Source organism: Myotis nattereri (genome assembly GCF_964212035.1).
Source record: "Myotis nattereri genome assembly, chromosome: 3".
NCBI classification, from domain to species: domain Eukaryota; kingdom Metazoa; phylum Chordata; class Mammalia; order Chiroptera; family Vespertilionidae; genus Myotis; species Myotis nattereri.
This window is the reverse complement of record NC_138077.1, coordinates 4,775,572-5,061,635: the sequence shown is the minus strand read 5'-3', so window position 1 is coordinate 5,061,635 and position 286,064 is coordinate 4,775,572. Positions and strand designations below refer to the sequence as shown.

The window sequence follows — 286,064 nt, the reverse complement described above, 5'->3', positions numbered from 1 at the left end:
GAACAATGAGCTGTGAGGCTGGGTTGAGCAGGGCCAGGCCGATTCCCGCCACAGCACGTGGCCTTGGGGGAAGACATCCCAGGGGGGGCCTGCATTTGTCAAACGCCGGCCGCCTGTGAGCCTGATTAAACATGGTTAGTATCAGGATTCAAGATGACGGTGCTCATTTGGGTCCAAGTCAAATGTTCTAAAGCTGTTTGAAAATTCCTTGTCACGGAACCTAGGCTTCATGATTCCTTATATTTCTTCCAAAAGGCGAACCCCTCTGGTGTGCACGCACTGGAAGTTCACTTGTTAATTAATTAGCTACTGGGATGAAAATAACACTCCCAGCCTCCAAGTGTGTAGCCTGCAAACCTGAGCCCCCGTTCCACACCCGGGAACTTTTCCTAACTGTTCTTCATGGAAAGGACCGGATTGGCCTTTGGCACAGAGGGGAGGGGAACCGTTGTTCAAGAATTGGCTTTTACAATAAGGAGACGTTTTCACCCAGGGGTGATCCACCCCCACCCAGCCGGTGTTCAGGGAGGGTCCACTGGGTGCTGCCCAGGGCCCGGCCCAGCTGGCAAGTCAGACACAAGATAGAGCTTGCAATGGCTGGAGGGGAATGAGAGGGCTGCTGCCCGCAGGGGTGGAGGGGGCGGGCAGGAGGGCAGCGGGCTGTGTAGTAGGAATTTCATGGTATTCATGCTTTGGCTCAACTGAGAGCTGTTCTCAGCTCCTCTCAGAGTCAGAACCGGCCCTGCCGACCATCAGGGGTTCCAGCTCTTGCCACCATCCCTGAGCAGAGCACGGAAAAGCCCTGCTCCTGACAGAGACAGAAGTGGAGGGGAGCGAAGACCTGGGCGATGGTGGAGCGGGCTCCCCATGGGGCACACAGCTGTCATCTCGCAGGATGGGTTCCAGTCGACACCTGTCGGGAAGCCAGTGGGAAAGACTCGGCTGCATGGTGACAAGCTGGTCAATGGGGACCAAGAGGGACAGGTCGGGACCTTAAAGGAAGAAATGAGCAAAGGGTGGAGAGGAGTGTGGTCTGTTCACCAGGAGCAAGAAGGGCGGGTGCCAGCCCACTCAGACCCTTGGCCACATGGGACTCGCTGCGGGTTTGCATGGTCTGTGAGCCGAGAATCACTTGATATCCTGAAATGGTTGGGAGAGAATCAGGTGAAGAATATTTAGTGACAAGCGCAAAATATATCAGAGTCAAATGTCAGTGTTTACCAAACAGTTGGACTGAAATACAGCCCACTCGTTCGTGTTCTCATGGCTGTTTTCACACCAAAGCTGGGAAGAGGCCAAATGGCCCACAAAGCCCAACAGACCTCCTCTCTGGCCCTTAACGGAAGTTTGCCACCTCCTTTCCAGGCAGTCCCGGAGGGGGGCGGCGGACGCCCAGCCCACCCCCGGCGTTTGTAGTATGTTGTGGATATTAAGTGACAGACAGCCCTCAGGTGTGGTGCCGTCTTCCCGAAGTGCAGGGCTAGGAGTGTCTCCAGTGTCATCAGGAAGAGCACTGGTCGGAGGTCACCAAGCAGTGGTGCCCGCAGTTCAGGGTTCGTGTTGGGCTCCCCCTGGCTGGCTGGGCTCCATGCACATGGGGTGGGGGTGACCATGGAAGGCGACAGCCTGAGGGGTTAGATAGAGAGTTGATGGTGAAGACCCTGGGGTGTGACAGAGTTACAACGTCAGAGAGACATTCAGCTCTTGTGTTGACTTTCCACCTGTGACGAGCTGAATTGTGTCCCCCCAATTCACATGTGGAAGCCCTGACCCCCAGCACCTGAGAAAGCGACCCTATTTGGAGGTGAGCCTTTCCAGAGGCAAGTAAGTTAAAATGAGGTCATTGGGTGGCTCTAATCCAATAGAATTGGTGTCCTTATTAAACCAGGAGATTAGGCCCGGCTGGTGTGGCTCAGTGGTTGAGCATCGGCCTATGAACCAGGAGGTCAGGGTTTGATTCTCGGTCAGGGCACATGCCCAGGTTGTGGGCCCAATCCCCAGTATGAGGCAGGCAGGAGACAGCTAATCAATGGTTCTCTCTCATCATTAATGTTTCTATCTCTCTCTCCCTCTCCCTTCCTCTCTGAAATCAATACAATTATATTAAAAAAATAAAAGAGGCAATTAGGACAGACATACAGAGGAGGATGTGAGGACACAGGGAGATGATGACCATCAACATGCTGAGGACAGAGGCATGGGACAGAGTCTCCCTCTCAGCCTTGGAGGAACCAGCCCTGCCCACACCTCGACCTGGGCCTTCTGGCCTCAGAACTGGGAGAAAGTAAGTTTCTGTTGTTTGAAGCCGCCCAGTCCGTGGTACGTTGCTATGGCAGCCCCAACAAACTGATAACGCTACTTCCTCCCGTGTCGGAGTGACATTGCACTTTATAGGTAACCCTTTCTTACTGCATCATTTCACAGGGCTGGTCTCATCATGCCCAGGTTTTGTGTCAATGGTGACACCACATTTGAACTGGAAGGACAGCACTGATGAAGGACAGAAGGACTTCCGCACGTCACCCGCGCCCACTGAGCATTCGGAGTCGTGTACTGTAGGCACTGTGAGAGCTGGCGGTGTTTGGCTGTCAACATTCATCTCCTCCATAGGCAGTGGAAAAATTACTCTAAGAAGTGATTCTGAAAAGATTAGGCTTGTTCTTTGTGGCAAGTTTTCCAAAAGGAAGTCACAGAAAGATTGCCTTGTCCAGGGGAGTTTTCAGCTGTCCCCTCCCCCTGGCTCAATTCTGCCTCCTCCACCTCACTTTTTTGGGAACTTGTTAAACAAATAATATACACGCCCAGGGTTGGATTTGTGATTTTTCGACAGATGGTTAAAAATAGCGCAAGTGTGGGCAGAGGGATGACCACAGGAAGTGATTCATTTCCTCTGGTCAGCTGCTCGGACACCTACCCATCCCCGAGAAATAGAAATCATAGCAGAAGCTCAGCTGAGTCGTGGTAGGTGGTTGCTAGACTGGACCTGGTCAATTAGGTGGGCTGACAGCCATGCTGGACAGCCGAGGAGCTGTCAATCATCAAGTGCAAAGTGACATTGGGACATGGGGGTCTGGCATCAGCTCTTGATCCCCATTCCTGGGGGGAAATCACAGTTAGAAATTTGGGATGTATCTACCCATTCTTCCACCTTAAAAAAATGCATAGTTAGACATATGAAACACATTACATATAAACATAGGCAACGTATGTTGTATGTAACTCGCTCAATTTTTGTCGGTCATCTCCTGGAAAATAGTGGATACATTGCCTTGTCAGTACTTAACAACTATTTCATTTATTTTTAAGTTTTTTAAAAATATATTTTTATTGATTTCAGAGGAAGGGAGAGGGAGAGAGAGAGAGAGAAACATCAATGATGAGAGAATCATTGATCGGCTGCCTGCTGCATGCCCCCCATTGGGGATGGAGCCTGCAACCCAGGCCTGTGCCTGACCAGGAATCGATCCATGACCTCCTGATTCACAGTCGCCCCTCAACCACTGAACCATGCCAGCTGGACAACTATTTCATTTATTAAAAAACTTTTTAATGGTGATGTGTGCGGAATGAAACACAGCACAGGAGAAGTAACTGGTCCTAAGACTGCAGCACTGTCCAGATGTATGTACTGAGGGACTGTTGAGGGTCCGGAGAGGAGATGGTTATTTCTGGCTAAACCCACCCGCTTCCCCCGGCCTGGCCAGAGCTTGTTGGCAGATGCTGGGAAATGGCAACCCCAGCTGCCCTTTCTCGTGGCCGCCACCATCCCCTCGGCCAAGCCATCCTTTAGGGCCCGGGCTTCTATGATGCTCCCTCCTCCCTCCCCGGAGCCCAGTGATCCACCTTGGACTTGCTTGTCTCTGAGAACCTGCTTGTGGGGACGGCCTGGAATGTCGGCCCACTTGCGCTGTCTGCGGAGAGTGACAGCCATGGAGACCCACACTCAGGCCCTTGGACAGCACGTGGCGGGCGGGGCGGGAGCCTGGCTGTGAAATTCCCACCGTCATCACAAAGCCTCTGGCTCAAGAGCTCTTCCTACCCATCAGGCATTGTGCCTCCGGTCATCTCTGATTTTCAAAAGCCCATCAAGGAAGGTATTAATATCTCCATTGTAGCCCAGGTGGCGTGGCTCAGTGGTTGAGCGTAGACCTATGAGCCAGGAGGTCACAGTTTGATTTCGTGGTCAGGGCACATGCCTGGGTTGCAAGCCCCATCCCCAATAGGGAATGTGCAGGAGGCAGCTGATCGATGGTTCTCTCTCATCATTGTTGTTTCTCTCTCTCCCTCTTCCTTCCTCTCTGAAATCAATACAAATATATATATATTTTAAATCTCCATTTTATAGACAAGGAGAATAATGCCCAGAGAGCTTAAGGAACTTGTGCAAAGTTGCACAGCTTCATGGTAGCGGCAGGATTCCCTTTGGCACCCCCTTGTGTCCTGACACTGTACAGGGTGGAGTCAAATGAGCTTTTTGTCCAGAGCAAAGATTTGGAGAGAGAACGGTGGTAGCAGGAAGGAACGTAGAAAGTGTAAAAACAAGTTGTACACGTTGGCAGGTCGTGAGCACCATTATTCTTGTGAAGCATGTTCATGTGTTCGGCAGCCTAGTGGAGGGCATGAAGGAGACGATAGGAATGACTTGATTTTGGTTTCAACCATAAAAGCCACGATGAGAATTCGGGCAGGTCACTAAAACTTATTGCATTTCTCACTGAAGAGAACAGTCATAGCCCAGCCAGCATGGCTCAGTGGTTGAGCAACGACCTATGAACCAGGAGGTCACAGTTTGATTCCCCGTCAGGGCACATGCCTGGGTTGCGGGCTTGATCCCCAGGTTGGGGCGTGCAGGAGGCAGCCGATCAATGATTCTCTCTCATCATTGATGTTTCTCTCCCTCTCTCTCTCTCTCTCTCTCTCTCTCTCTCTGAAAGAAAACAGTCATATTCTCCCTGACTGCCTCTGTCTCTGTTTCTCTTGCCCTCTGTCTCTTTCTCCCGGTGTTTCTGGTTCTCTCTCTCTCTCTCTCTCTCTCTCTCTCTCTGTGTTTGTCGGCCTCCGTCTCTCTTTGTCTTTGTCCCTATCTGTTTGCCTCTCTCTATTACTCTGTATTCCTTGTTTTCTCTCTTGGTGCTTCTGTCTCTCTGTCTCTCTATCTCTGTATTTCTCCCTGTCTGTCCGTCTCTGTCTGTATCTCTCAGTTTCTCTCTCTGTCTTTCGCTCTGCCTCTCTCTCTGTATGTTGTGTGTGTCTGCCTTTGTTTCTCTCTTTCCATGTCTCTCTACCTCTGTCTTGCTCTCTCTCTCTCTCTCTCTCTCTCTCTCTCTCTCTCTCTCACACACACACACACACACACACACACACACACACACACCAGCTAGCTCTGCCATGTCATGTAAGGGTCGGTTCGGAATCTCTTCTCTCCTTTCATTTTTCTGTGCGAAGAGACCCGGGGCATCAGAGGCTGCACACGGCACCCTCTGCAGATTCGGTTCCTGGCCCCATCCCCATCCCCATCCCCATCCCCATCCCCATCCCCATCCCCATCCCCATCCCCATCCCCATCCCCTCCCAGAGCCCCAGGAATGTATGTGACGGAATGTTAATATCTGAAAAATGCTTTGAACTCTTGGAAAAAGACACCGTATTAAAGGACTCCTAAGAAAATCATTATCCTGCACACAACATAGGACCGTGCCCAGCGAGAGGCCGTGGTGGCCTGCGCAGGCCCAGCGCACGATTTAAAGTTATCGTCCTGACAACAAACCGACGCACCCTAAGTCAGGTCCTGCAGAGCCCAGCGGACCGCAGTCTTGATCTTGATCTTGAGCGAGGTCTTTACCATAGGAATGTGGCCCTAGCCCAGGGGTGGGCAAACTTTCTGACTCGAGGGCCACAACGGGTTCTTAAACTGGACCGGAGGGCCGGAACAAAAGCATGGATGGAGTGTTTGTGTGAACTAATACAAATTCAAAGTAAACATCATTACATAAAAGGGTACGGTCTTTTTTTTTTTAAATTTTATTCATTTCAAACTGGCCGGATCCAGCCCGCAGGCCGTAGTTTGCCCACGGCTGCCCTAGCTGGTTTGGCTCAGTGAATAGAGCGTCAGCCTGCAGACTGAAGTGTCCCGGGTTCCAATCTAGTCAAGGACACGTACCTTGGTTGCGGGTTCCCTGGCCCTGGTTGGGGTGCATGCAGGAGGCAACCAATCGATGTGTCTCTCTCACATCGATGTTTCTGTCTCTCCTTCTCCCTCTCCCTTCTGCTCTCTCTAAAAATCAATGGAAATATATGCTCGGGGGAGAGTTAACAAAACAAACAAACAAACAAAAGCAAATAGAAATGTGTCAGACTGCGTCCCCCATAGAACCTACTTTAGCATCTAAACCTTCTTCCGAGACTGTGTCCATTGGCCTAACGTAGAACACACTGCAAATGCTCGGAGGGGTGAGGGGAGTACAACTCCCCTGGAACAAAGCATCCCAGTGCCAAGAGCAGGGAGTGAGATAACCCAAGGCCAGAGTATACCTGGGGCACGGCTGCCGCAGCCCCACGGCCCTCGGAGCATCTATTTTTCCGAGCAGCCAGAGCAGCGATGCGCACATTTTTCATGTGTAATTAGGCCGTGTAAGGCGATCCGCGGCCGGCGGCTGCGCTGCCCTCGCCGGGCGAATGGCTTCCAGATTTCACCCCCATCTCTTCTGTCTAGACTCCGCGTTGCTATTTTTTTCCTCCTCACTGGAAACAGACTCCAGGATAAAATGCCAAAAACAGAAGTTTTGTCCCTCTTTCTCATAAAGATGTGGGACGCCGCGCGCTCTGCCAGACGAGCGGGGCCCAGACTTTCATAAGACACGTGTCGTCTGAAGCTGACAGTAAAGATTGTCCAGGCGTTTCGGCGGGTCCTGCGGACCCTCTCTTTTCTTTTCTTTTTTTTTTTTTTTAAGTATGGTTTTCATTAAGAAAGCGAGTATTTCTAGAGAGGTGTGGTTGGGAGGAGGCGGGAGGCTGGGTGGCAGGGAGGTGGGAAGGAGGCAGAGAGAACGGAAAGCTGCCTCAGGAGTTTTCAAACAACGCTGTTATTTATGCCGCCGAAAGCTGCATCGTCTTAGAAAACGGCGCTTGGGAGTGAAAAATTGTCATCCTGTTAGCAGGGCACATCTTGTTGAGTGTGCTGATAATTCAAGTGAAAATATAGTCCCTTTAAGGAAAGAGGGCGGAGACATTCTTAGGACACAAATGCCCTTTCTTTATTGCTTGTAAGAATTTTTACATCTCCCATGCTTGGGGGACAGAAGGTCATTGTTTTTTTCTGACTTAGACTTAAAAAATTGTTATAAATGAATTTATTTAATCACATGAGATGCTAGAAAGACGACTGATACCGATGGGCCATTAACCAGAGGTACCTCATTGTTGGATACATTATTATTATTAATTTAAATCCTCACCTGAGGATATGTTTTTTATTGGTTTTTAGAAGGAGGAAAGAGAGAGAGAGAGAGAGAGAGAGAGAGAGAGAGAGAGAGAGACATCAATGTGAGAGAGAAACATTGATCCATCAATCAGTTGCCTCCCATATGCACCCCAACTGGGGATCAAACCCACAACCTAGGTGTGTGCCCTGACCGGGGATCAAACCTGCAACCTTTTGGTGTACGGGGCGGCATTCCAACCAACCGAGCCCCTGGCCAGGGCTGTTGGGCAGCTGTAGACTAGACTAGAGAGGCCCACGTGCTTGTCCCACCAGGGCCAGGAGGGTCACCTTATTGTTGGTAAAGCTGCTTGGTCTCATCCCAGATACCTGTGGTTTCTATGGAGACGAAGCCGCTCTCTTCTGTTTAACAAGCTGCTTCCCTGGGTGATGAACAAATAACGTTAATAATGTGGGAAAAGGTTTTAAAGAGCAGGGAGAACGGAATCGCGCTGCCCATCGCACATCAAAAAGAAAGCGATCGTTTCTCAGAAAGTGGAAGGCGCGTTGCGTTCCCATTGAAACCAAGCAGAACGTAAGGAAGGAAACGAGTGGACAGTAAGCAAATCAAACTCTCCAGTGCATTGTCTTTTTCCATCTCCCTCTCTGTTCTAATCTACAGTTGTCCAATAGCCCTGGCCGGGGGGCTCAGTTGGTTGGAGTGCCGCTCTGTACACCAAAAGGTTACGGGTTCGATCCCCAGTCTGGGCACTTGCCTAGGTTGTGGGTTCCATCTCCAGTTGGAGCGCATATGGGAGACAGCCGATTGATGGGCCGATGTTTCTCTCCCACATTAATGTTTCTCTCTCTTTTCCTATCTCTAAAAATCAATAAAAAGCATATCCTCAGGTGAGGATTAAAATAATAATAATAATAATAATAATAATAATAATAATAGTGTATCCAACAACGAGGTACCTCTGGTGAATGGCCCGGGGGTATCACGTTATTGGAGTTTGTGTGATGAGCCCTTTAGAAGCTATGCTGGCCTTTTCCTACAAATATGCAAAACTGTCTTATGTTATAGAGCTTGGGTGGAATTCTCAATTCTTCAGAATCTGTTCACTTACCTCCAAGTTTTCCAGAGAACCTACTGTATCCATTGGAATGATCCGAACTGTACAAAATCCAACTGTATTGTAATATCAAAGGGGACTTAGCAACAACGTCCCTGAAACACGCGATCTGGCCATGATCTCTCTGTGCCCACATTTCCTGGTGTTCCAGGGAATCTGAGATGAGGAATAGAGAAAAAAGGGGTAGCTGACTCTGGATTTGGAAAAGTCCGCAACCTCAGGGGGGAGACAGGAGTCCTGACAGCTGAGCAGTGACTCCTGCAGAGAGATGGGGACGTGCTGGTTGCCTGAGGCAGAGAGAGGCAAGCGACCCGAGGAGGGCTTTCTGATGCCTTGCAAGAATCACAGGAAACGAAACATTTTCGTGGGCCAAAGTGGTCTGGGGAGTCTCACCACGTAATTTCACTTCTGAATTTACACCCAATTTTCTTAACAGGCGTCTTCAGACCCCAGCACTTCATTTATTGCTAAAAACATCACAAACTCTTTTGGAAGTATTGGTGGGCTTTGCTAAATGCATGCGAGAGCATACTTATGTTATAGAATTTGGGTGAAATTCTCAACTCTGGAATCAACACAAGAAAAATCCACGTGTGTGCTAAATGAATTGTTTCAACTACTTTTTGTTTTGACTTTCAGTTTCTAATCAGACTTATCTGATTAGCACAATACTTCTGCATAGAAGGTGGGGTCCGACTTTAATCCATGAAATTTGTGTTCCACGATGTCTCATTCACATGGAGACCTCACTGATGACGTTTGTGTCAATGGGACTCATCTGCCTTCCTGGGGTTTTTGCTAAATATAGCTCCCTAGACAGATGTGGGTTGAGTCTACTTGAAATGAAATGGCTCTGCCCGCCAGATGAGGTCTTATCTCCATCTGTATTGCATCTGGCTGCTGGGGAGTGAATCTTGGGAACTGAGACAGTTTCTCCCATTTCGTTCATCACAGACGGCTGCGTTTGCATTACCTCCCTCCCTCTGCCACCCACCCCCAGCATATTCTGAGTCCCTGGAGGGAAGAAGTCCTGTCATCTTTTCACCCTTGGTGCCTGGCATGATGCACGCACTAGGTGCTCAACATGTGTGTGCCAAATGCATAAATGAGTGTGCTTCTCTAGGTGGGAGCTGACCCATGCCCGGGGGAATGATGAGAACACAAGGGCACATGAGTCGGAACCTCTTACAGGAAGCCCACCTTGGTTTCTGGTTTAGGAAAAGATGTCGCATGCAGCGAAACTCTGTGCTAGTACTCTGTTCCACAGCCTGTATCTTCTACGCCCTTTCTGTAGATCCTTGTGTAGGTGCCTTGGCTTCCTCCTAGGGAAGTGAGCTCGAGGAAATGGGGATCCTTTCGTTCTGCATCCCCGCAGCCCTCCTTGCCCCGAGCCTAGGGCAGTGCATATCTTGCATGCTGAGCCATACGCCCTCGGATCTCTCCTTCACAAGGGGGTGGGAAGCAAGTCATCTGCCCCCGTGTTTCACTGTGCTGTGCTCCTGGCTTTATTTTTCTCTGGAAAGTATCTTAGTGCCGTATTCTGTCTTTACATGTCCAACGACCGTCAGAGACTCTTCTGGAAGCCAGAGGACACTGTGGCCAAACAGAGCCGGAGAAACCTGGCTCCTGGCTGTGGCTCCGTCTCTGATGTATCTACTTACAACGCGGGGAGACCAAACCCCAGGAAAATCTGATGATGGATGTAGCCGTAATGTAACTGAGAGATCTCCCCGCCAGCCCAACCCCGGAGCCCGATCTGCCAGGCGTGCCGCCGTGGAAACCCTCTGCCCAGCCAGGCGCAGGGCGGCCTCTGCCAAGACGGTAACAACCGTGTATGGTGCAAAACATGCCATCTGCATGGGCTCAAATTCTGCACATTGGTGCATAATTTTTTTTTTTTCTGTTCACATCAGAGAACACAGGGTTGGCGTTGTTTTCAGAAGGCTTAAGTAGCCTCATTTAAATTATTCAAAAGTTGTATTTGGCTGAATGCTGAGTTTCGTTCCTTCTTAAGCTGGGATCGTTTCCAAGGATTGTTAAAAAAAAGCCCAGTGACTTTGGTAGTGAAAGAATTTAAGTACTTTGGTGATAGACCCCATAGAAACAGACAGCTAACTCCACAGAAGTGGTCTGGTCTGGGCAGCGTGGCCCGCAGGGGGACGGGGGCTGGCGGGCTGTGCTGGAGCTCATGAAAGGGAGTGTGGTCCCAGAGCAGCCACGGGGCCAGTGGGGAGCCAGGGGGGATGGAGGGAGGGGGCCGAGCTGCCACGGCTGCTGGGGGGAGGAGATCATTAAAAGGGTGCAACTTTAATCATAATTGCCCTGAGTAAGCGGACAGCTAAGTCGGCCTATTCATTAGCAATTTGGCACTCAATTGCGGGCCCAGAAACAAAACGCACCAGGAAAAGCACTTCTTAAAGCGAAACGCCGTGGAGAAAAAGCTCTTTTTCTTTTCTTTGGAGCTGGGCTGCAAGGCCCCGGGTTCTGGGGGTGTCTTGCATGATGATGATTTGAAATCCTCCCTTGAATGTTGTTACAACTGAACCAGACTCTGGGCCTGATTGATGAATGGAATGAACACAAGTCTGCCTCAGCTTAGACCTGCTTGGAAGAGGGAGGGAGTGTGTTAACACATAAATATCCATTATATTTATATTCTATCTGTCTATCTACGCATCTATCTATCATCTATCTACTCACACACACCGCATTATGTTTTGCTTTTAGCTCCAGTGTATTTTAATGCAAGACAAAGCCCACCCAAGTTAATTCATTTCAACTCAATTTAAAAAGCATTAAATTGTTCTGAGAGAACTAAGAGAAATTGGATAAAACCAACCATTGAGGATCAAAGGGCTGGCAGGAGACAGACACTTACTCACACCACATGCTGAGTTCCACGGTGGAAGGGCGTGTGAACCGGAGTGGGACGCGTGTGCCCCGTGGGAGATGGCAGCAGAAATGCCAGCCACTCTGTGTGGTGCCCATCCCTCGCTCCGACTTGCACAGACAGAGGCCCACCTGCCTTCTTAGTACCGCAGGGCCAGCTGCCCTGGGACGTGGGCTCAGTGCTGGGCGGGGGGTGGGGGGGTAGGGGGGTGGGGTGGGGGGGGGCACTCACTTCCTCTGACCACCTGCCAGGCAGTCACGGTCACCCATGGGAGGCAGGGTGACACCCTGTGCATGTCACCCTGACCTCCCAGCGCTTCTTCCTACCACTTTTGTCTGCCCTCCTCGGTCAAAATGGCTTTTAAGAGCTACAAGGAAAAATCAAAGCAGGCGCTGTGGGAGGGCACAGCTGTCCTGCCTGCCTGTGGCGATGAAAAGACGAGGTTGGATCACAGCAGCGTTGGGCACTTCCAGACAACAAGTGACACAGCTGCCACCTTCCTGACACCAGCTGCCTCGTCAGTCAGGTTATTAGGGCAAAGGCCCCCAAATCTCTCGACACCCGATTCCCCACAGAGGTGATCTCTGACCTCAATCCAGTTCTAAAGCCTGACAGTGGCCATGCCACCCCAGGCCTCGGCCCACTCCTGGCCCGTGCCACCTGCCAAGAGGTGCCCAGACCATCTCTGGATAGTGAGCTCCAGCAGCCACAAGCTCTGGCCACAAATGCCGGCAGGGTGCACACTCCCTACTAGAGATCAAGCCTGCAACCCAGGCATACACCCTGACCAGGATTTAAATCATGACCTCCTGGTTCATAGGTCGACATTCAACCACTGAGTCACACCTACAGGGCCCCCAGCTAATCCTTTTTTCTTTTTAAAATATGTTTTTATGGATTTCAGAGGGAGAGATAGAAACATCAGTGATGAGAGGGAATCATTGGTCGCCTGCCTCCTGCATGCCCCCTACTGGGGATCGAGCCCACAACCCGAGCATATGCCCTTGACCAGAATCGAACCCGGGACGCTTCAGTCCGCAGGCTGACACTCTATCCACTGAGCCCCACCCACTGGGTCCCCAGCTAATCTTGATGGCGCACAGGACTCTGACCCTGACACCCTGGGAGGTCGCCTGGGCAAGGGCTCAGGCCTGCTCAGTGCCCTATGAGTTCCGGGGTCTTAGAGAGAAGCTCTCGCCTGCTCCATGGTCCTATTCTGCAGGTCACAATCGTCCTCCTGGAGACTCTTCAATAAATCCTCACCCCTCCCCACTCCCCAGATCCTGGGGGTGAGGAGCTGGCCCTACACAAGGCCTGTTCCTGACTGTCAGAGTCTCCCCTGGGGACAGGTGGCCATGCATCTGGAATCTCCCCAACAGGCAGGGGGCGCTCCGAAGGTCTCTGAGGCCGCTGCGGTGTGATGAGGTGAGAGGGTGCTTGGTGTGGTGCCCACGTGGCGGGCGGGGCAGTTAGGAGATGCCCCAGTGGCCAGGTGTGAGGCTGTGAACCTTGAGCGGGAGGCCTGGGCCCTGGGAACAGGGACAGAGGGGTCCATGGGAGCTGCGGTGAGTCACATGGCCCTTGGTGACTGTTTAGCTATGGGGCAGGGTTCCAAGACCAGGTCTGGTTGAGTAACTGGTATACAGTCACCTCGGGAAAACCAAGGTGGCCTCGAGGAGCTCATGGTCTGAGGCAGAAGCTCGACATGGTTCTAGTTCCACCCGCCGTGGGAGTGAGGGGTTAGGAGACACGCGTGCTGTCTGAGAGGAGGGGGGCTGGCTGGAGGGCAGGAGTTGAACCAGGCTGAGCGCTGGCCAGGAGGCGTCCAGAGGCCCTTTGAATAAGGAGGGTGGCCATCTGCCATGTCCTGGACACTCCTGAGGTCTGGGATTGAGACTCACTTTGGAGCCTTTGGACTTGAGCGTCTCGGACCTCTCTTTCCTGTGCAGGTGACGGAGGCACCTGAATGATAAACGTGCATGCAAGGGCTTTGAGGATGGGAAACCACAGAAGGTGGGCAGGATGTCCCGGGAGAAGGAGGCAAAGATGAGAAAGAAGGTCTGAGACGCCAGGACTTTGAGATGGAGCAGAAAGTGATGCTAACCAGAGGGAAAGGGAGGGGAACCCTGGCCCGGCAACTGTTCAGGGTGATGAGTTGATCTTTTCTAGAATTAGCTCATTAGAAGATTCTGGACTTCCTTCCTTATTCATTTACTGACTATCTTTTCAACAGTTCTGACCCTCAGCTGTGGATTCCATTCCCACCACCTGCGGAGTCGCAAACATTCGTATCGGAGCCCCGGTTCTGCAGTCCGCTGAGAGTCTGACTCACTCAGTCTGAGGTGGGGTCGGGTGACGGCGTTACCTTTGAAGCTGATTTGATGTGAGGCAGGGCTCTGATCACTGGGATGCGACTGCAGCCCCACCCAACACCTGGTGGACATAGGACCCAAAGGTGAGGGAACCCGGTCCAGAGGGCTCTGCTCGTACTGCCTGAGTCCTGAGAGAATCAAGAGGTGTGTGCCTTAGGGCTTATCCAAGAGGAGAGGAATTTCTAATAGGCTACCAGTTAGTCACGCCATTTGTCTGCATGCTGAGAGTAGGGCTCTGAAGATGAATTCCCAGGTTCTTCTCTGCGAGGTCCTGTGTTTACTAGCAGCATCAGGTCATCTCTCCGACAGCCCCAGTTAATAGATAAGGAAACTGAGGCTTCATCCGGCCAGTGGTTGAGCATGGGCCTATGAACCAGGAGGTCAGGGTTTGATTCCTGGTCAGGGCACATGCCCGGGTTGCGGGCTCAATCCCCAGTAGGGGGCATGCGGGAGGCAGCCCATCAATGATTCTCTTTCATCTCTTTCATCTCTTGATGTTTCTATCCTTCTTTCCCTTCCTCTCTCTGAAATCAGTACAAATATATATATATATGTTAGAAGCCCGGTACACAAAAATTTTTGCACTGGCGGGGGTGGGAGGTCTCTCAGCCCAAACTGTGCCCTCTCACAATCTGGGACCCCTCGGGAGATAACCACCTGCTGGCTTAGGCCTGCTCCCCTGGTGGCAGATGGCACGCCCGATCCCGAAGTGCCTGCCCCATCTCCCCGGGTCACAGATGGCAGGCCCAGATCCTGTGCTGGGGTGGCCGGCAGCTGGGGATCATGCTGCCGCCAGCCCCAGGTGGGGTGGCGCAGAGGGATCTGCCTGCAGTATGCAAATTTAACAGCCATCTTTGTTGGGTTAATTTGCATACTCTTCTGATTGGCTGATGAGCCTAGCGAAGGTACGGTCAATTAGCATCTTTGTCTTTTATTAGTGTAGATATATGGATGTGTGTGTGTGTGTGTGTGTGTGTGTGTGTGTGTATGTGTGTATGTGAAATTGAGGCTTTAATCAAGAGGCTGTGACTTGGCCAAGGTCATATGGCTGATAAGTGCTGGATTCCTACTTGCATGCATTCCCTACCTGTGGTCTGTGCATTCTCTCTGAAATAGACTTTTCACCCATTAAAATTACATCAAGTCGCCCAGAATCATAAGATAATAATTTACTATTTAAAAGGAAGTCATTAAGATATTGATTTTATTTGCATCCATGCACTGTGAGGCCAGTGCCTTCATCAGTTCGAAAATCACTGGGAAGAAATTGTCTCCATTATCTAAAAAGGCAACTGTTTTTGCACTTGAGAGCAATCAGGTTGGTGAAAACGTACATGACGAAGCTGTTCATTGATGGATTGTGTCATCGTCCGTGCAGCTCAAAAGCAAATCGCCTAAACACAACCACCAGAGGAGCTGCGTAAGTCTCCCGACGGGCTGCATGTAATTCCATTTACAAAATACACTTACAGCCTCCGGATTCATTTGTACAACCTTTGTCACCAACGCTCACTGACAGAAGAACAATGTGTTTCTTATCAACTTACTTTGTGAATTATGCAAGTTGATAGGAATTATGCACTATGCAATTTTACGGAGCAGTTTGTGGTCAGCACGTGTTATTAAGAACTGCTGTGTGTACTGGAGACCAACTACTTGTGACGTGTATGGAAGAGGTCTGCGGAGAGTGAGAGTCAGTCTGGAGGGCAAAGAACACAGAAAACGAACTTCTTAGCTGCTGATAATCTATAATAATAAAAGCGTAATATGCTAATTAGACCGGACGTCCTTCCAGACGTCATTCTGGACGATCTTCCGGACAAAGCCCAGGCTGCAAGGGAAGCCGGTGTCAGCAGCTGGGGGAAGGGAGGCCTACTCTTGCACGAATTTCATGCATCAGGCCTCTAGAAAAAGATAACAGCAACGCTTGGGTAGTAGGTCCCGGGCTCTTCCAAGGGAGTGTGACCTCTGCCCTTTCATGTTCACTAACAAGAAGGACAGAAGTCCAGGAATGGGATGAGGATGGTGGTGTGGAGAGAGGGACCCAGGGATGCTATGTTTAGGATCCCAAAGCTGGAGTCCTGACATATATTCCCTCCCTTCCCTTTTTTAAAAACACATTTTTATTGATTTCAGAGAGGAAGGGAGAGGGAGAGAGAGAGAGAAACATCAACGATGAGAGAGAATTATTGATTGGCTGCCTCCTGCATGTCCCCCACTGGGGATGGAGCCCACAACCCAGGCATATGCCCTGACCTGGAATCAAACCATGACCTCCTTGTTCATAGGTCGAAGCTCAACCACTGAGCCACACTGGCCAGGCTCTCCCTGCCCTGCCTTGGATTGCCCTGAAGCCAGGTGGATCTTGGAATGGAAGGTCCCGCCCACCCCCACGATGGAAAGAAGGTCCCAGGGATTGAGTCAGGCTGTGGGGTGAAGGGCTCAGGATGCCGGAGGAATGCATTGGCGTGGACAGTGACCAATGACAGGCCTGCCTGCTGTCTCCTTTCCCAAGCCACGCTGTCCTTCCCAAGGGCCTCGTGCCCCACTTGAACTCACGGAGGATGTGGATGTGTCAGTGTGGGGACCTCTCTCCAGTACCTCCTTTAAAACAGCATCTGAGACTTCCTCCCCGGTGAGCATTTACGGCCAGGGATAGGCTACCCTTTCCATATTTAACACACGCACATGCAGCCCTGACTGCTAAGCCATAAAGAGAGCTCGCAGACGCCGGGCAAGGACAACAAAGACCAGACTTTACAAAATGATAACCAGGAGTTTAAAACTCATAACTCCATGCCCGCGATATTAAAAGGGGAAGGCTTTTTGAACTGCAACCTTTACATCCCCATCCAATAGCTCTTTCAGCTTTGAAATATCCACAATCTGAATTTTATAGGGATTATTTTTATTATAGGTAAAGCAATTAAATCTCCATATTGAAGGATGTAAACCTTTTAAGGCCCTTCTCAGAATATCAAAAGGAAAGGAGGCTTATATTTAACAGGTGTGACAACCCAACGCAGGACATTTCATTGAACGAGAACTTGACATTATCCAGTAACAAATACTTAAATTAATCCAAAACATCTTTTGGATAAAAGGGATTTCAAAAGGAATTAAGTCGACCACAAAAACCTTATATAGAAAGACCATTATCTCATGTATGAGATACTTAAAAATGCTAATTCTTAAAAGTGTGTCAAGTGCTATGTTTATAAAAACCTTTCTTTTAAGTGAAATTTATATTAACTTAGAATTACTGTGTCTCATATTTTTGTCCTGCAAAACAGACAGTGAATGTGCCTCCATTACTTGTGTTCTGTTGGCCTCTCCAATTAACTCAGTTCATTTAGCTCGTTGGAACTGATTTCCTATCTTTGACCCTGATCATGCATCAGCCTGAGGGAATGCTTTGGTAGTAGGTGGGGGTTGGTCTAGACCCGTGGTCGGCAAACTGCGGCTCGCGAGCCACATGCGGCTCTTTGGCCCCTTGAGTGTGGCTCTTCCTAAGCCTTAGGAGTACCCTAATTAGGTTAATAACAATGTCCCTGCCTATATAGTTTAAGTTTAAAAAATTTGGCTCTCAAAAGAAATTTCAATCGTTGTCCTGTTGATATTTGGCTCTGTTGACGAATGAGTTTGCCGACCACTGGGCTAGATCACTGAAAGAACTTCCCCACTTCAACTACAAGATACAATCAGTTGGAGATGATGTCCTAACTCTGCAAAACGGGGGTTTTTCAAAGTAAATGCCTTTAAAAAATTCCTGCTCTCTCATCTCTCATCTCTCTATCTCTCCATGGTGTCTTTTGGGGAAGAGGTAGCACTGACATTGTTGCAAATATTGTGTTTTTTTCTGAGCATATTTTTTTTTCCCTCCGTGGTAACTCGGATTGTTAAAATCGTGTTCTTTTTATTATTAAAGTGCAGCTCTTGATGCATAAAACATGCTCTTTGTCAGCGGGCACACAGTATCATTTTCAGTCCCATTCTCTATTATTATGTTACGAGAGGCCCGGTGCACGACATTCGTGCAAGGGGCTCGCCCTCGCAGCCCCGGCTTTGTCCGGAAGGTCGTCCGGACAGTCGTTCTGCTGTTTGGTCTCATTAGCATATTAGGTCTTCATTATATAGGATTAGGTCCCAGTGACAATTATCGAGAAACCTCGAGAAATGCAGCATTATAAAGCAGTCATTGCCCAGTGGACGGCCGAGATCACTGGACAGGTTGAGAATCTATCTGTTTACTTTAAAGCACTCCCCGAAATGCTAAGGGCTCCCTGCGGTGAGGTTTGGAAATTAGTGGCTAAGAAGAAAATTTCAAAAACACAGCGAGGTTTCTTGGATCTGGGATATTTGGAGAATAATTAGAGAGAAAAGGAACCAAAATATGCAACTGGTAGTCCAGGGGAGAGGCAGGTTGGACATATTTTGAAGACCAAGTGAACAGCAACAATGTGACTTCTGTGGTACTGGGGAGCCATTCTAAAGGATCAGTCAGTTTGCGGGCTATATTCATCGGCTATATTCATCGGCAGGTAAGGAGCCTTCCTGCCTTTTGTCTTATGACCTCTGCAAGAAAAGGGTGCGGCTCTGGTTTTCAATATTCATTTTACTGTATCAACTCTTGGCCTCCCTTGAAGAGGTGGGCTTCTCTCTGACCTGCCACGGTGTGCCTGTTTGCTCACGAGGTTTCCTAGACAAGGATTTGCAGTTTCATGAAGGCTGTCCATTTAAAAGAGAAGGACGACCTTGGAGAGTTTGTAATAGTAGGTTCTCAAACGAATGAGCCCATTTTGGCATCTCTAGGGTTAAAGGCCCTCCCGGAATCTATAGGTCCTGGAAAAGGTAATTTCTAGGCTCAGCCGCATAGACCCATTTTATTTTTTTCCCCAGCAAACAGGAAATGGAGCCCTGAAGGCTTTTTTTTTTTTTTTAACTGGAAAGTGTGTGGGAAGGGGGCATACCTAAGATGCCCACTTACAGCCCCACGCCTGACCCAGACTTGGGGGTCTCTGTGTGTTTTTTCTTCCCTCTCTTTTTTTTTTCTATTATTTTGGCAGACTTTTTGGAATGTCTGGGAGCTAAGGGCTTTGCTTCATGGAGCAGAATTCTGAAGCAAGAAAAAGAGAAAGTTATAGACTAAACCACAGAAATGTAAACACGTCTGCAGCTAAAATAACTCCACTCTCATTGAAAACACTCCTCCTTCACAATCAGACTTCTGTGTGCTACGGTCAATAAAACTGCATGTTAATAGCGACCAATTAATAGATTGTGTTGCCCGGCCTTAAAGGTTGAGGGAGTTTTAATTATTATTTTTCAAATTAAAGGGGTGCTTATTCCCTCCCTTCCCTTGGGGTGGGTGGGTGGGTGGGGCGGGGGGGACTTAGCTTTCTTTCTGGCTGTTTGCTGAAATTCTTGGCTGTTAAAGTTTGGAGAGGGAGGGACATGAGGAGCTTTCACTTGGTCGGAAGGGGAGAGTGTGCTAGAGGACGCTCTGGGATGGGTTCCCGGCCATCGGCGCAGCGACGGTCCCTGGGTCGCCACGGTCCCTGAGCGACAGAAGTGAAGAGGAGCGGCAGGCACTCAGGTAAGCGCGATTTCGATGTCAGGTTTCATTTTTAAATTAAAACATCTGGAGGGGCTTAGCACGGTGCCCCCAGGGTCGAAGAGGGGAACCCGGAGGCTCCGCCTTTCGGAGGCTGTTTCCTGGGGACACTGTGGTCACGGGGCTGCTGTCACCGCGCCCGGCAGGCTGGGGTGTCTCCTCCGCATCCTCGCGACCGCACCCCGCTCCTCCCGTGCCCCCGCGATCGCGTCCGACCTCGGCCGGGCACGCGCGGGGAGTGACTGCCGGATCCCTAACGCGGGGCACCTGGCTGCGCGTCTCTTCCCGCGGCTGCGAGCTACGCCGTCTTCATCCCGAGCCGCTCCGGGCAGTCGGCGGTCATTTCAAACTTCTGCAGCAGCCAGTGCGAACTTCGGTCATTGCTAATGTCTGGAACGGCTGAGCCTGGGGAAAAATCACTTCTCACCCACAGCCACACCGAGCGACCAGGACCCAGCCCCTCCGCGCTTTTCTCCATCTCGAGGTCCCTTCCCTCCCTTCGCCCGCTCGGCGGTGCTCGCTCCTCTCCCGCCTGGAGGTGCGTCCCGGCTCCTCTCCCGCCCGGGCCTGGATCGGTCGGTGCCCAGTCGCTCCAGGCTCCGTTTCTCCTCTTTCTTCTTCTCCTGGGAGCGGCCAACTCCGCGCTCAACCCAAGCAGCGTCCAGAACCCCCGGCGCCCCCGCCGCGCCCCCCGCGCTCCCCGGCCGGAGGGCGCGCTCACGCCCCACGCGTACCTGGACACGCGCGCGCGCCCCCCACGCGCCCTTGGACACGCGCACCCCCCGCGCCCCCGCCCCGCCCCCGGCGCTCACTCCGGGATCGCGAGTCTCGCGTCGGGGCGGCCGCCGTGAGCGGCGATTGGCGGGAGAGGGAGCCTCCCCGAGCCGGCGCCCACACCGCGGGCTGAGCCCGTCGGCGCCCCGAGTCAGTGCGGCCGGCTCGGCGCGCACGGCCAGGCACGCGCGCGGGCACACGCGGGCGCGGACACGCGCGGACGCACACGTGCGGGACACGCCCTCCCCCGACGGCGGCGCTCGCCTCCCGGTAAGTCCCGCGCTCCCGGCTCCCGGCGCCCGGCCTGGTCCGGGTCCAGCGTTGGTGGCGGCGGGTGGCCGGCTCTTCCGACGGCGCCGGGACAGGTGGGGCGTGCGGCCCGGGGAAGGTCCTTGGAAAACGCGCGCGGTAGGGGACGCCTGGCGAGGAGCAGGCGCGCCGAAATCGGCGGGGTCAGGAGGGCAAACCGCGGGGCCTCCTCTGGGGCGCTGAGCAAGAGGTTATTTGTTCTTGTCCGGTGTGGAAATCAGGGTTGAATTAGAGCCCACGCTTGGCTGAAAGTAGAGACCAGATGTGGGCTCGGCTGTCACTGCCCGGCTGGTCCTTCGGCGCGTGCAATCGGCCTCCGACGGCGCCGGCTGTGCGCTCCTCAACCCGCTGAGTGTCTGTCCTGCCCCCCTCGCCCTTGCCCCCCTGTCGGTCTGCCTTTTCACCTCTGACACCTCAGAGTTATGCCTACGAGCTTCCAGTGTTCCTCCTCAGTTGGCAAACTTGGCATGTTTAACATGTAGACAGTCATTTTTTTTTTTTATCAGCTAGTCGTTTTGGCTGCTGTCAGAAATCCATCTACCGTATCGCTATTATCTACCGTATAGATGTTTTACCAAAGGTAATGCATGAAGTTATCTTTAATATTTTTAAGCATAAGATTTATATACATACTATTATTAATAGCAGACTACACAGCCCAGTGACATGGGTAAACCGTTTCAATGCAAATGCTAATTTAAAACAACGTGTCGTTAGTATAAACATTTCGTTTATCCTTCCCCCAAAAAACATACTCATATGTGCCACAGATTTCACACTCTTCACGTTTCTGGAGCTTCTGTAGTTCAAAAAACTTTCAATGTGAATACCAAAAACAAAACAAAACTTTTCATTCTTCCCAGGGCCACCTAACATAGGGCATAGAGTTTATTTACCACTGGGACTATTTCAGAGTATTTTCAATTCTCTCCAAGTAATTTAGAGCCCTGGGCTGGCCTCAGCTCCCCGCCACCTTATCGCCAGGAGAACTGTCACATTCCTGGGTTTAACCCCTGCTGTGCTGGCCCAGGCTTGTGCGGGCTCCTTCCTCAGTGGGAGGAGCAGGCGGTGGCAGTTATGTGAAACGCCACGAGATAAATCAATTCACTGTGTCCAGTGATGGGCGAATTAATCGTGCCGTTGAAATGACAGTTCTGTCCGAAACAGGACAAGCTGTGCCCACTTGTGGTTGGTCACTAGGAAATGCTCTGTAGTTTTTAGAGAAAGGTTTCTGAGTGCCGCAAACGCCGCAGATGCTTCCCTTGGGTGATCCTAGCTTCAGGTTGAGCCAGTGACTTTTGGAAGTGGCATTACACTAGTGGATGGGTATTATATCTTTTGAATTATTTAAGAATATACAATTCCAACTACACTTAACATTTCCATTGTCTTTCTTTTCTGACACTTTGCAGTCACTTTATTTTATTTTTAAAAATCCAGGGTAGAAGTGTGGTACCTAATTTTACATGTACCTGTTATTTCATGATGAGTTCTTGGCGATTTCATCGGATGCACCGTCTTTAGCTAAACTTTTGAAAATGAGTGTTTAACGTTGAGTGGGTTGTGGGCCTGCTTGTCCCTGTGAACATAAATACCCGCCCCCTCCCATATTTTGTTTTAAAGAAACATCTTGTTAAAATTTTAATCTAAAAATATCAGATATTTTATTTGTGGTAAGAGCTAAGATCCCAGTGGAACGCCAGCTCTGTGGGGAAGAAATTAATCATCTGTGGAAGATGTCAGTATTGTAACTTATGCAGTATTCTAAAATGTGACCTGTTAGGCCTATATGGACTACATCATATCTCATAAGTGGATACTAGGAAACTTTGAGCATCTTTATCTACAGTTAATATTAGCTGGTTTCTTCTTGTTAGCTGTCTGTAAACAAAGGAATAGTAAATGGGGGATTTATTTCTTCACAGGACAGAGGAGGTAATGCTTCTAGCATCTTTTCCTGTTTCCCAGTGGGAAAGGGTAGCAGGTCAGTGCCAGTCCTGTGAGCCGGGTGGTGGACAACATTGTCGCACTGGGGGCTGTTTCCTAGACCTCCGTGTACTAACTCCATGTAGGCCGTGTGGACGCAGGGACACCGACCCGTGTCTAACGAGACTTAGGGAGCCCGCGACGCCAGATGTGGGCAAGGTGCTTCCATGAGCAGAGCCCAGGGTTTTTGAAACTGTGAGTCAGTTCTCGGTTCAAGTTGGGAGTTGATCTAAGTCAGTGGTTCCCAGCGTGGGGCACATGCCACACAGGGGGGGCAATTTGATTTTTAAGGGGGGCAATTCGAGAATGAGTTATTAACGGTGCATTTTTTGCATTTCTTATGGTTCTGGAGGCCTCATCTACAGTTTATAAATATATATTGTGACATTTATGCATTTCAGTTCTGTTATATGTTTGAAACCTTATTTGCTATTTTGTTCCATATCACTTCATATTATTTTTAAAATAATTTCTTCGAGATTTCTTCCTCAGGACTTCAGCTGTCCTTTCGTTCTTTGATTTTTTTCTTTCATGGCTGCCCTGTTCTTTGGAAGCCTGTTTAGACCAAGTTCATGTCCTTTTAGGCTTCCTCCACGTGAGTAGGAGTTCACTTTTTTTAAAAAATATATTTTATTGATTTTTCACCGAGAGGAAGGGAGAGGGATAGAGAGTTAGAAACATCGATGAGAGAGAAACATCGATCAGCTGCCTCCTGCACACCTCCTACTGGGGATGTGCCCGCAACCAAGGTACATGCCCTTGCCCGGAATCCAACCTGGGACCTTTCAGTCCACAGGCCGACGCTCTATCCACTGAGCCAATCTGGTTAGGGCAGGAGTCACTTTTTGAATAATAAGAATTCTATGTCATGGCGGGGGTGGGGGGGGTTGGGGGGGTGTGGGCATCAGGATTTTAGAGATGCTTGGGTGGGGCACGGCCAGAAGAAGGTTGGGAACCACTGCTCTCAGCGCAGGTCTCTGTCACCTCCTGGCTTCATCGCCTCTGTTTCCCAGGCCAGGGTTTCCGTGAGGAGGAGGATGCCCGAGGGGTCGGATTTTCTTTCCCCATGTGCGAGGAGACTTGGGCAATCCGGGGAGTGTTGTCCTTCAACACACAGCTTTTGTCTGCGATCTGCCACTTGAACCTGAAACGCATAAACCCTGTGCAGTCGCGTGGGCCGGAGGAACAAGCTAGTACAGCGGAGGTTTTTAAATATTTTGGACACAATTTCAGATCATTCTGTGCCCTGTTCGTGGCAGGGGGAGTTTGAGTCGTGGGGGGACTTTGAAAGTCACTGCAGTAGTTGGTGCTGACGTAGGAGGCCTGTGTTGTGGATGGTCACACGGACATTCTCTTTGGTCCTTCTTTGCACCCTCACTGGGCTTATTCGCAGTTGGTTATGTAGTTGTACACGAAGCATCGTCAAGATGCAGCTCCTCGCATTGAGGCACGCAGCGCAGCCACCCTGCAGATAAACAGGGTTTCCCAACGGCTCGACCAGCACCTGAACCAGCATTTCAAAATAGCCACCCCTCCCCCCCCTTTATGTTGCCTTTGATTTTAAACATTTCAGTATTTAGGAGAGCGAGGACTGGGCGCTGCCTGTTGGTAACACTGTGAATCTTAAAGGAGGAGGTGGAGGCGGGCCCTCTAAAATTACTTTGCTAAATTTAAGTGTAAGTGAAGCGTAGACAACAGCGAGAAATTAAAGGGTGCGCTCCGCAGGGAGCTCAGCCTTCGATTTAAACCGACTTTTAAGTCCTTCTATTTTTGCAGCGGCCTGTCATCATCCGGAAGACCCTGACTGTCTGAGCGACAGGCGTTCCACAGCGGCAGTGAGGGGTGCGGTCGCGTGACTGGTGCCTGTTCGGGATGGTGTGCAAAGGCACGTCGGTTGTGAGACTGTTTCCTATTTGAAAATGGCTGTGTGTGAGGACCGAAATAGCCGTAAAGCGTGTAAAACGGGCCTTTTGAACGAATTTTTCACTTTTAGATGATATTTCTAGAGAGCTAGGTGGGGGACCCGATCTACGGCAGACGGTTAGCTTGTCTTGTGTTTTGGGAACCCAGCTCTGCAGCTACCTCCTTCTAAAACGTCGCCTACATTTTTGAATTGTTTCTGCGGGGATGAGATTTTTCACACATGCTGGTGTCTCACGTGGGATTCCTTTTAGGAGGAATATTATTCCAATAATTACCCCCGCCCACCCCACCCCCGGAAACACAAGGGGAGAGAAACATCTTTCTGATGAATAAGAAAGAAAACAAGCACATTTGTGATTTTTTTTAAAAAGCAGGAAACCCTTATTTTCACTTGATCAAGGGTGGGTTCGGCAAAGGTTCCCAAATCTCCATGTAAGAGTAGAGACGTGGGGGTGCCCTCAGTTCGGGTGCAGGGGGCAGAGGAGCGGAGCCTGTGGGTGATGTGACACAGTTGTCTTACTCCATTGAGTCAGCGATTTCCAACATTTTTCGTCTCACGGCACATAAACTAATTACTAAAATTCTGCGGCACCCCCAAAATTATAGATATATTTGGCCAATCTGACAAAAAAATAGGTATAATTTTGATTCATTAACACCGGATGGCTATTGTTGTGTTGGCTGTTGCCATTTTATTTGACAACCTAAGCCAGTGGTCGGCAAACTGCAGCTCGGTAAACCACGGCTCGAGAGCCACATGCGGCTCTTCCACAAAATACTGACTTCTGCCCATGGGCCACGAAGTTTCAATCGCACTATACGTACGCGCCCGCACGTGGTATTTTGTGGAAGAGCCACACTGAAGGGACCAAAGAGCCGCATGTGGCTCGCGAGCTGCAGTTTGCTGACCACGGACCTAAGCAAAAAGAGGTCCATGCCTCTGACTAAATAGTCAGGTGTTGCATGTTTTACACATTCTTGCGGGCGGCGCAGCGGGTGAAAATCGCTGGCTTCAGTGATTCTCGGTTCTTGGTGGGAAGATTCCTTTTTCTCTGCGATGGAGTGGCCCTGCGGGGTATGGATTGCCGGGACCTCATCACACAGTGGAAGCTGCAGAGTAAAAGATCGGAGTGGCGTGGGCACGTCTTTCGGGGCTCTGGGCAGGGCGGTGTGAGGCTCCCTGAGGACGTATTTGTGGGCCCGCAGCCAGCACTGAGTCATGGGGATGGATTAGTGGGTGGTGGTCGCCTTCTGGCCGAGCTTCCATGGCCTCAGGCTCTGGAGGGCGCTCTGTAGGAGAGACCCAAGATCTTCCAGGGCCTGCTAACTGCCCATCCCTTCATCCCATCAGTGATGGGGATGGCGCTGGGAAAGCACCGCCTCTTCCTCCCAGTGCCCCGGGCTTGGCTGCTGTGGGAGCTGGAGTGAATGGGGACCCCAGGCCTCGGAGAAGGGGGAGAAAGCAGCCACTCTGAGGAGCCCAGTGGGCAAGGGAGGGAGGCCCCACTGCACCACACGGGCAGGAAGGCAAAGCTTCTGACCCCAGGAGTGAAGATGGTACGTTTCAGGATTCTTCCATGACGTACACAAACCTATGCAGAGTGTCCTATCTAATAAAGAGGGAATATGCTAATTGACCATCACACTCTCAGAAACGGCGGCACCCAGTTCCCTCAGCCCCGCAGGGGAAGCCAGTTGGGGCGATTGGGCCGGCAGGGGAGGGCAGTTGGGGATGATCATGCTGGCAGAGGAGCAGTTACGCGTCAATCAGGCCAGCAGGGGAATGCTTAGGGGGCTATCAGGCTGGCAGGCAGAGTGGTTAGGGTCAATCAAGCAGGCAGGCAGGTGAGTGGTTAGGAGCCAGCAGTCCCAGATTGTGAGAGGGATGTCTGACTGCTGGTTTAGGCCCGATCCGTGCACAGGGATCAGGCCTAAACCGGCAGTCGGACATCCCCTGAGGGGTTCCAGATTGGAGAGGGTGCAGGCTGGGTTGAAGAACTCCCCCCCACTGCCACCATGCACAAATTACATGCACCGGGCCTCTAGTAAATAATAACCAGACAAGAAAAACAAGACACTTGGAAATGCAAAACATTCACACTCACCATCTCAACACAAACCTTTTACGTTAGAAATGTATTAGAAAGTGGAGGTTTCTTCAATTAGGAAATGAGGTAAAGTCACGTGGAAAAGAAGCCAGCAGCTGGCCTAGGAGCATTCTGCCAGAACCTTCTATGTCGAATGGATCCTCATTAAAATCATAGCCAACCTCCCAACGCTGAGGTGCGTCTTTACCAACCTGGGGCTCTCCGCACAGGCCGGGACCTTGTCTCGGTGGGGCTGGCTCTGTGGGCCGCGCAAGGCCCAGCAGCAAGAAGACAATGAGCGCGCACGGAGAGGGAACATTTGCTTCTTCGGTGTCAGAGAGTGCTTCGTGCACTTGACCCTGACAGGAGAGGTGCTTGGCAACGGAGTTCTAAAATGGAAATGCTGACAGCAGGGGCCAGACCCAGGGACTGTGCAGGCCTCTTCCGGAGCAGGGGTCCCGGGAGAAGAAGGTCCCGGTATTTATTCCCAGTGCTCATTCCGGTCTCGGAGGCTCCACCCAGAGCCCTGCTGTGGACACGGAGAGAGAGTGCTGGTGGCTGCCGCGGTGTCGCCCCGAGGGTTTTACGGCAGAAGTTGTATCAGTCCTGAAGCGGCTTATAGTCATATCGTGATGGAATTTGATTTATTTTTGCAGTTTTCTGGGACTCGTAATACAGGCGATTAACCAGAACGCCCCACAAGAACAATTTCTCCTCAGTACTCCATGCCCAGGTTGCAAAACTAGAGGCAGGTCAATAAAATGATCCCATAAGGGTGTTGAACCCACAGTAAACTAACTACCGGGAGAGAGACGGGTTTCATTTGTGCACATAAGATTGCATTTATAACTACGTTTAGTGCCAATGTAATCTTTCTTTGCATATTATTCGATCCTGTTGGTTTTTCTTTATGAATGTAAAGTGCATGGAAACACATTTCTCAGTTAAAATGTATTGATCACCCATGAAAGAAGGGCACTGTCCTAAAAGGGAGACGGGGAACACGGATTATGAGGGACTATGATGACACTGGACATACTAGACGTTAGAACAACAACTGCAAATGTAGAGGGAAAAGCCAGAACATTCCAGGATAGTGCTTGCCTGTCTGCCTGCCCGAATCATTAGTTGCATTGACAGCATGTAAACAAAACTACAGCTCTTTTCACTCCAGAGAGCTAACAGCATTCACTCTGCGGGCAGCGTCCCTGGGATGAAGGCCCACAGGTGGTGATCAGGCCAGGACAAGTCCGTGCCCAGGAAGGCAGGGCGTCCCCAACAGGCAGAGGCTGGTCTGTGGTCCGAGTTAGCCAGGTTGTGAAGGTTCAGGACTCCAGCGGAGGAGGGCGTCTGGGTCGCAGAGAGGCAAGTGTGAGGAAGGGAGACTGGGACGTGCAAGCTGTGGGGGGAATGGCAAGCTGCCTGTCCAATCGGTGTCGTTGCCTTGTTTGTGCAAGACGCCATGCAGGGCACTGTGGGAAGACTCAGGTCGTGCCTTCGAGGAGCTGAAATATAGACAGGGAGTGAGAGCACGTGCCATGGAATTTAGGAAGGGGATGAACCACAGGTCCTGGAATCCAAGAAAGGAGGTGAATGCATGTGTCCCGGTCTCTAGAAAGGGGGTGAATGCATATTCCATGAAATCTAGAAAGGGGTGAATGAATGTGCCATAGTCGCTAGAAAGGGAGTGAAATGCATGTGTCCCGGTCTCTATGAAGGCGGTGAGTGCATATTCCATGATATCCTGAAAGGGGGAGAGTGACTATGCTATTAAATCTAGAAAGGGGGTGCGTGCATATTCTAACCAAAGCGGGACATTCCATGGTGCCACCTGCTGGGACCAGGCCAGTGTGACATTGAGCCAGGGCGCTACCCTGTGTAGTGATGGCGGCAGTGGCCCGTAGGGGCTTCTGCTCAGACGCTCTGTGTGCCACGCTGGGGCCATGACAGGGACTCACCCAGGCGGCACTCGGGGTCTGTGTAGGGCAGCCTTTGGGCAAGCTGGTTGTCCGATCGCACGGGCCCTCTCTCTGAGGGACTCGCGGGAGCACTGCGCTGTCAGTCTCAGCATGAGGAGCCATGGGCTGCGTGGGGTGGAGGCCCCCACTTGGAAGTCTGCGGGTGCCTCAGCTCCACCACGGCCTCCATGCTCTCCGCTCCAGTTTATGTTCCTACCCTTGCTTCTCCTTACCCTCGCCTTTATTATTTATTTTGCATCTACTTCTGAATTTTAGCAAACCTTGTTATATCGCAGACATCCCTGTAAATCGCTTTCCATCCCTTTTTTTTGGAACAAGGGAGGGTATAAATAGAATAGTCCACTCATAAGAATCATGGAATCAAAGAGTGATCTAAAACAAAGTGCAGGGAGATGGAAAACACCCCCACAGGGCGAGCGGGCCCTGGAGCTGGGCCGCTGTGATGCTGGAGCTGGACAGGCAGGAATGGGCCAGGCGCCGGGGGCCGGAGGGTCGGACGCGTGCCCTGGGGGCTGGGTCATGTGGTGCAGCACCTGCCCAACCCCCCTGGGGTGTTGGAGGGGCCCATCTAGACACCGATTTCAGTAACCCAGGTGTGAGGTTAAAGCAGTCTTGCAAAGGGGACGGAGAGCGTGGTGTTTGGGGGACGGTCCTGGCTGACTTCGCCAGGCGGTGCCGGCACGGGGAGGGTAGGTGTGGCCGCAGCTCATCCTCACCAGGGCTTTTCGCAGGAGGTGCCCGCATTGGCCCCATTTTCCAGAACAGCAGACTGAGAGCCGGGAGTGCTAAGCCCACAGTTACACCGGCGGCAGGGGCCGGAGCAGGGCTGCAGCTCAGGCAGATGGACCCTGGCAGCCACGCTGGGCTCCGCTGTCTGAGGTCTTGGTCAGAGCGGAGGGTGCACTCCCGACGTGACAGATGCCGAGAGGGGGCTGAGCGAAGGCGTGGAAGGAGTCTCATGTCTCATTTTAAATTTCCGAGTCGCCACATTTAAAAAGAAAACCAGGGGAAGTGAATTTTCATAATCTATCTCATGAGACACCTGTCTAAGACATGGTCACTTCAGACGTAACAGATATAGGAGTGGATGAGACATTTGACATATTTTTGTCGATAGTGAATCTTTGAAATCCAGTGTGTACTTCACACCGAACACACATTTCCAGTGCTCCGAGCCGCCTGTGTCTGGTGGCTACTGGACTGGACAGGCAGCTTCAGACAGTTGAGCATGAGAGTTCAGACTTCACAGAAGTAGGAACATGGCGTCTGTCTGTAGCCCGGTCCCAGGAGGGGGAATTTTGGGTCTCCGCCGGCCATGTCACCCAGACATCACTGTGGAACCAGATACCATAGCACCAAAACATTGAAGTTCAGAGTCTGCAGTTTTCAAATCTTTTCGAATGGGGTGGGGGCGGGGGGTGAGGGAGAATATGTGTATATAATTTCCTGTTGACTCACTCCACGCTTTTAAAGGGCAGCATGAACCGTCTACTTTTAGACTGAATCTTCGTAGGCCTCGTAACAAACGGTGCTGCTTTCCTCGGAACCACGCTCTGCTCTGACAACCTTATGCATAAACATCACCTCGGTGTGTTCCCTATTTAAAGACAATCCTGGCATCAGAGCACGTTTCCTGTTTTCCTTGGACCGAGCCTGCAGAATGATACAGGTTATCTTTCTGAAGAGCAGCCTTCTTGAGGGGCTGGCGGCCCAGAGAGAGAAGGACCACAAGGAGGGATTGCTGCAGAGCGAGCTTCTGAGAACTCAGCTCCCAGGGCTTGGTGACGGCAGAGTGCACTCACCCAGGCCTCTCCTCTGTAAGGAACTCGGTAGGTGACGTGGAGGTTCCTGCCAAGTCTCATAAAGTCAGGCTCATCGCCCATCGCCCCTTGTGATTATGCATGTGCTGCGTGTACCGTGTCATTGAATAACTTAGCCCTTTTACCGTGTGCATGTTGCAAGTTGATTTAATTTCATTTCCTGTAAAAAGTTAAACCCCCCACTGTAGATTCTTACTCATCCCCAGCTCCCTGAATAAGGAATTTGTTTTCAGTTCAGCGCCTGGTCTGCAGCAAACTCCTCATCTGCTTCCCCGCGTAGCTTTTTTTTTCTCGGTCACTAGCGCACAGTGAGGGAATTCCACGCACTGGGTTCTGGTTTACTTTTCACCGTGGGCAGTGCTTCCTGTGAAAAACTAAACAGAACAAAACTGGGCTAAATAAAATACGTGTGGCTTTTCTCGACGAATTGCCCTAGCAAACTTAACAGCATATCCACGCAGTTATTGGTAACCAAACATCCAGGGACAAAGAATACCATGATTTAAAAAAAACCAACAACACAAAAAACAAACAAAAAAACAACCCAAAATCTCAGAACTGACAATCTCAGAACTGTGCGGTCCAGGCTGGACCCTTACCCACCTCTGGTGTGGGCCGTCCAGGGACAAACAGAAAAGCAGGCAGGTTCTCCGCGCTCAGGTTGAATGCTGCAGCCGGGTCCCCGTGCGTCCCCCAGGGAGTGGCGGCCACCAGGCGAGGTCCTTTCAGGGGCACCTGCGCTTCTATTCCGAGGCCGCCGCACGTCCGCGCGATGCTGTGGGCTGCGGTCCGCCTCCCGGGGCCCCACGGGAGAACAGATTTAATTGAAAGGCTAAATTCTATTTGAGAAGTCCGCAGCACATTAAGACGTCTTAAATAATTCACCGAGGGTTACATTCAGCGAACACGTGTAAATATGAGAACGTGAGAGGCAAGTGGTCTGAACGCAGAACGAATCTGAGGCCAGGCTGATGGGAGCAACATGTCTTCGGTCCTCGCTGGCAGCCCGACCCGGGGCGGCGTGCGGCTCCCAGGGCAGGTTCACATCCCGTGGCCTCTGCCCTGGTCCTCCCCGTTTGCCACCTGGTGGAGGAGGGCTTTAGAGGCGCCCTGGTAAACGCAGGACTGCCAGCACTGGGTGCTGCTCTCGGCTGCGGCACAGTGAAGGTGACAGGACCCCAGGGCGTGCCTGCCCCAGTCCCGATGGAGTCCCCACCAGCTTCTCAAGTGGGGTGTTGGCGGGTGGGAAATGGTCAAAATCTGCTGTTGGGAGCTGCTGTCTGTCGTCAAGCGTGGATTAATAATGACAGCGGTAGAGGCCTTGTCCCCGCGAGGCTCAGCAGCTTTCATGCTATAGGGATGTGTGGGTGGGTTGCGCCGCATGACAAGTTAACACCCAGTACAGTCACACGTGTGGCGTGGGTAAGTGCTTCCCTCTCCTGGCCTCTAACCCCCCCTGTGTCCTGTCCCTTCTCCCCTCTGCCCGGGTCTGTCTTCCCTACCTGCAGGGTTTTGCAATGTCAGCGTCAGGGAGTTTCACCTGGGGTGGACACACGGGCTGAAAGAAGTAAGCCCGCGGATCTAATGAAACCAGGCTGCAGATCTGCAGCGGCTCTGGAGTGGCTGCCCTCGCCTTCTCTCCGTGTCTGGTTTTCATGGAAATGTGTGTCTGGGAATGAGGGGGAAGCAGAGTGGATTTGCTGGAGGCAGGTGTCTGCGTTCTTTGGCCCTGGCCGTGAGGAGTCAGGTCCAGGGATCTCCGCGGAGGGGAGGGAGACGGAGGCCTTAGGAGATTTGACGAGCGCCATGCAATCTTTATAAAACAGCGGGGATTTCCGCCGACTTCCTGATCTTTGAAAATTATTCATACGTCTGCCCTGGCCTGGGATTCTGAGGACAGAAAACACACTCTACTCACTGTCTCTGCTCTATGAATTCACCCTTTGAAGTCGTCACAACGTTAATTCTATATTCTCTGAGTCTGGTGTACGTGACCTCTGAGATTATGAGTAAAATGACTTCATTTATTTTTCTTTTCGTCCTCACCCGAAGATATTTTTCCATTGATTTTTAGAGAGAGTGGAAGAGAGAGGGAAAGAGAGAGAGGAACATCAATGTGAGAGAGACACATTGATTGGTTGCCTCCTGCATGCGCCCTGACCAGGGCCCAGGCTGGGGAGGAGCCTGCAACTGGGATATATTCCCTTGACCGGAATGGAACCCTGGGCCCTTCGGTCCGCAGGCTGACGCTCTATCCGCTGAGCCAAACGGGCCAGGGCATTCCATTCCTTTATTCTGCAAGGGTGTGGCCTGTGAGGCCAGGAGAAGGCCCAGCAGCGTCATGGTGGCCCTGGCGGAACAGGGGCTACCTCTCCAAAAGGTTGGGGATAAATTCAGGCTCAAGACAGGTTGAAGGCGTGGGAATGAGGCTCAGGATGAGTTCTCTTTGCACTGGCAGAGGAAGCAAGGTGAAACGCTGTTTTAGTCTTTGCTCCGAGCAAGTGAAAATAAGAATTGCAAATCACATATTTGAGGAAGTTAAATGCATGCCCCTCTTTGGAATAAGCAAGATTCGAAACAGACTGATGTGAGGCAAGGATGGTTTGCTGCTTTGGGCACTTACTGTGGAATGAAAAGATGCCCGAGAACCTTCCCTTCATAGACATTTATAAACGAGCTGTCTGTCTGCGAGCAAGTACATTCATTTGCTTCACTGCGTCTGAGTATTAGCTCTTTATCTCTTCTTTCTTTTTCGGTTTTTAGTTTTGTTTCTTGTGCTCAATACAAATTGGCATTTAAAACAAGAGGTAATGTGCACGTGAATTGTTGGTTAAAGCGTCATCAGGATAGTGTATCTCTTTCATTTCTTGGGTTATATAAATAATCGTGGGGCCGTGTTAAAGCGACGGGGATAAATGCAGTCTTCGTGTCTGTAGCTCTGTCACTGGGCATTGGTTCCAGACACCAGAAATCACGACACTTTGCCATGCAGTTACCCTGGGCTCAGCTGAGTGTTTTAAAGTCCCATTTCATGACCAACCCTCCCAGGAGTCTTTTCAGACGTTTTTTCCCTGGTTACGCTCCCCCCTGTGAAAATGTACCACCACAGGTGTAGTGTGTATCTGTTTAGGTGCTTTTACATGGTGAATATGTGCCTACATTTACGGAAACCTGGGTTTTGCACATAAAAGAAGACTTTTCCTCATCCTCCCTGAAGCAGGGTTGGTCTCCTTGGCAACACACGGCTTCCGTAAGCACCGCCCGTGCCCACCTTTGCGAAGGTTCTGTCTGTGACTGGACCTCAGCAAGGATGCCGGGAGGGGAGGACATCCACGTGAACTCAGGACGGCACTGGGTTCTGACCTTGTGTAGAGTGTGGCCTGGAGACGGAGAGTGACAAAGCAGCAGGCCTGTCCCAGGGGGCTCCTTGCACCCAGCGTGGCCGAGACGCGCTCTCCGCTGGAGAGAAGGTGACAGGGAGCTTCCAGACTCAGCATGTGCAGGGTCAGGTGGTCTGTGGAAGCACCCACGTGGCAAGCACACATTGCCACGAGAGCGCAGTGTCCCCGTGGGTGTGTCCCCATGGGTGTGTCCCTGTGGGTGTGTGCTGCACTCCCGTCTGCTCGGGGCAGCTGCGGGCAGCGCCTTCCCTCCTCTTGGATGTCTCCGTGCAGGTCCTGGGGCTGATTTAACGCAGCTGGGTCCCACGGATGCCAGTGTTTCCCCTCCAGTAAAAATGGAAATATATTAAAAAGTAAACAACCAAAAGAGACACGCTGAACTTCAACCAAAAGTCAATCAGAAGAGAAAAACACCGGGGCCAGCGTCAAGAGAAACAAACCCGAGCCAGCACAGGGCTTTATGAACATGACCATGGAATAGTATTTCCGTGAGGCGGCCACTGACTCAGAGGCGAGGCGGTGAGTGTTCTGGGAGGCAGAGTCTGAGCAGCCCACCCACGCCCTGCGCCCGCGGGACCCGCTCAGGCACAGTTACTAGAAGCGACCGGGTGAGACTTGGGAGGAGGAGAAGGTACGCCAGAGTCTTGGCGAGGCAGAGCGAGCCGTGAGCTGTGCAGCGGGGAAGTCTGGTGAGAATCTCACGCTGTGTGTGCCTCTCCGCCTCACCGGCCATCCTGACCATCCCTTGGTTCTCAAAGCGGGTGATGGGACGGCAGAGTTCCTTATCTTCTAGACCAGTGGTCGGCAAACGCATTAGTCAACGGAGCTGAGTATCAGCAGTACAACGATTGAAACTTCTTTTGAGAGCCAGATTTTTTAAACTTAAACTATATAGGTAGGTACATTGTTATTAACTTAATTAGGGTCCTCCTAAGCTGGCCTTTGCTAAAAACGTCCTCAGTCTGATGGAGGTACGTTCGCTGAGGTCGACCCCTTCGAACTCTCCCACCCACACTCGTCTTGTGTACTTGTCTCGTCTATCTCCTTTCCGAAAACCGACTTCTGCGCATGGGCCACGAAGTTTCAATTGCACTGTACGTGTGCGCCCACACGTGGTATTTTGTGGAAGAGCCACACTCAAGGGGCCAAAGAGCCGCATGTGGCTCGCGAGCCGCGGTTTGCCGACCACTGTTCTAGGGAAAATCAGGTGGCCGGTCATGTGACCGTGAGTGGGAAAGATGAGGGTTCCGTTGTATTTTAAAGTGCGATGAGAGCGTGGGGGTTAAAGAACACACTTCCTCCCACCTTCCTAAGTCCTGGCTGGGCTGACCATCAGATGATCACGAGGGAGAATTAGCAGGAGAGACTGTCCAGTGTTGATTGGGGATGTGCACGTGGGGGCGCCATGAGAATATGAGACCCGAAGACGCACTGGACAGTGGGCGTTAGGTGATGTGCCATTTTGGACAAAGAGGGAGCAAGGGTCTGGGGTTTCAAAGGGAAAGCAGATGACTTGCAAGTAGACGAGAAAGAACAAACATCAAGTGAACAGATTCTTGCCCGGAAGCGGTGGGCCCCAAAGGGAAGGTTAACAAGCAGCTCTGCGGGGCTCCTCCCTGTCTGCCTCATTCTGTTCATATGATGCTAAGGTGACGCCCCCTTCCTTTAAGCAGACTTCTTAATCTGAATTCTTTTAATTTTTTTCCCTGAAGTGTCAGCTTTATTTTTAAAAATCTTTATTGTTGAAAGTATTACATATGTCCCCCTTTATTGCCCCCCCCCCCATTGACCCCTTCTAGCCCGCCCCTCTCCCAGGCCTTCACCACACTACTGTGTGTGTCCGTGGGTCATGCATATGTGCATACAACGTCTTTGGTTGACCTCTTCCCATCCACCTACCCACCCACCCTCCTCTGACTTCCCTCTGAGATTCTGAAATCTGTTCCACGCTTCTGTGTCTCTGAACTTATTTGATCAGTTTATTTTGTTCATTTAGATTCCACATGTGAGTGAGGTGATGTGATACTTGTCTTTTTCTGACTGGCTTATTTCACTTAGCATAATACTCTTCAGGTCCCTTCATGCTGTCTCAAAGGGTAAAAGATCTTTCTTTTTTTATTGCTGCACAGTATTCCTAGGTGTAGATGTACCACAGCTTTTCTGTCCTCTCATCTACCGATGGGCACTTGGGCTGTTTCCAGAGCTTAGCTGTTGTAAATCTCGCTGCTATGACCATAGGGTGCATGCATTCTCTCTCATGGTGCTTCAGGTTTTTTAGGATATATTCTTAGAAGTGAGATCACTGGGCCAAATGGCAGGTCCATACTTACTTTTTTGAGGAAACTCCGTACTGTTTTCCACAGAGGCTGCACCAGTCTGCATTCCCACCAGCAGTGCACGAGGGTTCCCTTTCTCCACAGCCTCACCCGCACTTGTCATTTGTCGATTTGTTGGTGGTAGCCATTCTGACAGGTGTGAGGTGATACATACCTCATGGTCATTTTCATCTGCATCTCTCTGATGGTCAGTTAGTTGGCTTTGAAAGCCAAGCGGGAGAACTGCCCAGGTGCTGTGTCGCGGTCCCATGGAGCACAGATTTGGAAGTTCACGAGCGCTTGCCCTCAGAAGTCACTGCAAATCCCTCTTTGAGCCGTGGCTGCTCGCACAGCGGATGCCGTCGTCGTAAAATCAGGTTCTTTTTCTTTTTTTGGTAATAGGGTCAGATCGGATGACACACCGCGAATGTCTGCCTGAACACTTACTTACAATGTTTGTTTATGTGAAAAGCTATCTCCTTCCTCTTCTACAGCTAGAGCTGGCACTTGTGTCGCTCTTCCTCTTCCGGGAAATTCCCTTCGAGCTCATAATTGGAGCTGTTGACTACAAAACAATCGAGGAGTTTGGGAAACATTGATGATCTTGACTGACCCGGGCCAGGGATAGGTGGCATGCAGTCCCTGTCTGGGCCCAGAAAGAGATTGTATCAAATGCGGTTTTGTTTCCTGGGCCATTTCAGCGTCGTCTCACTGCTTGGCTCAGATTTATTTGACATGATTTTTATGTGGTACTCCCCTCTCTCCCAGTATTTTAATACCTGTAAGCTATTTCATATATTATACAGGGTGGGGAGAAGTAGGTTTACAGTTTGTGTGGAAAGTAATACAGTAATTAATAAATAATAATACAAGAATAAACTGTTGGTTGTACTCAGAGTAGACCTCCTTTTATACGTAAAGGGTTACACAGATTTATATATCATGTATTAGACACATTACAGTATTTACAATCATTCGGTCAATACCGTGATGGCCTCATCACCAGAACCTAGAAGTTAGGATAAGGATTCGTTGTTTCTTCCTTAGATGGCTTATCCGACACGCAGAGAAATCCAGGTGGAACCCGCGTCCTACGGAACTTCCCTCTTTGCTCAGGTAGAAGAAGACTGTGTTAGGGGACCCTGGGCCTCCACAGCCCTGGCAGAGGGCCATTTCTGTGGTGCCTGGGCTGTGAGTCACCCCTGCAGAGGATGGAGAGGGTGTCACCAGCGAACACACCCCTGAAGCCCTTGGTTCTTTTCTCATATTTACTTGAACACATGGAGGCCACATAAACCCACCATTTAATTAATTTCTGTGTTGACCAGAAATGGTACTGGGAAGTTTCAAATGATCTTGTCAGCCCTGAACATGGCAACACACAGGTGCATCCCGATGTATTTGTCTCGGAGAGCTCCCCAGAGGCAGAGAAGTGTCCAGTTTGGTCACCAATTGCCTAATTTTTATGCAAATGAGGAATCCAAATATATAGTTTGATTGGTCCAAGTAGCACTGTCCTGATTGGTGAGAATCAGGTGTTCTGACTGGACGTTATGGAGCTCCTCTGACTAGTCAGGAAAGATGCAAATGAGGTTATGGCCAGCTCCAATGCGATGGGGCGGGTCTCAGCCCTTTGGTCTAAATACCATTTCAGAAACTTACTTAAAAATAAGAGCCAGCTCCGATGGCAGGAGCTCAGTGTAGGAGGCTTGCCAGCTGGGTCTGTGGGTTTTCCCCTAAATGGAGTCCTTTTTGACAGGTATATTCCTCCCGAGGGCCAACAGGTTCATGGTTGAGTTGGATCTTCTTTTGACCTTTTGAGTGTTGTGGTGGTGATTTGGGGCATTTCAGGACATGACTAAACAGAACGGAATGGGTGCTTTTGTCTTCAGAACACCCGGGTTCCCGTGTGTGGTGTGACGACCTCGTCTACCATAAGAAACCATTTTGCCTCTTCAGTACAAAGACGAGGATGTGCATGGCTCTGGCATGTGTCAAGGTTAGAAGGAGGGAGAATGGCACCCTTCCTCCGTTCCCCGGCAGACGGTGCCTCCACGCGAGGCCGGGGAGGTTCACGGAGTGCACGCGAGCTGCCTGAGATGCCCAGAAAGATGTTTTTGTTTCCCACTTCAGGTTTCAGTCCTGAGACTACCAATTAAACCCTCCCATAAACCCTCCATTGTAGGTAGTAAAGCCTAATTTTAGATTTCCTGCTGGCCCCAGTGTCCCGATTGCTACTGGTTGGCGAGGGGCCGGCCCTGGGAGGCAGACGGCCCATGCTCCGCCATGTGTGAGAGCCTTTTCTCACATATTTGGGGTTTAGTCTTAATTCCCAGGTGGCTTTTATCTTAAGTTTCAAAAGCTTCTGAAGAATTCTGCAGCTTCCTTGGTTCTTTTTAGTGGGTAACTCTGATGCAGAGAAGGGGAGGGGGCGCTGGGCGCGGCGTGGGCGTCGGGAGTGAGGCGGAGGACCGGCGCTGGTGGCACCTCTGCCACCTTTGCTGAGGTCACAAGGGACTGCCCCTCCCGGTGTTTCTGTAACTCAGCCTCTTTCTCCTGTTGGGGCTTCTTAGGAAAACACATCCATGTTCCGAATGTTTGGTAGAACCCGCTCTTCCTTCGTCTCCCCTCTTCCATGCCAGCACCTTCCACCAGCGATGCCGAGCGGCTTAGGGATTGGACGGTGTCCTGGTGACCTCCTCACGATCTTTCTCACAGTCACAAATCCAGTGACTGTTTTTCTGATATTATCACAACAACAACAGCCCCCTTCTCGTCCTTCAGATATTTGCGGAGGTGAATCCGGAAGGTCAGGGTGTGTAGCGAAGTTGGAAGGATGCTCTGGGTTTGAGGCAGCCCAGCTTGGTTACCTACAGAGGAAAGATGAAACCCATGGGAAAGGGGTGCTTTCACCCCGAGACTTGGCAGGGAGGATGTGCCCTGAAAACCCGCTGGTGAGTGTTTGGGTGTGTCTGTGTGTACGGGTTTACTGGCTGGTGCGTGGGTGGGGTGTGAGCTGAAATCTATACGAACAGTGTTAAAATGTTTAAAACTGACAGGTGACGTGTCTGAGTATTTTTGGACTTTGGAAGGTAGTATCTGTAGGACTTTGTTCATTGTGGAAATATTAGAACATGAAGAAAAATATTTAAACCTTTTCCACACTCAGACATTACGGCTGTTGACAGTGATGCATTTAATTCCCAAAGAGTGGCAATTCTTTTATATACACTACCCCTCCCCCCAAGTTGATTATATTACATACACATTTTAATAATTTGTTTTTTTAACTTAGCAGCTCATTGTAAGTATCCGTCTATGTCAATAAATATGCTTAATGAATTATCTGCTTCTGCCACATTATTTTAAGACTGTCCAGGATTCCATTGGCCCCATCATGATAGATTGAATCAGTCCTCTCTGTTGAGTATTTAGGCTCTTTCCACTTTTCTTTGTTATAAACCAAGAGTTCTCCATCGTGGCCGCATAACACAGATTCCCAGGCCCCATCACAGACCAATGGAACCAGGGTCTCTTGGGGATGAGGCCCAGGAATCAGTACGCTCATATGCTTTTAGGGTTGCATGTCACTGCTGCAACTGACACTGTAGAGTTTACCAAAGACTAGGATACATTCTCAGAAGTGGAATTATGGGATCAGGGCACATGTCTTTAACCTTTTTTTTTTTTCAAGTATATTTTTATTGATTTCAGAGAGGAAGGGAGAGGGAGAGAGAGAAACATCAGTGATGAGAGAGAATCATTGATCGGCTGCCTCCTGCACGCCCCCCACCAGGGATCGAGCCCACAACCTGGGCATGTGCCCTTGAACCCAGGACCCTTCAGTCTGCAGGCCGACGCTCTATCCACTAAGACAAACCATCTATGGCTAATCTTTTGATATATACTGCCAAACTACCACTCAGAGTAGTTTTTTTTTTTTTTTAAAGTAATGGTGAACGTTGAAAAAACCTGCAGGTGTATACAACACCTAATAACTACCCCGAGCTGTTTGGCTTTTGCTTGGTTATTTTATACGGTGCCATGTCAAAAACAAACAACTGAGCATGTTGCTAAATAGCAAAGGGGAGTTTATTGGGTGCCTCTTTCTCTCCAAAGGTGGTGCCTTGGTCAGAGCCCGGGGCGGATGCCACAGCCCCGCCGAGCACGGGGCAGTCCTGTGGGACCAAGCTCTAGGCCTTGCCTGGACCCTGGTCCGTCCATTCTTTAGTCACTCTTGAACTGCCCGACGTCGTTCATTACTTTTCTAACATCATTGCCATTTTTCACAAAATCATTCACAGACAGAGTTTTCAAAGTCCAATAGGACTTCCAGGCTCCTAATGAAAAACGCCTTCCCTGAGGGTCTCCCTGTCCTCGTAGCTGTCCTTCCGTCCTTGACCTCCACATCTGTCCGTCCTGGGCTCATGCTGCTCCTTCGCGAGTCTTCCGTTGTCTGTGAAGGACGATGAGAATTTAGGTCCAGCCCCCTGCCTCCATCTCCTGACTCCCCGTCCTCCCGAAGGAGATGAACCACAGTGCGGGTGAAATCAGTGTCCGCCTCCAACATGACTGTGACTCTGTGAGCTGCCGAACTAAGGGGGAGCCATCTGGGGTCTTGTGAGCGGGTTTCGTCTTCCAAGGCTTTGTATCTGGGGCTTGTGTGTTGCCTTAGTTTTTCTCTGCACTTTTCAGCCAGATGCTCTGAGTTGGTAGGTGTCCTCCGCAGTCTCTCAGGGTTTTGGAGGGTGGGAGGAAGGGAGAGAGGGGGGAGGAAGACCCTCGGGAGTCCTGTGCTCTGGGCTCCAGCTGAACCGGCTGCTGTCCTGGTGTCCTCGCCCCCTGGCACCCGGGGACCTCCTGTGCAGGGCTCCCTGCCTGGGCGCCCTCCCATCAGCCTCCTCCTTGGTCTCGGGTGGGCGGCTTGCTTGGGCGTTCAGCTCGCGTTGAGAATCATTGCCCTTGCGGCTTGGAAAGTGATGCTTCATTGACTTCACGCTGGTCTCTGTCGTGGAGAAGCTCGGTGCACCCCGGCTCCCATTTTTGGGTTTTCTCTTTGTTCCTGGTGTCCTGCGACTTCACAGGGACAGTCTGCTTCCTTTTACTGTGCTGGGCTCTGGGGCCCTTCGGTCTAGAATGCATGCTCCTCATTGTGGGGAGGTTTCCTGTGTTCTTTCTTTCATAATTTCCCCTTCCCTTCCTTTTTTAAAAATATGCTCTCTTCTTGGAACTCTCATTAATTAGAAGTAGAATCTCTGACTTTTTTTTTTTTTTTTAGCATCTATTTATTTCTTTTAATGGATGCAATGTCTGTTCTCATCTCCAGGACATTAATGATGATTTTTTAAAGATTAAAAGCTTTTTGCTTCCTGACCTCCCATTTTGCTTTACGTTTTTGTTGTCGTTTGTTTCTGCTGGTTTTGGTCCCTGTGTCGCAGGTTGGAAGTTTGCCGCTGTCTGCAGTCCTTGTGTGTTTGCTGACATCCAGAAAGAGCCCCTGGCAGGGCCAGCTTTGGGTCCTCGCTCCGCACCCCCATCCTGTAACTTTCCATAAATTTCCTTCTCTCCATGGCTTTACTTCCTTCCGTCCACGTTTAAAGGCTCTTAGAACTTAGGAGTCATGATTCTTGTATGTAAATGGGTTGTTGCCTCTTTCCTTTTGAATAGTTTGTCTTATTACCTAATAAATATCGTTGAATAAACGTTTGCTGCCTCTGAGTGGGGCGATGACCCGGACAGTACCCACTGACCTCCAAGCACGGGCCCAGCCGTCCAGGTGGAATGCTGCCGCTAGGCTGCGGGATAGAGAGGAGCCCTCTGGATCAGCGGTCGCCCACCTCTCGGACCTCACGGGCCACCAGCAGTCCGCAGACCACCGCTTGGCGATCGCTGCTCTAGACAACGTTCTGCAGACCCTCAGCGGCGGCCGAGGGGGCGCTGGATGTGGGGGTTTCCAGGAGCCCCGGCTCCATCCTCCCTGACAGGTCCCTTCAGTGAAAAGGTCCCCTCCAGGGGCTACATGTCAGCTTTCATGGCTTCTCACCTGCAGGTGCTTCGTGCCCGGCTTGGGCAAATACCTGCAGGGAAAGGAACAAGATGCCTGGTTTCCCCCTTAAGTTATTTTAGCTGAGGAGCCCTTTGTTGGAATAAAATTGTGCATAAAGCCCAGTAGGTAAATCTGTCCCCAAAGGGTGGAAGTCTCTTGGTGGAAGCCAGTGCTCTCCTGCCCGTCCCTACCCCACCTCCCCCCGCACTGCCCCAGCCCTCCTCTTCCACTGGAGACCAGCGTGGAAGTGCTCGCTGGTCTCTTCTGCTCTTTCTCCGCTGAGAACACGGGCCTGTAATTGCCCAACATGGCAGAGCTGGCGAATGACAAAGCTGGGGCCCCGGCTCAGGACCTCGCTTCCTGCATCTCCTTCCAGCCGCAGTCCGCTGTGCCAGCCACGCGTGCAGGTCAGTGGGGAGAGCCACAGGGGTCTCTGCCGCTGGGGCCGCGGTCAGCCCTTAGCTCTCAGCCGTGCATAGCCCGCACCTGGACACAGAAAGGTCATTGCTAACTGTGTCATCAAATGTATTTTATGCCCAATGATTGGGCTTCAAAAATAGCGCCTTGAATCCTTTTATGACAGTTTTTGGAGTTTTTGAAATGAGAACTTTTTTCCTTAAAGGAAGACATGCCTGTGAAGTTTCCTTATGCCTTTTTTTTTCATTTATTTAGTTACTATTTATCTACATATTTAATTATTTTTTGCTCTCTCAGTGTAGGTTTTCTGTTTGATTTTTTAAAAATTGTGGTTCATTCCTGCCCTGGCCGGGTGGCTAAGTTGGTTGGAGCATTGTCCTGTACCCCAAAATGTTGTGGGTTTGATTCCCAGTCGGAGCATATGGGAGGCAATGGATCTATATTTCTGGATTTTTCCGTCTCTTAAAATCAATAAAAACATATTCTCAGGTGAGGATTAAAAAATAGGGTACATTCCTTATAACTGATGAGCCAAGATTGGTACATTATTATTAACTAAAACCCATTGTTTAATTAGTGCTCACTCTTTATGTTTTATGTTCTACATGCTGTATGGGTTTTGACAGATGTATGATGACATTACAGTATCATACTGAATAGTGTCACTGCCCGAAAACCCCACGCCCCACCATCTCATCCCCCCTGCCCTCCCTCCCCTCAACCCATGGCAAACACGGACCTGCTTACTGTCTCCCTAGTCTTGCCTTTTCCAGAATGTCACATAGTTGGAATCACACACTGTGTAGTCTTTCAAAATTGGCTTCTTTCACTTAGTAAAATGCATTTGAGGTCCCTCCATGTTTTTCATAGCTCACTCCTTTCTCGAACAAATATCGAATGCGCACCTACTGGGGTCAGGTGCGGTGTGCGGGTCCTTGGAGACCCTCCTGTTGTCAAGGAAGTTACAGGCACATTGGAGAGATTCGCTGGATATCACATAGTCTTCCTTCTGCAGTTGGAGTGAAAGGAAGGCACAGTTAATACTCATTCTGACGACAGGCTAAGCTAGAACTGTCGGACACACTAGCGTAAGGGATCCTTAGAGATGGGACGTGGAAGCCGTGATAGGAGATGGAAAACAAATGCTGGGAAGAAGGGAGGGTTAAAGTGTTTAGGGATTTGCCCGGCTGGCGTGGCTCAGTGGCTGAGCATTGACCTATGAACCAGGAGGTCACGGCTCAATTCCCAGTCAGGGCACATGCCCGGGTGGCAGGCTCGAGTAGGGGGCATGCAGGAGGCAGCCTGTCAGTGACTCTCTCTCATCATTGATGTTTCTATCCCACTCTCCCTCTCCCCCTCCCTTCCTCTCTGAAATAAATAAAAACATAAAAAATATTTAAAATGTCTGAGGACTTGAGAGTTGACTCTGCAGCGGTGGTGCTGATGGAGAGATGCTGGAAATCGATTAACCTGGGTGTCCCCAGCCTAGCACACCTTCTAGAACTGTCTCCGGGATTTTGTTCACAGGCCTTCGGTCGGAAAGGCTTCCTGACTTGAGGCAGAGGACCTGGCAGGAGACAGGCGATGCCAGGACGGTTCGGTTGGGGTGAGGGCCCAGCTACCAGGAGGTCAGAAGAGGAGTGTGAGGGCTTTTTGCCTCGATGTGCAGATCTTTGCCAAAGTGGGGGGAGGAAAAGGGGATCAAGTTGCTCTAGAGTTACTAGGAGTACGTGGATTTTGTCCAAGAAAAAGGAAAGTAGTAAAAGGGAGGTCAAGATTGGGACCACGCCTTCCCTTGAAAAGGATGGGAAGGCTATAAAAGTCTTCCCAGGCTGCTAGTTACTCTGTCTCTGCTGAAAATGACATATATAGCAGCAACAGAATGTTAAATTACCACTAAAAGCAAAATTCCCTCCAGTGTGCTCTAAAGAGACCAGACATGTGGGCGTTTACTGTTACTGGTTCGTCCTGATGCCATTTTTTTTTTAAAAAAACCTAATTTTCTGTGACTCATAAGAACTCCCATTTTCTCTCTTGACTGAGTGAATACGTGAGACCTTGTACTTGGCCTGCGGAACTTTCAGCCAAAGACAGCCTAGTAGGGAACAAAGTGTGGGGAACGGTGCGGTATGAGGGCACTGAACCTTCGTCCTGGAGGGCAGGACACACGGGGAGGAGGCGAGGGAGGCGGATGCCCTGGGCAAAGCAGATGTTTGTTATCCACCCGAAATGCGAGGAATGTGCCAGGGGTGCTTCGTGGTCTCCCCAAAGCTGAATGTAGCTCAGGTTATAAGAGCTTTTTTTGCATTCAGTTATTCCAGGTGTTTCAAATTCTGCAAAATGGATGGGGAGAGGCATTAAGAAAGTGACCCTCAATCGTCATCTTTTTGGGTTTTCTTTTCCTTTTTGCTTCTTTTTGCTTTGCAGCGCTTCTCAATTTAACTGTACTTCTTCGGAGTATGTGGCGACTGACTATCTTTGTGCTGCACATCCCTCTAAGGGTCTGGATTCCCTGTGTGCTGTGAAGTGAGCTTACTGAAGAAATAAGTACTCGCTGGTCACAGTTGTTTCTTAAAGCTCCCCCTTTCTGCATGTGATCCTAGAATCCTTAAAGATTTGCAGCGGTGTGCCAGCCAACGCTCTCAAGGTGATTTTCACCTGCTTTAAAGATGGCGCCTTTGTCAGTACTTGTTCTTCTCTTCCTCAGTAGCAGAACTCCTCCCGAAAGTTAGCTGTGAAGGTGGGTGCCCAGAACAAAGACTACATTTCCCAGCTTCCTTTGCAGCTGAGTGCAGCCATGTGACTATGTTCTGGCCAGTAGAAGGTGAGCAGAGGAGCTGTGTGCAACTCCCAGGAAGGTGAGCTTCCATGGAGAATCTTTAAAGGGAAGGCTGTGCCTCCTCCTTTCCTTCCCCTGTTGTGCCTGCTGGGCTGCTGCTGGGATGACTGGACTGGGAGCAGCCGTCTTGAGTCACAAAGAAGCAGCTGCCTGTTCCAGTGGCAGAACCTGGAGACCGAAGGAGCCAAGGCCCCGGATAATCATACCAGCCTCCATCTGTCTATCTTGATTTGGTTTAAGCCACCATTATTAGAAAGGAATTATATTTTGCTAAAATATCTATACTAACAAAAGCCTAGGTGGTCCTCACGTGCGACATCATCATAAGATGGCCATCACAAGATGGCCACACGCAGGCCAGCAGGGGAGGGCAGTTGAGGGCGATCAGGCCGGGAGGGGAGCGGTTAGGGGCCGATCAGGCTGGTAGGCAGAAACAGTTAGGGGTGATCAGGCAGGCAGGCAGGAGAGCAGTTAGGAGCCAGCAGTCCCGGATTGTGAGAGGGATGTCCGACTGCCAGTTTAGGCCCGATCCCATTGGGCCTAAACCGTCAGTCGAACATCCCCCAAGGGGTCCCAGATTGGAGAGCGTGAAGGCTGGGCTGAGGGACACCCCCCCCCCCCGCCACCTCTGTGCATGAATTTCACCAGGCCTCTAGTACATAACATAAAATTCAAAATTGTAACCATTTTAAGGGTGCAATTCATTGGCATGAAGGACATCTAAAATGTTGTGCAACCATCACTACTGGTCATTTCTAGAACCTTCTCATCATCACAGATAGAAACTCTGTACCTGTTAGACTGTGACTCCCTGTGTTAGCCAGGCTGCTATCTGAACCACCCTAGACCAGGTGGCTTAAACAACAGACATTTATTCCTCACAGCTCTGCAGGCTGCGAAGTCAGATCAGGGGGCCAGGTGGCCGGGTTCTGGTGGGAGCCCTCTTTCTGCCTATGTACAGCTGCCCTCTTACTGTGACACTCCCACCCCATCCCAATTGGGGGGGGGGGGAGAGAGAGAGAGAGAGAGAGAGAGAGAGAGAGAGAGAGAGAGAAGCTTTCTCTTATTTCTTCTTATGAGGGCACTAATCCCATCATGAGGGCTCTACCAGAATGAAGTCTCTTCTTAAAGACCTCGTCTTCAAATACCATCACATGAGGAGTTAGGGCTTCAACATATGACTTTAGGGGGACACAAACATTCAGTCCCTAATACTCCCATTCTTCCATCCCCCAGTCCCTGGTAACCTCTGCCCCACTTTCTATCTCTATGAATTTGACTATTTAGATATCTCATGTACGTGGGATCATATATTTGTCTCTTTGTATCTGACTTGTTTCACCTCACATACTGTCATCAAGGCTCATCATGGTTGTAGCATGTTTCAGAATTTCATTCCTTTCTAAGGCTAAACAATAAGCCACTTGTGTCTAAGCCCCATTTGGTTCGTCCTTTCATCTCTTGATGGACGATCGGGGTGTCTCCACCTTTTGGCTGTTGTGAGTAACGCTGCTGGGAGTGTGGGTGTGCGCGTATGTGGTTGAGCCCCTGCTCTCAGGGCGCTCAGAGGTGGGGTTGGAGGGTCGCATGGCCGTCCTGTGTCGAGCCCTCTGAGGAGCTGCCCCGCCCTCCTGCACGGAGGCCGCACCTTTTCACAGTTCCACCTGAGACGCCAGGGCTCCAGTTTCTCCACATCCTCATCAACATTGTTCTAAGTAGCCATTCCAATGGTTTTGATTTTCATTTCCCTAATGATTGGTGATGTTGAACATCTTTTTGTGTGCTTATTGGCCATTTGTGTATCTTCTTTGGGGAAATACCTGTTGAAGTCGTTAGCTTGCTTGTTTTGAAAAGCCACCATTAGAAAAACATCAGTGCCCTCTCCTGTCCCTTTACAACGGAAATGAACCCTAGCTCATGTGCTGCCCCGGTGCTGCGGTTGGGATGAGCACCCACTGGGTGGGGCTGGCCATGGAGACCCGGCGGTCAGTTCTGGAGGCAGTTCAGTAGCCTCTGGTCCAGGGGTGGAGCTTTGCACGGTTTGCCTCTGTTTACCCGCTTGAGGGCCGAGCAAGGACGGGGACTTTCTGTCCTTCAGGGACTCCCACCTTCCGGTCCAGGGGCTACATCTCTGCCTCCTGCTGGAGAGCGTGGGAAAGGCGTCTGCGAGCTCTGTCCATGCCTGCCCGGGCTGTCGGGTGCTGGGAGTTGTGCACTCGGCATGGGAGACGGGGCTCCTGAACGGTGAATGTTATCCACTTACAAAGAGGCCGCTTTACTAGTAATAATAATAGCAGACAGCAATACCAGCAGCAACAACAGTAACGATGATAATTAGTGTAAGATGGCCCTAGTCACGTATAAACAAAGCTGTGTATTGCTGCTCTCTTCCTCTCTTGATAACAGAGAAAAAAGTGACTATGCAGATAGCATCGCACAGCGATGGTTTAGGAGAAATTGTGTAAAAATACTCAGCTTAGCCTGGTGGGCCCTGGAACGGGGCAGATATTACTCTGAGAGCTCGGAGCATGTGGGGGGAAGGGGTGGGGTGGGAAGTGGGGGCCGGAGGGAGGAGGCGCTGTGCGGGCCCCTCCACGGGTGGAAGGGACCGGGTCCTGGGAGCTGCCCGGCTGGCAGACGCTGCTGCGTGCACCGTTGATCTGTCACAGGCACGCCCTGGAGGGGTGCTCTCGCGCTCTGCTGGCCCAGGCGCTGAGGGGGTGCAGGTGTCCGCTGTGCAGGGACAGTGTGTGTTTCACTTCAACCCTCCCCCGTCCTGAGGTCATCACTTTCAGAGCGGATGTGTTTGTGGATCTGGGTCGTGTATGGGTCCATCAATAATTGACGGCTCCCGTGGTCCCTTAGACGGCAAAGCTCTTGAGAATTTTTTTAAATGGCTGAACTCATGTGACCCTTTTAAGACTCTGTGTTTTTTGTTTCTTTATGACATGAGTGGAATCCAGTGTAGAAGAGAATTGTAAGTACAGAGAAGCAGAGGGGAGGAAAAAACCACTCCCTGTCATTTCCCTATAGAGTTAGCCGCTACTACTATTTTGTTTCATTTATTCCCAGATTTCTCTGTGCATAGCTATAGAAAGTCTGTAGAGTTATGTGTTGCAAAGGCACTGCGTCTCTTTCTAGCTTAGGAGTGTTACGACATTTAAAAGTACCAAGGCGATCAGGCAAAGAGACGGGTCTAATTCACAGCTTTACAAAGCTGGGAGGACGCTGGCTTCTCAGAGAGACAGTGAGAGTTCGTGTGTGCCCATCTCCCTGACATCCCATAATAAGGATAGACATGTCGAATGCCATGAACTCGCTCTCGCGCGCTGTGTCACTGGGCGTGTTGCCCAGCTGCCATTTCTCTTCCCTAAGTTTGTTGAGTTCTGTTCAGATGTGTGCACCTTAAGCCGGGGCAACCTGCACAGAGCGTCCCTCTCATCGCAGCCACGCCGTCAGCTGCTCTTGGAAACGGAGCGTTGGTATCCCTGGGGAGTGGTACTCCATCTACCTGTTGGGGTTACAGATTCACCTACCATTTCCAGTAAAAATGTTTTTATTTATTTTAGAGAGAGAGGAAGGGAGAGGGAAAGAGAGATAGAAACATTGATGAGAGACATCGACCGGCTGCCTCACGCCCCCTACTGGGGACCGAGCCCACAACCCGGCCATGTGCCCTGAGTGGGAACTGACCCGAGAACTTCTTGGTTCATGGGTTGATGCTCAACCATTGAGGCACGCTGACCGGGCCCAAGTAAACTTCTTTGATGCAGGTTCCCTTAAATGTCCTCCCAGTTTTGTGGTTTTGCTTGTTTTCAGTGGTTGCATCCCTAGTACTGCTTCACAGGAAGCTTCCAAACACATTTATTTTTATATATGAAACTAATGGCCTGGTGCACGAAATTCATGCACTTGGGGCAGGGGCAGGGGTCCCCCAGCCTGGCATGTGCCCTGTCACAGTGTGGGAGCCCCGCAATCCATCGCCCCAAAGAGGTAGGCCCTGCCCACCCATCTGGGGCTCCTCAATGGATTGCCCCAAAGAAGTAGGCTGGAGCTGGGGGAGGCCTGCAGACCCCCGGGCTGGGCTGCGGTGGACCTCCGTGCACCTGTGGACACCTGGCCAGGCCCACGACAGAGAGGCCTCTCTGCCGCGGCCCCGCCCCCGTCCCGACGCTGCAAGTCCCTGCCCACCCGCGCCTGCTGCGCATGCAGCCTGCTGATCGGTAGTTACTGTGATGGCGTCCTGACCAATTTTCATATTACCCTATTATTGGTATAGATTATTAGTATAGATGTTAGACATCTGCTCCTGTCACTTTTTCAGTGAATGCTCTTTCTTGCATATTTTGTTTGGAAATTTTTTGAACCAGTGTTTTGTGTATAAAATGCTGCATAAGTTTGGATAGTTTCATTTGCATCTTTTCAATGGCATACAGTGTTTTTAGCACTTCACCATCAATGATGGCTACAAAACCGAGTTCCGTGTATGAGGGATCCTACAGGGCTATGAGGGGTGGAGCTGGGATTCACACTGCAGAGAGTCGCACTGCAGGGCCCCATCCCTACCTCCGTATCAGGATGGAGGTGGAGAGGTGGTATAGGATGACCTATAGGAAGGGTTTCACCAAAACTGCCTGGGGGCCAGGGGTGAGTTGGTGCCTGTATGGATCTAAAGGGCAGACACAGGTTAGCTGGGATGGGCAGGGGGGACCTTTCTGGGAAGCATAAGCCAGACATGCAGCCAGAGAGCTCAGTGCGTCAGGAGGTAGCCAGCTGTTCATGGGGGCTGGACCACAGGAATTGCAGTGGGAAGTGGCCAGAAATGACCCAGAAGGTGGGCATGAGGGCCTCTGGGCCACGTGGTGGCTCCACTCAGAGCATTTCTCCAGGCTTCCCTATCGCCTGAAGGATGCAGAGAGCCAGGACCCTTGAATACGTGGTCTCTCTATTCACAATGAGAACCATCTCAGGAATGTTTTTATTTGATATGTGGCCACTACTCTGGGAATTTTAAAAAAGACTGTGAAATATTTGCTCAGGAGGAAATGACTCACTTGAATTCTGTTTTATCAAAGACACAGTGGAGATGCCCTTTAAGATGTGAAATGGCCGAACGTTATGTTGAGTCATTTATTTATGGAAGGATGTTCCTTGTGTTCCTCCCGGGCAGGTGACAACCCACGCCTTGGCCATGTGTTCACCATCAGTGCAAAGCAACATGTGTGTTTCATTTCTGAAGGGAGGGGCTCCGCGGAGCCTGGGACTTAGATCTCTGCTGTGGTGATGTGCAAAGCACGCTAACGCCCGTGAGGGCTCCGCAGAGTACAGCAAAGTGTGCTGCTGTTGTGCAGGTGACAGCCGCCCCGCACGACCACATACACGAGGGGAGAAGTGAGATCCTATTCGGAGCAGGATGGACATTCAGGGCGTCATGTACAAAGATCTTAGGTTTGGCTAGTCTTCACTAATTTCTGATCCAGTCTGCACTGCAAGAGAAATGAATCTTTCTATTTCCTTTCTGCTACTTCATGAAAACTCTGTGAGCGTGAGTGTGAGTGTGCGAGTGTATGTGCGTGCGAGTGTGTGTATGAGTGTGTGAGAGTGTGTGAGTGAGTGTGTATATGTGAGTGTGTATGTGTGTGTGAGAGTGTGTGTATATGAGTGTGAGTGTGTATGGGTGTGAATATGTGTAAATATGTATATGTGAGGGTGTGTGAATGTGTGTGAGTGCATGTGGGAGAGAGTTTCTAGGTGAGAGTGTGTGTGTGTGTGTGTGTGTGTGTGTGTGTGAGTGAGTGTATGAGTGTCGCTGACCCCAAGTCCTACAAGCTGTTGCATCAGGCTGCCTTATAGAACTGTCTCTTACTTCTTTATCCAGAGTTTGAAGACAGTCTCTTCTCTTTGTCACTTCCTAGCATTATACACTCAGTGAATAGACGGGATGTCAGCCCACCAAAGGCCTAGGTTGTCTGTGTTCATCTTTGTATGTAAGCAGCTCTACTGGATCAGCAGTCTTGTACATGTTTGTTGAACTGAGCTACGGCAATGGGTTCTGTGAGGACAGGGTTCACAGTGGCAAAGACACGCATGGGAGTGGGGTAGAGCGCACCAAAGCGAAGTTCGCAAGTTCCAGTGGTGGACTTGGCCCACTTTGTAGCTTTGCCTTGGGCCAACCTTGCACAGCTCCCTGGACTCTCTTAGGCTTGAGGGTCTGGCACCTTGGAGTTAGGCCTACCCTGCTTTGTAGGAACCATCTCCTGGGAGTGATAGGTTTCATGTATGCATCTGTCAGCTTTGATGTAGTAACAAACAGCCCCAAACAGCTCAGTGGCTTAGAATGACAGAAGTTCAAGGGCCAGCAGGAACCTGTGATGCCTCTGCAGGTTGCCTCCTGGAACTGGTACACTTTTCCTTTTGCCTGTTTATTGCTCAAAACAAGGCGCCTGACCAAGCCCGAAGTTAATGGGGAGGCAAGTACCCTCTGCCCGCTGGACGGCACGGGCAGGTCACGAGACGCTGCGTGGAGCTGCGTTCTCCTGTTACGGAGGGAGGGGCTGAGGGCTGGGACAGTAATCCATAGTACTCTGCCATCATTCACTTGTCACAGAAGGGGTTCCTCCCCAAAGGGCCTCGGCCAGTCCCTCAGCTTCCGATACCACCATGTGCCGATGACTCCCAGGTCTCTCCATCTCTCACCATCCCTTCACACTCAGGTTCCTGTGTGCAGCTGTTGGCCTGACATCTGACTTTGATACCTAATGGGCATCTTTAAAGTCATTCCTCCCACACTCCTTGCTCTCTTACTGAATGGAGAGAACCCTCAGCATCTTCTTTAGCTCTTCTCGGGCGGCAGGGTATGGGTGTTAGAGTGTCTAAGACCCGTCTGACTGATAAGTCTATGCTTAGGCTCATGTGTGTGGGTGGTCTCCAAACATATCCAACTTTCCAAGCTTTTCACACCTGTCATTTCAGCACCAAACTGACCACCCTGCTGTCCACTCCCACCCCAGACCCTGCCATAGGAAACTTGCCTTAGCCCCGGACTAGGGTGCAGAAAGGCCCGCCCTGGCTAGAAGTGAGCCGTGGAGTCCACAGGTGAACCCACATCTTTTTGTCTCCAAAACCCATGCTTTTCTCACAACTCAGATGCCATGGGTAATGCCAGCTGCCTGGGGCATCCTTCACATCTTGGCGATGGAACATTTTAATGGTTCAGAATCTCTATTTTTTAATTTATTAAAAAAATCAAGTTCTGACCTGTGAGACAATGCAGCCTGTAAGTTAAAATAAACAAAACCGGTGTTCTTTCTCCTTGGTCGTTTGCACACTGCGGTAGAGTTCCTTCCTGGGCAGGCCAGCCGACTGCAGGCTGAGGAATGCTCTGGGCCTTTGTAGCCAAAAGCCAGAGGTCCGTCTGGCTCCCGCGCACGGTCTGCGCGTTGGATTGGCATTGTTTTGAGTCCTTGCAGTCATGAGCAAGAACAAAAGAAACAAACCATAGCTTTTATGCGGCACAGCTTCTCCTACCCCCTCCCTCCCCAAGTCAGACCAAAGCCACAACTGACCACATCAAACCAAACCCAACAGCCGCCTAGCGGAAGGTCCTTGCCGAAGACACTGGGTCATGTTGAGGGAATACAGTGCTGATTTATGGGTTCTCCCCTCTGGCACTCACCGTGCTGCTTGACAGAGGGGACTCCGCCCAGACACTCGACGGAGGCAGAACTTTCGCTTGGCTGTGGTCTGCAGATTGTCAACGGGCTTTTTCCACCGCATATTTTCCCCTTCAAGGGTCTCAAACCTTTGGAGTTGGAATAACACTAAGTACGTTCAAGACTCACCCGGAGACGGCAAGCTTTATCAGGTGCCTCCCTTCCTCTCGGGATCGATGCCGGCAATTAGACCCTCACCTCCATGTGCTCCCCCCTCCTTTGTTTAAGTTGGTATTCTCATAATAACCATGATGGATTATGTCCCGGGATAAAATTAATGCTCACGGTGCTGCCAAGCGATGGCAGCGATGCTACTGTAAGCCGGGATGCCATAAATTCACGGGGACCGTGGCCCGCTGGGATGGGGCGATAGCGCGACTAGCTAATTTATGAAGCCATAAGGCTGCTCATAAATTCTGGCCTCGTCAACAGTGTGTCAGGCCCTGTCGATGGAAATATAATGGATTCACCCAGCACACCGTGCAGCGCCGCCTCGGCCGTCCCCATTGGCTGGGATCTCAGGGGAGCCGTCTCAGGTTTGCCAGAAGGTCTCCTGCACCAGTTTGTTTCTTTATGGGAAGGACTGAGGGCCACAGTTCTAATGAACCATGAGGCGGGGGAGTGACGTAGGCTAGGATTGCAGCGAGATTCCGTGGGAGAGGGAAGGGAGGAGAGGGGAAGAAGGAAGAGGACGGGGAGGGGAGAGAGGAAAGACTGGGTGTCAGAGAAGATATTAGTGCCTGAGCCTCTTCTCTTGAACCCCAGGTGCGGGGGCCCTAATTCCAGACCCCGGGATCTTAGGCTGCCGAGTCTTCAGGTGCTCTTGCCTAGCATCTGGGCTGCCCGAGGGACAAGGGGCAGCTGGGTCTGCAGGTAGCGGCTGGCATTGGTCCACCTTGGAGAAGTCAGGGCAGCGTAGGCAGCAGGTGACCATGCATTTGATGGGATGTGGACTACCAGGCAGACTCAGGAGTCTCCCCGCGTCCCCCAGCTCTGCAGGAACAGAGTCAAAGTCCGTCTCCTTCATGTCGTAGGGTCCTCTCCTGTTCCTTCCTCAGATGCTCCTTCCTCAGACACTGACTCTGAGTCATTAGGTTCTTGCTAAATGTTCAGAACCGGGCTCCACCCTTTAGCCCAGACGGACTCACTCAGCTGTTTCTGCCGTCGTGGGGGTGAGTATGAGTTTATTCTCTTTAGAGAGTTGGTGACCCTGAGGCACGAAGCGGTAACTCGGCCAGGGTCACGCTGCGAGGAGCGGTGGGGGGACTGGAACCCGCCTCCGCGTGCTTAATCGCGGCAACTCTGCCTCCCATCTCGGGCCCTGGGCGACTTTCCCGGCACAGGAGGCCGGGCGGGGTGGTCCTGACGTGACCACGGGGAGGAGAGGCGCCCTGACTGTGTTAGGGACAGAGTACCTGCCTTGTCCATGGGCCATCGCCTTTCTCTGGAGGAGTCTTTTCAGGCTCAGCATCATCCATTTTATTCAGTTAGTGACTTAAGTTTGTTTTTTCCTCCCCCACTTGCGGGAACTCGCTCATTCTTGCGCGCTGTTTCCTTACGGGGATTTGAAATGTCACCGACTAGGCCTCTTGCTTTTGGGGCCAAAGAGTGTCTGGGAGAGCCCACCTGACCTGAGTGGCTCCGTGCTTGCTGCTCTGTGCTACTTTTCCATGGCTGGGTGTGGCTGGAAGGGACACGCGTTGTTTTGCCAACTTCCGGTCCTGAAGTTGGCTGTCTCCTCTCTTCCCTCCTTCTGAGCGGACCTGTTTCTTCTAAGATGATCTTTCGGCCCGGTGCTTGCACAGGCTGCAAGGCCACTGCCACCACCCAAGCAGCTCACACACAGGGTCTACCCCCTGCTTGGCCCTCAGCATCTGGCCAGGGCTGGGCTGTCACATTTGTCCCTGCGTTTCTCACAGGTGGCTTTGACTTGATGTTCTGTACCTTTTTCTTGTTTTCTTTTTTTTTTTTAAATATATTTTTATTGGTTTTAGGGAGGAAGGGAGAGGAAGAGAGAGGAACATCCATGATGAGAGAGAATCATTGACTGGTTGCCTCCTGCACGCCCCACACTGGGGATCGAGACTGTAACCTGGGCATGTACCTGACCAGGAATTGCACCGTGGCCTCCTGGTTCATAGGTCGATGCTCAACCACTGGGCAACACCGGCCGGGTTCCCTTTTCTTTTCTAACCTGGCTGCTGGTGGTCCCACCTTGTCCTCTCACATGGACAGGTGAGCAGAAGTTGTTCATGGCACATGGACCTCGTGCCCACTCCTTTCATCCTTTCCGTGGCTGCTCCTGGCGGGCCCTGCCCTCCCAGGGCTGCTCCTGGCGGGCTGGAGGCCAAGAGGCCCCGCCCTCTGCGTGCTGTCACCTGTGGGAATAAACAAGGCTCCTCTGCTCTGGAGACGGGTGTCTCCTTGTACATCCTCAGCGTGGACGCTGAACCGGCCGTGAAGGTGACAAAGGCAGCCTGTGACAGCCCGCTTCAGCCCGACAGGCATGGCGGACGCCTGCCACGGGCGGGAGGAGGTCAGAGGCAGAAGGACGCCTCGCCCTGCCTCCTGGGACAGGAGCTGCTCCATCACGCCGGTCGGGGTTGGAATAGGGGCGTGCTCTCAGATCTGCCGTCTCCTGTGGGATGCGTATCAGCAGGTGAGGGAGGAGGTTAAAGAAAGCAGTGTGACCCGCTATGTTTACTTCTTCTTTAAAAAGTCCATCGAGACCACCGAAGTGAAGGCTTGGGTGTATTTTTAAAGAAAATTCTAAATTTATTAAACCATGTTTTCCGAAACGTCCCAGGTGGACGATGGCGTGCGGAGAATTCCCAGGAGTGGGCCTTCCCCCTCGGTTCCGGGAGAGGCTGCCCGCGGCCTGTGTGCAGGGCCCTCTGCGTCCGTTCCAGACCCCCGTGGCTGGGCGGGGGCTGCAAAGGAACCGGGCTCTGTGCTGGGGTATGTTGTCCCCCACTCCGCTCCCCCTCCCCCCAGGAACAGCTCTCCCCAGAGGAATTTTTCATGAAATCTCTTTATTTAAGACATATTTATGGTACCGTCCAGTATGAGAGTTGGAAGGACCTTGAGGCCGTGTGCCAACATCCACGAGGGGAAAGAGTGACATTTACAGCAGGCAGCCGTGGCGTCCCCCGCAGCTGGGCTTCCCAGGTGGGGGTCACTCGGAAGCAGGGTGTGGAGAAGCAGAATGTGCGGTGACTGCTTAGGTGTCTGCTAGAAATTCAGGCAGGTGGTTTTATGGGATGCTGTCTGTCTCAATATATATATATTTTAAATGGTTTTTAATTGATTTTAGAGCGAGTGGAAGGGGGAGAGAGAGAGAGAGAGGCATTGATGAGAGGCCACCTCCTGCAAGCTCCCTATGGGGGTTGGGGCCCACAACCTGGGCATGCGCCCTGACCCGGAATCGACCCAGTGACCTCTTGGTGCATGGGGCGCTGCTCGGCCCACTGAGCACACTGGCCAGGCGCTCAATATGTTTTGATGCAAAGGTTGACCTTAGGTGAAAGGACCAGCTCATCGCTTCCTTTGGGAATCTCCAGGGAGTTTCTTGGTGTTCTGAGTGTGGCATTTTTAGAATCTTTGTTTTGGCTCCTAAGAAAATTTGGAAGTCAGAACTGATTTAAATGAAGAGCCACCTCCATGACCTGAACGGCATCTTGGCTGTGTTTCAGCCCTCCAGGCAGTGCTCACAGCAGAGGTGAAGGAGGAGGACCGACTCCCTCTCCTCTTGTGATGGCTGATGGTGTGTGCCAGCTTCACTGGGCCACAGGGTGCCCAGGTCAGACGTCGTCTGGGTATGTCTGTGCGGGTGTTTGTGGATGAGCTGCTGGGCTGAGGAAGGCAGATTGCCCTCCTACTGTGGGTGGGTCTCATCATATCAGTCGAAGGCCTACATAGAACAGGAAGCCTGATTCTCTCCTGAGTCAGAGGGAACTTCTGCCTGACAGCACTGAGCTCAGACATCCGTCTTTCTCCACCTTTGAACTTGAACTGAGACACCAACTCTTAGGTGTCGATCGAGCCAGCTGGAACTTACACCATCGGCACCCCTGGGTCTCCCGCCTGCTGGCTACAGATCTTGGGTTTTCTGAGCTTCCGTAGCGTGTGAGCCAACTTTTTATAACAAGTCTCTTACACACACACACACACACACACACACACACACACACACACACACCCTGTTGTGTGTGTCTCTGGAGAAGCCTGACTCATACGGCTCTTACAGTTTGGGTGTTTCCTGAGCTGACTTAAGCTCACTTTCTGGAAACTCCTTCGGTTCAGTCCAACTCAGCAGACATCTACTGACCGTGTTCCGTGTGCCCAAGGACCGCGCTGTAGGCGGAACGCGCTGCGCTTGCTCACAGCTGAGTATGGGCCCCAACCCATGCTCCTACCATCTCCCTCCCCTGTTCTCATATTCATCAGAACATCTTATCGGAGTCCCAGTTCAAATTTATGCCAAATTATTGAGATGAAAATAGTTTAGTGTGTTAATAATAATTTATTCATTTACTAACTTTATTTTTTCAGTATATTTTTATTGATTTCAAAGAGGAAGGGAGAGGGAGAGAGAGAAATATCAGTAATGAGAGAGAATTATTGATTGCCTCCTGCATGCCCCACACCGGGATTTAGCCTGCAACCTGGGCATGCGTCCTGACCGGGAATCGAACCTTGACTTCCTGGTTGATAGGTTGATGCTTAACCACTGAGCCACACCTCTTGGGCCACTAAATATTTCTTAGTGCCCACTGTGTGCCAGGGGTTATGTCACACACAAGAGAAGCCACAGCAACCCGTATATACATGACTGCAGTGGCCACCCCGTTGGGGAGGGTTGCTGGCTCTTACCAGCTCCCAAGAGCTGAGAGTAGGCATCTCATCCCAGCTCTGCATCCAGTGACATCTCATTGGGGCCGGAGGTTGTCCAGGTGGGAGTATTTACACCATGGAAATTGGCTGTTGCTACAAATTGGTTCTTTTTGTCCAAGAAACAAACAACACTTTACCCGTATATAACTGCTTCCATCTTGCATTCTAATAATCTGCTAGCATTGATTATGAACAGTATTATTTAATATTCTTCTGTTATTCCTATAATATAACTTATTTATCTGGCTTTGTACTTGCCAGATGCTTTACAGAACTTGTCTCAGTGTCTTTATAACTGCCTCAGCCGGTTTCCACTGATGAGATGCAGGGAAGATAGGAACCTAACGGAACTCACACCAACAGTACACGTCAGGAACAGGACTGGAATCACCCCGACTTCACAGCCTGGGACCCCACCCTCTGTGCTCTACTGCCTCCTGCCATTTTGTGCCTTTTTGTTGTTGTTAATTGTCACCTGAGGATATTTTTTCTGTTGAATTTTTTAGAGAGAGTGGAAGGGAGGGGGAGAGTCGGAGAGAAATATCACTGTGAGAGACACATCGATTGGTTGCCTCCTGCACTCGCTCTGACCAGCGACTGGTGACGAGCCACAACCAGCCCCGACCGGGACAGGCATGGAGCCTGCAACCGAGATACATGCCCTTGACTGGAATCGAACCTGGGACTCTTCACTACCACAGTCGGACGCTCTATCTACTGAGCCAAACTGGCGAGGGCCCATTTTGTGCCTTTTTAACAGGTGCCTTCCACACGTACAGGGCTGTCACCTAGGAGAATAGGAACTTGGGGACTTTGTGGCCCCATGACAAGTCAGTTTGGAGAATGTTGTATTCAGATAATCATTTTCCTCAGCCAGATAATCGAGCACCTCTCAATTTAATTTGCACCCTCTGGCATTTTATCCGGTGGGGAGGTAGAAGCGGGTTGTGTGGGCAGCACTGGCAGGGACAGATTCTACACATAGTTCATTTACGTTGGTAAAGTGTGTAGTGAACGGCAAAGGCGCAATTTCAAGGTGCCTCTCTGCTTCTTGTTGTACTGGGCAATCTCACTCCGAAAATCCATTCGCTGGCCAGTGGTGGGATCCCTGAATTAATAACGATGAAACAGATAAGCATGCTCACATGTCACCTCCGAGACACACTTACCTGTGAGTCACAGGCAGAACTGGATACCCCCAGCCACCCCCGGGGAGTGGCGTCCCGGGCATCTCACCGTAATAATGCCCATGGATAGGCTGGCTCCCCAACCAGCTACCGTGCTGAGCCAAGCCGAGCGCACTTGGTTTTTTCCATCACTTTCCGATCACGTACGTCAGCCTTCCCCTCCCGGTGTCATCTGCGTAAGGAGGGGCCTGGGCAGCCGACTGGTCCAGCCCTCAAGGTTGTCACTCTTCAAGGACACAGACCCTGTTCGGCTGCTGCTCTGCCACCTTCACAGGTGGTTTCATCCCAGTGTCCCAAGGTGGCTGCCCGCGGGTGACCTTGACTCTGTTTTTGATAAGAGAAGGAGGAAGATGTCGTCACAAGAAGGAAGGGCAGGGCTTAGGGCAGGAAGGTCAGGCTTCCCCAGAAACCCCAAGAAGATGACCCTTACATCTCCTCGGCCCCGCCCCCTCACATGGCCACACCCACTTGCAAGGAAGCCTGGGCCAGGCCATTTTCCCTGAGGGTGTTGCTGCCCAAACAACCTGGACTCTACTGGAAGGACGAGGGGGAGGGTGGGTGCTGATGAGGCGTTTGTGATGCCAGCTTTCTCCCCTCAGTCACATTCCTCCCATGGGCCCGAGGAATGGGTAGCACTGGTCTTCCTCTATGTAACGGGTGTTTTATTATTATTCTGGGGAGGGAGGAAGGAGCTGGAAGGAAGGTAGGGCTTTGGGCGCCGCGTGCAGACACGTGGCTCCGAGCTGGCCTTCTTCCATTGCTCATGGAACCGAAGGGAAAACTCTGTCCCTGAGCCTCACTTCCTCAGTTGTCCGCCGAGCAGAGCGAGAGGGTCTCCGAGGCCCCGAAGCCGCGGCTCTTGGTTTCGAAAGCTCCTTCGCTCAGACGGCGGGAGGCAGGTGATGAAGATGCTGACATCCCGAGTTGACCTTGTGCCTTTTTTTAAAATTTTAAGTTCGTTATTGTTTAATATAGTACATGCGTCTCCTCCCCCGAACTGACCTCTCCCCAGCCGCCCCCAGCCCCCAGTACATCCGCTGCTCACCCCCCCTTCTGTGTCCATTGGTCATGCTCATATGCATGCATAGAAGTCCTTTGGTTGATCTCTTACTCCCTCACCCCCCGCCTTCCCTCATAGGTTGGACAGTCTATTCAGTGCTTCTATGACTCTGGTTCTGTTTTTGTTCATCAGTTTATGTTGTGCATTATATTCCACAAATGAGTGAGATCATGTGATATTTATCTTTCTCTGACTGGCTTATTTCACTTAGCATAATGCTCTCCAGGTCCATCCATGCTGTTGCAAATGCTAGAAATTCCTTCCTTTTTACGGCAGCATAGTATTCCGTTGTGTAGATGTACCACAGTTTTCTAATCCATTCATCTGCTGATGGGCACTTGGACTGTTTCCAGATCTTAGCTATTGTAAATTGTGCTGCTATGAACATAGGGGTGCATATATCCTTTCTGATTGGTTTTCTTGGGTTATATTCCTAGAAGTGGGATCACTGGGTGAAATAGCAGTTCCATTTTTAATTTTTTGAGGAAACTCCATACTGTCTTACACAGTGGCTGCACCAGTCTGCATTCCCATCAGCAGTGCACAAGAGTTCCTTTTTTCTCCACATCCTCGCCAGCACTTGTCGTTTGTTGATTTGTTGATGATAGCCATTCTGACAGGTGTGAGATGGTACCTCATTGTTGTTTTGATTTGCATCTCTCGGATGATTAGTGACTTTGAGCATGTTTTCATATGTCTCTTGGCTTTCTGTATGTCCTCTTACGAAAGGTGTCTATTTAGGTCCTTTCACCATTTTTTGATTGGATTGTTTATCTTCCTTTTGTTCAGTTGTAGGAGTCCCACTGCATGGGAGCACATATTTGCCAATGACTGTGTGTCTTGAAGCTTGGTCAGCGGGACTGCCCAGGGCTGGCTGTGGAGGCGAACCTGAGCCTGTTGTTGGGTGTTGACGGGTCCTCTTCTAGGTAGAACCTTCCTTGTCTCTCGAGAGCCCTGGCACGTCTTGCCTTTCCCGATGACACTTCAGGGCTCTGTTTCCCTTCACAGTTTCTCCGTTTATCCAGCGGTGTGGGTGTCGGTGGGAATGGGTTGGAGGAGAAAGAGGGAAGAAGAGGGGCCTGTCGCTTGCTCATCTTCCCGATAAGCAGTGGAGAGCAGCCGCCTGCGGGTGCATTGCCCGCTGCCTGTGGGGACAGTGAGTTTGGGAGAGGGCTCCTCTGTCCTCAGGGAAATTGCAAACACCCACAGCACCGGGAGGGAGAGAATTCCTGCTCATCAGCTCATCACCAGGACTGCTTCTCATTTTCATTGGAAAATGGTCCCTGGCTGCTTCCGGGGCTGGCTCAGAGTTAATGAGTTCATCCAACAACCGACGGTGGCGAGGCTATAGGATTTCATGTGCTAGCTGAAGATTTAAGTAGTTCTTTAGAGGAAACGGAGAAAGGCCAGGGGACATTTCAGAAGGGACATAGAGGACTTAAGGTGAGCAGACGCTCTTGATGTAGGTGAAACCGGCCCATTACACGTGATCTTAGCCTTCTAACAATATCAGGGTGGTCTGAAGGAGCCACTGTGTGTGATAGAAATTGGGATATATTTTAAAGTCCGATAAAATATTAAAGTTTAATATGCTTTCATCCAAAAGCTACTCCCATTGCCCTGGCCGGTGTGGAGCAGTGGTTGGAGCATCAGCCCATGCCCTGAAGGGTCGCAGGCTCGATTCCCAGGCAAGGGCCTGTACCTGGGTTGCAGGTTTGATTCCTGGCCCCCATCAGGGCATGTGTGCGTCTCTCACATCCGTGTTTCTCTCTCTCTTCTTCTCCCTCCTCCTTCCCTCCCTTCCACTCTCTCTAAAAATCAGTGGAAAAAATGTCCTCGGGTGAGAGTTAACCAAAATAAACAAACAAGAAAACATAAAACCCCACAAAGCTACTCCCGTCATTTTATTTCTAAAAAGAAAAATAAGAAAGAAAGAAAAAAATTAGTCCTAATGAATTACATTTTCAGGAAGCCATTTTTGCGACGACTTCTAAGTTTGCAGTATTTTAAGCTTTCGTGAACACGCCATGACTGCTTTTGTGAGCCGGATTCCCCACGGCGTTGCTGGGCCTTCGGATGGCGTGTGTCTCCTTGGCTGGCGTCGGCTGCTGTCTTGAAATGTCACCCACATTCCTCCTCCTGTTTATGAGCTGGAGTCCATGGAACTTAACTGGAGAAAAATGGCTCAAAATGTCTCCATCTCAGTTTTGTTTATTTAAAAATCAGAGCCATTAGCATTTTGACTCAGGAAAGAAGGATCACACAAAATCCTTTCTTTCCTGCCTGGCACTGATTTCACGAACCAGAGGACAGAGGGTCCCCCCCGCCTCGCCCCCCCCCCCCCCCGCTTCCATTTTGTTCCCGACTTCCATAATTCAGTGAACAGATATTTATTGCTTATTAATGATGTGCCACGCCCTGTTCCCGGTGCTGGGGACATAGCCACGAGCAAAGCAGACTCAGGTCCCTGCCCCGGGAGCGTCCATTCCCCGGGGAGACAGTCACAGATAGACAAACAGGCAGGCCCTGGCCGGGGTCTCAGGCGGAGCATCATCCGTACCCCAAAAGGTTGCAGGTTCAATCCCTGGTCAGGGCACATACATAGGTTGTGGGTTTGATTCCGGTGGGGGCGCCGCCGACAGCGATTTTCTCTCTCTCTTTCCCTTTCCTCTTTCTCTAAAATCAATAAAAACATGTCCTCGGGTGAGGATAAAAATGTAAGTAAGATGAACAGGGAGAGGCCTGATTGGGTGGCAGAGAGTAATTTCTAAGGGGAAAACGCAAGCAGCGGCCGGGAAGAAAGGAAGCTGGGGCTAGGGTTTGTGGAGTGGCCAGGAGTGGGCGGAGTGACACTTGAGTGACGGCCTGTAGTGGGAGCATCGGCTATTTGGGGAAAGAACATTCCAGACAGAGGGAACAGCCAGTGCCTTCTGAGTGTGAGGAGCAGAGCGGAGGCCAGTGCAGCTGGACAGGGCCGGGGAGGAGTGGAGATGAGGTCAGAGAAACCAGGGGGCCGATCACCAAGGGGCTGGGGGCCCTGTAAGGACTCGTCTACGTTTTGTTTTTGTTTTCTAAATTATTTATTGTCTAAAGTATTACGTAAATCTCCTTTCCCCCCCATTGACCTCTTCTCAGCTATCCCTCCCCCCCCCAGCACATGCACTCACCCCCCTCCTGTCTGTGTCCATGGGTTCCGCTTATATGCACGCATACAAGTCCTGTGGTTGATCTCGCACCACCCCCCTCCCCCGCCTTCCCTCTGAGGTTGGATGGTCTGTTCGATGCTTCTGTGTCTCTGGATCTGTTTTAGGTCATCAGTTGATGTTGATTGTATTCCACAAATGAGTGAGATCCTGTGATACTTAACGGCCTGTGGTTTTAATCTCAGGGAGATGGGGAGCCCGGCCCAGGGTTTGCGTACCGGGAGGGACCGGATATGTACGATTTCAGGAGGGCAGGCCGGTTGCTGTGTGCACGGCAGTTCCAAGGTTTGAAGCAGGGAAGCCGGGAAGAGTCCAGATGAGAAGTGACCAGGGCTCGGCCAGGGCGTGGCCCTGGAGGCCGGGCGGGTGTGGCCGGTCCTGGATGCAGTTTGGATGTGTGGCTTGTGGCGTGAGAGGAGGCGAGGAACCAGGAGGAAGCCAGCGTTGGGGTCTGAGCGCCCCCAGGGTTTGTGTCAGTTTCCCTCAGTCCTGGTGGGTCCTGGGTGAGAGGCACGGGCGGGGCTGGGACAGGGTGAGCTTTCTCATCAGCGCTTTTCTCTGAAGCGTCTCTCCTTCCTTAGGGAAGCACGTTCTCCCTCTCTTTCAGCCTCTCCCTCCTCCTCCTCCTCCTCCTCCTCCCCCCTCTCCCTCCTCCCCCTCTTCCTCTTCCTCCTCCTCCCCCTCTTCCTCCTCCTCCCCCTCTTCCTTCTCTCCCTCCTCTTCCTCTTCTTTCTCCTCCCCCCTTCCTCCTCCCCCCTCCCTCCTCTTCCTCCCCCCCCCCCCCCTCATGGCCGGGGACCAGGTGGGGAAGCGGGTCCCTGCTCTGGGCAGAGGCCTGGCTCTGGACGGAAGCGGCCGCTGCCAAGATGCGCGTTCCTGTGTGGTCGGAGCGGGGCGGGTGCCATTCCTGAGGTTTCCTTCTCACACCACAGCGGGGAGCGAGGGCTCGGATCAAAAGTTCATTGTCCTTAAGCGCCGGTACAATTGCAATTCAATAGGCCCGCCTCGTCCGCAGCAGGGTTTTCATCGGAACTTCGAGGAATCCACCCCCAGGCTGCGTGCACACGGCCTCAGACGGGTTTGCTGGCGGGGCGCTGACGGCAGGGAAGCCAGCCTGCGGAGGGGGATGAGGGCCAGGGGGCTGCCAGGCCCCGGCAGGCGCAGGCAGCTGGCGGCTGCAGATGGCCGCTCCACCCTGGGCCTGGCAGGAACAGCCTCGCTGTGGGGCAGCATCCCGGTCTCCTTCCTTCCCGGCCCCTCTCCTTGGGGGCTGGAGACCCGGGTATGGGCTGCGGGCAGTCACCGTGTGTGGAGCGCTGGTGACAGCGCTTTCCTGCCAAATCGCCGAGCCCCGGTGGCTGGACGTCCCTCCGTCCCCTCGCCATGGCCGCCAGCCTGTCCTCCGGCCGAAGGGCGCTGGGCCCGGCTCAGAGGAGCAGCAGCCGGGCTAGAACGGCCCTGAGCGTCTGGCCGGCTTTCCTTGGGTCTGATTCTGTGCATGGAAATACACGAAAGCTCAGTCATAGTAACAAACAGCAGAACGTCTGTGTCTGCGCCGGACGCATCTCACGGAGGCCGGCACCGAGCTGTGAGTTCCCTTCCGGCTCTTTTGAGAGAAACAACTCACAGAGAGTCAGCGACTCGTTTTTATGCCTCTAGTCCCATTGCTTCTCCTCCACTCGTGTCGGGAAATGGGAGTGAAGGCTTCCTGCTCGCGTCGCTTTCTTTGCACGTCTGTGCCACACATCACACACACACGTGCACGTGCACACACATGCATTCCAGAAATACATCGCGGTTTCACACAAATGGCATTAGTTCAGACAGGTCCTTCCTGTGATTTGCTTCTTCACTCAACATGAGGTTTTAAGACTCAGAGCGATGCATGCAGGTCTAGTCCATGTGCTGAAACGTGTGGCGGCTCAGCTGTAATTATTGCAGAATTTCACTGGACTCATGATTATTTTGAAAATTCGATTTTTGGTTCACAAGCCCCTTTCCTGAGACGTCGTTTGGGGTTTCCAGTCGTGGTCCGTGGTGGTGAGAGTGCGTTGTGGGAACATCTGTTCTTTAGCGTTTGCGGATTATTTCTTAGGGAATCCCCCCTGCCTGGTCAGTTTTCTCAGATCTTCCGCACGGGCCTGAGAAGGTGCGTGTATTTTATTAGTGGCTGGACTCTGTTAACGCCTGTTAGAGCTGGAGGGTCACTGAGCTTTCCAACCGCCGTGTCACTGACGAACGTGGCGGCCTTTTCACTCCGCCTGCCTCCGCGTCTCCCACACCCCTTACTGCTCTCTCGGGTAGAGCCTGGATCTTTCCAGTCTCCATCCATCGTTTAGAAGTCCGGTCTAGTCTAATGAAAAACTCTCCCATGATTTCACCCCTCCCTTCTCCCTAAGTTGCCCCCCAAGGCCCGAGGGATGGGCCCTGGGATACGGACGGGAGGTCTGTTCCATCATTCATTCCCCCGCTGGTTCTGGCTCCCTGGTTCTCCCCAGCGTGTGGGTGGGTCTCATAGGATGACACGAAGTGTCTGGCGGCCTCTGTGGAAGCTTGGATGTCCCTCTCGGCCCTCTGGATGGCAGCCCCTGTGTGAGTGTGTCAGGGCGACCTGAGGTTCCTAGGAGTGGGGGATCCCTTGGCCTGCTTGCTCCCAGGCTTTCTCAGTTTGCCCTGGTGGGCACCCCATTGAGAGGCAGCCCTTATGGGTTCCAGAGTCCACTCTGTATCAGCAGGACCTTTTGAGACTCCACAGCGTGCACAGGACACATATTCGTGACCCGGCCCCTGGCCCCTATTGAAACTGGCTGGGGCCACTTCAGTCACCTCTGCATAAACCCAGGCCCCAGTGATTCATGTCTCTCTTCAGAACGTGGGGTGTCAGACTTCTCCCCGGTCTTGGCTGGGTCACTAAATCTCAGGTAACAGGTGAAGTCTCTTACAGCATCCTCTGGGAACCATTCACACGGATTTTCTGGCCAGCTGGATCTAGCAGTTTTGGAGGAAGTGCCCTTTCTCTCTGTTACATGTAGTAGATTTTTCTATTTCTCTTCACAATGCTGTCACCTTTTGTGTATCGTATTTTGAGGCTCTGTTGTTGGGTGCATACAGCTTCTGGATATATGTGAAGTATATCATCTCCTTTTTGTCCTTAAGCATTGACCACCTTAATCCCTAATAATGAGTTTTGTCTTAAAACCTATTTTTTCCTGATAGTAAAATTGCTACTCCAACTTTCCTTTTATTAGTGTTGAGCTGCTTTCTTGCTATATCAGGAATACCTCTTTCAACAAATTTATGCGAAACCTTTCTATTCATTTATGTATTGGATATTTCTGTCATAAACAGAATATAACTTGGGTTTTCAAAATCACCCAAAGTGAGAGTGATTACTTTTCTACAAGTGATCTTAATCTATTTTACATCTATATATATAAAAGCCTAAGCGACTGTTCCACCATTTGACCGTCCAACTGGTGGCTATGATGTGCACTGACCATCAGGGGGCAGATGCTCTGACTGGTAGCTATGACATGCACTGACCACCAGGGGGCAGATGCTCAATGCAGGAGCTGCCAAGCTGCGGTGACTTGGCAGCTGCAGTTCTCAGGTGATGCACCTGAAACCAGAGAGGAGGGAGCCCATTTCCGGGGTGCATAACCTGAGAACTGCCCTCTCGCTATCCGGGACCCCTCGGGGGATGTCAGAGAGCTGGTTTCAGCCCAGTCCCCGCAGGCCAGGCTGAGGGACCCAATTGGTGCACGAATTTGTGCACCAGGCCTGTAGTACAGTTATAATGTAGTTACAATATATATGTATTTTTACTGTTAACTTACTTTGTACTTCCCATTTTTACTTCTTTTCTGACTTTATGAAATTACTTATTCCTCGTTTCACACCTACGGGTTTTGGAATGTATACATTCTAATTTTAGTCAGTTTGGGCTCCTCCTACACTTTTACAGTTATTTACCTAACGGTGTTGGAGGTTAAGCAATAGCTCAGCCCTCTTTCCATACAGTCCAGGGCTCATCTCCATCTCTCCTCCCATCTCTCACATTGTTGTTGCTTAGTTTCCCAGTCCTACTTGCTTTAAAATCCTTCTAAAAAGGACCATTGTTATCATATTTAATTATTTTAGTGTTTCTCTGGGTTTATCAACTACTTACTAACTTGTATGCCTTTGCTGCTTGAATTAATTTTTTTTTCCTCTCTGGGCTTAATTTCCTTGTTGTTCTTTAACTAAAAGTCTATGAGTAATGAACTCTTTCTGTGTTCCCCTCCACTTTTCTTCAGCTTGCCCTCATTTGAATGCTCATTTCGCCTGACAGTTAGGCAGGTCACCAGCATTTTCCCTCAGCGCTTTGAAAATGTGATTTTATTGCCTTCTGGCGTCGGCTGCCGCTGCTGAGAAATCTTGTCTCCATCACATTGGCTCCTTCGTACACAATCTCCTTTTGTCCTCTGGTCACTTCTAATACTTGCTCTTTTGTCTTTGATGTTTCATTGTGAGATGACTAGATGTGGATTTAATTATATTTCTTTTGCACTGGATTTATTTTTATTTTTTTATCCTGAAGTCTTATTTATTTCCTCAGATCTGCTTATTATTCCCGCCCCTCCCCCCCCAAGTGTCTGGAATATTTCTTACCTTCCATTTTTACTATCCACTCATTATGGAAATCCTGATAAGCATTGGAAACTGCATTCCAACCCTGCCCCCCATTTTTTTCTTTCTAGATTGTTCACTACTTTGATGAATAATTGACTTTTAAATTTGTTACATCTTTCATTTCTGGAAGTTGTCTTCAGTTATTTCAACTCTGTCTTTAATTGGTTTATACTGTCCTGCTTCTCATGATGGCATTACTTTTTGAAAAGTAATGTTAAGTTCATTTTGTAGACTTTTTGGGTTTGGTGTTTTAGAAATTCAGAATGTTTGGGGTGTCAATCCTCCTTTTGGCATCTACTACATCTGCTAAAATTTATTCATTTTAGTTTCTTCTTCATGGTCTTGTCATATTTTCTTGTGAGCTCATCTTTAGTGGAGCTGACGTATCTATCCATCCTGGTACAAACTATAGATAATAGGTAACAGGGTGTGGTTTGGATTTCTCACAGACAGCTTGTTTATTTGGCAGATGGCCTCAGGCACATAGCAAGCTTTCCTGCCATAGAGGGTGCCAGACCTCCCGCTCCTGCTTTTCCTGGGCCACAGCCATGTTTTTTGTTCCTGCGTGGCCTTAGAAGCCCACCACTGCCCTTAGGATCTATGTTTGGAACCCAGATTCCTAGGGTTACTGTGATTTCAGGGACCACTCTTGCTTTAATTTCTCACTTTGATTCTGGACCTTAGTGATTTCTTTTTCTTTCTTTTGCTCTGGGCTATTCTGTAAATCATTTTTTTCTGGGTGATGGGAGTTGGCGGTTATATCTCCTATAGCACTTCATCATGTTTGCAATGGGACTAGGGCCTGACTGTCACAGGTGAATATGCCATGTGGTGACCTAGGGTTGATTTTTAGAAAAAACATTTTTGTACTTTTTTGTACTTCTAGTTAAGTCCATGGACAGAATGGTTAGTCAGTAAATGAAGTCATTTTTAAAAAACCTCATTGGATGACAGTGGGTCCTGTCCCACTTGAAGATTATTTTATTTTGCTGTGATTTTATATTATTGGTGTTGAAAGCATTGGGATAGTACAGACAGTTTAAAAAGTGGACAGAAGTGGGGAGGAAGGACATAAGAATTATGCCATTCCTCTGGTAGGAAAAACAGAGAGTAAACCTTCAACTATGGGAAAGAGGAAGTTGGAAGGGAGGACAGACGGAGAAAACGATTTCATCCGTTAAGCACTGAAGATGGTATTATTATTATTGTTGTTATTGTTACTATTCTTGCTGCTCCTGCTGTTGTAAGAACACTTAACACCAGTCCGCCCTCTTAAAAACTTTTTAAGTGTCCAGTACAGTATTGTTAACTACTGTAAAAATTGTAAATACAGCCGAAACTGGTTTGGCTCAGTGGATAGAGCATCGGCCTGCAGACTGAAGGGTCCCAGGTTCGATTCCGGTCAAGGGCATGTACCTGGGTTGCGGGCACATCCCCAGTAGGAGATGTGCAGGAGGCGGCTGATCGATGTTTCTCTCCCATCGATGTTTCTAACTCTCTATCTCTCTCCCTTCCTCTCTTTAAAAAATCAATAAAATATATTTTTTAAAAAATTGTAAATACAATGTAAATATTGCTTTAAGGGGGGAACCAAAGCAGGATCTTCCGTTAGAATTGGGTGAGAAACAAGGTAAGGCAATTTCTATAATAAGTTCACCCTCTGGCCAACCTTTCAGACTCCCAGTAGGAGAGCAAATGGGCCGTGACTCCGGCAGGGCCTGTGGCTCATGAAAACGCTTTCAAGTCGCCCGGGCCCTGGCTCCCCGGTCAGGAGGGGCTTTGAAGATGGCGCGGGCTGTGCCTCAGGATGCAGCGCGGACACGTGGGCTGGATTAGTGCTCGGATAGGATGCGATAAATAACCCTCCTATATAAATTATAAAAGTGATGAAAGAGCTAACATTTATTTGAATATTTTCGGAAAGACACACTCCAGTGGGGTCTAGAGAGAACTGTGCATGCTTTGATAGGGAATTTTTATTCTTTTTTTGGCTTTTGATCTCCTACTTACTCATTATTTTAATTTAAAAGAGAATTCTATAGGAATATTAACTTCAGAACAATTCCACCTTGTTTGAATTATACCATCCCTATGCAACTATCTCCATTTTGCATGTTATGTCACATTTGTGTGTTGTCTTTCCTGGTCCTCGTACTGTGTATAATAGTTTGCATTTCCCCCTGTTTATTTTATAATAAATGTTTTCTGGTAACTAATCGAATTCTCATAGTCCTTTAGAGTGGAGAGTGCTCTTAAGACATGAGACGAGTAAAACAAAAAAGGGAGGGAGTCAGGGTTGCCCCTTTTTGTGTCAAGTAAGGATATTAAAAACAAAAAACAATCTTATTCTGTAACTTCACAGCATTTCAGCAAATGAAGGGCATTTGAGCACTCACCACTCCACAGAAATACAGAAGGTGTCATCTCAAAAGAAAGGACAATGTCTTCAGTGATTTTATAAAATTACTATTCTTCCACCTTCCCCCTTAGTTCTCCAAGGATAATTGAAAACCTCACCAGGGACCTATTTTTTCTTCTTCTCCTTCTTCGGACCTATTTTGATCCAAGAACAGGGTCAGGGGCTCCTGGACCAGTGCTGCCTGGAGGAGCTTGCTGCTGTCTGGGTTTGTGACGTGGCTTTCAAAGTAAATCCAGTAGAACCCGTGAGAGAGTTGGGGATTTCCGACGGTGGCCCCAGAACACCACATGTCCACACAGGTGGAGCCTCCCCATGCAGTCCCAGCACCAGGGACCTCAGAGGGTGGCTCTGGTTTTGATCTGTTTGTCTGAATAAAATCGTGTTTGAAAATCCTGAAAAATGTTCTGATAAGGTCCACGACTGGGGACCTTGACATCATTGGCCGCACACATCTTTGTTGAAAAGGATTCAACCTGGACGTGTTTGAGGTCTCTTCGTGTGACAGAGACACCCTCTCCAAGAAGAATTCTTTAGGGGACGATGACATGAATGAGAAGTTCAACATGTTTTTAAAAGCTGTTTTTTCTATTGATTTCAGAGAGGAAGGGAGAGGGAGAGAGAGAGAGAAACATCAGTCATGAGAATGTTTGATTGGCTGCTTTCTGCACACCCCACACTGGGGATGGAGCCTGCAACCCGGGCCTGTGCCCTGACCTGGGATTGAACCGTGATCCCCTGGTTCCTAGGTCGACGCTCAACCCCTGAGCCATGCCATCTGGGCAGAAGTTCAACATTTTGAACTGGCTCATTTGACATCAGTGAACGTTCACATGCCGTGGGCTGGCCAGGACTTTGAATGTCACCTCTCCCGGGCCGCCCCTGAAGGAGGTCTGAGCTCCCCCTGCCTCAGTGGCACCCCTGTGCTCCAGCCCCGGCCGTGGCATGGCGAAACGCGTTCTCAGCAGAGGCAGAGAGCCCCTCGGTGAGTGTTTTGATGTGGTCTGTCTCTCACTTCTCCGGAGGAAGTTCATTCCAACTGGAATCATAATTTTGGGGGAGCTTTCAGCAGATTTTAGAGCTCCAGGAATGAAAGGCTCATGTGTTTGTTCAGGAAGCATCCAGCTGCTTAAAGGAGTTCAGCGCCCAGCATCAGAAGCCTGTGAGGCGTTCAGAGGTCTTCACAAGGGCCCGAGAGCAGGAAGCAGACAACGACAGAGCCCCCCCACCCCCCCACCCCGTGTGGTGGTCCATCCACGGGGCTGTGGTTCTGCGGGGCTGTTCACGGGGGGGGGGGTGGTGGTGGTGGTGGTGGTGGTTGCGTGTCCTGACTAGGGTGGCCTTGGGGACATCGGTCACTGTGACTCCATCAGTTCCGAGTTTCCAGTTCACCCCCCCCCAAAGTCAATATTTATTAAAATCATTTGATTTTTGAATGTCTGGTATTTGCACAGCTGTTTTGGTTTATTTTTTAAAAGCGCCTATATTTGTAATGAAAGTGTCAAAAGTTAAAAACCGAAATGAAATCAAGAAGGAGGAGGTTGGTGCCAAACACCAGGATGGAAAGCGCCCACAGAGACGCGAGGCCTGCGGCAGCAGCGGGTTCACCACGCTCACCGTCAACCCCTTCCTTTCTGAGAAGGGCTCGCCGAGCTCCGGTCTGCTCCTGCAGCCTGCTTTCTGTGCGGGAAGTGATTGTGAAGCTGTTCCTGTTACTGCTCTTGGGGGAAAACTGTTATCCTCTCCGCTGAAGGTGGCGTCTCAAAGGCTGCATGGGCGATAGGAGGATGAGTGGGAAGGAGTAAATGTGGGTCAGTACGAGGCTGGAAGGAGATGCCCACGGAGCACGTCAGGGGAGGGAGAAACACGGGAGTCCAGTCATCTGAGACTCAAAATGGGGGGATTTCCTCTTTTTTAAAAAAATATTTTATTGCTTTTTTACAGAGAGGAGGGGAGAGAGATAGAGAGTTAGAAACATCGATGAGAGAGAAACATCGATCAGCTGCCTCCTGCACACTCCCCACTGGGGATGTGCCCGCAACTGAGGTACATGCCCTTGACTAGAATCGAACCCGGGACCCTCCAGACCACAGGCCAACGCTCTATCCACTGAACCAAACCGGTCAGGGCAAGGGGTGGGGGATTTCCTCTGTGTGGGAACAAGTCTTAGCTCTGATTGCCTGGTTGGAGTGAACTCCGGGGTGTGCTGTCCAGGTCCCCTCAGGAACAGAGGGCTCAGTCCCTTAGGCCCTGGGAGTGTGGCCGGAAGATGCTGCAGCTGTCGCCCCACTTTGGGGAGGCTGACATGACCTTCCTGCCTAAGGTCATGCCTCCTTCCTGAGGCTGCCAGTGACTGATCAAGACAGGGCACCAGTCAGGTTCTCCAGAGAAACAGGTCCTATAGGATGGGCATAGATATATGTGTGTAGATGTCTGCCTCTAGCTCTGTGTCTCTATATCTCTAATAATTTCTATCTATAGCTATTTTAATGAGTTTTATTTTAAGAGGTTGGCCCACACAGTTGTGGTGGTGGTGGTGGTAGGGAAGCAAGTCCAAAAGCTGTAGCTTGGGCCCGCAGGCTGGAAACCCAGGCAGGAGGAGCTGGTACTTCCGTCTTGACTTTGAAGTTTGTAGGGCCGGTGGGCAGGCTGGGCACAGGGTTCCTGGGTTACGGTCTGGAGGCAGTGTTTTCTGTTAAGCTCTTCAAGTGCTTGGGCGAGACCCACCAGTTTGGGGAAGGACGATCTGCTTTACGTGAAGTTACCTGATTGTAGATGTACGTGGGCACCTCTGCAAAAATACCATCACAGCAGCACCTAGACTAGCGCTGACCAAACAGCTGGGCGCCAGAGCCCCGCCAAGTGGACACACGGGGCTCACCACACAGCAGGGTTACAGGCGGGATGGCCGCTAACAGGTAATTTCTCATGGGACTCCAGTGGGCAAAGTATTTAAAGTTCACAAATAATCTTGTAACTTCTCCATAAACCCCTTTCTGGAGCTTTTCATGGGTTTTAGCTGAAAGAGGACTGTGGGTCTCGCGAGAGGCCCCGGTGGGAATGACGCACGGGAACGCCCAGGGAGGCTGGCCTCCAGGCTGGCCCAGAGGTGGAGTCAAGGTGCCCATTCACCTTGACCAAGGTCATAGGTCAGGGGCCAAGGACGAAGGACCTCCTTCTTTGGGCTGGAACAGAACTTGCCGTCTTCATCAAGACCCCACGTTCGCCCTGCCTAACATCCTTCTCTCCTCCTCTCTCCCCTTCACCTTCTGTATCCATTTGGTCCCTTGGTTCTGGCGCTTCCTCCCACCTCCATCCTGTCTCCTGCTTCCTTTGCTGCTCTCCCTGCCCCTGCTGGACCAGGCAGCAGCCTTTGTACTCCCCTCTCCCTCCCCTGGTCAGCTGCCTCCTGGGTCTTCCCAGCTCCCTCTTCGGGAAACTCCATCCCACAGATGCCCAGATGCTCCAACTGCTGTTCCAGATGTGGGTCCAGCCGCACAGCCCGGACTTCTAGGCTGTCCAGAGGGTCTGGGTCTGGCCCCCTGTGAGCCACACTAGCCTTCGTGACCCAGTCGGTGTGCCCACTGCCTCCCCGACCTGGGACTCCCCACTTCTCTGCTTTTCTAGAACATCTGCCTGAAGACCGGCCAGCTTGTCTCTGCACCCTGTGTTCGAGGCCACTGTCCCACTCCTCAGAGCCCTGCTGACCCCACCAGGAGCTGGCGGGGCTGATGGAGACAGAGGGCTCCCTCTCTAATGTCTCGTTTAAGCCTCACGCACAGAGGCGGTGTCACCGTGGCCTTTCGTAGGGCATCTTCTGCAGCCGCACGTCACCTGCCTGTTGCGATGCGCACTCTCCTGCCTCTTCAGTGTCTGTGTAAGTTCTTCCTGCTTAAACCCCACCACCTAATGCTGGGGCTCCCTCCCCTCTCCCCCTTCCCCCCCCCCCCGCCCCGCCCCAGGCCCCTGAACAAACCGGTGCTTCTTATTGGAGCTGCTTTATGCCCCTCATTGTAGATCATGAAACCTGGGCCGTATGCTCACTCCTGCAAGACCCGCAGGCTCTTCGCGAGTGAGAGGCTCACGTTTGAACCCTTTCATTCTGTGTTGCCCTGGACGCAGCTCTTTGCAGGGAGTGGTCAGTTCAAACGTCTTGATGGTGGGGTTCATGGAAAATTCTGGATAGGCGGAATGCAGCGCTGTTCTAAACCTTATTTCCTAAGGATGAGTGACGGGCATTTGTGGCAAGTCTCCTGGTAGCTCTGCACAATAGAGAGGAGGATCGAAGCGTCTTTATTGCCAAATCGTGTCCAGTATGAACGAGGCGCTCTGTGTGCAGGCCTCTGAAACTAGTCAAAGCCAGTGGGCGTGGGGCAGCCGGTGTGGGCTCCATCCCAGAGTGCCAGGTGACTTAGCAAAGCCAGGGGGCAGAGACCAGCCGACTTTCACGATGAGTTCAGGATTCTCTGAAACACCCGTAAGGAGCCCCGGGAAACCTTTCCCTGTTGGTGCAACTGTAAGTATGTTTTTGCAGATATTTTTGAAACAACAGCATTCGATGCAGACAAAAATAACACCTGCGTTATGAGAGCGTCTCAGTGTTTTTTCTTCTTTTCCTTCCTGCCTCTGCTAGTTGAGTTCTCCCCTAGGAAAGCTTCTAATTCTCCCCATCTGCCTCTGCAAACTATTCGAAATAAAGACATCTGCCCCTACAGGCACCGGAGCGATGTTGAAAGAGGGAATTCCACCCAAAAATGATGATCTGCAGTCACTGGGCCCCTGACAAGTGGTCTCGCTATCAGCGCGAGTTGTCTTTTCTGTTGCATTGTAGATGGTCTTGCCACTGAGGAATTTTGCATTTCTTATTTATAACAGTAAGATGTTCCTCCAGTAGTGATTAACATAACTGAGAGCCAGTTGTTTTTATCAACAACCTCAGAAGCAATCGTGTATTATTAAGAATGTTTTTTTTTCTGCCCAGTGTTGTAAATTTTAAAATATGAAACAGACCTCATTGTTGGCCAAGATGCTTATCGATGCGTTTGCTATCTTTGAGATTTGACTTTGTGATTATATCAAGACAAAGTTCATGATGAAGGTCAGGTTTGCTTCCAAAACAGGCTTGGGGATTCTGTTCTGAAAGATATATTTTGTTTGATAAACTTTCTTAGAAATACACAATGTTCCTTTAATCTGTGGCCTGCTTGTCAGTTGTCTGCTGTTATGAAATGACTAAATATTTATGTTTTTCCAGTTGAACTTAGGAAAAAAAAAAAAACCCTCTGGTAAATGTGTTTCCTTTAACAGAAGGCTCAGTGTAAAAGGGTATTTATAGTTGTTTTCCCTTTCTTGATGTCACCCGCCTTTCCAATGCAGCCTGTTTTCCTTCAAATGTCTCCTTTTTACTGGGCCCTCCAGGCCAGTCACCGTCCCCACCGAGGGCCCGGGAGCTCTTGGCTGCTGTGTGTCCTGTTCTGGTGGAAGCTGGCGGCCACACCTTCCTGAGTTCTCTCACCTGTGAATGCCCACGCTGGGAAGGAGAGAGGGACCCGACTGGTTATTCCTCCGGCAGCATCCTGGGCTTGACAAGTCAGTGCATGTAGGTGGTTTACGTCTGTGTTCATTCTAGACGGAAAAGGACCAGAAGAAGCATTGTGGGTGGAGGTGGCTTTAGAGTGAAGGCAAAAAGGTTGACCCTCAAAAACAAAATGAAAAGGTATCTCATTTTAGTGTTGATTTGCATCTGCCTAAAATATGAGCATCTTTTCATATACCTGTTGGCCATTTGTAATTCTTCTTGGGAGAAGTGTCTGTTCAGGTCCTCTGCCCATTTTTCAATTGGGTTGTTTGTTTGACGTTGAGTTCTTTAGTTTTTATTTTTAAAAATATATTTTTATTGATTTCAGAGAGGACAGGAGAGAGATAGAGAGATAGAAACATCAATGATGAGAGAGAATTATTGATCTGCTGCCTCCTTCAAGCCCCCTTATGGAAGATCGAGCCTGCAACCCCGGCATGTGCCCTTGTCCGGAATCCAACTCGGGACCCTTCAGTCTGTAGGCCGACACTCTGTCCACTGAGCCAAACCAGCCAGGGCTATGAGTTCTTTATTTACTTTGGATATTAACCCCTTGTTTGAGCTGTTGTTTGCAAATAACTTGTCCCATTCGGTTGTTGCCCTTTTGTTTTGGTGCTGATTTTTTTTTTTTTTTTTTTTTTGGCTGTGCATGGATTTTCAGCAAAATAAGTCAGACAGAGAAAGCTAAGAATCATATGATTTCACTCGTATGTGGGATAGGAAACTGAAAGCAACAAATGAACAAATAAGAAAAACAAATAAAACTCATAGACACAGACAGTATGGTGGTTCCCGGGGGCCGGGCCAGGGTGGGGGACAGGAAAGGGTAAAGGGGGAAAAGTATATGGTGACGGAAGATCTGGCTGTGGGTGGTGGGCGCACATGCAGGGTCCAGATGATGAAGCATAGAATTGTACACTTGAAGCATGTATGATCTTATTAACCAATGTCACCTCAGTGCATTTAACTTAAAAACCCCCAAATGAGACGAAAGCACACAACAGCAACAGAACCCCCCATGCAGGAAGCACACAGGCCTGGCCGCTCCACGGCGCACAATGATTCACGGAGCCGCTTGCTACTCTCTTCCAGCAAACGGCTCTTGTTTATTTTCGCAGCATTTCTCTATGACCGAGAGCAAAGCCAGACCCTCTGGGAAATTCTATAAGATTCCAGGCATTGCCTCACTGCCTTCTCTAAGTTGCAGCTGCGAAAGCAGCTCGGTGATTTACAAGTGGAAACACACGCGTGCACGCTGCCGATGTCAGATGGGAGGAGGATCGCAATAAACAACATCCGCCTTGGGCCGCTGACCAGGTTCGGGAGGCAGAGAGCTTCTGTGGAAGTGATTTAAGCGCTCCCGGGCCTCCCGTGTTTTCTGGTGTCTGCCTTTCCCAGAGTTGACCCGTCACAGGAATGCGCTACCAGGAGAGCAGCTGCGTTGGCTGGTCGTGGCAGGTCCTCGGCCATCACACCTCTCGTCCACAGTGGTGTCAGGCCCCCGTGGAGCACAGGGGAACGGTGGCGGGTCCCGCAGGCGCGAAGGAGCATCCTGAGCATCTCTGTCCAGCCGTGCATTCGGGGACTTCCATTGGTTCCTTGAAATTGGCCAGGATGGGGGATGGTTCCTCCACAGAAATGGCCAAAGGCTTCCAATCGCTTCTCCATCAGCACACACTTCTGCTGGCCAGTGGGGTCCCACCCGCTGTGCCTCGCCTTACCTCTGTCTCTTACAGACTGGACGGTCTGCTTCCTCTGTCTCTGGAATTTCTGTGTCTGCTCCTCCGCCGGTTCCCTCTAGCCGACCTATAAACACACCCGCTTTCCTCATCCTTACCAGACAAGCTAACCAATAAGAGAAACCTTCTTCTACTTGGGTTGTAAGCTTTTTGAGGCCAGGAAATTTGCTGTTACATCCATAGCTGCTAGCAATGTCTGAAACACCATAGACACTCAACAGATGTTGGGTAGGTGAACACATCAGTGCTTTTTCCTTGAACGCCTCTCCCTGCCCCTCTCTTGCTGCTTCACTCCTTTCAGGAATAGCCGGCATTGACCTTCACATGTCCTTCAAGCCATCCACTGCTGAACCATTTGGAAACTGGCTTAGTCCAACCATGGTGCTGCAGCGTTGTACCGGGAGGCTGTGACTTGCCACATCCGGTGCCTGTTCTCAGTCCGTGTGGTTGCTGAATGCAGTCCTCATGCTCATTCCTCTCTCTGCCGGTCAGATGCTGTGAACCACTCTGTCCTCTGAATGTCCTTTCTTGGCTTCCAGGACTTGGATCTTGTCTAGCTTTCTCCCAGTTCTCTTATTGACCCTCCTTGTGTTCTTCACTGCTTTGTTTTCTCTTTCAGTTTCCCAAACAGTTCAGGTGCTGCCCCCAATCATATTCTGCCTGCGTAACTCCCTTCGGTGAATTATTCTGCAGCTGGGGGCCAAACAAGGCAATAGAGGGTTGGTATTTGTGATTATTTCTTTAAACTACGTCTCTCCAAAAAGACTTGGAAATCATGGGCAAAGCCCACCCCTTACATTATTAATTGGCACATGGAGGATAGGCAGTCAGTTGGACAGATGGATAGAGGGATGGCTGGATGATGGATAGATGGATGGGTGGATGGATGGATGGATTGTGGATAGATGGATGGATGGATGATGGATGGATAGATGATGGATGGATGGATGATGGATGGATGGATGAATGGGTGGATGGATGGATGGGTGTGGATGGATGGATGGATGGATAGATAGATGGATGGATGGTGAATATATTGATGGTTGGGTGATGGATGGAAGGATTGTAGATAGATAGATGGCTGGATGATGGATGGATGGATGGATGGATGGGTGGATGGATTGTGGATAGATGGATGGATGATGGATGGAAGGATGATGGATGGTGGAAGAATGATGGATAGATGGATGGCTGGATGATGGATAGATGGGGGGATGGATGGGTGGATGAATGGATGGATTGTGGATAAATGGATGGATGGATGATGAATGGATGGATGGTTGATGGATAGATGGATGGGTGGGTGGATGATGGATGGATGGATGGATGGATGATGGATAGATGGAGGGGGGGATGGATGGATGAATGGATAATGGATGGATGGATGATGGATGGATGGATGATGGATGGAGGAAGAATGATGGATGGCTGCATGATGGATGGATGATTGGGTCAGAAAGGCAGGTTAGATTTAGATCATGGATGGAGACAAATAACAGTGGATCCTTAATGATAGAAGTGATGCGACAGTTCTGAGCTCATATTCTATGCCCGTCCCTATGGGCATAGAGATGAAGCCACTCTCCCTACAGCCCGCCTCTCCCGAATGCATGCTGTCACCTTCGTACTTTGCTCACAACGCCTCCCCATCCCCACCTATTGCACACTAAGTGCCCGTCATGCATCAGTGCCCCTGAAGGGGCAACGCCTTTCCTGGTGCGAGATGGAATCACGGCCTCTTTTGTTCCTCTCTACAACCCTCACCACATTCTGCCGTCAGTCAGTTTTTTTAATGAAAGCCCTTTGCTTATTGAGGGCATGTGTGATGGCACCTTGAGTGCTGGACACCAACACATGGACAGAGTGAGAGAAGCCGTTATCTTGATAATGTGGTTTGTTTCCTAAGTCTTAAATATAGGGCATCCGCGGGAAGATTTATGGGCTGAACTCATTTCCAGCAGATCATTTTATTTTAAAACTAGAACCCAGGAGCCCAGTCAGCATGTCTGAGCACAGGCACAGATGGCAGGAGAGCTGGGGGTGCCTCTTGGGACCACAGAGCAGGGTGTACGATGCTCTTCCCCCCATGGTTAGAGGGCTTCTCCCCTGTGTCCCCGACACCCACGGCAGGTTGGTTTCATCTCAGGCTCCCTGCTCTCCTGGACCTCAGGTGGCTCTCACCGTCCCAGTGTCACCCAGACAGGACAGTGCCCTATGACTTATTCTTGTCAGCCAAGAGATTTTTCCCAGAAGTCCCTTTGCTCACATCCCCAGTGTTGAATTGGCCAGAATTATCCACACGCTGATCCCTAAACCAGTCAGTGGCAAGAGGAAGGGGTGCCCAGTGATAGGACTTCACCCTGAAGTCAGCTTCCCCCGGGGCACTTTGGGGGGTGGACTGCACACTTGAACAACATTGGGGTTCACTCTGTAAGGCAGAAAGAGGGCAGCCAGTTGTGTCTGTTGGCTTTGCCATCTATTTATGCGGGCGGTCACGGGGGGGGGGGGGGGGCGGGGCGGGCTATACATGGACAGACTGTTTCCTCTGCGGCCTTGTTCACCATGACCCTGGGCACAGCCGCTGCCGCTCGGTCCCTGACATCCCTTCCCACCAGGCTGTCCTGTTCCCCCGGATCCAGGCGGCTTCTGCCGTGGAGGCGGCTCCTCTGGGCGTCTGGTTCTCCGTCCCCCTGCAGCGGGCCTCCCTGATGAAATAATCACCGTTGCTGACGCCAGGTGGGCAGGCCAGTCTGTGTGCGGGGAGCACTCCTGGCCCCGGGTGTCGGGGAGCAAGGTCACACGCCCCCGAGCATGGTGGTGCCCTGATCTCCCCGTGCGCTGGGCACCGCCACAGCAGCGTCTCCTTGGCCTCACACCCCTGCCTCACTACCCCCCCCCCCCCCATCCCACCAGCAGGCAGAGGAACAAACTGGGGCCGCAGGGGCCCTGCTGGCTGCTGGGTCAGCTCAGACCTGGGCTCCAGCCGGGCCTTCCTGGGGCGCCACGGCTGCTTCGGGTCCTCAGGCATTTGGCTCTAGCCCCTTCCAATGAGAACCTTCTGCCAATCACGGAGCTCTTCTGCACGGAGCCTCCCGGAGTCCCTGGCAGTGGGGGCGGGCGGGTGGGTGGCAGCCCCGGGCTGTGGCAGGGCTGGGGGTCCTCTCCCGGGTCACTTGGCGTTTCCACCTCCGCTTTCTTTGGGACCAAGGCTGTTGGGCCGGGCTGAGCAGTTTGCTCTTACACCACGGTTTCCACACGGCTGCGTCCTTTTGGGCTCTTGACTCTGTGCTCTGTGCGCGGCGGCTGTGGCCTCGCGGCTGGGGGTGCCTCGGCTGGCCGGCTTCTCCCTGGCTCCGCGGCATCTGCTTGGACCCTGTGTGGCTCCTCGGCCGGGTTAGGGGTAATTTACATCGTCAGGTCAGTGCCCTCTGGATGCATGAAGTATGAGTAATGCTGGTTTAGAAGTGCCCATCGCACGCATTTCATCACCTTCTCCCGGCTTTCCTTCCCTCCTGTCTTTAAATCAGGCCCAGCACTGCACTCAGACGTGCGATTGTTTGTTCGGCATCGCAGAGGGTTTGGCACAGAAACGCACTGTAGGATGGTGTCGGACGGGAAAGCGTAGCCCCGGCTTGGAAAACGCCCGTTCCCTTTGCGGCCATTGGAAACTTAAAACTGTTTACGCCACTCGTCCGAGGAAAGCCTTTGACGAAGCGATAATCAATGTTGGCTTTGGGATTAGAGGGAAAGGAACCCGGGGACACTTTATTCACTCAGGCTCCGTGCAGCCAGTCGAAGCGGGCTGGCTTTCCTCCTCTCCCCGCACCCCCTGGGCACCTGCTCCTGGAGCCGCGAGGCGGGGCCTGCAGGCCACACCCCACTGTCAGGAAAACACTGACAGTACCTGTAGGATGTGCAGTGATTGTGACTTAGATGTCTCTGTTTTTTAACATATTTTTATTGATTTCAGAGAGGAAGGGAGAGGGAGAGAGAGAGAGAAACATCAGTGACGAGAGAGAATCATTGATCAGCTGCCTCCTGCACGCCCCACACTGAAGATCAAGCCTGCAACCCGGGCATGTGCCCTGACCAGGATTCGAGCCATGACCTCCTGGTTCATAGGTCGATGCTCAAGCCCTGAGCCACACCGGCTGGGCTAGTCTTTTCTATTTTTATGGAGGTATAATTGACATTTAACATTATAGTAGGCGCTTCCCCCTCCCCACCCCACACCCTCCCATGATCCAATGGGCTAAATAGATGCCTGAAACCATGGATAGGACTGAAACTTATATTTACCATGTGTTTTCCTATAGGTAGCTACCTGTGATAAGTTTAATTTATATAGTAAGGGCTCAACAATAATAGCTAATAAGAAAATAGAACAATGATGACCATATACTGTAATACAACTTACGTGGCCGGGAAGAGGGCCGCCCCCTCGCCTGTCACACAACCCACATTTCCTGGGGAACCGGGTGCTTAACCATGCGTAGACGACCCGCTTCTGGGTCGGGGGCCATACGTAGCAGAGCAGCTCCCTCGCTGTTACCTGCGGGCAGTCAGCCCTCAGCACGAGGGTTTGCAAAAGAAAAACAAAGAAAAAAAAAGTTACGTCAATGTGGTCTCTCTCTCTCTCTCTCTCTCTCTCTCTCTCAACTGATCCGAGAACCCAGAATACTGTATACGGAGTGAGTAAGAGTGGGGAGCGGATATAGTGGACAGAGACACGATTCACACCCCGGGTGGGACGGAGCTGGAGGGCAGGAGACTCCGCCAGGATACTCAGAATGGCGAGTGTTTTTAAACTTCTGCATTGTTTATTTCTGGAATTTTCCACGTCTTATTTTTGACTGTGGCTGACCGTGGGCCACTGAAACCTTGGGAAGGGAAACCACGGCTGAGGGGACTACTGTAGATCGGTGTCAGGCGTGCAATGTAATGGTTTGCTATTTGCGTGTATTGTTAAGTGATCACCACAGTGAGTCTGGGTAACACCCATCACCACCCATAGTTACCGTGTTTCTTTCTTGCGATGAGAACTTTTAATATCTACTCTCTTACCCGCTTCCAAATACGCAATCCCGTGTCATTATCTGTAGTCACAGTGCGTACATACAGCCTTGGGACCTCCTCATTTTACACCTGGAAATTCGCACTCCTGACCCTCTTCACCCATGTCACTCACCCCCCTACTCCCATCTGGCTACACCCATCTGTTCTCTGTATCTAGAAGGTTTTTCACTTCATTTTATTTTTCTTAGAATCCACATGTAAATGCGATCATTTGGCATTTATCTTGGTCTGACTTACTCACTTAGCATCATGCCCTCAAGGTCCATCGGTGTTATTGCTAACAGCATGAGTTCATTCCTTTTTATGGCTAAATGCTATTCCATTGCATAGATATGTATGTATATTTTATTTAACCATTCATCTGTTGATAGGTTGCTTTCCATATCTTGACTATTGCTTAGTTTTTTTCTGACTATCAAGATGAATATTCTTGGTTCTTAAATTTTGGAAAGAACCCGAAACTATACTGAAGAAAATAAGAGTCTTCCATAATTCACATTGGAAACCCAAAGATGGTTTTCATGCACTTCCCTTGGGTCCCCCCCCTCCTCCTGTCTGCCCTCCTAGCTTTCATCCATCTATTTTTTTTTTTTTTTACAATACAGAATCAGACTATAACTATGGTTCTGTACCTTAATTTTTGTTCACAAGAATTTGTATTTTCCATGTCATAATAAATGCTTTGCTGTGACAGTTGGGCAATTTGGATTAAATGTCCCTATTCACAGGCTCAAAGCCTTCAGGTGGAGTGGGAGGGTCAGGTTGGCTGTGGGTCCATTTATAAATAACTGTGCTATTGCTCATGGCAAATATTGATTTTGATGCAATACTTTAAGACATTTTCTAATTTGAAAATATTTTCAGCTGCCATTTGCAATTTGTCATGTTGTGAGGATTCTATGCAGTGAGATGTTTTGCGGTTGGATATTTTACTTGGAACGTTGCATAAACACAAACATTCTCATGTCTCCAGAAAAAGAGATGGGGATGTCGAGCGGTGCCCACAGGCCTATTCTAGGAAAGATGTATTTTCTTCCTTTTCTTGGAGTCTGGGACTGTTCCATTCTGCGAAAAAACACGGGTCCTCCTAGCACCCACAGATTCAGCGGGTCGCTTCTTTCCTGGGACTGAAACACTTGCTTAAGTACGGGCTCAGGGATGGTTAACAAACCCCGTTACTCTCTGTTTAGAGCAGAGACAAGCGCGGAATGATCTGGGAAAACCATTCTTACCGAAGCTGGGCCTGTAAGGCAAGGAAAACATTTTCAAAATACTTTCTCTGTGAAAGTCTACGTGTGCCTCAGGACGCCAGTCCGGGCGGGGCCTGTGCTTTTCAGTCCGAGTTTTTGCGTCATGATGCTGGGCTTCCCTCGGAGGAATGTTGCCCCCCTCTGCCCCCTTTTTAAGGGAAGGATTTTAACTTCATTCCCCTTTTAGGATATTTTAAAAAAATGTTCAAGGAATAGGTTTTGTCACTAAACGTCTAGTTGATACTTGGTGTTAATATTTGAAACAAACAAAGAAACAAACAAAGAAACAAAACAGAAACAAACCCCAGGGTTTAATGTGTTGACATTCTCCTTTAGGCTGTTCCAAGATCTTTGAAGACCCAAGAAAAGCCGAGTTGACCAAAAGCAAGACAGATGACTCGCAGAGAAAAACGATGGGGGAGCCGAGGGCCATCGAAGGTAAAATAAAGACCCAGACAAGCCTGCCCGTCCTGGTAACGATGAAAGAAAAAGGCGACCATGTAGACATTCTATGTCTTTCCTATTTGATGTTTGTGGCCCCAAACCTACCGAGACCTCTGCTTGGACCGGTTGGTGTAGTTGGAAGGACTCTGTTGGTCCCATGGATTCTCCTTCCCAAAGACGATGCCCCTCGCCAGCCCCCCTGCTCCCTCCCGCCCCCACTGCAGAGTGTTGTAAATCGCGGCGTTGTAAGGACTGTGGTCAGCACAGCCCCTCCCCCCCCCTCACCTTCTGTTCTCTTCCACTCCTTCCAGAAGACGCGGAAGGCCGAGGGCGGTGTGCACAGACCTGGGCCTTTATGAGATCTGTAATTCCCGCCATATTACCGAATTGGGTTTGAAGTTCATTTTTTAGTAATTTTACCTGCATTCAATGGAAACCTCATTTCAGGAGGCACACACAAAGAATGAGCCTCTGCATTTATTAACTACGCAAGAAAGAAAAAATAAGGGTGGAAGATTTCGGAATTTAATTTTTATTTTTTTTAAAAAAATATTTATATTGACTTCAGAGAGGAAGGGAGAAGGAGAGAGAGAGAGAGAAACATCAATGATGAGAGAGAATCACTGATCGGCTGCCTCCTGCACGCCCCACACTGGGAACTGAGCCCACAGCCCAGGCCTGTGTTCTGACCGGGAATCGAACTGTGACCTCCTGGTTCATAGGTTGCCGCTCAACCCCCGAGCCCCGCCAGTGGGGCTGATTTTCGTGTTTTATACATGAAACATGCCCCTGAGCTCGTCAGGACGGCCAGGCTGTCCGCGTTCCCAGAGGCGGAAGGGGAAGCCGCTGGTTCTTTGGGGCCTGGGCTCAGCCCGGAACATGCCTTCCAGTGTGTTCTCTGGATCAAAGGCGGCTGTAAATCCCCCCTGAGCTGAGGGCGGGGACGGGCTCCGCCTGCTGTGTGAGCACCAGCGTGTGCGTGGGGAGGACCGGCGTGGGGTGAGCTGTCCCAGAGAGAAGCCGCAACGTGTGGAAAGAACATCTGTTCTGCGCGTGGGGTGTGCAGCCGGGAGGAAGGCCTGGGGATGGGTCCCTGCGGGCTGGCTGACCCTCGTAGACGAGGGCGATTTCCTGGGGGCCCGCTGCTCTCCTGAAGAGGCCATCCTGGGGGATCCCGAGGATTCAGGTGCCAAACCGCCTTTGGCCAGGCCCCTCCTCCCTTAGCCTCTCCCATTGGTGCGCAGGGGGCAGGGGGCAGGGGGCAGGCGACCCAAGGCAATTTCAAGACAGCGCTGCATTCTTGTTGCAGTTGTAAAGCAGATGTTATGCCCTGGAAGGACTTGGTGAGATGCGAGGGAATTGCATGCTTTCCAGGACCAGGAAAATTGTCGGCAGTGGGAAGCGATGCCCCGGGCTCCGAGTCTGCCATGGCCTCGGCAGGACGCCCTGGGGCGCGTGTGGGGCAGGCCGGAGCGTGAGGAGATGCGTGGACGGCCGAGGGTTGGTGGGAACGTCTCAAGCCCAGTGTGCTCCCTATGAGAAAGGATGTCTCATCTTTTGTCTGACTTCTTTCCTTAAAGGATCATTCGTGGATGCTGCCCACAGACAGTGCCGTGTAGGAGCTGCACGTGACGTGGGTTTTGGGGGGCTGGTCACACTGGGTTTTCCTGGGGATGAAGGCGAGTGACGTTCCTGACAGAAGGAAGTGGGGTCTCCAGTCGCTTCGTGCACGGCGCAGGCCTCGAGGACACTCTCGGGCACACGTGCTTCCTGCAGAGCGGGGTTGCTATTGTTGTTCCTATTATTTATTTATTTATTTTTTACCATCGCTTCATGGTGCTTAGTCCTTTGGGAAAAGCAGACCCAGAATCATGGTTGCTCATTGCGGTTTTGTCCCTCTGCCTCGCAGCTGTCTCCGAGGCTGCACGGACGCTGAAGGAGCAGGCCTCCTGAGGGACATGGTGCAGACTGTCCCGGACCCAGCAGCTCATATCAAGGTAGGTGCCCCTGCCAGGCAGCTGCGGCTTCCTCCCGCTGGGCTTTCATGGTGCCTGCCCACACGCAGTGACTGCCGTGGTCCCCCCCCCGCCCGCCATGTCCACCGCTGTCTATGCGGCTCATTGCTAAGACAATGGTGTTCACATTTTGAAATGGTTAAAAAAAAATCAAGGGAAGAACATACTTCATGACACAGTAAATGATATGAAACGCGGATCTCATTGTTCACAGCGACAGTTTTCCTGGGCCACAGCCTGGTCACGTGTGTCCACACTGTCCAGGGGGCTTTCGCGCTGTAGTGGCCGGTGGCGTTGCCGCAGCAGCCCACGCGGAGCTGAAAATATCCAGTCTGGCCCTTTGCGGAAGGTCGCTGACCTCTGAGTTAGAGCAGGAAATGTCCCGATATTCTGTGTGCACTGCCTGGGTCACCCAGGAGGAGACCAGTGGGCGGCACGTGGGTCTCTGTGCACGGACGCTGTTCTGCGTGGGCACAGGGACCTTGGGCAGCTCGCCCCGCCACACCTCCCCCGGCTCACCGACAGCATTCCCCCCGCGGCCCTGGTGGCAGGAGAGTAAGGGAGTGAGGCATGTGCAGAGGCAGGTCCCTGGGAGGAAGGGCCCCCCTCCCCTCAACTCATTTCAGTCCCACAGGGACATGCGGGGAGAGCCACGGCGAGGAAATGAGGCGATGGGTCTGATAGACTTGACCCGAGTAACTGCTGTGGGAAAATGGGGCCGGAGCCCATTCCCCAGGTGGGCCGTGTCCGCGGTGCTGCTCAGCTCAGCTCAGCTGTGGCCATGGGCTCCCGTCCTCCCCGGCGGTGCCAGTCTTCACGGTCCCCACCTGACTCCTTCTCCCCGAGGGGCCTCATCACTTTCACTAACTTATATTCTTTGCCTAAAACACTTATGGGACATGGGAAGTGGTCTGTCATTGAAAGGAAAGTTTATGGTATTGAAAAATTTGTTTCTTTGGACTCACATGTACAATGCTTCCTGAAATACCGCATACACACATTTTAACGACAATATATTTGGGAGTGTTACGGGCTGGGACCATGTGTAACGTACATCCTTACACGTGTGATTTCTTGGGAAATGGAAGTAGTGAGAGCGCCAGTTCATTCTTTGGGTTTTACGGGTGTTGAAGAAACTTCAGAAATAGGGGGCGTTCCGGAGCGTTGAGGATTCTAAGGTTTAAGCAGGGGTAGAGAGGGACGCTGTAATTTGATTTCCGTGTGACGTTTTATGGGGGCGTGGCAGTTCTGTCTACAGGTGCAAGTGGGAGATCTCTTGTGGATAAGTTTTCTTCTGAAATATCTGGAACTTACCTGGTAAGTGCCCATGTTACACACAGATTGGGGGAGGGGGGGGTGTGATGCTCGGAAAAGCCCCTCCCCCTTTTTGAGACTCTGTTGACCATGAAGCTGCCCAATGCAAATGAAAGCTCTGGGAAGGTGAGAAATACCTTCTACAGTTCCGTGGAGGCGGGTCAATCACCAAAATCCACGGTGATTGGCATTTTGTTCCTCATCAACCAGAAGGAGAAGGCGAAGTCAGTGAGAGTGCAGGTGTTTCGAAGGGAATTCAGGAAGCGCAGACAGTCTTGGACAAATCGGACAATCACGGTCTCTGAACGCGTGTGTACGGGGGCCGTCCCGGATCTGACCCCGGGAATGAGCCGTGTTTCCGTTCTGCTCCATCACCCCATCACCCTATTGGTTCGCACAGCTAAGCGGAGGATGATTTTGAAAAATGATAACCTTGAGAGTTTTTAAAAAACAAAATTCAACTCAGATTGCTCATGTGTGCTTGAAGGTGAACTGGCAGGTGAGAGTTGCAGTTGCTAACGGCTGATGATGGCTCTGGGCTAGAGAGAACTAAACGTGTTCATTTTCTTTGTGAATCTATCCAACTCTGCCTGTTGGAATTTAAATAATTATTCCTGGGCTTTTTTGTTTTGTTTTGTTTTCGGTCTATGAAATTGGTGTCCTTGACAACCATGTTAGGAAAACAGATTGCCTTTCTGTATTTACTTAAAATCTCTGATTTGGGGCCCCAGCCAGTTTGGCTCAGCGGATGGAGCGTCAGCCTGTGGACCAAAGGGTCCCAGGTCCGGTTCCGGTCAAGGGCATGTATCTTGGTTACAGGATCCTCCCCAGCCCAGGGCCCTGGTCAGGGTTCATGCAGGAGGCAACCAATCAATGTGTTTCTCTCATAACGATATTTCTTTCTGCTTTTCTTTCTCTCTTCTACTCGCCCTAAAAATCTGGAAAAAAAATATACTCGGGTGAGGATTAACAAAAAAATAAAAAATAAAAATAATAAGCTCCCCGATTTGGGGAGTCTTTCAGGAGACTGTTCTGTGCTGAGAAGTTCCTGGCTAGCGGAGGAGGCGGCTTTTACTCGTGGGAGGGGAATCTTACAAATGGCGCTCGAATGGCCCACTTGCCTGTTAATGTAAATAGTGGATGACTTTGCCTTCGGCTCATTTCTCCTGAAAAGGACTTCAGTTCCCCACAGCAGTGACCTAACCGTGCAGGTGTGCGGCGAGGGGGGCGGGCAGCCATAAAGGTTGTGTGTCCTTCCCACGCCTGTCCGCGGGCCGACGGGGGGCAGAAACCTTTTGCATGAAGGAAATGTATTCTGCATAATTTACCACCGTTCTTTTCTGCCAGAACAAATATGAAATCTTAGAGCAATTGCATAATAGCGGGTGGTATTACTAATGCGTGTCATTAGCCTACTCTTAGGTCATCGCAGTCGAGGGGGAGAAGGAAGAAGAGGGAATGTTCTGGAAAGAACCTGACAGCGGCAGGGTCAGGACTTCCAAGAAGTAAACGGCCGAGAGCTCCTTTCCCCCGTGATTCTGTAGCTGCCGCTCTGGAAGTCACGCGGAGGGTTTCTGGCCGTAAAAGGCGTTAGACTGAAATGCTGCTTGCGTTTCGTAGGAGGAAGGATTTGAAAGGGTTTTAAGAAGCAGCCAACGTGAAGTGCAAGGGCACCAGGGGGCCTGAGAGTCCAGTTGGTGAGCGGGAGCACAGAGAACAGGACGCAGATGCAAACCCAGACCCCGGGACGGTGCCCGACCTGATCCGGGTGAGGGGCTAGGCCAGCTCCTGGCCCTTCCTGGCTTAGCCCCCTCCCTGCTCCCCGCTCCCCGCTCCCCGGAGGAGGCTGCGCCTCACTCCCCGCTCCTACCTGGCTGACAAAAGGCCATTGAGCAGTAAGCATTTCGCACATGTTTGCAGATCTGATTTATAGTCACTTTGCTCCACAGGAAGTTAGAAAGTTTATCCTTTGAGGATATACTCAGCAGAGACCAGAGACCGGAGTTTCCCCCCAAAGTCTGTGCACTGTGAGGATGACGCAAGCCTTTGATATGCTGCCTAATTCTTCCTTAATAAATCAGCTTTGATCGGATTCCAGCGGGGTGTGCACCCCCGGCGCGCCTCGCGACTCCAGGCTGTTCGGAGCTTCGCACTCGTTTCTCTGCAGGGCCGTGGCCCGCGAGCAGAGAAGAGCAAACTCGCAAACAGCTCTACAACGAGTGCGTATGATTTTTATGATCAGAAAAAGAGTATTGTCTGAAAATATCAAAATATCTGATACGACAAAATAGAGGAGAGGCTTCTAGCATCGAGCGGCCCTGCCCACAGATGTGGGGTGCGCTGGAGCTGGGCTCTACTGTCTGTCCCTCTCCCGGCTTCCTGTGTCCCTCAGGCTGTGCTCAGGGCGCCTGCATTGAGGTTCAGTGCCTGCTGCAGGGCCCCCCACACTGGTGACTCCTCGTTAAGACTCAGAGATGCTGGTGTTCCGGGAGGCACCAGCTTTCCCAGGAGGTGCAGGCTGGGGCCAGAGGCGAGCCGGTCACTTGCCGGGGAAAGGCTGTGAGTGTGTGGTTGGCCTAGAAACCCTCCGGGCCTTCCTTCCGTGGGTGGTTCTCAGGCAGCCCGCCTCCAGGCTCAACAGTGCAGATTCTTGGGTTCCCCCAAAGCTTTTTTGGTAAGTTTGGGGTGGCCTCAGGGAACTGCAGTTTAACAAGTGCCTGAGGTGTCTCTGTGGTCCTTGCTTAGATAATGAATAATAATAATTTTTTTAAAAAAAATATGTTTTATTGATTTTTTACAGAGAGGAAGGGAGAGGGATAGAGAGTTAGAAACATTGATGAGAGAGAAACACTGATCAGCCGCCTCCTGCACACTCCCCACTGGGGATGTGCCCGCAACCAAGGTACATGCCCTTGACCGGAATCGAACCTGGGACCCTTGAGTCCGCAGGCCGACGCTCTATCCACTGAGCCAAACTGGCCAGGGCAATAATAATTTTTTAAAAAACGATTTGCTATTAATTTTTTTTTGAGAGAGAAGAAGGGAGAGGGAGAGAGAGAGAGAGAGAGGGAGGGAGGGAGGGAGAGAGAGAGAGAGAGAGAGAGAGAGAGAGAGAGAGAGAGAAACATCGATGTGAGAGTGAAACATTGGTTGGCTGCCCTGCCTGCCCCATTCTGGGGGTCGAGCCAGTAACCCATAACCTGGCAAGTGCTGACTGGAAATCAAACCAGCAACCAACGGAGCCACACCTAACTCTTTAAAAAACTTATCTTTGTTGTTGAAAGTATTATAGATGTCCCCATTCTCCCCCCCCCCTTTGACCCTCTCCACCTGCTCCCATGCCCCCTCATGCCTTCACCGCACTATTGTCTGTGTCCATGGGTTATGCATAGATGCATAGAAGCTCTTTGGTGGATCTCTCACCCCTTTCCTCTGAGGTTCGTCAGTCTGTTCGGTGCTTCCATGACTTTGCATTTCCATGTCTTTCCATTTCTCTCCTCCTTTCTAGGTACGGTTGTAACCACAACATGGATTTACAACATACAAGTGTTCTCAAGGGCACTCTGTACTATTATGTGTACATGTATATGCACATGTATATGTATGTGTATGTGATGTGTATGTGTATATGCATATGTATGTGTATGTGATGTGTATGTGTATATGCATATGTATGTGTATGTGATGTGTATATGCATATGTATGTGTATGTGATGTGTATGTGTATATGCATATGTATGTGTATGTGATGTGTATGTGTATATGCATATGTATGTGTATGTGTATGTGATGTGTATGTGTATATGCATATGTATATGTATGTGTATGTGATGTGTATGTGCATATGTGTATGTGTATGTAATGTGTATGTGTATATGCATATGTATATGTGATGTGTAGGTGTATATGCATATGTATATGTATGTGTATGTGATGTGTATGTGTATATGCATATGTATATGTATGTGTATATGCATATGTATATGTATGTGTATGTGATGTGTATGTGTATATGCATATGCATGTGTATGTGATGTGTATGTGTATATGCATATGTATGTGTATGTGATGTGTATGTGTATATGCATATGTATATATATGTGTATATGCATATGTATATGCATGTGTATGTGATGTGTATGTGTATATGCATATGTATATGTATGTGTATGTGATGTGTATGTGTATATGCATATGTATATGTATGTGTATGTGATGTGTATGTGTATATGCATATGTATATGTATGTGTATGTGATGTGCATGTGTATATGCATATGTATATGTATGTGTATGTGATGTGTATGTGTATATGCATATGTATATGTATGTGTATATGCATATGTATATGTATGTGATGTGTATATGCATATGCATGTGTATGTGATGTGTATGTGTATATGCATATGTATATGTATGTGATGTGTATGTGTATATGCATATGTATGTGTATGTGTATGTGATGTGTATGTGTATATGGATATGTATGTGTATGTGTATGTGATATGTATGTGTATATGCATATGTATATGTATGTGTATGTGATGTGTATGTGTATATGCATATGTATGTGTATGTGTATGTGATGTGTATGTGTATATGCATATGTATATGTATATGCTTATGGTTTATTTTCTAGAGCAGTTTAAGTTCACAGCAAAACCGAGCAGAAAAGTGCGCAGCTCCCATATGCCGCCTGTTCCCACGCACACACCACAGCCCCCGCCATTAGCAGCGTCGCACCAGGCGGTCCATCTGTGAACAGTCGGTGAACCTGCGTTGACACGTCAGCATCGCCCAGAGTCGTGGTTACCATAGGGCTCACGCTGTGTGCTGTGCGCTCTGTGGGTTTAGATGAATGTGTGGCGGCGTGTATGTCTCATACGGAGGGTTGCCCTGCCCTGAACATCCTCTGGGCTCCCACCCCGCATTCCTCTCCCCCCTTCCCAGCCCCCGGCAACCACGGATCTCCTTCAGGCTCCGCGGCCTCGCCTCTCCCGGGTGTCGTGGACTTGGGATCAGGCAGCGTGTCGCCTTCGCGCCCGGCCTCTTTCCTCAGTCACGTGCGCGGGCGCATGCTCTCTGTCCTGTCATAGCTTGATAGTTCATCTTGACTTTTTTGAATCAGGGAACTTTCTAAAAAAATCCAATGAAGTCAAGTATTTTCTCCCAGAATAAGTGCACACACCCTCTCATACATGCTCACAGTCCTCCTGCGGCCAGCCTAGGCCCCCTTCTGGCCCCCCGGCCCTACCGCACCAAGGCCCAGGGGGTCCCAGGCCGGAGCCCTGGGCTGGTGATGGAAACCCCATTGGACGCAGTTGATGAAACTGAAAGGAAATGTTCATTTGCCCCCAAGTCCCTGCCAGAAAGCGCGTTGCCGCTTGAGGTGAGTGGGATGAATGGCAGCACTTCTCTGAACAGGGACCGTGTGGAGGCTCATTCTGGTCTGAGTTCAGCTCAGAGGACGGACACTCCTCCCGCAGACCCGTCTTGTAGAGCAAGTCTTCTCACACGTCAGGTCAGCGTGCTCAGGGTCCCCTGGGGAGGGCTGGCTGCAGAACCTGCGCTCCCAGGGCCCTGGGGCTGCTGGCCTGGAGGCCACTCCCTGGCAAGGCTGTGAAGCCATGGTTGTCAATGCCACTTGTGGGAAGGGTTGAGGCCAGCATTAAGCAAAGGCAGAGGAATGGGGAGGGAGAGAATGGAAGTGACCAGGGTGCATCCCGTGCAGAATGAAAATGTCTTACGTGGGAAGACTTGCTTTAGTGCATGTGTGTGTGTGTGGACACCAGGTTGTGATATGTAACATGTGCTTTCTTACCCTGGGTGCATCGAGCAAACGGCGCTTGGGGTTTCCGAGGAGGAAGAAATGAGGGGGAAGCACCCCAGCGTTTTACCCTAAGAAACCATGGGCTCGCAGGCATGAACTTGCACATGTGTCTCTCTCCACGCATTGGGCTCCGCTGACTCTGGCGGCCAGATGTTGGGATTTATCCAGAGCAGGAACTGTAAATAGCAGAGAAAGTTTTTTTTTTTTTAATTTTAAAGATCAAATTCCAGGGTTAAATTAAAATCCCGGTTGTGTTTTGCTTAATTGAGAGCCCATGTTACTTCTGAGCATGTACTTTAGAAAAAGTAAACAAATTTAACCGAAGCATGGCTGTTAATTTCTGAGCGATTCTTGGTGGATTTTCTGGAAAGTACTGTTCATTTGCATTGCACGTTTACTGCTAATATGCTGCTATTATCAATATCCAAAAATAAACAATAACACCCATTTATATAGACCTCCAAATTAGTCCCATAAACTTTTACGATAGTGGTGCTATTGAGCCAGCTGAGCTTGAGGCTGACAAAACATGTAACTCTAACCATGCGACTCTCTGTCCTTTGTTTTAAAACCCAAGTTTAAAAGGCGCAATGCTGAAAACCTTTGTAGTTAAGATTAATCGTCACCAATCCAAAGTTGGTGCTTAAGTCAAAGTAAAAAGCAAGTCAAGTTTTTCATGACGTATGTTGTTTGAAAAAGCTTCCAATTCAAATGCTTACTTTTCATTATTGTTTGAAGAGAAGGTTGTGTAAATGTACCGGTTTCATTGCACATTGCAGAGCCTGCAGCTGGGACTGGAGGGGGCGGTAGGTTTTCTGTTTGGCTGTCAGGGGAGGTGGTCCCTGGAGGAAGCATTTAAGGTTAGGGTGTGGGTTGAGGGTTTAGGGCCAGGTTAGGGGTGCTAATAGACAATATTAGCAAAGAACAAAGACATCAGAAAAGCACACAGACCCAAAGAGAATATTTTATCTTCTGGATAATTCAAGCAACGTGCTTCTGTTCTTATTTCTGAGTCGTTAGGAATGGAAGATTCACATAGAGCCAGTCAAAAGGACTTAAAGAGACCCATTACTCTATTCCTAAAAACTGAAATGAAAACAAACAAACAACAACAAAGGAATCTTAAGTGACATAAGACTTACCTGGTGCAAAAATGTGGGTATGAATTAGGAAAAATGACACACAGGGGTTTTTTTTGATGGTTTTCCCCGAGGTTTGTTGAGCTATGTTTGATGTTCCACACTGTGTAAATCTGTGGTTACATGATTTGATACACGGGTGTTTTGGGATGTGATTACCACAATCAAGTTAGTTAACATCTCCATCGCCTCACTTTCTCAGTTTATTGTTTTGTGGTGAAAACATTGAAAGTTCACTCTTTTAGCAACTTGCTCCTACGGCGTACAGCATTGTTCACTGCAGGACAACCTCCCCTGACGGCCAAATAGAAAACCTATCCACCCTCTCATCCCTATTGCACTTCACACCCCAGGACTCACTTGAGCCGACTCTCCCTGTGCCCACCCCACCCACTCTTGTTTCCGCCCCTTTGGTTTTTAGGCTCCACGTGTAAGTGAGATTATACAATATTGGTTTCTCTCTGTCTGATTTATCGTACTCAGCATTATGCTCTCACAGTTCCTTTTTCTTTTTAAACGCATTTTACAGAACTAAAAATAGATGTCTTAGGAGATCTCTGGATTGATGTTAATTCATGGTATAAATCAGCTGTGGGATTGAGTGAGTGTCTGCTATTCTTTTTGCATCATGTAAGTTTTTAGCTTTACCTGAAAATGTAAAAGTAATGTGTTACCTACAACCCCAACCGTTTTGTGTCACTGCGAGAAGAACAGTATTTTCGCCATCAGATCACTCACTGAAGTTTAAGCTTTAGGATGCTGGCTCATTTCCTCTGAAGTGGCCGACTAGCACCGTGGGTCATTGGAGTGATGGGAAATTTTATTTTCGGGGCCGTCTTCACATCGGGGCATGGGACGTAACTTTGCACTAGTGTTGGTTTAGGAGCGTTGTGTTGGGGTCCCTGGGAAGCAGATGCAGAGAGAATTAGGAATGCAAGAAGTTTATTGGAGGGGGTGTAGGGGGCACCTGTGGACGACGATAAAATGAGGGGGAAGCAGGACTGGGTGGGAGAGAGCCCCAGGCTGAGTACAGACCTGACAGTCGACCAACTCACAGGGAGCCCTGGAGCAGAGATTGGCTTGGAGGGTCCAGCGCTGGGAGAGGGGCTGGGCTCCCCCCCTGCCCCCCTTCAGTGTTGGCCGTGTGTCGGGGGTGAGGCAGAGCCTGAGCCGAGCAGCTGGAGGCTGTGCAGGTAGATGCTGGGCTTTCTTGAAGGGGCATCAGAGGGGCATACCTCTGGTTGCTGAAGCAAGAACGGGATGGAGCCCTAGCTGATTTGGCTCAGTGGATAGAGCGTTGGCCTTTGGACTGAAGGGTCCCGGGTTCGATTCCTGGTCAGGGCACATGCCCGGGTTGGGAGCTCCATCCCCAGTAGGGGGTGTGCAGGAGGCAGCCGATCAATGATTGTGTCTCATCACTGATGTTCTTCTCTCTCTCCCTCTCCCTTCATCTCTGAAATCAATAAAATATATATTAAAAAAGAACGGGATGGAGCCAGCTCCTCCCAGAATGCAGCAGGATCATCATTTGCTTGACCGTGTTACTCCATCCTTTTTCTTCCTGGGGGTGCAGGGGGTGGGTTAACCATGTACAGGGCTGTCCTCTCCTTAGCAGGAATGCCCTTTGCTCATGACATTGGAGTTTCCTGACATGGAGTGTAGCCTCTGGACTGTAGTTCTGGGCCGGGGCACTTCGCTGTCCATGGTTTTGCCATTATCAAGTGCACATGATGGAAAACTGGGATCCTTAACGAAAAGGGGTGATTATTTAAGAAATCCTACTCATTTTATTGTTGGGATGTTTCTTAGGCTTAGACCTCTGGGTAAACAGTGTTTGGCTCTATTCGTTATATTATCTGCCTCTTGTGTTCTTGAAGGTTGACCTTCAATCTCTCTTAGGGCTGTTGGTTAAGTCTGTTCTCCACTAGTCAGAGCCCAACTCTCAGCACTCAAATCTCGTTCGTCCTGCATCAGCCTCTGCCCCCAAGCACTTGTGCCCCATGTTTGGGCTCTCACGCTGCCTGCGCCTGGGTGGTGCCCCTGTGACCTTTAGCGCTTGAACAAAATGGGAGAGGGGATGAGTCTCCTTCCACGTTCTATGCTAGAAGCAGAGGAGTCCCCTCGAGAGGGCCACCCAGAGCCTCTCCAGTCATGTTCCTGCCCTGCCCCTGCCGCAGCCTTCTGCCTCTACCAGACTTCGGAATTTGGGGACCAGGAAAAAGAATTGGGGGAAGACATGCCCATAGGTCCCTTGTATGACTCCTGATGCTCCCACTCTGGGCTGTGCCTGGACCTCCTGGGCGGGTCTATGGCCTCGGTGCTGGGCCAGGTTCTCTGGCTGTGGGCTCTGCACCCGTCCTTCCTGCCGGGAGCCTTCTCAGATAGCCAGGGGGATCTCGGATGGGCAGTAGGATCTCGGATGGCCAGGGGGATTTCGGATGGCCAGGGAGATCTCGGATGGCCAGCGGGATCTCGGATGGGCAGGAGGATCTCGGATGGCCAGGGGGATCTCGGATGGCCAGGGGTATCACGGATGGCCAGTGGGATCTCTGATGGGCAAGAGGATCTCGGATGGCCAAGGAGATCTCGGATGGCCAGGGGTATCACGGATGGCCAGCGGGATCTCGGATGGCCAGTGGGACCCTGGAGACGGAATCTCCATCTCTCTCCCCTCCCTTAGCTCTTCCATCTTTTCTTTATGTTCTGATTGCGTAGTCACTAATTTTAACCTTATGTTTTGTGTGTCCCTTCGTCTCGATGAAAGGCATATACATTTCACACCGTCCTCTGGGTTGATAGTCAGACAGTCTACAGATATTGCCACCCTGACTTCATTTCTTGTGAGTGTGCCTTCTGTTCTGGGTTTATTCGTTGGAATTGTTTCCTCTCCCGGCAGCGCGCGCGGTGTCATTTTTGTCACCTCCGTGTGGGGTGAGGCTAACTGGGGGGTTTCTTCTCTTCTTCCTTCTGGCTCACTCAAAGCCACTTGCTAGATTGACACGATGGAAAGGAAAGCAGTTGCCCAGGAAGGCCTGGTCCAGACATGTGCGGGTGCTGTGCCCGCGTCAGACACCGCGCTGCCTTGTCTTTCCTCGCTTCCCGTTGACTCTGTGAGGATGGAGAGGGATGCAAGGCTCGCTCTTGTTTGGGGCCCACTCAGTGAGCTTGGCCTTGGGGAGAAGTGCTCGATGCCTTTGGGAAAATAGAATGCCCAGGGGGACGTAGGTAGAAGGGTTTATGACTTACTCCTTGAAGAGTAAAATTTTAAACTATTACCAATATGGTCTTTACAAATGGTCGTGCTCAGCACGTGTATGTGACCCTGTCACGGATGAGCTGGGCTCAGGAAAGGGCACAGGGACCCTTGTTCGTGGCCTCACCTCTGCCCTCCCCGCTGTCGGAGGAACACAGGCCCTCTCGGGAGGTGTCTCGGGTCCACACACAGGTTTTATGGTTGCTTATTGTCACTCGTGCACACGTTTAGCTTCAGGTACTGAGAAGTCCAGCTAATTCTTACAACAAACTCCAGTCTCCTACTCAGCTGAAGGCTTCTTGCCTCCTGGGTTCTGACCTGTACCAGCCAAGGAACCTCAGTGTGGGAGAAGGGTGTGGTCTATCCCCTTCCCACCTTCCCTGCTCATGTCTCCTCCTGTCTCCCATCCTCCCCTGCCCCCTCGAAATCAGTGAAGGGCTGAGGTCACCAGGCCAGCTTTGGGGCATCCCTCAGCCTGTCCTCCTACCCCAGAGTCTGGCACCTCTTTTATTTTTATTTTCTTCAGAGATGAAGGGAGAGGGTGGGAGAGAGAGAAACATCAATGATGAGAGAGAATCCTTGATCAGCTGCCTCCTACGCACCCCACACTGGGGATGGAGCCCACAACCTGGGCATGTGTCCTGCCTGGGAATCGAACGGTGACCTCCTGGTTCCTAGGTAGACAGTCAACCACTGAGTCACACCGGCCAGGCTGGTACTTCTTTTAAGAATGAGGGCTTCGGCCAAAAATCTTTGACCAAAACTCTGGCGCTTAACATCCTCCCACAGTTCAGAGAAAAAAGAAAAGAATGGCACAATGAAATCTAAGAAGCCAGCTGCCAACTCTGAATAATAAAATAGTTCCAAGTCACACATAATGTTAAAAAGTTCTGTTCACTTGTTGGTGCACAAGGCAAATCTCTGTCCGTGTCCCCAGTCTCCGCTCATTCTGTGTCTTTAGGAGCAAAGAAGAAAGGTGGGCGCGCAGGGGTGGGGCACCCATCGTCATCGCACAGGAAGACGGTGTCAGGGTGTCGGGAGGCACCCACAGACACGTTAGAACATGCTGAGAGTCTCCTGAGGGTGCGGGGAGCTTGTCCTCAAAGCATGTTCCCCTAGGGCGTTGGGATGTAATCTGCACGGCCAAGGGCTTTTACACCTAAATTGTCACTCTGTTCTCTTCGGTTAGAGCCCCAGCACGTCTGCTAAGTTGTTAAACACTGAACCATTTTTTAGACACATTAGCTTTTTCCCAAGCTGCGATGTCTTTGGTCACTGATGCACACAGATCCCTAAACCCAGTGTGGCCTAGAAGCCTGGACGCCTCCTTCCAGCCCTGACACATTCTTCCTGACCCCCTTCTAGCTCAGCCTGAGGGGCCCCATCAGAGTGAAACCCGGAGGAGACTAGATAACTTCATGGAGCGTATGTCCTGGGCCTTTGGATTCTATTCTAAAACAGCATATTGCACTACTGAAGTCCAATATGGAAATAATTCCTTTGGCTTTAAGTAAAGTTTTCAGGTCTGCAAATATTAACAACTAAAAATAGAGACAGTCTCATATTTCTTTTTTTTTTTTCATACTTATTAGGGCTGGTTATGGAGCCAGCGGTGATGCATCACCTCCACTGCCCCCTGGTCCCCAGCCTGTCCCCTCAGTCTCACTGCCTTGGGCTTGCCACCCCCCACCCCCCGCAATGAAGCAACAAAATGCAGTCTTCATATTAAAGACTGAGAAGCCCAGGCTGCAACACTGTGTGAACAGAGGTGCTCGGGCCCATAGCACTGCTCATAGCTTTTCTCTGGAAATAAATGCACATACTGTATTTATAAAAAGAAATATCTATAATAATAAAAGGGTAATATGCTAATTAGACCCATGTCTTCCGGACATCATTCCCAACGTCCTTCCTGATGAAGCCAGGGTTGGAGGGTCGCCAGCCTGGGTCCCAGGTGCCAGAGGGAAGCTGGTGCCAGCAGCTGGGGGGAGGAAGGCCTACTCTTGCATGAATTTTCATGCATTGGGCCTCTAGTATGCATATAAACAAGCATCTGTTTTGAAAGACTCATCTCCCAGGGCATTGTCCTGTGATACGTTTAAGAAGTCCTAAGTGCAAACAGACAATCCCCAGCCGTCACTCCACTGTGCATTACTGTGTGTGTGTGTGTGTGTGTGTGTGTGTGTGTGTGTGTTACATTCTTGACAGCAAATCACAAAAGTGCATACTGCTAGGGGAGCCTAAGCTCTCATAGATGGAGTGACGTGTGTAGCTGTAGGTTTCTGCCCTCTGTAATGGTGAAGATCTCACCTTTGCTTTTCTTCTGTTTACTGTAAGGACTCTCTTCCAGGTGCCCTAAAATGGCATCTTCCCCACTTGGAGGGAGTGTCCCCTTCTGTCTTATGGGGATATGTTTACTACCCTCTTCCTTCTAGTGAGCTGATGGATGGTTATTGGTTCCTGAATATCATCCACAGTCAAACTTGTATTGGTTGTCAGCCACGCATATCTTGGGCCGTGCTGAATGCAGCCTCTTCCATCACAAACCTGATTCCAAATATTTTGGCAAGAACAAACCAATGGCCGCATATATGGGAAGCTGGGTAACAATGCGAAATCAGGACATTTGCAGTCCAGAGGTGGCTGAAAAATTCATGCCTTTCATGTCACCCTGTGAACTGACTCCGAAGTTGTTCAGGGCAGACTAGGCCAGCGGCAATGGGAAATTCCCTATGACTCATTTCTTAGACTCCTTCTTCCAACACCCTCGGAGCGCAAAGGAAATGACAAGAAGTAATTCTACAGGCGGGCAGGATGCCTGCAGACAGGCAAATCACCTCCTGGGCCTGAAAGAGGAATAGTGTTCTTAATAGTTGTCAGCTGGGTTGAGAACCCCATCATAAGACCACCCACATACAAGAAATAAGCCATCGTTGATTCATTCGACCGGGCACTAGGAATTTTGGAATAGACTCCATTCTTGTTCTCAGTGGGACTGAAGGAAGCACTGGGCAGTCCTTACTGCATGATGTTTATGGCTCTGGGGTGGACAGGAAGAGGGACAGAACAGGGTCCCTGTAACTGGAGCCCTTCTGTGTGAGTAGGGGAAGGTCAGGCATAGCACAAAAGCTTCTGCTATGAGTGAATGTGGCAACAGAAGAAAAAAAAATCATAATAGCTATAGGATTTTAAGAGGGGGTGGCTACTCAAATCTGGGGTAAAAGGAAGACGAATTCATAGACAAAGAACAAGGTGTGGGCATGGAAGATGGAGTAGGGAGGTGGCACTAAGGAGCCGTATGCAGAGAAGACTCCTTTACACCTGACTGGGTGTAGAGGGCAAGGGGGGAGTTAAAGGTGCCTGAAGGCTGGACCCCAAGGCCTGGAAGACCAGGGAGCCATTTCTAGGAATAAGAAGATTCATGAGGAAAAGAAGGATGGAGTTGGATGGGAAAGAGAAGGGAGGAGCAGCTCGGAGACTTTGGTTCCTGACCTTTGGCTTGGAAGAGTTGAGTAGAGATGTTAGGCAGGAAGTGGGCTGGGGCCCAGGAGACAGTGTGGAGCTGGAGGGTGAAGAACACCCATCGGGGAGCGTGTCACTGGTGTGGGTGTGGTCACTCTGGCCATGGGTGTGGTCACAACATGAACGTTCTTCCAGTGGACTTCTTGCAGGTAACTAAGAGAAAGTGGGAAAACGACAAGGTGTGTTGACTGTTCTTTGGAGAAGTATGGTGGCGAAGGATAGGACTCCATTATATTGGTCTCCCTTTCTAAGAATTGTGGTGCCTCACTGGCCCAGTGTGCTTTTACTGACTCAAGAAAAAGTGAGGTATTGAATGCCGGCTGAAGTGGAGTCGAGAGAAGTTTTGGGTTGCTTGTTCTAGGACAGAAGAAGTTTCTCTTGCACAGGGAACATGCCCATTGCAGAAAGAAACACGGGAGGCACAAAACGGAAAGGACAGTGGGCGGGACCGCATGCTGGGAGACTCCGGCAGGGTCTGTGTCCAGGGCTCAGAGGGAGGGGTTACGATTGGAAAGGCACAGCTCGAAGTCAAGAGCAAAGGGTGAAGCTATTGAGATTTCTTGAGAGTGAAAGGCTCACATCGAAAGGGCTTACATTTTGTGGCTTTACTCTTCTCCATAAAATGAAAAATACAATCATCCTCAGGGAGTGAAGTGAGAGTAGGTTTGGGACAAGAGGCAGGAAAAGAGAAGGTTTCCAATGGCTGTGTTGGATATTACATAGGAAGTGAATTAGATATAAATAAAGTTAAGGAGTGGGAGTAAATTCCAAATGCGTTTTAAAAATCATGGGGTTTGTGGCAGAGCCAGCCAATACAGTGGTATGATTTCTCCAGCGAAGCGTAGTTTCTGGGGCTGGGAAAAGGAAAGAGGACTGAGGGAGGGGGCTGCCCAGCCTTCTGGTTAGTAAGGAGATGAGAGATTTCAGGGTAGAGTAAGAGGATAATGAGTTGGTGGCGGGACGTAAGTGAAACCATGAGCTGATAAAGGATCTGTGAAAATAGAGACTAGTCCAGGAAGGGGGCCTGAAGGAGGCAGGGCGGTCAGAGAGAGTGAGGGCAGGGCAGGATGGAAGGAGAGAGGCTGCGGTTAGCGGGAGGAATGTCAGTTGGGGGTTCTTCCCCTCGTCGGGTCACATCCCGCAGGGCCGTGTACCTCACTGAATCCTTGTTATCAGGGTTGGCTGGTCTCTGGTGTGTGTGTGTGTGTGTGTGTGTGTGTGTGTATATGTGAATAGGATACCCTGGGAAAGGAAGTGTAAAATCGTATCGCCCTTCTGCCTGGGCAGGACCATATTGGGAGTGTCATGTTTAGTTCCAGACGATGCTTTTAACTATGTTTCCTCCCCGAATGCTGTCGGCTGAGCCGTGGAGATCCAAGCATGACCGCTTCCCTGCAGCCTCTCTCTGGTCCGGCCACCAGTGCCTCGTATGTGGGTCTTCCTTACCTGTCTCCCTTCTTCTGCGCTGACCTCCCCTGGCTCAGTTCTCCACGGGCAACTAATGGGACCTGTTGAAATGTCGCCCGACCTTGTCACTTTGCTGCCTCAAGCCTTCCAGTGCCTTCCGGCTCCCTGAGTGTAAAGGCTCATGTCGCGTGACCATGGGGCCCTGCTCCCTCTGACCCCACTACTTCTTTAACCATTGGTCCTCTCTCCATCTGCACAGGCTTTCTTTGTGTTTCCCAAGCATTCCAGGTATGTCCCTGCCCCAGGGCCTTTGCAGATGCCATTCCTTCTGTCTGGAATGTTCTGCCCAATAGCCTTCTAACATCACCTCGCTTCCTTTAGGTCTTTATCCCATTCGTAGTCATGCCTTCCCTATCCGTCCTATTTAGCGGTGTTCCCCACCACTGCACGCCTACTCCCCTTTTCATTTTTATATCACCTTCTAATGAGATACTACCTTTACTCTTGTGGGGTTTTTTTTCCTCATTTTTTTCTGCATGTCTCCTCCAGTGAGGAGGTAAGTGCACAGGGTGGGGGATTTCATCTTGCTCCCTTGTGGCTGCAGCCTCACACACTTCACACACAGCAGTTCCTGGCACAGATTGCGTGCTCAGTAGCCAGTGAATGAGTGAGTATGGAATTACCTGGGTATAAAAGTCACATATGCCCATGGTAGAAAAATGGGCAAACAGGGAAAAGCAGAAAGAAGAAGGAAAATGACCGTGTGTGTGTGTGTGTGTGGGGGGGGGGGGGTGGGCAGGGAGGGTAAGGAGCTGAAATCACACCATCCCAAGGACATTTTGAGGGATGTTTGGTCTGGAGATTAGAGGCTTTGGGGAGCATGATAAAGAGCTTAGATATTATAGTGTTTAAGACAAATTATACTTGTTCTACAGAAATCCAGACTAGGACCGACCTACATTAGTGGGGAACCCACAGAAAGGGGATTTCAGCTCCATTGGGAGATCCCTGCTCTCCAGTTGGCCACCCACCAGTGGGACTGACCAGGGTTTTGTTTTGTTTTTAATTGATTTTAGAGAGGGAGGAGGGGAGAGAGACGGGGGAAGGCGGAAGAGAAAGAGCGATAGGTTGCCTCCAGTATGCACCCTGACAGGGAATGGAACTGGAAACCTTTTGGTGTATGGGACAGCACTCCAACCAGCTGAGCCCCCGGCCAGGGCAGGGACTAGGTTTTAAGGACAGAATGTCCGTCACTGGAAGTTCAGGTAGAAACTCTCTGGCCACTGTTGGGTGGATTCTATGTGAGGACTTGATCTGAAGAATCTCAGGTAGCAAGTTTTAAGCTGGTAACAGCAAATTTGCTAAAATAGGACACGTCTTATACTCCTGTGGTATTTTCCTTGCTTGTAAGATACGTTTATTTCTCCCGGGGTAATGACTTGCGCCATGCGTCACTTCACCTGCGTGTTTGCTCACTCCCTCGGTACTCGCGGTGCAGGTCAGACTGCCTTAGAAGAACGTGCGCTAGTCAGGCATCAGGTGGACCAGACAAGGAGTTCGTCTTCTGTTAACAAAACCATCTCTATTTTTAGATGCGTGTTACTCCGGAAACATCAGGAACACATTAAGCTACATAATAACTAAGATTTTAAAGGCATGTTTTGAAGACCCTCTAAACCCACTCGGTATAAACAGTTGAGCCTGTCATGGTGATGATGTCATGTGTCCTGTAAACATCTTTTAGCCTTTGGAAAATTGCAGCAGACCCACCGGTAGAGTTCCCAAACAGCCACTGGAGAATCCTCCTATATAATAAAAGGCTAATATGCAAATTGACCAAACAGTGGAATGACCGGTTGCTATGACGGGCACTGACCACGAGGAGGCAGACGCTCAATGCAGGAGCTGCTACCGGTTGGTCAGTGCGCTCAGCCAGAAGCTGGGCTCATGGCTGTTGAGCGCAGCGGCGGTGGCAGGAGTCTCTCCTGCTGTTGCGGCAGTGCTAAGGACCCCTCGGAGGATGTCCGCCAAGGGGTTCCAAACTGAAAGAGGGCGCAGGGGGCGCTGAGACCCCCCCCCCCCCCGCCGTGCACGAATGTCGTGCACTGGGCCTCTAGTACCTACAAGAAAAGTCAGTAAGTTGAGTAATGTCTGTAGAAACATCACAGGCCATCTTGATGGATTGACACATGAAGTGAGAATGAGGGTGCACAGTATTTTTACTTCGAAGCTGTTGCTATTTGTGGACGCCCTGTTTTTAAGAAGCGTGACGTGAATTCTACGTGAGTTGCTCTTGTTTTGTTAAGTGTGCCACAAATGGTGGATTTGATTCAAGGTAGATTTTAAATCGGTTTGGAGTAAAACTTATTTGGGGATAAGTTGGATGGTGTTTTCATCTCAGTGATTCACAAAATAAATTATAAATTGCTCAAGATTCTATTTAAGCCCAATTGTTGCCTTAAAATTCCTGCCATGACTGCTTTCTCAGGTCATGTTAGCAGCGCGTTAAGCATTTCAGGCCCGAGTTACAGGACAGCAAGTGGCACTGGACAGACGGCGTGCACCAGGCCTTCCCGCATCACAGGGCATGCAGTTAGCGTGGGTAACGATGGGCGGTGGGTCGGGAGACCAGGCTCAGCCACCCGCCTCCATGCTCCGAATTTACTGGGATCATCCAAATGATTGCGGGGCTCTCATTCCCGTTGTGTGGTTGGCTAATCCGGACTTTTCTTCAGATTTGATTTGAATGAAGCGCCTTAAGCAGAAGCACATGGGCGTGTAAAAGCCAACATCACAGCTCTGACAGGCAATAAAGAGAGTCGTAAGGATTTATAATTGGACGGCATCTTTCACCCAGATGGGCTCCGCGGCGCTCGGGAACCTCCTGCAAAGGCAAGATGGCCCTTCAGTGATCTTTCCGCACACAGAGGCGTCCGGGTAGTGAGACTGGACGTGTGCAGAGCCGCCGCCTCCCCGTCCTTGCACCATTAGAGGTGCCGGAGGGAGAGCCAGGACAGGCGCGTGAGCCGAGAGCCCGGGCGGCCGATGCGTCAGTGCGAATCCCCCTGCGCTGGTGACGGGGCCACGGGTGGCCTCCTGGCCTGCCCTCCTCAGCGACCTCCTTCGTCCTCAGCAGTGAGCCTCCCACCACGCTCACCACCCGAAATGCCTTCCCCTTTGAGCGTGGAGGCCGGTTAGCGGCTGCCGTGGCAGGTGGTTTGTGGAGCAGATGGAACCGTCTTCCACTGGAGGCGCCCTGCTCCTGGGAAGGGTCAGATGGAGATGACGAGGGATGCGGGGAAGCTCCGGGCGGCGGGTGGACAGGTGTGTCCGTGTCTCGGGGCTGTGGAGCCTCAGTGATGACCGTGGACCTGAGCCCTGAGTGGGCCTCGCTCTGTGGAGGGTGTGTCATTCCAGGGAAGTGGAGGGTAGGTGTGTGTCCTCATCAGTGTCTCCCACTGCATTCTGGGTGAATCAGTCCGTGTCGGGAGAATGAGAGATTAAGTCATTCACTCGCCTTGAGCTTAGAGTTTACTCATAATCTTATTTAAACATCCCTTCCAGCTAAGGGCAGCGATTATGCAAAAACATAGGGCTGCAGGGAGGGAGGTGGGGACTGACGGCTGGCTGGGGTGGGGGGCCTTGTTTCTGCCAGGGGCCATTGGGGTATTTATAATGCCATTCGAGGGCCGTGCACAATCACCAACTTAAACATCAGCCTGCTGTACTTGGTCCAGCATTTAATTGACTCACCCCTAAAGCCTTGGCAGGGCCAGACCACATGATCTCGAGGGCCTTCTACGGCCCGCGGGCCAGACATTCCCCACCTCTGGAGTGGGTCCAGGTATCCTTTTGGGGGTGACGAGAAGGTTCTGGAACTAGATTGAGGTGTGGTCGCTACGTGGTGAATGTGTACGTGCCCCCAGATCGTCCACTTTAGAACAGTTTTGTCACGTGATTGTCCCCTCAGTTAGAAAAGGGCAGTCGGAAACCAGGTGATCTGAGGGATGACTACACCCAAGTGCTTGAGGTGTGACTTCTGTGCACGGGACCTGGAGTCGGAAGAGACCTGGAGAGGCTGCTCCGAGGAGGCCCCCTGGGATGAGGGCAGGTGCTTGGTTCCCCGGTGTGCTGAGCCTGGGGAGCCCCCTGCTGAGTGCGCCTCGGAGCCCAGTGGCAGCAAAGAGCAGCCTCGGGGGAGGGAAGGCAGCAGTCCGCAGCGGCCATGGGCCAGAGGTGCTCTGAGGATGCCGCCCTGAAAGCCCTGTAATGTAATGATGTCTAAACATCGCTAATCCTCAACTGCTTGCCTTCATTCATTGATTTGTTTCCACTCTCTCCCTGCTTAAAAATAACTCAGAAGTTATTTCTAGAAGCAGCACTGCCCAATAGAAGTAGAACGCCAGCCACATAAGCAATTTTACATTTTCTAGTAGCCACCTTTAAAAGAGGGAAAGGAAAAGAAAAATGGGTGAAATTAATCACATGTTTTCTGTAAACACTTTCTTTAAAAAGCATCTGCCTGTGGAGTCCATTGTATCCCAGTCTTTTCAGGGGCGATCAGTATAAAAACGATCGGGGAGAGATTTCACTTTCTCTTTGTTGGGCTCCGTCTTCACAATCAGTGCCTTTCCCCTCACGGCGCCTCTCGGTGTGGACTAGCCACATGTCACGTGGTCAGCGGCACATGCGGCCGTGGTGACCGTGGAGACCGTGCGGATCTGGTAGTTACTGGTTTGGCTGCGTGCTCTGTGGGCCCAGCACATGCTCAGTGAGCGGAGATGCAGGTGCAGAGGGAGGACCATCCCTGTCACACTAGGAAGGAGCCCCCACTTCAGGCTCTGACCCCGAGGGAAGGGCTGTGCCCCTGTGAAAGGGGCTCGGTCTCCTTCTATAGGCGACCCTCAGAGACTGTAGCAGCTGTCCTGGCGGGGACCCAGTCAACAGTGGGGCTTGGACAAGAGCCACACCGAGTGCTCCTTCCACTTCCAGGCCACAAGCCCGAACCCAGGACATCTCCTGGCCATGTGGCTGAAAGCAGAGGGCGTGGCCCGTGGTGAACTTGTATGACCACAGTGAAACCATGGAAGTGGACAGACTGGGCCACCACGTGGCTTAGCCACTTAGTTCTGGGACAGGCTCGGGCTGGACACCAGGCCAGGGACCTGGACTTTCCCCAGACAGTGGCCCTCCCATGTAGGCTGGGTGGACAGTGAGTGGTGACCGGATGGGGTCCATTTCTCCTTAGACCACGAAGTCACTTTGGACTCATTTCTCCCTCCGTAGCCTGAGGGCTGGAGAGAAAGGAGGACCTAGTAAGCCCAGGAATACTCAGGCACAGCTTTTCCTCCCATAGCACTAAATTCTGAGATTTTATTGACAAAAAAAAAAAAAAGTGCATGTGTTAAATTTATCAATGCATTTTGTTGTTATTAAGCAAAGACTTAACTTGCACAAAGAAATGTCAAGATGGAAATAATTTCAAACAAATCAGTTTGTCATTTGTAAGTCCATATTGGTCACGGCCAAATTGCACAATTTAAAAATATATCTATTTTTATTGATTTCCGAGAGGAAGGGAGAGGGAGAGAGATAGACACATCAATGATGAAAGAGAATCATTGATCGGTTGCCTCCTGCACACCCCACACTGGGGATTGAGCTTGCAAACCTGGGCATGGGCCCTGACCGGGAATCGAACTGTGACCTCCTGGTTCATAGGTTTATGCTCAACCCCTGAGGCACACCGGCCGGGCCCAATTGCACAATTGGTATCTAGTGTCATGGAATGAGACCCCTTGGTCTGGTCTGTCCATGGGCCCTTCCATCCACCACGCACAGGGCCTCAGGCTCTGTTCATTTCTGAACATTCAAAACTGCGGCCTCTTGCCTCCAAGGATGACGGTGGTGGGTACAGCTGTGCAAACAGGTTGCTTACCAGAGGCTACATAGAATGCGAGGGGACACCGAAGAGGGGGTGACATTCCAGGAAAGGCTTCACTTAGGAGGCGAGGCTAGATCTGGTCTGGAAGGATGGAGCGTCCTCAGATAGGTAAGAAGAGAGCAGGGGGTGTGAGGCTGGGGAGACAATGGCTGTCCTGGGAACCACTGTTATTTTCACACTAGAGTCCTGGTGCATGAATTAGTGCACAGGTGAGGTCCAGCCGGCCCCACCCCGATTGGGGCTGATCAGGGCCAGGCTGGCCAGGGGAAGGGGGTGGTGGGAAGTTGGCCAGCCAGGGGGAGGGGCCATGGGAGATTGGCCAGCCGGCTCTGCCCCCTGCAGTGCATGTCATAGCGACCGATTGTTCTGGTCATTTTGGTTGCTTAGGGTTTTATATATATAGATGGGCTACTTCTCCAGATGGCTCACCCATGGTGTCCTGTGACCAGCTTTCCAGTTTGGGCCTGGATGGTGCCCTTGTGTGCGGCTCTGGTGGCTCTAGGGGGGGCCCCTGTGTAGGTCAGGTTTGGTTGGCAACAACCCCACCATGGAGAGTCCATTTCCAGGGCTGACCTAGCAGAAGGGCATTCAGTCCTAGTCGGATGGGAGTCCTCTGTGGGCTCCATCCATTGGGCTGCAGAGGGAGCTGATAGCTCATGTCCGTGGAATGCTTGTCAGCAGGTATGGTGGCCGAGGGTGGACCCAGAGGCAGGTTGCTTGGGCAGAGCAGAGAAGCAGAGAGGATGAGAACGGAAAAGCACCAAGAAGATAGTGTTGCTATAAAAAAAAAAGGTGTCTTCTTGTTGGTTGACAATAGATTTAAGAGGAAGTTTCTTTTACCCATGAAATTCCATAGCATTTTATCTGTATCTCTCTTAGGAAAATGGAGGCTATACCCAATCAAGCAACTTGTAAACGTAAGTGAACTTATGGGGCCAGTATGGCAGAATATTTGAAATAGGGATTGGATTGAAAAATCCAGGAACCGTAGCTTTCGGCAGTGAACGCATCCCACTTTTATTACCGGCATTTATGTTGCTGTAGGGTCTTTAAGCGGAGGGGACCCCCCCACCCTGGTTCATCTTTGGCCTCCCAGGTTGCCTGGCGCATCGGTTTACACATTGTGGGTTACCTGTAAGGACCTGCTTTCTGAAGGAAGGAATGAGGGAATGAGGAAAAGATGCTTTAAAAATTATGAAACAGTCACCAGTGTAATATATCAGGTGTTGTTTGTCATAGTAGGTGAAAAATATTTTATTTTCAATTAATTTTTTTCATTTATTGCAAAATACACATCACACAAAATCTTAACCAGCTTAAGTGTCCAGTTCAGTAGTGTTAAATATCTGCACATTGTTCGGCAGCCAGCCACCAGAACTTTTCCATCTTACGAAAGTGAAACTCTATACCCATTAATCAATAATGTTCTATTCTGTCCTCCCCCCAGCCTCTGGCAACCACCATTCCACTTTCTGTCTCTATGAATTTGGCATCCCAGGTGCCTCATAGAAGTGGAATCATAGCAATATTTGCCTTTTGGTGCCTGGCTTATTTCACTTAGCCTGGTGCCCGCAAGATTTATCCATGTTGCAGTAGGTGCCAGAATCCCCTTTCTTTTCAAGACTGAGTAATATTCCATCGTATGGAGAGACCACATTTTGTTTATTCCTTCATCAGCTGACGGACACGTGGGGTGCTCTCACCTCTTGGCCGTTTGGAGTAATGGCTGTTGTGAACAGGGGTGCACAAACATCCCTTCAAGATCCGGCTGTCAGTGTTGGGGGGTGTAGACCCAGAAGTGGGCCTGCTGGATTCTAGATTAACTCTATTTTTAATTTTTGAGGAACTTTTCTGCAGCAGTTGTGCCATTTCACTTTCCCACCAACAGTGCACAGGGCTCCCATTTCTCCACATCCTCGCCCACACTTGTCATTTTCTGCATTTGGGGTCGCCGTCCCCATGGCTGTGAGGTACACAGCCCTCTTTAAGATTAGCGAGTGAAGCTATGGAGAGCCGCTTGCGTGTCTTTAGTCTGTCGATGACTTTTAAGAAATCATTCTTTGAAACAGACCCTGTTTTGAAGTTGGAGAACTCTTTGAATCAGTGTTGTTCTGGCATCAGTAACTTGGATGAGACACCCAAATCTGCCTCCTCCCCCAAACCTTAGAAGGAAAGTAGGAGAGTCCTAGCCAGCTTGGCTCAGTGGATAGAGTGTCGGCCCTGGGACTGACGGATCCCAGGGTCTGATTCTGGCCAAGGAAGGGCATGAACCTCGGTTGCAGGCTCCATCCCTGGCTCTGGTTGGGGCGTGTTCGGGAGGCAACCAATTGCTGTGTCTCTCTTTCTCTGTCTCTCGCTCTCCCTTCCACTCTCTAAATCAATGGGGAAAATGTCCTTGGGTGAGGACTAACAAACAAAAAGAGAAAAGTAGTAGAATTTTTTTTTTTTTTAAATGACAAACTGGTCTTCCGTCAACAGTGACTGACAGCCCCATGCAGAGGTTAAGATTAGCGGTGAGTCAGCCAGAGATGGTGGGCAGAGGATGGATGAAGATCAGAAGGGACCCTGCGGGGTTGTCTGTCTTGGGAGACGCTGGAGGGAAGGAGCTGTCCAGCCGGAGAGAGGCCACTTATCTGGGGTTTGATTTGCACATAATGTGCGAGGGCTCTTTGTTGCAGCACAAGTAGAAGTGAAGTGTTTGGTGTGTGTGTGTGGCAGGGTAAGGTGTGCTGTGTAGGGAGAAAATGGCTCTGTGTACTCCCCAAATGGCCCTGGCTTACTGCATGAGAAAAGTCTATCCTTGCCGAAGGCAGGCGAGTTTAAGAGCACGGGTCCTCTGACATCACCCCACGCAGTTAAATATCAGGCGAGCAGCTGGTGTGAGAGCGGCTTGCGGTGAGTTATGAGGCTCTGAAACGTTCTAAGTGAGTTTACGCCCTTTGTGGCTGGGTATGAAGGCTCGCGTTTGGCCTGTTTGTTTTAATGAGCGATCGCAGTGTAGTGCACGCAAATGAGAAACACATGAGAGTCCCCGGGCAAGAGAGAAGCAATAACTTCGCTGGCCTCTAAAGAAGACTAGTCATACCACAGGCTGCCATTATACCCGGAGAAATAACAATAATTTTAATGCCGTTGTCTGGCCAAATGTATCAATTTGAACGGAATGCCGTTTGAAAGGATAGCATAGCTGTGAGGCAGGACGTGCCATTGGCCAGCATCTTCAGGACTTCCCTGGAGAAGACCCACGGGAAAGGATGGAAGTGTGGTGGCCCTCGCTGGATGCGCATTCGGAAGAACCCCGGGAAAAGCCTTGGGTCGTTGATGGGGGGCTTCTTTGAGTTTGCACAAAGGGGTGAACATAGGAAGAGGTGCGGTTTTAAAAGGGTCGACGTCTTGGTGTTTGCATAAGAACATGGCTGATATATTGACGGCAGACACATCGGAAATTCTAGGCACAGAATTCCCGGACTCTGCGTGGCTGGCCAGTCCGTCCATTGCCTTGGCCACGTGATGACTCGAGTTTAAACGACTGAGTCAGATTCTGACGATCTTGTTTGGATTCTGAGACCTCACTTGGGCATTAGTCCTGGGTTCTAACAACTCTTGTTCAAAAGAGGACTTTTTTGTGTGTTCCCTTTTTAAAAAAATTTTTTTTAAAATTGATTTTAGAGAGGAAAGGAGAGGGAGAAAGAGATTAAAAAACCCCCACCGGTAATGAGAAAGAATCATGGATTGGCTGCTCCTGCACGCCCCACATTGGGGATTGAGCCTGCAACCTGGCCATGTGCCAGAGGTCAAATCGTGACCTCCTGGTTCATAGGTTGATGCTCAACCACTGAGCCACGCTGGCCAGGGATGTGTGCGTGTTCCTTAGTTTAGTTTTTTTAATCTAAAATCTCAAAGCACTTCATCTTAGTTCAACAAGCATTGTGCTGACTTCCAGGCTCAGGGAACATGGAGATGAAAGAGATAGCGCCCCGAGGAAGCGGCAGCTCGCGGAGGAATTAATTTGTCCCAGACGATCTCTAAATGAGCTGAATGCTGGGATAGCGCTCAGGGGCCTTTTGGGCGACCTGGTGTAATTGTCTTGTTTGATTTCTTTATATTCTTCTGCGTCTGCTTCATGGGGAGTCACCAGGGGGATGGCAGGTGACAGGTCCTTCTGTCCACAGGGACGGTGGGACCCTCATATTGGGAGGTGGGAGGGGCCGGGGGCGCGAGCTGGGAGGCAGGATCAGGGGAGCGCTGTTTCTTAGCAGCCCCTCGGTGACTGGGGCCCCTGCCGAGCCTGCACGCTCCCAGCTCGGGGCTGCGGTGCCCCGGCCCAGCCTGCACGCTCCCAGCTCGGGGCTGAGGTGCCCCTGCCCAGCCTGCACGCTCCCAGCTCGGGGCTGAGGTGCCCCTGCCCAGCCTGCACGCTCCCAGCTCGGGCTGAGGTCAGATGGCTGGGCTTGCGGCCGCTTTCCCGCTCCCCCGCCCGCAGCGGCTCTGGATGCTGCTGCCTCATGTCCCGCCCCCCCCCCCCCCCAGCGTCCTCTGGGAAGGCACCCGTTTCAGGTAAAGAAACACCAGGCAGCGAGGCTTCTCTCGGTTTTGCAAAATAACCTCTAGTAGTGACTTCAGAAATTTTTTTCCACCCGTTAAACTGGAAGCCCCCACAAACACTTTCCTCCTAAAAACACTCTTCGTCTCTAGCGCTTGTGTCTGTTATGTGAAAAAAACCCAAAAACACCGGTATTTTTTCTCCTGCAGCTCAAACAGAGCTAGAGACGACCACCGTTGACTCCTCTATTCGTAGTGTATCTTGTCAAAACCTCCACGCGTGTCATTGTCATGGTTTCCGCCTGTATCTGTGAGCGCTGGGAGAAGGGTTCCCCTCTGCCGTTTCAGGCTGTCTGAACGAGGACCACGCTTCCTCTCTCTCTCATCCGAAAGCAACTCGGAAAACACAAGGCATGGCCCCCACAGGGACACAGCCTGGCTTTGCGGGAGAGGCAAAGGGGAAATCATGGACCGCACTCCCTTTTTCACAGGAGTTTTCTTGTAAGTGAGCTGACTGTCCAGCAGTTGTTCCATCTGGAAGGGAGAGTCGGGACCGGGTTCTGTTGTGACTTTGCACGGGGCTCTGTTCATTCGTTCGTGCCGCGCTTGGGGCTCTGTGGGCCGAGGCCTCCCGGAGCTCGGGGAGACAGGGCGGTAATTGGAACCACGCGCCCCGCAGGGCGCTGTGCTCTCCGGAATGCCCCGCACGCCCCGCCCCCAGCTCTGTTTGTTCTGGTTTTGTCCCTGTGCCACGATTTTTCTAATTGGATTCAAATTTGCAGCTTTTACGATAAAAACCACAAGAACATGATTTCTAATCTCTTGAGATGTGTTTGCCTCTGTGCTACTTATAAAAGAGCGATGGACTATTAGAGCCACGCGGGGTTTAGAAAACAATTAGGAATTGCGTCTCCTTATTCGGTGAGGTTGTTGGAAGGGTCCTGACCAGCGAGGGAAGAACAAAGCAGAGGATTCCACCCCGGGGAGCCCGAGGAGGGGGGGCCGCTGTTTATAGGGACCCCTCTTCAAAGTGTCAAGGAAGGGCCAATCTTTGTCTAAAGTGATGATTTTAGCCTTCAGCCAGATTCCGATTTTGTGAAAAAAAAAAAAAAATGCCCTGGAAAAAGTGTGTTGCCACATGTCGGGTGATGTCACCAGGCGTGGGAGGCTACCTAGCAGAGCCCAGGAATCTAATTTTATTTGTGAGCTGTTTCTGATTATCCCAGTGGAGGGAGGGTCACTTTGAATCATGATGCCTTGACATCTCTTTCATGGGGAATCGACACCCCTGGTCACCAGATGTGTGAAGGCAGGCGTGTCAGGCTTTCCGACGGCCTGTGAGCCGCCTCCACGTCCATCCCGGATGGAGGAACCGAAGTCCACGCTCCTGCCCGCCACCCGGACACAGCGATTTAGTTTATGACGACTTATTCATCGCCACATCTCTGGGCCAGCATCGTTCTCTGGGCACAAGTATTGGGCGTGGGCTGTGGGTCAGCCACTGCCCCGGTGGAACTCTGTCGATCTGTCTAATGCCATGAGCATTTCCTGAGACGGGATGTTCATGTCTAGGCATAACTACAAAATCCTAGATGAGGAACCTGGAAGGGACTTTCTTTGAAGGTCATTTGTTCTTGCATGTCTTTGCATTTTCAGCTTTCCTTCTAGACTCTCGCAAACTATAAAGGGGATCCCATGGAAGTCACATTCACTGTCTAGAAAAAGCTTGCATGCGGCCTCCCATCAGTGTCATCAGCCACACGCCATCCGAGCATGTGACTGTGTGTTAGAGCTCCCGGCATGTGGAGGTGTCTCCTCCTCCCCAGGAACCCAGCAAAGGAGAGGGCGGGCTGAGAGAAACTGAGAGCTGTCCCCGCCAGTCCTTCACCCCGGGAATGAGTCTCGTCCACGGATTGCTGACAGGTGGCTATTTGACCTTCCCTCGCCTCCTTCTTCCACATTAGAAGCCTTTCGGCCTTGCTGAGAAGTCCCCCCTTAGTCTTAGACCCTCCTGAACTGTCTATATATATAAAAGCCTAAGCGACCGAATGACTGGTCGACCGGTTGCTATGATGCGCACTGACCACCAGGGGGCAGGCGCTCAACGTAGGAGCTGCCCCCTGGTGGTCAGTGTGCTCCCACAGCCAACCTCCCGCAGTCCCTTCCCCCGGCTGGCTGGCCCCGAACGGCCCCAACTGGTACTGGGCGAGACGACACCAATCAGCCCTGATCACCGGCCAGGACGTGGGACCCCACCCGTGCATGAATTCGTGCACCAGGCCTCTAGTTCAAACCATAACGGTTAAGGAAGCCCCTTTTCCAAATGGAACCTTTCAAATATTTAAGGCCAGCACCCTCCTGGCTCCCTCACCTCATTCTTTCCTCTCCATGGCAGTTCCCTGCACTGGTCTCTCCAGGTTGTTGTTTCTGATGCTGAAGCTGGCTGGTGGTCCTCCGTGGGTACGTTCCCAAGGCTCCCATCAGGATCTAACTGCTGTCATGTCAGTCTGCTGGTCAGACTGCAGCTAAGAGCAAGTGCCAGCTTTGATCTAAGTAGGAGAGGGTAGGGTTTCCTAAACTGCAGGGGGTCTCTCAGTCACACACAGTGTGTAGCATGAGCCCAGTGCTCCCTGCTCTGACTTTCCCATCTTTCTCTCCCCTCTGAGAAGAGCTTTATGGGAGAAACTCTCTCTTTGGTATATGGCTGGTGATCTAAATAATTGCTCATTGAAAAGGGTCAATATTGCACAGAAATATAAAGCACAAAGTTAAAAACCAGTCTGGGACCCTACCCTCCAGAAATAAGGATGATAGGCAATGCCACTCACAATGAAAAAAGACCTGGATAGAATGGGATCCGTAGCTCTACAATCATACGTTTGTGTATTTTTATGTTTAGCAAGAGTTACAAAAGGGTGGGTACCCAGATGTTCACGATGATGTGACTTCTAATAAAAAGAAGGCGAAACGTCGATATTGTGTGCCTCTGTGTGGCCATGTCTACGTCTGTATCGACTATCAGAAAGGACCAAATACCTAAGGTGGCAATGTGCAGCTTGACAGGAGGAATGAAGATGCACATCACACATTAGATATTTGGTTCTAACTTGTTCTGTGGAATTTCATATAGTTAACCCACCTTAGTAATGGGGTAACCATGCACCCAGTTGCTTGGGGCCCAAGCGTTGGTATCACTGTCTAACCCTCCTAGCCAATTCATAGACAGGTTCTGTAGGCTCTGCCTTCAAAACACATCCCGAGGCGTCCACTCCTCACCTCCTCCACCACCGGCCCCTCAATTTAAGTCACGAGGCCATTCTCTTGGATAATGGACCCCCCCCTTTCCTCTCAAGACCCCTCCATGCTTTTCTCCAGACAGAAGTCAGAGTGTTTGTCTCAAAGTGCAGGTCAGCTGATGGCACTGCCCTGCCACACAGTATTGCGTGTCCCTCGCTAATCTGAATAGAACCCAGCCTCTTTGTCATGTTCCCACAGCCCTGCATGATCGGGCCTGCATCCCAGTGCCACAGCTCCCTCTGCGGCAGGCACACTGGCTCTTGCTGGTTCTAGAATAGTCCAAGCTCATCTTCCCCTCAGAGCCCCGTGTTCACTGCTCCGCCTTGCTCAGGACACTCACTCCCTAACTTGTCGTGGCTTTCTCCTCCACATCAGTCGGCTCTCTGCTCAGGAGTCACCCCAGAGAGCCCAGCCCTGACCACACTGTCCACAGGAGCCATTTCTCATCCCCTGGCAGTTTCCATGTTTTTAGAATGTCTTCACCTGACATCCGAGGCCTGCCGATCTGAACTCTGTCCTGCCTTCGTCTGACATCTGTGTGACATGTAGTGATCATTTCTCCCTTAAGTCTCCTCGGGGGTTGGGAGGGAGCATTATGCACTGGGGTCTGAGTGTGTCCCCCGTGTGGTGGGCGCATGGCGAGGAGAAGGTGCAGGCGCCGCTCCGGCACCGTGAACAACTTCTCGCGGTCTGAGAGCTTGCCTCTCCGTTCTTGTCTCTTGACGTGCACCCCTGAGTCACAGATGGTCGTCACGTTGGAAATGCTTCATGTCTGGTCCCCAGGAGTGAAAAGAGTGGCAGGTGGGTTCCTGGGTTGGTCCCTCCTACCAGGAACACGAGAAAACCTGTGAAACCAGCGGCCCATTAAGGGAGCTCTGAGCAGTTGTCCCGTTAAGTCACGCTGTGGGGAGAAGCGAGTTCCACATCCCTGTGGTTCAGCGTCACGGGTTGGTTTCACGCATGGCCCGCAGCCGCTCAGGGAGACAGACGTTCTGCCCTCCATGACACCGTTGTCTCAACACATGGCTTTTGGGGCGTCCTTGGCAAGGAAAGAAGAGACACAGCGCTTGGCCCTGCTGTGTGTGACACCTGGGAGCCTGGGGACACCTGCCACGCTTTCCCACAGGCCTGTCACATGGTTCACATAACTGCAAGGGCTGGGCATCTCCCAGAGAGCCCAAGAGGTTACTTACTGAGACATTCATTAAGCTAATCCTATGTAATAAAAGCCCAATATGCAAATCGACCAAATGGCAGAATGACCAGTGGACCAACCGGTCGCTGTGATGTGCACTGACCACCAGGGGACAGATGCTCAATGCAGGAGCTGCCCCCAGCTTGCAGGCCCCAGGCCAGCCAAGGTGGGTGCCAATGCGGCCCCCCCGATTGCCCCGTCAGTTGCCCCACGGATTGGCCCTGATCGCTGGCCAGACCTAGGAACCCTACCCATGCACGAATTTTGTGCACCGGGCCTCTAGTAAAATTCATAAAAAGATAGTAGGAACAAACAGTTAAAAAAAGATTACTAAGAAATTCACTAGATTAAAATGCTTTTAAAAATATATTTTTATTGATTTCAGAGAGAAAGGGTGAGGGAGAGAAAGATAGAAACATCAGTGATGAGAGAGCATCATTGATCGGCTGCCTCCTGCATGTTCCACACTAGGGATTGAGCCCACAACCTGGGCATGTACCCTGACTGGGAATCTAACCTCGACCTCCTGGTTCATAGGTCAACGCTCAATCCCTGAGCCATGCCGGCCGGGCGAAATGCTTTTAAAATAACAACCAAGTAAAATAGACCAATAGTTACTTAGAAATTATTACAAATGTTAAGCCTAGTGAATTTCATAGTAACTTCCTACAAGTAGCTCATTTCCTAAACAGACACACTCACTTGAGCGACTGAAGATTTTAGTGCGCGTCCCTGGGCTGAGATCCGAGTGCCGGTCACCCACGCTGGCTGGTCTGTGCAGAAGTCAGCACGGCTCCCCTTCCCCCCGGGTCCTACCTGCGACCTGGCCATGCCTCCCTGTGATGTGGGATTCACTGTGTTAAGCCAGGGAGGAGGCCTGCAGAGTTGTTTTTCCATTCAGAATTTTACATCCTATTTTAATGGGTTGGGCCCAAACCTTGTAAAAGCGCTTAACCCCTTGGAAACCATTCCCACAGGATGGGTTGAAAACATGCTATTTTACAAGTTCGCTTCTGAGAACTACATCTCAAGTCCATCCCTGTCTCGGATCCAAACTCAGCCCCTGATTTCTCCTCAGTGAACTTCTCACACGCACCCCCAGCCTCAGGGACGGCTAGATTTGAGGATGGATTTCAACACCACGAACCACTGTTGGGTGACAGGATGATTTGAACATGGCAGTGCAGCTGAAATCCACTTATAAATTCGAAGGTTGATAAGATGCAGTGTGAGGCACACCTCTGGATCATTGATTAGAAACTTTAAATTCGTTCATATCCTTTGACATGCTAGTATTTCTAGGATTTCTTCCCCTCAGTGAATAATTGGACAGGTTTAAGAAGAACTTTGATCTTAATATTGGAAGTGTCCTAATTGTCTACTAAGGGTCAGGTGGTCCGGTCACTCAGCAATTTCCGCTCGCTCATGTGCTGTGTGCGAAGCAGTGTTCTTGTCGGGGCGAAAGCTGGGACCTGCCTTCTCTCTTGACCTCGTCTTCGAAGACGTGGTGTAGACTCCAATATATTCTCACAATCCGACTTTGACTTTCTTAGGCAGCTTCCAGGTTTTCGCCGTCCCAGACAAAATTATCCTTAATATTATAGAAGATCCATCTGATTTATTTCACATGAGATTCTAGAAATGGAGTTATCAGGTAGAGGGGGACGGTGCTGAGTGGAGCGCACATGGTTTCCCTGAGCACCTCTGGCTCTGGGTTCCTGCTTCCAGGAATTCGGTCCATTGATGGATTATTTGACTCTCCTGTCCTCCAACCAGCATGTGTGTGTGTAACAGCCCATACCCCCCGCCCCGTTTCTTCCTTCCTCTCTTCTTCCAGTTCCCGTGGAATCCCCGCCCTCACCCTAGAGTTACTGTTTCCCCACGGGAGTCAAAACACCGTTATGTTCAAAGAATGGAATCCTGATGGGTCACCGTTAACCTCGTTGCCTTAAGGCAGTGGTTCTCAACCTGTGGGTCGCCAACCTGTGGGTTGTGATCCCTTTGGGGGTCGAGCGACCCTTTCACAGGGGTCGCCTAAGACCATCGGAAAACATATAATTACATGTTGTTTTTGTGATTAATCACTATGCTTTAATCATGTTCAATTTGTAACAGTGAAATTGGGGGTCACCACAACATGAGGAACTGTATTAAAGGGTCGCGGCATCAGGAAGGTTGAGAATCACCGCCTTAAGGGAAATGCACTTGTGGGCTTGGGCCGACCCCCCGTGGGCTGATTTGGTCCCCCGTCCACCTGTTCGCACCCAAAGACCGGTGTCTCAGCCCAGGCGGTGACAGCTGGACGGAGTGGCAAAGACTGAGATGCAGGCTGCCCTCTTCCTCCCTTTTGCAGTTCTAGGCAGCGGAGGGGAGGGGCTCACACATGCTTCCCACTGATCTCCCCTGACAGCCGGCATAACAGGCAACAGGGACAGCATTTAGGAGGCAGGAGCGCAGGGTCTTGGAGGTATAAGGATGGGGAGATGCAGCAGCGAGGTGGTCCCAGACGGCTCCTGTGTCCTGACCCAGGTGACTGCGAGGTGAGAGGAACCTCGGAGGGACAGTGCCGAGTAGAACTTTGCGTTGATTTCGGAAGTGCCGCTGGTCACCCAGGGGAGATGTGTGGCCGGCGTTTGGATGGGCAGGTGCGGAGGAGCTCGGGCAGCCGTGGAGCCATCAGTGTCAGAGGCAGGGGACACCGTGGGTGTGAGCGTGTCCTTCCACGGAGAGCACGGGCAGGGACCTCTGCTTCTCTTTCCTTTCCTTCCCAGTGGGTCAGCCAGGCATGGCAGCTGTTCCTCCAGGAGTGCCTGGTCCATCGTCCCTCACCTGGATGGACGCAGTAGCATCTGACCTGGGAGCGCCCACCTTCCCTCTGTGCCTGGGCAGAGATGACTAATGCCCAGGGGAGGTGGCTGGAGAGGGGCCTGGAAGGAGGTCTGAGCCGTGTCCCTCCGCTCCCGGGACTGTCACATCACACCAGGGGAGACGGGTCTTGAGGATCTTCTTAGGTTGTCTCTACACATTTTCTTGGACTGTGTGAAATACAGCTCCTTTTCGGTTTTTCAAATTAATTTTTTGATGTCTTTCTATAATGACAAATGCTAGCAATTCTGCATCAACCTCCACTCCTCCCAGCAGCGGCTGAATGCCGGGAGCAGCATCTGTACCTTCTGTGATGCTTCTTAACTGGTGACGGTGGGTCTCTTTGTGCGGAATGAGTGTGAGCTCTTGTGTTTTGTAGGGTCTCTGTACTTTTTAAAAAAATTTTAAAATTGATTTCAGAGAGAGAAGGAGAGAGAGATAGAAACATCAATGATGAGAGAGAATCATGGATTGGCTGCCTCCTGCACACCCCACACTGGGGATTGAGCCTGCAACCCAGGCATGTGCCCTGACCAGGAATTGAACCGTGACCTCCTGGTTCGTGGATTGATGCTCAATCACTGAGCCACGCCAGCTGGGCCCTGCGCTTTCTTTCTTTTTTCACCCAGTGCGGTTTTTTGTTGTGGTTTTGGCTGTCCTTCCTCGAGGAAGACTTTCCAGCAGGAGGCTGGGGCATTCTCTGGTGGGAACATCCCCGCATTTATTCTCAGAAGCGCTCAGGTTCGGCTGGGACCTCTCTCCTTACCGCCTTCCTTACGTTTCCAGAACAAAGGACACTGAAGTCTTCGCCTTGGGGACTTCCACACCCAGGTGGCTTCCGTTTCCTCCACCTCCCAACGAAGGGAGACCTGACCTGTCGCTGCCTCTCCATGTTTTGGAGTCCCTAATCAGGGGACGTTCTGTCACCAGGTGTCCTTGGCTTGGTGTAATCTGAGCATGCCTGCTCGGGGCTGGAGCAAAGACGGTCAGCGACAGCTTCTCCCAGGCTCCACGGTGAGCGCGGCCCACGCCCAGGGGGCTCAGGGCAGCGAGAGCATGGAGCTCTGCAGACGAATCATTTGAAATGATCAGCAGTGAGAGGTTGCATAACTCCTCGCCCAGCGGTCAGCGCGTTGCCGCCACTTTGTGACATATTTGAATTTATCCTGTGTTTATAGAAACCCAAGCCAGAAAGACTCATAGTGTTGGCAGTTGATTAAAGCCATTTAAGTTAGATTTTTGACACTGTAATTAAATGTGAGCACATTCCATATCCCCTCCAGGGGAGAGGGCCGGAGCTGGCAGCCTGTCGCCGTCTAGCTTGGGTTAGGTCCCCGGATTCCAAAGAAAGCTTTGATTTGTAAATGGCTGGGTTGAACGGTGCCTTCCAAAATATATCTTTTAGAGGTATGAGCTAACAAAATAAATGAGAGAAAATTGGATTAATTTTAATAATTCTGCTGCTTTGATTCCAAATCCTTGAACACCTACAAAAACAAAGTAGCTCCTGAAAGCGCAGCCGCGCCTCGGACACTGGGTCCCTCTGTTTCTGTCCAGGCGCAGGGGAGCCAGACGCGTATTTTTAGATGGAAGGAGGCACCGAGGAGCCGAAGGCACCCGGGAAGGCCTTCCAGGGTCCCGGTCGGAGATCGCCCGGCTGCTGGGAGCTTTCAGAGCGAATTCCTTTCAAATTATGTTTTTTGAAACCTGATCCAGGCCCTCTCTGTTATTGATTGTTTTCATATGAAATAACATTGAAATCCAGTAGCAAATTGGGCTCGATGTAGATGAGTATTCCACATGGGTAACTGGGGTTTTATTGAGAATCACAATAATGAATGGAGTGAGGAGCGGCCACGAGCATTAAGCAGGGGTGGGAGCGCAGACAAGTTCAGGGCCAGCCTCCGGTGCGTGTCAGAGAGATCTGCGTTGCCACGCCGGCCCTGCCTCTTACACTCCGATCCTGGGGGAAGGACAGAGAGCCTGTCTGAGCCTCAGTCTTTTTATCTGGAAAATGGGGGAATAGCATGCCATTCATCGGATTATGGAAAGGATTAGCTCAGATGATTAATGTGCACGAAACGTTTACTGTGATGCGTGGCAGGTGATCCATTAGTGGTGGGTATCCTTGCTGCCATAACCAATGCCAGTCTTCAGATGAGATTGAAAAGAGAAGGTGTTTCCTTGGAAATGGTTTCCTGAGTATTTTTGGAGGCGATGCCAGTGACAGATGCTCATTGGAATGTTTATTATAAATACAGACTTGGTGTCTTATAAGCTAGAGCAACAATTACACCACTCCCTGGGTTCGGTGGAAAGGTACTCATTATGGGCTAATGATGGACCGTTGATCTGCGATGGATGGCAGCTGTCTGCTAGCTCATTAGGAGGCTGAGTGCCCAGGTCGGAGCGGCCACAGGCAGGACGCAGATGCGAACCCTGGTTATTTTTAGCATGCCCTCTCTGCCACCTCCGAGAGGTTGTTTTTTTTTTAAGAACCGTAGACCGTATTTCAGGGAGGGGACCTGGAGGCGTGCGATCCAGTGGAATTTAGTGAAATGATTCGAGTGGAAAACTGGTGTCACGCGGACACAAAGCCTCCTTTGATAAACCACGTCGTGGAGCCAGAGTTGCTCCCACATAAGAAATAACTACCGGCGCTCATATGGAACAACTCATTTCTTCCCCAAACATAGTTCACGTCCAAGAGAAATAGTTTGATGGAGCGGATGCTTTTTTGTTGTTGTTTTATGGCCATTCCTATGGTATCTAAACAGATTGTCGGAGCAGGATCGCTTGGATTCCTACTGAAGATTCTTATGAGAATAACACCTTTGTCTTGGGTTTGGCTTGGAAAATACTGAATTAAACAAGAACGCGCTCATTCCTTTTGTCTAGCCTGACATTGATTTATGAGATAGGACCTGTATTGAATTTTGAAAAATACCTTGGGAATATTTGATCGAACTTTCACATTGTAATAGGAAGCTACATTTAGATAATGGCTTGATGAAAATTAAATATTTTGACATTCTGGGTCTGCAGTATAGACTGATAATTAAAAATAGGTGGAGTGCTTTCACATTGCTGGGAGAGCCCTCATGGCCACGTCCATTCTGTAACTTTCAAATAGCCTTTATTGATTGTAACTTTACACAATCATTTGTCACATTGCAAAGAAGAGAATACAGTTTATGTATGGATTTTTAATTTATGATATCCTTTTCTTGCAATACCAATATAATCCATCTTTTCAAATGTTAGTAAATCAAGACAAAACCTTTTATTAGTAAATTTATGGATATAATAAGAAATGGAAAACCGAAAATGCATGTTTTGTAAAGACCATTACTTTACAAGTAAGTCTTTCCTTACATTGGAGAGAAAGTACAAATCTTATTTTACGTATTTAATTTATATTTTGCCAATGTTTGCATATAAAACAGGCCATACTTCTACCACTTCTTAAAAAGCAAACCTTTTTTTGTCTTGTAGGTTATTCATAGAGAGGGGACCATATATTATGAAAAATTAGTAATGCTACTCTACGTTTAGATTTAAGCAGTTCTGTAATAGAAAACTCTTCATTTTCATCTGGTGCTATTGGTAGTTATTATACATAACACGAATTACAGCCCTGTGTACTGAGAACTCTGGCTGATGACAGGACTCATTATCACATTTACCCACAGATAATCTGAATTTCATTCACACCCTTTTTTTAAAATCCTCACCCGAGGATATTTTCTCATTGGTCCTAGAGAGAGAAGAAGGGAGAAGGAAAGAGAGAGAAACATTGATCAGTTGCCTCGCGCACGTACCCCAACCTGGGATCAAACCCGCAACCCAGGCATGTGCCCTGACCTAGGATCAAACCCATGACCCTTCAGTACATGGGATGACGGTCCAACCACTGAGCAACACCAGCCAGGGCGCACACCATATTTTTAATATTCAAAACACCAATTGCAAGTGTGATCAAGGATTTCAAACATCAGGGTGTCTGGATCTGCAGGCGGTACCTGGAGCCCCTCTAATGCTCATCTGATCAAACGTGTTGTGACCCCAGTGGCCAGGTGATGACCGTGCCCTGGGAGTTGCAAGGTCCAAACTCTCGCTCAGAGGAGGATGTCATGGTTGTGTCTATTTTTGGCTGCAATTTCCTAAAACGTTTCTTAAGCTGTTTACGGTTTTATTTCAGTTTCCAAATGTCAAGACCAGAATTATGGTTTCTTGCAAACATACTCAATGAGCTTTCTTTCTATCCTTTTCCTCTCTCATTTTACTCATCCCTCTGGGGTGAACCGTCTCTTGTTTATATAGAGGATACCTTTCCTCACAACCCTGATACTGTTCTTCATTTGAGTTCCACACTCTGTCTGTTTTTTCTAAGTTTCATTTTTATGAGCTTCTTTGGTCCCAGAGTACCTTCCCCCCCCCACTGTGGAGGAGGCATCCCAGTGGTGTTTAAGGATGTGAAGTGTGGCCTTAGAAACCCTTTACTACAAGCCAGTCGCTCCCATCGGTACCTCCCTGCCTATAACCACCTCCCCGGTGATGTCTGAGCTTGGCGTGACTGTGGGCCAGTTACTTAACCTCTCTGTGCCGCTCACCTCTAGCTATAAAGTTCGGCTAATAATAGACACACCTAGCAAGGTTTTGTGATGGTTGGCCCAGGCCGTCGTCCATATATAGTAGCTGCACTTTGAGCTGCTGAATGTTGCCTGAGAAAACATGCAGGACTCGGCTGGCTGGCCTCCCTCTAAATTTGTGACCACAAATCTCCGACGGGCACTCACGGTGCGTGGAAAGCCTTCTGCCCCACCGAGTCATAGGCTGGCTCTTCTCCCTCTGCTCAGCCTCTAAGCGATGGACCGTCTCAGGCTCAGCCTCAATCACTCACCTCTGACCCCTAAAATCGCCTGGTTTAAACACCACCCAGGTTTCAATGATGCTCAGTCTTACCTCCCTGTTTATAACCATCTCTCTGAGTTGATAGCTCAAAGTGCATATCTATAACCACCTTAGACTTTAAGTACAAATCCTGATCTGTCCTCCCAAACTTGTATTCTCCAAGTCTCCCCGTCTCTGTAACGTGGAAATGCTATCTTCCCAGTTGCCAAGGCCAGACAAGGAAACCAAACAGCCAGAAACACAAACCACCTCTGCTTCCCTCCCCTCCCCTCCCCTCCCCTCCCGCCAGTCCTGGCAGCTGTGCCTCCAGGAGCTCCTGGTCCATTGTTCCTCACCTGGATGGATGCTGTAGCATCTTATCTGGGATCACCCAGCTTCCCTCCGGCACGTTGACAAACTCTTCCTTTACAAAGCAGCGGCCAGAGAGCTCTTACTTAGCGCATGTCAGTCAGATCCCACAATCTCCATTTGGTCTCCAGCCCAATGGCTTTCCGCCATGGGATGAAGTCCAAACTCCTCAATACGATGGGGCCTTGCCCACCTCACAGACGCCAATGAAATGACGCAGCCCTGGCGCGTGGTGCTACAGAATTCTGTCCGTGTGTCTGGTGTGCCAGGCTTATGCCCGGCTCGGGGATCTTGGACTAGCTGGTCCCTCACCTGCTGGGCTGCTCCCCTGCATCTGTAAATGGTTTCTATTTGTTGTGAAGGTTTTAATTTAATGCCACCTCCTCCGTGATGGCCACTTCTGGGTGCGGGCCACTTGTCACTGAGGGTCACTCCCTCAGTTCCTGGGCCCTCACCAAGCAGGTGACCCTCACTGAGGAGGAGTGAGGGTCATGAGAAGTATTTGTGATGCTTTGTATTCCTGCTCTTTACTTCTTCCCACCTGGAAAAAGTGGACTTGATACATTCTATGAGGCAAAATTGTCCCTTTGTCATTGCTGTTTTTCCAATGGTTTGTATGTCTCCCTATCCTATATAATAAAAGCGTCGTATGCAAATTGTCCCCTCAACCAGGAGGTCATCCAGGAGTTCGACCAGGGACAGGGCTGGTGGGGGGAAGGGAGGGAGTACCCAGCCAGCAGCTGGCAGCAGCTATGGGCCTCTAGTTGATTTATAAGGGTCCTTTACGTATTCTGGATATGAATAGTAGGTTAGATGTGTTCAAAATATCACCTTCCACTCAATGACTTGTATTTTTATTCTCTTGATAGTGTCTTTTGGTGCAAAGAAGTTCTTACATTTTTTTTCTAAGTTATAATGTAGTTCCACTTATATTTTTCCCTATATAGTTAGTGTTTTGTGTTTCATTCACAAACTCATGAATATATTCTTCTGTATCATGTCCCAGAAACATCACTGTTTTGCCTCTCACATGTACGTCTATAATTTCCTGGACCTGATTTTCATGATGGATTGAGGTAGTTGTCAGGTTTCTTTTTCCCATTGGATGCCCCATCTCCTCAGCATCGTTTTCCTAAGGTTTCTTTTCTTCCTTCACCTGCTGTGTGTGCCGCTTGGCCGGAAATCATGAGTGCTGGTATTTGTGTGAATCTACTGCTGGGGCGTCTTTTCTTGCCCTTTATTTTGTGCGCATGAACCCACTCTGTCCTCCTCACTGCGCCTTTGGAAGGATGTTTGGTGGGACAGGTTGTCCTACCTCACTCTTTAAGAGCATCTGATCCAATGTATTTTTGACCCTGCGCATTTCTGCATAAATGTTAGAATCTATTTGTCAAGTTGTATAAAAATCTTGCTGTAATTTTGATGGGATCTACATCTAATCTGCTGATCAATTTGAAGAGAATTGACATTCTCTACAGTGTTAAGTCTCTCAACCCATGAATATGGTATAGCTATTCATTTATTTATCATTATCTTTCAATTATATTTTGTAACTTTCTATGCAAAGGTCCTGTACATCTTGAAATACATTTATTTTCACATTTTAAGATATTTTTGATGCTAATGAAAATAGTATCATTTTAAAATTTCATTTTCTATTGATGCCAATATATCGAAGTAAAATTGAGTTTTTTTATATTGACCTACAGGTAGCAAACTTCTTAAAATCATTAATTCTAATGATTCATTTCTAATTTATCTCAGATTTTCTATCTAAAAAAAAACCAAATCGGTATTATCTGCTAATAAAGGTTTGTCTATTTCCCCCGTCTCATCCCCCAGTCCTTGGCATTCTATTTCATTTTCCTGCCTCACGTACTGACTAGGACTCCAGTACAATTTGTGACAGATGTGGGAATAGTGAGCCTGTTTGTCTTTTCTTCAAAGGGCTGCATTTTAGTATTCTACCATTAAAACGTGTGGTTTATGAGGGGTTTGATAGATGCCCTTTAGGAGGTTCATACAGTTCTCTTTCATTTCTCAATTACCAAGAACTTTTATTGTGAATTGATTGAATTTTATCAAATGCTTTTTCTTCATTCATGTGAGATTATTCTATGATTTTTCTTTTTTACAATGTAATTTTGATCATTGACATTGATTGAAATAACCTTGCATTCTTAGAATAAACCCAACTTGATGATGGTATACATTATTCTGGTTTAGATGCTGTTGAATTTGGTTTCCTGGGGTTTTGTTCAGGTTTTTTTGTTGTTGTTTGTTTTGTTTTTGCATCTGCATTTATGTGTGAGACCTGCCTATGGTTTTTCTTTCTCATCATGTACTGTATCCGTGTGATACCAAGTTTCTCTCTTTTCATATTATCCAGACACATTTGTGTAAGGCTGGCATAATTTTTCTATAAATGTGTTAGGATTTGCTGATAAGTCATTCTGGGTCTGGAATTTTTTTCATTTTTGTGGCATTTTCTTTTAAGAAGGATTTAGATTTTTTAATCCATGTCTTAATAATTATAGATTATTTTTAGAATAGAAATTGCTGAGTAAAAGGAGAAATTACCTTCTGATAAGGTATTAATCTGTGTTCCTAATAGACATGAATGAGAGTACTCTCTCCTCCACATTCTTGCCAATGCTACAAAAATTAAACTTCTTTCATTTTTGTCATATGGATGGATAGGCCTGAAATACGTTGTTGTTGGCTTCCTTACTTTGATTTTCTTTAATTTCCCTTCGTATTTATTGGATGGTTTGTAAATTGTGAAATCTTGTGATAGTAACTCGCTCTCAGCCAACTTCTTTTTTTCTTTATTTTTTATTGAGATATAATTGACATATAACGTTTTTTAGTTTTAGGTGTACGACCTAGTGATTTGTCTTATGTATATGTTATTGCATGATCACCACAATAAATTTAGTTAAAATCCATCACCACACATAGTTCCACATTTCATTTCATTATTTATTTATTTTTGTTTTGTTAATCCTCACCCAAGGATAGTTTCCATTGATCTCTTAGAGAGAGTGGAAGGGAGAGGGAAAGACAGAGAGAAATATCGCCGTACACATCGTTTGGTTGCCTCCTGCACGCGCCCTGACCAGGGCCCAGGCCAGGGAGGAGCCTGCAATTAAGGAGCCTGCAACCAAGGTACTTTCCCTTGACCAGAATTGAACCCCGACCCTTTGGTCCCCAGGCCGACACTCTGTCCACTGAGCCAAACCAGCTAGGACTAGTTCCACATTTCATTTCTCATGGTGAGACCTTTTACAATTTTCTTAGCAGCTTTCAGATATGCAACATGGTACTGCCGAGTGCAGTCACCACACTGTCCATCCCATCCCCAGACTTATCTATGTCGTCACTGCATGCTGTACCCTTTAGTCTCCTTCATCCCTCCTGTCCACCCCTCTCATGCCTCTGGCAACCACCCATCCGTTCTCGGTTTCTGTGAAGTTGCTGCTGTCTAGATTCCACCTCTCAGTGAGGAACCACACCATACAGGGTTATCTTCCTCTGTCTGAGTGCTCTCACTTAGCGCCATGCCCTCAAGGTGTGCCCACGTGGCAAGCGGCAGATTTCCTTCTTCTTCCGGCTAAACAGCCTTCCACGGTGTGTGGACATCACGTTCCCTGTATCTGTTCACCTCCGGGCGGGCTCTGGGGTCGTTCCAGGCCTGGGCTGGGGTGAGTGATGCCGCATGAACACGGGCGTGCAGATGCCTTTTCAGGCAGCAGGTGGTTCCCTGGGAGTAAACACCCGGAGTGGAGTAGCTGGGTCAGAGGTTCTCCTTCTAATGCTTTGAGGAACCCAATGCTGTTTCCATAGAAGCCGCACTGGCTAAGTTCCCGCCAACACTGCACGGGGGTTCTCTTTTCTCCACATCCTCACCGACACTTGTTATTCTTTTGTCCTGAAAATAGCCATTCTGACAGGGGTGCAGGGCTATCTCCTTGTGGTTTTGATTGGCATTTGGCGGGTGATGAGTGATGTTAAACCCTTCCCCACGTTCTGTTACGTCCTGTTGGCGGGGAGGGCCAGCACGCACCCTGGTACACGCACTCTGGTTTGCTCCTGTGATGTTTTTAGATCACTATGTCTCACCCCGCGGTATGGTCTCCATTGGCTGACGGTCTGTCATGTACACGTAGCCTGAACTGCATTGTGGAGCTGATCGAATGGAATCGCTCTGCTGCGGTGTCTTTCAACTGGGGTGCTTTTGCTTCTACCCTCAGGGCCGTTGGGCAATGTCTGGAGACAGTGTGGGTTGTCACGCCTGGGGTCAGGGGGTGCTCCTGGCATCTAGAAGCCAGGGATGCCAGCAGACAACCACCGTGCACAGACCCCCACAGCAAAGCCTCATCCAGCCCAGTGTGTCCATCGTGCCGAGGCCGAGACCCCGGCGGGCCACTCCAGCAACATCTCGGCGCTTCTGGAGTTTGTTCATAAGCACATCCTGTTGCAGCTCTTCCCAGGCAAGTGTCCGTTTTCAAAAATTCGATGCGTCTTATACTAGTAATTGATGAGTAAGACTGTCTTCTGGCTAATTTTGTTCGGCAGGTTTATTCTTTTCCTCCCGAGTGATACCTGAATCCGGGCGAGCGTTACCTCTGGCCACCCACAGTCGCGCCTTGGTGAAGTGTGGCCGCGTGCCTGTTCTGCCCTCCCTTCCCTTGGCAGCCTTCTGATCTCAGTGTAGGACTAGGACGTGCTACAGCAGGACAGTGCCATTGCCATAGTTCTCTGTGCTAGGAACCAGCCAGTCAGTGTCTATCCTTGCGTCTAAAGTCACTCCACTTTGGCCGGGCCAGCGTGGCTCAGTGTTTGAGCGTTGACCTATGAACCAGGAGGTCACGGTTCGATTCCCGGTCAGGGCACATGTCCGGGCTGTGGGTTTGATCCCCAGGGTGGGGCCTGCAGGAGGCAGCCGCTCCATGATTCTCTCTCATCATTGATGTTTCTGTCTCACCTTCTCCCTTCCTCTCTGAAATCAATAAAAATATACATTTTTTAAAAAGAAAGTTACTCCACCACCGTTGTGCCCACTTTAAGGTAAAAAGCAGTATTCAATGTCTGCAACAATTTTATGTTTGATTTCATGTTAAAATAGCTCCTCTCGGACCCCGCAAATAGGCGTAGTACGGGTGGAATGGTCAAGCTTAGTGCAGAAGGATGGGTTTCTGCCTCTGGGAGGCTCCGCCTCCTTCCTGTACCTGCGGATTGTTCTCCTTCACGGACATTCGTTACTTTCAGTTCAGGAGGATGAGAATTCAAATGGTTCCGCGTTAGGGAAATCCTTCCGTTTGCTAGGTCCTTCCCCCTGAGCCTCCAGGTTTTCTCACAGTGACAGGCACCCTGGGGAAAGGTACCAACAGGAGTAGCTCGGTTCCAGCGTCACTTCCCCGCTGCCGGGTTTTATTTTGTTCAAGGCAGCGGTCCGGATCCCTTAAACTACAACACAAGAGGACAGCCGCACAGCGCGGGGGAGAAAGCCTCCTTTCCCCGTCCTCTCGGGGAAGGTCTGTGTGTGTTCGGAGGGAAATGGGCTTTAATGTGTCCTGTCAGCTCTCTTCTGCATTTGTGAGCGAGAGAAAAGCGAGAGCGCTAGAGGGTGGCCGTCCTGAGTTATTAAGAGTGATCTGGATCAGCCCGGCCGCCGTGGGTCAGCCCCAGGCAGCCGCCGGTCCCTCCCATCTGCTTCTGGTTTGCACGGGCTGTGTAGCCCCATTGTTAGCGGGCGCCCCGCTCCCTGACAAAGAGCTGCCCGCTCCGAGGGCCCGGGAATACTTTTAACTCCAATTTACAGATTAGGCGAAACCTGTTAGGTGAAGGGTCACTGAAGGCAGTTGAAAAATTTCTTTGTGAACTTCCCAGTTTTCTGGCTGTTAAAGAAAATAATAAAATAACAAGAGCTCCCCGGTGCAAGAATTCCATAAAACGGAGAGTGGCGTGCGAGACACATTAATGGTTTCCATGCCCGATGAAAGCTGGGAACAGCTTTAAGGCATAGGGAATCAAATATCGCCGGTCCCAGCCCCGTGTGTATGTGTGTGTGTGCGGGGGGGGGGGGGGGGGGGGGCGGGGGGGCGGGGGAGGAGGGGGAGGGGCGCGAGGGTGGGCGCTCCGCCTCTGGGGTCAGAGCGTCGCCCTCTCCAGGAATTCATGCTGCGGGTCTCAAAGCCAGAGAGCTTACCTGCTTCCCAGAAGCCTCCAGATGTTTGGGGAGACGTCCCCGCAGGACGGTTGTTCAGCTCATGTTCCTTTGGGGGAGGGGCGCACAGGATTGTGGTTCTTGGAAAGTTCTTGTCTGGTGGCTGGTGGCTGGCAGGGCCACCTCTGCAGTCTTCCAGACGGCTCTCATTATAGTCGGCAGTGACCGATGGGAGGCCTTGGAGACCACACGGGGACGGGCCCCTCATTGCTAGGAGCTAGTGTTTCAGGGAAAATAATGACAACGCCTTCTGAACACTAGGGCTTTCTTTCTCGTAACTCTCCCCTGCTTCCCATCCCCCCCCCCCCCCCCCAGCACTGGGGAAGCCACAGAGGGGGAAGTCAGCGTGTTCCCACGTCTCCTTAAGAAAGTCATCTGGGCTCGATGGGCAGAGATATTTCTAGAAAATGGGCGTGGGGCACCAGCCATCGATGCCTGGGGGCGCTGCGGCCTTGGGTGTAGACCAGCGGTTCTCAACCTGTGGGTCGCGACCCCTTTGGGTCAAACGATCCTTTCACAGGGGTCGCCTACGACCATCGGAAAACACATCTATAATTACATATTGTTTTTGTGATTAATCACTATGCTTTAATTATGTTCAATTTGTAACAATGAAATTGGGGGTCACCACAACGTGAGGAACTGTATTAAAGGGTCGCGGCATCAGGAAGGTTGAGAACCGCTGGTAGACGGAGGAAAGTCGGGGTGGGGTGTTCCACCGGGATGGGGCCGAGTGACCCCAGGCACAGGGACACTTAGCGAGTGGAGAGAGGAGGAGCCGGGAGAGCTGGATGGCCGTGGCTTTGCCCTCTCTCTCGAGTCAGGACGCCGTGGCATAGGTTTCTCTCCCGCCAGCGTGTGAGGGTTGGCGTGTTTTTGGCTGAGGACGGCAGCCCTCGCACAGGAAGGCGCTTCCCCCCCGCAGGCTGCGGGATCGCCCTCTGAATGAGGAAACTTCTGGTGGCGTCCCAGTCGCTGCTCGCTGCGTGGCGAGTCACCCCAAACGGACTGGCTTCACGGCACAGTGACGATGTTATTCCTCGTTCCTCGTGGGTCCCGGGTGACTGGGCTGCCGTAGGCATATTTTGCTCAGGGTCTCAGAGACGGTTGCAGTCAAGTGGTGGTTGGGGCTGGAGTCATCTGGAGGGTTCCTTCGCTCCCAGCTCTGGGGGTGGTGCTGGCTGTTGGCTGGACGGGCGGCTGGAACACCTGTAGGTGGCCTCCCCGTGCGGCTTGGGCTTCCTCCCGTCATGGCGGTGCGGTGGGAGCGTGCTGTTTCCAGGAGCGCCAGGCGGGCGCTGTCTCACCTGCACAGGTCGCCTTGGAAGTCACAGTGCTGAGCTTGTGCTGTGGTCACAGGCCCATCCGGCTTCGAGGAGTGGGAACACGGGCCCCCGTTTTTGATGGAGACCCTGTCAGCGTCACCTTGTAAGGAGGGAGAGTGTGATGGGAAATCTTATTGGGCCCTGGGTGCTCGGGCAAGTGTGTAGACATGCAGTGAGTCTGCCAGCCTCATGGTTGGCAGCCAGTGCATGGAAAGCAACCCAGTGGCTGAAATAGTTTAGCTGGAAATCATTTTATAGTCAGTGTTGCTTTGGAAAATTGTAAGGGCTTGGTAATACACAGAGGGGAGCTGTTTTATTTTGAAATTCCAGCAAGTCTGCTATGAATGCATCATGCTGCAGGCAACATAGAGGCCATCTACTCATTCATTCATTCATTCATTCACTCATTCATTCATTCACTCAGTTGCTCATTCATTCAGTATTTTTTTCATTGAATATCCACTCACTGCCAGGTCCTGTTAGGTCAGTTATTGGGTGGGAAATTCCATAACATCTAGAGTCGGGAAGTCTCTTAGAGACCATTTGCCTTCTTCACTCCCCAGTACCTTGATCTGGGAAAATTGCTGAAGAAAGTCACCTCTATAGTTACCCAGAGCTGGTGGCCTGGACACTTGGGAGAGGAGTTGGCAGACTGTTAGGGGAAGGGGCATGGTGGTGAGGCAGATGGCCAGCCTCTCTTTCTCTGAATTTATCCATCCATCCATCTCTGCCTGTCTATCTATCCATTCATTTATCTTCATCTTCATCATCACCATCATCGTTTATTATGTGTGTGTGATGGGGGAGGCATGGGTGGCTCCCAGCTTCAGTACCAGCTTTCTCCTAAATTTTGAGTGAAGCTCTTCTCAGGAATTGGTCAGCAAGCAGTTGAAAACCAGGTGACGGGCACAGGTGCTGGGCACATTCTGTTCAGAAGTGAGGAGCGAGGTGTGTTCTGGGTACTGTTGGCCCTGGCCACACCTCCTAGGGTGAGCCACAGAGGGCTTGGGACTGTCCCAGGGCCTCTCAGTGTCAGATGTTCCTCCCCCATCTTGGTGGAGTCTCAGGTTCAAGTCAGACTTGGGGCCCTTGTGGGTATGTCCTGGGCTGGCCACTGTCCTTCTCCCGTGTTCCAGGGGCCCGGCCTCAGGGACATGCCTGCTCGCTTGATTGACTCACTCAGCAAATGCTTGCCGAGTGCCCGCCCCGTGACAGCCCTGGGGGCTGCGGGGGTTTGCTGTGCTCGGCCTGAGATGAACCTGCAGAGTCCTCTCCTTTTACACACGGACTATGGCATGGGAGTAGAAGACTTTGGGTCACTGAGCAGGTGAGGGTGAAGCCAGGCTGAGACCTCGCCATCCGAGCCCAGGCCTCGGACCAGGATGCTGCCCTGGGCCCTTCCTCTGAGGTGGTCCCCAGCCTCCCACCCCCGGGACGTTCGTGTCCTACACTTGCCGACTAGGAGTTAGCTGCGCACTCCCCCTCCGTTGCCACCTAAGCCAGCCGGTCACGGCAGGGCTGGTGTGCGGAGCCTGGCATCGCCTTTCTCTCCCGCCAGTCTCTGACGGGGAGCTGCGTCCCGGGGAGCTGGGCAGAGTCCACAGCGCCTGGTCCCACCCGATCCACTCTGTGCCATTGGCGTGCCCGGTACCGCTTGTTTCCCTTTAAGATCCCGTGCTCTTCCAGCTCTTGTGTCTGGACCCACAGAGGGTCGGCATTGGCAGACCAGCAGATGGAACGGGGCTGTGATTGTCCTGTGAGCACACTGAACTTGAACCTCTGCCCTGAGGGCAGGGACGGAGGAACACAGGCCACTAACCGCATGGCCGTTGCCCACACCCCGCCCACACAGCCAGGGACACAAGCAAATGGCAGTCACCCACTGACCCCACGCGGCCTTGGTGTGGGGACCGGAGCGCCAGGGAGAGAGGAAACGCTGCAGATCTGTGTAAGTGCCGGGAAGGGCGGAGAGAGAAAAGTTGCCCAGTCAGACACCTCTGAGGTTTTGCAAACGTTTCCAGGGCACTGCATTTTGCGTTCAGTGTTTAACCTGTTGATGTCGGTATAACTTCAGAATTATTTTCAAGAAAGCTCTCATATTTTGTTTTAAAGCTTATTTAATTCCATGTATACAATATATATATATAAATGTTGTATGCCCTTATTATTAGTGATGCTCTGCAGGCATGCCCCATGCTACACCTTTCTTTATCCTTACATAAATAGACATTTAGGTATTTTATATACAGGGTGTGGCAAAAGTAGGTTTACAGTTGTTCATATGGAAAATACTGAACTGTGTTTGGTGTACTCCCACCTGTAACCCTAATTTCATCCCCCCTGTAATATATATGTATGTACACACACACACACACACGTTATATACACACATACACATACATACACACACGTTATATACACACATACACATATACACACATGTTATATACACACATACATATACACACGTTATACACACACATATATACACACATATGTTATATACACACATATATGTTATATATGTATTCACACACCATGTGTGTGTGTGTGTGTGTGTGTGTGTGTGTGTGTGTATGTAATTGATTTTAGAGAGAAGAAGAAAGAGAGAGAAACAGCAACATGAGAGCGAAACATTGATCGGTTGCCGCCTGTCCGTGCCCTGACGGGTTGAACCCGTAACCTTTGGGTGTATGAGGTAGTGATCCAACCAGCTGAGCCACCTGGCCAGAGCTACGCCGTTTTTTAAATACGAGGAAGTACTACCAAGCCCCCTTCACACACTGTGTGCAGTGTGACCCGTGCTCTTCAGCTCTCGTTTCCGGACCTACAATCCCTGCGCTGAGGCCAGGGCCTGGCGCTGAGGCCGGCATTGTCTGCAGACAGAACGATGCTCTCAAAACGGACCTGGCGATTCGATGGAGCGCACTGGGGACGCATCCAGCCACTGAGAGCTGCTGAGAAGTGGGATATCTGCCGGGTTTTGAAGGTATTCCCTGTGGGTAGAACAAGTACACAAGCTGCATGGTCACATCTCGCCCAGAAAAACGATGCCTTTAGCCTGGTGTGAGACCTGCATTTTCGATCGTGGCTCCTGTGCACGCATCCTTCCTTATGCTCCATATGAGGAACAGTGGGCACTTTTGGAAAACAACTTCTACTTTATGAAATTTGGGCTTTAATTTTAATGGATAAACTGAGACTCATAATAGAAGCTCCAGAAATGTAAAGTTAAGAATGAGGCCTCCCCAGTCCCCTCTAAGGGTCTCTAGGGGACCCTTAGCGCCCTCTAGTGACAGCAATGCAAGCCACTCCCAGGGAATTCCCTGCCGCCTGCTGTCCCCTGGCCGGTGACCCAGTAGGGCACTGCTTCGGCCAGCAGGGGGTTGTTACCTGCAGCCCTGCGCAGGCAGGATGAGTTTTGTGGCTGTGAGTAAAGGATACAGTCACAGGCACTCGCAAACGGTGCAAAGTCGCGGTGACTATATGTTAAGAGGGAGCATCTCCGTGCCCCCCCCCCCCGCCCCCTGGAATGTGGGGACTTGTACTGGGATTAGGTGAAAGGTGAATTAATCTGTGTCAGAGCTTCGATTCCACTCAGCACGTTCACACAGAATTAAACGCACAGATGAACGGTGACCTGGGCGGAGCTGGGCTCCTTGATTTGAACTGCACTTCATCTAAAGCTCCTCTACCTCCTTATGCAGAAGGGGAGGTGCAATATGGAGAGGGGACAGTGCAGAGGGGACAGGGCAGAAGGGACAGTGGAGAGGGGACAGTTCAGGGGGACAGTACATGGGGGAGAGTGCGGAGGGGACAGTGCAGGGGGGACAGTGCAGGGGGGACAGTGCAGGGGGGACAGTACATGGGGGAGAGTGCGGAGGGGACAGTGCAGGGGGGACAGTGCAGGGGGGACAGTGCAGGGGGGACAGTGCAGGGGGGACAGTGCAGAGGGGACAGTGCGGGGGGGACAGTGCAGGGGGGAGAGTGCAGGGGGGACAGTGCAGGGGGGACAGTGCAGGGGGGACAGTACATGGGGGAGAGTGCGGAGGGGACAGTGCAGGGGGGACAGTGCAGGGGGGACAGTGCAGAGGGGACAGTGCAGGGGGGACAGTACATGGGGGAGAGTGCGGAGGGGACAGTGCAGGGGGGACAGTGCAGGGGGGACAGTGCAGAGGGGACAGTGCAGGGGGGACAGTACATGGGGGAGAGTGCGGAGGGGACAGTGCAGGGGGGACAGTGCAGAGGGGACAGTGCGGAGGGGACAGTGCAGGGGGGACAGTGCAGAGGGGACAGTGCGGGGGGGACAGTGCAGGGGGGAGAGTGCAGGGGGGACAGTGCAGGGGGGACAGTGCAGGGGGGACAGTACATGGGGGAGAGTGCGGAGGGGACAGTGCAGGGGGGACAGTGCAGAGGGGACAGTGCGGAGGGGACAGTGCAGGGGGGACAGTGCAGAGGGGACAGTGCGGAGGGGACAGTGCAGGGGGGACAGTGCAGAGGGGACAGTGCGGGGGGGACAGTGCAGGGGGGACAGTGCAGGGGGGACAGTACATGGGGGAGAGTGCGGAGGGGACAGTGCAGGGGGGACAGTGCAGAGGGGACAGTGCAGGGGGGACAGTGCGGAGGGGACAGTGCGGAGGGGACAGTGCAGAGGGGACAGTGCGGGGGGGACAGTGCAGGGGGGAGAGTGCAGGGGGGAGAGTGCAGGGGGGACAGTGCAGGGGGGTCAGTGCAGAGGGGACAGTGCAGGGGGGACAGTGCAGAGGGGACAGTGCAGGGGGGAGAGTGCGGAGGGGACAGTGCAGGGGGGACAGTGCGGGGGGGACAGTGCGGAGGGGACAGTGCAGAGGGGACAGTGCGGGGGGGACAGTGCAGGGGGGAGAGTGCAGGGGGGACAGTGCAGGGGGGAGAGTGCAGAGGGGACAGTGCAGAGGGGACAGTGCAGGGGGGACAGTGCGGAGGGGACAGTGCGGAGGGGACAGTGCAGAGGGGACAGTGCGGGGGGGACAGTGCAGGGGGGAGAGTGCGGAGGGGACAGTGCAGGGGGGACAGTGCAGGGGGGACAGTGCAGAGGGGACAGTGCAGAGGGGACAGTGCAGGGGGGAGAGTGCGGGGGGGACAGTGCGGAGGGGACAGTGCGGAGGGGACAGTGCGGAGGGGACAGTGCAGAGGGGACAGTGCGGGGGGGACAGTGCAGGGGGGAGAGTGCAGGGGGGACAGTGCAGGGGGGAGAGTGCGGAGGGGACAGTGCAGGGGGGACAGTGCGGGGGGGACAGTGCAGGGGGGACAGTGCAGAGGGGACAGTGCAGGGGGGACAGTGCGGAGGGGACAGTGCGGAGGGGACAGTGCAGAGGGGACAGTGCGGAGGGGACAGTGCAGGGGGGACAGTGCAGAGGGGACAGTGCAGGGGGGACAGTGCAGGGGGGAGAGTGCGGAGGGGACAGTGCAGGGGGGACAGTGCAGAGGGGACAGTGCAGGGGGGACAGTGCAGGGGGGACAGTGCGGAGGGGACAGTGCAGGGGGGACAGTGCGGAGGGGACAGTGCAGAGGGGACAGTGCGGGGGGGACAGTGCGGAGGGGACAGTGCGGAGGGGACAGTGCAGGGGGGACAGTGCGGGGGGGACAGTGCGGGGGGGACAGTGCAGGGGGGACAGTGCAGGGGGGACAGTGCGGGGGGGACAGTGCGGGGGGGACAGTGCAGGGGGGACAGTGCGGGGGGGACAGTGCGGGGGGGACAGTGCAGGGGGACAGTGCAGGGGGGACAGTGCGGGGGGGACAGTGCGGGGGGGACAGTGCAGGGGGGACAGTGCAGGGGGGACAGTGCAGGGGGGACTGTGCAGGGGGGACAGTGCAGGGGGGACAGTGCAGAGGGGACAGTGCGGGGGGGACAGTGCGGAGGGGACAGTGCAGGGGGGACAGTGCGGAGGGGACAGTGCGGGGGGGACAGTGCAGAGGGGACAGTGCAGGGGGGACAGTGCAGAGGGGACAGTGCAGGGGGGACAGTGCAGGGGGGACAGTGCGGAGGGGACAGTGCAGAGGGGACAGTGCAGGGGGGACAGTGCAGAGGGGACAGTGCAGAGGGGACAGTGCAGGGGGGACAGTGCAGGGGGGACAGTGCGGAGGGGACAGTGCAGAGGGGACAGTGCAGGGGGGACAGTGCAGAGGGGACAGTGCAGAGGGGACAGTGCAGGGGGGACAGTGCAGAGGGGACAGTGCGGGGGGGACAGTGCGGAGGAGACAGTGCAGGGGGGACAGTGCAGAGGGGACAGTGCAGAGGGGACAGTGCAGGGGGACAGTGCAGGGGGGACAGTGCAGGGGGGACAGTGCAGAGGGGACAGTGCGGAGGGGACAGTGCAGAGGGGACAGTGCAGGGGGGACAGTGCAGAGGGGACAGTGCAGGGGGGACAGTGCAGGGGGGACAGTGCGGAGGGGACAGTGCAGAGGGGACAGTGCAGGGGGGACAGTGCAGAGGGGACAGTGCAGAGGGGACAGTGCAGGGGGGACAGTGCAGGGGGGACAGTGCGGAGGGGACAGTGCAGAGGGGACAGTGCAGGGGGGACAGTGCAGAGGGGACAGTGCAGAGGGGACAGTGCAGGGGGGACAGTGCAGAGGGGACAGTGCGGGGGGGACAGTGCGGAGGAGACAGTGCAGGGGGGACAGTGCAGGGGGACAGTGCAGGGGGGACAGTGCAGGGGGGACAGTGCAGAGGGGACAGTGCGGAGGGGACAGTGCGGAGGGGACAGTGCGGAGGGGACAGTGCGGAGGGGACAGTGCAGAGGGGACAGTGCGGAGGGGACAGTGCGGAGGGGACAGTGCGGAGGGGACAGTGCGGAGGGGACAGTGCGGAGGGGACAGTGCGGAGGGGACAGTGCGGAGGGGACAGTGCAGAGGGGACAGTGCGGAGGGGACAGTGCGGAGGGGACAGTGCAGGGGGGACAGTGCGGAGGGGACAGTGCGGAGGGGACAGTGCGGAGGGGACAGTGCGGAGGGGACAGTGCGGAGGGGACAGTGCAGAGGGGACAGTGCAGAGGGGACAGTGCAGGGGGGACAGTGCAGGGGGGACAGTGCGGGGGGGACAGTGCGGGGGGGACAGTGCAGAGGGGACAGTGCAGGGGGGACAGTGCAGAGGGGACAGTGCAGAGGGGACAGTGCAGAGGGGACAGTGCAGGGGGGACAGTGCAGAGGGGACAGTGCGGGGGGGACAGTGCGGAGGAGACAGTGCAGGGGGGACAGTGCAGGGGGACAGTGCAGGGGGGACAGTGCAGGGGGGACAGTGCAGAGGGGACAGTGCGGAGGGGACAGTGCGGAGGGGACAGTGCGGAGGGGACAGTGCGGAGGGGACAGTGCGGAGGGGACAGTGCGGAGGGGACAGTGCGGAGGGGACAGTGCGGAGGGGACAGTGCGGAGGGGACAGTGCAGAGGGGACAGTGCGGAGGGGACAGTGCAGGGGGGACAGTGCAGAGGGGACAGTGCGGAGGGGACAGTGCGGAGGGGACAGTGCGGAGGGGACAGTGCGGAGGGGACAGTGCGGAGGGGACAGTGCAGAGGGGACAGTGCGGAGGGGACAGTGCAGGGGGGACAGTGCGGAGGGGACAGTGCGGAGGGGACAGTGCGGAGGGGACAGTGCGGAGGGGACAGTGCGGAGGGGACAGTGCAGAGGGGACAGTGCAGAGGGGACAGTGCGGAGGGGACAGTGCAGGGGGGACAGTGCAGAGGGGACAGTGCAGGGGGGACAGTGCAGAGGGGACAGTGCGGAGGGGACAGTGCAGGGGGGACAGTGCGGAGGGGACAGTGCAGGGGGGACAGTGCAGAGGGGACAGTGCGGGGGGGACAGTGCAGGGGGGACAGTGCAGAGGGGACAGTGCGGAGGGGACAGTGCAGGGGGGACAGTGCGGAGGGGACAGTGCAGGGGGGACAGTGCAGAGGGGACAGTGCGGGGGGGACAGTGCAGGGGGGACAGTGCAGAGGGGACAGTGCAGGGGGGACAGTGCGGAGGGGACAGTGCAGGGGGGACAGTGCAGAGGGGACAGTGCGGAGGGGACAGTGCAGGGGGGACAGTGCGGAGGGGACAGTGCAGGGGGGACAGTGCAGAGGGGACAGTGCGGGGGGGACAGTGCGGAGGGGACAGTGCGGAGGGGACAGTGCAGGGGGGACAGTGCAGGGGGACAGTGCAGGGGGGACAGTGCAGGGGGGACAGTGCAGGGGGGACAGTGCGGGGGGGACAGTGCGGGGGGGACAGTGCAGGGGGGACAGTGCAGGGGGGACAGTGCAGGGGGACAGTGCAGGGGGGACAGTGCAGGGGGGACAGTGCAGGGGGGACAGTGCGGGGGGGACAGTGCGGGGGGGACAGTGCAGGGGGGACAGTGCAGGGGGGACTGTGCAGGGGGGACAGTGCAGGGGGGACTGTGCAGGGGGGACAGTGCAGGGGGGAGAGTGCAGGGGGGAGAGTGCAGGGGGGACAGTGCAGGGGGGACAGTGCGGGGGGGACAGTGCGGAGGGGACAGTGCGGAGGGGACAGTGCGGGGGGGAGAGTGCGGGGGGGACAGTGCGGGGGGGACAGTGCAGGGGGGAGAGTGCAGGGGGGACAGTGCAGGGGGGACAGTGCAGGGGGGACAGTGCGGAGGGGACAGTGCGGAGGGGACAGTGCAGGGGGGACAGTGCAGGGGGGACAGTGCAGGGGGGAGAGTGCGGGGGGGACAGTGCGGAGGGGACAGTGCAGGGGGACAGTGCAGGGGGGACAGTGCAGGGGGGACAGTGCGGGGGGGACAGTGCGGAGGGGACAGTGCGGAGGGGACAGTGCAGGGGGGAGAGTGCGGGGGGGACAGTGCGGGGGGGACAGTGCAGGGGGGAGAGTGCGGGGGGGACAGTGCGGAGGGGACAGTGCAGGGGGGAGAGTGCGGGGGGGACAGTGCGGAGGGGACAGTGCAGGGGGACAGTGCAGGGGGGACAGTGCAGGGGGGACAGTGCGGGGGGGACAGTGCGGAGGGGACAGTGCGGAGGGGACAGTGCAGGGGGGAGAGTGCGGGGGGGACAGTGCGGGGGGGACAGTGCAGGGGGGAGAGTGCGGAGGGGACAGTGCGGAGGGGACAGTGCAGGGGGGAGAGTGCGGGGGGGACAGTGCGGAGGGGACAGTGCAGGGGGGACAGTGCGGAGGGGACAGTGCAGGGGGGACAGTGCAGGGGGGACAGTGCAGGGGGGACAGTGCAGAGGGGACAGTGCGGAGGGGACAGTGCGGAGGGGACAGTGCAGGGGGGACAGTGCAGGGGGGACAGTGCAGGGGGGACAGTGCGGAGGGGACAGTGCGGAGGGGACAGTGCAGGGGGGACAGTGCAGGGGGGACAGTGCGGAGGGGACAGTGCGGAGGGGACAGTGCAGGGGGGACAGTGCGGAGGGGACAGTGCGGAGGGGACAGTGCAGGGGGGACAGTGCAGGGGGGACAGTGCGGGGGGGACAGTGCGGAGGGGACAGTGCAGGGGGGAGAGTGCGGGGGGGACAGTGCGGGGGGGACAGTGCAGGGGGGACAGTGCGGAGGGGACAGTGCAGGGGGGACAGTGCAGGGGGGACAGTGCGGAGGGGACAGTGCGGAGGGGACAGTGCGGGGGGGACAGTGCGGAGGGGACAGTGCAGGGGGGACAGTGCAGGGGGGACAGTGCAGGGGGGAGAGTGCGGGGGGGAGAGTGCGGGGGGGACAGTGCAGGGGGGACAGTGCAGGGGGGACAGTGCGGAGGGGACAGTGCGGGGGGGACAGTGCGGAGGGGACAGTGCAGGGGGGACAGTGCAGGGGGGACAGTGCAGAGGGGACAGTGCGGAGGGGACAGTGCGGGGGGGACAGTGCGGAGGGGACAGTGCAGGGGGGACAGTGCAGGGGGGACAGTGAAGAGGGGACAGTGCGGAGGGGACAGTGCAGGGGGGACAGTGCAGGGGGGACAGTGCAGGGGGGACAGTGCAGAGGGGACAGTGCGGAGGGGACAGTGCAGGGGGGACAGTGCAGGGGGGACAGTGCAGGGGGGACAGTGCGGAGGGGACAGTGCGGAGGGGACAGTGCAGGGGGGACAGTGCAGGGGGGACAGTGCAGAGGGGACAGTGCGGAGGGGACAGTGCAGGGGGGACAGTGCAGGGGGGACAGTGCAGAGGGGACAGTGCGGAGGGGACAGTGCAGGGGGGACAGTGCAGGGGGGACAGTGCAGGGGGGACAGTGCAGAGGGGACAGTGCGGAGGGGACAGTGCAGGGGGGACAGTGCAGGGGGGACAGTGCAGAGGGGACAGTGCGGAGGGGACAGTGCAGGGGGGACAGTGCAGGGGGGACAGTGCAGGGGGGACAGTGCGGAGGGGACAGTGCGGGGGGGACAGTGCGGAGGGGACAGTGCAGGGGGGACAGTGCAGAGGGGACAGTGCGGGGGGGACAGTGCGGAGGGGACAGTGCAGGGGGGACAGTGCAGAGGGGACAGTGCGGAGGGGACAGTGCGGGGGGGACAGTGCGGAGGGGACAGTGCAGGGGGGACAGTGCAGGGGGGACAGTGCGGAGGGGACAGTGCGGAGGGGACAGTGCAGGGGGGAGAGTGCGGGGGGGACAGTGCGGAGGGGACAGTGCAGGGGGGACAGTGCGGAGGGGACAGTGCAGGGGGGACAGTGCAGGGGGGACAGTGCGGAGGGGACAGTGCAGGGGGGAGAGTGCGGGGGGGACAGTGCAGGGGGGACAGTGCGGGGGGGACAGTGCAGGGGGGACAGTGCGGGGGGGACAGTGCAGGGGGGACAGTGCAGGGGGGACAGTGCGGAGGGGACAGTGCAGGGGGGACAGTGCAGGGGGGACAGTGCAGGGGGGAGAGTGCAGGGGGGACAGTGCAGGGGGGACAGTGCGGAGGGGACAGTGCAGGGGGGACAGTGCAGGGGGGACAGTGCAGGGGGGACAGTGCGGAGGGGACAGTGCGGGGGGGACAGTGCAGGGGGGAGAGTGCAGGGGGGACAGTGCGGGGGGGACAGTGCAGGGGGGACAGTGCGGGGGGGACAGTGCAGGGGGGACAGTGCGGGGGGGACAGTGCGGAGGGGACAGTGCAGGGGGGACAGTGCGGGGGGGACAGTGCAGGGGGGACAGTGCAGGGGGGAGAGTGCGGAGGGGACAGTGCAGGGGGGACAGTGCGGAGGGGACAGTGCGGAGGGGACAGTGCAGGGGGGACAGTGCGGGGGGGACAGTGCAGAGGGGACAGTGCGGAGGGGACAGTGCAGGGGGGACAGTGCGGGGGGGACAGTGCAGGGGGGACAGTGCAGGGGGGACAGTGCAGGGGGGACAGTGCGGAGGGGACAGTGCGGAGGGGACAGTGCAGGGGGGACAGTGCGGAGGGGACAGTGCGGAGGGGACAGTGCAGGGGGGACAGTGCGGGGGGGACAGTGCAGGGGGGACAGTGCGGAGGGGACAGTGCAGGGGGGACAGTGCGGGGGGGACAGTGCAGGGGGGACAGTGCAGGGGGGACAGTGCAGGGGGGACAGTGCAGGGGGGACAGTGCGGGGGGGACAGTGCGGAGGGGACAGTGCAGGGGGGACAGTGCGGGGGGGACAGTGCAGGGGGGACAGTGCAGGGGGGAGAGTGCGGAGGGGACAGTGCAGGGGGGACAGTGCGGAGGGGACAGTGCAGGGGGGACAGTGCGGGGGGGACAGTGCGGAGGGGACAGTGCAGGGGGGACAGTGCGGGGGGGACAGTGCGGGGGGGACAGTGCGGGGGGGAGAGTGCGGGGGGGACAGTGCGGAGGGGACAGTGCAGGGGGGACAGTGCAGGGGGGACAGTGCAGGGGGGACAGTGCAGGGGGGACAGTGCAGGGGGGACAGTGCGGGGGGGACAGTGCGGAGGGGACAGTGCGGGGGGGACAGTGCGGAGGGGACAGTGCGGAGGGGACAGTGCAGGGGGGACAGTGCGGGGGGGAGAGTGCGGGGGGGAGAGTGCGGGGGGGACAGTGCAGGGGGGAGAGTGCAGGGGGGACAGTGCAGGGGGGAGAGTGCGGGGGGGACAGTGCGGAGGGGACAGTGCAGGGGGGACAGTGCAGGGGGGAGAGTGCGGGGGGGACAGTGCGGAGGGGACAGTGCAGGGGGGACAGTGCAGGGGGGACAGTGCAGGGGGACAGTGCAGGGGGGACAGTGCAGAGGGGACAGTGCAGGGGGGACAGTGCGGGGGGGACAGTGCGGAGGGGACAGTGCGGAGGGGACAGTGCGGGGGGGACAGTGCGGAGGGGACAGTGCAGGGGGGACAGTGCAGGGGGGACAGTGCAGGGGGGACAGTGCAGGGGGGACAGTGCAGGGGGGACAGTGCAGGGGGGACAGTGCAGGGGGGACAGTGCGGAGGGGACAGTGCAGGGGGGACAGTGCAGGGGGGACAGTGCAGGGGGGACAGTGCAGGGGGGTCAGTGCAGGGGGGACAGTGCGGAGGGGACAGTGCACGGGGGGGGGAGGGGCAGTGCGTGGGGGCCATTTCAGCAGCTCTATGGCGGGACTGTCACTCCCTGGCTCAGGTGGGGTAGGTTCCAGCTGGCGCTCCTGCGGATGGAAATGCGTTTATGAGGATCCTCTTGCTCCTTGGCCTCATTTCTGAGTTCTTTGTGGGAGAAGCCAGTGAGCAAATACATAAGCGCATGCAGGATGCGGAGGGAAAGGCGCGTCCATCGCAGACGGACGGACAGCAGCCTCTGGCGCGGGCAGCGCATCTTCAATCCCGGCTTCTGGGCCGGTCCTGTCACTTGCTGACGCTGTAGTGCAATTGCTTATCTTCCCTGAAGAAGGAGTGTGTCTATTTTTAAAAATGAGTTTATAAAATATTACTGATTAAGACAGAAGTAAACATTGATGTCCAATATCTTATCAATGAGATCGATGCATGCAAGAAACACATTCAAGTCTGACTAGTGATCAGATGGAAGTTAATTTCAGCGGCCCCAGGTGACTTCTCAGGGTGGCCGGGGATGGTGTCTGAGGACGGGAACTAGACACAGGGGTCCAGATCTGAGCAGGGGACAGAGGAGCAGGACACTAGGCAGGGTGCACCCCCAAATCCTGGGCCAGGGGCGCTGGAGCAAGCCCGTGGCGCCCTGAGGCAGTCAGGCGAGTCTCACCTCGCTCTCTGTGTGCCCCGCTCTGTGGACACAGACCTTCACATGCATTCAGTGGTTCCCAGATGGAATGGCGTGGCCAACAGGTAGGTTCACGGTGGCCCGTGAGGAGGAGAACACAGCAGTTAATGAGTGATAACACGGGAGTGAACTGTGTCTCGCGTCCTCACGGCTGTAAACTTGCTGTTGCAGCAGCGTGATCATCCACGCAGGCATGTCTGCAGGTTTCTTTCCTCTGATCGGCTGGGCCAGAATCAGTACTCTGCTCTCAGGGTATTCTTTAAAGCAGGGGTCCTCAAACTACGGCCTGCCAGCCACATGCAAAAACAAATATTGTATTTGTTCCCGTTTGTTTTTTTTACTTCAAAATAAGATATGTGCAGTGTGCATAGGAATTTGTTCATAGTTTTTTTTTAAACTATAGTCCGGCCCTCCAACGGTCTGAGGGACAGTGAACTGGCCCCCTGTTTAAAAAGTTTGAGGACCCCAGCCGTGACCAGTCTCCACAGGCAGAATCCCGGTCCCGGGTCAGCCTCCTGCACGTCTGGAGGCACGTGGGATGGGAGGAGCCGAGCTGGCGACACTGGCGATGAGAGCGACGCTTCGGAAACCGTGTTCATGGAGGCCGTTGCTCCACGGCGTCTCTGAGCTGGGCTGACACGCGCCTCGCAGCGAGGGAAGTTGCGCCGGGGTGTTGAGAAGCTGGGGACGGAGGGTGTGATAATTTCCTCCGTTTCCACGCGCTCAGAGCAGCCCAGGCGCTGAGGAGTATTCACTGCCAGAGACAGTGGTGAAACAATAGTTATTCACATTGTAATTGGATTATTGCTTCATGAGGGGCTGGGAGGGTATCTCTCTCTCTCTCTCACACACACACACACACACACACACACACACACACACACACGGTCTTACCCAATGGCGTGAAGCTGCGCTCACAAAGTCTGCTTTGAACAGAGAAACAGCTGGCCCTAGCTGGTGTGGCTCAGTGGATAGAGCATCGGCCTGTGGATGGAAGAGTCCCAGGTTCAATTCCCGTCAAGGGCACTTGCCCGGGTTGCGGGCTCCATCCCCAGTAAGGGGTGTGCAGGAGGCAGCCTGTCAGCGATTCTCTGTCAGCATTGATGTTGCCGTCTCTCTCCCTCTCCCTCCCTCTCTGAAATCCATAAAAATCTATTTAAAAAGCAAACAGAGAACAAAAGCACACACCAGAGAAACGGCTCCTCAGGAGGGAGCAGTGGGTGACATGGGGCTGGGCGTGCCCTGCGCTGCCTGCTCTCCGCAGGTCCCCGTGGCTGCGGGTGGAAAAGTCCCTCGGAGGATGGAGATTTCCACGGCGCGGCCGGTCCAGACGCCCGGTCCTTATCTGCGGTCTCAGGAGGTCTTGGCACGAGGCCCTGGGGCATCCTCGCAGGAATCTCATGAATAACCCACACGTTCTACGTTTTCAGATCCATGTGTCACCGTAGGAACAATACACCGCCCTCTGCTCCCATTGTTTTGCCCTTAAAAAGTCTGGGTGTCATGGGCCGGTCCCAGCCTCTGTGGTTTTGATGTGTGTGGAATGTGAGTTGATTCACAGACTTCCTGGCTGCTAGCCTGACCTCCCGGCACCCAGTGACTGGACAAAGCCCTGTCACCCTGCTTCCTAGTGCCGCCGGCGCACCTGGCGTGGAGAAGGCCGTTCATCGGATTGACGGGGCGGGTGAATGCGGAGGGAGGACCGTCAGGAAGCACAGGTGTCTCCTGGTGTCTTATTGCAGTTAATAAGGATTAATGGTAGACAGGCAAGGATTGTGCAGTTGGGTGTGCACACACATAGAGGCTGACAGCTACAGGGATCATGTGCTAACATGATACAGATATTTACAAAGAACAGAGAAACTTACGTTACTGACATACGTTTACGTTAAACTGTAATGTATGTTTGTTGTAAATGTTTTGAAAATATAGATGAACCAGCCTGGCTGGCGTGGCTCAGTGGTTGAGCATCGATCCATGAACCAGGAGGTCACGGTTCAATTCCTGGTCAGGGCACATGCTTAGGTTGTGGGCTCGATCGGCACATGCTTAGGTTGTGGGCTCGATCCCCAGTGTGGGGTGTGCAGGAGGCAGCTGATCAATGATTCTCTCTCATCATTGATGCTTCTATCCCCCTCTCCCTCTCCCTTCCTCTCTGAAATCAATAAAGACATTAAAAAAAGAAGACGAGGTGGAGGACAGTCGATGCAGACACACATTATCTCCCTTGGTGCCAGGTAGGGGGATGGCGGACCTGGTTGTAACGTAGCTCCCACTGTGGGAGCATCAGGCTTCCGTTAGCTGCCTGCTATCAGCTCCCTCCGCAGAAATGAAGTGGGATTAAAAGTAGCACCTTTTTAAAAAATACATATTTTTATTGACTTCAGAACTCTGCATTAAATATTTGGAGACTACTAGGCTGGGATGCTGTGGTGCCGTTCTAGGACTCAGCAGTTATTCTCTTTGAAGATGATGAGAATCAGTCAAACATTGCACCATTCGAAAGGAAGATTTGTTTTTTTACGATTCATTATCTCAAAATTAGCTTCTTCTGAGATCACTTTTTAAGTTGATATACATTTTAAAAATCAGACATAATGAAATGTATGGATATGAATTCAGGAAATCAATCAAATAATAGTACCTGGTTATGTATTTTTTCTTTATTCTTATTAAAGAATAAAAACACACACGTCTATGCATTTTACACGAATACACATGCACATGCATTTGACCTCAATTAGAGAGAAAACACAGAGCCAGTGATGTACATGACCCCAGCAGGTGGAGTAACTGGGTGAAGTGAGGATATTCAGAGTTCTTGGCATTATTTTGTGACTTTTCTGTAAGTTTAAATTATGTTCAAATAGAGAGTTTAAAACATGTCAGTGTTCAACAAAGAAGTAGTTCCCATCGGAATGCCAGGGCTTCCTGCTGCCGAAGCCAAGGGCTTGGAAATTAACCAGGTCAGGGTGATGGGACCACGTGGAAGTTTCTTCCATGGCAACGGCGTTGGCAAAGGGGTCCTCCTGAAGGAGCATCCTACTTAAGGCTGCTTTCTGAGAATCCACACTAGAGCCCTGCCTGTGTGGGTACCACAGGCGACACTTGAAATCTATGCTTCCTAGGAGAGCAAACAAGGAGCCTTGTAGGGGTGGGGGTGGGGGAGGTGAGAGGGGGGTGGGGGAGGTGAGGGGGGTGGGGGAGGTGAGGGGGGTGGGGGAGGTGAGAGGGGGGTGGGGAGGTGAGAGGGGGGTGGGGGAAGTGAGAGGGGGGCGGGGCCAGCCAGTGGATCAGGATAAAACAACTCAGTGCTTTGAAATTTCAGTGGAAACAAAGTTTTAATCAGCCGGCCACCATCTCCTTCATTGTTCAGAGATGAAAAGGGCGGAAGTCCACGTCTCTTCAAACCATGGGTGCTGGGAATGTGTCAGGTTGTGATTCTTACGCAGACCGAGACTTATTTTCTCTTTAGTTTTTTCTTCCTTTGTGTCTTTATGTCTTTCACTTTCTCCTTGGTCTCTGCTTTCTTGCCTTCCCTCCACCCTTCTTTCCTTTCTTCCTTCTTCCCTCCTTCTCCGAGCTCTTCCCCCCTCCTCCGTCTGTCTATCCTTACCTCAAGTGGGGCAATCGTGGGACAACAAAAGCCGCAGGAGCTCAGGCAGTTGATGGAGCCCTGACACACGCAGGCCCGGAGTCTGAGTGAAATCAGCTCGCTGGACATGCGCCCCCGAGACCAGGCGCTGCCCGTGACTCCGGGCCCGGTCCATTGTGTCCTGTGGGCCCCTGTAGAGACCACACCTCTTGACTGGGCCACCTTTCATGTAGCCAGATTCAAAGCAAAATGTTGATTCTTCCAGAGAACGAGTAATTTCCTGAAAATGAGTACGTAAAGGCCTGCCGTCCTGCAAGGAATGTCCAGGCCTACGCGAGCTGGACTTCCTTCGGGTGGAAAACAGACGAGTGGCCCTGAACTTTCGGGTCCTGAAACACTGGCGCAGGCCTGCAGGGCATGTCTGTGGGCCAGAGGGCCGGCGGGTCTGCATCTGAGGTGCGTCCGGGTGGGACCAGCTCTCTGCCATGTTAAAAAGTGTTCATCATGATTTTAGTTATTTGCATTTTATTTTTTCTACTTTCTTATTTTTAAATAAATTTCTATTGATTTCAGAGAGAGAGAGAGAGAAACATCAGTGATGAGAGAAAATCATTGATTGGCTGCCTCCTGCACTGCCCCACACAGGGGATGGAGCCCGCAACCCAGGCATGTGCCCTGACCGGGAATCAAACCGGGACCTTCTGGTTCATAGGACGGTGCTCAACCACCGAGCCACGTTGGCCGGGCTAGTTATTTGTATTTTAAATAAATGTTTGAGAACAAGGATTTGACAGGTTTATTTTTCTCTTTATTTCTCTAGCTTCCTTTAATTCTAGAGTCTTGGTGTTTTCAACGGGTTTATGGTGGAGCAAATAGAAATGGTGTGTTTGGAGGGGAAAAAAAAAGCGATTTTGGGCACTCCCCTGAGATGTGGACTACATGAAGGTTGTTAAAAACCTGAAGCCAGTGGCCATCATGGAACATCGCCCTGAAATAAGCTCTACCTGCACTTTCCTTTCGGGTGGAGGAAGGAGCAGAGGGCGGGCTCCGGCCCTGGGTCCAAGTGGAGCGGCAGCTCCAGAGGCGGGGGCGGCGCAGGCCCGGCACCAGCAGCAGCAGGTCCCCGAGGTGCCGGCGGCCCGTGTGAAGCCGCGTGGAGGCCCGCCACATCTGCATCCTGCCTCGGCGCGGCCTGTCACACCGGCACGCCGGGTCACACCTGCTGTGGCCACCCCAGGCCCAGGCAATGGATGCCTTTTTTTTTTTAATTAAAAAAAAAATCTCCTGGCTGCATATCATCAAGAAAAACAACATTGTTTTCGGGGTCTCTTATCTCTCCACTCCCAAATATCCTGTTTCTTCGGGTTGGGCGGCCAGGACCAATAGAAAGCTCTTCCTGCCATTGGCTGACTTCATTTCCCAGACTTAGCACAATCTCATCCGCTCTAAACAACCTCATCCAAACTACTTTCTGGTCAGAGAGAAGCAATAATTATTATTAACATTGATTAGCGATCGATAAACGTGATTGCATTATGGCCAGCACGATTAAGGTAAGCAGAGGGTACCTTTTTGCTTGGCAGGAATCTTGGGCTTCTTGCTCTTTTCTCTGGTTTCCTTTATCAAGGCAGATAAGTGAGGATTGGGCAACACCCCCACGGCCACAATAGAGGACAACAAGATTTCCTTTGCACTGCCTAGTAAATTTCCTTTTTCCTACTCCAACCATCCGCAAGGCTTAAAAACTTCAAACTCAGAAAAAAATTGGGGTTTCTAAATTCACGGTGGCGTGCCGTGGCGGACTTTTGCGAGGGCTTTTTGGAGCGCGTCTGAATTTTCCTGCTTCTTTCACTCTCCCTGACGGTCCGGACGGGCGGCCATGGACCTGGAGCGGCTGGAGGGCAGGGTCCGGGACAAGGATGGGCCTGTGGACGCGGAGTTTTCGGATGCTCTGGGATGACGCCCGGGCATCAGGGTGGCCCGCCAGGCCCCGTGGAAGAGAAGAGGTCCCCGGCCAGCGGCTGCTGGGCATGGGACGGACATGCAAATGCTGGCTTGCTTCTTGGACCCTCCATGCTGAGAACGGAGTGTTCTCATAACTCAGGCGGTGGTAATTGGGTTTGCTGCGTCATGTGTCCGTCTTCAATAAAATGCCTACTTTTCTGTGCCCTGGGAGTAAACTTCCTTCTCGGCGATGTTTGCTTTGTGGGGGTTGGAGAGGCATGGCCTGTCCGTGCTCCGTGCTGGGGGCTGTGAGGTCTGATGTGTTTTTCTTGCAAACGTGTCTGGTGTCTAGTGTACAAAGATGAAGGTGGACGTGACTCTGTCGGTGGGAACCTAAGTGCGGCCTCACGCCTGGAAGTGAAATGGATGTCACTCTTAGTGCAAGCCAGCGGCATGGAGTCCGTGAAGTGCCAGGCTGTTAAAATATGTTCCCGGCCACCGTGCCTTGGTGACGTTTGTAGAAAGGAGAAAAGTCACCCGAAAGGAGGAAAAATATATAGTTTTTGGTAGCTGCGTGCCTTTTGTTCGCTGGCATAGAGGTGAGAAGCATTCGGGTGTGTTTTCATCACTGGTTTTAGTTCACTTGAAAGCGCATGAAAACGAAAGTTTGCCCAGAATTGGGCCCAGGTATTTTCAGAATTCCTCCTTGGTTCGGGGCTTTCTGTCATCTGAAATGCTGGTAGGAGAGGACTCGATGAACGCCCACCCTATGAACTGCATTTCAGAAGCGCTGTTCAGTTTTTACTCCTCGAGGTTTGTTTTATTTCTCCACGTACGTTCAATAATACATCAGAATACTCATGCATCAAAGACTTCTGCCTTAGACAGACTGAAATGTAACTCACAGAGCGCAGTGGTGGAATCGGGGGTGGCGTGTGCTCCATTTCAGCTATATGAGTAGGAATTATTTTATTTTGTAACCCAGCATGCTACCCTCTTCATTTTATTTTCGCCCTTAATTAAGTCCCTATGTCACAGCAGTTAAAGCAGATACTCTTTGTCATCCTTGAATAGCTTGAGTGCGATTTTATGTGTGTTTGTGTGTTTCAAAAAGGCCGTGCATTAAAGGACATGAAAATAGCAGACCATCCTTCAGAATGTGGGTGCATTCGCAACACACACCAGTGTTACGCTTCTGAAGATTGGAAGCTGTTGTTGGAGCCGGAGCGTGTGTGGCTTTCAGAGCACATTTCGGGGCAGAGCACCCACTTGTCTGGGGGACCACGCTCGGGGTCCCGTTTTATTGCACTGCGTTATCTGTGGATTGTCTACGTCTCAGGCTGACTTTTAAAATGACGTCAAGTGAATTCTTTTTAATCCGTTAAAACAGAATGGCCCCTCTTTATAGGCAACTTCCTCCAAGATATGTTTCTGTTTGCCTTCCTGGGTAGAGTCAGGAGATGATTTTACTGACGCGCTTATAGGAACAGCCGTGGACCGCAGCTTTTATTATGTGAGTGCAGAGCTCCCATCGGCGTAGGGCAGGCTGAGGCTGGCCACTGGGTCTAGGACGCGGTCTTCCCTACAGGCGGTGCCAGGCTCACGCGCCCTGCGTGTTCTGTTCTCTCAGTAAATAAACCAGTTGGCCCATTAAGTGCCAGAGGCGCTGCCTTTGTGATGTGGCTTTGTGATGTGGCCTGGCACAGCTGAGGGGGTTTTGGCGTGGCTCTCGGGCCCCGTGAGGCGTGATGACAAGCTGAATGTTCCGATGCCGCCTTTGTGACCCTCACCCTTCTTTCCCCGTGCTGGTTTGGAATCGGGAACACACTGTTTATGGGAAGAAGTAAAGGAATTTCAGGAGCTCACCTTTATCTCTCAGTGTTCCTGGATTTTGAGATCAGATTACGAGTTGTAATAAAGCACAAGGACATTGAGGGTGAGGTCCCTGCCTGCAGTTCACGGGTCAGTCTGGTTCTGCGCCTTCCTCCGCTGCCCCACAGAACCGCGCCCTGTTCTCCTGTAGACAGCAGGGCCCGGTCACCCTGGGACTCTTTTGTGCTCCTGCTGGGATTGTTAATCCACCCCCAAGACTCCCCTGATCCTCTTCTTAAGCGGCAGGCCGCTTGGGAAGTCTGTTGCGGCCACGGTCCCCTCTCAGATGCTGCTTTTGCCTGGAGACGCTGTATCTAGTGAAAGTCTTGCTCTCCCTGGACTCCTTGGGTGGCCCAGGGACCCCGGTAACAGTCCCTGATTCTAGAGTTTAATTCAGCGGCTCTCAACCTGTGGGTCGTGATGCCTCTGGTGGTCGTGATGCCTTTCACAGGGGTCGCCTAAGACCATCCTGCATATCAGATATTTACATGACGATTCATAACAGTAGCAACATTACAGTTATGAAGTAGCAACGAAAATAATTTTATGGTTGGGTCACACCATGAGGAACTGTATTTAAAGGGCCAGAAGGTTGAGAACCACTGGTTTAATGGTCTTGAGTCTTTAAAAAAAAGGGGGGGGGGAAATGTGGGGATTTTCCTTCATCCCAGCGACCTGGTGCTGAAGGAGGAGGAGAGAGCCCGCCCAGCACACAGCAGGCTCGGATCCCACAGGATATGGAAAGTTACCACCGAGGCTTGATGAGGAAGCAGATATTACTGTTTCCAATCAGTTGTTTAGATGAGTCACTTTCTCTGATTTAACAGAGGTTGCCGGGTTTGATGGTCATTGCAACCTGCAGTGTTCATTTAAAAACAGACAGCCCCTTTTACATGCTTCATGCCTTGCACGGAGCGGGCGCGCGCGATATCGGCTACTAGGCGTGAGCACAGAAAGTTATTGAAAAGCTAAGGGTTCTATGAAGAAAGTTCATCTCCTAGGGTTTTTAAAAATATTTTATTGATTTTTCACAGGGAGGAAGGGAGAGGGATAGAGAGTTAGAAACATTGATGAGAGAGAAACATCGATCAGCTGCCTCCAGTGGGAATGTGCCCTTAACCAAGGTATATGCCCTTGACCGGAATCGAACCTGGGACCCTTGAGTCCGCAGGCTGACGCTCTATCCACTGAGCGGAACCGGTCAGGGCATCTCCTAGGGTTTTGATATGCTTAATAGCTCTGGGTGTATGGTTTTTGTCAACCCACCAGCTTATGTGGAATAAGAACCGTTTCATCTCTTGTTGTGGGGAGGGGTGGTCTGTGACAGTGGAAGGCATGGGACATGAAAGATGCCGCTGTCCTGCTCTGTGAGTACCAGACCCCCAGAGGAGGCCCTGAGAGTGGAATTCCAGGCCATTATTTCAATGGCTCGCGGTGTGCACTGCGGCGGGGCTCGGGGACACGGTTTGGTGTCTGAGCCCCTGTGCGCACTCGTCCCGGGCATCTGACTCAGTGTCCCGGAGAGCGGATGGAGCCACTGAATTTGTGGATATTCTTTCCCATTAAGTACATTCATGTGGGACTGCCAGGCTCTCGGGGAATTTTCTGAAACACCGAATTATTTCTTAATTATATTTTCTTTAAAGTGATGATTTCACAATTTTTTTTTTTTTTTGCAAAACACACCTTTATTTAAAAGAAAACCCTCACAAACACACTCCTTTATACACTTGTTCGCGGCTCCTGAAAAAGCGCACGGAGAAATGAAGTGAATGAGGGAACAGCCGTTACCGATGCCTCCGGGGAAACCCTGCTCCTGACTCAGCCTCTGAACCAGCTCCCTCCTGGGAGCGCAGCCCGCAGCAGAGAACCCCACTGGCCCCAGGAGCTGGCGGGACGGCCGAGGCGGAGGGGACACAGGCTCCGGCCGCGGGGCAGCTGGGGTCGGAGCTGCCCTGGGAGTGAGGCCTCTGAGAGGAGGCAGTCCAGCCCCCAGGCCCTTCCAGCGCTAGGGGTGTGCTCGATGCTCAGCTGGGCAGGGTCTTCTCTCTAGAGCGAGGGGAGCCCCACCTGCTGCAGGGGGCTCATCCCTCCTTTGGTGAGGACAGGATGGAGGACAGCTGTCCTCTTTGCTTATCTTCAGTGGCCACAGACACACCTGCATTTGAATCCGTACAGTCACGTGACCCCGGGCAAGGGACCTCGCCTGTGTGACCTCAGTTTCCTCACCTGTGAAAGGGGATTTTTAAAGGCTGTCCTGTCCCGGGCTGGTGCCAGTGAAGGCTGCAGAGCCTCTAGCACAGCGGTTCTCAACCTTCCTAATGCCTCGACCCTTTAATACAGTTCCTCATGTTGGTGTGACCCCCAACCATAAGATTATTTTCGTTGCTACTTCGTAGCTGTAATGTTGCTACTGTTATGAATCGTCATGTAAATATCTGATATGCAGGATGTATTTTCATTGTTACAAATTGAACATCATTAAAGCATAGTGATTAATCACAAAAACAATATGTAATTATATATGTGTTTTCCGATGGTCTTAGGCGACCCCTGTGAAAAGGTCATTCGACCCCCAAAAGGGGTCGCGACCCACAGGTTGAGAACCGCTGCTCTAGCAGGTGCTCAGCAGGTGGCAGCTGCCGTAGGACAGTCCGTTCCTAAGAGATCGCACTGGCCTTCTGGCCCGGCTCTGAACTCTCTGCTGTTTCGTTGCCCTGCTTCAGCTGTGAAACCCAGAGCCCCCGGAGTTTAGCCTAAAGCTTTTGAAGAGGTAGAATAGCAGGTCCCCTCTGCATGTCAGGGCAGGCACACGGGCCTGGGAGGCCGCAGCCGGGGGAGGGCAGGAGGAGGGAGCCTGTGGTGTCCTGGAATAAGGGTGTGACAGGGCAGGTACCGCACAGTGGGCAGCGGTGGGCTCTGTGCTGAAGGAGGCAGAGCCTACGACGCCCCCTGTCCTGACTCGGGCGGGAGCAGGTTCCTGGAGTGCTGCCAGTCCTTCTATTCTCAGGAATGCTGAAAAATGCACTTTGTTGTTTTTTTAAATGAAAAAACAATAACAACATTATAAAGTCAATGCAAATTGCTCCTCATTCCAACCAGCCAGAGAAAATGACTAACATTTGGTGTGTCTGCCTACTGTGTGTTTCCCTCTGACCTTCTGTCTACCTGTCCTGCTTTTCTCGGTTAACATTGTTTCACAGACATGTCCCCAGGTCACTCAAAATATTTGGTAAGGGTAAGCAGGCTTTTTATGCTTAATTATATTCCTTTAAAATAATATTATAATTTATTTAACTGACATCCTGTTGTAGGAAATAATAATGCTTTCAGTTTTTCACTAACTAGATTGCAGTTCAACTTCTGTCTAATTTTTTAAAATGCATTTTGTTAGTCCTGGGTCTTAAGGAAAGGGACTATTGGACCAATGGGTATACATAATTTTTTAAGTCTCTGCCAAATTTAAATATTTGCCAATTAAAAAAAAAATTGGCCCATGTACTCTCTGGGAAGGCTGTACCAATTTCCAGCTCTTCCAGCCGTAGATGAGGCTGGTTTCTTTGTACTCGTAACAACTCTGGATATTTTCCCCTTTGAATCGTTGCCACTCTGACCAGCAGAGCTGGAATCTCATTTCTATTTGTATTTCCTTAATTACAGGATTCCGTTACATTTTTGGACCGTGAACCCCTTTTCGCAAGTGGCCACTGTGACCCCTGGGCCTTTTTCTTATTCATCCTTCCATTCCTTGTTTGATCAAACTTCTTTCCCACATCTTTCCCCTATTGAGCTTGGCTGGGGCATGTCGTATGAAGTTTAAGATCATTCCTCATTCTGTCCGCTCTCTCCCGCTTCGCTTCTTTCCTGTCAGCACATTCCCCTGGCGTAGCTTGTGTTTGTGGACGTTCTCCAGAAACGTCACGTGGACCCTGTGTCAGCCATCGGACCCGCGTGCAGTGATCGGCTCTCCGTCGCTTGGGTGTCCTCAGCAGTGACTGGCAAACTGTAGGGGTTCCGTAAAAAATTGCTGAAAAAATAAGTTTTCATTAAGATCCTCTGAAGTCCTGAAGAGGAAAATGGAGACATTCTCCCCCAGCGAGGAGCTCATTCTGAAGTTCTAAGCACAGTAGTAGAATCATTCTTGTGGATGTTTAAATAGGAGTCGTGTTGCTTTAGAGATAGTTCTCCGAGGTAAGTAAAAGTGAAATAGAATTGTGTTGATGTTTAAAAGAGCATCGAAAAGGCAGCTGTTGTATCTCGAGTTTATCATCCCCCTGAACACCCTCCTCAGAACCGCTGGTTCCAGGCCACGCCGTGCTGGGCGCTCCCACCCTCTCATGTGCTACTCACGCAACCTGGGTGCTGCTCCGTTTGTACCAGTAGAGACAGAGGATTAACGAGGCTGAGAATGTTGCTCGAGTCACACAAATCTCTTCGTTTCCCCTCAGTTTATCATCAGATCATCTCCTTTTCCTGCGCGTTGCCCTAGCCTCAAATATTAAACTCCGGTGCAGAAAGAGAAATGATGTATTCAATGATATAGTCATGCAGTTCATTGGCTAACGAAAAGGATTAGAACTGGCTAATGTACGTTACTGCTTTTGTGTGAACAACGACAACAACAAACACAGGCAGCAATTATTACACGTTCGGTGGTGAATCAACCCTCAGGCCCCGAACCCTGCGCCAGACGCTGTGTTTGCCTGGGGACCGGGTTCTTCCCGTATTTGGTAGTTGGCCGTTTCCAAGAGGCAGTGGCTCTAGGTCCCGGACCAGCTGCTGATTGAAGTTTCCTCGCCCCAAGTGTCCATTTCCTTGCTCTCGTCTTGGGACTGAAAATGCAGCTCCGAGTTTTCCACCCGGTGTCACCCAACATGGAATTGACTGCGGGGGGGCTCGGAGGTGGGGGGGTGAGGAGTGGCGGGGGAAGCCGCTGCTGACCACAGATAAGTTCAGGGACATTTAGAAAAGAAGGGCCAAGGCCAAGCAGCGTCATTCATTTTAAAAGCCACATCACAGTCCAATCAGGACGTTGCCATCAGGGCTGCTGCGAGACAATGCATGTCGAATCCCGGAGAACAAAAGAAAGAACATTTAGAACATGTTCTACATGGGACCCAGCCGCCTTCCAGGCATTCTGCCTTGAGGATTTAGCATCTTTCTTTCCATATTGTGGTGTAGCCAATTAATCCTTTGGCATCGCACAAAGCCAGCACTGAAGAGGGAATTTCTCCCTCAACCCCCACTCATAGTCCCCCCGGCGGCCATGCATTCAGAGCGTGGGCCGACAGCGGTGGGCCTGCCTGAGTATCTTTGTTCAAGGTGAGCCCTGTGCCTGTGCTGCTCAGCGATCACCTTAGAGGAAGAGGAGCTGTTGAAACAACACTCCAGAGTGTGTCAACACGATTAGTTTGTGTCTCAATTTGAGGTAGATTTCCCAAGATGTTGCTCCAAGTTTAGAAAGAAAAAAAAAGCGTATGTGGTTTTATATTGCGAAGTCCTCTCTGGATCTATGTTGCTCGTAGGTGTTACCTGATGTGCCCAGAGCGTCAGAAATGTGGAGGGTGGAGGGAGCAAGCACAGCCCGTGTCTGTCTCCCGCCCAGGGAGGCCCTGGGCGCCTTTCTCCAGGGCCTCCTTAAAATAGCCTCTGGGGGGAAGGGCTTGGTCTTATCTTGCTCCCACGGAAAGGGAGGTGAGAGGCAGAGGCCGGTGGAGGACGTGGAGAGGGAGCGGGTGGCTCCCGCGTCCCTCTGATGCTGTGACCTCAGCTCCTTCCTGGGAACCGGGGACATGGGCTTCCTGACCTTTCACCCTTGCCCAGTCTCCGCCCAGGACACCTGGGCCTTTCCCTCTGATACACTGGTTTCTGCTCCTCGGGGTTGTGGCCAGATGAATGGAGTTGGGTACATTGTTCGCTAATTTTGTTATTCATTCCATTCAAATACATTTTCCTTGTAGGACTAACATCAGGAAATCCACACAAGCTGTGTTTTTCTTTCCATTTCTACGACAGTTTGTGAATTGACATTTTTTAAAAGCCAGTTTTCCTCTGACGCACATGTTCTTTGCTCTTTATTACGAAATAAAAACTCTTACAGAATAGTGAGTGCCCGTTGCTCCAAGCACTTGGTCGGCACTGCTGACTTGAGACAGGGCTAGGAGAGCTTGCTGCTGGGCTGGCCGTGGCCCCTGCTCAGCTGGCCCGGGATGACCTTCGAGCCTTTGTCACCCTCTTTCTCTCCGCGCTTCTCACTCTCACACCCCTTCCCTGCTCGTCGTCCTCCTGCTTTGCAAATAGCTAAAAAGCCAAGGGGAGATTTTTAAAAAATATATTTTTATTGATTTCAGAGAAGGGAGAGGGAGAGAGAGAGATAGAAACATTAATGAGTAGAGTGAATCATTGATCGGCTGCCTCCTGCACACCTCACACTGGGGATCGAGCCCTGACTGGGGCATGTGCCCTGACTGGGTATCAAACTGTGACCTCCTGGTTCATAGGTTGATGCTCAACCACTGAGCCACGCCAGCTGCACCAAGGGGAGTGCTTTATAATGTGAAAGACAGCCATGAGAATGAGGGGCTCCTAGAACATCTCATATGTTCAGGGGTTCCTCTCAGACCTGCTTTCGTCCACCTCCCTCTGCCTCTTGCCAGTACTGGGTCACTCCCCTCATCCCAGGATGTGGGGGACAGTTTGGCTGCAAACTGGGAGTCTGGACCAAAGAAATAAAGAGATGGAGCAGGAGGCTCAGCCTGGGTGAGGCCCAGCATCAGCAGTAGCTGCGCCTCGGCTTGTGTTCTACCTCTCCGCTTCATCTCGTGGGAACTCCTAGAATCAGAAGCATGTTGATATTCACATGTAAAATAAGAATATTGTCCAAGGTCAAATGTAAGTGACCTTGTAAGCTCTCTGACTTCCGGATTATCCATTCCACCATGTGAGGTAACACGGAATCTCGCAGACTTTACCTGTTCCAGGGGTGGGGAACATCCGGCCCGCGGCCGTAGAAGGCCCTCAAAAGCATTTGGTCTGGCCCTGCCGAGGCATTAATTAGGGCTGAGGTAATGAAATGTTTGACCCACTGTAGCAGGGTAATTTTTAGGTTGATAATTAGGCTAATTTTTAGGTGTAGGGCCCCCAAAAGATGTGATAAATATCCCAATGGCCCTTGGCAGGAGAAAGCTTCCCCACCCCTGTAATGCTCAAGCCTGCAGACGGCCAAGCCTGGGCCAAGCACGGTCCAGAAACACGGTTGCCTTGGCTAGAGGAGCGTCCCCGGGAGGGAAGCCGCCCCGTTTCTTGGGCATCTGAGAGGGCCCCTTCTGTGCTGCCCAGAAGACTGATAGTGGTGACGGCCTCTCCTTTGGGAGCCCAGTCAGATGGCAAACAGCTCTGATCAGAAGCTGCTGATGAGAAAGTGCACGTGCGTGTTTTCCAGCCTTGTCCTCGGAGATGGAAAACATCTTTTTTTAGCCCCGTGTTTACTGCCCTGGTAAACAGCAAAATGCTGCTGTAGCAATCACCTCGAGGATAAAGGGTCCGCAGACAGATACTTCCTGCGCTCACTTCCTCCGCCCGTCGCCAGCCCCCAGAGGCACGCGGGGCGGGAAGGGCTCCCCGGGACGCTTCCTCTGCGTGGCCTCATGGTCTCCTCTCCAAGGGGAATAGCCTGTTGCTGCAGATGTTCGGGCAGGATGCTCCGCCGCGGAGGAGGTGAAAATAGGATGCTTCTCAAGTAATGGCTTCAGCCCCTGCTCCTCACCTCGGGCTGGTCTGCTGGCTGGCTTTTACGGCGATGACTGTAACTGGACTAGATAGGTCAGTGCTAAGATCTGTGCCCCGTAGGCATCTCAGATGGTCCGTGGCCTTGTTATCATGGAGATGGATGCAAGCCTCTGCTTTTGTAGGTGTTGGGAAATGAGCCGCTTTGAGCTTCGGTTGAAGGTTTTCTCTGTGGTTCGTCAGGGTAACAGTCGTTTGAGATTTTGCTTTCCTGAGCTGAGCCGAGATCGCCAGATTTGGGTACAACAATCTCAGGGCACAGATTGTTCCCGGAGCTGACTTTACACTAGTTATTAAAGTCCAGCGGAGGCATTGTTTAGGCCCTTTGAACCAAAGCAAATAAAACCATAACACACAAACACCAAACAATAGGGAATCATCAATTATCCATCCACAGGATATGTCCTTACCCGACTGGCCCCTGTGCAGGGGAAAAAACATATCAAGTCAATAAACAGTAGCCCTGAACAATAAACTAAATAAAATAAATAGCACCTGAAAGCCACACAACTGAAGCGCTGGCCAAGCGCCAACGAGCGCTGTTTACCTCTCCAAGCACGGAAGCCCACGGAATCGTCAGAAAACCCAGCAGCCGCTCACTGTTGGCTCCCGTCTTGGTGAAACGCCTTCTTTGATGACAAAGGGCCTGTGAGCTTTGCCCTGCAATGGACCAGCGGACTGTCCCAGAGAGATTCCCCATTCAGCACCTCGCCCGTGGGTGGGGATGACTGACAGGTGGGGAGGCAGGTGTGTCTGACCCTGAGAAGCTGCCAGACGTGGTTCCATGTTGTCATGTCCTGTGAAGGTGCTAGTCCATGAATACACACCAATGACTGGTCTGCACACTCAATACACATATTTTGGTTGAACTGATGGTGAAGTTACCCAAAGAGACATTCTCTTGGGAGGACTCACTTGTTAATATACTTCAGCTTCCTGTAAAATCTCAGGACCCTCCTGTTTGAAGGAAGACTGCTTGCCTCTCTGTGTTTGTTCCCTGGATACCTCTATGGGACAGTGTTGTTAGCTTTTAGGGAACTCTGGGAGGCATCCCTGAATCTCCCAGCATGCGTTGCACAGTGACAGCTCCGCCCTCCCGAGTCCTCTCTGGTCCCAGCGCCCCAGATCTCGGCTGTGTGATGCTGGTGCAGGACCGTCCAGCCGAGACCCGCCTCTTTGACGCCAGATGGAATGGCACCCCTGTCGGCATTCCCCTGGAAATCACCTCTCTCTGCCTGAGGATTGGGAGGGGTGGGGGTGGGGGGTTTGTTTTATTTTTTTTAGCCCGGAGGGAATACAGGTCCGACCTATCCATTGAATAACAGATTGTTCAACAACAACAAAATCAAACTGTGATCTTTCCCCCCATTTTAAAACAATTTTGGGGGGAGATTAGGAAATAAACATTTAGAAAAAGAAAAGAAAGTGATTGGTATTACACCATCAAGAATCTTTTAAGACTTTATTCCTTTGGATTTAATTTTTTTTTTCCCCATGCACACAGACATGTTTTTTAAAAAGAATAATAAAATATGAGAAATCAGACTCATTTTTGATAGTTCTTTTTCACTCCCTTTTTTATAGGATAGTGAAGAAAAGAGGAGTCAGGGTTGCATGTGATACAATCTCCTTTAGCGACCAAGGCCCCGTATCTCCTCCTAAGGACTCTTCTTACAGAGCAGAACACGAGTGCTGGGGCAGGCCTGCCCCCACTGCCCTGGCGAGCTGACGCTTTCCCGTGCCTCAGTTTCCCCATCTGTAGAATGGACTCCATAATGATGATAACACCCACTTCCTGGTGGTGGTGCAGGGATAAAAGGCTTAATACATGTGCGTGCTTTGAACAGTCATGTGCATTAATGTGCAAAAGGTATTTTCTGTTAGGGGCTCTTTTTGGCCACTTATCCTAGTATTTAATTTACTCTCCTGTCTTACTTGCTTTTTCTGGTGTAACCCACTCGTGACTGTATTTGTTTCCAGGGTTTGCCTTTTGAAGGGACTCCTCCGATACCCTTTGGGTATTGATAGCTTCTGAAGAGATGAACGCACTTCCCTCTGTGTTATTTGTTTCTGTCTCATGCTATTCCTTGAGGACGGTAGAGACAACACAGTAGAGTTCCCATCATGAGTCCGTTTACTGGTTCAAGCAACATGTCGACCCAACTTCCAGCGGCTGAACTCAGCTGCATTTTCACGCGCTCAAGAGACCGATAGTGTGAGGCTGCAATGAAAAGCCACGCTGGAGGCCCGGGAGGTGTGCACGGTCTCTTCCCGAGCCTCCTCCCTGGCCAGCGAACGGGCAGGTTCTTCAGTGCGAGTGACAGCTGGTCTCTGGAGGGGCCTGGGGGTGGGAGGAAGGCGTCCACTGCTATTTGGAACTGATGACTAGCACTGGGACCTTCTGCAGAGAAGGAAAGGGGCAGGCATGGACTGGCGGTCACATTGTCAGTTAATGGTCATCATTCAGAATCAATGGACCTTACTGACCACCAGACTCTTGCAACTCTGCGAGTTCAAGCTGAGCACTCTCCACCTTGAGTTATACGTCTTGTCATCTTGTATCTGGGCCGGCCATGCCTGTAAGAATCAGTCGGTGTCGAGAGGATAAATACTCCATAAGTGGGTGGACATCTGCCTGGATGATAAGTGTGTGAGTGAGTGCATTCATTAGTGAGGTGGGACCTGATCCCATGTCATAGAGAATGCATTCGTTTAATCCACGAGCAGTTGCTGACTTCTTACATGCAAAGCATCCTGGAAGTGGCCTCTAGGAGATGGGAGAGAAGTTGTGCTGCTGCTTTTTTTAAATATATATATTTTTTATTGCTTTCAGAGAGATAGAAACATTAATGATGAGAGCGAATCATTGATTGGCTGCCTCCTGCACACCCCCCATCAGGGATCAAGCCCACAACCCGGGCATGTGCTGAGACCAGGAATTGAACCATGACCTCCTGGTTCATAGGTCAACGCTCAACCACTGAGCCATGCCGGCTGGGTGAAGTGGTGCTTCTTGGTCAGGAGAGAATTGCTACTGTGTCTTGGCCTGGCGTCTGCATGATTTGAGCGCCTATGTGAGACACAAGTGCCCGTGTGGCCTAAAGCGCCTGCCTGAGTTTGGGCGGGGGGGGGGGGGGGGTGTGATGGTGCGGCTGCCCGGAATGGGATTGGGTTTTGAACATGTGTGAGCACCTGAGTGATGAGCACAGACTCCGCTGGGCCATGGTTGGCGATGCTTCTGACACCTGCAAGCAGATCCACAGCCCTCGGGGCCTGCATTGTGTTACATGACACTTGTCTGCATGAGGCCAAACACCAGGCAGGCGTTTTGCTTTTACTGAGTGGCAACACCTCCCTGTGTTTACACAGCCAGGGTCTGCACTGGGTTATCTAAATGTTCAAGTGCTGTACGTCATGACAAGTTGTACTTAATGGACTCTGATGGGCGCTGTTGGCCTTTCTTCTTTTGGGACTGTAGTCCCTCCTTTGAGATTTCAGTGAAGCTGTGACTTAATCTCTAGGGCACATCTGCTCGTATCCACATGGTCTACACCGAGGGTTTCCGTGTTCACTGTAACCCAGGCAGTTCCTCCAGTGTTGCTACTACTCTTCTTTTTTTAATGTCTTTATTGATTTCAGAGAGGAAGGGAGAGGGAGAGGGAGAGATAGAAGCATCAATGATGAGAGAGAATCATTGATCGGCTGCCTCCTGCACACCCCCCACTGGGGAGCGAACCTGCAACCCAGGCATGTGCCCTGACCAGGAGTCGAACCGTGACCCATGCATGGTTCCTGGGTCAAAGCTCAACCACTGAGCCAACGCTGGTCGGGTGCACTGTCATTCTTGAATATGTGACATCTGCAATAGAAATGAGGTGCTAGAGCATCTTCATAAATAGCCAAGTTATTTGTATTCAAGTGCAAGATAATCTGCTTTATGATAACGATTAACCTCAATAGCCATTAACAATCAATTTAACTGAGTCAGATAATAAAATGGAATTCCCTACTGAAATTTTAAGTTTAACAAACGTATTACTTAACGTAACAAGCTTTACTGGTCAAACTATCATGAAGGCAGTGTTAATTAAAATATATCTGATTTTCAAAATTGAGCTATCAGCTATTAAAGTGTGTATTCATTTTGGGGGGACAACCCTGTATATAAGCTGAAGAAAATGAGGTCTTTCATAAAACCAGAAGTATTCTTCCATCTTGGTGAGAAGATTTTTTTGAACTGTTTTTCAATCGAATAATTTCAGAACCAGCCTCACCGCTGTTTCTCCTGTGTCCAGCACAGCACGTGGCATACAGAGTGTGTCTCCATCAATAGTTGCTGTGAATGAACATACGAGTGACCAGCCGGGTAGCGAAATCCTTCCCTGGGCGAAGCGACCTGGCGTGGTCGCTCTCCCAGCAGAACTACCGTCTGGTTTGTAAGGAGGTGAGGAAAAGGAAGCAGCTTTTGTTTGGGGAGTGCAGAAGCTGGAAGAAACCCGATTGGTTCTCTCGGGCTCCAGCGTTTCTCAACCCAGTTACACTTCGGATCCGTAGACTCATGTTATGGGGATAATTAGGAGCTCCTCAGAGAAGGAGGCTTTTTTGGGGAGTAATCATGAAGCAATCCAAATGGGACTAATTGGCCCACAAATGTTGGTCGGAAAAACATACTAAAGAAATTATATTTTAATTTCCATTTTTTAAAAACTTCTAACATTATTCTCAAATGAAACTCGGAGAGATTTGAAGATAGTTGTCAAAACACGTCCCCGCCTGAGTTCCATTAGGATGTGAAGTCGACGTTCCCCCCCAGCGGTCCGAGGGCAGCTTTCCTCAGCAGAGAAGGCAGGGTCTTGGCCACCAGAGGCGTTCACATGAAAAGGTTTCACAAAACGAGTGTTTTTCTGAAAAAAATTGAAGGCGATCTGGTCGCTGGAACCAGGAAGTTCCCTAATTCTTGGCATAGCCTGGCGCACTTTTGAAAGCTATTCTGACGCTATAAATCAAAGCGTGGGCCTTAGAATGCCCTAAAATGGCAACACTTTGGTTAAAAACACGATCCCTGGTCGCGGGTTAGCTTCCTAGGGCTGCCATAGGAACGACCGCAGCCGGCGGCTTAGAACAATGGGAGTTTCTTCTGCTGTCTGAGGTCAGCAGGCCAAGCGAAGGGGTCAGCAGGGCTGGCTCCTTCTGGGCCCCGAGGAGCACCTGGGCCACGCCCTCTCCCAGCCCCGGGCCTCCCACACCCTGTGTTCCTTGGATTGTAGATGCATCACTCCAGTCTGTCTTCACACCGTCTTCTCCTCTGAGTCTTTGCCCTCTGGGGCCTCGTTTAAGGATGCTCTCGGGAGCATGTAGGGACCACCTCCGTCTGTGTGGTCTCCTCTCCATCCTTATTTCACTCACATCTGTGAAGACATGGAGGCTCAGAGGGCGGTGGTGGAGGGGACGCCGCTGAACCCGCTGCGGGTAGGGGTCGGTGGGAGACAAGGCGGGTGGCCAGGGTGGCGGCTTCCCTTCTGGATGGAGCTTTCCTATTGGCCGAGCTGGACACCGCCCGCTGAGGATGCCTAGCCAGGGAGGCGCAGGGTGGGGGGGACCTGGGAGTCTCACGTTCCCACGGAGCTGTACATCGCTGGCGTGGAGATACCATTTTGGAATCTGAAAATGCTCTGAGTTTTGTTGAAAAAAAAATATACAACTTCCTCGCACCCATGTCGGCCGTGTCATCGGTGGATCCTGTCCGGCCATCAAAACAGAAATCACTGTCAGGCCAGTGTCCTCCCGGCCGCCGTGCCCGTGTCACCAGACCCCGGGCTGGGTGCTGCGGTCTCTCTCATCTCCTCGTTGTACGTGGTCAGTGTCAAGAAGTGCGGCGAGGTGGGGGCGGCCCCGCCAGCGCCTCCGACCCCGTGGGCACTTGCTGCTCAGGCAGCCTGTCACCCCCACACACAAGGCGGATGGGTGAAGGCGCTGCTCGAATCGTATAAAATGTATGCGGGGGTCTTCCTGCCCTGGAGTCTTCCAGGTGAGCACATGCTTCTGAGACGGAACTCATAAAACGGTGTTTTAATGGTGTCACTGTCGGGGCGCTGCGCTTTCATTTGTGTCTTCTGTCTCTCATAGCCACGGAGGTATATACGCAGGGGCTTGAGCCCAGAAACGTGGACTGCCCCCAGGCGTCCTGGGGTTAGGCATTGTCACACACATCTGACTCCGAGCCAAGCACTGAACTTCATCTGGTCACTGACGGGAAGGCTCTGCACGGTTTCCTTGGGGAAGAAACACATATTTAAACTGAGAACCAGAACAGGGCCGGGAGGGTGGGGGGGCGGGGCTCGCCATGCTGTTTGTGTGACCCTGTCTGCACCAGGGTCACAGGATGGTCCCTTGGGGATGGAAGCTGGCCGGCTCAGGTGCCTGTGTTCATCGCCCCCTCGCCTCAGGCGCAGGCTCCGGGGGAGCAGGAGAGCTGGGCCATGGCATCCTGTGCTTGGGGGACTCGGCTGCTAATGCCGATGGTGCAGCCCCTGCGGTGCAGGCGTCAGCCCCACGGGCTCCCTTTTCCCAGCTCCTGCTCTGGAGCGGAAGGGCGTTCTCTGCCGCTGATGGCGGGAGGAGGCGCAGCCACCAAGCCGGGAAAGCCAGACCCCGGGGCTGGGACCTTCGCCCTGGATGCTCGCACACCTCAGTCTCGTCCTCACTCTCCAGTGCTGCTGGCGGAGGCCGAGCTGAGACCAGCAAGCACGGGGGAGACGGGTCATGGAAACTTAGGCTTCCGTGTGCAGACATCCCTGAGGCGGGGATGTCATGGCTCAGCCGCTGGAAAAGAGAAACGGGTTCGAGGAGATGGACGATCTCGTGTTAGGACGGACTATTCTGAGAGCTGTCTTTGGCCGTCATGAAGACCAGATTCAGACCTCGGGAGAGAGGCATTTGTTGAGAAGATGCTAGATGCATGTTTCCATTTGCCCCCTTTAATTATTTTCTTAGTGTTTTTTAAACTCTGGGTGTGGTCACACTAGCAGACAGGCTGTTTAGGTACCCAGAGCACCTGCCCTCATGTTACTTTGTGTCTGTGCTTAGACACGCCTCTTGGGTGGGGGGGAGGTCCTGCACCCACATTGGTTTGTGCCCCCCTGTAAGGTGCATGGGTATCATCCAAAACGCAGTCTGGGGGCTCAGTGCACAGCAGTGCCAGAGCCAGCTCTTGCCCAAGTGGGGAGGTAAAGGGGTTTCAGATTTCTCCTCCGCGTGGAGAAAGCTGTTTTTAAGCGGAGGGTTCCCAGCCTCCTCCCCACCACGCGGAATTTCACACGGGCCGGCCTGTTCAGCCCCGTCAGCTGCAGCGCACACAGATAAGGTGCGATCACAGGTTGGCTCCCCATGAAAGCGAGTGACTTTTTAGAGATTAAAAAAAAAATCTCCCTTCTGTGACCACAACCTGCATCGCTCATGCAAGTGCTGCCGGGCTTGGAAGAGGCATCGAATTATCGAATTAGGAGAGGAGGGAGCTCAGTGCAGATATTCCTGCTGTGGGGCAAGAAGGAAAAGAGGAGGAACGCCCCCCCCACCCCCCCCGCCCCATTAGCAGACACGTTCATTAGCATGAAACCAACCCCGTCTGGCGCCCCGAAGCCAGTGGCTTTACTTAAGGACGCCCTGAGCTGTCTCATGTGAGTGACCTCAGCCCGCTCCCACGGTGGCCCGGCTACCGGAGCCACGCAGAGCCGAGCCCACCTTTGCCCCGGCACCTGGTTGCCCCTGCGCATCTGCAGAAAGAGGCCGTGGCTGTGGAATTCAAATCTGGTTGTTTAGTCTACGCGGAGGGGGGACGGCCGCTGTCTCTTTAATGTTTATAACGGTTGGACAGGGCTTGTCGGGTGAAGGTTAATTGCTCTCCAGTTTAAGCAGTTGTGTGCCCAGATGGGTTATCAGGGCTGAACACTCGTTACAAGATTAATCTCGTTTCCGACAAGACTTCCCTTTCCTTCAACTGATTTCTGCCCAGCTCTTGGAGCTGTCAGCGGCCGTTGAAAGCAGGGTGGATTGCTCCGGGATCCGAGAGCTGGCCTGGGCGAAACAATGCCCAGCGTGTCCTATCTCAGGGGACATCTTCAGGGGCACACATTCCAGGGCGGTGCGAAGATGGGGGCTCATCCACAGCGGGAGACAATGGGGCCATGCCAGCCAGCGCTCCCTGAAATCATGCAGGGCCGATGCAGCTGCCGCCTTTGTGCGGGACCCACTCTCAGAGGAGACACCGGGGCTGTGCTTGCTTCTGAGGGTTTTAGAACAGCCTCGCTCTGATCCCATCTTCCCTCCTCAGGCCCCTCCGCGCGGGGGACTGGCTCTGTTCAGTGTCCACACTGAATCCTGTGGCCGGGGCGCCGCTCCGGGGACCCCTCCCTGGGACACCCGTGCACTTGCCAGGCTTCTGCTTCGTGTCAGGGTCTCTGAGATGCCGTATCCCATGTTTTCCCCCAAACAGGGCAGATTTTTCTTCATTTGAGAACTAGTCGCTTCATTTCCTTGGTTTGTCGCAGGACCTGTTTCCACAGGCAGGGCCAAGGAGCATTGATCCCTCCGGGGTGTGTGAGTCAATTCATTTATTTAGTCACTAACCATGTCTCGGGCACTGGCGATGGCCATGGGCCTGGGGGACAGGCTCACGGGGGACGGGGAAGGTGTGCCAAATAGAACACGGGGCAACAGTGACGATAGACTGCGTCAGGAGGTGGGGAGCAAGCGTGACAGAGCGTGGGGGCGGGAGAACAGGTGTAGTCGGGTGATCGGGGAAGCAGACCTCGGAGGAAATGTGAGAGCAAGGCTGGAGGTCCCGGGAGCAGTGTGTGGGCCGAGGGAGTGGCAGTGGCCCTGAGGCAGGGTCAGTGGGCGCTAAGGGGAGCTGGGTCCCGGACGTGGGCGCCACGGCCTCTTGGAGCCTCATTTCCCAGCGGAAGCCGTAGGAAGAGCAATCCCACTCTGATAAAGAGGTCCATCTGCTTATGTGTCGTCAGGGGCCGGCGGGGACCAGGTGTGGAAAGACTGGGGAATGACGCGGCCCTGGGGGACGAGTGACATGGGGTCCCTTTTCAGGAGCCCAGAGTGAAAGACCTGGAGAGAAACTTACGTTACTTGGGCCACCTCCCCTTCCCCTGTCCTCCCCCTCCTCCCGTGGCCTCTTTCCACGGCTGGCCTGGTTTTCCGTGTTCTCCAGGTTCCCGTATGTCTGAGGGCCTTTGCAGCCACTCCAGTCCTCGGCCGCTTGGAGCAGTGCGCTCTGTGGGTAAACACACACCCAGTGGAATTAGGCGTCTGGGTTAGGATTCTGACACCAGCATTACGCTCCAGGCAACTTGCTGAGCCTCCGTTTCCTCCCCTTTACAATGGGCATAATGGCAGCTCTGGTTCAAAGGCTAGTGGGCAGGTTAGATGTATGAATTCACAGGGGCAGCTGTCACGGAGCCTGCCACGCTGTGATTGTGTCAGGGATGTTGGCTGTTGCTGCTACGAAGATCCCACATTGTCTGTGTTTCCCTTGCTGAGAGGCATCTATCTCCCTGAGAAAGGGAAGGATAAATTACCATTAGGGCCAGAGACATTTTTGTTGGCTAGAGACTTATCACAATGTTTTTTCCAGAGAGAGAGAGAGAGATTGAGAGAGAGAGAGAGAGAGAGAGAGGAGAGAGAGCGCGCCAGAGCCAAGGCTGTCATTTTGACCTGTTTCCGTATTCTCAAAACAAGGGCTAACTAGCCACTGCCTCCCCCAGGCAGGAATCGCAGTGTTTTTTCGTAGCCTGTAAGACCAAGTGTTTTATCTGCCCCACAAGCCATCACGTGGCTCAGTGAGATTTTTAAACCGACAAGAAGTGCATGGTTTTCACGGCGGAACGCGGCGGAGGAGGAGGGAGGCAGGATGGAGTTGGAGTTGCTGGTGCAGGGGCTCTTCCGGGGCCTCTGAGGGCAGGGCACAGGCCCCCGGGACCCACCAGGGCTCTGTTGAGCTGAAGATGCTTGGCCCACATGCAGCTCTGCGTGGTCTCCCAACACCTGTGAAGGTTGCACCCAGTGGGTCCCGTCCACATGCGCTTTCTCACTTCCCGTGTGTCCCAAGGCCTTGCCAGGAATGCACAGCCATGAGGGCTGGGAGGGGCTGGGGCCCAGGGAAGTGACCGGAAATCCTTGGGCATCACCCTTTATGTCAGTGGATTCCAGGACCGACAGCGGGCCTCACCTCTTACAGTTAGTCCGTGAATGACTCAGGCATCGCCAAGAGCCGCCCTCCCTCCCGGCGTCACTGCTGTTTGTGGGAAGGAAATACTCCCTAAAAGATAGATTTACTCGCAAGTAGACTGTTAACCATTCTCTGTTAGCCCCAACCTCATGCCTTTCTGAGGGGGAAAGAAATCTTTAGCTTATTTTTTTCAACTTACTTCCTCTTCTGATGTTATAGGTATGTGCTTATTATTTATTATATCATTATTTACATATTCTATATTTTATATATTATTTACATATATAAATATTTTAAAAAAATACTTCTACTTGTTTGGTTCCAAGCTCCCTTGCCATGCATAGGTAGACCTTAAGTGAACTCTGAAGTCCTGGCTGTACCACACATTTCAATGCAGCCTCATTCCACAGAACAGGAGTGTCGTCAGACTGCCTTCCACCCTTTCCCGCATCTCCACTGTGATTTCTGGTCCCCGAAGTGGGGTAGTCCCTTCTAGGCATTTGTAGATGCTTCTTGATTTTCCACACTCCCAATGTGGAGTCAGTTTTCCACTCGTCAACATAGGATTCCATTTGAACCATTACTATTTCATCACAGTTTGGTAGCTAAAATAATTGTTGTCTTATTTAAGGATTCTTAAAAAAGAAAAAAAGAGAGAACGGTTTCACATACGGAATTAAATGTAGGATCATCCTATATAATAAAGAGCTAATCTGCTAATTAGACCGAACAGCAGAAGGGCCGTCAGGACGACCTTCTGTATGAAGCCGGGCCTGCAAGGGCCAAGCCCCTTGCACGAATTTCGTGCATTGGGCCTCTAGTGTTAATATAAAAAAATGGGCTCAGTGTCCCACAGAAAAGTGCAAAGCTGAGCGAGACAGAAGAAGGGGAGTCCTCAGGCCAGATGATTTCACCGCACCCCTGCCCAGACGGACTGCGTGGCGTCGAGACGGGTCGAGGCGATTGGGAGCCCAGTGCAGGAAATGGCTCGATGGGCTCCATCAGCACGGCGTGTTCTTGGCTGTGCGTCTGACTTATGAAATCTGAGCCGTAAATTTACATTTCAGAGGCAATTAGCACCTCCTTAACCCAGCCCGAGCGGGTGCAGAGCGAGGGGTAAACGCAGCTTCCCGGAGGTGGCCCACACCCGGGGGCTCAGACCCCACCCAAATGGGGGGGCGTGGGGGAAGCCCGGGCTCAAGACCTTCGTCCTTCCGCTCAGAAGGTCGAGGCCTGCACCCTCCCCAGGCCTGAGGAGAATGAGCTGCGTTCCTGGCCAGGCCTGCTCCGGGGTCTCAGGCTTGGGGCTGTGGACCCCATAGGGTCTCGCCAGCTTGCCCTCTTGGCTCTGGGCATGTCAGCCTCCTTTCGGGGACCCACCTCCACCATGGTGCCCTCTTTCCGGCCCCCAGCCCCTGACAGGCCACACTGCACAGGGCAGCACGCAGGTGTGTCCCACCACCCAACCTGGGGCCACAGTCGGGGTTCTCCAATGTGGGGGGCTCTCAGGCTCTGTCCCCGTGCTGCCAGAGCCCTCACCACCCTCCAAGGCCCATGTCCCTTCTCACTGTATACACTGCATCCCGCCTCAGACTGCGCTTGGAGATGGGTTCCAAGATGATAGGATGTTTTGTTTTTTATTTCAGAGAGGAAGGGAGGGGGGGAGGGGAGAGAAAGAGAGAGAGAGAGAGAGAGAGAGAGAGAGAAACATCAATGATGAGAGAGACTCATTAATCAACTGCCTCCTGCATGCCCCCGACCAGGGATCAAGCCCACAACCCAGGCATGTGCCCTGACTGGGAATGGAACACAGACCTCCTGGTTCATAGGTCAACGCTCAATCACCGAGCCACGCTGCCCAGCATTTCATGAACAGAGGCACGGAGTGGGGGGACGACTGCTGTTCAGAGTCACCCCTCTTCCCGCCTTTCGGAGATCCATTCTGAGGCTCAGACCCCTCGTTTTCAGGAAGCATGTCATCGCTTTCATCACTCATGTGATGTTATGAGCCTGCTTCCTCTCATTCTGTGCAGAACAGACACGGAGAACAGTTCATGGACTTGGCCATGTTCACAGGACCCGTACGTATGTGGGGCACCAGGGGAAGAGATGCAGGGTAGGGGCAACCAAGACCATCCAAAAATGGCCCACAATCACCGAGTTATTTCTACAACTTGTTGGAAATAACTTGCAGTGTACGGAAGAGTCATCAAGGTAGCACAGGGAGTTCCCAAGACCCCTCTCCCTCACTCCCCCCGGTGTTTCCGTCTTACAGAACCAGGCACAGCGATCAAAACGAAGAGATTGACAGGGGTTTAATGTCATTGCCCAGGAGTCGGGAAACCTGGCTCACAGGCTAAAGCCAGCCCACGGCCTGCTTTTGTATGTGAGGTTTGATTGGAACATGCCATGCCCATTCGTTTCTATGTTGTCCTTGCTTTTGAGCTACAGGGTTAAGTAGTTTCCAAGGGGACTGCATGGCTTACAAAACCAAAAATATTTACTAGGACATATTGGCTCTTGATAGAAGACGACAATTGCCATCTCCCCCTTTTAAGGAAAAGATACACTTTTTTAAAATTCCCCCAATTTTCCAGGGATGTCCCTTTTCCGGTCCCGGATACCACATTGCACTGGTCTCCTTCAACTGGGACTGTTCCATGTTCTCTCCTTGTCTTTCGTGACCTTGGCCTCTGGATGAGCTCTGCTCCGGGATCTGGTGGGACGTCCCTCCTTATGGGCCGGCCATGTGTAGGCAGAGGTTCCAGGTGCTTAGAAGAGGGTCCCTGGGACCTGGTATGGGCATCTCACTGCGTCAGGGCAGGGCCACGTGGTTCCAGCCTGTCTTCCTGCTGGTGGCGTTGACTGGGATCGCGTGGTTCAGGGGCCGCCTGCCCGTTCTCTCCACCAGAGTGGCTGCTTCTCCCTTTCCATGCTCTATGCCTGAAAGCTCGTCACTAAGTGCAGCCCCCACTCGGGGAGGGGCACCCAGCACCATCCCATGGAGGGAGGATCGCAGAGATGCTGTGGGCATGTGTTAGCGTGACGGTAACTGATCAATATTGAAGGGAGGTGCTCCTACAGCCTGTTTCTCCTCAAGGTGGCAGGCGCTAATCTGAGCATCCTGCCCACAGCAGTTAGCCCGGAGTGCTGGTGCTGGTTCATACCGGCTGCATCCCTTCTGTGTCTGTTACGTGGGCTCCTCTGTGAAGAAGGGGCGTCTATTCTCCCCCCACCTATTGATTGAATTCCATCATTTATTTATAGCCGTGTAGGCATTTGGATACTTATTATCTGGGTTAGAATTGAGTACTCTCATTACTTACCTTGTTGCTCACCTGGTCCCTGTTTCAGTCACTGGGGGGGGGGGGGAGCGCTCTCTCTCTCTCTCTCTCTCTCTCTCTCTCTCTCTCTCTCTCTCGCTCTCTCTCTCTATCTCTCAGGTTGGTCCCTGAGCCCTTTTGACGCGTCTCCGCCTCTTTCTTGAGCGCTTCTTCCCTTTCATTTTGAAGCGCATTTCTGCAGGCTGTTCTGTATTCTGGAAACATGCTCTATGTCAACATCCCAGCTCAGAAGGAGGCAGGCAGGTCTTCGGGCATCGGCAGCCCCGCCCTGCTGCTGCCTGCCTCACGCCGGGGCTGCAGGCAAGGAGCCGAGGTCAGCCCAAGGTGCCGAGGTCAAGTGTGGCCCCCGGGGGCCCCTCAGAGGGAGCAGAGCGAACACCAAGAGACAGGCAGGCAAACCTCGACAGCCCCACAGGCCGGCGCTCAGCGTTGGTCCGTGTGCGGCCATGTCCTTCTTCTAAGGTCCTGAGAAAGAGAAGGGACTTCTGTCTCCCCTCACACTGTGATTCCGGAATGGATACCCTTTTCAGAATGCCCACTGTCTTTCCTGTCCCTCCTGGCTCTCAGACCTCCAATTCCTCATCTTAGGGCTCCGGCTCTCCGAGGAGCCTGCGCAGCACGCATGGCGCAATGCGGGTAGCAGACGCGTGTCTGTGGGATCCAGATGAGATGGTTAAGCAGACACACTCTGTGAGCTCATAGGAGGGAATAGGAGGGGTTATCATTCCTACTCCAACATCATGTCATCAGCATGAGTTTCTTACATAATTAACAATGCCCAAGGGGAAATATTTGTAATATTTCCTAAAAGAAAAGAAAGAGAATAGCCCAGCGCAATAAATACAGCGACTCCGGGGGAAACGATAATGCAGCTAATTGTACCCCTAGGCCCTCGGTCATTTTTCTCAGAGAGCAGGGCCTTCCCACGCACCAGGGTCCCGCTCATGCCGATGAGCTTATGAGCATGTGCGGCTGAGTTTCCGTGAACTGCCCCCATCCAGGGAGATGGGCATCTCCTTCAGCCTACGGCCTGCAGCGCCAGGTGGCCAGCACCCAGGTAGGCTCGTCGGAAGTGGTGAAGTTGTACCGCAGGGCACAGCTCAGAGTCAGGAGTCAGTACATGTTTGACCTGTGAATGAACGTGTTCAGAATTCGTAGCTGGAATGTTAAAAACAAGAGTGTTCCAGAGTCTGAGAAGAGGTTGCACACCGGCCCAAGTGGCTCGGATTCTCTGACCCCGTGGTCGGCAAACTCATTCGTCAACAGAGCCAAATATCAACAGTACAACGATTGCAATTTCTTTTGAGAGCCAAATTTTTTAAACTTAAGCTATATAGGTAGGTACATTGTTATTAACTTAATTAGGGCACTCCTAAGGCTTAGGAAGAGCCACACTCAAGGGGTCAAAGAGCCGCAAGTGGCTCGCGAGCCACAGTTTGCCGACCACAGCTGACTGAAAACGGTTTTCTTGGAAACGCATCTACACTGGAGATGGAGCGAATGACCCAGTGGCACCTTCGGTTCTGTCAGGGGACGGGGTGGGACCAGGGGCCAGAAGCTGGTCTTCCAGCCTCATCCCCGTGCTGGGAGCACCTGCCTTTGTGAGGCAGCGGGTTGATTCCTGTGGATCTGCGAGGTGAACGGAAGACTCCCCGCGGCTCCCTTTGGGCTGCAGTTGTCAGGGAGCAGACTGACGAATCTCAGAGGGAAGGGGTGGGGGCCGGAAGAGAGGAACCAGAGAACTTCGATGCACATATGCACTGCCCAGGGCCACAGACAATAGGGTGATGAAGGCCCGGGCGGCTTGGGAACCAGGTGGAGGGGAACAATGAGGGGAAAAGGGCGGGGGGACATCTGGAATGCTCTCAAGAGTAAAGATTTAAAAAAGAAAAGAAAGGGAATTTAGAATGTTCCCGTCTCGCCTCTGCTGTGACATGTGTTGCAGTTTCACTGACTGTGCTCACCGGGACAGCCAGACCCTCAAAGCCATTCCGTCGTCCTTGTCAAAGAGACCGTCCTCAGGGACTGAGGCCATGCTGTGGGCATTTAGGAAATCCTTGCTTCCCCCGAGTTTAATTTGTGCCTTTAGAAAGCCATTGAGTTCACAGTTTCAGGCCATGATACCCCCTCCACCCCCCCCCCCCCAATATCTAAGCACGTATTTTTCCCTCTGCACAGCCTCAGGCCAATGGGGAGAAGCAGCAGGCAGGCACGCCAGGCAGGTTCGGGGTGAGCCAGGGAGGTTTAGGGGTGAGCTTTAGAGAGGTTTGGGGGTGAGCCCAGGGAGGTTTGGGGGTGAGCCCAGGGAGGTTCGGGGGTGAGCCCAGGGAGGTTTAGGGGTGAGCTTTAGAGAGGTTTGGGGGTGAGCCCAGGGAGGTTCGGGGGTGAGCTTTAGGGAGGTTCAGGGGTGAGCCCAGGGAGGTTCAGGGGTGAGCCCAGGGAGGTTCGGGGGTGAGCCCAGGGAGGTTCGGGGGTGAGCCCAGGGAGGTTCAGGGTGAGCTTTAGGGAGGTTCAGGGGTGAGCTCAGGGAGGTTCAGGGTGAGCTTTAGGGAGGTTCGGGGGTGAGCCCAGGGAGGTTCATGGTGAGCTTTAGGGAGGTTCGGGGGTGAGCCCAAGGAGGTTTGGGGATGAGCTCCAGGGAGGTTCGGGGGTGAGCCCAGGGGTCAGCTCCAGGGAGGTTTAAGGGTGAGCTTCACGGAGGTTGGGGTGAGCTTTAGGGAGGTTCGGGGGTGAGCTCTGGTGATTGACTGGCCTGCTGGGGGCTGAGGGAGGCGCAGGTCCCCATAACCAGAGGCCTGGCTTGCCGGGCTTCCCCCGGGAACCCTTTACCTGGAGTACCGAGGAGCCCCCTGTGCACTCGGAGGGGCTCACCTTTCCTCCCTCTGCCCCAGCCTCTGGGCACTGGCTGATGGCCACTGACACGTTGTAAGAAGGCCAGAGCTGGAAGGAGCAAGACAAAGGCTCGAGGAACTCCCAGCGTGGGAAGCAGGCCACGGCACGAAAGGCCACGACTTGGGTGTGCGCGCAGCCCCCATACGTGGATGACATGCGCACACACACTGCACGGGGGCTTGTACATTGCGTTAATGAGGCCGACGTCTACATCATATGCCCGAAAAGTATGCTTTGTGCTGTTGGTATGCGGGCTTTCCTTAGACTTAACCAAGTGACTGTGTGACTTGCATTTGTATTGTTTCTCTGCTGTTGGCCCTGAGGCGTAACCACTGAGGAATCCTTGGGAGCCCCAAGCTCAAGGTACGAGTCCCTGGCTGCTGTCTGGCCTCAGATCCACGTCTTTTGGACCTGGCGCTCTGGAGAGCACGTGGCCAGTCACAGCACCTTCCCCGCGTGTCTGTTGAGGTTCTTTCTTAGTGGCGTGTTTCCAGTCCTCACGCACACCCTCCCGACCTCCTCTCTCTCCTTCCCTCCACCCCACTGCCCCTGCCTCACCTGACTTGTTAGGATAATGCATTTTCTTGGTTCTTTGAAAATGTGTCTTTCTGATTTCACACGGTTCTGACGGCTTTAGGGGGCTGTGTGGTGTTTGGAGACGCGGGGCCAGCAGGAGAGAGAGTTGTCTGGGGCCACGGCACAGAACCCCAGCTCCTGCCCTCCAGCGCGTGCTTGGAAGCGTGCGCAGCACACGACTTGTACACGGATGCGCCTCTTGCTTGGGGTGGTTGTGGCATGTCATTTCTGCTTTCACTTGGTGGCTCTCTCTCTGAACTACAAGGTGGGGCCTCATCCAGGTAAAGGACACGCTCCTTAACTCCATGACCTGAACCCCAAGTTTGGACCCTGATGCTCACCCGTGCATCAGGTGTTTCTTGAGGGAGCGGGAGGCGGGTTTCCAGCAGTGATCACGTGTGCAGGCCAGGCCTTGCCCGGAGCACCGGCCCCCCTGGTTGCCTGCAAGCTGCCTTCATTGTGCAGGTCACGCACCGTGACTGCAGGAGCCCTTAGTGAGAATGACAAGCGCAGGACCCCTCTTTGCAGGACTTGAGGGACCAGAACACAGTGGGAAGTTGGATTTTATTGGGGGGCAGCGGGGTGACATGGCAGAGTTACATTCTGGAAGAGAAGCCCTGCTTTTTGGTCTTTGCCTGACCTCATAGTTGGCTGGTCCCTACCATTAATGGGAGAGCGCCACCTGCCCACCCAGAGACGCACCGAATGTGCCCGGTGGGCACGCGGGAGCTGGGCAGGGAGTCTGTGCCCGGGCTCTCCAGTCTCGGCCCCGGGACAGCTTTCGGGGGGTTGGGAGTGGGTCAGTGGTCTGCAGCCTCTGCTCATTTCCTGCTAGCCGGGGCCCCTCACACGTCTCCTCCCACTTTGCCTTGGACACAGCGCTTTCACGGAGGCTCAGCTGGAAATGGAGGCCTGCAGGCAGCTGGTCGCCAGGACGGGGTGGGCAGCTGCCTCTATAGGAGATCCGTCCAGGGTTAGAGGCCGGGCCGGCCCTCAGCAGCTGGGGTGCAGGAAAATGCCAGCCCCCGACGCGTGTAAGTGCTGACGTGAACACATCAGCAAGTGCTATCAGTAAGTGGGAGAGCTGAGGTTGGCTTTTCTTTTCTTTTTTAATGAGAACTCTTGTCAACTTAGGGGGTTGGCCAACAGGCTTACCTTCTGTGTGACACTTGGTTACTAAAATTTGGTTTGTTATAAAACCTCGTGTCGCTGTAAGGCTATGGTGGCATCAGAGAAGGTAGACTGTCTTGGCCACTTTGTCATAGCTGCGGTCCTTGAACTTTTGGTCCCAGGACCCTTCACATGCCGAGCAGTGAGTGAGGATGCTGACCAGCCTTTGCTTAGGTGGGTCAGAGAGATTGGTCCTCACCGAATTAGAAATAGAAGCAGAGATGTTATTAAACATATATTTATGAATTCATTTAAGCATAGCAATAACAAACCCATCATGTGTTAATTTAAATAATGTAGGTTATGAAAAACAAGTACATTTTCCATAAAGATACTGGGTGAGAAGAGGCCCAGACTCCCATTCTTGCTCCTCTGGCTGAGTAGCAGGCTCACAGGCCTGCTGCCGCCCATCTGCTGGGCTGTCAGGGGTCGCACGGCCTCCGGAAAATCATTGCACACCTGGGAGAGGGTGAGCGCGGGAAAGGCAAATAATAGTATATTACGGACACAGCGCTGAGCAGCAGACTCCCTCGAAGGGTCTGGAGACCCCTGGGGGTTCCCGGAACGCACTTTGGGAACTACTGACCTAGAGTGCTTAGCCTGGTCCCCGGCGCAGTGCTAGGCCCAGGCGTCCAGCAGTGACACATCCTCTGCTCCCCGGAGCTTAGAGACGGTTGCAGGCTGAACTGTGTGTCCCCACACTCATCTGTGGGGGGTGGGGGGAAAGGGATGGGGAAGGGAGTCAGTAACAGTGAGAACTCTGCGCGGACAGACGGCTGCCAGACTGAGTGAGGGGACTGCACGGGAAGGCACATGATATCCCGTCCCTGTGCTGTATACCTGAGACCTGTAACAGTGGGTGCCGCCTGTACTTACATTAAAGACATGAAACAAGTGCTCCTTCCGAAGGCCCGTTTATCATCTGGTCTGGAGAGGAAGCGCTGGCTCTAAGCCTCCCTGCTGCAGCTTCGAGCTTCCACCCCGGCTCCGGCTCTGGCACAGGGAGGGCAGAGGCAGTGAGGCCACCAGCTACTGTGCGTCCCCAAGCTCCCTGCGTCCCCGAGCCCCCTGCGTCCCCACGCCCCCTGCATGTGCAGGCCTCACATCCACGGCTTTGCAGGGTCGGCAGGGACATGAGCTGGGGCACCTGTGGTGGGTCTCTGGAGGCCGCCCTCGGTAAGGGTGCAGGGCAGCCTCAGGAGGCGTTTCCGATGTGTGCAAACCCTTTAAAAGCGTCACAGCGGTGCGGCCTCTCTGAATGCAAAGTGCCCATTCCGACTGCCCGAGGCCTCTCTCCGAATGTGGCGAGTGGCTGGCAGCTCCCGCGGCACAGGGCACAGGGCACAGGGCAGCGCTGATGTCCTCTGGGGTGGGGCTCCGGTGTGCACAGGGCACGCAGCGCACCTGCATCCTGATCCTTGCATTTTGCAAATAATAAGATTCCAAAGAGTGTTCTTTTGCAGAGACCCTGCAAGGCGGAAAATATGAATACATCTCAGGAACGAAGACAATTCCTGGGTTATTAGTCACAGGATCTGGCGAGGTTCCCATTTCACTCTCAGTACAGCTCAGGCCCTGCCAGGGCCCTGCCCGGCTCTGCCTGCCCAGCCTCACCTGGCTCACCTCCCTGTCCACGCCACACACTTTCTCCCCTTCCTTCCTAGTGGCCACTCTTCCTCCCTGGTGGTCCCTGAACCCCGTGTCCCACCCTCAAGCCTCAGCGTCCACTTCCGGCCTTGTTCTAGCTGCTGCTGTGGCCTGGAAGGCTCGCTCCCCAGGAACCCACTGGGTCCTTCTCTTCAAGTTTGTTCAGGCCGCACCTCCTCCGGGAGGGCCTCCCTGACCGCTCCATAGTGAAAGCACCCATCCACCCCTCTCTCCTCCTGACCCTCCTCATTCAATTTTGCGTTTTTGTTTTCTTCTTCTCAGAGCACTTAACCACCTTCTGACCCAGTTCTCAAAACTCCATGTGTGTGCACTCCACCGTGTTACTCTGTTGAACCGGGTTCTAACTCTGGGGTGGGACCTGGGATTCTGCATATCCCACAGGGTCCCAGGTGCTGCGGGTGCGACTGGCCCAGCGTCAGATTTCGAAAAGCAAGGTTGTAATTCGCTCCAGAAATTGCATGTTTATTTTGCGTTTAAAACATTTTCTGTTGCCTGGCCTGGAGTGGATAATGAAGGGAAAGGCTGGGAGTGCCGATCTGAGGGCGTTACAAAGAGCGCAGTGCTGATCTTGGCAGGGCACCACCGGACCACACTGCGAGGCTTGGGGTGTGGCCCTGTGCAGTCCATCCATCACCCGCTGCCCCCCACCCGCCGGCACCGACATGAACACACACACATACACACACATACATGCACACACACACACGCACACATACACACACGCACGCACACTCTTTTGCTTGAAAGCAAAGTATGAAGGTTAGAGACATGGACCCAAGTGAAAATAAAGTGATTGGTAGTGATCCGCTTGGGTGGGTAAATGCGTGGAAGGGCCTCGCGATTGCAGAAAGACTGCCCCAGCGTTAAATGCATTAATAAAAAACTGGCCTCAGAGGTGGGGGCCCCTGGGAACCTGTCTGACCCCCGTTGGCCAGGACTTTAGAGGGGCTCCCGTCTGCTTGTTTTTAGATCAGGAGCTGACAGGTCAAGATTGGACCTCCGGCTGCACAGTCTGCACACCTGTGTTAACTGTTCAGTGAGGTTAAAGTGCACCTGTGCTTACGGTAGTGGTCGGTGCCAGTCCCCTGGGCTGAACCACAGGGAAGGCAGATCATCTTCTGTTCTAAGTCAGCTGCCCTTTAAGCAGGCATCACCACACTCGACATCCTCAAAGCTCATGTGCCAATTGGATGGGTGGGCGACTGAGATGACCTGCCCTCTGTGGGGAGGTAGCCCTGTCCAGGCCACAGGGCTGGCGGCAGGCGTCCATCCCTCGCCTGTCCGGTAAGTGTCTCGGGCAGCATGGGGCTGTACAGTGGTGCACACAGTCCGTAGCCCTGGCAACTTCCTCTTCCTCGTGGAAAAGCTGGGCAGACATGGACTTCCCTGGCTCTGCTTCCTGGGGGATTCGGTGTAAGGGGAACAGAGCTCCCTAATAAGGAGGCAACCCCAAACCGAGGTGTGGGCCCTCGTGGAGGCCCCATTAGGATTCACAGGCCAGCGCGCTGCTCTGCAGGTTGGATTGGTTTGGTATGAATGGATCTCCAGACTCTCAGGGCGATGTCGACTTCCCCACGGGACCCATTTATAGCTCTGCCGGGGAGCCCTGCTGGGTGTGAGCCATGTACGTGTTGTCTGCAACTGTTGGCCGCGTTTACAAGGTCTTAGGTGGAGCTCAACGCTCCCAGGGTCATACACATAATCAGGTCTTGCAGCAGCCAGCTCGCTGGCGCATGAGAATGTCCCCAACGAGACCGGGTGTCCCTGCAGCCCCGAACTGCATCATGGGAGAGAAGTGAGCTCAGGGCAGAGCAGGAACAAAGGCCTGACACCCCGGTCCCCTTCCGGGGCTGCACCAGGCAGACTGATGTGCTGGGAAGTCTGCAGCGCAGGACTTAGCCCCCAGCCCGGGGAGGAGGGAGGCGTCATGGCTCAGGGAGCCAGGGCCAGAACTCGGCAGGGGCGGGCCCTCACCGTGGGTGAGCGCTTGGCTCCCTCCATAGGGGAGTCCGCGTCCAAGAAAAAGAGTGTCCGTGTTGCTCTCTGCTTTATGCAGCAAGACCTGTGCCAACAGATACTCGGGGAGGGGAGGGAGGGGAAGAAGGGGATCTCTGGTGCCCCTGGAGAAAATGGGGGCTCCAGGCCTGTGCTCCTCCTTGGCCTGAGCCCCAGTGTCTTTTAGTCATTACGGTAGGTTTCTGTGCCCCAAGGGCTCCTGGACTGGGAGAGGGTGCAGGCTGGGTTGAGCCCCAAACCCCCTCCCCCCACCAGTGCACGAATTTTCTTTCTTTTTTTTTTAAAATATATATTTTATTGATTTTTTACAGAGAGGAAGGGAGAGGGATAGAGAGTTAGAAACATTAATGAGAGAGAAACATCAATCAGCTGCCTCCTGCACATCTCCTACTGAGGATGTGCCTGCAACCAAGGAACATGCCCTTGACTGGAATTGAACCTGGGACCCTTCAGTCCGCAGGCCGACGCTCTATCCACTGAGCCAAACCAGTTAGGGCACGAATTTTCATGCACCGGGCCTCTAGTAAAGAGTAAGTGGCATTGCATATGAGAGACTATGTACTTTTTCCTGGATGTGGCTTGTTAGGATAATGTGACTGGAAATGGATGGTACAAACCTCTGCCTTGAACCGCGGGGGGGATTTGGGTCGATCACATCAACTTTCTATAATGTGATCCTAATTAAAATACGTAAGTTTAAAGTTTATAAAAGCCTTTTCCATCTCTAGCTCAGTTGGCCCATTGATCAACCCTTTTATCGTTGAAGAAGTTGAGACTCAAACAAGAATAAACGTGAATATGCAGGTGGGCCCTGTCTGGCCCCCTTCGAGGGGGGATGCTGTTAGGAGGTGGATTTAGGGGCACCAGAAGGTCCCCAGGGGATACCGACAGCTGGGACAGAATCGGACTTCCCACTCGGGTTTTCTGATCCCGAATGCGGGGCCACGGGGCTCTACCCTGCTGTCTCCTGCATTTGGGTGCGCCTCCGTGCTTATCCTAAATTTGCTTATAAAAAGTGAAATGAGAGTGACCTTTGTATATCACCTGAATTATTTAAAACTAGGCATGAATAAGATGAAGGCTTTTGATGAATATAGTCAAGTGTCATGTGATGGCTATGATTCAAAAAGCAAAAATCAGTGCTGACTGTCAGCCCCTCACAGACCCCGGAGGGCTCAGGGGGACCTGCCGTGGGTGGACGGCACCCTTTGCACTCAGACTTCAGATGCACAAACAGGATGTTTTCACACATGTTTTTGCACTTTCTGTTCATCACCAGCAAGGACAGAAGCCTGTGGGAAAAGGGTGTTCCTTTGGCGGAGAACAAAGAAGCTATCAACATCCCTCACACAATGTTCCGGGGGTTGTTTTTGAACTGCTTTCTTAAGGCTTGACTGGCGTGCACAAAGCTGTATGTATTTAATGTATACGACTGGAGGAGTTTGGAGATAAGTACTTCAGACTCCATGAGCCCATCACCACAATCAGTGCCATACACACACCCGTCCCCTCTGAAGGTTTACTTCCTCTCTCTTGATTTTCTTTTCTTGATAAGAAGACTGAGCATAACATTTAACCTCGAGGCAAATGTTTGGGTTTACAGTAGGGTGCGGTTAGCGGTAGCGCTGAGCCGAGCTGTGGCTCTCTAGGACTTACTCCTCTTGCGTGTGTGAAACCGTGGGCCCTCGACTGCCAGGCTAAATAGTCCCATCGCGTCCTCCTTCCAGGCTTTTCAAAGCGCACCGTGCAGAGCGCCGAGGGAGGGATGGAGAAACTGGAAGGGCAGGCTTGTTGGGCTTCTTGCCTTATGTGGAACGTCGTCTTATGTTTCCCCGTATGCTCCCTGGCGGTGTGGGGTCCCTGGTTCCAGCCACGTGGATTTCAGGTGCAGCCTGCAGCCATGTGCTCGTGGTACCAGGACTGCAGGGAAAGGCCAAGGGCAGTGAGCACGGCCCAGTCCTCGCCCAGCCTCCCTGACTTAGTTCTGTGGTTAATACGGATACAGCACACATGTGAGGTGGGGAAGCTGTTTGGATGCTGGAACACACACAGAGGATCCCGCCCTGAAAATGCTTATATTTGAATCAAGGCGGAAGAGGGGCGAGAAGTATGTGAGCAAAGAGAATTCCGGGGCCACGCCCGAGCCAAGGGGAAGGCAGGGAGTTCAGAGCAGGAAACACCACTCCAGGTCCCCGGGGATCCAGCTCCAGGGCGTTCTCTGCCAAAGGGATGTGCTGAGCGGAAGGCAGGCACCTTCCAGGATGAGGAGGAGGCGCAAGTAGAGGCGAAAGGGGAGAATCCAGGTTGTCTCCGTCGCTCAGGCAACATCTGCCCTGGGGACCTGCTAAAAGTGCTGGGTGACCCATGATAATAAGGATGGGTAGATAGGTATGTCAGTGTGCACACATGTATGCATGTGCACGCATATGTATGTACATGTATGTGTATAGACACAATGTGTATGTATGCATGTGTGCGCTAGTATATGAGTGTATATGTGTTGCATGTGTATATGTGCGTCTGTGTATGAGTGTATATGCGCTGCATGTGTGTGTATATGAGTATATGTGTGCTATGTGTACCTATGTGTATATGTGTGTATGAGCTGTATGTGTACATGTATGTGAATGTGTTTATATGTGCATGGCGTGGCGAATGTGTGCGGATGCTCCTTCACACCGGTCCTGGGTCTTGTTCTCCTCCCGCCGGCGGCTATTGCGAGCTGTAAACTTGATTGACGCTGAAGTGATACCACATTGGAGAAATACGCTCTTGAGATGGACTTCGTTTGCCTATGTACATTTTTCCTTTGAGGCTAATCCAGGATTTTTTATATTTTTGAAGGACTAAAATAGCAACGTGTTAAATGAGAAAAACGTGAGCACAAAGCTGGATGCTGCGTTTAATATGTGGTTTTAATGTCTCCGCCACTGCAGAAAGGAAAAGCATGTCGGGGGGCAAATGGTTCATGCGCCGCATGACAAGGCATGTGTAACGTGTAACGCTGGTCTCAGCGGGGTCACAATGAACGGACACGCCGGCCAGATGGCATCTCTCGTACCCCTGATGCCAGCCCTGTCAGCATTTAGAGTAAAACCGAGGGACCGATGGGCACGCTGTTGGGCGGACGGTTCCAGGGGGCTCTTCCCAGGGGTGTTGTCTGTGGGGTTCGCGTGGCTTTTATCTCCTCCACGTGGGATGCAGAGGAGACTTTCCAGAGCAGCGGTCGCCAACCTTTCAACCTTGCGGACCACCGGCTGACGACCGCTGTTCCAGAGCATCTCCTGCGCTCCCTCTGCCTTCAGGAGAAGCCATGGATGTTGGGGCTTGAGGCAGAATAAGGGAGTTTCCAATGGCATTCGGCCTGCAGACCCCCAGTTACGGCCTCCGGGCGGCGCTGGCCGGAGCCTGTTTATAAACGGGGTTCATCCCTGCCCAGTTTTTCCTGTGTATCATTCGCTAAGGAAAGTCAGGCATCCACCCAGAATGAACGCACCCCAATATATGGCTGTCTGGTTGCAACTAAATAATCTGATTGACCAAAGGGAAGGACAGTTTGTTGATTCCAGCCATGAGGTGAGAGAGGATGAGGTGTGTCTGGGACCCAGGGCTGCACTGAGAGCCCTTACTGTTTCCAAGGACTTTCCCTCTCCCGGGCCTTGCCTCCCGGAGTTGGTAGTTATCCCCTCCCTTCTCCCACCTTTCCTTGCTAAGGCCTCTGTGCCTTTCTGGGTGGTTCCATCTTCTCCGTGATAGCGTCCCTGCTCTCTCCAAGGCCGTGACCAGCCGGGGCGGGGCTGAGACCCTCTGTGCGAGGCCTCCATGAGCCCAGCCTCCCCCTTCTTCTGGTCACGCCCAGGTAGCGAGTGTCCAGCCTTGGGGAGCGACTCCGCTTAGAGGCACACCCCCTGCTTCTGCCTCGTCCTCGCCACTGACGTCCTCCTCCGCCCTCTGAGGGCAGGAATGACAGCTGAGCTCACAGGACTGTGGTCGGGATGGAGTGACTGTAGTTCATAAAATGTGAGAGGCCCTTGGCTGTAAAAGGACCCATCATTGCATCTGCCACGAAGGAAGAAGGAACGCTGTGATGCGCTGTGACATGTCACCGAGTGTAAGATGTGCCCAGAGCTGGTAACACGTGGAAAATGGGATTCTCTGAAAAGCAGTGACATGGACATTGAGAAAATACTGCATGCAAAGTGCTTTCCAAGGTCACCTGGTGTATTATGAGATGGAGCAGCTGTTTCAGAGCCGAGAGAGAGAGAGAGAGAGAGAGAGAGAGAGAGAGCGAGCTAAGAGTTCTCTCGTGTGCAGTGCAGGGAGCTCTGGGTGGACCGTTGTGGGCTGGTTGTGCGCGGGAGGAACCCCAGGCAGGAAGGGTTCGCATTGGGCGGGAATGCGATGAGAACCTGCCGAGGAGAGGGAGCTGGTGGTTACGCTGACATTGGCTTCCCCGCGTGGACACTGCGTTGTGACAGCGAAGACTCTGGTTAGAATGACTTTCTGAAGCAGGACCTCGGTCTGAGCAGGCCTGCCCCACTCATCTTTCCCATTTTCTTTATTGATTAAGGTATCACATATGTGCCCTTATCCCCCCATTGCCTCCCCACCCCCACTCATACCCTCACCCCCCCACCCCCCCATGTCTGTGTCCATTGGTTAGGCTTATGTGCATGCATACGAGTCCTTTGGTTTACTCTCCCCCTCCTCCCACCCTCCCCTGCCTTCCCTCTGAGGTTTGACGATCATCCCACTTGTTTTCTGTAACCATTGGCGGTGCACGGGCCTGAGGAAACCGGAGAGCGATCTGGAAACCTGGTCCCTGCACAGCCAGTTCTGGCCTCTCCTGAATTTATTTTTTATTGATTTCAGAGAGGAAGGGAGAGGGAGAGAGAGGGATAGAAACATGCATGATGAGAGAGAATCATTGATTGGCTGCCTCCTGCATGCCCCCCACTGGGTATCGAGCCCGCAACCCGGGCATGTGCCCTGACGGGGAATCGAACCGCGACCTCCTGGTTCATAGGTCAAAGCTCAACCGCTGAGCCACGCCGGCCGGGCCTCTCCTGAAGTTTTGAAAACCTCCCACGGCCCACAACCCTGTGTGGGCTCCATGGGCTCCAGCTGTGAGAGAGAGCTCGTCATCCTTTAAGACGTTCGCGCTGTCAACACGGGACCGCACCCGGCTCGTCATGAACATGTAAGCGTGTTGGATCCTCTGTATTAACATCCTAGCATTTTTATGAATCATCATCGGGCACCACTTAGCACATCTGAGCCCAGATCCTGTTTTCTGATTCTTTCGCTGGAAATGAAGGGGCCTCTTGGAATACCCACCTGTTAGGAGAGGCGCCGGGACGCTGGCTGGAAATGGTAGTTTGCGTATAAAGTACGTGCGACGTTTTGCTTTTGCTTTTTTTTAGTGTTTCATGGAGGCATTTTGGATCCTTTGTTGTACCCAAATCTGTCTGGTTACGGAAAAAATAAAGGCATGGTTTAGTCTTACGGTATGAAATCCAATCTCGCCGAGTCCTCTCCACTTGCTGGAACTATGGGCCCACTGTTACCCTCTGACCGAAATCCAAAGGCGTCGTTTTCACATGCGATCGGTGTGTTTAGCATTCACACGGAACCGTAAACACTGTGCACCACACAGCGGGGCCGTTTGTTTGGGGGCCATTGGCTTAGGATTTATGTGCTTCTCCCACGTTCATAAAAAACGGCATTGGTCGTCTGCCACTCGCCACATCAGAATATCCCAGTTTTCCTGGAGCTACAGGAAAAAACACCCCCACACGCGCGCACACCAATCTAAAGTTCAGGTCTTTTTATAGCAACATAGAGGCAGGCATATTAAATTATTATGCCCCATTCCTGCCAGGGTTGGACTTTTGGGAATTCTCTGTTATAAAGCAACCAGTGCAGTCCCCAAGTCCTGCGGCTGGCCAAAGGTCCTGGGAGCGGAGCCTGTCCCGCACCGGAGGCGACACCGCAGGCAGGTAGGCAGGTGTGCAGTGAGGTGGCCCCGAGAGGACGGAGCGGCGGCAGGCGGGGAGGCGGGACAGCCTCCGTCAAGGCAGGAAGTTGCTGGCGGAGCCCGAGCAGGGGGCAGGCGTGCTCCTGGGTACCAGCCTGTGTGCAGCGCCGTTCGTTCTGGTTTTAATCCCACCGGCTAAGCCGCTCCCAGGTTTGAAGTCCCAGGGCTGCTGGGCAGGATGTCGGGAGTCGGTGATGAACAGAGAGACACACCTGGTCTGTCACGTGTGGTGTCTGTAGAGCTCATCCCGGTCGAAGCAGGTCTCTGGACCATCCTGTGGCTTCCCTTCACCCCCCACTGTTAAAACATGCTCCGTTGGCATGTGCACACACACGTGTGTGTGTGTGTGTGTGTGTGTGTGCGTGCGCGTGATTTCATTTATTTGTTTGCTTTCTCTTCCTGACTTGCACTTAATTCCACGTGTGGGGCAGTCTCGGGTGGGTTAGAACACTTTGGCCCGGCCGGCACGGCTCAGTGGTTGAGCGTCCACCTATGAACCAGGAGGTCATGGTTTGATTCCCCATCAGGGCACATGCCTGGGTGGCAGACTTGATCCAAGCAGAAGGCAGCCAGTCAGTGATTCTCTCTCATCATTGATGTTTCTCTCTCTCTCTCTCTCTCTCTCTCTCTCTCTCTCTCTCTCTCTCCTTCTCCCTTCCTCTCTGAAATCAATAAAAAAATATATATTTTTAAAAATGAGCACTGTGGTGGCTCTGTCTTTCTGAGATGTGGACTGCGTCTCGCTCCTTCGGAAACGTTCATCCTGAAGCCTCGTCTTTAGACTCTTTCTCCCTCTGGTGAACAAACGCACCTTCGCCTGCTCTGATCACACCGCCGCCCTCCTGTTTGTGCACCACGGACTCTGAGGAGGGCTTGGAGATACGAAGGAAAGATGTGTGTCTCCCTTATCTCTAGCTTTCATGCACGTTTTCCCCTAAATCGATCTCAATTAACTTTGATTCCTTCCTTTAGAGCACCATGTGCTGGAGTGACGCTCGGCCAGATGTGGGCGCGGGCTCCTCCCCCTCCCAGCACACGCTGCCCTCGTGTTAGCTCCGACATTCCGTCCGTTTCCAAAACCCCGCGCTCTGTGGACGTGGCCCTTCAATGTGTTCGCAAGGACACCCGGACTTCTCTCGGGGGCAGGCTGATGTGGGAGCATTGCTTCCCTTTTTGTCCTGAAAGCCCTTTTCTTTGTTTATTTGTAATTTTGAAATGAGCCCGGTTCTTCTGTCTAATCTGTTCCTGCTAATTTCTGATATAAATCACACAGCTGCTCACGTTCCTCTTGGCCGGTGAGCCAACACAAGCATCACCGAGTGTGTGACTCGCGCAGAGCCCCGCCGGAGTCGCCGGCCCGGCCTCGTTCCTGGTCTGAGTGTGTAAAACCTTTCCCTTTGGTGCCGCCACGGGCGGGGAGGGAATCTGTTTGGCTACACTGACTTCAGAAGCTGCCATTCTTGTCTTGATGAATTAGCACGGCTATCTCTATCCATGGAGCCAGTGTTACTTGGAAACCCACATCTGTGACAATTAGATGCCTCAGATTCACTCACTTCGTTCATGACCAGAAGACAGAGCCCTGCAGGTTGGGTCCCCCGACGTCGGCCGGCCAGGCTCTGCACCCCGAATGTGCTGGAGCCTCAGGCTGTTGCTGTCTGTCTGTGGCTGTCTTTGAGCTGCTGTGTGTCTGCCGTGCCTTTCTTGATTTTTCTTTCTTGTGCCTCATTCTGGCTCTCTGGCTGGCACAGCCTGTCCTTTGGTATGTTTTGTGGTACTGCTTAAGCCCTAGCTTACTGCTTCCCAAAGCGTCGCAGGGCTCGGATTCTAGGGATTTTAAAGCAGTCGAGGTAATGCCTGGCCGGTGTGACTCAATGGTTAAGCAACCACCTAATAACCAGGAGGTCAGGGTTTGATTCTCAGTCAGGGCACATGCCTGCATTGCGGGCTCGATCCCCATTGTGGGGCATGCAGGAGGGAGCGGATCAAGGACTCTCTCTCATCATTGATGTTCTATTTCTCTCCCTCTCCCTCTCTGAAATCAATAAAAGTATATTTTAAAAAAAGAAGAAGGAGTCGAGGTGGTGTGTTCACACTCTGCGAGCCAAAGCACTGAGCTTGGTCCTTGTCATTCTCCCCGCCCACCGATTCACAGCGTGAAGTTCACGTACTTGGGGAGCTATGAGAGGAGTCGGTCCTGGGGTCAGTGGGACAGAGTGGCCGGGAGCACTCCAAGCCGGGTTTGTGAAATCCCACGTGTTCCATAAAGATTCTGACACTTGGGGGTCGGGGTGTGGGGAGAGGTCTCGGTCCTAGGCTCCGTGAGGCTCTGTTACTGTTGGGGAGCATCCTTACTGATTTCCGTATAAACTCAAAGAAGAAGAAGGCAGTGCACATGTGAGCACATGTTCGAAATCAGGAAATAGAAGCGTATAAGCAGGGTGTCGTGGGCTGTGGGGCAGGAGGAGCAGATGGCCAGTCAGCTCCATCACTGATGCCCATGACCTTGGGCCGCTCACATCAAGGTCCGGATCTTTCCGATCCCAGATCCTCTCATTTGGGGCTGCGACGGCCTCCACAGTCCCCCAGGCTCCAAAGTTTCCGTTTTTAAAAACCGTGAGACGCAGCCTGCATCCGCATCTCTCTAGCTGAGAGCAGCCCTGAGTGCACCAACAGGCTGAAGCAGGAACGAGCCGCCCCGTGGGTTTTGTGCGTGTGATGGGTCATCTTAGTTGTTCCGTGTAGTTGTTGCGCCGTGAGTCACTCACGCGGGTGAAATCTCTGCCTTTGCTGAGCTGGCGGGAGAATACAGCACAGCCGTGGGCTAGCCACTTGTTTGACTTAAAGCCACGGAAGGATGATCCACCCATCACGAAGGTCTATTTCTTCTCACCAAATTATGCAAAAGAGCAAAGATGTCACTAGAAAGGAAGGGGGGAAAAGAGCGAGTCGGTGATCCAGATATTTTAAACACCCTGGTATTTGGAGGCATCTGGATAATTCACAGCTTTTTTTTTTTTTTTTTCTGGTTCATTTATCATCCAGATGTTCGCCATCATGGAACCACCACTTGCAAGCCTATTGCAGCTAATAACTCCAAAGTGGAAAAACTCATATCTGTGTGTTTGTCCTCCGTGCTCATTCTCCCGCTCTCCTCCCGAAGCCCCCTCCCTCCTTAGCATCTCCGGGGAACGTGGCCCTTTCGCCAGATGCTTAGGTGTGAGCCGTCACTTTGCCTTTTTTAATCTTCGTGGCCATCCTGTACCCTGTCTGCTTGAATTATAGATTGCATTTGTCAAATAATGACACATGCAATTGGATGTCTTCGAAGACCTTTGAAATCCAACTTCCTTGAGTGGAGATTAAAGTGGGTTTTCCCTCCGCGGCTGCAGTCGAGCCCGGGCCGCTCGGAGACCTGCTGAAAAGTTTCCCCGGGCCGGCCTGCTCCCGCTCCCATGGTCTGGAGGGAGGAAAACCAGCTCCTTTTTAAAAAAAAATTCTGGAAGGTAGACCCTCAAACTCTCTAAACTGTGGTCCCGGTTAGAAAGGGCTGTAGACCGGCCGCTGCTTAAAGCAGGCCTGTGCTCCAGGCCGCTGACTGTGTGTGTCTCTGGGTGTGCAGGAAGCGCTCTCGGTGGTGAGCGAGGACCAGTCGTTGTTCGAGTGTGCCTACGGGACGCCGCACCTGGCGAAGACGGACATGACCGCCTCCTCCTCCGGCGACTATGGACAGACTTCCAAGATGAGCCCGCGCGTCCCGCAGCAGGACTGGCTGTCGCAACCCCCAGCCAGGGTCACCATCAAGATGGAATGCAACCCTAACCAGGTGAACGGCTCCAGGTAAGCTGGCTCCTGTCCCCCCCCCCCCCCCCGGTTTCCCTGTCCCTTGTGGAGGCCACGGGGAGCTCGGACACTCCTTTCCACAAAGATCCTTTCGGAAAGGAAGGCCGCGGAGGGGTCCTGTTGGCCAAGGCTGAGAAAATGTGTTCCCCGATGGTTCTGTGTTGAGGACGGAGGTCGTAAAACTGGTAGTATATTCACCGAGCACTCGCTTTGAAGATGTGGTGTTCAATACAGTTTTCCAGGCGTGAGGGCGCTGCGGGAGGGGGGCTCGCACACATGTGGCAGAGTTCATCTCTGGGGTTCTATTGTCTGGAAAAGAAGGCCCTGCTATGTTTGAGTGGAGGGAGAGTGTCAGCTAGTGGCCAGGCGGTAGCATATGTCCGAGCCGTCTGCCCTCTCTAAGGGAGCTGCTTAGCCATCTGCCCCTCACCCACCCACCCACCCACCCCACTCCCTCCTCTGCCCCTTCCTCTCAGCGCTCGCCGCTGCTTCTCATCTTAACTTGCACGGAAAGCCGAGCGCTCCTCGCGCCGTGATCGCTAACGCCGCTGGGCTGTCAGATAGAATGTGTTCTCAGATGCAGAGTGAGCCTTGGCCCTCGCTCGAGAGCATTTCGTCGGATGTAGTTTTGAAAAGTGAAGTTGGTTTCAATTATGATATCATAGCCCATCTATATTCAGGAAGAAGCACATAAAACCTCAGGACAAAGAAAGGGTAATTTTTTAACACGTTGCAGGCTCCGACGTAGAGGCGTCAGACAGCCCGCACGCTCCAGGGCGTCCCTGTGCACAGAGCCCTTCTCCGCCAGCGCCCCGTGTGTCCCCCAGCAGCCCGGTGAGGGGTGCTCGCCCCCATTTGATGGACGAGGAAATCGAGGCGTAGGCTTTTCCTGGCTGACTCTGGATCACCACTTAAAGGGGCTCCATGTGGATTCAGACCCAAGGTGTCTGACTCTACCCTGAGGGCGTTGTCCACTCTGTTGCAGCTATAAAAGGCCCTTTTTGCTACGTATGTAGACAGGGTGCCCCAGAAAATGTTTCCACACCTTCGCAGCTGATTGACAGCTGAGTCACAGCCGAGTGCTCAGTTTTGAAAATGCAGTGTATTTTAATGAACACTGCCTGTACAATTACTCGAAGTGTGTGTATACAGTTTTGGGCACACCCTATATTTTAATGCTCAAACCGTGTTTATAAGAGCTGGAAACGGTCGTGTCCGCTTCCGGTGCGGCCTCCATGAAGGTGCCAAGTCACAGCACCGAGAGGGGATCCTAAGTGTGTGGAACGTGCCGTGCAGGGAGCTGGTTCACGCCTACCCCTCGTGGGCTCTGCGGGGCTGGTTTCTCCCTGAAACCGGGAACAGTCGCTCTGAAGTTGCGCGTGGCTGTGGCGTGGGGGCTTCGCGTGGACTTCAGGCCCAGGCAGGCCACGTCGGACCTCATCCAGGGAGTCATTCCCAGACTCCTGAGAGGTCCCTCCGGGGAGAAAACGCTGCCCCAGGGCCCCAGGGCCCCAGGGCCCAGGATCCGAGTCCTGGGTACTTATTGGATGTGTGTGATTATCCTACGGGTCAGTCCTATCCCACCTGCTAGTGTCTCCACCAACCAGGGGCAGGGTGGGGCTGAGGCAGGCTTACCGTGGTGACACACGAAGCACAGAGTGTACTCTTGTGCTGATATTTATTAATTGTTGTGTCATGTTCCATACACGCCCCCCCCCACAACCTCCTCCCCCCGTATTTCTGAGGCTTAGGAGGACGGGGTGTGGCCGTGTGGGGAGGAACGCAGCGGAGTGGATGAGGGGAGGGTGGGATGGCCACGGGGCCACTCAGTGGGTTCTCTCTCGGTGGCGTCCTGTGACCCCACGCACCCAGGAGAGTCGTGGCGGGGGGGGGGGGGGAACGACACTAAGAGCAAGAGGCATTTCCAGAGCTTTCTTCCTCGCACGCCAGTTTCTGGTGCAGGAAACGCACCGGTGTGTGTGTGTGTGTGAGAGAGAGAGAGAGAGAGAGAGAGAGAGAGAGAGAGAGAGAGAGAGAACACCACTTTGGGCAGAGAGCACCGAGATCCTGTCCTGGACCCTGTTCCCTGTTCCCAGGCTGGGCCACGGGCCAGCCCCCCGAGGCTGGTCTGGGTTTAGCGAGCCTCAGAGACACGCCGTGAGGAGGTGAGAGCGGGGTCTACTCTGTGCGGCTCCTGAATTAGCAGGAGGAGGAGGGCAAGCACCCACCATCCTCTGATGTGGGCCTGGGCTGCCTTCAGTAGCCAGTGCCCCTGCCCACCTGCCCTGCGGGGCAGCCTTCCCCGCCTGAGGGGTCCCCACAGGGTGTCAGGAGGAGAGTTGCAGGACAGGATCCGGCTTCTCCCACGCAGAGCACTGTCCTTGGGCACGGTCCTCCCCGAGCAGAGCACTGTCCTTGGGCACGGTCCTGGCTGAGCAGAGCACTGTCCTTGGGTACGGTCCTCCCCGAGCAGAGCACTGTCCTTGGGCACGGTCCTCCCCGAGAGGAGCACTGTCCTTGGGCTCGGTCCTCCCCGAGCAGAGCACTGTCCTTGGGCTCGGTCCTCCCCGAGCAGAGCACTGTCCTTGGGCACGGTTCTCCCCGAGCAGAGCACTGTCCTTGGGCTCGGTCCTCCCCAAGCAGAGCACTGTCCTTGGGCACGGTCCTCCCCGAGCAGAACACTGTCCTTGGGCACGGTCCTCCCCGAGCAGAGCACTGTCCTTGGGCTCGGTCCTCCCCGAGCAGAGCACTGTCCTTGGGCTCGGTCCTCCCCGAGCAGAACACTGTCCTTGGGCACGGTCCTCCCCGAGCAGAGCACTGTCCTTGGGCTCGGTCCTCCCTGAGCAGAGCACTGTCCTTGGGCACGGTCCTCCCTGAGCAGAGCACTGTCCTTGGGCACGGTTCTCCCCGAGCAGAGCGCTGTCCTTGGGCACGGTCCTCCCCGAGCAGAGCGCTGTCCTTGGGCACGGTTCTCCCCGAGCAGAGCACTGTCCTTGGGCACGGTCCTCCCCGAGCAGAGCACTGCCCTTGGGCTCGGTCCTCCCCGAGCAGAGCACTGTCCTTGGGCACGGTCCTCCCCGAGCAGAGCACTGTCCTTGGGCTCGGTCCTCCCCTAGCAGAGCACTGTCCTTGGGCTCAGTCCTTCCCGAGCAGAGCACTGTCCTTGGGCACGGTCCTCCCCGAGCAGAACACTGTCCTTGGGCACGGTCCTCCCCGAGCAGAACACTGTCCTTGGGCACGGTCCTCCCCGAGCAGAGCACTGTCCTTGGGCACGGTCCTCCCCGAGCAGAGCACTGTCCTTGGGCACGGTCCTCCCCGAGCAGAGCACTGTCCTTGGGCACGGTCCTCCCCGAGCAGAGCACTGTCCTTGGGCTCGGTCCTCCCCGAGCAGAGCACTGTCCTTGGGTACGGTCCTCCCCGAGAAGAGCACTGTCCTTGGGCTCGGTCCTTCCTGAGCAGAGCACTGTCCTTGGGCATGGTCCTCCCCGAGCAGAGCACTGTCCTTGGACATGGTCCTTGCTGAGCAGAGCACTGTCCTTGGGCACGGTCCTTGCTGAGCAGAGCACTGTCCTTGAGCTCGGTCCTCGCTGAGTGTCCTTACCCATTAGCCGCCCTCGGAGGAGAAGGCCTGGCTCTGGGAGGAGGGAGGGACCTGTTTCTGACCCTGTGGAGGAATGCGACCAAGCCTCAGCCCTGCCGCGCTCACAGGCTCCTGAAAGGAAAGGCAGTGGTGACATGGGGCCTCTTGCCACAATGTAGATCTCCTTAAAACACTGGAGGGAAGACGGGAAGGAAGGGACCACTGCTTGTGAGCCAGCGCCGACTCAGAGGGCACGGCGCGTGCCCACACTGAGCTGACTGCGCCCTGTGAGGACACGGGACATCCCTTCTCGGGCTCAGTGCTTCTCAGCCTCAGTGGCGGTGCCTCCAGGGGACGTGTGACAATGTCTGCAGACATTTTTATTGTCATAAATTGCGGGGGGTGGGGGGGTGTTCCTGGCATCTAGTGGGTGGAGGCCAGGGATGAGGCTCAGTGTCCTAAACACAGGGCATCTCCCCGCCAGAGAAATGAGCTGGCCCCGGTGCCCGCGGTCCGCACGGTGAGGTGAGGAGCCCTGGGCCAGAGCTGCGGGTTTGGGGTTCCTCTGCATCGTGCACGGGGCTGGTCGCTGTGAGGATGGGTTCAGAGGAGCTCAGGGTCCAGCAGCGGTGGAGATGCCCTGTGAGGTCACAGGGCAAGTGCAAGGACGGAGGGGAGTTCAGGGCCCTGCCTTAGCGAGGGGGAGAGGGTGTGACTCCCACCACCTGGGCAGGAAAGAGAGTCTGGGAGGAGTAATATTGAACAATATTTCTATAACACATCATGATTTATAATACACACTATGTCATCCAATTTCCTCATTAAATCTGTGGGACGGCATTGTGACTCGACCAGTGGCTCCCAACCTTTTGTTGGCCGTGCCCAACGTAAGCATCTCTAACATCCTGATGCCCCCTTCCCGCCGTGACATAGAATTCTTATTATTCAAAAAGTGAGCTCCTATTCACATGGAGGAAGCCTAAAAGGCCATTAATTTGGTCTAAACAAGATTCCAAAGAACAGGGCAGCCATGAAAGAGAAAAATAAAAGAACGGAAGGACAGTTGAAGTCCTGAGGAAGAAATCACTAAGAAATTATTTAAAAAATAATATGACAAGATATGAAAAAGTAGCAAATAAAGTTTCAAAACATAATAGAGAACTGAAATGCGTAAATGTGTCACAATATGTATTTATATGCTGTATATCTGGCCCCTGGAACCATAAGAAATGCAAAAGGTTCACGTTAATAACTCATTCTCCAATTCCCCCTAAAAATCAGGCTGCCGCCCTGTGTGGCATGTGCCCCACGCTGGGGACCATTGGACTAGACCCATTTCACAGATGGAGACCACGCGCCTCTGTCGTAGGCCGTGTGGCCACAGGCCTGCGCTCCTCCTCACGCCCTCCAGGCTCTTTCTAAAGCAGTGGTTCTCAACCTGTGGGTCGCGACCCCTTTGGCGGTCGAACGACCCTTTCACAGGGGTCACCTAAGACCATGGGAAAAGACATATATAATTACGTATTGTTTTGGTGATTAATCACCATGCTTTAATTATGTTCAATTTGTAACAATGAAAATACATCCTGCATATCAGATATTTACATGACGATTCATAACAGTAGCAACATTACAGTGATGAAGTAGCCATGAGAATAATTTTATGGTTGGGGGTCACCACAACATGAGGAACTGCATTAAAGGGTCGCGGCGTTAGGAAGGTTGAGAAACACGGGTCTAAAGTGAGCATCTTCGCTATCGGCTGGGACAGCCGAGGGTTCTCAGCTGACGGACCGGCAATGTGTCCTATCTCCTCTCCCCTGAGAGGCGTGAATCCAGACGCTATTGTGATCTCCTGTAGATGTCGCACAGGTAGAACGTTCCCTTACGAAGGTGGATTTTATTCTACCCCAGCAGCCAGTTCCCCTGCTGTCCCCTCCCCTCTCCTTCAGGAGGTGGCCCCCACCCAGACCACCTCCCAGAGAGGCCGTGTGAGGAAGCCCCGTGAGCAGAGCACATCAGTGGCTCCTCAGGTCCTTGTTGGGCTGAAGTTAAAAATAAAACGTCTTCGTTTCAGGGTGGTGGCTGCGCAGGGCCGCCTGTCACTGTGACGGAAGCGGGGCTGTGCCCCATCCCGGCTGCAGGATGGCGTCTCGGCGGGCGGTCTCTGCACATCGCTCTCTTGCTTCGTGTGCAGCTCTCTATTTGCTATTTGAAATGGGTCTGCTGGGACCCGTCCCTCCCCAGGCCTTTCCCCTTAGACTCATTGAGATTTGACTTCTTCTCCTCCCCCTGCCCTCCTCCCCCCTCCCCCCCACCCCTCCCCCCACACACACCACCGTCCTCTGAGACGCTGTGCCTCACTGTAGGGCAGTGAGAGTCACAACCGAGACCGCATTGCTCCTTCCCGCCCCGGGGTCGGCCGGGTTGGCTGGGACAGTTTCCCACTCAGGCCTGGCCGCCTTCCCAGCTGTGGGTGGCCCGTGCTGGGGACCCGCAAACGGGTGGTTTTATATGAGGTCGAGGTGCAGCATGTCCGGCTGGGAAATGCGAGGAAGGGAGGCGGGCTCCCCGGCCCTCGGTCATTGCCATCGCTCGGAAGTCAGATGACGGGCACCGCCTGTAGGAGGAGAGGGCCCAGGCGCCGGGGAACCCCACAGGGTCCCTGTGGGCATAGGCAGCGGGCACTGGGCCACTGCTTTGGCACTTTTTAGCCTCAGAGGGAAATGGTGTGGGTTAACCAGAATTTCCATAGCCTGTGATGGAGGTAAAAACGCAGAGCACCGTAATGGTTGGGCTTAAGTCTTTCCTCTTGAGAAATGAAAGTGTTTCCAGCAAAACAAACAAACAAAAAACCTCACAGAACAGAAAAGATGTCACGTCCCATCTCTGTCGTGTAACCATCTGTTGATACCTTGTCCTGTAAGCATTTCATTTCCAAGTGGTGGCCCCCCAAAAGGATGCACTGACCCCCAGGTTTCACCGCCTAACTGCTGGAGGGTCCTGCTCATCCCCATCTTCGGCTGTGAAGAGAAATGGGTACCTGTGTCCTTAAATAATGCGACTCTCCCAGGAACACTCAATGCCTCGGAGGACAAAGAGCTCCCTGTGGGTTGTGGTGACTTTTTAATTAATTTCGTCTTCAGCTTTCTGGGTGATGGGGGGTGGGGGGGCAGCGGGCTGGTGGGAAGAGGCTGCGATGCCAGGTGCAGGGGGTGTTTATGAGGGTGAGAGCAGCGCTGGGCTGTGCAGACAGAGCCCCAGTGTCAGCCCGAGCCTGGCCGTCCATGAATCACTGCGCTCTGCCCGCCACCCGGCCGTGGGGCTGAAGCAGCTTTTCCATCGCCTCTGATTCAGAAATAAAACAGACCCGCCAAGTACCCCGGGGCCCTCCAGACAACCCCCTCCTTGTCTCGGGCCTGAACGTACCTTTTGTGGTGACTTACCTCAATTCCTGCTCCAAACCTCGATCAGGCGTTTGTTCAGTCGCTTAGGGCTGAGTGTGGGCGCTCAGGGTTCTTAGGAAGAAAACCACGTGTGAAGGGAACTTTTAAAAGTATATTTTTATTGATTTCAGAGAGGAAGGGTGAGGGAGAGAGATAGAAACATCAGTGATGAGAGAGAATCATTGATCGGCTGCCTCCTGCACGCCCCACACTGGGGATGAGTCTGCAACCGGGCATGTGCCCTGACCAGAATCAAACCAGCGACCTCCTGGTTCCTGGGTCGACCACTGATGCACACCGGCTGGGCAGCAAAGGGAATTTGGTGTTGAGGCGTGAGTCGGGCCTGGGGTGCCTGCCGCCCGCGTCCCGGTGAGCCCTCCCCTGGAACTGACGTCCTGGGCTCGCAGGGTGGAGCTGCCAGGGAAACCTCCTGTTGCCCCCCTGGAGCTCATCACATGAAACCGCCCAATAAGCGAAAGGACATTGGTGAGGACAGTGGCGTTCTAGTCAGCAGTAAGGAGCTGGACTGCATGGGATGCAGCAGGGGCTTGCGTACCCACATAGGAGTCGGGGTGACGTGGATTGGGGTGTTTGGGGCAGAGTAGGGAGTCAGGAGAGGGGCTTTAGCCACACAGTCACAGCCACCGTGACAATAGGGACACTCAGGTATCCCCAGCATCTGGGGCAGTTCCTGGCAGACACACTCTCACTCTCTCTCGTTAATTCTCACCCGAGGATATTTTTCCATTGATTTTTAGAGAGAGTGGACGGGAGGGGGAGAGACAGAGAGAAACATGGATGTGAGAGAGACACATTGATTGTCTCCCGCACGTGCCTCAACCAAGGCCAGGGATTGGTCCTGCAACCAAAGTACATGCCCTTGACTGGAATCGAACCCGGGACCCTTCCGTCCGCGGGCTGATGCTCTATCCACTGAGCCAAACCAGCTGGGCCACTCTGTAACATTTGTTAAATGAATAATGACTAGAGAAGGCCCAGGGCCAGATGCCGGCCGAGGAGGATCTGGGGAGTGTGCGTTTATCCATAGGCGCCTGGGGTCACGGAAGGGCTGGGCTGCACGGGGCTGGCGGGTTTGTGTTTGGGAAGATCACTCTGCAGTGAAGCCCGGGACCCCCCACCAGCATGTGGCGGAGAGCAAGGCAGTGGGGCTGTCTCAGGGGCAGGAGGAATGCGGAAAAGGAAGGAGGCGGGTCTTAGAGGATGGGTCTCGGAGGATGGGTAGGTTTTCGAGGATGAGCGGCGCCTTTGCCCACCGGAAGGAGGGCCACTGATTTCCTCAGTTCCACGTTGGACTCTCTGTAAGGCCCGAGTCTCCATTAACTGTTCTGGACGGAGGGGGAGTCGCAGACTTCCTGTGGCTGGCGAGCCCGGGGTCGTGGCTCGGGGCTGCCTTAGGGGACGTTTTTGGGTAAATGAGGCCCATTCACAGGGCACAGACGACAGCGCAGGGCCAGGCCCCATCCCTGCCAGGCTCACGGCCACGCCTGCGCCCTTCGCTGTGGGCTCTTCCCATGATGGACCGCCCGCTCTCCGTAGACTCTGAAAACCAACGTCAGATGCCAAGTTCATTTCGCTTTTCAACAACCAAAGCCCTTATTTTAATTTCTCGGTACACTTTTACAGGCACATGACTCCCCCCCCCCCCAGGCCGCCCCTCCCTCAGAAAAGGCATTACGTATGGAAACAGCTAAAGGGAGCCTTTGTCTTGGGCTGCGTCCCAGGTGATCCTACAGACGTACATGGACTGCGTTCCCGGTGGCCCAGCCTCTGCCCTGGTCCTCAGTTCGCTCTGTGCCCAGGCCCGGGATCTGAGTGGGCTCCGTCCCACTCTGCCTCTCAGCCAGGGAGCTTCTCTGAGCCCCCCTCCCACTCAGGAATGTTGGCCCGTCCTCTGCAGAGCGCGCCCCACGCCGAGCCCCTCGAGGAAGGGCTGGGGAGGAGCGATGACGTTCAGCTGCACATTCAGGTGGCCAGCGTCTTTGGAGCCGGACTTACCACAATTCATGTGTGTGTCCAAGTAAACAGTGCGCCGCCCCTGTCGAGTTCACATCTGCCTTCCCCACGGCTGCCTGCAGGGCCCCTCCCAGGATGCCCCGTGGAAAACGCTCCGGAGTGAAGCCCGCACCGGGTCTTCTGAGGGGCCGTTCAGTCATGTTTTATGTCTGGGAGAGAGGCCACTCACATGGCCTTCCCAGGTGGATCCTATAGTGTGGGTTCAAGTACTCGGACTGAGGGTCCCCGTGGTCTAGGTTCCAATCCAGCGCCTCCATTGCTGGTCATGTGACCTGGGCTTCACCTGTAGCACCCCTGCTGCAGGTACTGACCTCATGGTGGCGTGTTGATGGAAAGGATAAGAACAGCTAACCCATAGCGTTTATCGTGGGTGCAAGGCAGCATTTTAAGTGCTTTACCCACCTATTTATTCTCATGTAAATATTACATGAAAGGGGTTTGGAGCCATCCCTAGCATGGCAGCCCTCCCAACAGGTGTGAGGTGATGGCTCACTGTGGTTCTGATTTGCATAGTAACTTTCATGTGCTCTGAAGAGTCTGGGAGAAATACCTTAACCGCGCTTATTTGCAGTAAAGACATTTATGCCCCAAACAGTAAGACAGAGGCACTTCACATTCCCCAGTGAGTATCCATTCAGCGAGCAGCTAATGACTTGCGTTGGCCTGTTCACAGCCGCTGCTGGAAAGCACCTACGTGAATACTAGGAATCCAGGACGTAAAGGAATGCTCTTTGCCGGGTGCATTTCCAGAGCAATGCGTGGAATGTGCAAACCCTTGTGATGTCGGAGTGGAGAATGCGTGGCCCTCCCTCCAGGCAGGGCCCGGTGCAGCGGAACCCGGGGTGTGGTGGGAAGTCCCTCCGTGACTCGAATCAGAATACGCGATGGCCATGCACAGGGCAGTCGGCAGAGGCCAGCCTCCGCAGTGTGGATCCCTTCTCCCCACACCTGGGCAAGGAGATGAAAATCGGTGATGGAGGCTTTTAAATGTGTAATTCCAGTTCTCGGAGTCATGCTCAGGTTTCATTTTGTTAAAGCCGGGCCTGATGGACATCCCTGGAAAATGTGCTTCTCTAGGAATTGCCTCTGTTTCTTATGTCTGTGTATTCACCTCCTGGGTGTGTCCGCCACCTGCCGTGCGGGGGGAGGAGCAGTCCCCGGGGTTGGCATCCTGGAATAGGAATGGCAAGTGCACTGCAGTGCTGAAGCCCAGTGGCACGTGGGTCAGGGAGTTCTTGATGCCTTTCTGAAATTACAGTCGTCTTTACCTTTTAAAAATATATATTTTTATTGATTTCAGAGAAGAAGTGGGAGAAAGAGAGAGAGAACATCAATGATGAGAGAGAATCATTGATCAGCTGCCTCCTGCACACCCCTTACTGGGGATCAAGCCTGCAACCTGGGCATGTGCCCTGACTGGGAATCGAACCGTGACCTCCTGGTTCATAGGTCAAAGCTCAACCGCTGAGCCACACTGGCTGGCTCCTTTACCTTTTAAGGGCAGCATCCCACCTTTCCTTGGTGCAGGGAGGGGCCAGGCAGTGACAGTGCGTTCAGACTGCCCAGCCTCTAGCCTGGCTCTGCGTCTCCCTGGCTCTGAGACCTGGAGCGAGCCCCTCTCTCCTGTCCACACCTCTGGACAGGGGCTGAGCTGCCCCCGCCACACCAGGCCCACTGCTACCCTCTCAGAACAGGGCCCGCACAATAGACACCACTCTTTTGCTGTTGAAACTTCCAAGAGTCAAAAAAAAAAAAGGGAGGAATGACTAAAAACTGAGACTAGGATGCCTTGGGCCCCTGTCGCCGATGTCGACCTTGAGTCCAGCAGGCGGCCCCACGGGCGACCCTCTCCCTGCCCTGTGGTTGGAGTTCCCATAGATTTATCACAACAGCTATTTGAAATGGTCAAAAGCATAGCTCCCTTCTCTCTTCCTCGGAAGCTAAAACAAGACACAGTGGGGAAAAGACTGTGCTTTCACGGTCCTGAAGGTGCGGCTGTTGCCATGAGGCTCCGGTGGCCTGTTTCACCACGACAGCGGGCGGGCATGGGGAAGCTTCGGGCAATGAATTATGTCTTGTGGTTAGAGCACGAAAACAAACGAACTTCGCTAAAACTGCCCCGACTTTAAATACTTGCACACGGTTTTGGAAAGCGCTGGACAGTGCGAGTTAAGGGCTTATCACCTCTGGATTTGATGGGGGTTCTGTTTTAAAGCCGTGGGAAAACTTACTGTGACCCATGCCCAGAGCACGTGTCCTCAGATACCGGAGGTGAAACTGTTAAGAATTAGAAGAAAATGAAAGCTTTGGTCTGAAGGGTCCATAACCCCCAAGTCCCCTATTTCTGTGACTCTATACACCGCTTTGACATTTCACTTATTAGGTAGGTAATGGCTTTGTTGGAGAAGAAAGAACTTAGGGTGCCTGGTATACAGCAGGCACTCAATAAAAATGGCACGGTCCAGCTGGTGTGGCTCAGGGGTTGAGCACTGACCTATGAACCAGGAGGTCACGGTTCGATTCCCAGTCAGGGCACATGCCCAGGTTGCAGGCTCGATCCCCAGTAGGGGGCGTGCAGAAGGCAGCCGATCAATGATTCTCTCTCATCATTGATGTTTCTATCCCTCTCTCTCCCTCTTCCTTCCTCTCTGAAATCAACAAAAATATTGTTTAAATGATGGCCTGGATGGCCGAGTGCATGAAGGACCTGGAACAGTCTCACCCTGACATTAGGGTTGTCACTGAGGTATGCGTCTCACCTGAGTCGCATCTAGTCTTTTCCCTGAGAAACCAGTTCCCTGTAGCTCTCTTGCCTAGTAGCTCTCTCTCCTCGAGACAAGTAGATCCAACCATACCCTCCACTCAACGGATGGAATTTTCCGAAGGGATAGGAAGCCAAGGCTCAAGCGAAGACACTCCGTGTTTTGATATTAGGATGGGTCTTGCGGAGATAAACGTGGGAAGCCAGGAAAAACTGCATCAAGAGGAAATAATGCATGTGTAGGCAGCGCTGGAAACTCCGCGGGCCCTCGCCATGGGAACGTTATTATTTTTAAAGTTCCTTCATGTTAGTACAGCTGCGAGGATGCTGTGGAGCAGGGCGGGGTGTTTCCAAGCCCATGGTCCAGCCTCAGGCCTGGGTGGCCCCGACTGCAGCCTCCATCCACAGACATAAACTGCTCCTCACTCAGGGCCGGCCCAAGCTCCCTCCATCAGCACCAGGCACATGAGCAAGTGGGACTGGGAACAAACTTGAATTTTCAAAGTCCCCAGATGCCGAGGGAATTCTCTCTGCCCCTCCTGGCCACGCCCCCGCTATGGCCTTTGTGTCTGGAACGACCTTCTGCATCCCACTGCAGCCCGTGCCACCCAGAGAGGGCCCTCCTGCCTTGGCTGGCTGTGACCTTCACAGACATGAAGGTCAAGTCCATGCGGGGTGACTGCCCATCCCCCAGTAACAAAGTGTGGAGGACACCCACACCCTCAGGCCTTGGACACGGGGAGGAAGTCTAAACTCCACTGGAGCCTGGAGGTGTCCTGAGAAAATGAAAAGTCATGTGTAGGGTTGAGGTTGAGAGGCCATGTCCAGAAACCCACCTGGGAAGGCATAACCTGAGTATGAAGACACCTCTGCAGTGATCCTGGGTTCGCCGTCCGTGGGTGAACCTCTCAGAAGGATCTGACATATTTTTCTGGTTCCTGGTTAAGCTGGATTTTCTATTTGGACTTTCCTTATTAATATGATTGTACCAAATCCTATAACTTTTGAATCTCAAAAAAATTCCCGTTTTTCTTTTTCCAGCAAGGCAGGCGGTCCTTATTCACACAGCCCTGGGAACTGTCCCCGGGGCCAGCGGCTGAGTCCCTCCGCATCCTCACAGCTCGCTGCGTGCCCCCTACCCAGCGTCCCAGAGGGCTGCCTCCCAGGGTGCCCGCCCGGCCCTCCCAGCCTGCCTGCTGGCACCCGAGCTGGGGACATCGTGAGGTTCAAAGTCCCATAACTAAAGATGGGTGTGAAATTGGAGTTTGACATTCCACACGCGGATGGTGTTCTGAGGTTTTGAAAAAGAGGAACTTGGTTCTAGGCTGAGCCTGGCGGAGGGCGCCGGCATCACTCCAGCATCTGTCTGCACGGCCTGTTTACTGTCACGCAGTGAGAACTAACGGCAGTTCGCCGTTTTCTGCACGTGTTTCCAATCCGTTGTTGCAGATGGAGCTTTGACATGACGGTCTCAGGAGGAGCTGCTGAAGAAATAGAAGCCAGGTGGCAGCCTTGCCCCCATGTGCCCGCTCCCATGTGCCCACTCCTGGCTGTGCCCGAGCCTGGGTGCTTCAGAGGGGTTGAAACAATAGACATGATTCCTCCCGGTGCTGGAGACTGGAAGCCCGGGGCCACAATGCTTCTTACGGGGCAGAGCGAGCTCTCTGGTCTCCTCTCTTTCTCATAAGGACACACGAGTCCAATACGTTGGCCTCACCCTTGCATCTTCATCTAAACTTAATTAGGAGGCCCACCTGACCGGCGTGGCTCGGTGGTTGAGCATCAACTATGAACCAGGAAGTGGTGGTTCAATTCCCGGTCAGGGCACATGCCCGGGTTGGGGGACATCTCTCATCATTGATGTTTCTCTCTCTCTTCCCTCTCCCTTCCTCTCTGAAATCAATAACAATATATTTTTTAAAAAAGAAAAGGAAAGAAGAAAGAAGGGCCCCATGTTTAAATGTCATCATGTAGAGGATTAGGACGTCAACATACGGAGTTTGGGGGACCCACCTTCAGTCCCTCGCGGGCCCTGTATTTGCATGATCATGTCTCCTCCTTTCTCCCCAGTCACCTCCACCTCACCTTCCCGCTTCCCTCTGTCTCAGGGCAGGGCCAGGGCAGCGTGGTTGCCAGTTGCCACAGTAATGGAGCAATTTCTCTTTCTCCACCAGAAACTCGCCCGATGAGTGCAGTGTGGTGAAAGGCGGGAAGATGGTGGGCAGCCCGGAGGTGGGCATGAGCTACGGCAGCTACCTGGAGGAGAAGCACCTGCCACCCCCGAACATGACCACGAGCGAGCGCAGAGTCATCGTCCCAGCAGGTCAGGTGCCCTTCCCAGGTGTCCCCGAACTGTCCTTCCTGCCTGTGGCGTCCGCCCCCTCCCTGGTCTGCAACAGGGGTTGTACATGGGAGCCAGCAGGCGTCTGTGCACAGACAGTGAAATGTTCACTGGTGTGTGTGTGTTTGGGGGGGAGGCGTGGGGGGAAGAGAATGTCCATGGAAAGTGACCGACAGGTAGGAGTTGCCCTTTCCCTGCGATTATGTGGTGTTAAAGATCTTTTCTTTAATGAAGTGCTATTTTTAACAGGTGGTAGCCTTGCTGGTTTTTTAAAAAAATTGTTCCTTTCCCTGGGAAAATAAACAGTGGGGAGCAGTATGCTGCTGGCCCGTAGAACCTAAATGGCCGCTCTCACTGGCCCACCGTACAGATTCCAGAACCAGAGGAGGTCTTCCCCGCGGAGTTCATTCCAAACCCAGCCCAGAGCATGACTCTGGGTTTGAGGAAAATGCCAGGAACTTACTTATTTAGCGAAACTAAAGGTGATAGGATGGAGGACTCAGAGCTCCTGGGAGGAACTGGGTGAAGTAAACCTAGAACTATCATGAGGACGGCAGCATCGGCCCTCCCTGCCTGTGGGCCTTGCTCTGCGCAGGGCGTTTCCTTAGTGATGGGGAGACGGCATGTCACGTCGTCCCGGGAAACAGGTATCTTATCCCCATTTCCCAGGAGGGAAAGGAAGGGAAGGTCGGAGAGGTCAACTGACCTTTCCAGGGGCAAACAGCCCAGTGGAGGCCACGCTGGCATTTGAACAGATCTGCCCGAATCCTTCATTCTCTCCTGTTAGGTGTGGGATTAAATCTCAGCTCCTGACAGTACCCCCTGTGGGCGCCTCCCATTATCATTCCAGCCATCTGGTCACCCTGCCGTTCTGCCTGGCGGCTTGCACTCGCTGTCAGCTCAGCCAGAGACCCTTGATTCCAGGTAGTCGGTCCTTCCCGGGGCTGTGCAAACACCTCCTCAGAGAGGCCCTTCCTGTCACACCCATCCAGTCACTCCCACTGCACCCAGGGGCTCTCTGTCCCCCTCCCCTATTTTCCTTTAGCGCATCCATTCCTATCTGTCAGTACAGCGCACTGAGGCGGGCGTTTGCTTATATCCTTCCTCCCTCCAGGGAGCATCAGCCCCACGAAGGCCCGTCTCCTGGGTCAGTGCAGTGCCCGCAGGTGGGAGATGCTCAGTGAATGTTGCTGAGGGAAGAGTGATGGAGGAAGCCTGGCCTCTGGGTGCATGCACCGGCTACTCTTTGTGGCCGTGGTAGGTCCTGAAAGGGATGCAGGGGTGATGTTTGTGCAGACTGAGCTGTCCCTCCATCCAGGGCAGTGTGACGGGCAGGCAGGTTCAAGTCCTCTCCGTGGTATGACTCCCACCTCTTACTCTGCAGAAGCTCACGTCCAGTGGAGTTCTATCTCCTTCCAAACAGGAGAGTAGAGAGAGCAGAGCACTTGGCCTTGGATTCGTGGGCTCGGTTTCTCTGCAGGCTTGTCACTGGGTGGCTCTCGGCAAACTAGGAAGCCGATTTGATGCAGTTGGTGTGGAAAGGATCATCCTTGGTGGCCAACCCTGACCTTGAAGTGCCTTGTAAGACTTTCGTAGGACACATGTGCCTTCGGCGAGGGTCAAACCGGTTTAATGATGATGGATGCACAGTGGACAGTTATACAGATGCCATGTATTTGGTTTGATCATGGCCGCTGAGGTGCACACCCAAGATGTGTCACCTGCCCCTGTGCCTTGGGCCAGGAGGCATCTCCTTTTGAATGGGGGAAATACAGAAACGAGCAGGCCCTGGGACCCATCCTGCATGTGTGGCGTCTCAGAAAGGCTTGTGCTGGGGGACAGGTGGCGGGGGCGGGGGGGGGGGCGGGGCTGCTGCGCCACAGGCACAGGCTGGATATGGACAGAGTGAGGCAGAAACCCAGGGGACTCCCTCCCAATCCCCCCCCCCACCTCCTCCTCCTCCTCAAGAATGGAATTGCTTCAGTTTAGGCAAAGCAAAGTCATTCGATTTCTAAGATGAGAGAATTGGTCTGAAGAAAGGTCTGCATGGAAAATTCTTGTCTTACAGGCCAGTGTGGCTCAGTGGTTGAGCATTGACCTATGAACCAAGAGATCACTGGTTCGATTCCTGGTCAGGGCACATGACTGAGTTGCAGGCTTGACCCCCCAGTAGGGGGCAGGCAGGGGGCAGCCAGTCAATCATGTTTCTCTCTCATGGGTGTTTCTATCACGTATCCCTCTCCCTCTCTAAAAATCAATGAAAATATTAAAAAAGAAAGAAAGAAAATTCTTGTCTTGGTTCCTCATGGAATCACAGGCCCAGGAGATGACCTGGTGCCACTTACATCCTTTGCCCAGTGAGGCCATGGCTCTGTCCTGCCATCGGTGTGCTTTGATGTCACCCAAACCCTTTCCGATGGGCCGACTTGAGGCTTTCTTTGTTGAGTACAGTGTTAGAAACCAGGAGAGATGTTCACACGGGCAAGTGGCAGAGAGCCAATTTAATCAAGTCTGAGCGCCCACCATTTCTGACCCATCGCTGGTGCCAGTGGGGTGGGCGGAGGGCTGGCGCGCAGATTGGTTCAGAGTGTTTGTGTAAAGGCCGGTTTCAGCTCCTGAGGCAAGTCCTCTTTCAGCTGCTCCCGCCTGGGGTTGCTTCACACCAGCGCGGGCAGTTATTCAGTTAATAGTGTTTGTAAGAGAGTTAATTGTGGCTGATTTTGCAAGTTGTGTCTTTCAGTTATTGGTCAAGCTTCATGTATCTGTGCTCATACACAGACACACAGATGAACATGCGTGCACGCACACACACAGCTGCATTGCACAATCCAGATCATTCCCCAACGTGGCCCTGAGGTTGCAGGACCTGAGGCCACTCTGTCAGCTCCTGCACTTGCACCTACACCCCTGCCTGCACCCCCACCTGCACCTCCACCTGCATGCCCACCTGCATCTGCACCTACACCCCCACCTGCACCTGCATCTGCACCCCCACCTGCATCTGCACCTGCACCCCCACCTACACCCTCACCTGAACCCCCACCTGCACCCTCACCTGCACCCCCACCTGCACCCCCACCTGCACCCTCACCTGCACCCCCACCTACACCCTCACCTGCACCCCCACCTGCATCTGCACCTGCACCCTCACCTGCACCCCCACCTCCATCCTTGCTCCAGGATCCAGGCCTCCCTCAGGCACATCTTGGGCATAGAGTGCTCTGCAGACAGAGAGAGGATTCTCCAGACCTGGCTCTGAATGGTTTATGTAGTTTGTCCTAGTTAGATGCTTTGATTAACACCTACGCGTGCACATCATAAAGTGAGCTCGAAAAAAACATTATTTCTAAGTATTTGTACCGTCAAGCACCTACATACCGACATTCATGTCCCAGAGCTACAAACAGTCCTGAGATGCGCTGGCCAGAAGAGCGGCGGGAGGCACAGTGGCACAAAAGCAGGCCCGGGCCTTGTCTGTGCTCAGAGGGCGCTCTGCTTGGCTCCCTCACTTCTCAGTGTCCCCGCCTGTGATGCCATCCTTAACTCCAGAGCTATAAAGTGGGTGCTCTTTGGCTCCAAGGTGTCAGCAGGCAGTGCAAGGGGACTCATGCCTCAGTATCCATAAGGTAAAAGGAAACTAATGTGGGAAAGAGGAAGCCCAGCTATTCATTCTGAGTCAAGAGAAAAATGTGTTCCTTGGTTTGTTATAGGAAGATTACAGGAAAGTCATGAGGAAAGCCCTTATTGGCGGGGGCCACCAGACATTGTGGGAGGCCCTGGCTTATGCCTGTTGCCCTGGCAAACTTGCTGGATTGTGCCTCTCCCTCTCAAAGCGTACTAGTTAGACAGTGAATCACAGCTGTACTTTTAATCTGTCTGTCTCTGCGTCATCGATTTGTCTGTCCCATATGTCTATCATCTGTCTGTCTATCATCTATCAGCTCTCTCTCATCTGCCTCTAGGATCTATACCATCTGTCTGTCATCAGTCTGTCTTTCTATCTGGTGTGCATATCTGTATGTCTAGGTCAGTATCTCACGGGTTGGCTCTTTCTGACATAGATGTACCTCAAAGTGGCTTTCAGTGACATCAATCTTAATCCGAGGGCCTGAAACCTGGCCTGGTAAACGGCTCCTGGTGGCTCAGCTTGATTGGAGCCAGACTAGAGGCTGTTCCCCAGGCCTGCTCCAGCCATTGCCACGAGGAACGCCGGGGGGCTTTGATTTAAGAATCGAGCTCCTAGACTTTCTGCCTCCAGGTGGGAGGTGAGGACCCTGTTAACATGCTCCTGGGCGGGTTTCACACATCATACAGTGTGAGAACCTCTAATCTGGACCGAAGACACTAAGCAAAGTTACTTTAACACGTGTTGATAATTCTTAATAAAGGCATGCTCTGTCACTTTTAGAAGAGGGGGTGGCACAAAGGAAGCGTGGAAAGCAGTAGTCTCACATTGACATTCCAAAGTAACCATCGTCATCATTATCATCATCCCCCATCTGGTAGGAGGGACCTTGGTCTTCCTAAAGTTTCTCCTTTACGATGTAGTTTTAGTCACTGGTGGGTGCAATCAGTTTGGTAAAGGCCATGGGTCAAGGCATGCCCAGGGACCCGGGACCAGAACACAGCTTGAGCGCCGAGGGCACCTCGCCAATGGTCACTGGTGTCAGTGCAGAGAGCCATTTGGACCAATTGGGTCAGCGCCATACCAGGCCCAGGTGCATGGTGCTGTGCTCTTATCAGCAGCCAAGGCCGCGCGAGTCCCAGGCTGGCCCCTGGCTCACGGTGTCCGCCGGGCTGCCTCCCAGGGCTGTGAGCACAGGCCCGTGTGTGTAAGTCGGCAGGTCCCCAGGGCACCGGGGAATGAGCGTGTTCTCAGGGGCGTGAGTGCGTGGCTCGCGAAGCTCCGCCGGGGATGCCATCCCTCTGGCCTGGGTGCCCCTGGCGGCCACTGTTGCTTTGTGGGGATTGACTTGTGCTGGGCGATGTGCTAACCAGGAGGCTGACAAAGAGGAAGGCGCAGTCTTCATCCACTTTTCTCAAAAGTTGCAAAATGCTGACCAGAACGCAACAGGCCCTCTGGTGCTAGCCGCTTACATTATTTTGAAAGATTTTTCTTTCTCTCTGTTCTTATTCCCTAAAATGGATACCGAAGTGTTGGGTTTTTCAAAGATGCTACTTTTTTTTTTTTTCTAACTATCCACCTTGAGCTTAAGAACTCGTGGTAATCATGAGTCTCGGAGAGAAGGAGTAGCCACATTCAGCTCTTCACTGGTTTCTCTCTTCATTCATTCATTCATTCAATCATTCATTCATTCATTCATTCGTTCATTCACAGAGCACTTACTGTGCTCCAGTCACCATGAATGAAAGCTTTTATGCAACTTAAAAACCCCTCTTCTTGGCCCTCAAACACACACGGTTGAAACTACTCATCGTGTTACTCAGACCCTGCGTGCTGGGGACTTTGGCTTAATTCAAGCAGCATTCACTGAGCACTTGTCACTCACAGGAGTCACAGAGGAAACGACCCGCCCTGACAGAAGGAGATAAGAACAAGTAGATAAGACGAGGAGGCCTATGATTAAGACTGCCATGAGTGATTCAGACAGATGCTTCAAGGCATCTGGGGAACGAGATGGATGTAAACATGACTGGTCAAGATCAGCTTCCTCTGTACCCCTCGTGACCTGATTCCCGAATCCCTTTGCCGCCCCCGCCATTTTCCTGCACCACGTCCGGCCCGCCAGTCACCTCCCTGCGTTTTCACAACCCAGCCTCTTCCTCTGTGCTGTCCCCTCGGATGGAGTGCCCGCCCTCCTGTCTGTGCCCACAACCCTTCTCCGCAAGGCTTCTTTCACACCCACCGTGTCCAGGAAACCTTCCTTGATCTTTTGGCCAACTAACTGCTTCTCTTACATCTTAGCAAGTCTTTTATTACAGCGCTTCATTTTGTTTTAGATTATAGTCTATATCCCTACTTCCATACAGATACACTATTTGGTTGCATGAAGGAGTTGAGATGCCTTGTGAAAGAAACTACAGATAAACATGTGAACCAGACTACCGTTCAAATGGAAATTAGGGGGCCGCACTAAGGCAATTAAAAATGTTAGTGGAACCCTGGCCGGGCAGCTCCGTTGGTTAAAGTGTGGTCCTGATATGCCCCCTTTCCTCCTTCCCCTCTCTCCAAACTCAGTAAATAAAAATTAAAAGACGTTGGTGAAAAGCCAGGCCCCCATGGAGGGGGAAGGCAGCCCTTTGACCCGGCTCGGCCACGATGCTGTAGCTGAGCTTCCAGTGTGGCTTGGAGTTTCCTAGCAGCCAAAACAAAAATATGAAAAGAGTTGTTTGGGGAAACAATTCCGTGTTCAAATAGAAGTGTCGCAGGGAAGGCAGCATGTGTCCCAGGGAGGAACCCCTGGGCTTGGCCCTCGAGCCGGTCCAGGCTGGAGACGTGACCCCCTTTCCTGCCGGTTGCAAAGCCCATCCCACCAGCCTGGTTCTTGAGACACCCGCCCTCGGGGAGCAGGGGTTACATCGGAGAGCCCAGCGAGAGTTGGCATGTGCCCAGCGGTTGGTGTAAAGTTGGGGTTCTGAGTCTCACACTGGCAGAGGCTCCCCCTGCTCTCACAGGACCTTCCCTACATATGGCATCTCTGGGCTGGGCTTCGAAAGCAGATGAAGGACAAGTGATAGAAGAATCTACTCTCTGACCAAGCCCAGATGGCCAACACGTTATGTCTTAATCTTATTTTAGAGTTGGTTATTTATGAGCCGGTCTATTCTCTTAGATTATAAGGTTGGTGGGATGGTGATTATGATTTTGCATCTTAGTCAGCAGACAGAGCAGCAAGCAGGGGTCAGTGAACGGCAGTTGTGGCTCCAGTGGTGGCCCAGTTTAGTTAGTGGGAGTCAGGATCACCGAGGGGGAGGTGCAAGAGTCTTGATGGTCTTTGTTCAACTTGGTATTAGGGTTCTTCACAGAAGCAGAGCGCCCCCTCTCTCTCCCTCCCCCTCTCTCATATCTGTCTCTCGTTTTCTCTCATCCATCTGTTATGAGGAATTGGCTCACATGATTACGAGGCTGAGTAAATTGTAGAATCCACAATCCACCATCTGCAAATTGAGATGGAGGAGAGCTGACGGTGGTGCCTTCAGCCTGAGTCTGAAGGCCTGACATCCAGGGACTGAAGGCAGGAGACGTTCAGCCCCAAGTCCGGCAGCTCCAGTCCTCCCTGCCTCCACCCCTTTGTTCTACTCAGGCCCCAGGTCAGGACTCCCTCCATCCAGGGGAGGGCCACCTGCGTTCTCAGGCACCAATTCACATGCGCATCTCCTCTGGAGACACACACATACACACCCAGGAATAATGTTTAACCACATATCTGGGCGCCCTGTGACCGGTCAGGGTGACAGGTATTACCTATCATGAACCTCTTCCTTTAAACATGGAAAGGTGTAGAGTAATAGGTAAAAACTATGCAGAAAAGGCTCTGGGCTCTGTGAGACGCGGAACTTAAAACCTGGAAATGCTGCCCAGAATCTAACATCCTGTTAATGCAAAGTCGGACTGGGAGGAAGTGAGTTCCTTAGAGACTAAACAAGGAGGGAACTGGGAACAGAGCAGCCCGTTCTCACGTTGGCACACGGCCAGCTTGGGGGGCGTGGGTGGGGGCGGGGTACCGGTGCCTGTAATACAGAGATTTGGGGTTTAATTAAAGATCAGTTAGGGCAAGGGATGAGATATTGAGCTTACACAGAGCAGGAATTTGGACCCGACTCCCTCCCCAATCCCTATCTATACGCACCTACACACCACGGCGTATCCCAGCAACCCCCAGGCTGAGAAATTAACCACTGAAAGGGGCTCATGGAATCCAGACAGAAGTAAATTCAAAATCTCCCTGGAGGGGCATGTCTTCCGTCTGAGCCTTACAGGATTCTTACAGATAAAGACCCACCGAAGCAGGGCTGCTGTGGCTCAGTAGTTGGTGTGGCCAACCCATGAATCAGGAGGTCACAGTTCAATTCCCTGTCAGGGCACATGCCTGGATTGTGGGCTCAATCCCCAGTAGGGGGCGTGCACGAGGCAGCTCTCATCATTGATTCTCTCTCATCATTGGTGTTTCTTTTTCTCTCTCCCTCTCCCTTCCTCTCTCAGAAATCAATAAAACATTTTTTTTTTTTAAGAAAAGACCCACCAAAGATCGCTCTGCAACCCCAAATTACAAAAATAAGAAGAGACAGTCTCCCTAGACCAGGGGTGGGCAAACTTTTTGACTCGAGGGCCACAATGGATTCTTAAAATGGATCGGAGGGCCAGAACAAAAGCATGAATGGAGTGTTTGTGTGAACTAATATAAATTCAAAGTAAACATCATTACATAAAAGGGTACGGTCTTTTTTTTTTTTTTTTTAGTTTTATTCATTTCAAACGGGCCGGATCCGGCCCGCGGGCCATAGTTTGCCCACGGCTGCCCTAGACCAAGATTCAGCAGAAACAGCAGTTAGCATGATTCAACTCTCAAGAATGGCAGATAATTGAAGTATAGGATGGGGAATGTAAAGTAAATAGACTTAAAAATGATGACATACATACAAGAAGGAACCAAAATGGAGAGAAATAAGGTAATTTGGAAAAGAACATATTATTTTGAAGAAGAAATAGAACTGCTAAAAACACAAAAAGAAAGATTCAAAGAAAGTGTTGGAAACTCAGTAGATGTGGTAAACAGTGGATTTGACGAGTGACTGAAAGGAAGTGGGCTTGAGGTTGCTGTCGGAGTGCAGCGCCGTGACAGAGGGAAAACATGAGACGGTCGGAGTGCGAAGGACTCGGGGTAGCGTCCTATGCAGATCTAATGACGTTCCAGAAAGGAGGAAACAGAGGGCGGAAGAGATGAAGTATTTGAAGAGATAAACACTGACCTTCCCAAAACTGATGAACAAGACCCGTTCCCAAATATAGGAAGCGCCGGCCAGGGAAGGAAAAAATAAGAGTAAGCCACAGCCATCACATTCTGGTGAGCCTGCAAGAGCAGAGACAGAGCACTTAAACGCTAACTCAGGAAAAAGCCCAGACCATCTGCAAATAATGGCAGTTACCAGGGCACAGACTCCTCAGCGACAGAGCAGAGGACAGGGGGCCGTAGACGAAAGAGCTCCCGGGACTAGGAGAAACAGGCATATTCTAGCTGCCTTCTGGGCTCTTAACCCGGTTTTTTGGTTTTGTTTTTCTTTTTTTCTGCCACAGCCCCAGTTCCGTAGCCAGGTGAAGCAATGGGTTTTTTAGAATAACGCGTTTAGATGGAGAAAGTAAACTTGAGAGGATACAAATGAAACAAGTTGATTAAGAGCACAGTCTAATCTATGAGGTCCATTGAGGGTTAAATAAAGACTCTTTCAAAGAGTGAATTTGCTGCTAACTGACCCCCCCCCCCCCCATTCAGGAAATAACAGAGGATTTAATAAAGAGAGAAAATGGATGCTAAGGGGAAAGGAGTGAAATCTAAGAAGGAAGTGAGAGCAATGAAATTGGTTAACATGAGGGCAGATTAAAGAGAAATGGCTATGAAGTGACAACCACAGCTTCCTAACTAGGGAGTACAATAATAAGGCAGAACAAAAACATTGGACAGCATTATCATGTAAGATTAGAGATGGACGATGAGAGCTGGAGATTTCTACATTCCTTGCATTCTTTGGGAAAGGGATGTATTTGATGATTAAATGTGTTTTGTTTAAAGGTTAACAAGTAAAGAAATAGAATAGAGCTAGAATGTTAAACAGCCAAACCAGTAGAGAAAGGGAAAAAATGAAGAAAAATAGATCAATCTAATCAGACATTTGGAAAAGAGAAATAAAGACCAAAAGCAAGGTCAGTAACACAAAATAAGATGGTAGAAATAGCTAAATCAGTAACGATAAATGTTAATACACCAAATTGGCTGTTAATGACAGAGAGTGAAAGATTTCTTAAAAACACTCCAAAATGACTTATGTACGTTCTACAAAAATATCTAACACAAAGAAAGAGTGACAGCAAACAGATGGAATAAGACATACTATCAAATTCTAATCAAAATAAAGCTGACAACAGTGGAAATAGAAAGCAGAAAGCATTACTGGGGATAATTGAGGATTATTACACAATGAAAAAAGATTGCATTTACAGAAATATATGACAATGACAAACTTGCCTATGCCTACTCAGATAGTTTCAAAATACATAAAAAACGGATGAATCCACTTTAGTGAGAGATTTTAATGTGCCCTTCTCAGTAATTGATAAATCAGTGGCATAAAAATTACATACAGGTTTCCAAACCTACACCTAACAGTTAGAGATTCTATAATTTTTAAGCACTCAAGACACATCTACAGAAATACAAAAAAAAAAAAAAAGAAAGAAAGAAAGGAAACAGCCAGTATGAAAGAAAATCCATATCCTATGACCTCATTCACCAGCTGAAGTGCAATAAAGTTAGAAATTAATAATGATCAGAATGATAACACCTCCACCCATAAGTTTGGAAATCAAGAGTTTCAGACACAGCCTTGAGGATAGGCTGTAAAGGGATCAAATTTCAATTTCTGGTGGATTAAAGCTCAAATGCAAGCCAGTGATCTCTGTTGGCTCTTGCTTACGCGTGCTATTGGTTCCCCAGGAGGGGTCTTCGAGATAGGATGCCTGCCTGCATGAGGGATTCGGTTTCCTGACGGTGTACAGTATGTCTGCAGCAATGCAATATCCTCCAGCTAATTTAAATATCCACTTAATACTTTCCTAGCAACTTCAGAACTCTAGGTCAGAATCCAGTTGCAGGGAAATGTGAAAAAAGAAAATTCAACCCTCCTCCCATCCACTGCCTCTCCACCCAGCCACCCACCCAGTACAGGAAACATTGCCACTTCAGAACTCTGTGCTTTGCTTTTATTTATTCTTTAAATTCCAATGTACTGAAATAGCATCCGTACAACTTTGGGATATTAACCATGTGGGCTAAGATGCGAATAAGAGATTTGAGAGAGAGAGAGAGAGAGATGGCTCCTTGTCCCCTCCCCTGTGCTGGGATTCGCCGCGTGGATGTCCGTGAAATGTGGAATGATGACACAGATGTTTTCAAAACAATTGGACTGGAGGCTGAAAACACCACTTATCTTTGGTGGCTCATGATTCATCTGACAGAAGCACCTCCAAGAGCTTCTTAAAATAAAGTGATAAATCAGACTTCTGTGCTTAAAGGAAGAGGCTGCCCGGCGATAATGGATGGCTTATTCCATTTTAGCCGAGTTTGCAATGCAGAGCCCAGGGTGTGGGTGCGTTCCGTGGCTGCAATACGTCATGTTGGCAGAGTGCTTTCACATACATTATCTCACTTACCTCTCTAGTCGCCCAACAGCTCACTGCTTAATCCCCCGCCGACAACGAAAACGACTCCCAGAGAGCTTAAGGTTGACATCCGGTAAATGGTTGAATCAGACCCAAATATGGGTATTCTGACCCCCAATAAAGCCTTTTATTTTGTCACCAAGTTTGTGGTGCTTGATGTAATTTAAAACATTCTTGGATTCCTCAGACATTTTCGATGACTCTGATAAAGTCCAGCTTCCTTAGCAAGCTATTCAGGGCTCCCCTTGACTGGACCCCAACGGTCATCTCCATCCCCATCTGTCTGTGGCTGGGATCCCTCGAAGCCCCTCCCGTCCAGCCACGCCCAGGTCTCCCTCAACACATGAGCTATTTCGTGCCTCAGTGGGTCTGACGCTGGTCTCAAGCTGTTCCCCTAAACTGCAGGGCTTCTCTCCTACTTCTGTCAAAATCCTTTCCATTATTGCAGACTCAAGCCACACAGGTGAAACGTTTGCCTTTTTTCCCGGTTGGGATCAGTTGCTGCTTCTCTGGACTTGCACGTCCTGCTTGGACAACACATTCCATTCTGGGCTGTGGGTCGTGTTTGTAGCTGCCTCCCTCGGGAGATCCTCACCATTTCTTTGTTGGCCGCCTCTGACCCTGGTGGTCCTTGTCAGTGACTCTTCCTTGAGTTAAAGTCATCTCAGCCCTTATCCTGTTGGAGTCATTTCTCGGGTCCTGGTTCTCTCCACTGAGGAAAACCTGGCTCAGTCGGAGGTTAGGTGACGTGTCCCGAGTCGCACCACTACCTGGAGGCGGACGGTGTGGTTGCCACATCTGAACGCAGGCACATCACTTCCCTGCCCAGAGACTCGCTCTAAATACTGACAGCTCCAGAGCAATGGAGGGCAGCCCCCAGGGGGTGACGAGTGCAGGTGAAGGTAGAAGTAGAAGCAGTGGGTGCTATGTGGGCACAAGCCTGGGTGTTGGCTCAGGAGATGGCAGCTGATCGTGTGGCTGTGGGACAAAGGGGTGGGGACTGTCTGGGAAGACCTCAGGGCCTCATGAGCTAAGGGCCACATGCTCCAGGCGGCAGAGTTTGGGCTTGTCCCTTGCAAACTGGTCTCTATCACACCACCTGGAGAGTAGTCCCAGAGCAGGGTGCCCAGATCGGAGAGGGACGTCCTCATTCACCCCAGCAAGGGGCCATACTTCCTTTTTAATAATTGTTACTTATAAACTATAGGGCAGAGGAGTAGAGATCAGATCCTGAAAGGACACAGATGTAGCCTGACTTCGTTTAATTATATTCTTTTCAAATGAAGCAATTCCCATGAACAAGCTAAGAAAGTGAGATAACAAATGTTTTAAAAATACGTTTTTATTGGTTTCTGAGAGGAAAGGAGAGGGAGAGAGAGAGAGAGAAACATCAAGAGAGAATCATGGATCGGCTGCCGCCTGCACACCCCACACTGAGGATTGAGCCTGCAACCCAGGCACGTGCCCTGACCGGGAATGGAACCGTGACCTCCTGGTTCATAAGTCGACACAATCTCCGAGCCACACCAACCGGGCCGAGGTGAAAATTGTATACCCTTGAAAGAAATTTTATAAGAACACTGTGACAAATAAGTACACATATAAATCTATATTTAATCATTTATAAGACCTTGTTTTGACTTGGAACAGGGGAGGATAAAATTTTTAAATAATTTTTAACCTATGCATTATCTGCTTTTTTTTTTTAAAGAAAAAAAACAGAAGATACCGTTTAGTGAAAAAGAAAAAAAATCTAAAAATCTCCATCGCCTTTTCCCCAGAAAAGGCAGTTGCCATTGGCTGCATATTCCTCCAGAATTCTTTCCTGGGACGTACTTCTCTTCCTTCACAAAATACAGCGCTGCTGCCATAGCATTTTCAGACTTTTCCACTGAATCCACCCCCGACGGTTTTTCCTGCCGGTAAAGGCACTCGGCCGTGTGGGTTTCGATTTCCCAAGCCCTGGGCACGCTGCCCTGGGGGACAGTTAGGGTGTTTCCAGCGCTGCACGGTCATAAACACCCCACAAAGGACATCCGTGGGCATAAATCACTTCCCACATCCTGTGCGATTTTCTCAGGATAAGTTCCTGGGAGGGGGTTGTAGTTCAGAGAACGTGCACCTATCCTTTAAGCAGGCCCTGGAGAGGTGTGGCCACAGGGCCCCCGGGTGGGGCGGACACGGCTTATACTCCTGCCCGGAGCCTGGAGCACGGCTGCTCCACCCACATCTCAGAGATGAGACGGTGCAGGTCCAGGAGCTGGTGCCTGGCATCCTGCCCAGGAGTCACTTGAAGGAAATTGAGCCGCAGCAGCCTGGCTCGGGAGGGAAGCCAGTTAACGGCACAGGGAGGGACTGGGCTGTCCTCCTGAGATGACCTGTCACATGGCGGCAGGACCCAGTGACTTTCAGGGGTTTATGTGTCATCCCTAGACTCTGGTCCTGCCGCTAAGAGGAGGAAGTCCCCGGGTGAACTGGTTTCTAGGCAGTGGTTACACTGGCCCTGCCCTGTGTGGCTCAAGGCAAAGCAAAGCAAAAAGAAGTCTCCTGGAGGAGTCACGGGGAGATGCCTTGGGGAGAAGGGGGGCAGGGAGGCTCCCTCTGAGCCGTGTCCCTGTCCTCTGCACGGCACTGAGGACGAGGAGGACTTGAGTGAGCGGTCCAGGCCACCGTTCCACGCGTGTCTGTGTGAGCATCATGACGTGCCGTGAGGGAGAGTAGAGAAGAGACCTGTGACCACAGTCTGGAGTTGTGAACGTTGTAACCCTGAAAGCAGGGTCCTGACCCAGTGACCAACAGCCGTCTGGCCTGGCCAGCATGGCTCAGTGGTTAAGCATCGACCTATGAACCAGGAAGTCACGGTTTGATTCCCAGTCAGGACACAAGCCCAGATTGTGGGCTTGATCCCCAGTAGGGGGTGTGCAGGAGGCAGCTGATCAATGATTCTATCCCTCCCTCTCTCTCCCTTCCTCTCTGAAATCAATAAAAACATTTTTTTTTAAAAAAAAGCCATCTGAACCCCGGTGAGCTGGAGAAAGTGAACCTTGCACCCCACGATCGGCTTGCAGACTCACAGGCTGTTCCCATGTGTTTGGACAGCGGAGCAGTGGGCACGCCTTCCTGTCAGCGGGCGGTGGGGGTCTTTGTAGATGTCCTCTCTGCGGGAGAGCTGGGCTCCCTCCGCCTTTGCCAAGTCTGCGCACTGATTGCTGATGGAGAGAGAGGGTAGAATATGGGTTGAAATCCAGCATAGCTGGTGCAGGTGACCAGGCACGTGCCCTGTGACCCAGCAACTGCACATCTGGGTATGCACCCTGGTCCAGGACTCCCCCAAGCTTAGTGTGCACGGGGCTCACCGAGGAGCTTGAGGAAATGCACACCCTGATTCAGCAGGTCCGGGGGGCGCCCGAGACTCTGCATTTCTTTCCTTTTAAAAATATATTTTTATTGATTTCAGAGAGGAAGGGAGAGGGAGAGGGAGATAGAAACATTAATGATGAGAGAGAATCATTGATCGGCTGCCTCCCTATTGGGGACTGAGCCCGCAACCCAGTCATGTGCCCTTGGCTGGGAATCGAACCTGGGACCCTTCAGTCCGCAGGCTGACGCTCTATCCACTGAGGCAAACCAGCCAGGGCAAGAGACTGCATTTCTAATTAGCTCACAGGTCATGGCGATGCTGCTGGTCCCAGGGTCACACTCTGAGTAGAGAGGCCTGGGGTAGGTGGCCTGAACCTGGGCTGCACATTGGAATTACCCAGGGAGCTTTGCACAACCCTCATGTCGGGGCTGCCCTCCAGCAATTAAGTCAGGACCTCCGTGGGCGAGACCAGGCAGCTGAAGGTTTTCCATCTCCCCGTGATTCTGATACGGACCCCAGGCCGTGGACCACGCAGACCCCTTCACATGTGCATGGATGCAGACACGGGGTGAGGTGCATCGATCAGTAAATTGGACATGTTTGTATGGGAGGGGTGCCGAGAGCTGCTTAGCTGGCTGAGTGTACCTGCGTGCATTAACTTGGGCACATCTTGAAAATACAGGGCTGAGAGCCCAAAGCCAATCAGCTGCCACTGCTGTTAACTCTAAGAACAGAAAACAATGCATGTCCTCGATAGGTGGAAGTATTGGCATCTATAGCCGTGACGCAAGCACAGACGTCAGTGGTTACTCCTGGAGGGTGCAGGAGGGGCTGGGGTGAGGGTAGCGCGCACTGGATTTGAAGGAACTTCTTTCTATTAAAAATACCCATGAAACAAGAACCCTGTAATTTCACTCACGTGGGATACAAACCAGAAAGCAACAAATAGACTCATAGACACAGACAACAGTGGGGCGGTTATCGGAGAGGAAGAGGGAGGGACGAGGATGACGAGGCTCAAGGGGGTCAAACATCTGGTGACAGAAGGAGACTCTAGACCAGTGGTGCTCAACGTTCTGGCCCTTTAAATACAGCTCCTCATGTGGTGACCCAACCATAAAATTATTTTCGTTGCTCCTTCATAACTGTCATGTTGCTACTGTGATGAATTGTCATGTAAATATCTGATATGCAGGATGGCCTTAGGCGACCCCTGTGAAAGGGTCCTTCGACCACCAAAGGGGTTGCGACCCACAGGTTGAGAACCGCTGCTCTAGACTCAGGGTGGTGAGCACACAATGGAACACACACACAGGTGATGCAGTACAGAATTGCACACCTGAAACTTACATGTTATTAACCAATGTCACCCAGTACAGGTAATTTTTTAAAAAGATGTGGAAGAGAAGGGAATGAACGAAAGAAGGGAGGGAGGGAAGAGAAGAGAACTCAGATACTATGACTGTCTGGAGATTTGTCGCTATCACTGTTTCTCCTGTAAACTTAAAATGGGTTTCACCGGCACACGCCATGCCCCATTCGTGGGTAGCCTGGGCGTTAGTAAGACCACGCAGCCTGAAGTGATCGGGTAAACAGTGATTCAGTAGGATGACTGACTCCCACGCCAGAAGGATTCCCTCGTCGTGACCAGAGCATCCCGCAGCCTGACCCCTGCGGGCCTGTGCGGAGGCCGAGGTCAGGGCTCGCATTTTACATGTAAAACAGAGAGAAGAGCAGCCGCCTGCAGAGGCCGCAGCAAGTTGAGAGGCGCAGGGGTCACAGCTCTGGGCTCCTGCTCCCGGCCCAGGTGTCTGGGAACCGAGGACCACAAGGGAGGAGCCCCTCTGCCAGTGGGCGCCCTGAGTCCCCGGCCCCCAGGCGTGAGGGTGGGGCGCCTGGCTGTGTTTCTGTTGGGGATCGCCAGCTCCTTCTCCCCAGTGCCCTGTCCTCCCAGGCCCCCTCCCTCACCTCAGGGGAGTGTGAAGACGTCGCCTGCCTGCATCCTGTGGGCGTGTGGGCGCCACAGCTGCGGAATGTGAGTCAGGGCCAGGCCAGCCCGGGGCCTGCAGGTGCGAGCTGGCTGCACAGCCATGTTCTCGGCAGGAAAAGTGCGTAGCTGGCGGCTCACCCTCATCAGGGCCAGCTCCTAGCAAGACCAGGGTTTACCTGCACTTCCTATCCCATTCTGTACTTTCAGGATTTTGTGTAAAAACTATTTGGGATTGTTTTGTAATCTATAATTAGCATCTTCCTGACATGTGTGGCTAACTCATAATTTCCTATAAAGATACTGGTCATGGGCTAAGGAAGTTTTCCATTTATTCATATGTATTTTAAGTGAAAAGGTTAAAATGAATGTAAATGGGGGCAAACAGTATCCGCCCCCGTCCCTGCAGGAACCTTTAGAGTATCCGGGCAACAGCGGGGCAGGCGGGGGAGGAAGCCTAAACTTCCAGAACAGTTCATGCTAAGGACAGTGATCTGTGTGTGTGAGTCAGTGGGTGTTTTTGTCTTTCCCCCAGACATTCTCTTTGACCTGTCCCAGAGCCTAGCTCCAGGCCCTGACCTCTCCTGGAGCCTGACTCAAGGTCCTGACCTCGCCAAGAGCATGGCTCAAGGTCATGACCTGTCTGAGAGCATGGCTCAAGGTCGTGACCTGTCCAGGGCTGCAGGCCCTGACCTGTCCTAGAGCCTGACTCAAGGTCATGACCTTTCCAAGAGCATGGTTCAAGGTCGTGCCCTGTCCATGAGCCTGGCTCCAGCCCTACTCCGCCCCAGAAATTCATGTCCAGGCGTTGACCTAGTATGTTTCCATCCCCTCTCAGACCCCACGCTGTGGAGCACGGACCACGTGCGGCAGTGGCTGGAGTGGGCCGTGAAAGAGTACGGCCTTCCGGACGTCGACGTCCTGCTGTTCCAGAACATCGACGGCAAGGAGCTGTGCAAGATGACCAAGGACGACTTCCAGAGGCTCACGCCCAGCTACAACGCCGACATCCTTCTCTCCCATCTCCACTACCTCAGAGAGAGTAAGAGGCCCCGCTCCGGACCGAGGCCCCTGGGGTGTGGCTCTTGTTAGTGTGAGCTGCACAGGGTTCTGTCCAGTTTGCGGACAGCACCTAACACAGTTCCCAGAGAGCATCTGAGCGAGCCGGTCGCTTAGAAGGCGACGCTGTGGGCGAACGCAGGCTGAGAAGCCCTCGGCACTTTTAGAGGAAGCCAGACAGTCACCTTAGCACTCAGCTGCCTCGTGCAGGGCCCCCTGGGCCTCGAAGACCCCAGGGAGAGGAAGCTTTATCTGCTCACAATATCTAGTCTCCACGGTGCCCCAATGAGCTGGAGACATGTGGCAGGGCTCCCAGAGGATGGGGTGGATGGACTTACCTTCCCTCGTGCTAAACCAGGCCCCCTTCACCCCACGTCCACGTGTGAGGGGCGTCCCCACCTGGCCTCATGAGACATGGCGGGACCGTGCGGAAGGGGAGGCGCGGTGGGGTGAGAGGCATGAACCACAGAGCCTGCTGCATGCTTTTGCTCCCCAGACGGCGAGCATGGTCGGGGGACAGGCGCAGTGCGAGCGTGGGGTGGCGGAACCGCTGGGGTAAACGCTTTGCCTGGCATCCCCACCACTCACTCCCTGGTCACCTGTGGGCCCCGTCTAGGTTTTAACACGCTAACCAGTCAGGCGGGGAGAGACGCCAAGCAGCCATGGTGGCGGGGAGGGGGTGTTTTTCTTCTTTTTTTTTCTTTTTAAGGAAGGTGATTCTCTCTCTTTTTCATTTTGACGTTGCTGTTTTGTTTTGTAGCTCCTCTTCCACATTTGACTTCAGATGATGTTGATAAAGCCTTACAAAACTCTCCGCGGTTAATGCATGCTAGAAACACAGGTAATCTGCCCGCCCGGAGGGCCGGGGGCTCCCGCAGGTGCATGCGTGCAGGTGGAGTGTGGGCCCGTCTGTGCGGCAGGAGGCAGAGGTGGATGCTTGAGGGGTTTTGACAGGTAGGAGGCGCTGTGCTGGCTGTAGTCACCAAGAGCATGTCCGGTCCAAAGGGGCCCTGAGCATTCTTTTTTTTTTTCTTTTCTTTTTCGTTTTTATTCATCAAGGAATGTTGACTAGGACAAGCAGCAGTTTTACTTTCTCCTCTGGGGTCCATCTTAGGCCACCGTCTTGCCGTTAGTCCTTCTAGCGCAGACTTGGCGCATCCGCGAAGGGCGGTCCCAGGGAATGGTGGTGTTTTTCGCGAGGGCCTATTGAGAGGGAGATGGTGTTAGGATTTCGGAGGCTATGAGATGAGGGACTAACCGAGTACCTGCTCTTCTGTCGCTAACCATGGATTCCACATTTTATTTGTTTGTTTCTCTTTGCCGGAGCCCAGTAGCCTGTAACATAAGTGCTTCTTCCAGGTTAACCTCCTCCCCCCCTCCCTCCCTCATCACAGAGGCTCCAAGTAGAGGCGGGGCTTCCTGCCCTGTATGTGCCCGAAGTCGGGGTCCCTTTCCCCCCTCCTGAGGAGACAGCAGCAGGAGCATAACCACCCCCCACCCCCCACTGCTCAGCCTGCGGGCACCCTCTGCCACCCCCCAGGCCCAGGCTGGGGGTAAAGCCAGTGAGGGCGAGTTTTAGGTCACCCCTGTGAGCAAGACAGCCAACTCAGGGTCAGCCCGCACGTGGAAACGCAGCCGTGTTCCGAAGACTTGCCATTTTATTTTAAAATGCATCATGGGAGTCCAGGTTGGAGTATTACAGTGAAATTGTCACTTGATCTTGGTCCTCGGCATTCAGAACATTGTGCTTCTGAAGCTAAAGTAAAGTTAAAAAGAAATGTTTTGTTTAGGATACTTTTCCCCGTGTAGGTTACTCTCCTTAGCTTAGTAATGACCTTGTGGCCAGAAATAACAAATAACTTCGACAAAGCCGTTTCTCCCTCTTAGGAAACACCTTCGAGTGACACGTGTTTTGAGATGATTTCGTGGTTATTTAGAAATTGGGACAGTGAGTGAAAGTGTCAGGACAGCTCCAATGTCATCCTTTTGTTATTGTTAAACACAGAAGTGATCGAAGACCGGGACACCCAGCTCCGCAGGGACTGAGCCGAGAAAAGGGAATATTTTCTGCTCACTTAACACACGTGTTGATGAGAGACAGAAAGGGAAACAGGCATTTGTGTGGAGATGTGGGTTCGTTTTTAACGCGATCCATATAGCTTTTGGCAAAAGGCAGTTCTTTGGGACTGCTTTCCAGAGCTCTCAAATATTTTACTTTGTGTGTGTGTGTGCGCAATTTCAAAATTAAAACACCCCCATAGGATTTTTAAAATAAACTGAGATTGCTGGGCACATGGCGGGGCACCAGGACGGCCTTCAGCAAGAAGCTGTAAAATCAAAATGCAGGGCACCCGCCCACCAGGGGGGCCCAGAGAGTCCCGTGTCCGCTCCCAGCGTCAGGATCTGCCTCTGGCCCCGGCTTCGTCCTTTCCGGCCAGGACGTGCTGCCCAGGCCGCAGGCCCCCTCCCTGTCGCCGGGCAGAGTAAGCGGGCGCTGCCGCGGAGATGGACCTCAGACGCAGCGGAAGACCTTCACTTGTTTGTCTCTCCTTTTGTCTGCAGGGGGTGCAGCTTTTATTTTCCCCAATACTTCCGTTTATCCCGAAGCTACGCAAAGAATTACAACTAGGCCAGGTACGGAAACACCCCTGTGCGCTGTGCTCCCCGAGACACCGGGACGGCCTGGGAGATCCGGGACCAGGTCACGCCACCCCGAGAGGGCCGATCCTGGGCCCGGCGGGGGCCCTGCACAGTCCTCTGGGGCCTCTGGGGGTTTGGAGCCGAATGTCATTCACAGATCACACTCCTCAGGGTGCCCACCGGCAGGCAGGAGTGCGCCTGCTTCTGAGTTCACTGAAGGCCTGAGGGTTAAGATTGCTCCTCAGGGAACAGTACAGGCAAGAGGAATTCCCCGACACATAGGGACACAGACAAGCCACCTCTCCCCGAAGCGCAGTCGGAGCAGGAGGAGGAGTTCCCTCCACCAGAGGCAGAGGGGGGCTCTCCAGAGAGGGACGGGGTGCCCCGGGAGGAGGAGGCAGAGGGGTGGGCATTTGAGGCAGGGGACAGCGTGCCATAGCCAGTCCCCTCCCCACACAGACAGCAGCCCCATGAGCTAGATGTCGTGCCAGCCTCACAGCTGAGCAAGCCGTGACTCAGGGCCGTGGGTCGCTGTTCCATGTTCAGACACAGATCTGGAACGCACACCTCCTGAGACCCAGGCTGTGGCCCTTGGCCCCCCACCACATGTCTGCTCCACGAACCTCATTGGAGCTGGGGAAGGCACTGAGTTTGGAGCTGCAGTTTCTTTCCAGAGAGAGAGGAGGGGGGCAGGGGGCCGAGGAGCCCGAGGTAAGAAGGTTCTGGGTATTGTTTGCACCTGACCTGCCTGGTAGCGTCCTGGTGCCTGGCTCCCCGACCACAGAGAACACGCTTGCTCCCCGGTCCTGGGAGGCCTGGTGGGACGCTTGGCCAAGGGCGCTGTGAGCTCCGACACGCGACAGATGGGCCAGGCCACTCAGTATGATGAGACCCAGGGTCCAGCGTACACCAGCCCGCCCTGCGGGACCCACCTGTGGACCGAGAGAGGCTCACACAGGCACGTTTCCCTCCAGCTCCACACTGGCAACGCGGCCTTGGGCAAGCAGGGAGAGCAGGAACATCATGATGGTTCTGTGAGCGTGCTAAAAACGTTCCCATCCTTCTTAAAGAAAGTAAAAGCGGTCTGCAGGGCAATGGCCAGGGCTTGCTTGTTTGTGAGAAGCTATCTCACGATGCCTCTGACTCTTACAAAAGCGGGGGGTCGGAGCTGGCGTTGAGCTCTGTCACAGGCCCACAGCTTGGCCAAAGGGGTTGGTGCAGCCCGTGGGTAGAACAGTGGATCCTGGCTCTGCTAGGTTTCCTATCTGAGGCTACGGTGGGTTTGGAAGATACACGACCCCTCAGGTGTACATGTGGCTGGGAGGGTGATGGCCGGGTCTCCATCTCTGTGCTTCAGCGGAGGGAACGGCAAGGGCGTCAAACTCAAATGCATGTCCCGTGGCTCGGGTCATGTCCTCCCTTCCGTCCGTCATTTGAGGGTGACCCGGGAGAGACCCCACTGCCGTGTCTCCGTTAGCCGTAGAGTACGTTTCTGAGACTAAGTTTGTGTCAGAAATGCCCGTTGTGAGGACTGCTGTGGTTGTGGAAGGAGATACAAACAGTGGGGCCTGAGCTAGAAAGAAGTTATGCCAGCAGAACAGGCGGAGAACTAACTGCTTGCTGCAAGCCAGAGGCGGGGACTTGACCTCGGAGCAGGGAGCAGGTTGTGGCGTTGGATGGGGCAGTGCTCAGCCTTGAAGGAAGGGTCGCGAGTGTGTGACAGCCGGTGACGGTGGAAGTGGGGTCCTTGTGACAGCTCGGGGGCTGCCAAGCTGACCCCTAAGCTGCAGGAGTCATGGGTGAGGGGTTCACTGGGAGTGTGACCGTGTCCCTGTGGTCGGTGGGCATCTCTCTGCGCTAAGAGGTGACGGTGGAGAGGGCCTGGAGCCCTGGATAGGCACCCGTTTCTGTGCCCGGCACCCTTGGGTGGCTGTGCCATGATCGGCGTGTCCACTCCAGTCCCCCACTCCCACGTCCTCCCACCTCCCTGTGTCCTGCCGCCCACCCACCTCCCTCCTTTCCTTCCTGCCTCGAGTCACCCATCCCTGGGCTGCTGCCCCCAGTCTACCCTCTTGTGGCTGATCTTCCCAAATGGACCCCTTATTCCAGAGTCCCCTCCCGCTTGCCCTGTCACGTCGCTGTGGCATTTCAGTTGGGCCCCGTGATCGGCCAAGACTTAGGGACCTGACAGGTAACCACACGCGGACATGCACTCCTCTGTTCACGCTTATCAACCCCTCTTCCCAGGCTGCTTCCTATGAACTTTCCCCCAATGTTCCCCATTCAGAATGCACCTCCTCCCTAACCCCCCCGCCCCCTCCCCCGTCCTTTTCCTACACATCAGCATTCAGGGCAGCCCCTCCCCCACTCCTAGGAGGTGGTAGCACGGAGGCGCGTCACTTACATTCCATTTCTGCGATCTTGTTACAGGATGTTTCATGTGTTCCTCGGGTTGTCAGTCATTAGCATCAGACACCCTCTCCCCACCCCTCCTCCGCTGCTGAGCGCATGCCTTTGGAGCTATGGCCCTGGTGGTCTCAGATGGCAGGGACAGAGACAGGTCTGACTCGTAGGAGCTTGCAAGCTGGTTTCTGACCTTGACATGTGCCGCCCACCTGGCATCTTGGGGGCAGTTCATGTGAAAGCCCAAGGAGGACGTTCTGTAAGCTCCTCCTCCCCTCCTCCATCGCCATGGCAACTCCAGCATTAATACCCATCTAGGATGTAATCAAGATAGAGTGGCGAGTTGAGCCTGGGAGTGCAGCCTGGACTTTCACTTTCCAGCGGCTGCTCGTCAAGGGTTTCTTGGAATTACGAGTTATCCCTGCCTTGGAGCTGGCAGCCTAGTGCCGGTCGGCACCACCAGGCACAGCCGGACAGTGGGGTAACCTTTCTCCCCTGTGGGGCGCTTTGGAAAGCCCGGATCTTAGCGAATGGCTAAGCACGCATTCTTCACTTTTCCATGGCTGTACTCTACCCAGAGATCTGAAAACCTAGCTGGGGAGGGCATGTGAAATGCCCCGGCTCCCCATGTCTTTGAGGGGGGCGGTTAGAAGGCTGTGGAAATGTCTGGAGGAAAACAGGAGAGCGACTGCATCGTCTGAATCTTCCTCCCATTAAACCTGGGTTATAGGTTGGTTCTGGCAACAGCTCTCGTCTCTCTGTCTTTGCCTTTGGCCTCTGGGTTCACCGGGAGCCAGCGAGGCCCGTCCTTCCCCATCCAGCCCAGCTGGGACCCCCGGAGCTGCTCTGTAAATGTGGGGTGGGTCCTGCAGAACGAGGGGGACTCGCCCACAGTCCTGGTTCTGGCCCTTGGGAAAGTAAGTGGGAGGGCGGACGGCAAGAGGGCCAGAGGGCAGTTCTTCCACGGCTGGAGGAGGAGCATGTGAACTGGGTGAGGTTAGTGCCGCAGGAAGGGCCGGGAGGATGCTGTCTTGGTTACTTGATGTCCCGGTGGGGGGATGGGAGGGTGGTGGGGAGGCTCTTTCAGGATCAGGAACCCATCCCAGCTCCCAGCAAGTACCCAGGGGTGGGGGTGTGGAGGGGCGACACCCTGTTTGTAGCTTCGTGTTTTTGGTCCGGATCCTGGCACATGCTTCTCTGTAACCCGAGCTGCCTGTGTAATGGGGTTTAGAAAGCTCAGTTTTTACACAGAGTCTGTTACAGAAAAACATAGCCAGCTCCCTGCTAGAAACCCACCTTCCCCGAGCAAGCCCTTCTGCCAAGAGTTAGCCGCCTCGAAGACCAAGGTTGGAGAGGCGTGGAGAGCACTGACGTGGCCCCTGAGCATGGAGTGTGCATAGACCCGTGTGAGAAGCCCTCCTGCTGTCACTGAGGGCAAGTCGCCCATGTGCAGGGAGCCGTCATTCTTCAGTAAACTCCACTGCCTCTGCCCCGAGGGCGAAGGTGCTGCTGGGGTCACCACTGGCCCGGGCTCACAGCTGGCTGTGCCTCATCTCAGGGAGGCCGACCCAGCGTTTCCCCTGTCACACCCCCTGGCGGGGGGGAGGAGCTGAGCACCCTCAGCTGTGATCGGCAGCTGATAAGGCTGCATCGGGCCAGAATGTCATGAAGGCAAACAAAGCCGGCTTATCTTCCGTGGTGACATGTTTGCGAACATGCCAGTCACTGTTCACGTGGACATCGCAGGTTCTTGGCTAAAGACCAGACTTGGTGTCATTTAGGTCCTGACTTACTTTCAAGGGAGAATGGACATGGTGACACACCCTAAGGAGGATTTTATCGGGGGAAATAGAGTCTCAAAAATATTTCTCTATTAGTAGTTTGGTGTTTAGTTTTTTCCAGCCGCCATACTTTTTTCTTTACGTTTAAAATAGCAGCAAACTAACCTACTGACACTTGCTATTAACTCTGTTAGTGTTCATCTATCTCAGATACAACCGTTCGATCTAGAACTCTTTGCACACACTTCCTTCTCTGTGTGGCCGCTCTCAGGCAGTGCCTCTGAAATGAGTGTCTGTGGGGCACAGCGTTCTGAACCAGAGCCGTGGAAAGGCCTGGAACAGGCTTCCTCCATGTCAGTGTGCACCGTTCCCGGGGTCCTGGTAAATGCAGGCTCCGAAACAGTCTATCTGGAGAGAGATTCTGAACTTCTCACCAGCTCCCAGATGCTGCCCGTATTGCTGGCATGCGGACTGCACTTGGAGAAATGAGGGTCTAGAATGTATTTCCACAGGGAGTTCCCCCCAAAATGTGTCCGCACTATAACAACCGATAGCTCCATGTTGAAAGTGAAGTGTATTTTAAAAACACTGCCTTTATAAGTATTCAAAGTGGGTGTATATACTTTTGGGGACACACTATATATTATCTTGCTTCAGCATTTGGTACACAGAAGGCCCTGGGGCCACCAGCCCCCAGCCCCGTGCTCTCCATCCCAGGACCCAAGTAGGACCAACGTGTGATCCCTCCTCCTGAATTGGGCTGGATGCTGCTAGGATGGCCTGGCCGGTAGATTCGTCTTTTGTTCTGAAACAGTTCTCACGTGGAAACTCTGGCTAACTAACCACTTTTCAGACAAAATGCAACTGGATGAGAATTCCTATGCACAATGCTCCCAGAAACTTAAGTTGGAATTTCGTTCATTGTAAATGGATAGCGGCTGCCGGTTTAATCCCCGCGGGTAACCAACCCCTGACACCAGAGAAGTGAGACCAAGGAGCCGGGTAGGAAAGGCTGGTGGTCGGTCCAACGATGCGACAATGCCAGCCGGCAGGGTGTGGCGAGCCGTGGCCGCGTTTAAACAGAAAAGTCGTCCAGCCCAACCGAAGCCGCGAGGGTAGGGTTTCAGCGACCACCCCGCCGGGAAGGCCGGCAGCCAAGCAGACCGAGTAAATTACGGCCACTCTGTGCTGACGTTCAGGTTACCTGTCACGGCCCTTCTCTCTGGGATTGAAAAGAGGGAGAGACACGTCTTCCGCAACGCAGTCCAGCTTCTGGGAGACGGACCCACCAGATTGCCAGCGTTAAGTAAAATGAGCTGCTGAAAGCGAGGCTCAGAGCAAGCGGCACTGCGCTGCCCTCCGAGGGCGACGCTGCAGCCGTCTCCAGGTGCCTGGCAGCGAAGTCGCCCCAAAACATCTGTCTGTGGCTTCTCGGTTGGCCCGGAATGACCCGTGGCACTGACCTGAGACCCTTCAGTCCAAGAAGATGTAGTTAGTTTTTTTTGAAATGGTTCTGTACTAAGATGGAGGTAGAAGCAGCGTGATATGTGCACCGTGTCCCTGGAATATGTTTTCGAAAGAAAATGACTTAGAGTCTTCTTAACCATTGCTAGAACTTGCACTGAGGATGCAGAAGTGGGTATTAAATTTGCATATGCAACGTGCATAGAGACTGATGGGGCGAGTGATCACACGTGGTCCATGCAAAGGAATGATGGGCCTCTCTGAGGCCCTGACGGTCACTGCTGGCACGCGGTGGGACACTGCCCCCTCAGCCTTGCAGTTTATGTCATGCAACTTTCTTTAGAGAAATTCTAAATTCATTTCGAGAAGGAGAAAGAGGTGACACCTGCATAGGAAAAGGAGGAGACAGTGAAGAGTGATTCAACATAAAAGGCTGAGATTGTAAAGAGAAAGTGAGGGGTGGCCGAGAGAGGCAGCCGGAGAATAAGGATAAGGAGGGAGAGCTCATTTCCACGGAAAAAAACAGAGAAGGAACGCGAGCATCATTTGGGGGTTGAGGTGCAGACCTCAGGCAAGAACTGGTTGATTGGTCAGAGTTGTGGGCTCTGTTCTGGATGGTCCTGGAGATAAAGAAAGGGCTGGATACAGGTCAGTCCCATTGGGTGCAGGACGCCTTCGACGGGAAGAAACGTTCAGTGTGGCCTGCCCTGTGGTTGGAGGTCACCCTAGGAGAGTCCGCAGGCTCTGGGGGAATCTGTCAGTGGGGGTGGCAGATTAACGGGTAGAAATGTCAGATCAGTAAAATACACAGAATTATCATTTGTAAATAAACCTGAATCTGATGGAATCCAGGTTGAAAATTTCTTTGGATGACTGGCTTTTCTTGCACAATATTTATTCAAATAAACACAAAACACATATAAGATATCTGTTATAAAAGTAAATTATTGTTCTTTTAGTCAATTTCTTCATCTTTACAGATTTACCTTATGAGCCACCCAGGAGATCAGCCTGGACCGGTCATGGCCACCCCGCCCCCCAGTCGAAAGGTGAGGTGTTGGCTCCGACTGCCTTGAATCCACGTGGCACAGGGTCCCTCTTGATGGAGTAACCATCATTTCTGTAGCTAATCTATGGTTTTCCCACATGGAAAGTGTTCCTCCCCTTGGCCAGACAGGCGCAGCTAGTCTTTAGGTTATACCCACTTCCCCACAAAGAGAACTGACTGCTGTCATGGACTTCGGTGCACACTCACGCGTGTCTCCTGGGGTGGCTGAGTGCAGATCAGACACGGAGTGATTTCCTGATCTCGGCCCTGTTTAAAATCTCCCTTGCTTTATTTCATTTTCCTGATCATTTCCCTTTTACTTATTTTAGATTGCGATTCATTTAAATCTGTTTTGTAAGCCATCGCAAATTCTTTTCTTTTGGGAAAAGGGGGCATAAATACATTTTTTTGAAATAATATAACGTGCTCTCTTTTTTTTCTTTTTGCTGCAATGTGCACATTTGGTTTCATGAGAAAAGAAATTTTTCCTCCCTGTAAGATGTTTCTTTTTATAAAAGGGAGACTGTTACATCACTAAGGTAGCTGGTGGAACGATGATACCACAGCATCAAAGACGAGTGGCCACATATAACTTACAGCTCATTGTCTCTCTTGTCTTCTCACGTTCAGCTGCTCAGCCATCTCCTTCCGCAGTGCCCAAAACCGAAGACCAACGGCCTCAGCTAGGTATGTGTCTGGGAGCCTCGGTGGCCATGAGCGAAGCAGCAGGTTGGGTGGCATATTTCCAAAATGTGTCCTTTGCTAACGAGACTCATGTTGCTGTGTCTTCTTCACAACTGCTTCATCTATCAGTCGGGGACGGAACGATCCGTCTACTCAGCCGGGATGACTGGGGAGCTGGTTAAAACGTCTCCACAGTCTGCACAGGGAATGTGGAAGGAAACATTCCGCTTGCACACAGGGTGTCTCTGTGTGGCTCATGAGTTCTTTTAGTTTCACCTTACTGTCCAGGCATACCACACCGGTGCCCTCGGGTGCAGCAGTGCCCACACGGTGCCCACACAGCACAGTGGGGAGTGGATGTTATCAGTGATGCTGTCAGCACGGCCCACATGGAGCCGGCCGGCTGGGGACTTAAGTCGTGTGCCCTATTTGTTTCCTGGGGTGGAGAGAGCGCGGGGCTGGGTGAACCCCGGGCCAACTCTGAGCTCAGCCAAACGAGGAGGCCCTGAGCAAGACACTTTACTCAGCTCTCCTGGGAGGTTTTATCTAACACGGGTGGCGCCAGGTGACATTGGTGTGGGGGACACGTTCAGCTCTGAAATCGGGGAGCACAAGACAGTCAGGAGAACGCCCACAGTGACATCACCGAGTCACAGCTGTGTCTTCGGGGTCTGACACCTTTTCTTTTCTCTGTAGATCCTTATCAGATCCTTGGACCGACGAGTAGCCGCCTTGCAAACCCAGGTGAGATACGGCCGGTGTGGTTGCTAACCTTTACGGCAGTGGTGGTTGTGAAAAGATACCCTGGCAAGGGTGACCAGTTCCTTCCACGGAACCAGTTTCAGGGTGAGGTCTCGCTGGATTAGTCGCCCAAGCGGAAAAATACGGGCTGGGATATAAATGAAGGTTTTAGCTTCCGCAAAGAGCCTCATGACCTCATCCACGCTGCCCGAATTTCCTAGGTCCACTAGAAGAAGGACACGGAGGCGGGCAGAGGCTTAGAAAACAAATGTTTTCTGTGTCAGTTTTGAAGGACGACGTCCAAGGTCAAGGTGTCTGCAGGGCTGGTTATCTTCTGAGGGTCATGAAGGAGGGACCTGGTGCAGACTCTCTCCTTGGCTTGTAGGTGGCCACCTTCTGCCTGTGTCCCTTCCCCTGTCTTCCCTCTACATGGGTCTCTGTTCCCAGTGTTGTCACCCTTTCATACCAGCACTGGTCATATCGGATTAGGGTCACCCTGATAACCTCACTTTAATGTGATCACCTCCGTAAAGACCCCGTGTCCAGTAAGGTCACTTTCTGAGGTTCTGGGGGGCTAGGACTTCAGCATGTGAATTTGGGTGGGGGTGGCACAATTCAACCTATTACACAAGCAGTTAAATCACATTTCAAAAAGGAGAATGCTTCTTACAACCCTACGATTTCAAATCCAGAGTTATCTTCAGAATGGTCTGTTTCTCCACTTTGATGCCAGGAGAAAGGGCGGGTTCTTCCCTGGCCCACTTGTAGCCCGGGCCTTGCGAGGGTGGTCACCTGTGGCCACCTGCCAGTGCCAACCCCGCTGTTTTATTGGTGATGCTCCGATCCGAGCCAGACGGGCTGCAGAAACCCACCACGCAGGCTGCGTATTCTCAGCAGCAAGTCAGACGCGAGGATGGCACGGGCGTCTTGCCGGCACACGCTGGAAAGTGTGTTTCCTAAATGTCGAGGCCAAGATCGGGCTGGAAATGGAAAAATTCAGATTCACACGTCCCCTCGAGGGAGGCTACGCTTTGGGGACATGAGATATGATGATGGAGAGTCCGCCATCCTGACATGTGCTATTGTAGCTCATGTCAACGAATTCAGCAAATGTTCTTGAAGCGTCTGACGGGGTGGAAGGGCCTGCTTTGTTTCCTGCCCTCCCCCGGGTCTGGACCAGGTGCTCAGTGATTTGAAGTGTTGAAGAAGTCAGTGCCGGAGCCATAAGATCTCGTCCTGACCCTCAGGGAGCGCACATGCGGTGGAGAGGGGGCGTAGGGAATGGCCACACTGTGCAATGAGGGCGGCCGCAGGCGCTTCCCGCATACCGAGCCCCGCCTGGTGGCCGCGTCTCCGGGGCCTCGGTCCCTCCCCGTGCCCGTGGTCAGCTTTCCGTCTGCAGGGGCCTCCACAGCCTTCGAACTGAAGCGATGACTGTGAGTGAGGTGCTTAGGGAGGCGGGCCTGGAGCGGTGCTCAGGGGAGACTCGAGAGAGGAAAAGACAGAAGCCAGATGCTGGCAGCGTTAATTCAGTGACCGGAGGCCACGTTCTGACTGCTCCCCCACATGATGCCTGCGCGGTGCGCACGCCTGGGGTCCTGGCAGCCGGAGGTCATTATCTCCATCCAATGGAAGGGGACTCGGAGGACCAGAGAAAGTGGGTAGCTTTTCCCGGGTCACGCAGCCAATCAGAGGGGAGGCTAGATTTGAACCCGGACTCTGTCTGCAATGTCTTTCATTGCCTTCCCCTAAACTCCCTGAGCAAGCCTGGGGAGGGGCGGGGCGGCGAGGTCTGGGAGAATGGGGAGCGAGAGGAGAGAAAGGAAGGCTCGCCATGCGGTTAGCAGCTGTTCAGGCGCACGGGTGGGTCTGAGGTCAGGGATGGAGGGAGCAAAGTGCCAGGGGTGCCACACAAGACCAGACTGGCCTTCCCACGCACACACGCGGGCCAGTGAAATACAGGCCCATGCCCATGTCACAGCGCAAAGGTGTGGCCTAGGGGAGAGGGGGGCTCAGAGAGTGGCCGGCCCATGAGCAGAGCCTCAGCTCTCACAGAGGCACGTGGTGCCCAGCAGCTGGGATGCCCACTGCAGGTAGAGGGCCTGGCGGAGGCGGGAGGCCTGGGAAGATGTCTTGGTACCTAAGCCAGGGACACTCGCGTCTCATGAAGGACCGCCCTGTACCCCTTTCTCGGCGGGCTTGGGGAGGCGGCGACACCCTACTTCTGACCTGCACATGAAGATTGTGTTCCTTAGCTTGTCATGACTTAGGCCTTCTCTCCACCCGGCCTTGGGCCCCATCAGCTGTATTCACGTGGCCTTTCCCCGGGACCAGCGTGTCTTTCATCTTTCTATGAATGCTCCTTCCTGTCGGGGTCTATTATTCCACGCTCTGAAAAATAAATCCCTCATCTCTCCCAGTGCTGGCTCTTTCCACGGTGTGCATTCTTTTCAGTGGGAAGATGACATCATGGAGCGTGAATGCACGGGCGCTGTCAGCATCGGGCCATCTCTGCCCCCAGCATTCGCTGCTGTGCACTTGGCCCGCATTTCTCCTGCTGGGAAAGGGTGTCCCCGGGCTGCCCTGTGGACCAGGCAGCTCCTCTGTGTCCGTCAGGCGGGCTGCGCATTTCACGTGGCTCATTGAATGGACCGAGGCCACCTTTCCAAGAAAGAGGCCTGTGGAGGTACGTCGGGTGGCTGCCTGGGGACACCTGGGGAGCCTTCCCTGGCAGCCGGGACAGTGCACGTGGCTCAGGGAAACCCGGCACCGTTTTAGGATGTGCTGGTCATTGTTAAGGGGTTCTGGCATGGCCAGTCTCCCACTGGGAACGTCCCAAGCTCCCGGCCCAGGGAGGGGACCCCTGGGAGGGGCTGGAGGGGACGTGCAGGCGTGGGCCTGAGAGCAGGTTTGTGCGGTGATTCGGGGCTGCAGCCTGCGGCAGGGTTCCGACCCTCGCTGACCTTTTGCAAATTAGTCACCTACGTCTCTGGCACCCGGGAAGCATCCAGTGGCTTCCTCCAGCTCCAGGCCAGGGACGTACCTTCCTTTCCACTTGGATTTCCAGCCCAAACCAATCAGAATCGGAGCGTCACCTACTGCGTTCATCCTCAGAGCGACCTTGAAGGTTGTGCTCTTGCCATCAGCCCGTTTTGCAGGTGAGAACATCGAGGCACAGAGCTGGGGGAGCTGCCCCAGGTCCCATCCGTGGTGGAGCCTGAAGCCAGCCAGCAGTGCTGTCACCACAGTGGCCCTGACAGCCGCTGGACACCCTGGCCCTCCAGCAAGTCCCTTCTGAGCCGCACTCAGCCCGGGACACGTGTCCTGGGGCCACGCCTGCTGCCTTGATTTCCACACGGTGGGGGCTGTGCACACGGTGTTCTGTGACACCCCAGCCGTGGGAGAAAGTGGCCCCAGATGACTGCCACCGTGGAGCCTCCTGGGCTCTCCGTTGGCTGCCCCCACAGTGTCCTGCTCAGGGACAGCCCTGCTGGTCCCACAACTGCTGACCCCCCCCCCCCGCCCCCGCCCCGGCCTGCTCTGCTCTGTGGTTTATAAACCGTTCAGATGTTCTGCCCTTTTAGGCTCAGTCTGGACCTCTTTGCTGCCCTGTTTCTCTTCTTTCCTCTGGAAAATGAAAGCATTGCCTTTGGGCCTCTTCCGAGCCCTGTGCTGCTCACCCCGCCGGGCTCTCCTGGAGGCGGGCAGCCCCCATGGCGCCCCACCGCGCAGGTCTAGCCTGGGCAAGCTGAGTACTCCTTCCTAGTGCTGAGGATGTTCTCGGGACCGTTGTTACTCACGAGGCGCAGGTGGTGATGCCTGTAGGAGGCTTGGGTCTTATAAGAGCTTCTCCTTTTACTTGTGTGTGTGGCCAGCGGGCGCCCCAAGTCACTCTAAGCTTCCCAAGCCTTAGGTATCTTGCCTTGGGACCCGTACCCACTAGTCTAAAATGCACCCATGTGGCACCATCAGCCTTATCGCTTTGACAGTAAGAGAACTGACTAGGTTGCTGCTGAAATTCTGTGGCCGCGAGCAATCCCTTTACCTTCCCAGCGACTGCGATTTCTTGGCTCCCATGTGCACCCCTGACCTTCTCGCCCGGTGAGGCTGTGAGCTCGTGCCACGAGGCGATGGGCGTCAGGTGCAGCCGTGAGTGAGCTGGACGTAGTGTCCGTTTCCTACGCGTGCCCTGAGCTTGCATTTCCGTGGGGTTCTCAGGTTTGGGAGCCGATGGGTTTTGTTTACAGATCTCATTCCCACAGACCCTGGGGATGCTCAGAGGCCGGAGCCCGGGTCCTAAGGGCTCATTTAGGGCAAATAGTGAGGAATGCTCATCCGTTTCTTAAGCTTGAGTTTCCAGCCAGGGTTTCAGTCCGGGGCAGCTAGTGCTTCTGAAGCAGGGGAGACGGGGCCTGGCTGTCCGCCGGTCCCGTGGTCCACGTTTGTACAGGAAGCGGCCGAGGGACAGGTTCCTGGGGGGCAGTGCCCAGGTTTGGGCAGATCCCGAATATTCTTTCAGCTGCGTAGGAAGGTCTGCATGTTTCTACAAATCTGTGGAATTGCTCTCTTCGCTGAGGAGGCTGCCTGAATATTTATTTTCAGATGATTCCCTGTTTATGCTAAAGCATATGTCAGATTGCTAAATCAAAAATCCGTGTTCTTCTCTATCCCCAGGTCCCATATGGGTTTTTTCTTTCCAAGTATTAATCCTTTGGTTACAATATATACACTAAAACCATATGGTTCTCCCGCTCCGTCCTTTGTGTGTGTGTTTAAAATGCATATTAATGAAACGTTGGGGGCAAGAAGACTTGATTGAGAACAGTTTGTGGTCCCGAGAAGGCAAAGGCTCCCAGTGTGACGCCCTACAAGCTGCTAATACCTTTCAAATGTGCGGCTGGACCGAACGCGATCGCCTTCGGGATGTAGTCGGGAAAGACTGATCTTTCTCACGGAGCCGGCGGGTGGATGGATCACAGACACAGCCCCTCCGCGTGGCCAGTGTGGGAACGAGGAGGTGCGAGCTGGACAGCTTACACAGGGAGCTGGTGAGAGGACTGGGTGGAAAACAAATTCATAATTGAGGTCTACGTGACATCGGTTCCCTGAATGGTTGCCAGTTAAAGTGACTTTGACCATCCGATCACGTCCCTGGGTTGTCGCTGAGAGTATAATGAAAGGTAGTCTTTGTGGCCATGAGCCCGAGGCCGCTGTAGCTGGGAGTCCAGGAGAAAGGACCTGCTTCTGACGCATTTTCAAAGCATCTTTAATCTGCTGGACAGCCCTGGGTCTCTCCTGGGATTCAGTATGACTGTCAGTATTGAATGCTTCTCCCCTTTAGCGAGCCGTGAGTCAGCGTAAGCCTTACGCTGGTGGTTCTCAACCTTCCTGATGCCGCGACCCTTTAATACAGTTCCTCACGTTGTGGTGACCCCCAATCATAAAATTATTTTCGTTGCTACTTTATAACTCTAATTTTGCTACTGTTATGAATCGTAATGTAAATATCTGATATGCAGGATGTATTTTCAGGGGTCGCGACCCACAGGTTGAGAACTGCTGGAAGGTATTGTAACATCCTGGTGAGGTGCCTGATTTGTCTCTGAATTTAAGAAAACATAAAAGCTGCATCTCTGAAAGCTGATTCCCATGGGGTCAGGAGAATCCTGACGGTGCACCCCATTCTAGCAAGGACCCCTCAGCCTCGTTGGAGCCTGCCTCCCTCCCCCCAGGGACCTGCAGCCACTCACTGTAGCACTTCTCCTTCCTTGGAAACTTGTGTGAGCGCAGTTGGCACGGCAGCGCGGGGCGCACACGTGGCTTTCCGTTACGATGCGTTTGCCTAAACACTGGAAAGGGGCGATCTGGTTTGTAAGGGGGCCAGCGCTTCTCTAAACTTCCTCATTTTGAGTGGGCGAGTTCTGTTCTAGGAAAAGTTTTGACAGAATGGCTTTCCGAGTGCCAGCGAAATGTTATGTTAGAAATAACGGTGTTTACTTCCATTCTCTTATTTTTTTTCCATAAACATTTTAGGAGTTCATTTCCTAAATCTGACTTTTATTATTTCATTTGACCTCGCCAATATAAATGGCATTAAGTCATTATTGCCATCCACATAACGGCCCATTCTGCCTCACAACATAGGAAAAATAGGCCCTCCACTCCCTACCCCTGCAAACATCGTGTTGACCTGGATGTTCTTCTGAGAAGTCAGGAGTGGATGGGACCAGCCTGCCATCCACTCGCCCCATAGAAATTCTCTGCTTCTTAGGAAGGACTTGGGTTTGTAACCAGACTGATAGTCACCAAGGGCCATCGTCCTAGGGCAGGTTCCCTGGGCGCAGAGTTTGGGATGAGGATCCTTGTGCGTGTGATTAGCTAAGGGCATGTTTTCGGGAGAGAGGGAGGGGAGAAGCAGGACAGGGCAGGGGAAAGAGGACCCTGGGGCCCTAGTGGACCCCTGCTTCAGTCTGATCTCAGGGAACCTCAGGAGCATGAACAGCTTCCCAGGCTGGGCCCCTCCCTGAGGCAGGAGGGCCTGTCTCCTGTAGCCTTGGTCTGTCCCTCTGGCCGCAGGCTGCTGGGAATGGGCCAGGCGGCTCCTGTCCAGCCACGGGCAGTTGTCAACAGAACAGGGCAGGCCCCAGCATCTGAGGGACAGGTGCTGGCCTGGGAAAGGGCCCTGGGTGCCCGGTAGCACCCCCCTGTCACTGAAGAACGGCCACCTCTCTGTGCACCCCGTCCTCACTGCTGTTTCCTGTCCCCCGTAGGGAGCGGGCAGATCCAGCTCTGGCAGTTCCTCCTGGAGCTCCTCTCCGACAGCTCCAACTCCAACTGCATCACCTGGGAGGGCACCAATGGGGAGTTCAAGATGACGGACCCCGACGAGGTGGCCCGGCGCTGGGGCGAGCGGAAGAGCAAGCCCAACATGAACTACGACAAGCTCAGCCGCGCCCTCCGCTACTACTACGACAAGAACATCATGACCAAGGTGCACGGGAAGCGCTACGCCTACAAGTTCGACTTCCACGGCATCGCCCAGGCCCTCCAGCCCCACCCCCCGGAGTCCTCGCTCTACAAGTACCCCTCGGACCTCCCGTACATGGGCTCCTACCACGCCCACCCGCAGAAGATGAACTTTGTGGCGCCCCACCCCCCGGCCCTCCCCGTGACCTCGTCCAGTTTCTTCGCGGCCCCGAACCCGTACTGGAATTCCCCGACCGGAGGCATCTACCCGAACACGAGGCTGCCAGCCAGCCACATGCCCTCTCACCTGGGCACCTACTACTAGAGCTGAGAGGGGCCTTTCCCAACAGCACACGGTCGTCGCCAGGACATTGCCACACACTCTGTTGGAGACCAGGAATCAAAAAAATAAAATAAAATAAAGTGCCTCAAGAGGAATGAGAAAGCTGGGTGGGGGATGGGGAAGGAAGCCAGGGACGAGACCCAAAGACTCTTAGCGGGAGGGAATGACCAAAGTATGACTACAGAGAGACAGAGGATGCTGACCATGGGACGTACACGGACCTGGGATCTGTGGGCCAACCTTGTAAAAGACATTGTAGGTAGAAGCATGAGGTCATAGGACAAAGTGCCAAAGAAAAAGTGGCCTGAAGATGTGTATACACTTCAGAGTCCAGGATCCTGCTCATGCAAACCAGGATAGAACCAAAGCAATCCAGAAAACACAGTCTGGACCTAACGTACCATTCCTAATGCCATTTGAAGGAAAACTACCTGTATTTAAAAACAGAAACATATCAAAGACAAAGCAGAAAAAGAAAAAAGAGACCGTGCAGCGGACGTGGATACGAAACTCATCGGCGCCTGCTGCTCCGGGTGAAATCAGATTCATTCCATTTGACGGAGGGCTGTCAGCTCTCCCAAGCTGTGAAGACGACCCAGAGTCTCCAACTCCTTTACAGTATTCCAGGGGCCAGGAGCCGGACGCGGGACTGAGCACGTGCGTGGAGAGAGTGTGGATGCAGAGGAGGGCTGGGGGATGTGCGGGCGGGTGCGGAGGGGCCGAGCCGGAGGAGGCAGGGCTGGGCGGGAGCTCAAGCCGTGCAGCTGGACAGGGGACGGTGTTGGGACTGTGGAGAAGGCATCATGGGGACTCGCGGTTGAATGCGGTCAGTGCTGCACCAAAGCCAGTGTGAGAGGGAGGACGTGGTGGAACGGAGCGAGGGGCAGTGGTGGGATTCAGACACGAAAACATGCATCTCTTTTTTTTTGTTTGTTTGTCCAAAGAAAATTGTAACTGGAATTGTCTGATATTTAAAAGAGTCATTCGGGACGGCATGGCTTCGTGGGGGCTCTGTTCCCCGGGGGGGGGGCGCGTCCAGCGAGAGACGCTCTGGGCCGCTGCGCTCCGACATCGCCTGGCTCTGGGCCAGGCAGGCTCCGGTGTCCCTTCGAGTCGCGAACGCTGTGCGTTTGTCAGAAAGAAGTATACAAGTCCATGCGGTCCCCCCCCCCCCCTTTTTATATAATAATTATATAACTTATGCATTTATACACTACGAGTTGATCTCGGCCAGCCAAAGATACATGACAAAAGAGACAATCAGTGGTAGAATGTGGCCTTGAAATCTCACTCTGTATGCTTAATGTTTACAATACGAAGTTACTAGTTCTTAGAGTGCAGAATGTATGTAATAAAACAAGCTTGGCCTAACACGGCGAGTTGGAGTCACCTCGGCGTCTGCATTCGCACTTTTTTGGTGACGGGCGTTGCCTGAGAGCAACCTGTGCGGATTGTTGTGGGTCTTGTGTTACAATCTCATCATCTCCGGGAACTGAGAGCCAAGCAACTAGGGTGTTTGGCGCCCAAACAGCGTGGGCTCTCTGCCCTTCTTGCCCCCCCCCCCCTCTCTCTCGTATTCCTAGTCCCTTCTAGAAGGACCAGAGGTTCCCCCCAGGGACTCCACATTCGTGGCCCGAGTGGAAAGAGGCCGAGGCGCTGAGGTGGTTGCTGAGGCATTCCGGATTAGCATGGGACACACATCACCCTGACTCCATTCTGTGGCCACAAAACATCTGTCGAATGGCGAGCTAGCTATTACTCTCGGTGCCAACTGTATTGCTGTTGGTAAACAGAGCATCAGACAGCTGCGATCCCTCACTTTAAGGAAACAGGACAGCTTCTCAATGGTCCACTCGCCTTTTCTCTCCGAGGATGTTGCCAGGTAGCCTGTGGCCTGGATCTCCCCGCCACAGCATTGTCTGGGTGCCACGGGGTGGGCGTCACCGGCCCCGGGCCTGGCGTATTACCAGACACGGTGTGTTTCTCGGACCTCAAGTCCGTTTCCTTTGACATCTTTTCTCTCCTCCGTGTCACCAATGCTGCCGCCCTGGGCCAAGGGGAGGGCAGTTTGAGAGGCGGGACACGAAACAACATGAGAGGAAGCCGGCCTGACCGACTTCTCGGCCTGAGCGGGCCATTGCACAGCTGGTTTGGGGCTTTCTTTGCGCCTTGGAGGAGATTAGGTGAAGTTGCCAGGCCTCGGTGCTGTGGGAATTTGGCAGTGGTCTTCAAAGTCCATGGGGTCCGATTCCACCACCTTACTCGGATTAAAAGAAGTCCCACCATCAATCATTTCCCAGCAGCCTGGGGAAAGCCCCCCAAGTGCTTCTATCTCTCAGGGGGGAAAGTAAAAGCAGGAAAGCTGGCAGCCAGGGGGCCCACGCTGCTCTGATGGACAAGATCAGTCATTTTTTCTGGGGTGCAAAGGCAGGCACACCTACATTCTACTCAGAAATGCAGACGTGCTTGGATAACCACTCAGGTCCACTCCTTCCATGTTGTATAATGAGCCAAATAATAGAAACAAGACGCGCTGATCACACTCAACCTCTCAGCTGTTTTCAGTTAGGTCCCCCTCCACGCCCCCGCTCCCCCAGATTATTAGCAAGCTTTCTGACATGCATGGTGATTTTGGAGAAGATGATAATGCTGAGTCCTCCCAAATAAATCATTCTTAAATGATGTCATAAAAGAACGTTGACCCTCTGCCCTCATCATAATCTGGTTTCAAAGCTCTCTCCAACGCGTGCTCCCAGCCCCATGGACCCCCGCGCGCCGTCTCGCTTCTGCTGGCAGGAGATAGGTCCTCTCTCCTCGTCCCAGTCTCCGGGGCACTTCCGGGAACCTGCTTACCCCCCAGGCTCAGCCAGAACTTCATTCTGTCTCCAGGCTGATGCTCTGGCTGCATCTCCGAGGGGTTCAAGGTGAGGTCACCGGTGGGGACTGGTGCACTTAGAGAACTTACTGTTGCCCCAAAGCACCTCTCCGCACTGACATCTGGTTACAGGGGCCCAGAGGGGTGCCTGGGGTGACAGGTGCAAGACAGACATCTGACCCTCGGAGCTGCAAAGAGGGGAAACACAGATGTCCGTGGGACCCAAGAAGATTTTTAACTGTAGATCTTTTGTGGAAACAGAACAATGTCGTTCTTTAGAAACCTGACTTAACTAGTCTCTCATCAGTCGCTTGGTTCTCAGATGACTAATTAGAGAATAAAAAGCACTTTGGATATACCAGGTTCTATTCCTTCTCTTTATTTTAACCTTGTTTTAATTAATAAAAATACATTTTTATTGATTTCAGAGAGGAAGGGAGAGGGAGAGATAGAAACATCAATGATGAGAGACAATCATTGATCGGCTGCCTCCTCATGCCCCCCACTGAGGGTCGAGCCTGCAACCGGGGCATGTGCCCTTGACCGGAATTGAACCTGGGACCCTTCAGTCCGCAGGTCAATGCTTTATCTATTGAGTCAAACCCGCTAGGGCTTAGCCTTGTTTTAAAAAATCTTGTTAACATGTTTTCATGTCAAATGAGGAAAAGGTTGGATACAGAAATCCAGTCCTGGAGATCATGAGGACCTCTTGACTTATCAGGACAGTGGCTCTCAAAGCGTGGCCCCCGGGGCCAGTGGCACCAGCCTCCCCTGGGGCATGTGTGTTCTCAGACCCTGCCCCAGACCTCCTGAAACTCAGCCCTCAGTTCCAACCCAGCCACTGGCTCTCACAAGCCTGCCGGGTGATCCTGATGCCTGATGAAGTTGGAGAGCCGCTGCAATGGAAGAAAAGATGATCTGTGTCCAGGTATGGAACGTTCAGTATGAAATCTCAATCCCTTGAAGTTATCTCTGTGCCCACATGGCAATTGACCATGAGGTTAAGCGAATTACTCTGAAGTGCCATCCTGGGTTTTGCTTCCTCTGAGCAACTCTCCTCCTGACTGTTAACTGGTCCTGTGTGTATTAGTTACCTACTGCCGAGTAACAAATGAACCCACTCTCCTCAGCATGAAACAACATACATCTGTTACCTCACGGTTTCTGTGGGTCAGGAGTCCAGACACAGCACAACTGGGTCCTCTGCCCAGGGTCTCACAGGCTGAAATGCAGGAGTCAGCCAGGACTGTGATCTCATCTGAAGCTGAGATCCTTTTCTAAGCTCACTGGTTGCTGGCAGAAGTCAGTTCCTTGCAGTTGTAGGACTGACATCCCATTTCCTTACTGGCTGCCAGCCAGGGGCCACTCTCAACTCTTACAGGCCACCTAGGGTCCTTGCCACGGGGCCTTCTCCATAGCAAGGCCGTTGCTCCTTCAAGGCCAGCAAGAGACTCTCACTTTGCATCTGACTTCTTTTCAGGGTTCTCCTGATAAAGCCAGGTCCACCCAGCATAATCTTTTTTTTTTTAATTAACTCATAGGGCCTTAATTACATATAAAACATTACTTTTACCATAGAATGTACCCTAATCATGGGAATCAGACTCCCTCACAGTCACAGGTGCTGCTCACATTCCAGAGGACTGGGCAGGGCATGTGCACCAGGGAACGGAAATCTTGGGGGCCATGTCTGAGTCTGCTGACACACCATGGGTAAGTATATCTTCTAGCATTTTCTAAGCTCCGTGTACCTGAGGCCCTGTGCTCATGGCTTCCTCTCACTGGCAATGTGGACCTCTGAGCAAATCAGATGGTCTGTCTCCAAAAGGTAAGGGGTAATGCCAGCTTCTCAACAGTATTTAATTTTCTTTTGATTTTGTTAAAAAGGGAGTCCAAGTTAGTTCTATAAGAGACAGAGCTATGCAGACTCTTCTAACCTATAATTTTTATTTCAAATAACTGTATAAAGCAAAATAGCTTCAATTATTTTTCTCATAAACATTTTTCACAAAATATTATTCTGGCGAAGCAAGACATAATATCACTTGATTGTGATTTGTGCCAGGACATGTTTAACTATACAGGAAGCATGTCAAATGTAAGAACTTTATTAAAAAAGTAAGAGTTAGTTTTTTTATGTTTCATGGACACATAATATGCTCCCTAAAGAACATGAGACAAAAATAGTAGTCAGAATTTTGTTTTGAGAGGCCTTCATAAAACAGTTGTGAGATTTTACAAGGTCATGACTGGCTGATTGGACATGGCCAGAGTACAGACTAACGATCAACACCCATCTGGAAGGGAAGTCCAGTGCAAGCCCAGTGGAGAGATGAAGGGAGTGAGGGGACCCAACCTAGGCCCTGGAGGAATAGCTGAAAGACTGTCTGGTGTTCCCACTGGAAGCAAGATTACATGTATGGTCCATCAACCCAGGGCCCAGCATGGTGCACAGCAATATGAAGCTACCAGGAAATGTCTTCACCTGTGTGCGTGAATGAACATCCAGAGAGGTGACAGTAGGGATGCCCAATGGCCAAACTCAAGAAAGAACTTTAAATTAGAGAAACACCGTATGGAACAGTCAACCTTTGCCCAGGAGTTCCTGCATGAGGGTGTGCTCATATGGACCATGTGACCACGCACCAGATATTTAGCAGCAATGATAGGTGGACTGCTTGACTAGGTCTTTTTTCGGTTCTATGCAAAATGATGAAATGTCATGTCTACATACATGGAAAGTTGGGGAGAGGGGTCTGAAATGATGGCTTGGAAGGTCACTCTTGATTGAAATCACTTAGTCTTCATGGCGGGAGCACATTTGGGAGTTAAACACTATATAAGCACTAGAACCCCTCAAATTTGCTTGTCCTGTGACTCTGTCTCCAAACTGATCTGAGCCCACTCTGCTCAGAGGTTAAAATGCATCCTAGCTGTTCCACTCCACGGGCCCAGGTGAAGGGTGAGAGGCACCGGCTGATGGGGCCGCTGAACTTCCACCCGCACTTTCTTCTAGGAGGAAGACCCCTCCAGCACACTGTCGCACTCTTCCATAAAAGCACACGCCTTGCGGTTGTTGGTCACAGTCTGCTCAGCATTAGTCATGGCTCAGCTGCCCCAGGGAGCCTCAACCCATCTCCAGACTAACCACTTCCACCTCCCAGCGGGCATCAGGCGGGCAGCCAAGGAGCTGGCTTTCCACTTATGAAGCTAAGGAAGAGATGGGGTGGGAGGTTAAATATATAAGAAATAATTTGGGCTAGAAGGTATGCAGCAGTTGGATAAAGTCTTTGATTAGAAGGCCAGGCTACTCCAAGAAGCCGGAAGAAGAGGTGCAGGACAGGGAGTGACCACCTGCTTCAGAGAGGATGGCCACCAGGCCGAGAGCCAGAAGAACCAGTTTCCTGCAGGGTAAGTCCCGCCTCTTCCTGTGGAGAGGGGTGGAAGGGGTGGGGAGAGAGTGAGGTCACTGCTAGAAAGGCCCTACCCCTGGAAACATGCTCCATCTTCACAATAACACCTGCCTCACATCGGTCGGGTCGACACTGCTCCTTAGAAGAAATCACTGCTCTCACGGTGTTTCCCGAACCTGAGATTCTGTGGCTCTCTGTGCCGCCCCGATGGGCATTCCTGTGCCACAGAGCGCTTCAAGGTGGAATGATGCAATGGTCACTGGGTTTTAAACCAGCACTCTCTGGTTCATGCTCACAGTAAAGCTGCCTTGTTTCATTGAAGAAGAAAACAATGGAGTTTCTAGATCGTTCACTTAAAAGAGGCTGAGCGCTTGTTAAAATCGTTTTATCCAAGTTCACGTGGCTCTTAAGCAGCAGGGACAGGGTTTGAGTCAGAGGCTCTCTGACTCCAAAGCTTCTATGCTTACTCCCTGTGTTGTTCTAGTTCTTAGGGGAAGCTGAACTAAGAGTAGGACTCACAGGATGGGCCACCATCACAGGACGGCAAACAAATTATTATTTATGTAATGGCAGGAAGCTGGGCAAGGCAGGAAGAAACTGGCAGGAGGAGAAGACAGGTGGAGGGGAAGTGACGGGAATTCAGGGGTGTGGCTCCTTGATGCCCCTGGAGAGCTGAAGCCAGCCCTGGGGACTGCAGCCTCAATGGAGGACTCCGCTCACACTGAAGCAAGGGTCGTCAGGTTTGGGCCCAGCCAGTGTTGCTCAGTCGTTGAGGTCATGGTTAGATTCCCAGTCAGGGCACACACCTGGGTTGCAGGCTTGATCTCTGGGGGGGGGGGGGGGGGGGTGCAAGAGGCAGCCGATCAATGATTCTTTCTCATCATTGATGGTTTCTATCTCTCTCTCACTCTCATTTTCCCTTCCTCTCTGAAATCAATATAAACACACACACACACACACACACACACACACAAACACGAACCCCGGTGCACAAAAATTCATGCACTTGTGGGGTGCGGGGGGGATCCCTCAGCCTGGCCTGTGCCCTCTCATAGTCTGGGACCCCTCGGGGGATGTTCACCTGCCAGCTTAGGTCTGCTCCTGGGGGAATGTGCCTAAGCTGGCAGTCAGACATCCCTCTGGCAGCCCGGGAGCCCTAAGCCGTCAGTCGGACATCCTTAGCACAACCGAGGAGGCGGGAGAGGCTCCCACCGCCGCTGCGCTTGCAGCCATCAGCCCGGCTTGTGGCTGAGCAGAGCTCCCCCTATGGGAGTGCACTGACCACCAGAGGGCAGCTCCTGTGTTGAGCATCTGCCCCCTGGTGGTCAGTGTGTGTCGTAGCGGCTGGTCGTTCCCAATTGTTCCGCTGTTAGGGTCAATTTGCATATTACCCTTTTATTATATAGGATATGAATTTTCAGGTTTGGGCAGTGAGTGTGCCTTGAAGACAAGAAGGCAATCAGTTCAGGCCCAAGGATGGAGAGGAACCCACAGTGGTGATGCAGTTCAAAGTTCTCACCAACGCTCTGTGAAGTCAATTGATTTTAAAATAAGAAGAATGTGATTTCTTCCACTAGATTTATGTGTCTTTATTAATATACTTATCTCTGTTATTGGTGATGCAATAGAAAAATGAAAAAGAGATGTAAAAAGATAAACAAACTTGACCTAATGGAGTTAGAGCACTCCTCCCAACAACTGAAGAATATAAATCCTTTTTAAACACACATGAATCATTTACAGAAATCACCACATACAAGGATGTAGGATTATTAGGCAAATCTCAACACATTTAAAGGATTAAAAAAAATGCTGTAGTCCTCCTCTGACCCAAAGGAATTATGCTAGATGCCAACAAAAAAGTTGAGAAATTATACTCAAGTAACATGACAGCATTTCAAAAAAGAAATTATAATGGAAGCTGGAAAATATTTATGACTTAATAGAATGAAAATGTATATCAAAATTTGTAGGATGTAGCTAAAGAAATACATAGAATTTATAGTCTGAAATGTTTACATTGGAATACAAATGGGATAACATTGGTGAAGTACAAGAACAGCAAAACAAACAAATACAAAGGAGAAATTGAGATATTGTAAACATAGGGCAGACATTGATGAATTGAAAAACAAGCTTAAAATAGAATTAACAACAAATGTTGTTCTTTGAAAAATTAATAAAATTGACAAACCTTTGGTAAAATTGGTTTAAAATGAGAAGACAAATAAGTAACATTAAGAATGAAAAGGAGCTAACAGTATGTTTGCTAGAGACTTTTAAAAGATTAGAGGGTATTGCAAAGCAATTTATGTCAGTTCATTTGAAAATTAGATTAAGTTGACAAATTCTTATAAAAAATAAGCTGACCACATATGACTACTAATTCAATTCCTTTAATGCCTTACAGACCTTAAAGAAATTGAATTAGTAGTCAGAAATTGTCCCACAAAGAAACCTACAAGTCCAATGACATCATCAGTGAAGTCAACCAAATATTCAAGGTACAAATAGTTCCAAATTTATCCAAAATATCGTGGGAAATATAAAAAGAAGAAACACTCTTCAGTACAATTTGTAACACTAAAATAACCTGGACTCAAAAATAGAAGCATCAAACAGACCATCAAAACTCAGAGGGAAAGCAGGGGAGGGTGGGATTGAGGGGTAAGAGATCAATCAAAGAATTTGTATGCATGCATATAAGCATAACCAATGGACACAGACAGTAGGGGGGCGAGGACATGTGCTATGGGGTGGGAGTGGCCAGGGAGAGGTCAATGGGGGGAAAAGGAGACATATGTAATACTTTCAAGAATAAAAAAAATTAAAAAAAAATAATCTGGATACCAAAAAACAAAAAAGACAGTGCAAAAAGGCCAATCACACTTAGGAATGTAAGGCGAAAATATTAAACAAATATTAGCTAACAGAATTCACCCACATATGACAAAGAAATTACATTATGACCAAGTTGGGTTTATCAAAATAACACAAAGTTGGGTTAATATGGGAATATGAATTAATGTAACTCTCACATGAGCACATTAGAGGGGGAGAATTATGGTCATCTGATAGACACAGAAAATTTATTTAATACTAGAGGTCCAGTGCATGAATTTGTGCACAGGTAGGTCCAGCCAGGGCGAGAGGCCGCAGGTAGATGGCTGGCCAGCCCCGCCCCCCATCGAACTACTGGTTGAAGGGACAATTTGCATATTAGCCTTTTTTATATAGGATAATCAAGCATCTATATATTATTAACTATTATCAAACTAAGAACAGAATGTGACTTCTTTAACTTGATAAAGTAAAATACAGCAAATGTCACATTTAAAGGTTTAAAATTGAAAGTATTTTCTTTGATGTCAAGTATAAGACAAAGATGCCTCCTGTTACCATTTCTATCCAACATGATTTTGGAGGTTCTCACCAGAACACTAAGACAAGAAAAAAGAAATAAAAATTATAAGTATTGGGAAGAAAGCAAAAAATATTTTGTTATGTATGGAAAATATGGCTGTGCAGATAGAAAATCCAAATTAACTTGTAGGCAAATTTTTCAAACTCATGAGTTTTACCAAAACTCTTGGAATAAAAGTTCAATTTTCTTTCTACATACAAACATATACACTCATGAAATTAAATTTAAAAATATTTAACATAGTATAAAAATAACAGTACCTAAGAATCTATACTAATAAAAGGGTAATATGCTAATTAGACTGGGTTGACTAGCCATCTTCTGGATATCTGACTTCCTTCCGGACAAAGCCATGATGGCGGGGGCTGAGTCAGAGGCAGTTAGGGGTGATCAGCCTGGCAGAGGGTTAGGGGTGATCAGGCCAGCAGGGGAGGGCAGTTGGGGGTGACCAGGCCAGCAGGGGAGGGCCATTGGGGGCATTAGGCAAGCAGGCAGGTGAGTGGATAGGAGCCAGTGGTCCTGGGTTGTGAGAGGGTTGTCTGACTTCTGGTTTAGGGCCTATCCCCCAGGGATCAGGTCTAAACCAGCAGTCAGACATCCCCCGAGGGGTCCCGGATTGGAGAGGGTGCAGGCCAGGCTGAGGAACATCCCCTCCCCCCCTGCACAAATTTTGTGCACTGGGCCTCTAGTAAATCTAATAAAAATATGTAAGATGTCTATGGGAAAATAATAAAATTTCATTGGGAGACATCAAAAAAGACCTAAATAAAAAGAAATACATTCTGCTTATAGATTTGATGATCCAGTATTATAAAGATTTCTATTATTTGCAAAATGGCCTGGAAATTTACTGCAACTCCTATCAAAAACTCCTAACATTTTTTTTTTTACAAGTTGATTCTAACGTTTATACAGAAGGCAAGTTTAGCCAAGACACTTTTGTAGAAAACACAGCTTATGCTTTGTGTTTTCTGTCCTCCCAGATACTCAATCCTATATAATAAAAGCCTAATATGCAAATAGACCGAATGGCAGAACAACCAGTGGGTGGAGGGCGGTCTGGTGAACGGGTGGCACCAGGCCAGCTAAGGAAGATGCCAGCAGGAAGAGGGATGGGATGGCGATCGAGGGACAGTGGCAATCGATGGTAGTGGGGTGATGGGGGGTGAGGCCAGCCGCTCACTGGCTGGTGCCATCCCTCTGATCGGCCCGCCAGTCACCTCCCACAGAGGCAATAGGCCCTCTGGTCGCCTCCTGCAGAGGGAGGCCAGACTGCGGCTTGGACATCAGTTGGACACCCCCTGAGGGCTCCCAGACTGCTAGAGGGCTCAGGCTAGACTGAGGGACCACTGCCCCCACAAGTGCACAAATTTTCATGCACCAGGCCTCTAGTCTTATTATAAAGTTATAGTATTTAAGAATCACAGTATGAGATGGCTCAGAAAGAGACAAAAATATCAGTGGAACAGAAGAGAAGTCTACAAACAAATCCAAAATAGAGGAGTAACTGATATAGTCAGAAATGATACTTAATGTCAGTGTAGGAAGAACGGACTTTTTAATAAATGGAGCTAGAACAGCCGTGGGCAAACTATGGCCCGCGGGCCGGATCCGGCCCGTTTGAAATGAATAAAACTAAAAAAAAAAAAGACCGTACCCTTTTATGTAATGATGTTTACTTTGAATTTATATTAGTTCACACAAACACTCCATCCATGCTTTTGTTCCGGCCCTCCGGTCCAGTTTAAGAACCCGTTGTGGCCCTCAAGTCAAAAAGTTTGCCCACCCCTGAGCTAGAACAACTGGACATCCACATTGGGAAAGATACAATGCCCTGCTACATAAAACCACACAGAAAAATCAGTTACACATGGTCAAGGACTAAACTTTAGAATGCAAAAGTGAGAAGATTTCAAAGATACTACAGAAAAATACCTTGATGACCTCGAGGTGCAAAAGAATGTTTTAAAACATGACACAAAACCTATAAACTATAAAGAAATACTGACAAAATTTTCTGTTAAAATTAAAAACTTCTTTTCATTAAAAGATTTCTTTAGAGCACAAGGACAAGCTGCACACGGAGAGAAGCTATTTGTAACCCATCAAATGAAAGCACTAGTATTAGAATGTACAACTATTGTAAATTAACTAGTGACCTGGTGCACAGATTCATGCACATTGAATGGAAATTAATTGGAAGGTGGCCAGCAGGGCGGGACTGGGTGAGATTGGCTGGACACGCCCTGGAGCCAACCTTCCATGGTCCCTCCCTGGCAGGCCACACCTGAGGTGGCGCTGTGGCTAGAAGGGGTCTGTAGAGTGAGCAGGGTCCCTCCAGCAGGTGGGGTCCCTAGGCCTGGCCTGCGGGGATCAGGCCAAAACTGGCTCTCCGACATCCTCTGGATTGCGAGAGGGCAGTTCTCACAAGAACCACCGCTGCCAAGTCACCACAGTTTGGCAGCTCCTGCGTTGAGCGTCTGCCCCCTGATGGTCATTGCACATCATAGCTACCAGTCTGACGGTCGGGTGGTCAGACAGTAGCTTATCCTTTTATATATATAATTAAGAAAAAAAAACAGTAGAAACATTGTTAAATAATTGAATGCCTTACTTCTTAACAGTGGACACATGATGGACAATAAATGTATGGGCAGTACGCAAGCTCCTGGTGATAAAGAGCATATACATTAAAACCAAAATGATGTTCGTTTTGTAGGATGTAGGACCGACATCAGAGGGAGCCCTCATGCTTTCCCGGTGGAATGGAGACTGGTCTGAGCTCTTTGGGAAGCCGTTTGGCATTCTTTGGCGTTCATTGGAGGACAGATAAACTGTATACCCAAAATTCTGTTAGGGAAATTCCAAAGGAAACTTGGAGTCTCCCACAAGTCCACTCTGATACACGGACCACAATGTCCCTACAAGATGCTTATAATAGTAAAAACTGGAAGCAACCCAAGATTCCATCAACAGTAGATTAGATAAGCCAATTTTGGTATATCGGCAAAAATGGAAATATATAAGCAACAAATGACCCTCACACACTTAATATTGAGCCACAGACGCAAATAGGAAAGCATATACAATATGGTTTCATTTATTTGGACTTCAAAAGCAGGCAAAGACAAGCATTATGTTGTTTGGAGATCACGCAGCCGTGGGTAAAAGACTATATGAAGTAAAGCAAGGGACTGATTATTTCAAAACAGGATAGGGACTCTCTCACCCGGAAGAAGAGAGAGGGGGTCAAGGAGGGATAGTAGGTCTTTAAGGACCTGACAACGTCCTATTTCCCATCATGGTGGTGATTTCTTTATTTGCTGTGTGTTCATTTTAATTGTTCTTCTGTATAGATGACGTAACTTCCAATGCAAATGTGTTTTAAATAGTGGGATAAAAGGGGTAAGCTCAGACTGAGCCCCCACTTCCCTCCCATCGGGGGTGCTGTGCTGAAGCAGTGGCTGGTGGTACTGTGACAAGTTCAGCCCTGACTGCCCTTGGCAGAGGGTACTCCGCTTCCTCCTGGGAGGTGGCTGAGCGTTCCCTTCCACTACTGTGGGGTTCGGTATTCCCCTGAAGGCCTTGCTTCCTCTGTAAGAGTCCTCTGTCAGTTACTTATTGTTTGTTTGTTTTTAAATATATGTTCTATTGATTTCAGAGAGGAAGGGAGAGCAAGAGAGAGATAGAAACATCAATGATGAGAGAGAATCATTGATTGGCTGCCTCCTGCACGCCCCTACTAGGAATTGAGCCTGCAACCCGGGCATGTGCTCTGACCTGGAATTGAACTGTGACCTCCTGGTACATAGGTCATTGCTCAACCACTGAACCACACCAGCTGGGCAAGTTAGTTATTGTATGAGTCCCTGTGACTTCTCCCTCCTTCAACAGCTAGAGCTTAACTCCCACCCTTCGAGTGTAGCCAGAATCAATGACTTGCTGCTAGTAAGTGGAGCAGATGCGACAGTGTGTGACTTCTCAGGTGAGGTGATCAAAGATGTGGTGACCTTCCCCTTGCTCTCCCTCTTGGATAAACTCGTTCTGGTGAAATGTCATGAGGACACTCCAGCAGCCTTATGGAGAGGGACACAGGCTGAGGAACAGACCCCCTGCCTAGCCAGTCCACCAGCCCCAGTTGAGCCTTCAGATGACCTTATTCTTGGTCAACAGTTTGATTGAAATCTCATGAGAGACCCTGAGCCAGAACCACCCAACTCAGCTGCTTCTGAATTCTTGACCCACAGAAACTGTGAGAAAATAAATTTGTTATTTTAAGCCACTGAATTGAGGCAGGTTTCTCACACAGCAATAGATGACGAATGCACCTTGCTTTCTCAGGACTGCTGCCTGTGAGTTCTGCCCAAACTAGAAAATTGCTGCAGACATTGAGAAGGCCAAGCTGATAGAGCCGGGGTGACCTCGGATCTGCAAGGTGCACCCTCTGCTTCTGAAATATCTTTGGCTGATTATTCTCTCATTCCACTGACAAAATATATATTGACACAGCTTTTCTGGGCTAAAGAATATTGTGTAAAGAAATACTCCCTCCCCCCGCCCACCCCCCCACCCCAAAGATAAAGGGACATTTCAGGGCTCTGAAATTCTGGGTTTTGAAGAGTGTAATGAAACTCCTGTTGGTTTTCAAACCCAAAAGTCATGCATTAAGTTCTGTCACTTGCTGGTTGTTTGGCCTTGGGTATACATTTAGCCCCTCAGAAGTTCTCTTATTTTTTGAGCAAATATTAGTCACCCAATCTCTCTCTATATATATAAAAGCCTAATATGCTAAGTGTCCAACCAAGCAGTCGACTGAATGGTCACTAGGATGTGCACTGACCACCAGGGGGCAGATGCTCCGACCAATAGGTTAGCTTGCTGCTGGGGTCTGGCCCATCGGGACTGGGCGAAATGGGGCAGGACACACCCTGGAACCCTCCCACAGACCCTCCTGTGGTCCCTCCCCAGCCACCGGCCCTGATCAGCCCCGATCACCAGCCAGGCAAAGGGACCCCACCCGTGCACAAATTTCGTGCACTGGGCCTCTAGTATACATATATGTTACTTAGGATTGTTGGTAGATATAAAACAGAAAAACAATAGCACATTCAAGGTAGAAGTTTGTGTCTCTTTCATGTCAAAATCCAAATGTAGATCTCATTCCATTGACAAAATATATACTGACACACAGCGTTTCTGAGGCTAAAGAATATTGTTTAAAGAAATACTCCCTCCCTCTCCCCCCCCCCCCCCAGATGATAGAGGAACTGGTATGGTATAGAGCTGGTATAGCACCCCTGATGTCAGAAAACCCAGGATCTTTATAGCTTATTCCACTGTGAGTGGTATTCTGGTCAAAGATAGATGCTCTCACTCCAAAATATTTGTTGAAAAGAGTTGGACTTGGGTTGTGTGTGTGGCGTTGCACGTGTGTGCTCTTGTTCTAGGGCCTGTGCCCCATAGGGAGAGCCCCTATGTCTCCCTATTTGGGACGTCCATTCTTGTAGACGAGGGACAAAGAACAAGAGTCAACCAGGCAGGGGCCCTCAAACTGCTCAGAGGTGGCATCTACTCACACCTCTTGAGCCAAAGCAAGTCCCATGGCCAAGTTCATACACTCGGCATGGGGGACCCAGGCAAGGCCCAGGTGCAAACTCCTGTGACAGTGACCCAACTTGCCCTCTCACTCTCCTAACTTCTCTACCTCTGTCAGCTCTCCCCACCTGCCCCCCAATTCCATTCTCAACTCAGCAGCTAGAATCAGCCCTTTAAAACCTTCATCCAATCAAAAACTCTCTCTGTTCCAATCCTCCAGTGGCGCGTGGTTCACTCAGAGTAACAGACAAAACCAAAGTCCTCAGGGAGACCACCAACACCCTGCAGATCTGCCCGCCAGCTCTGAGCACTTCTGAGACTCCACCCCCAGCCACCCCCTCCCTCCCTCCACTCCCTGCCTCAGGGCCTCTGCCCTGGCTGTTCCCTCAGGGCCCTTCAGCTCCACCCTGCAGAAAGCTGCAGCCCCGCTGGCACCTGTCCCTGCATCCTACTTCACTGTTTCCTCCGTGGCACCTATCACCGCTGTTGTCTTTACCTGTTTGTATGTTTTCTGTGTCCGCCACCAGAAGGAAAGTTCCCCCAGCGTGGGGACTATGCCTTGTTTTCAGAGCCAGCCACAGGGCCTGGAATTGCTCCCTGGGTCTCTGTCCTCCTACCCCATGAGGTTTTGGTTCCTTCAGGGCATTCGTTTCCCCCTTCACCTTTATTTCCGCTGTCCCTTGCTTCTCTTCAGCCACTCACTGTCCTGGCCCATGGCCTGCACCTGCTGGCAGTGACAGAGGAAACGGGCTGGAGGCGCCAGGTAGGAAAGTGAGGGTAGAGGACAGTGTGAAGGGGTGAGGCCTCAGCCCACACCCCGCACCCTACACCCTTCACACAGAGAACAGGTGAGCTTCCAGAGTGGGGCGACCTCTGCACCTGATGGGAAGCAATGGGCTGGCTCTACAGCTCCCGACGGGACTGAATCTCAGAATGGAGCCCCCAGACCAGCGCTGGGAGGGCCAGGGGCGTGGTGGACGCTGACCTGACCGGACCCTGGGCTGCTCAGCCTACGGGGATGCCTGAACCACAGCTCAGTGCCAGGTGCCTGCACCCCTGACAGGACCCTGGCAATGTATGTGTGAGCCGTACCCTCTCCTTTAGTTTTATTCTCTTGTTTACTAGTAATTCACCTATTTTTAACTTTTGAATAAGTAATGATTCAAACATTTGAAAATATGAAACAGTATACAGTGACCAGTCTTATTCCCAAACTGTGCCCCCTCCTCCCAGGTCCCCTCTCAACCATATAACAACTGTTGTTCAATTCACGTGTGTCTTTATAGTTTTTAAAACGGGTGTGCAAGAAACCAAGGATATAAACTCATATCTTCCTTGACATTTTGGATAAAGTATCGCAGAATATGTCCCCCACACACTGCTGTGTATCTTGCCTTTTCCACTTAAAAATGTGCCCCGGAGGCCTTCCCCATCCATTGGAGAATGCCTCTTGGTTCATTTTTCATGGCTGCGTGGGGTGCCATTGCTGGGATGGGCCATGCTTTATTTGATTTGTCCCCGGTAAAGGAATTGTGATGATTTCCAGCCTGTTGATTACACAAACACCACTGCAGTAAGCATGGGCACACACAGGAGAATTCGCAGAAGCCAGAGTGGTGAATTGATTCATATTTTAAAATATTAGCACAGCAAGTTTAACCCTAGATGTGTCTAAAATCGCCTTGCATGTCCAAAAGCACTGAAATTGTGATTTCACTGGTCTTATCTGGGGCCTAAGAGTCAGTCTTCTTAAAATTTTTTGGGGTCTATCCAGGGCATGCAGGCTGAGAGCCATGAGTTCTGGGGGGATTGAGAGTGCATGGGAAGGACAATAATATTTTGGGAAGCATTTTAGGGGGAGAGAGACGAGACGGGGGGGGGGGGGGGGGCGGGGAGAGAGAGAGGAGGTCAGGATTTGAGCAAGTCAAGTGGGTAAAGTTTGGGGTTTTTAGTAAATTTTGCTCTGTTGTGTGGAAATTTGCTCTATTTCCTTCAGTTAAAGGGCCACCTTACTTGTCAAGGGGTGTGCATTCAACGCCTGGCATCTGGTGTATTGCCATGGAGGGTGGGCCTGGGAGGGAAGCCACGCATACTGTTGACTCATCAGGTCTCCATTAGGCGGCAGATGCTATTCGCATCTTCTTTTGGGTGAGGAAGCTGGGGCTCAGAGAGGTTAAGTGGCCTGCCCAAGGCCGCGCAGCGCAGGGGCAGGACTCCCGGCCAGGCCTGCAGCCGAGGCTTCCTGCGGATGGAGCTGTTTCCTGCCCCGCGGGCTCTGGCATGCTAGGTCTGTTGTTTGTAATGTTTCCTTCTTGGGCTCAGAACCCTCTCTCGCTGCCTCTTGTAGCTTGGCCTCAGCTCCCGCAGGGTAAGCCTTGTTGGGACTGCAGGTTGTCCTGGCTAGCTTTCTTGTTCCCTCCAGGGGAAGGAGGCTCGGAGCCACTAGCTCTCACCAGGAAGGTCTTGGCAGCCTGTGGGCCCCCAGCCCCCCAGGAGGGCGGTGGTGGGGTGCCTGTGGTCCAGCCCACGACTTCCGCCATCGCCCTGATAAGGGCCGCAGGCAGAGAATGCAAATGTAAACTGTCCTCCAGGCTCCCTCCGGAAGATCCCCAGCTTCCCCATTGTTCCCTCTCCGGGGACCCTTATCTGAGGCAGCAGAGAAGGGGAGGGTTTTTTTTAAACCAGAGGCGGGACCTCGATAAGGCAGCTCGGCCATCAGGAATCACCGTTGTTATTGCTTCTGCCCGACGCTGGGACCTCACAAGGTTTGGAGAGGCCAGTGTGCTGTGGGCAGGCTGCCCCCATGAGCCCGGGCGGGGCTGCCGAGAGAGCCTGGGATGGAAACTGGGCACACACTTGTGGTTTTGAATGTGTGTGTGTGTGTGTGTGTATGTATGTTTCTGAGTGTGTATGTGTGTGTATGTCCCTCTGTGTGGTCCCTGCATGTGTGTGCATATGCATGTGAATGTCTGTTGTCTGTGTGTATGTGTGTGTGTGTGTGTATTTTGTGGCCTGCAATCTTAGTTCTAAGTCCTTTGAAATACACTGAGTAGCCAGATTATTATGACCACCCCATCAGTACAATGAAGTGAATTAGTTATGCAAATAATAATAATAATAAAACTTTGAGAGTTTTTGCTTAGGAAGTTTTCAATATTCAGTATTTTTGAGAGTGTCAATGAAGTACTGATGGGGTGGGCATAATAATCTGGCTGGTCATAATAATCTGGCCACTCAGTGTATATTTTCAATTCTTATCGACCGAGTTGCGCCCCCTCGCTGCTGGAGAAAGCCCCCCAAAGAAGGCGCAATGCTGGAACTATTTCTAGAACACACCTTGGGGTCACCAAGCCTTAAGAAGGACTGGTTGAGAGGAATTCTGGACCTGCAGGACTGGGTGTGTTGAATTCCGTCCTTCCACCAGGTGGCGCTAGAGCTGCGTGCACAGACCGCACTTCAGCTGGGAACCCAGACCCAGTTCCTACCTGAACCCTTGCCTTCTCAACCTGGGAGACTTGATTGTTAAGGCATCACTCCTCTCCCTACAGTGAGTTGGAGGCCAGTCCTAGATCACCTCCAGGATGCTGTGGGCAAGCTTCCCTGAGCCTGGGATTGGACCTGTGGGCACATGCATTTGGAGTGTGTGTGTGTGTGTGTGTGTGTGTGACGGGGGTGTGGGTGGGGTCTGCTTTGTCCTTCTCACAGTCAGGTGTCCTTAAATTTAAAGAGAAGGTTTGCATGTTTGATGGTGGATGCAACGGGGAGGCATCGTTCCTTTGTAGTAAGACGTCATCAAATTCAGAGCCAGAATCCCAGTCCCTCCCACCTGTAACCTGTTTCCAAATATTTGTGTTGTGAGAGACCCATGTTTTATTTCATCTCCTTTTCAGAAATAGTTTATAAACACAGGGGAAGTGCACGCACGTGTATTCTTAAGGGACGGAGTGCAAGAGGAGAGAAGCCGCAGATGGGCGGTGGCCTTGAGATTGTCCTGTTGTCTTAACGTGATACCCAGTCGGCCTGTCCTTTGTTTATTCGAAAACCAGGTCTTAAAAGAGATGGAGAAGAAAACCATGAGCTGAGCACTTCCGAGGGGCTGGTGCTCCCCCTGCACAGGCGTGGGTGTGGGTGGTCACCGCCCCTGGAGTTCACGGTTGTCAGTGGGTCTACAAGTGAGGCCGCGGAGACCTGCATCCAAATTGCCAAGAGTGTGTGTGTGTGTGTGTGTGTGTGGGTGGGTGTGTGTGTGTGGGGGGGGGGTGTGGGTGTGTGTGGGTGTGTGTGTGTGGGTGTGGGTGTGGGTGGGTGTGGGTGTGGGTGTGTGTGGTGCGCACTTCCCAGCGCAGCCCAGGCCACATCAGCTTCCTCTGCACACGCCCCGGACGCTGGCCTGGAGGGTGGACCCCACACATCAAGGGCAATCAGATGCCATCCTGGTACGTGCAGTGAGAAAGAACAACCACCGAAAACCTACAATTCTTTTAAAATATATATTTTTATTGATTTCAGAGAGGAAGGGAGAGAGAGAGAAACATCAATGATGAGAGAGAATCATTGATTGTCTGCCTCCTGCACGCCCCACACTGGAGATCAAGCCTGCAGCCTGGGCATGTGCCCTGACTGGGAATCGAACCATGACCTCCTGGTTCATGGGTCAATGCTTAACCACTGAGCCACGCCGGCCGGGCCCTGCAATTCTTAATACTTCCGCCCCGTTCTCAGTGCTTTAGGTATGAACACGTTCATGGGACAACAACCATTCTAGGTGGAATCTTCAGTCAGCCTCGTTTTACGGATGAGGACACCGGGGCACCCAGAGGTTTAGCCACTTGCCCAAGGTCACACGCCTGGAGGGCTTCGTGGGGTGGACCCTGCCAGGAGCTTGTGATAAACAATAATCATAATCCTCTCAGAGAGCTAGTTCTTCGAAAGTTTGGAGGGAGTTATATTTTTAGAAACCCGGACTGAAACCCGGAGATACCGTGAAAGGCCCAGTGAAGCTAGAGAGAGAAAGGAAGGTTTGGATGGGAGAAACAGGGGGAGAAGACACCCACGAACTTTACAAAGAAATAGTTAAGGGTGTTTTTCTGGGGAGAAGCCGGGGCGGTTGGAACTTGAAACTCCAGTGGAGAGAGGAAAGGAGAGGACAGCCGAGCCCACCAGGGCCAGAGTCAATGCCGCTCGCGTCCAGGAGATGGCGCTGGCGTTTCCTAAAAGAGAACCGGCTCCTGTGGCTCTGACTCCAAGGCTCCCCTGGTGCCTGCAGGCTCCTGTTTTGTTGGTCTTGTGCTTCAAACACCGCAGCCCTGCCCTGGGGGCCCCCTGTGGGGAGACCGCTGTGCCCCCTGGTGATGGCCCCGTCGCTGTCCAGACCCACAGCTTTCTCAGGGGAAGGCCCTGCGACTTCGGCCAGCCCCAGGCCTCGGCCGGACCAGCACAGCTCGGGCAGGAACGGAGGAAGGACTCTCATTTCTGTCCAGGGGCGGCCAGGTGAGCCGCTGCACAAACGCCTACCCCTCCACAGCCACACCGAGTGGGGGTTATCAGTCTTAATCCCGATGCACCGCCAGGAACCCGTTCTCGGAGGGGGAGCAGGGGCCTGAGCCGGGGAGCTGGGCATGGCAACCTGGGTCTGTGCCCACCCCTGCCCCCCACGCCCCCCGTCTGTGCCGTGCCCTGGGCCGCCAGCAGGCGACAGGACCAGGAGAAAAGAGGACAAAGCCCAGGTGCTGATTGTTTTCTCAGTCTTTGCTGTTCACTCGCAGGTGCCGGCCAACCCGACTAGCTGGGGCTCGGTTCGCTGCCTCGCCAACCCCGGGCTTTAGTGTACTTCCTGCTGGGAACGGCGGGGTGACGTGTCCCGGTAATCCACAGCTTAACCCCTCTTCCAGGAACAGGAGCAAGTCCCCTTAGGGGGTGAAAGGCAGGCGGCAGAGGGCTTTACTTCCAGGCTGTTCAATCCCCACCCTCCGGTCCTACTTGACATCATCCGAGCTCACCTGTGGAGACAGGCCAGGAGAGCAGGCGTGTCCTGAGGCCGCCCTGACCGTAAGAGGCCGGGTCTAGGGCCCTTCTCCCCCTTTTTTCTCCCCTCTCCTCCCCTCCCCTCCCTTCCCTTCCGTCTCACCCTGGATGCGAGGCCTGTGGACAGCCAGCTCAGAGGCAGAGCCCCAGCTTCTCTGTTTAACGGGCACACAAATGAGTCCCTTCAGGATCTTGTTAACGCACAGCCTCTGAGGCGTGGGTCTGGGCGAGCCCAAGGTTCCGCATGTCCGACGAGCTCCTAGATGACAGTGCTGGGTGATGCTCTGGGCAGCAGGGCCTGAGGACGCGTCAAAGGATAAAGGGTTGAGGCTGGCCGAGCCCCCTCACTCTCAGGAGGCCCAGCAGGGGCTGCTGACTGGTGAGTCCTGGCCGACGCATCATGGTGGCCCCGGGACAGCTGCTCTGAGTTCTGCAGCTTCACGCATGGCTCCCGGGAATGCTTGGAGCTCAGCAGGCTCTCATCGGGCCCTGCAGAGAGACTCCGAGGTGATGCCACCTTGCGGGAGCGCCCGCACTCCATGGTGGGGGAGGTAGGGGTGCCCCTTATAGGCAGCCTTCCAATTCCTCTAATCTGAGAGGGTCGGATAACACTCCAGACATGAGGTTGGGGTTTCCCAAAGTCTGCAGCGCCAAAGGCAGCCCCGGTCGGCATCTCAGTGTCGGGGAGGCGGGGTGGGGTGGGGGGGAGTCCTGGCCTGTTGACCTGCCTCTAGACAAGCTGCCAGGTGATTCTGACCTACACCAAAGTGTGGGACCTCCCCGCCCCAAAGTCATCTCCAGCTCTGAGTGTCTCTTTTCAAACTACTCGAGCTGTCTTCCCCCTGACATTGTGCAAGGCTGACAGGAGGTTCTGCCGTCCAGGATGCCCAGAAGCTTGGATTCCTGGTCTAAAGCACCTTCCTCAGACCACCTCCTCTTTCCTTCCCCAATGATGCCCCACGTAAGCACCGCACTGCCCCGCTCTCGGACTTCTGCCCGGGTCTGCACCTCCATCCATCGCGTTAATCCAGTCTTCATACCGATACCAGAGTAAACTTCTCCCAGATCCTTTTCCTGTCCCCACTCATTCAACTTCTGTTCCCAGCTCCTATATATAAAACATCCCAACCCCCTATCCTCCGAAGGTTCTCAGTGTCTTGCCACTTAGCGGTAATCGCCCGCCACGCCATTCTACCTCTTCCGGACAAACACCACGTTAGCTCCTCCATTTTCCCGATTCCTGGCGTCCTCAGTTTGCTCATACTTGGTAAATCCTCTACCCGGAGCTCCGGGCCCTGTATTTCTCCCCGCCAAGGACCTCTCCATCCTTCCAGGCTCTCCCTCTCTCGGGACGGGACGTTCGTGAGAAGTAAGCACCCACTCCCCTGACTTCCGTGTGCTATGGATGTTGCTGCGTAGCCAGAAAGCTCTTTGTATTCAGGATGGGGTCTTGCCCATTTGTCCTGCCCAAAGCCTGGCCCAGCACCAGGTATCCTGCAGGGATGAGGACACACTGATAGGCTGAGGGAATGAATGAACTGTTGATAAGTGACTGTGTATGAATGACCCTCCTCACCATTTGAGCCTCATGATTTCCACTGATTAGTGGAGGTGATTAGGCAGAATGTTTTTGCACCTCTAACCCCAAATATAAAAGCAAATATATATCAGTTTATCCTTCCCCCCAGAAGGGGGGTCTCAGTTTATCCTTCCCCCCAGAAGACAGAGGGTGACAGACACATGATACTGTTGTTGGTGGAAATGGGGTCTTTTCATGGAGGCTCAAGGAAAGCATGTCCGGGACCCACGTATGGGGGTTGAAGTTGTGGTGAGATTTATTGGGATAGACCTGGAAGGCTGCCCCAGGTTCCCGATGTGTCATCTCTGTCCATCCCGCTGTGGGACAAGTCCAGTCTTGTCTCCATCAAGCCCTGAAGAAAGGCCAGTGTGCATACCTGCTGTGCCATGGTTCAGTCCTGCTCAGTCCCTGTCCTCCTCCGGCTAACTTAGTCTGTGTTCCCGGCTGTGCTCCGGCTGCCACTGCATTGCTGTACCCAGGCTGGTGCTTGGGGCCTGCATTTGAGTTTGTGTGGCTGCTGGGCCAGAGGCAGCTGCTATGGAGAGAGAATGTGTGAATGAATGGAGAGAGAGAGAGAGAGAGAGAGAGAGAGCGAGCGAGCTTTATTAAGCTTGGATTATATTATCTCCGGCTTGGGAATGATCAGGTACCCACTATAACTAACCAATCAACTTCCCAATACTTGACCGGCTTGTGTTGGATCCTCCCCCTAACCAATCCATTTTCTAGGTCTTCTGGGGTCCAGCGTCCCTTATCCAATCCGATCCTTTTCTAGGGCTAGGCTCTGCCCCTTATAATCACCGTCTTAGTTCCTACTGTGCATACCTCAGAGTGGGAGGACCTTCTCCCGGGCCATCATGGCTTCCACCGGGCATGTCCTCACCCAGGGAGTTTCCCCTTTATTATTTGCTCCTTCAATAAACAATATGGATGGCTGTGCCCTGGGGGATGGACAGTGTCCTTTCTCCTACCCAGGGAGGGAGGGTGTTAATCCCCTTGCAGGGCGATGCTGTGGTCCCCTGGTTGATGATGCTGAATAATGTCTGATTCCCTCTCCTCCCTTCCTTTATTAATATCCGCTGCCTATGCTACAATCCATAAAGGATTCATGCAAAGAAGAGGGAAGAAAACAAATCGTGATTGTCAAATAAGTAAAGTTATCTGCGTTTTAGAATCATTACTCTTACTCACCAGGTTGATTCAGAGCTATGGAAACCGTTCATGCTTTTATGCCATGGACTTGAACTGCCTAAAACCATCTTCAAGGTCAAGTTGAACAGTGTAGACTTTGGTTGACATGACCTTAAAGAAGAGCATGAAAACAAAGCCCTTTGAGGTTCGCTCTGGGTAGACGTCAGAGATGGCAACTACGTTCTTCTCTGGGGAGTGTGGGCGACAAATCAGATAAAGTGGGTTCTCCTGTTTCATTTTGAAGCCTAGCCAGGCTCCAGAGAGCACAACCTTCCCACCTTCCACTTCAGGACCTCAGTGCACGCTCCGGCTCTGGAATTACCCTGATCGCTGACGCGGAATGATGTTTTCTTGGCTGCAGCCTCCTGGACGGGCTGTCCACCCTGCCAGCGGTCCCCAGGTAATTTGCAAACACTGCTCCACTCTGCTCCCCGCAGCTCCAGCCAGGGCCTGCGGGACAGCGCAAAGAGTCATTGTTTCCATAACTGTCCACGAGCAATTTTCTCACTTAAACCACATCTCTCTGACCCTCCTCTCAGAAAACAACCCAAACGGAGACTATGTTTTCTTAACAAACCTCAGTCAAATATCTTGGCTGGCCGGCCATTTTCTCTTAGCAGATTCCAGGAAACAGGGCCGTCGGGGTGGCTGATGAAGCCCAGCCCGCGAGTTCCAGACACGTGAGCTCCTCCCGTCGGGTGAAAGGGTAGCGAGGGGTCAGGTGCATGGGCCTTTTCCCTCTCCTCTCTCTCCCGGCCACACAAAAAGTATAAGCTCAGCTTTTTTCTTTTCTTTTTAAACAATGATTAATTTTTTTAAAACTGTGCTCATGAATTTCTTTCCTCCCACTTAGGTACAGATAGTGGCAATCTTGGGAAATTTAGCTACTTGTTTCTCTCTCTCTCTCTCTCTCTCTCTCTCTCTCTCTCTCTCTCTCTCTCAATTTGAGTCCAGTTTTTAATTGTTTATTTATTTATTTATTTTTTTAAATAGATTTTTATTGATTTCAGAGAGAGGAAGGGAGAGGGGGAGAGAGATAGAAACATCAATGATGAGAGAGGGTCATTGATTGGTTGCTTCCTGCCCACTCCTTACTGGGGACCGAGCCTGCAACCCAGGCATGTGCCCTGACCAGGAATTGAGCCATGACCTCCTGGTTCATGGGTCAAAGCTCAACCCCTGAGCCACATTGGTGGGACTTATTGTTTATTTTTTAGAGAATGAATGCCGAACGTTAATGTGCCTTTCATAGTGTTACCCTTGTTAGACCAGCTATTCAATGCCAACATTTCAATCCCAAAGGGAGCGTATTTGAAAAACAAATAAAGCTCCCACATCTGCATCACTATGAATACTACAGGCAGAGAGGAAGAGGTTCAGGTAGGCGACTCCTGCAAGGTCTAGACCAGGTTTACTGACTGTCAGTCGTTGACTACATTTTACAAAAATCAGCTTGGAGCAGGGGTCCTCAAACTTTTTAAACAGGGGGCCAGTTCACTGTCCCTCAGACGGTTGGAGGGCAGGACTATAGTTTTAAAAAAAAACTATGAACAAATTCCTATGCACACAGCGGTGGCAAAAACACCCGGTGGGCCAGATAAATGTTTTCTGCGGCCCGCATGTGGCCCGTGGGCTGTAGTTTGAGGACCCTGGTTCGAGGCTCATGGGAAGGGCGATGTGAAGGGAAAAGTTCAAGGACAGGGGTAGCATGTTGCTGCTAGAACCGCTGGGCTTTTCCCTGGGGCAGTCCCCAGAAGGACGGTGAGGCTTGGGACAAACTAGCTCATACAACATCGCATTCTTCATGCACACGTCTTCCATGGATATGCACACAGTTACAGCTCCTTGTTCCGAATGCCAACAGTGACAGCATCTCGAGGCATCTCAGCAAAGGCCCTGTGCTCTTCCTTGAGGATGGCTGGTGCCCTGGGCTGCAAGAAAGGGGGAGACCTATCTGTAGAACTCTCCCTCCCCCATGAAGTCCTGTCCCTAAGTTAGGCACCATTGTGCTCCCCAAGGTGTCACAAGCAGAGATGGTTCCCTCCCAGGATTTGGGGTCTCCCTCTTCCCTTCCAGCCATCAGGATCTTGGCTGCCCCATCTCCTGTCCGACTCTCAAGGTCAGAAGTCTCTGGTGTCCTGGGCAGCAGGAAAGTGTGTGACTTCGCCACCTGGCCTAGCACCCCAGATGGGGCCACGCACATGCGGTCCAGAGCCTCTGGGTCTGGAGGCCTCAGCAAAGAAAACCTCTCAATGGAGGCTAAAGACCACAGCTGCTCCTTCTCAAGGGAAACTCCTCAGGGGTCACAGGAGGTGCTGACCTCCCCCGGGAGCCAGTGGTGAGGAAGGAGAAGGATTCGCCGTAGAGGGGATGGCTTCATTCATTATTCATGTGGAAAAATGACTGTCCAGTGTCTGGGACTCTCTTCACATAAACTTCTTTCCTCTGCCTGACTTCCTCCTCCCACCAGCAATTTCCGAGGTGGGGCTTCCTTAAAGGAAGCGAAGGCACACATTGTTGTGGCGGAACAGGGACAAACATCTGCGATTCAGGAGCATTCCTCTCCGGGAAGGTCCTCAGAGAAGTCCTTGGGGCACTGGGCCGCTCTGCTTGCAAGAAAGGCCACAGGATTCACAGAGTGAGGACAGGAGGTAATGGGTGGCGATTCTGATGGTCTCAGGGATCCTAGGGCTGAAATCCACAATAATCCAGGAGAGATCAGTGACTATGGTGGCCACTAGATGTAATAATTGCGACCATTGCTTGCCTACTGCATGTCAGGCTCTGAGCTTATCTGTATCTCACGTATATCATCTCATTGCATCCTCTCAGTGACCATACTTTACAGAAAGACTGACATTTGGAAAGATGAATGAATTATACAAGGATTTAATCTCACAGTTCACAAAAGATAGGGCTTGGAATCTGTTATGCACTGAAATGTGTCACGCCTCCCAAATTCATATGCTGTGGTCCTAACCCCCAGTGTGGAGATACAGCCTATAAGGAGGTAATCAAGGTTAAATGAGATTCTAGTCTGATATGACTGGTGCCCTTATAGGAAGAGGAAGAGACCCCAGAAATCTTTCTCTCTCCATGGCCCACAGAGAAGAGTCCAGGTGAGGACACTTTCAGAAGGCAGCCATCTACAAGCCAGAATGAGAGTCCTTACCAGAAAGCAATAGTGCACTTTGATTTGAACATGCAGCCTCCAGACCATCCTATATAATAAAGAGCTAATATGCTAATTAGACTGAACAGCTGAACGACCTTCCGAACATCCTTCTGGATGAAGCCAGGGTTGCGAGGGCCAAGACCCTTGCATGAATTTCGTGCATCAGGCCTCTAGTGTAACAATAAGTGTTTGTTGTTTAAGCCACCCAATCATTGCTATTTTTGTTATAGCAGCAAACTAATAGACACCGTGATGCCTGGCCCCAACTTCCCCTCACACCCCCCCAGCTGCAGGCAGAGCCATCAGCCCCTTCTTGGGTGGCCTTCGTGGCAGAGGATGCCTGACCAGGTGGCTCACAGGCAATGACAGATCAGCATAGTGATAAAGCCCAGCACAGTGTCAGCTGAGGCTGCCACCCCCACATCACACTGGACTTCTCCCTCGTCCCACGCATGCTCTCCTTGTCCTCCTTCCACTAGTTTCAGCCTCTTAATAAGCGTTCTGTGCTCTAGACTCCATCTCAGGGTCTGCTCCCAACTTGTGACAAGTAGGAAATAGGGCAGATGGGATCATCCGAGATGAGGAGAATGAGAAGGGCAGGGGACAGACCTGCCAGGCATCATGGTGTCTACTATGCCAGTCCCAGTTTCCTGCCCTCTCTGCCTCATTTATGGTTCCACCCTCTCTCTTACACCTGCCCTGCTGATTTAATCCCTGGTCAGTCTGGAAAGAACTCCCTGAATACGTCTCTAGTGCTATGTGTCCTGACGATCAGGGTTGGCTGTGTCCCAGCGCATGGGATGCTCAATCTGTGATGCCAGACACTAGAGCAATTGTGCGTCCTTGGTCATTAAAGACGAAGAATAAAGGAAAAGGGACGTTCCTGTTTTTTTCCACTTGTGTTTTTTTTCCCCACCCCACAGTTCCTATTCCTCTAAGGATAATTCCTACAACTGGTTGATTATGTAATGCGTATCCTTGCAAAAGACACAGTAGCAGCACTCATGGGCCTTGCTTCTGTGGTACAGGTGGATCTCGGAGGGCTCCACCTCTCCTGCCCAGGTGGGCACAGCAGGCACAGCCCCTTCCTGGACCCAAGAGGACAGGGTGCCAACTCACGGTGCCAACTCCTGGCACAGCTAAAAGGAAAACATGGGTTTCTCAACACTCAGATCTTTTCATTCTTTTAGGTTTCAGGGAGAAGACTGGTCAAAGAGGAGTCTCCTTTTGTGTGATGGTTTAACTTTTGTGCAAACATCTTTAGTCCTTTTATTGTCTGAGGAGATTATTCAGGCTGTAAAACTTGAGATCATTTGCTTTCTTTTTGGTGTCAGAGGGACATGAATCTAGTATTGGCCACATTGTTCCGGCAAACCCCAAGGGAGCCAGAAAGTGTAACCACCAGCAGAAGGAAGCAAACAGCTCTGCGGAGACTTATTGAATGCACTGTTATTATGATGGCAGTAACTGTGATCATAGTTACTGTCATTCTTCTTGTTGTTTGGCCTCTGCAAAGATGGGCTCTGGTCGCAATAGAGTGAAGCCTTAAGCTGGCTTTTTGCTACGCCACTCACTCTCTGCTCTCTGCACTTGCAATATGAAAAAAGGCCTATAAATCCATGCTACCATCTCTGTTTTGCAGACAGTCTGAAGATTATTTTGACTGGACAAGAGATTGCTTTTAATTTTCCGCAAGTAGACACAAGCTCCTATCAGCCCAGCAACCTGGCAACGGCTGTGACTTGGGCGGCTCTTTTTGCTCCTTCCTTTCCTGTCGGCGAGCTCCTAATCTCTCTTGGCATCGGGACTCGCACTGTGGGACCCGCACCAGTGGATGTCACTCAACCAAGTGACCCTGAGCCGGACTCCACATAAACACGGCCCTCCTGAGCCAAGCATGGGGGTAAGTGATCAGACGCTGGGCGGAACACCCCGAACCGGGTATTGTTTAAGCGCTATCACCTGCTCCTCGATTCTCTCTGTCGCCCGGCCCACAGCCACACCAAGGCCAACATTTTATCAACACTCAACTGCCAAGTAAACACTCGACTCCTGGGCTTTTTCCTGGCTTCGCTCTGTGTGATAACAGAGGAAGTGTTCTGGGGAGAGAGGGAGGTGGTAGTGTCAGCAGAAATGACTGATCCAGCCTCAGTGGTGGTCAACCAGATGCTCACCAGAGTTTACCCTCCCTGCTGGGCCATGGTCATGGACGGGAAAGGCTATTTCACACCCAAGTCAACTGTGGCCTTTTTCACTGTGTGAAGCTGTTGTATTTGACTTCACTGAGAGTGAGGATGGGCTTGTTGATTATATTCTGAGCTGGGGAAGACTGACCAGGATTGCTTCACAGTCCACGTCAGTGAGACTTCCCGGTGAACGGGACTGATCTTCCATCTTCACTCAATCCCTGCCATGGTCTGAAGACCTACCTCTAGCCTGTATTGCCTTGGGGGCATTTATGAAGTCCGTGTCTCTCAAGCAAAAACAAGGCCAGAACCTGTAGTTATAATAAACATGGTTATGAATGTGTGATGACAGTGCATTGTGGTAGACAGCCTGCGTACTTCACAGAGATCTTTATGTCCTGAGTCGTGCTTCTATTTTATGATTGTTTTGGGAAAGTGAGGTGTTTGAGGTGGGGAAAGTGAATGGAGTTTGAGAAGATCGTTGTGGAGGGGATGTTTCCTCCTGGCTGGACCTCTTCATGTAGTCCTGGTCCCACCTGGAGATCCAGTAGTGAAGTAAGATGATAGAAGAGGTCCAACCCCTGTCATAGAAGCAGGGAAGAGAGAGTGGGGCCGTCAGTAAGTAACATCTTTGTAATAAGGAGCTGAGGTCTTCTCCAGGGCAAAGGGCCCGCAGCTGCTCCTGGAGACCTTCTGAGGGTGGCCTATCAGGAAGGGAGGAGTGAGCCAGGGAGGGAAACTTAGGATGGACACGACTCTATCCTTTCATGATCCTAGTAGACACAGTTTCTAGCAGAGGTGGAATTTTCCACTCCTTCTGGTCTACCTGACTATGATTAGAAGTGTATCTTTTATTAGAAACATTGGAGAACAGGGGTGCATGGGATCAAAGGTAGTACAGGTGAATTTATGAGGGCGATCTTTATATCTGGTTGGCATGGTGATGAGGTCCTGCAAAGAAACCTCTGCAAACTCTGAAAAATTAGAGTGAAAGGGCTAATAAACAGTGGTTTCCTGTGTTTGTGGGAGTAAAGAGCTCAGTAAACATCCTTTCAAATCAGAGTGATTATTCATTCTATCAGCACTTGTTTAGTACTTATTAGGTGTCAGATCTAGGCATTATGGATGAAATAACCTCACAGCTAAAGCGTTGCTGTGTGACTAGCTGGCTACAGACGTGGCTACCACAGACAACTGTATGCATTTTTCTGGAACCCTATCAGGCATCAAACCTTTTGGTGGAAACGTGTAAGATCTGAGTATGAGACTCTGCAAGCTTAATTATCTGTGTAACCTCAAGGGTCAAGATCTCAGGGTGAAGACCACCCTGGAAATATCCACTTAATCCTCCTGCCCTCTCCACGGCTGAGACTCTTAACTTTGCTACAAGGGGATGGGAACCTCCATCACTCCAGGGGCACCTTGGGCTCTACCACGGGTGTGTTTGGAACAGCAATGACTTACATGGGGCTTGTTGCCTATGGCACTTGGAGACTCTACCCACGTGTGTCCTCTGGCTGAAGTTCCGATGATCACATGAGGCTCTTTTCCTCAAAGGCAAACCCAAGGTTGTTCGATTAGCTAGCAGAGGGGGCTGCTGGCCCACAGCTAGGAAGCTGGCTGTGACTCAGGGTCACCAGGAGTGGGTAAGGGAAACCCTCCTTTATGAAAACAGAGAAGGGTCCTTGAGGAGAACGAACAGGGACCTGTGGTGGGGAATCTGCATCTTGGGGTAAAAATAGACCTGGAAGGAAAGCAACGGCGCCATAGCTGCCAGGAACCAGGTCTGCTGGGAAGTGCAGGGCAAGGGCCAGCCAGGGCACCTGGTCAGGAAGCCAGGGACACTTCACCCCTGGGCTTCAGGGAACCTCTGTTGTCTGGGCAGGAAGGTGCGTGCATAGTTATGGGGGCTCTGCGCTCCATGTCCCTCCCCCCACCCCCAAAGAGGACAAGTTATCTGACAGCTGTACATGCCACTCTGAGGATAACAGATCAACATATTGGAGGTAAGAGTCTGGACTCAGAAAATCCAGAATGTGTGGCTGTCGTGTTGTAGGAGGTGCCACTTCTTCCTCATCCCCCCGTGGAGGGAGAGTACATGCTTCGGTCTTCTATCTGCCTTACTCATTTTTCTTATTTACTAATTTCTTGAAAACATGGGCAGGTATGAGTGGTATTTTTTCCATTGATATTTATACGCCATATGGTTCACATACACCTTAAAGAATGATGAAAAATCTATCTACCCCTGCGGATATTTGTAAGTTAACATCTAAATATTTTCATTATAAGATTCAAACAGTCTATTCCTTGGTAGTAAATAAGACAAAATATATTATTGTATAAGATGATATATGATGATGATTTATGACAGCATGAATGTTCTATGACTCTGTAAAATAGGCTTTAAGTATTTTATTGACTAGAACACACCAGCTCTGAAAGGAATCTCATAAAATTTTATCTCCAGACTTCATGCAATGCATCTTGAAGAATCCGATAGTCCATTTTGTTTGCATTGGCAAGAATAGTGACCTTTACTGCCCTGGCTATTCTGTATTCAGAATATCCCACTACACACCCGCCACGCTGCTTCCAATACCAAGCTTCACCACAAACAGAAACGTCTATCTGATGGGGAGGCCAGGCAGTCCTGTGGATCCTGGGCCTTGCTGAGTCAGAGAAATAGTATCTTCGGGCCGTCGATGTGTTTCAGCCAAGAACAGTGAGACACAGTGATGGTTGAGGTGGGTAAGGGACTATCCTGAAAGCAGGCTCACTCTCAGACAGGTCAATTTCAGGAAAGGGTGCTGTCTTTGTATAGGCCCTTTGAGACAGACTCAGAGAGCAGGCTGGGGAAGTTTACTGGGGCGTGTCCTTGGGAGATATCCATCTATGGGAGGGAGGATGGTAGAACTGAGCAGAGGGAGAAACTGACCCAAAATGCAGCTATAATTGGTGCCTCGGTGTATCTATGGGAGCTCCACAGCCAGAGTGATCCTTCAGAATTGTCTCAAATGGGGGAAAGAAGATAAGTGTATGTGTCCCTGCAGAAGCCAGTCATTGGTGACAGTCATCCCCTGGGAGGAGGTCTAAGATTGGGCAGGGCAGGTCGCTGTGGCTGATGCCACTTCTCATTGAGGGGTGCAGCTGAGAGCCATAAGCAGTCACCGCTCCCATCCTCTGAAATGAGTGTGTCTCATTTCCTAGGAGCATCTGGGTGGAGACAAGAGCATCTGCTATGCAAGGAATGCTTGTGTCCTGCTGAAATCCCTGCATTGAAATCTAAACCTACGTATTAGGAGGAAGGGCCTCTGGGAGGTCATGAGGGTGAAGCTTTTGTGAAAGGGATTGGTACCCTCATAAAAGGCACCCCAGAGAGCGCTGGGGCCCGCTTTCTACCACGTTACTATACAATGAAGAGTCGGTAGCAGCCTGTAACCCGGAAGAAGATCGTTGCCTGAACCTGACTTGCTGGCACTCTGATCTTGGACTTCCAGCCTCCAGAACTCTGAGACATTAATCTCTGTCGTTCATACACTACCCAATCTGTGGCATCCTGTTATAGCTGCCCAAGCAGATGAAGAGAGTGTCATTACAGTCACTGCTTCGTGCATGGCTCAGATCTACTTGCTTCTTAGGATAAGTGTGTCCTTATGGAAAGAGCCTCTCTAAGACCCTGGTTGTTTCCTGGGCAGTTATATGAGAAGCACTTTTAGAACGACCTCTCCCACCACTGCCAATGGTCTTAAACTGGTGCAGTGACATTTCCTAGGAGTTTCTGAGGATGAGGTAACTTGCTATATGTATGATGTGAAGCCTAAAATTACGCTTCAGTATTATGTGTCCCTGACGTGTGTTCAAGCACCTAACATAGATCCTCTCCCCATTCTGCTCCTTCTGAAAAGGACCAAGTGCCGAGCTCACTTATCCCTGAGAGCTGGGCATCATTTCCCAGCCAGAGTTACTCAGGCGAGCCAAGCTCATCCTGGTGCCCACAGACCCAGGCTCATGCTGCCCGTTGGTTCCTATGAAGCCTGCCCCGGTGGTCCCAGCTTGCTTTCATCTGTCCAGAGTCGGATGCATGTGTTTGGTCAGAACCTAGGGCAGGCATCCCTCCCTCGCCATCTGGGTGAATAAGAGGCCGTCAGGACCATGTGTGGCATCCTGAGACACCAAGACACCAGTGTGAGCTCTCGCTGTTGTAATGACTAGTTTGGAGGAAGATGACAGTGTCATTTTTCAGTGAGTTTGGTCAGTGTGTTTAGTTCATAGCATTAGTAGGCTCTTCTAGGGAATGTTTCTGGAATGTTCCTTCCTCAGCCAGGACACACATTATTTATGCTCACACTTTGTTGGCCAGAACTAATCACATGTTCCCAACCTAGCTGCAAATGGGACTGGGACATGTGGGGGGAAGGGAGGGAGTGTCCAAGAAATATTGACAACTGCCATTGTCACTGCCAGGTGACCTTACTTGGGTCTTCTCATTTTAAATCCAGAATCAATATGGTCTTAAAGAGATATGCAATCTGCTTGCTCTTTGTATACCAGCCTACAGATGAAAACTGGGGGTAATGAACCATAATAAACCTTTTTCTCTGGATTAGACATTTGGCATTATCCCCTTGGCCTCTATGGTTTGTTAATTTTTTTTCTTTTTCTCCCTCTTCTTTAATGTAGATAATTCTACTGACTTATATTCAAGTTTAACTATACTTTCTTCTTTCATGTCTATTCTGTTATTCAACCCATCTGGTAAATTTTTTATTCCAGGTATATTTCTTTTCAGTTCCAACATTTCAACTTTGTTCTTATTTATATATTCTACTAGAGGCCTGGTGCCCTCTCACAGTTTGGGACCTCTCGGGAGATAATGACCTGCTGGCTAAGGCCCACTCCCGGGTGGCAGAGGGCAGGCCCAATCCCTAGGTGCAGCCCCTGGTCGGGCTCAGAGGAGGGCCGATTGGGGAGTTGGGGTGCTGCCCCCTGTCATGCACAGAGCAGGGCGGATCAGGAGGTTGCGATGCCACCCCCAGTCACGCTCAGGGTAGGGCCGATTGGGGGGTTGGGGCACCGCCCCCTGTCACACTCAAGGCAGGGTTGATGGGGAGGTTGCGGTGCCACCCCCTGTCACGCACAGAACAGGGCCGATCAGGGGGTTGGGGCACTGCCCCCTGTCACACACAGAGCAGGGCCGATCAGGGGTTTGGGGCACTCCCCCCTGTCACACTCAGGGCAAGGCCAATGGGGAGGTTGCGGCTCCACCCCGTCATACACAGAGTGGGGCCCATGGGGGTGTTGGGGAGCTCCCCCCATTAGGCACAGAGCAGGGCCGATCAGGGGGTTGGGGCGCCTCCCCCTGTCACGAACAGAGCAGGGCAGATAGGGAGGTTGTGGCCCCGCCCCCTGTCACACACAGAGCCGCAGGGCAATCAGGGGGTTTGGGTGTTGCCCCCTGTCATGCTGCTCCAGGGGCCAGGAGGCCTCGCGGCTCCGCTGATCCCAGTGCTGGGAGGCCTCGCGGCTCTGCTTGACACCAGGGCAGTGAGGCCTCGTTGCTCCACTGATCCTGGTGCTAGGAGGCCTTGCGGCTCCACTGATCCCAGTGCTGGGAGGCATATTACCCTTTTACTATATAGGATAGAGGCCTGGTGCACGGGTGGGGGCCGGCTGGTTTTCCCTGAAGGGTGTCCTGGATCAGGGTGGGGGTCCCGCTTGGGTACCTGGCCAGCCTGGATGAGGGGATGATGGCTGTTTGCAGCTGGTCACACCCCCTTCAGGGTGGGGGTCCCCACTGGGGTGCCTGGCCAGTCTGGGTGAGGGGCTGAGGGCCATTTTCAGGCTGGCGGGTGACTGAAGCTCCCAACCTCTCGTTTTTTTCTTTTTTTTATTATTCTGGGATTTATTTACCTTCTATGGCTGTCACTGGAACTGAGAGCCAGCTTTAGCTCTGAGGCTCGGCTCCAGCTCTGAGACCTCGGCTGCTGAAAGCAGGTATCTGGTTTGTTTGGGTTCTATAATTGTAACACTGTTGCAACTCCAGCTCGGCCGCCTGGGTGAAAGCATGGGGATTATTTAGCTTCTATAATTGCAACATTGTTTCTTAGAGTGCAAGCTCAGAGCCCAGCAGCGGCAGGCGGGGAACCTTGGCTTCCTCCTTCACTGGAGCAAGCAAGCCTCCTGTTCGCTTCAGCTGCCTGGCTGCCGGCCGCCATCTTGGTTAGCAGTTAATTTGCATATTGCCCTGATGTGTCAGAGGTATGTCTGTCTATTATTAGACATGTTTGTCTATTATTAGATAGGATATCTCTGTTGCGGTTTAAAATTGTTTTTCATTCATTTTCATTATATTTTCTCTACCTTATTGAGCATAGTTTTAACAATTGTCACCTCAGGGCTGACCTCTGTTAACTGTCTTTTCCCTTGAGAATAGATCCCTTATTCCTGGTTCTTCATATGCCGTTTGATTTTGACTTGAATCCTGAACATTGTTAGAGCCATGTTATAGAGACTCTGAGTTCTGTTAATGAAGTGGCTGATGTTTTTCTTTTAGTAGCAATCAACATGGTCAGATTAAACTTCAGACTTGATCTGTGGTTGGTGATGACTGACTAAGTTGGACTTTGCAGTCAACCCTGTGTGTGTGTCCTGGTCAGTGGTCACCCACATACTTTTCTAGAGTTTATGTATGCATAGAATTAGGGATTTCCATCCCTTGCTCTCTCCTTTCTTGAATCTCCCCCACCCTACAGTAGCTCTGATTGCCCTGTGCACCTTCCCTTTTTTTCTAAACCAGAAAAATGGTGGCCTTTCATTGGGTTTTATTTTATTTTTTTATTTAATTTCTTTATTGATTATGGTATTACATATGTGTCCTTATCCTACCATTGCCCTCTCCCACAAGCAGGTACATGAAACAGAGGCATGCAATATGTCAGAAAAAGAATTCAGAATAAGGGTCATACAGTTCATAAACTGGTTGGATGAAAAAATCAACAACTCATGTAAGGATCATTGGGTTTTAGTTAACATTTGACACACCACAGCTGCAATTGTCCTGAAGGCAAGGCTGAAAGATGTGAACTTCCCCCATGCCTGTGGCTTCCTATGAGTTTCAGCTCACCTCAGAAGGCTACTTGCTTCCCTTCACTCTATGGAATCATTGGGTAGTTGATTTTATGTATTTTTTCCCGTATAGATACCTGTTCTCTGAGGCAGGGTAAGTTTGTTACCACAAGCAGAATTATTGTTTGTGTAGTTTTGATTCCATTGATTTCTGTCTTGTTTTAGTATTTCCTTCCTTCCATTTATTTTGGTTTCAATTTGCTTTTATTTTTCTAACTTTTTGAGGCTGGAGCTTAAATCACTAATTTTAGACCTTTCTTTTTCTCTAAAATAAACATCTGAAACCATAACTTTTCCTTTGAGCACTCTCACTGATCCTATCTTTATTTAAAATGTTGATAATGAATTTTGTCTGCCATGAATTTTTTGGCATTAATTTTGATTAAAAAAATTGCTTCAAAATATTGTCTTTACTACTTAGTTTGTTAGCACCCCGTACATTTTGCACTTGAGGCAAATGTCTCATTATCTCACCTCACTTTATTCTAGTCTTATCGCAAGAACCAGTGGTCAGCCACTGACCTGAGTGAGCGAGGGCCTGGGAACAGCCTGTGGCAAGGCCTGGCTCTAGAGATACAGCTGAGCCATTGTGGGATGTTATCCAGAGACTTGGTAAGCTCAGTCACACTCTCAGGAAAGCCTTCTGAGAGGTAGGTGCTATGCATCACAGGGAGTCCATAAAGTGCCCAGGAGTTTATCAGGGACCCATAGGCATGGTCAAGAAAGCCCATCATACAAGGTAGCCAGCAGAGCCAGGGGAGTTGGCCAGGGACTTCTCAGACAGAGGGAGAAGCATAACAAAGGCCTGAGGCTGGAAAGGATGCAGCATTCAGGGAATTGCTAATAGTTCAGGCTGTTTGAAGATAGAACACGAAGGCAAGGGATGACACAGGAGAAGGTATTCAGGAGCCAGGTTGAGAGGAGCCATTTACTCCATGTTAGGACATGTGTATGAAGAATAAGCTTTGGAATAAGGGAGTAGAATGATTAGATTTTAGTATGACCCATTTTAGGATGACCACTCTGTGTACAGTAGGGTGAATGGGTTGGAAGGGAGAAAGGTTAGAGGTAGTGTAGCCACTTTAAAACTTCTAAAAAAAAAACACCCCATCACACAACACAACAACAACAACCGATGAGAGATGATGATGCAGGGAGTGCAGTCATCCTCCACAGCCAGCTCCCAGCATTCCTGCGCTAGCCCTGGTCAAAACACAACAACAACAAAAACCAATGAGAGATGATGATGGTTGATGACGGGAGCAGCAGTTCTAATGGAAGAGAAGAAATGGGCTTGAGAGCCATTTCAGGGGTGATGTGGGCAGAGTGATGGGTTGACACTGGTAGTGAGGAAGTGGGGGATGACCAGGTGGGTCTCTGGTTCCCAGTGTTAGAGGTGGAGATGGTCTGGGGAGGAAGACAGTGTATAAGAGCATTGTTCCTGGAACAACATGGGACTACCTGATGCGAAAAAATGGTGTAAGTGAGAGGACCCAACAGGCATACGTCAGCTTGTAGACAGGTGATGGCTGCTGAGACACCTTGAAGAAGCCTGCCTTCGTTGAAGGGAGGGTTCCTCCCAACCTTTATAGTAGGAGAAACAAGTGCCAAGAAATGACAGACACAGAATTATGAAATGCATCTAACAGTCAAGTACTTTCAAGTGTTGGGAAATCAGCAAGCTCTTCAGCACGTGGGAGGTGAAGCCAGTACATGATTAACTTGTGAGGTTACCGCTAGCCTCTGACCATTTGGAAATCAGAGTTACAACGTCTTCCTGTGTACAAACCAGTGAAGACCATTTCCAAGGGAGAAAACTCTTGCTCTCTGCCCTGAGAACCAGGAACCCTCTCAGGAGTGCCTAAGCATGTCGCAGCTTCTGAGCAGCTATGACCAAAGCAGGAAGGGCATCTGCTGGAGGCTAGCTTTGCGTGCTCTTCTGCAGGACTGGGAAGTCCATGGCAATGACCATGACTGAGGGGGAGTCCTTATCTCTTCCAAGGGGAAGAACAGGAGGAGGATTGAGTGTAGACAATCTGTGATGACATGGATAGGGAAGCATAGTGTTATCAGCTATTGTGTTCCCTCAAGAAGATATGTGGAATTTCTAACTCCCAGCAGTTTCGGATGTGACCTTATTGGAAAATAAGGATTTACAAAGGTAATCAAGCCCAGCTGGCATGGCTCAGTAGTTGAGTGTCAACCTACCAACCAGGAGGCATGGTTTGATTCTGGTCAAGGCTCGATCCCCAGTAGGGGGCATGCAGGAGGCAACCTATCAATGATTCCCTCTCATCATTGATGTTTCTCCCTCTCCTTTCCTCTCTGAAATCAATAGAAATATATTAAAAATAAACAAAACAAAAAAACCCCAAAGGTAATCAAATTAATCAATATGACTGGTGTCCTTATATAAAGGGGGAATTTGGACATGGACCAGACATTGAGGAAGATGATGGGAAGAGGCAGAGAGAAGCCATGGGAAGACGGAGGCAGAGAGTAGAATTATGCTGCCAAGTCAAGGAATGTCTGGGCCACCAGAATCTGGAAGAAACTGGAAGGGTCCTCCCCTACAGGTTTCAGAGGGACCGTGGCCCTGTCAACACCTGGTTTCAGACTTCACACCTGCAGAACTGTGAGATAACGAATGTCTGTTCTTCTAACCACCCAGTGTGTGGTCGTTTGTCATGGCAGTGCTAGGAAAAGATACAAATCATGTGACTCCTTCAGGAATCTGCTTTTATCTTCTTAGCACAATGAATGTTGCCAAATCAATATTAATGTGGAGACCACATGCTCTAAGGGGCTGGCTTGGTCATCAGGTCATTGTTAAAGAGCCTAGTTTGATTGAGTAGATATTAAATGAACAAGGAACCACTCTATCCGACAGTGAAATGCACACCTATGGCTGTGGGGGTGTGTATGGCTCCTGGCCTCCACCCTTGGCCTTGGGGAGGACTGACTGGTGCCCAAACTGTGGCTTCCCACTCAGGGGAAGTGAAGACACTGGATCCTCATCGAGTCTGCCTTGCCCTGGTCCTGCTCTCCTGGAACCCACTTTCCAGTGAGGAAGCCCTAGTGTTTTACCCAGTTCCATTCCCGTCTTGTCAGCGTCCTTGTGCTCCGGGGTCCAGCCTTAGGTTTTGTCTGGCTTCTCCTCTTTGCTGACCCCTCCCAGGAGCAGGTCCTGCCTCTGATGTGGGTCCTGGGTCTGGGTCCAGCTTCTGAACTGTACTCCCTTGGCCTTACCCTTTGCTGTGCATTCTGATGCACTTCCTCCCACAGGCCCTCCCTTTGCCCATCTGCCCCTGAAATGGACAGGTTTGCTGAGAAGTCTTTCCGAGCCTCAGACCCATCCTCAGAACCTCCTGCCACAGTCAGCTCCCAAGGACTCCCTTGTGCCCTTGCCCTGTGCTTGGAGCTTTGCTTGGTGTCTGGGTCCTGACCATTCCTGCTCTAGCCCTGGTCATTATCACAGCACGACTGAGTGTGCAGGGCCCACTCCCAGGCCCAGCAGGCCCCTGCCGCTCAGTATAGGATTCCAGCGAGCTCTGCTGATCCGTAGTGTTTGCTCATCTCTACAAAGCTCTCTCTGTCTCTCAACTCGAACGGCCAAGACCTTAAAATGAGACCTGTCTTAGAGTCCACTGCAGAGCTCAGTATAAATCCTTGCAAATCAGGTTCCCGAGCTCGGCCAAACATCTAGTTGGCAACTCCCCACTCCATTCACTCCAGCAAAATCCCCACGACTTGCACTGCCGCGCTTTAGCCTCAATTCAGCTTCCGTGAGTCAGGTGGGTGGCCACACAGCTACTCAACTGCAGTTTCAACTTCTCTTGATAAAAACACTTGAGGGCCATGCAAAGGCTTATTTGCTCCAAGAACATCAAGTACCAACGGTCTCCCAGCTCTTTTGGGTGCCCTGTGTGGTGGCCCACGCGGGAGGCAGGAGAGAGCTCGGGGAAGAAGAAAGGCTGTCACTCTGGTCAGCCCTGGGTTCTACGCCTGGCTCTGTCCCTTGCTAGCTTTATCACTTTGGACAAATTGCTTAACTTCTCGGAGCCTCAGTTTTATCATGTATAAAATGGGAATCCTAACAATGCCCACCTGTTTTAAGGAGATATGATGCAATTATGGACAAAAAAATGGTACTATGCCGAAACCGGTTTGGCTCAGTGGTTAGAGCGTCGGCCTGCGGACTGAAGGGTCCCAGGTTCAATTCCGGTCAAGGGCATGTACCTGGGTTGCGGGCACATCCCCAGTGGGAGATGTGCAGGAGGCAGCTGATCGATGTTTCTCTCTCATCTATGTTTCTAACTATCTCTCTCCCTTCCTCTCTGTGAAAAATCAATAAAATATATTTTTTTAAAAAAATGGTACTATGGAAAGTAGCCTCATAGAGCCACCTGATCCTAAATTCCTAACTGAGCAGGTCATGGAGAAAAGTCACACACCAATCATAGAACTTTGTAGTAAAAGGCTTATATTTGCCTTAAGCAAGCCCTGTCCATTGTTTCTGTGCATCTAGGTTAACACACGTTTGAAATAAGCATAACCACCCTCAAGAGAGCACATAATCCTGTTAGCTATCCTGTAATCTCCTTCCCACCTTGCTTTCCCACCCTCCTGTAATCTTTCTTACATCTTCTCCTTCATTTCAAATGCATAAAAGCAGCTGAAAACTGACTTTATGGAGCATTTGAGATCTTGCTCCTCAGCAAATGTTGTCAGTTTGGCTCAAATAAACTCTTGTAAAAATTCTCCTCAGGTTTGGATGTTTCTTACGTTGACACAGTCATAATGAGTGTAAGGAAACTTGAACCAAACTAAGTATATTTACTTGGTCATCACGACCTTTTTCTGAGATTTCTTAATCCTGTCCACTCCATGTCTATTCTTTGGCCAACTGTTTGACCTTACAAGCCTACAGCAGGCCTGTGGCTCTTTTTAAAAATATATATTTTTATTGATTTCAGAAGGTAGACATGATCTGAAGCACTCAGCTCCCATATTCCATGGGTTCAGCTCCTGAATAACAGAGTCCTGGACTCGCTAGGCCTTCATATACTAGTAATCCTTCCATCCCCAGCTCATGTTCCCTGGGCAGCTCATTCTGCCTCTCTGTGGCCCTGGTCTTGACCCGTCTCACACCAGATTCAGCTGTACAATGGGAGTCCCATGTTGTAAGTTCCGGGGATAGAACACGTGGCCGGAAGGGAAAGACCTAGCTCTCTGCATTGGCTCGCCGGGTCACACTGGGGGAAGCATTGAACCTTGGTGAACGTTCGGGTCTCCTGTAAAGTGTAGCAGCTGGAAATGTCCTACCTCCTTCATCGGGTCTAAAATGGACTATTAAATATTAGAAGTTGTGTGAGGCATTCAGAATGAGTATTGTTTGCTCTCTGCAAATCCAAGGAGTGACCAGAAGTCATGAGATGTGTGTGTGTGTGTGTGTGTGTGTGTGTGTGTGTGTGTGTGTCTTGTTTGAGCAGAAGAGGCAACACACTTCATAGGTAGCAGGTTCATGATGGGGGCGGTACAAGGGAAAGCACATAATGTTCTGTGTGGACGTGAGGCAGTGAGTCTTGTTTTAGCAGATGTGGCAGATCTTTACACACATGTACACAGTGCACAGGGGGATGGACTGTTGAGAGCAG

The 286,064-nt window shown here is 51.9% G+C and overlaps 1 protein-coding gene across 5 annotated transcripts; it reads left to right on the top strand.

The window, feature by feature from the left end:
* Window positions 1-84,446: 84,446 nt before the first annotated feature.
* ERG (ETS transcription factor ERG) lies at window positions 84,447-245,207 on the top strand. Of its 5 annotated transcripts, XM_081086452.1 has the most exons (11): window positions 84,447-84,548; window positions 86,464-86,551; window positions 193,563-193,780; window positions 207,779-207,927; window positions 225,527-225,730; window positions 226,508-226,588; window positions 228,310-228,381; window positions 235,016-235,084; window positions 235,714-235,770; window positions 236,464-236,511; window positions 243,279-245,207. In XM_081086452.1, the coding sequence occupies exons 2-11, from the start codon at window positions 86,513-86,515 to the stop codon at window positions 243,797-243,799; spliced, it is 1,458 nt and encodes a 485-aa protein (XP_080942578.1). In that variant the 5' UTR covers window positions 84,447-84,548; window positions 86,464-86,512; the 3' UTR covers window positions 243,800-245,207. The 5 variants fall into 5 exon arrangements, with proteins under 5 accessions (XP_080942578.1, XP_080942580.1, XP_080942579.1 ...); XM_081086454.1 differs by lacking the exon at window positions 228,310-228,381 and having other exon boundaries at window positions 243,279-245,205; XM_081086453.1 differs by lacking the exons at window positions 84,447-84,548; window positions 86,464-86,551 and adding an exon at window positions 151,842-151,952.
* The last annotated feature ends 40,857 nt before the right edge of the window (window positions 245,208-286,064 follow it).

Excerpts from the sequence above, each read along its gene's own strand:
- ERG (XM_081086452.1), top strand. The coding sequence starts at position 86,513 with ATGGTGCAGACTGTCCCGGACCCAGCAGCTCATATCAAG. Across the intron at positions 226,589-228,309 it reads AATGCATGCTAGAAACACAG|GGGGTGCAGCTTTTATTTTC; the intron begins GTAATCTGCCCG and ends TTTTGTCTGCAG. Across the intron at positions 235,771-236,463 it reads AGACCAACGGCCTCAGCTAG|ATCCTTATCAGATCCTTGGA; the intron begins GTATGTGTCTGG and ends TTTTCTCTGTAG.